The sequence below is a fragment of the Pelophylax lessonae genome (genome assembly GCF_965119305.1).
Source record: "Pelophylax lessonae genome assembly, chromosome: 4".
Classification (NCBI taxonomy): Eukaryota; Metazoa; Chordata; class Amphibia; order Anura; family Ranidae; genus Pelophylax; species Pelophylax lessonae.
The window spans coordinates 550,445,419-550,723,724 of record NC_138771.1 but is presented as its reverse complement, the minus strand read 5'-3'; the positions used below and the strand labels follow the sequence as shown (position 1 = coordinate 550,723,724).

General features: G+C 44.0%; 2 protein-coding genes across 2 annotated transcripts; one reads left to right on the top strand and one right to left on the bottom strand.

The window, feature by feature from the left end:
- Nucleotides 1–43,477: 43,477 nt before the first annotated feature.
- On the top strand, nt 43,478–138,499 carry GGCX (gamma-glutamyl carboxylase). Its single transcript, XM_082256925.1, has 15 exons — nt 43,478–43,599; nt 46,736–46,954; nt 59,738–59,896; nt 61,147–61,312; nt 62,327–62,405; nt 64,403–64,509; nt 67,780–67,943; nt 71,725–71,990; nt 75,369–75,500; nt 88,784–88,935; nt 94,875–95,044; nt 95,235–95,365; nt 102,717–102,864; nt 108,891–109,086; nt 138,160–138,499. Exons 1-15 carry the CDS (start codon nt 43,578–43,580, stop codon nt 138,326–138,328), a joined length of 2,280 nt encoding a protein of 759 aa, XP_082113051.1. The 5' UTR covers nt 43,478–43,577; the 3' UTR covers nt 138,329–138,499.
- Nucleotides 138,500–148,870: 10,371 nt separating this feature from the next.
- MAT2A (methionine adenosyltransferase 2A) lies at nt 148,871–157,094 on the bottom strand. Its single transcript, XM_082255375.1, has 9 exons — nt 156,964–157,094; nt 152,515–152,592; nt 152,315–152,437; nt 152,120–152,232; nt 151,793–151,936; nt 151,488–151,706; nt 151,226–151,408; nt 150,431–150,564; nt 148,871–150,127 (listed from the first exon to the last, which is right to left on the bottom strand). Exons 1-9 carry the CDS (start codon nt 157,055–157,057, stop codon nt 150,025–150,027), a joined length of 1,191 nt encoding a protein of 396 aa, XP_082111501.1. The 5' UTR covers nt 157,058–157,094; the 3' UTR covers nt 148,871–150,024.
- Between the last annotated feature and the right edge of the window lie 121,212 nt (nt 157,095–278,306).

The window sequence follows — 278,306 nt, the reverse complement described above, 5'->3', positions numbered from 1 at the left end:
TAAAATGAATGGGCTGACCTACCTGTGACACTGAGCCCCATATCACAATCCCATCCTTACATCTATTCCACATTGTCCACTGCACATCACAGTTCCCTTCCCCCTTTGCGTTATCATACCCCCTTAACATCAACACCCTTCTTATCCCCTCATTACAGAACCCAACTCCCCTACATTACTATCCTCAGCCCCTCATCACAGTACTCAGCTCCCCCACATTGTCCTCAGTTCCCCATTACAGTATTCACCCCCCCCCCGACATTAGAGTACTCAGCCTTAACCCCCATTCCCCCCACATCAGAGTCCTCAGCCCCCACACATATCAGAGTCCTCAGCCCCCCACACATATCAGAGTCCTCAGCCCCCACACATATATCAGAGTCCTCAGCCCCCACACACACATATCAGAATCCTAAGCCCAACACATATCAGAGTCCTCAGCCCCACACACATATCAGAGTCCTCAGCCCCCACACACATATCAGAGTCCTCAGCCCCCACACACATATCAGAGTCCTCAGCCCCACACACATATATCAGAGTCCTCAGCCCCACACACATAGAGTCCTCAGCCCCCACACACATATATCAGAGTCCTCAGCCCCCACACACATATATCAGAGTCCTCAGCCCCACACACATAGAGTCCTCAGCCCCCACACACACATATCAGAGTCCTCAGCCCTCGCACACATTAGAGTACATAGCCCCCACACACATTAGAGTACATAGCCCCCACACACATTATAGTACATAGCCCCCCCCACACACATTAGAGTACATAGCCCCCCCCATACACATTAGAGTACATAGCCCCCCCATACACATTAGAGTACATAGCCCCCCCCATACACATTAGAGTACATAGCCCCCACACACATTATAGTACATAGCCCCCCCACACACATTAGAGTACATAGCCCCCACACACATTAGAGTACATAGCCCCCCCATACACATTAGAGTACATAGCCCCCCCATACACATTAGAGTACATAGCCCCCCCATACACATTAGAGTACATAGCCCCCCCATACACATTAGAGTACATAGCCCCCACACACATTATAGTACATAGCCCCCCCACACACATTAGAGTACATAGCCCCCACACACATTAGAGTACATAGCCCCCCCATACACATTAGAGTACATAGCCCCCCCACACACATTAGAGTACATAGCCCCCACACACATTAGAGTACATAGCCCCCCCATACACATTAGAGTACATAGCCCCCCCACACACATTAGAGTACATAGCCCCCACACACATTAGAGTACATAGCCCCCCCATACACATTAGAGTACATAGCCCCCCCATACACATTAGAGTACATAGCCCCCCCATACACATTAGAGTACATAGCCCCCACACACATTATAGTACATAGCCCCCCCACACACATTAGAGTACATAGCCCCCACACACATTAGAGTACATAGCCCCCCCATACACATTAGAGTACATAGCCCCCCCACACACATTAGAGTACATAGCCCCCACACACATTAGAGTACATAGCCCCCCCATACACATTAGAGTACATAGCCCCCCCACACACATTAGAGTACATAGCCCCCCCATACACATTAGAGTACATAGCCCCCCCATACACATTAGAGTACATAGCCCCCCCATACACATTAGAGTACATAGCCCCCCCCATACACATTAGAGTACATAGCCCCCCCCACACACATTAGAGTACATAGCCCCCCCCACACACATTATAGTACACAGCCCCCATACACATTATAGTACACAGCCCCCATACACATTATAGTACACAGCCCCCATACACATTAGAGTACTCTTCTTTGCTGTACTCAGTGTCTCTCCCCTACCTTACACAGCCAGGAGCACTCGAGGCATAGCAGGTCTGGAGGAAGGAAGCTGCAAGATGGTGATTGGTTGCTTAGACTGCCATTCATCTTGGCAACCAATCACTGGCTGTTTACCTCGGGCAGTTCCCGCCCTCCCTTCAGAGCTGTCCTGCCTCACGCTGTCGGCTCTGCAAAGAAATCATCACAGCTGAAAGGAGAGCAGGCTGATAAATGGCGAGACAGCTGCGGTCCGGGAGGGGGAAGGAGGGGGGCCGGAAACGGACCGCGGGCCGCCATTTAGTGATGCCTGGTCTAGGGTATGTAGTTGTTTTTGTGGTTTTATTTAAATTAGGGCTGGGAAAAGAGAAGAGCGGGATACTCCAACTTGAATTATTCACAGTAGAGGAGGACTCCTATCTGAAGATGCAGCCAGGCTGCTGATTCACCTTGCCACTTAGATGAATTTAGGATTAAGCCTCTATGTAGATGACTTGTTAGGAGGAATTATCTTCAGGATACACACCTAGTACCCCCTTTCACTCAACCTGCTGACACCCGTCCTCTGACTATCCTACACCAGGGTGGCCCCCTTCAGGTCAGGCCCCTAGACACGATCCCCTGTACTCACGATACTGTTTTTCGAGGGTCTCCAGTGTCTCTACCCCTCAACTCAGCTCTCATGGACCTCTGGGCTCAGCTCCTTCCTTCTGGTCCCCAGGCCGACTGCCTGTGACCGCGTGCCACTGCTACAGATGAGGAGACAGCCGCCACCATCCCTCCGGGACTCTGCTTACCAGCCAAAGACCCTGCAGCATATGTGCTCCTGGCTTTTATACCAGACCCCACAATGCAGTCTGTTCCAATCACTGGGGCTGTATCAAAGCCTGTGTACCCATTGTTCAGATTTCCTCCATTGTCCAATATGCCTCCCTATTTGACCAGTGTGCAACACTCCCTAGACCAGATGAATCACACACTGAGCACTATGAGCCGACCTAACTCACAGATCCTGATCTCTGGTAGGCAGAAAGCAATATAGATTTCTACGGAGTATCCCACAAACCTGGAAATGGGGAAAATGGAAATAACAATTGTACAGATCATGGGGCATACCCCATATGTGGCTGGTAGACACAATAAATTACGTGAAAAAATATATATCTCTGCTGTACAAATATTCACAAGGTTATTTACACACAGTATGTGCATTTAAATCAATGCGCCCCCTGCCAAACAAAAATCTGCTTGGACAGGTAAAAAAACATTATCCTGTCTGGCTAACTAAATACAATATGTACATTGCATAAAATGATGGAGGGCCTAGCCAGACCCGGAAATCCCAAGCAAGCCTGCAAAGGAAATTTAGGTTAAGCATGTATTAATGCATGGCTATCTACACCAGTGAGACTGTTTTCTCCTCAGAGGCGACTTTCTCACCACATCATTTTTAACTACACATTCACATAGAGATCCTCTGCCCTCGATGTCTCACTGTTACTCCTGGAACAGGTAACAATTAAACCCTGCCAAGCTAACTAACTAATCTCTGTGATCCATTTTTGGTGACTAAATTATAGGCACAGTCCCTTCTCAGCATTGGGCACTGACTTTCCTCCTATCACAGTCAGACCCACAGGTTCAGAAAGAAAGAAATATGTGGAGTCCACCCGAATGTTGTTTACAGTGTCCTTCCCTCCTGTAACACAGAGGCAACATGTCTTCTTTCTGTGACAAGCTGTTTTGCTGGAGCCTGAGCAAGCTTCTCCAACCTGTGAGTATTGCAAATCTCTTCAAGGGGCCCTTCACTCTGGCATCCCCTTCTCTAAAGAGGCATTACGCCACTACCCACTGTTCCTAAGGTAGCAACTTGCACAAAGTTCCTCCAACTGGCCCTCTGGCCCAACAGGATCTTCGCAAAGTGTCCTTTGAACAAAGTATCTTTGTGAAGGGATCCTCTTCTTCTGTACTCTTTACTTTGGCCCGATGGCCAAAATTTCTTCGCAAAGTGTCCTTTTGACTATGAGATAGTAAATGATCCTGGCCCGTTTGCCCAAAGGATCTCCATAGAACGTTCAGTAAGAGCAACTTCTGGTAGCCACTAAAGCATAGAACCGAGTAACTACTGAAGTCTTTTGAACAAAGAGTCTCTTTTGTAGTCAAAGGGTCGGCCCTCCTTAATGACACTACCTGATGGTAGCAGTTTTACTGATTTCCCGATCCCTTTTGCAAGGATAGAAAGGAAAGGGGTATTTGGGAATAGGACTTGGCCCTAGCAACAGGCAGCAACAACTCGAACTTTGCATTTAAACTGTGGGCTCTCCTCTCCAGCCCCTCTTCTTCTTCTAAGAACTCTCAGGCTAACTAGCCTTGCAACGGTATCCCTGTAGGAGAGGGACCCTACATCCCTAGCAATAAAAGTCAGGATGAGGGATCCGGACTGACTTCCCCTCAGAGTCTTTAACATGGACAGACCAAGCCTGGCCAGATCCGTTTGGGCAGCGGACCTCCACACGGTCTATATAGATAGCCCGCCCTAGGTTCCCATTCGTCTTTGTAGAGCAGAAGGTGTCCCATAGCTCAGGCCTTTCTTTGTTCCGGGATGGTTTGAGAATGTAAAGAAACTCACAAATCGCATCACAGCACCACTCCTCTCTTCTGGCCTCAACCTCCAACATCATCTCCCGGGGAGCATAGGGGTAGCAATATCCATACTCCAGGGCCACCTTACTCTGACTCCAGGCCTGCACCCGCATAGACACACTCAAGCACCGGCTACATACCAGCCCAAGATGCTCCTTGTCCTTCCCGCTGCACAGCACCAGTCTTCCATTGGGCACCAACCGAACTCCAGTTATCCACAGGGCCGACTCTGGTGATTCCATCAGTTTTCACAGGTTCTCCGCCAACATGTGGGATAGCCCCTGCGCTCCGGCTCACTCCGGCACCCGCCATCATGCTCCTCCACACACGTGTCTGCTCCTCAGCTACACTCAAAGAAGGAAGTTATTTTTCTGTTCTCTTCCTCCATGCGGGCTGTTTCCCTGAAAAAGTCCATCCGTTGCTGTTGAAAACCATCATTGCAAACTTGACTTATCATCCCACTCTCCCCAATCCCTGTAGAGTAGACATCATTCTTTCCGCTGGCACTCCAGTACATTTCTTGAAAAAGCATGACGTTACTTTGCAAGATTTTCTAGCTGTTGCCATTAGCAACCATTGTGGTAACCCAGGAGTGCATCCCGGACGACGCCCCTAAATGTAGCACTGCCCCTTGAGGACTGCTGGATTGTTCACCTTGGGATCCCCCTGGGTTACCAATAGCAACTGCAGCATACACAATTTAAGGCTCCATGCACACAGGGCGTCATAAAAACGTGCTCCAAAGCTGTTTACATAACGCCGGGAAACAGCAGCTGTAAAAACGTGCTTTCAGTAGCTTTTTCTACTAGCGTTATTGCACGTTTGGCCACAGTAGCTGTTAGCAGCGTTTTTTCTGCCTCCATTCAAAATCAATGGTTCCCTATGGGAGCCTATTGATTTGAATGGAAGTCACACCGCAGGTCGGATCGGGGTGATCCGACTTGCGGTGCGACCTGCACTGTGAGAATCTTGAGGGGGAACTCCACGCCAAAATGGGGAAAAAAACGGCGTGGGGTTCCCCCCCAGGTTCCAAACCAGGCCCTTCGGGTCTGGTATGGAATTTGAGGGTAGCCCCGCGCCGAAAAAACGGCGTGGGGTCCCCCCCAAAATCCATACCAGACCCTTATCCGAGCATGCAGTCCGGCATGCCAGGAAAGGGGAGGGGACGAGCGAGCGGCCCCACCCCCCCTGGATCATACCAGGCCACACGCCCTCAACATGGGGGGGGTGTGGGTGCTTTGGGGCAGGGGGGGCTCTGCACCCCGCACCTCAAAGCACCTTGCCCCCATGTTGATGAGGACAAGGGCCTCATCCCCACAACCCTGGCCGGTGGTTGTGGGGGTCTGCGGGCAGGGGGCTCATCGGAATCTGGAAGCCCTCTTTAACAAGGGGGGCCCCCCCAGATCCCGGACCCCCTCCCTATGTGAATGGGTATGGGGTACACTGTACCCCTACTCATTCACCCCATAAAATGCAGTGTATGGAAATAACGACAGGAGACGTTTTGGAAAATTTATTAAAAAACTTCATCCGGCTCTTGTCCTCTCCGGGGGTCTTCTGCTGTCTTCTCCTCTCCGAGGGTCTTCTGCTCTTTTGCTGTCCGCCCTTCTTGTCTTCTCTCCGGGGGTCTTCTGCTGTCTTCTCCTCTCCGAGGGTCTTCTGCTCTTTTGCTGTCCGCCCTTCTTGTCTTCTCCTCTCCGAGGGTCTTCTGCTGTCCGCCCTTCTGCTGTCCAATCTTCTTGTCTTCTCCTCTCCGGTCTTCTGCTCTTTTGCTGTCGGCTGTCGGCTGTCGGCTGTCGGCTGTCGGCTGTCCTTCTTCCTCCGGTCCTCCTCCGACGACGTCTCCAGCGATTATGCCGGCCTCTGGTCTCCGCAGCTTATTATATAGCCATTAGGGGCGTGGCCACCAGATGACGTAATCGGGAGACCACGCCCCCTCGTGTCACAGATGACAGGGAAAATTTGTTCATATCAGGAATTAAAACACAAGGGTGGTTTGATGAAGTTGAATGGATGGATGGAGGTATTTACAGCTAAAGCACTTTGTATAAACATTGCCACAACCAATTAGATCTGAGGACGACTTGAATCCACTTGAACATCTTTGTAATGTACAGGAGCCCGTGAAACACAGTACAGCACGGTAGTAAAATACTCAAGGAGCTGGAAGAGCCGAGAATACCTCCATTCATTGGAAATAGGAATGGGAATTGGGAACACAGTTGGAGGAACACCAAATAGGTAAAATAATGAGAGCAGCACAAAGCTCGGCAGTAGATATAAGGACAATTGAAATGAACTATAAACTCTTGACAAGATGGTATATAACACCTGAGAAAGTACAAAATGATCAGCCGGAGAAATCGCCACTCTGTTGGAGAGGATGTAATATGATGGGCACTATTACCCACCTATGGTGGGAGTGCCCAGAAAGACGAGAGTATTGGCAGGAAGTGGAACAATATATAAAATAAATTACAGGTATAGAGATTCCGGACGACCCTTGGGGCTGTCTATTCCATAAAACAAATAAAACAATACAGGGATACAGTGCTACCACACTTGCTAAATGCTGCAAAAGGTATAATTCCCCAAAAAATGGTTTGATCCAGAAAGACCCTCAATAAAGGAATGGTTTAAAATAATTGAATACATATTTAATATGGAGTACATTTGCAGCAGTGAGGAGGATAGGATGGAGAGATTCTCAAGAATACGGGAAAATTGGTTAGACTTTAAGAGTAAATATGTGGAAATATGTGCAGAGGAAGAGAGGAATAGGGAAGAGAATGGGGAGTGAGAGGAGAGGGTGGGGTACTAGGTAGGGTAGGGAGGGAACGGGTGAAGATGGGAGATAATAGCAATTGTATACAGAAATATGTGATGTGGATGTATACTTTAAATGTTTGTATTAAGAAAATAAATAAAATTTAAATATAAAAAACCCACCCCCCTCCTGTCCTGATTGGCCAGGAGGAGAAGCCGGAAAACAATAGCAAATATTGATTCACTAATGTCACAAGTGGGTGGGTTCAGGGCGCAGGGCTCTGTGCCCTGAGCCTAACCTTTTTGAAGCCAATTAGAGCCTCAGGCTCCAATCATGTCCTTCAAAAAAAGAAACTCATAGAAACCTATGAGTTTGGCACCTCGCATGGAGATTATGAGGCGGCGCATGGAGATTAGGGGGGCGGCACCTCTGCGCCCCTTATGGACCGGCCCCTGCTGAACTGCTCCATATCTGTGCCATAATGATGTGACTCCCATGCGCATTCACGACATCATTGGAGCCCAACCATTTGAGGAGCCCAAGAGAAAGAACCCAGAAGGAAGCTCGGGCGAAGATAGAAGTACCCGGTACCCAGTGACACCGCAGCGCTAGAAGGCACATTAAGACAAGTAAGTCTGTCATAAGGTGTATGTAGTGCATACCAATATATTATGACATTACCAGCAGGGGGTATGATTTACTACCACTTTAATGGCTGGCCATATATTAACTGCAGGTTCCTTTTAATGAGTCATACAATGAAAACAGTAATAGTTTCTTTATTAACAAGCCAGCCGACAGAAGAACTTTCCTTGTACTTACATATGTACTCAATAGTGTATCCTACAAGTGTGCATGCAATTGTGAATATAAAGATAATAAAGGGGCTACCATGGCTGTCTCAAAATGCTAGTTTCCTGGCTGTTATGCTAATCTTCTACCTCCAATACTTGAGTCACTAACTTGGAAGTAGTAGGCAGATGTCTAGGGTTAATGCACACGGGTCTTTAAAGTGGAGTTCCACCCTAAATTTATACTTACCTCCATCTTCTCGCTCAGAGTCACCTGAAAAACAAATGGATAATCGCAATTTTTTTTTTTTTTACTTACCTCATTAAGAAGAAAATATACTCACCTTACTTCCTCTTCCTCCCCTCGGCGGCCACGGCCCGTCGTCACTTCCTGGCATGCAATGATTCCTGGGAGCTGAACGTCATCACTCCCAGGAATCAATGCGCCTGCACCGGCCCCGATGTCAGTTCCGGTGCAGGCGCCGTCATACCTTGCAAAACAGCTTCTGGGCATTTTTTTTTTTTCGGACGAAAAACGGATGACAACGGATGAAAACGGATGAAAAATGGATGACAACGGATGAAAAATGGATAACAACTGATGAAAAACGGATGCAAAAACGGATAACAACTGACGAAAAACGGATGAAAAACTGATACATTTGACGTGACTGAACTGATGAACTGAACGGACCGTATGTGTGAAAGGGGCCTAAAGGACCTGTCCAAGCCTGTGATTGGATAGTGAAGAAGCAGCAGTGGAATAGTGACCACTCTGCTTGCTTGATTGTACAATTACTGTGCAATCCCCTTAGATTTTTCAAAACGATGTCATATAAGGACAAATCTAAACAATTTAGTTCATTTAGATAATTATATATATGCTCCGCCCGGTAAAAACGTCTAATAATTAAGATATTATAAAAAAGCAGCTGACACAAAATTGTACAGTAGATTTAGCATAAATGATCAAAGGTGCAGCGCTAATCAAATGACAGAAAGTCCACATCCAAAGAGAAAGCATAAAGCAAATCTTCAATCCATATCGTGAGGACCACCACCGACACCCAATCACACAGCCTCTTACCATATGCCACAGACCCTTACTACAAAGGTCTATGGAAGTATTGTATTATATAATAGGCACAGGTGAAAGTGGAATCCTTCGATGCTCCTCCTCAATGATCCTCTCCGCAATCATAGCATCTTATTTTGAAATAAATGAAACACTTCTCATGGTGTAGACGTCGTAAACTGATTTATTATACATAAAAGATCCACTTACATAAAAGTTATAAACCTCCAGCGTGTCCAAATACGTCAGTTCAGCGTTTCAAGCCAACAAGATGGCCGCCATATTCCAGCATGTATGAGCATCATACGTCATCAACTCCTCCCTACGCATTTCGTCATCATATGACGTGTCAGGGGCCTGGGGGTGGTTTATTCCTAATAAATCTGTTTACGACATCTACACCATGAGAAGTGTTTCATTTATTTCCACATGAGATGCTATGATTGCGGAGAGGATCATTAAAGCGGAGTTCCACCCAAAAGTGGAACTTCCGCTTTAGGTGGTCCTAACCCCCTGACATGCCACATTTGGCATGTCATTTTTTTTGGGGGGGAGCGGGTACCTAGTTTTGACAGGTACCCGCTCCCACTTCCGCTCGGAGCGCCGCGGCGCCCTGAGCGGAAGTTCTCCTCTCCCCCTCCCTCCCTGCAATCTTCTGGGACATGTCAAAGGTCCCAGAAGATTGCCGGCCAATCACGGCGCGTAGCGCAACTCGCGCATGCGCAGTGCGTACCCGGCTGTGAAGCCGCAAACTGTCACAGCCGGGTGCCCACAGCAGTGATGCCGGCACCGAGGGAGAGGATCGAGGCTTTGGGCGGCCGCATCGCTGGACCGTTGGACAGGTGAGTGAAATGGCTGGAACTCCGCTTTAAGGAGGAGCATCGAAGGATTCCACTATCACCTGTGCCTATTGTATAATACACCGCTTCCATAGACCTTTGTAGTAAGGGTCTGTGGCATATGGAAAGAGGCTGTGTGATTGGGTGTCGGTGGTGGTCCTCACAATATGGATTGAAGATTTGATTTATGCTCTCTCTTTGGATGTGGACTTTCTGTCATTTGATTAGTGCTGCACCTTTCTTTATCATTTATCAATCTATTTCATTTGTAACAAATTAAAGAGACAGGTGCACTAATATGGCTACAATCACTTTACCAAATCAGGCAGGCTTTGCATTACGTAGTTAATGGTAGATCTGAGTATTGGTTCACATCTATGCAGTTGGTACGTTTTTTAAGGCACATTTTGTGGTGCATTTTGTGTTTTTAAACCTGCGTTTTTGCATGCATTTTTCACGCACTTTGCATTTTGTGCGTGCATGTTTTTTTTTTTTGGTCCCTTTAAAAACACTGTATATAGCTGGTTGCTAAGGAACGGCCCAGGGAAGCCAGGGACACGCAAAACACAATCTGCTGCAGGAAAAATAGTCCTCCACCCTTTCCAAAAAGGCACCGGCTGAAAAGTGCATAAATGTGAATGTGTACCATAGGAAATCATGTTAAAACGGACTGTAGTGCATTTCTGCAAAACGAAAAATGCACAAAAATGCAAAAAAAAACAAAAAACCGCATAGGTGTGAACGTAGGGTAGAGGAGACTGTACAATAATATTTTTTAATGTATGGTCAGCGTTAGACTGACAGTAATATGCAAGCTGTGAAGTATGACAAGTTTAAAAAAGTATTAAACCCAAAAGCAAACATTTATTATTTTGCAGCTTACCAATTCTTTGATGTGATGGCTGCATTCGTTTTCTTTTAAGGCTTTATTTTCTTTATATGATCCAGCCAGTAAGTCTGTTGTTTTTCAACAGAACAAGCTGTCCTATCGATGTAGCTGTTAAAGGGATGAGACAAACCATTTACCACTGACAGGGTGCTTACAATGCTCAGCATTTATTCATTCATGTAAAACCTTTATGCAAAAAAGAAAATAAATCTGTTGCTGTAACTGCTTATAATATGTTAGCTGGAGTTTGGCTTCAATTTGCTTAGTGTATCTAAATCTGCTAGTACATCTCCCGCACACTCCCCACACACTTATAATGCTGCTGTCTAAAGCCCCGTACACACATACCGATTTACGTCTGACGACCGATCGGCCTATTGTAGGCTTGTTAGTATGATGCTTCCGACAGCCGACAGCGCATTTTCGGCCGAACAGAATCTGTCGTGCAGGCATTAAAATTTTTGTTGGCCAACACCAGAACGGCCGATTGTTCGCCAGTCAGTACAGATTTCGGCCGACAGACAGCAGATTTGCAAGACTGGGCATGCTCAGAAAAGAAAAAAGACAAGGAAAGTTAACCATCACATGACATCACTTCTGCAGTCGGCTGTTGTTGGCCGACAAAATTCGTGTGCAGTCTTTTGCAGTTTTCAACAGACACGACAGCCCTGGACAAAAGTCGGCCGATCGTTCGGCCGACGATCAGTACGTGTGTACGGGGCTTAAAGGTGCCCCCTGTTCTCCTTCATCCAGAGTGGGGCAACTCCAATACAGGAAGATCACCAGGTGAAAACAGAGGGAAAAACCTAAGAAAAGAAAACTATTGCAGCACCACATCTAATGACTGGTAACCTGCAATTTATTATATTTTTGACTTTGAGTTTAATATCGCTTACCGTGTTACTAATCCCACAACAGTAAAATCTGTCTGTATATGCAGTAAAACATGCTTGGTACACTCACTATGGAACCTAAGGGGTTAATTCTCTGCATTGTGTAAAAAGACTGTTTGATCCTGTATGCACAGATCCTCTTCTTGTATTGTCCCCATAACATGTCCGGATAAGTGTGCAATCAAAAAATGTGCTGCGCTACAAAAGAAATCTCCCAAATAAATGGAAAAGTGCTGATCTATCAAATACTTAATATATGATACAATCTAGAATGAAAAGCAAAAATGTGCACACAAATTATGAATTATCAGTGTGAAGAAAAAAGGGTGTTTTAAGTCCCAATAAAGTCCGTAGCTTTAGAACGTGAAAATGGTGTTCAGAAGAAATCAACCAAAAAAAGGTCCCAGAGGCTGAATCCAGATGACACTTTTTAAGAAGATAGGGGAGACACTGACGTGCAGATCACCAGATACAAAAAACAAGATGGCTGCTTACCAGAGCTATATGGTCTCTCAACCTAATGAGCTGACCAAAACGAGCTTATGTGTAAAACCAGGGATAGTCACCGGATATTTCCTTATGGATCCAGATACAGCATCTATCCTCTATATCCAGGCAATGGAATTTGTTGGTAATACCGCAATAAGCCACAAGGTGTCTCTCTATGCACTCACACACGATATCCACATCATAAAGTCAAAAGATAAAAATATATGCAGGGACATAGCGTAACTCCATTTTAAAAATTTTTATTCCAAGTAAAAGCAAACAGTGCACTCACGTTTTTAGTAGAGCATCAAGGCATGTGAAAAACAGCTAAGAGCGAGCAAACATCTCTTGCAGTATGGAGATCCTTGGTAGCCAGCTATTGGGGGCGTGGTAGGGTCACGATTGGTTTCACCCGACCGGTTTCGTCAAAGGTATGACATCATCAGGGGTGTGGATAAGTGTCAGGCTCGGTTCACATTGGTGCGATGGAAGACATCGCATGGGATTCACACTGCATTGCTGTGCAAATTACATGCGATGTCTATGCGATGCGAATTTAGACCAAACTCGTGCAGGACCCTTTTTTTGGTCTGAACCAGAATCGGATCACATGGGTGTTCACACCTATACGATCTAATTCCTGTCCGAATTGACAGTTTGCACTCCGATATGCAAACCAATCTGGGGGTGTCATTAACTTTGTATTGACACTCCCAGTGGTTCTCATATGGCAGTGTAATCTGCCTGCGAGTTGGGTGCGATGCGGGAACCCGCAGTGGATTTGCAGGGTTTCCCGCATAGCACCAATGTGAACTGAGCCTCAGGGCTGGGCTCTCAGCAGCTTTCTTCTCTGTGCACAGGCTGCTCAGTTGTCAGTTAATTGTCAGCACTCATTGTTTCCTCAGTGGCTCACCTGATTATCATTATCTGCGCATCAGTCCCGCCTACAGCCTGTCCCTTCTGGCTATTTAAGCCTGGTACACACGCGTCGAAATTCAGTCGGGAATTTTCGTCCGACGACCGATCTGCCGATTTTCGGCTTGTTAGTATGATGCTTCCGACAACCGACTCCGACTTTTCGGCCGAAAAAATTCTGGTGTGCAGGCTATAACATTTTTGTCCTCCGTCAAAACACGTCCGATTTTCATGCAGTCAGTACAGATTTCGATAGGGGAAAAATCTTATGAGCAAGACTGGGCATGCTCAGAGAAGAAAGAACACAAAGAAAGCAAACCAACACATCACATCACTTCTGAAGTAGAATTTTGTCGTGCGGGAAAATTCATGTGCAGTCTAGGCACATTCCAATCAACAAAACACAACTCTGGACAAAAGACGGACGGCCGGTCAGCGGAAATTCGTTGCGTGTGTACTAGGCTTTAGGCTGCCTTGTTCATTCCTTTCCTATCTTCGCCTTGTCAAGATATCCTGAGTTTCTCAGCTGTGTTCCTGTTAAAGACTTTGTCCAGCTGATGGCCTTTCTGGTTCCGGATTCCGACCTTCTGCTTCTGACTATGCTGATTTCTGGCTCCCTGATCACTGGCTTGTCTGATTTTCCATTTTGGCTTCCGAACCGAATGTGTTGACTATGTTCTTGATCTGTGCTAATTTTACTATTATATTAAAGTTGTGATTTTTACTGAAATTTCTGTCTCAGTCTGATTCATGGTTCCTGACATTAGGCTAAGGCCATCAATTTAAAAAAAAGATGTAGGCAATCAGTGGCGATTCTAGGAACAATATATAGGGGGGGGGGGGGGGACACATAAGATACCACAGTCAAAACTGAGGGGACACTCCTAATTTTCACCACTAAATCCTACCACTGAAAAAAAATGAAAAAAGTGTATATGTGTGTGTGTATATACTGTGTGTATATATATATATATATATATATATATATATATATATGTATATGTATAAGGTTACAAAATACGAGAGTAATGCAGTATGCAATGATATATTTTTATTGTCCTAACCTAACACTTAAAGACAAGCTTTCAAGAGTTTTGCTTTTTTCGTCAGGTATTGCTCCAGACCTGAGAAAGAGGAAAACTCTTAAGTGCTTTTCTTTATAGTTTAAAGCAATTTCAGCAAACAGTTTATGCAGTAATAGCCCCTAGTATTGGTGCCAGTTTTTGCACTAATAACCCCTAGTATTGGTGCCAGTTTATGCAGTAATAGCCCCTAGTATTGGTGCCAGTTTATGCAGTAATAGCCCCCAGTATTGGTGCTAGTTTCGGCAGTAATAACCCCTAGAATTGGTGCCAGTTTAGACAGTAATAGCTCCTAGTACTGGTGCCAGTTTACACAGTAATAACCCCTAGTATTGGTGCCAGTTTAGGCAGTAAAAGCTCCTAGTACTGGTGCCAGTTTATGCAGTAATAGCCCATAGTATTATTGCCAGTTTACGCAGCAATAACCCCTAGTATTGGTGCCAGTTTACGCAGTAACAAAGCCAAGTATTGATGCCAGCTCACACAGTAATAAAGCCTAGTATTGGTGCCAGTTTATGCAGTAATAACCCCTAGCATTGGTTACAGTTTACACAGTAATAGCCTCTAGTATTGATGCCAGTTTATGCCTGTAATAGCCCCTAGTAATGGTGCCAGTTTACACAGTAATAACCCATAGTATTGGTGCCAATACAACACCAATAATAACCTGCGTAAGCTCAACCTTTTGAGAAGCGAGGGCCACTTTAGCGACTTGGTAACTGCTGGCGGGCCACAATGAGTGGAGCAAGCAGATGACAGGCCTGTGTTCACTCAGCATATGAACAGCAGACTTAGATACAGCTCGCTCTACTCTATGGGCTCTCCGATCTGATCCGCCCAGACAGAAGGGGATCTGTTTTTTTAAATAGATCGAATTGGAGATAGGCGGGGGTAAACGGGCACAAGTCCATTTACATCTGCCGCTCTATAGAGGTGAATGGAGGGCCCGAATAGGTCCACCTGAAAAACAGACAGGTGAACCAGATTGTACTGAGCCTAAGGCTGCTTTCACACGGATGCACTGCAGTTTATGTGCACCTCAGCTGAACTCAATCTTCACTTCCTCCTCCGGATTCCTGCTGGTGGCTGCTGGTGGCTGCTGCTGGCAGTCCTATAGGGCTGGTACTGCTGCCTGGTACTGCTGGTGGGTACTGCTGACTGGTACTGCTGTTGGGTACTGCTGGCGGGTACTGCTGGCTGGTACTGCTGGTGGGTAGTGCTGGTGGGTACTGCTAGCTGGTATTGTTGGTGGGTACTGCTGGCGGATACTGCTGGTGGGTACTGCAGGCGGGTACTGGTACTCCTGGCTGGTTTCCGACCCACCATCCCCCAGCATCAGTGTGACAGGAAGCATGCGATTGCAGTAGAGGGCAGAGCCGATGTTTCCTGTATCGCTCCTGTGACTGTTACAGGCAGAGTGAATTTGGTATCATTCCGCCAGTGACAGGAGCATGCGCGAAATTACCAACCCGTACATGATTTTGTGCACAGGGTCTGAGGCACGCGCTCGCCGCTGGTGACCTGCTCCTGCTGTGATTAGACACAGTGGGAGCCAATCAGCGTGTCCGTTGGAAGCGATGTCCGCCAGGACCCGCTGATCATTCACAGGAGAGGCAGAACTACGGTCTGCCTAGGTAAACAAGGCAGACCACCGTTCTGTCAGAGAGGAAGATGGAGATCTTGTGTTTTTGCTAAGCAGAAACAGGAATCTCTGTCTTCCTCCAGTTAAGCCACCCGCCACACAGTTAGAAAGCACTCTCTAGGAGCATACTTAACCCTTGATCCCCCTTATGTTAACCCCTTCCCTGCCAGTGTCATTAGTACAGTAAGAGTGAATTTTTTTTAGCAATGATCACTGTATTAGTGTCACTGCTCCTAAAAAAAGTTAGGTGTCCAATTTGTCTGCCGCAATATCTCAGTCCCACTACAAATGGCTGATCGCCGCCATTGCTAGTAAAAAAAATAAATAAATAAAAATATCCCATAGTATGCAGACACTATAGCTTTTGTGCAAACCAATCAATATACGCTTATTGGGATTTTTTTTTTTTTTTACCAAAAATATATAGCAGAATACATATTAGCCTAAATTGATGAATAAATTAGATATTTTACATTTATTTTTACTGGATATGTTTTATAGCATAAAGTAAAAAATAGTTTTTTTTTAAATAAATTGTCCGTTTTTTTTGGTTTATATCGCAAAAAAATAAAAACCGCAAAAGTTTTCAAATACTGCTAAAAGAAAGCTTTATTTGTGGGGGAAAAAGGACATAAATTGTACTTGGGTACAGTGTCGCACGTCCGCGCAATTGTCAGTTAAAGTTAATCAGTGCCGTATCTCAAAAAATGGCCTGGTCATGAAGGGGGGTAAACCTTCCGGGACTTAGGTGGTGAAGGTCTACTACTAATAGATAAAGGAGTCTATTGTCAGTCATTGGTTCCACAGCCTTTCACTTCATAGCTCAGCCAGGACAGCAGACATGCAAGCTGTACTCAAATCATAAAAATTCCATCCACTAGGTGGCTCCACAAACACATCTGTTCTGATTTAACAAACTCAATTGCTTTGAAAGCATCTGGACCTAATCCTGTTATGGGATACAAGTCATGACATGATTCCTATATATAAATGACAGATTTGCTGCTTGAGGATTGCAATGATCTGAGCAGCTGATCCAGAGTCTGCATTGCTGGCGACGTACACAACTAGGTGCTTTGCCATTTGTTGGAATGGCACCCCAATGCACTAAGGCAGCGCCCCGCAAAGTAGTTGTTATGTAGTGCCCAGCAAGGCACAGATGTGAAGCACTAAAAAACTGCATGTCAATTAAATGATGCATTTCAGTGCATTGGCAACCCATTCAAAATAAAATGTGTGTTAAAGCAGAGTTCCACCCAAAAGTAGAACTTCCACTCATTTGTTTTCTCCCCCCCTCCGGTGCCACCTTTCAGGGGGGAGGGGGGAACAGGTACCTGTTTTTGACAGGTACCCTTCCCCACTTCCGGGAGACGGCGCCGCGGAGCTGTCCCTCGAATGTTTGGCCCTCTCCTCCTTCACCCGGCGCTGAGCCAATCCAAATGCCCAGCGCGCTTTGCACATGCGCATTGGGGACCAGCCCGTGAGGCCGCAAGGCGGCAGCACCCGACAGCTGATGGAAACACTGGAAAAAATGGAATCGCTGGACTCCAGGACAGGTAAGTGTCCTAATATTAAAAGTCAGCAGCTACGGTATGTAGCTACTTTTAATTTTTGGAGGGGGAGAGGGGAGGCTGGAACACCGCTTTAACATGCTGCAATAAATCAGACCAGTGTGGATAGGCATTCAAAGTTATGTTGGGTTTAGTTGATTGCTTTGTGTCAAACATAGGTGTGATCAGCCTATTGCATTAGGGTATGCACTCCAAAATTCAAACACACGGTACCTATCACTCACAGTGTTCATTCAGTAAGGGAAGGGGCCAATAAATTACATATTTACAGGCCCCTTTCTCTTCTCCTCAGCAGCAGCTGGTGGAGGAGAAGATGAAGGAAGATGGCAGCGCTGCACAGGGGGATGGGTGGGGACCAGGGTAGTAAGGGGAATCTGCACTGCATGGGGCGATTTGGGTGTGCCCAGGCCCACCTAGCACACCCCTGTGCGCATGCCTATGGTGTCAAATTATTTTTTTGGGCATAGATGCTGTTGCATTGCTCCCCCTGGCATGTAAAATGATTTGGGAATTCTTTAGGGCCACTGCTTACATGTGTTGGGGTGGGCCACTCTAGGAAAAATGCAGTAGGTCTGAAAGAAAAGGATGCTCCCAATTGATGCTCCCAAATGGATGCTCCCAATTTTTTTTTTTTTTTTGGTCACTTACCTTGATATTGAAGAAAATATACTCACCTTCCTTCCACTTTCTCACTTACAGCTTGCGATGACTCCTGGGAGCCGAACGTCATCGCTCCCAAGAGTCAATGCGCCTGCACCGGCCCCAGAAGCTGTGCAGGGATGCCGCACTTGCACCTGAAGTGACGAGCGGGGCCGGTGCAGTGCATTGTGAGACTCCGATGTCACAGAAAAGGCCGCAGAAGAGGACGCGCTGGCTTCAGCTGCCTACACCTGAGATGGCAGCGCTGGAGAAGAACTTTTCAAGGTAAATATTTCTTCTTACAGGTAAGTGCGACCCGGGACAGTTCAGAGGCTATCCATTGTGGAATCTTCCAACCCCCGATTGTCCCGGGGGTATTTTTATCTAAATTTGACCCCCGAGGCCGGAACTCCGCTTTAAGCTCTTCATGGCACTTCATCCATTACCCTTCTCCACCCCACTAATAGCGGGGGATTGCTGGAGACTCAACATGGCACCAAATTCATCGCTCTTCTCCACCCCGCTAATAGCTGGGGACTGCTGGAGACTCCACACGTCTTCCGGGGCACAGCTTGCCGAACAACCAGGCCTCGATTGTGGAAACTTCATCCAAGGTAAGACTTCAACCATTCTGGTCCTTGGGAGGAGGACAAAAAAGGAACGTGGCCTCTGGCTCAGAGCAAAGATTTATGGGAGTGGGGAGGAGTGGAGGCGGGGTTAACTCATACGTATGCTGCCATGGAGTCTGTCAGGAAAGATGTACATTTGCTGTAGGCATTTAAACAAATAATAGGCCCGGGCAATTTAGACTGAGCAGTCCATTTTTTATTTTATTTTTTTAATCAAAATTACAAATAAAGACAACTACATTTTTTTTTCCAGGGACCGGGGTTGGGGGAAGGTGGGTTGTCGTTCTTAGGGGCGGTTGGTAATGGGATATTTACGGAGTCCGTCCTTCATACTGTAATGTAAAGGGGCACTGTGATATAAAGGGGACTGCATTGTAGTGACTACAGTGCCCTTTTACATTACAGTAGGGTGACCAGATGTCTCCGGGGTCCAGGGACAGTCCCAGGATTGAGGACACTGTCCCTGGTCCAAGCCTGTCCCCTGTTTTTTCCCCAGATTCAGGGCTGGATTAAAGAGGAAGTAGACCCTCCTCTGCAAGTTGTACCTATCGGTAAGCCTATATTAAGGCTTACCTATAGGTACTGTAAATATCTCCTAAACATGTACCGTTTAGGAGATATTTACCTTACATGCAGCCAGTGACATCACTGGCGCATGCGCTCTGAAGGAATGGCCGCTGGTGCCGTTCCTTCAGAGCCCTGTGCCGTGACCGTCGGCTACCGCGCGCGTGCGTGGGAGTGACATCACCGCGACTCTGGCCAATCAGATGGCCGGATGCCGCGATCCTGGAAGACGGGCGACTGAACATGTCGCCCGTCATAGAGGTAAGCGGGCGGCACGGTGGGGGCTCGTTCTAAGGTAAGTATTTCATAATGAGCTAGTATGCGATGCATACTAGCTCATTATGTGTTTCTCTTTCAGGGTGAAAAAAAAAATTGGGTTTACAACCTCTTTAATGTAGACAGGGCATCCCATTAATGCTGGCTGAGTAACAGCCTGGTGGCTCAGATGCAGACGCCCCCTGCTGGACAATCTCACTGCCGCTCCTGCTGCTGTTCATTGGAGAAGAAACAGAGCCAAATATTGACTGTGTGGAGGGCTGAGACTGGAAGGTGAGCAGATGGGGGGCGTCTGTTTGTACATAGGTGAGGGCAGTGGGGGAGTGGGTTTCAGAGCTGATGCAGCTGCATGGAGAGATGGAGAGTTTAGCTGTTGTGGGGGAAGGGCTAAGATGTGGCTGCAGAGATAATCTGTGAGAGAAGGGTGCAGAGGTGAGCTATGGATATGAGGGCAGACCTAACATCCTCCTGTATATTATGTAGTCCTGTGCCCAGCGCTCTGTGTATTATGTAATCCTGTGCCCAGCGCTCTGTGTATTATGTAGTCCTGTGCCCAGCGCTCTGTGTATTATGTAGTCCTGTGCCCAGCGTTCTGTGTATTTAGCAGTCCTAAACCAAGCGCTCTGTGTATTATGCAGTTCTGTGCCCAGCGCTCTGTGTATTATGTAGTCCTGTGCCCAACGCTCTGTGTATTATGTAATCCTGTGCCCAGCGCTCTATGTACTATGTAGTCCTGTGCCCAGTGCTCTGTGTATTATGCAGCCCTGTGCCCAGTGCTCTGTGTATTATGTAGTCCTGTACCCAGCGCTCACTGTATTATGTAGTTGTATCTTATCATATGTACAGTAGTCCTGTAGCCAGTGCTCTGTGTATTATATAGTCCGGTGCCCAGCGCTCTGTGTATTATGCAGTCCTGTACCCAGCGCTCTGTGTATTATGCAGTCCTGTGCCCAACGCTCTGTGTATTATGCAGTCCTGTGCCCAGCGCTCTATGTAATATGCAGTCCTGTGCCATTTGCCATTAAAAAAAAAAAAATATGTCCCCGGATTTCGTTTTAAAAAGCTGATCTCCTTACATTACAGTGCCCCTAGCAATCGCAGCTCCCACCCCCTTTACAGTGCCCCTTGCAGTCATGCACCCCCCCCCCCCCATTTTCTCTCTAATCACAGTGCCCCCTTTTACTCTCTGACTCCCCTGCACAGTCCTACCTTCAGCAGGGCAGAGGCAGGATTCAGCCTGTGTGTCCTCTCCAGGATTTCCCACCCCACCGACAATGCCATCCTATCAGCAGAGCAGGGGGTGGGAGGAGCTGCAGATCTGGATCATATTACCAATCTGGCGATTACCAACTTGTTAATCTGAAAAGACTCCCACTCTCTGTGCAGACTCCATCTCCTCCCGCACCTTGCTCTGGTGATAGGATGACATCATTGGCGGGGCAGGAGAGCCAGAAGAGGAGACACAGGCATAGTTGCATAGTGGGAGGTGAATGGCAACCGCAGACTGTGTTAGACCTGTCTGGACTGTGGTCTTTGCTTATCTCCCGCTGTGTGGCCTGGTCATCAACAGGCCATGGATCGGGAGTTAGGGACCCCTGCATTAGCTAGCTCTTGTTAGCACATATGACCTGATGGCCCTGGCCCACTGGGTTGCCCTATGGTCAATCCGGGCCTGAGTATAAAAATTTATTTTAGAGCTGAAATACCTATTGTAGCAGCATGAAGAAGAGCAAATGGCTACCTAGCCAACTCTTTCACTGCTGACATACAGTAAATAAGACACTGCAAGCCATTGTACATGTTCAGTGGATGCACACAGACACCAAGGAATGTAAGGGTATAAAGCAGCCATTCTCAGCCAGGGCTCTGTGGAATTCTAGGATTCCCCAACAGGGGGCTAGGTTTCCTAAGCTGTGTCTGATTGACCTTCTATCAGTTAGTGCCAGGCCGGCATAGTTTTGGGTCTCTTCCTTATTTTCTCAAAAGGACGCAGAGACGGGGAGACCAACCATCTCAATCTCTGCACCACTTCAGAAAAAATCACTACAGATTTAGGAAATGACAAACTAAAATTGTAAAGATCATTCCTGATCCTAAAAATAAGGTCTAAAGACTTAACCTGGCCTATATCATTCCCTCCCAGATGTACTATCAATACATATGTGGGAGGAAAAACCTGAGAAAGTCTACAAACTTCAAACCAAAAATCGTCCCACACCATACCCCGTCTACCGCACCAAAAAACCTTAGATTCTTGCGGGTTCAGTCCCAGATTTTCGGAATATACCCTCTGTTTTGCTCGCTGGTGTGCCCAATACACAAAGGAGTGGCCGATAATCCAAACCACTTTCTTCCCTCCTAGAAAAAATCAAAATTAACAATTAGGACGAACGTACAACTTGTAGCAATCCGACCTCCACCTACCCATCTTCTTGATGACCGCTGGCTCCAGACCTGCTCTAGCAGCCTCATTTGCTGCGCCTATCCTAAAAGAATGGGAGGTAAAATTCTGCTTGCTCAAACCCAACTTTTCAATGCATAATTTAAAAACTTTCTCAAACTGATATTTCGTCATACCAACAACTATCTCATGTATAAAAAGGGGGGCAAAACTACCTACCGGTCTACAACTAACATAACTACTCAATAACATAACTGGGCAAATCGGGGAATCCCGTAGAGATTTCAGGGTAATCCAAACCCCTTTTCTCAACTGGTCTTAGAACCATCTAATAAAATTCTTACTTCCCTCTGGGTAAAAGCAACACCCTTCCGTCGTTGACTAATAACTTCCGAGATCCTCATTGCAGCAAAAAATGCAATTGAAAAAGCAGTTTGAAAAAGGATGGCTTCAAATTTTGAGTAACATACCTCAAACGCCACCTTGCACAAGTTACCCAATATCTCAGGTGTGATCGGCATTCGCCCATCCTTTCTAAAATTCTTTCTCCTATAACCTTTCACCGCCTGCTTGACAGAAAAAAAGAAAGACATGGTGGTCGGTCATTCAATTTTAAAAAGAAAGAGATACCTGCCAACAGTTTCTGAATATGCGCACATGAATACTGTGCTATCATTAATTTTTTCCAAAAACAATAATACCAACCCCTCGGAAAAAGCAGACCGCTCTTTTCCAATACCATCCAAGAAACCCAACCACATTACCCAGGCCGACTGGTACCCAGCCCATGTGGAGGGTGCCACAGAATTTCGTATAAAGTCAGGAATGTAACTCAAATTAGCGTCCATAAATTTGTCGGGCAAGGAACACCAGCTGGATCTGCCTCTGGAAGTAATCTGAAAAATCTCTCCATCTGTGAATGAGAGAGAGCATCCGCCACATCATTGTCCTTGCCAGCTATATGCTTAGCTTTCAACCAGATGTTTAAATTTAGGCATTTAAAAATCAAATATGTCATAAGGGCAATTACGGGCAGAGACTTAGAAGACAAACAGTTTAGTGCATACATGACACCTTTATTGTCAGTCCTAACTAGTATTCTCCAAATTTCCAGTGCTACCAAAATGGGAAAAAGTTCTAGTAATACGATATTCTTTATAAACCCTTGCACTTTCCAATGATGTGGCCAGGACCCAACACAGCAATGTGTGCGCCAAACTGCCCCAAACCCTTCTGACCCTGCTGCATCTGTAAATAGTAAGAAGTCCTTGTCCAGGACAAATTCTTCCTGGAACAAAATCCTACCATTGAAATGAACCAAAAACTGGGACCATACCAATAAATCCTCCTTCAACTCAGAGGTGACTCTCAAATGAGCAGAAGGAGATTTTAAACCTGAAATTGCCCTATAGAGCCTCCTAGAAAAAGCTTTTCCTATAGGCATAACCCGAGTTGCAAAAGCTAGTTGTCCCAAAAGAGCTTGCATCTCTATTAAACAAACCTTTTTCTTCCTTTGCATTCCTTTACATTGCAGCTAACAGTGTCCGAAGCCTATCCACCTTCACAGCAGGTAACCGGAATTCCATGGAAATGGTATCTATAGTGATACCCAAAAATTCTATGCTAGTGGAAGGGCCCATGGTTTTTTCAAGTGCCAGCGGAACTCCAAAATCCGCACAGACCTGAAAAAACGTCTCCAGTAACCTCTGACAATCGGTAGAATCTTTTTTACCCATAAATAGGAAATAATCAAGATAGTGGATCATGTCATCAGAACCTGAGACCTGACCCACCACCCACTGCAAAAACCTGGAAAAGGATTCAAAATATCTGCAGGAGATCGAGCAGCCCATCGGCAAACAACGATCAAAATAAAAACATTTTTGCAAACAAAAACCCAAAGAATGGAAACATGAAGGGTGAATAGGGAGTAGTCGAAAGGCCGATTGAATATCGGCCTTTGCCAACAACGCCCCAGGACCAAGACGCCTAAGTATCACCACTGTATCCTCAAAAGAGGCATATGATACTGAACAGACTTCTTCAGAAATCTGATCATTCAGTGACTCCCCTTTTGGATATGACAAGTGGTGAATCAATCTGAATGTTCCTGGTTCTTTCTTAGGCACAACTCCTAACGTGGAAATTCTAAAATTTGCAAAAGGGGGGGATGAAAACGGACCTGCAATCCTACCTTCCCTAATCTCCTTGCCTATTTTAGACAAAACAACATCCATGTACCTCTCAACCGATTTCAGGTTATCAAAATTGTACAACTAGTTCCTGGAAAAAAGGTAACATGAAACCTTCCTGAAAAACCTCAGTTAGCATTCGAGCTGTCTCCCTGTCTGGGAAAAACTGAAGGAATGGCCAAAGCTTTCCAACTTCACTGGGGACTGGGCCTTTTGAAACCAATGGCTGTTGCAGGTTAGCACTGGACATTTTTTTGAAACATTTAACTACTGAGTGCGTCCCTGAGGAAAAAGCACATTCGTGCTTGTACCTGCAAGCTGATGCCCACTTACACTGTCCCTCATTAAAGTTGAAGCACACTCCCTTCCGAAAGGAAGTAGTAGTCTAATTGGGAGTCACTGGCTGTTTACTAAATGCTGGCTTTTGAGGAAGGAACAGATTCAACCATAACCCAATGTCCTTAACCCCCCATTTCAATTGTTTGTGTATGGCAAGCTTTTGCCTAAAAGCTTCATCATAAGCAAACTACACAGAGCTACTAAAGTTTTATAGGCTTCTAAAATTATGTCTACATGTTGAAATAAGCCAGCACTCTTCCCACAAAGGACTGCAGCGTAGATGCAAAACGCCTGCAGCCAATTATTGAAACTTTTGGAAACCGGTCTCCTTCTATCATCCTTCTTCTCCTCTTTCCTATCACTTTTTAACAGAAATTATTTTGCGGACGGAAGAAGAGACAGAATGTCCACAAATTCCCCCCTCCAAATCTTTTATTTTAAAGCTATGGGTAAATGAAAACCAAGGGGGGAAATATCACATGTTAAAGCCTCTTTCAAACAGGTCTCAGGGATATTCTGAGACCTGGCTACCTCAAAAGGCGACATAGTAGTATTCTGATCTAAACTGCAGTTAGCAATATTGCCACAAGATGGCAACCATACCTCACTGACACTCCTCTGAGCCTGTCTACCACTCTGAAAATCTTGTACATCTTTACTGAGCTTAGCTAGCAATTCCATAATGCTAGATAGGACAGGCAAATTATACTCACCCTGTCCCAGAATCTGCTCATCGATCCCACTGGCTGCTCCTATTACCGGAATGGAGCGACCTCCCATCCGGCTCTCCGATCCGTTCTCCGCCGCACTGCTCGGGGACCTCCGTCTTGACTGCCCGGCCGCCGCAGCTGAGGGGGGCTCCCGTTGACTCGCCGAACGATCCTCCCCGCTGGGTTCCCCACCGCTGACCTTTGTAGCTGTCCGGGCTTCATGCCGGCGCCCCGGTTGGCGCCCGGCGCCTTTCGGCGGAAGTGACCTTACGGGCGATGGAGACTGACGTTGTCTCGGGATTCTCTTCCGTTTCCCGCGGCCTCCGGAGGTGACGTCGCCCCGACCTGGAACCTCCGCCTCTGCATCCGGCTCTCTCCCGGCATTCACCAATGGCGGCACGCTTGAATCCTGTTGGTTGGTCCGACACATCGCTGCTGCAGCATCTCCACCTGGTCCTGAAGTGCTCGTCCGAGGTAAATTCAGGCACTGTCTCACCCAGTCCTTTCCTCCTACCTCCCCTGCCCTTTCAATAAGCTGCCTCAACAAACTCATGATGAGGGGAAAGGCAAAACTGAGGAGTACTTGAGACGAACACTAGGATTTCTCTGAGGTGAATGAGCCCCTCAGAGACCGCACTGCTCTTTTATAGGCTCCTAATACCTTCTAGAACTTTCCCTACAACTGACCTATCACCTGTCAGGATACTCCTAATCCCACCTCCTGGAACTATCTCCAGGCAGGATCCCGCTCTTTCCCTGAGGTAAATTCCTGTCAAGACTATCCCGCCTAAATTCTGACTAAAATCTAAAGCTGCTACCCTGCCATTTCTCCCATGAGGAAAAGGGGGCATATAAAATGCCCCTTTTCCTTTCATTCTTCCCACTGACCACCAATGTAAGGAGCATTCTTCCCACTGACCACCACTTCAAGAGATGTTCCTCCTATTGACTGCTAATAAATGAATTTTAGAATGGGTTCCCTGAGACCTGAAAATTATTTCAAGGGCTCCCCTAGGGTAAAAAGGTTAGATAGGTTGGTATAAAGTGTAAAACGTACAGTCAGTCACAGTTCAATTTTTAATCATTCAATAAACTACTTTCCTGCAAGAGCCTGGTTGTGAAATGTGCCTACAGACTATTATAATGTAATTTTATGCTGGATAAAAATAGCACTTAAAAACCCAATAAAGATTTTGTCATGACATCTTTGAAAGCATATTATAGTATATACGGAAACCTAATTATATCAGCTGAACAATAAACTCTTTGTAAGTCATTTTAAATTGCTAGTTATCAACCGAATACATGTATACTGTTATTTTTTTTTTTACCAGACTTTACATTTAAAGCAAAAAAAGTTGTTAATATATGACGTCACATATATTTGTACACACAAACTAGGGCCAAGTGAAGCCAATTAGACTACCAGTATAGTTTTATATAGAAATCAGAGTACCTTGAAAAAAAACAGTACAAAACTAGGAAGTAAATAGAAATTCTATGCAAATAGTGTCCTTGTGAAATGGTTGCTGGGCTGGTGTATTTTCTGTAACAGGCATTGATGCCTCATTTCTCTTCCTTTTGGTAGTGGTATATGACATCCTAGTTTGGTGGGCATGGAGAATGGGTGTATACCAGATGTTTTTGGACCATGGGGCACATCTGGAAATCAGCACTGGCTCTCCTGGTACAGTTTTGCAGCCCATTCGTTTAAGAAGGTGTTTCCAAGAGGGTTCTGAAGGTTTAATGTATTTTTCTGACTGTGTCTATGTCCTCAGGTTATTTAGGTCAGCCGGGTGCAAATTGTTACAATGTCTTAAACCAGCCATACACGGTTCAAATCATTAATGGGCAGGCTGAATGTACCCCACCCCCCCCCGCCAGGAGAAGACAATGGCCTGGCAGGAGGGATTCCTGCATCAACATTGTCTGTGTTGGTGGAGAAATCAAGTGAATTTCTTTCCTGTAACCCGTGGTTGCAGGAAAGAAATTCGCTCTGTGAATGGCCAGCCTTAATGTTGCTCTGTGTCCTCAGATTGACCTGCTGAGCTGGTGGTGTTTGAGAAGGAAGGGTTAACACTTTTTCCGCTATTTTCTGAAAGTTATCACTTCCTGCAGGGCATACAATATAAATAGGGCTCACTAAGTTCCCTAGTGGGGACTAGAACCTGTAGAACTTGATGTACAAGGCAATATCCTTTGAAAATGTCTGATACGACAAAACACGTCAAATCTCGTTATAGACAGCCTGCATTGATTGTATACCATTTGTCTGTACCAGTGGATGCTTGTAAGGGTATTTCTGCTTGATTAATAAATCTATTTTTCACTATGTTCTCTTCCTTTGGTTTATATCTTTATGGCATTTGCTGAGCGAGAATTTCAGTATTCCTTCATTCCATCTGATACTTACCTTTGGAACATCCGTGGGTACAGTCTGATAGAGAGTAACCCACGATCTCTTGTGTGAGCCTCATATGACCCATATGCTATATGGTATTGTGGGTCCATGACATCTGGTGAGCGCTTATCTATATAATTTTTCTCCATTGGTGTCGGGATCTGGCAACCTTTGTGATCACTTCTACCACTTTGGATTTATCACTTTACCCTCACACTTGGGACTTGTATTATTTATGATCATATTTTTTGTCACATTTGAATTATTGTGGTTTATTTGTTTTTGTAAAGTGAACTGTCATGGTCCACTCATCCATTTAGCGCTGCACTTTTATATACTATTGATGTACATATAGTCCCCAGTCATGGACTTCCTGTCTTTTGTGGATTATTGCCAAATCATGGACTTTAAGGGATTACTTGCTGCTTTATGTGGATTTACTGCCTAAATAGACTCGTGCCTTGAAAGCATTGCTTTCATGGACTTTGCCATCTGCCTAAGGTACAGTCACTTTATGGGCACTAGAGAGTTTTGTATAGAAAAGTGTGTGGAAAATGTCTTTGAGAACTGCTACTTGTTATCTGCAACTACTTCAGTAAACGATCTTTATTTATTCATCCTATTACCTGATCTGAAGTTTCTAAAGGGGTTCATGCTTGGCATATCAAAAGAACAGGGATTACAACAAGGGGACTGACGTTAGAGAAGATACAGTATAGAGGTCTAACGAGCAGTAAGCTGTCCAAAGGAAGTTAGATGGCTATGGCTAGTGACAACCATATTTGTGTCACTTAGTAAAGCAGCCAACCAGCCAGGAAACTGGTGATATGGCAAAGGTGATGGTTACTCTGGTAGTGAAGGGGTGTTATGCTTGCTCCTTCACTAGCAGCTGGTTCATCACATACTGGAACTGACCCCCACGGCACAGAGTACCTAAGGACCCAGCCTGGAGTGAGTCACAGGAGAGGGATGTAAAGGGGGCCCCAGGAAGGAGAAAAAGCATGGAGTTATAAAGTGTGTTTCCAGTGTCCAATAGTACCATAGAGAATGCTGTTACTGGGAGAGAGGTAACAGGACTGCTGACCTGGTGGAGACCCGTACATGGAATAGCTACGGATTACAAGGAGTTAATTGTGCAAGTGTACGGCTTGCTTCCAAAGTCTGGAGACCCGCCACAAGGCACTTCACATAAAAGAGATGCATTGCCATGTGTTTTGTTGCCACAGTGCATAAGTGTAAATGGACCCTTTTGGATTCTTCACATTTAAGTGTTAAAAACCAGTGTGGTTTGAGTTCAGTCATAAGGAATTCATGGGGGGCCTCCTACCGCACTCTATATAAGGGCCCATATCCACTGTTAAAAATGCATTCAGTTTACTTCTGTTGTGCATGTTGGGCCATAGTAAAAATCTAAAGGTTGCATTCTGCAGGTATCCACAGAAGTGCAGAAATACAAAAGAGTGTACAGTTGAATGCAATGGCACAGACTGCGGTTCCTGCACAAAACTGCAGCATGCAGTGGTTAAGAAGCGTACTGTCATAACACACGGCATATAACGCCATAGGTCTGAACTCCTACTTCACAGGTATTGCTTGCTGCCATAAACCGCATTGATGTGACTGAGCCCTAAGGAAGTGTGTTTGCAGTGATCAGCCTCTTGTACCATTGCAGCACTTCACACACAATTGTGACATAGCTAAAATTCTTCTATCCTGTGTTTTCCCAGGGGAGCATAAAAACGCATACAACATCCTGATATATTTACTCAGCTAGTATAGAAATAATTACATAGACATAGAAGAGTACTTACTTTCTTATATATTCATATGGTTTTTGCCTATTTTTACACAGAAGATTGATTGTTGGTCTATTTATTTTTTTATTTAGTCAACATTTATGCTGGCCATACACGCACAGAATTTCGTGCGAAAATGGTCGTTTTAGGAAAGATCGTTCGAAAATCGGTCCGTTAGTGAACACAAGTTTGCCGACGATTTCGTTTGTGTGCCCGGCTAATGTCGATGGATCCATAGTGACAACTTTTATCGTTTATACAAAAGTTGTTACATGTATGGTAAAATTGAAACGAAAATAATATTCTGACTCGTATTGTGCATGTTATCGAACGATCATTATGATCATGAAAACGATTATGTAAAAGAGTTTATTCTGTAAGTTAGTGGCCAATTCGCTTTCGACTGACGAATAATCGTTCAGTCTGCAAACAGCCGAAATTCTGTGCGTGTATGGCCAGCATTACCTGTGAGGATTGTTAATGGTTTTGTTTATTTCACTTGGAGGGGGGCCACCACCTCTGTAGTGTGTTTATTATCACTTAGTGCCGTTTCACATTTCTGCGATCACAGAGATCGCATGTAATTCGGAGCGCACTGCTCCTAAAATTACATGCGATCTCTGTGCGGTGCAAATTCAGCCATACAGTTTGTAACTAAACACGCACAGGACCCTTTTTTTGGTCTGCAGGAGAATCGGATCGCATGGTGGTTCACACTAGTGCGATCCGATTCTGTGCGAACTTTCAGATCGCTGAAACCCATGCCATGGCCGTGATGCTTCCAGGCCATGACCAAATTAAATAGCATGTCACATCTGGCGGGCAGTACCGCCACCAAACGCCACCCATTTAGGTGTATAGGGCCACACCACAACTGCCTTGCAATCACGTACATTGCACTGGTGCAGCATTTAGAGGGTTAAAACAGACAATGAGATATGGTGACATATTTAATATACTTTTTATATACAGTCAGGTCCATAAATATTGGGACATTGACACAATTCTAATCTTTTTGGCTCTATATGCCACCAGGATGGATTTAAAATGAAACAAACAAGATGTGCTTATACTGCAGACTTTCAGCTATAATTTGAGGGTATTTACATCCAAATCAGGTGAAAGGTGTAGGAATTACAACAGTTTGTATATGTGCCTCCCACTTTTTAAGGGACCAAAAGTAATGGGACAATTGGCTGCTCAGCTGTTCCATGGCCAGGTGTGTGTTATTCCAAGATATACCAAGATCAACTTGTACCAGAGTGATGGGAAGAGAAGAGTATGGAGAAGGAAAGAAACTGCTCATGATCCAAAGCATACCACCTCATCAGTGAAGCATGGTGGTGGTAGTGTCATGGCGTAGGCATGTATGGCTGCCAATGGAACTGGTTCTCTTGTATTTATTGATGATGTGACTGCTGACAAAAGCAGCAGGATGAATTCTGAAGTGTTTTGGGCAATATTATCTGCTCATATTCAGCCAAATGCTTCAGAACTCATTGGACGGCGCTTCACAGTGCAGATGGACAATGACCCGAAGCATATTGCGAAAGCAACCAAAGAGTTTTTTAAGGGAAAGAAGTGGAATGTTATGCAATGGCCAAGTCAATCACCTGACCTGAATCCGATGGAGCATGCATTTCACTTGCTGAAGACAAAACTGAAGGGAAAATACCCCCAGAAAAAGCAGGAACTGAAGACAGTTGCAGAAGAGGCCTGGCAGAGCATCACCAGGGATGAAACCCAGCATCTGGTGATTTCTCTATGCATTCCAGACTTCAGGCTGTAATTGACTGTAAAGGATTTGCAACCAAGTATTAAAAATTGAAAGTTTGATTTATGATATTTGATTAGGTTAATCATTTGTCCCATTACTTTTGGTCCCTTAAAAAGTGTGAGGCACATATACAAACTGTTGTAATTTCTACACCGTTCACCTGATTTGGATGTAAATACCCTCAAATTAAAGCTGAAAGTCTGCAGTTAAAGTACATTTTGTTTCTTTAATTTCAAATCCATTGTGGTGGTGTATAGAGCCAAAAAGATTAGAATTGTGTCAAAATCCCAATATTTATGGACCTGACTGTACCTGTGTTCAAGTTTAAATTTCCCACATAAGCTGCTGTAAATTATATCTTCCCTGACCAATGTAATTATACATACAGTGCTCTATTACATACTCAATATACCAATGCAAAAGTGCAATATAGTATGATCCTATATGCAATCATAAATAAAGTGCTTCCATTTTATACTAACATAAATAACATATACAGTATATATACCGTATCACTTTCCAATTCATGTTTCCAATGTGTCATCTGAACGTGCTCCAGTAGTCTTGATATTTTATATAATTTACATCCTTAAATAGTGATCTCTAATAGTAATAGTAATAGTGACAAGGTAAAAAACAACTCATAGAAGTCCTTGTATGAATAAACCAATGAGTCTTCTATAAAGTGTATTGTGCAATCCACCACACCCTTGTATTATTGTTGAAAAAATTAATTGCAACACATTTTCAACAACAGTTTCCTTCAACACAATCCATATTAACTGTGTTTAAATTCTCAGTTTATCCATGTTACACCGTCTTCCTCCATATAATAAAAACTCATCAGACCTCTAGACCCCTTGAGTTAATAAGTGGGTCTATTGCACTTGTTCCCCTTCATCTTGTTCCCCCCATGTATTTAGATGCAGTCATATAAAGGCAGAAATTGAGAATATCTAATTGCCTAAAACCACCCGGGACCTCCTTCCTCCTGCTGGTGACCCCCCTACTGATAACTAAAGATCTACATAGAAGAACCAGGACCTCCTTTCTCCTGCTGGTGACCCCCCTACTGATAACTAAAGATCTACATAGAAGAACCAGGACCTCCTTCCTCCTGCTGGTGACCCCCTTACTGATAACTAAAGATCTACATAGAAGAATCAGGACCTCCTTCCTCCTGCTGGTGACCCCCCTACGGATAACTAAAGATCTACATAGAAGAACCAGAACCTCCTTCCTCCTGCTGGTGACCCCCCTACTGATAACTAAAGATCTACATAGAAGAACCAGGACCTCCTTCCTCCTGCTGGTGACCCCCCTACTGATAACTAAAGATCTACATAGAAGAATCAGGACCTCCTTCCTCCTGCTGGAATCCCCTCTAGTGATAACCAAAGATCTACAGTATATGGGAATCAGGACCTCCTTCCTCTTGATGGTGATTCCTCTAATGCAGGGGTGTCAAACTCAATTTAATCATGGGCCGCATCAGCATTGTGGTTGCCCTCAAGGGGCCGGTTGTATCTGTAGAACTATATAAATGTATCTACTGTTTATCTTATTAAATAATTGCCTCTGTATTCGGTTATTATTGGTTGTAGTCTCCTTCCTCCTGCTAGTGACCCCTATAGTTATACCTAATAATCTATATAGGGCACATGTGTCAAATACAAGGCCCAGGGGTCAAATCCAGGCCTCCAGGACATTTCATGTGGCCCTCACATGTCTCCTGCAGTTGCAGCACTCCCCTCATCTCCCTCACCCCGTCTCAGCAGTCAACCAGCAGGAGAGAGGAGGACAGAACTCCTTCTTCATATTCTGCATCTCTCTGTGCAGCTGTAGCACCCCCTCATCTCCACCTCCACTGGTCTCCGCATTCAGAAGACTCCAGCCCTCTTTTGGTCCTCCTCCAGACCCTGCACTTTCAGCTTCCCAGCTCTGCCCCCCCCCCGTGATGTAAGAAAGGGTGAGGGTGTTCTCTCCCCACATGAAGGCGATTGAAGGTATAACTGATAAAAGCTGTGTGACTTCCTACCTTCGTATCCAAGCAGTGGGGCAGACAGGACCGGCAGATGCTCAGGTTAGATGAATCCAGACTTAGGCATGAGGATGAAATCAAACGTGGGGTTTATTCAATCCAGATACAGCAATAAACGGTGATACAATACTGTCCTGTAGTAGTGGTATCAATACTGTTCTGTTGGTGTCTATCCTGAGGCTAACTGCTGAGGCTAACTGCTGGTCAAAAACTGATGCCTACACAAGTCCAAAAATGAGGAGAGTTTTCAGTCACACAGCCTTAATGAACTGACATGGCTGCTAGCTCTGACAAGACACACAGTGTGAAAAAACCACGCCCATAATGTCAAAACTTTACTGACTGGAACAATGAACAAAAGCATGCGGCATGCAAATTCTGGCCAGCAGATGGTAGCAGTACAACAATGCATAGAAACAACATTGAGAAAGTAAGATGATAGTGCAATGTACAAATAACTGAGGAGAACAGCACACTCCCCGTCTGAAATTTCCTTTGGAGATTTCACTATGACGAATGTCCAAGAAATATGATACAACCTGCAACAAAGAACATGTTAAAATGCAATAAACATAACAGTCGGGTTCCCTGACTCGTAGTAGAGTAGATCACGAAGTTCAAGTTCAGTCCTTTTCATCCGTCAGGAACGTTCTCGATGGGCAATACTAAAATGAGTTTGTTAATTGGCCTTGCAAACCTTTTAAGCTCACCCTTCCTGAAGATCTTCAACTGTTTCACTGGTCCTCTGATTGCAAAGAACCGTCTTAAGGCATTAATGAGGCTGGATGTGTCCATAGATTCTATCACCTCTATGTGAACGGCTCTCACACTCATGCAAGTAAATAGCACAGCCCAACGTTTACTGTTTGCATGACCGCCACGGGTTCTACGTGCGGACACCATCCATGGTCCAAAAACGTCCAGACCAGTGTAGGTGAAGGGCGGTTCTGTACAAAGTCTCTCAGCAGGCAAGTCGGCCATTTCTTGGTGTAGCTGTTTTCCTCTTGCTTTACGACAGTGCACACATTCGTGCAGTAGTTGGGCTACACGTCCCTTCATACCTATAATCCAAAGACCTGCAGACCTTAACTTGCCCTCAGTGATTTGTCTGCCCTGGCGTTCAGCCCTTTTGTGGTAGTGCCAGATCAGCAAGGTAGTGATATGATGTTTGCTGGGAATAATGACAGGATTTTGTTCCGCAACTCCTAGGTGGGCTTGATTCAAACGACCACCAACTCTAAGCAGGCCAAAACTGTCCATAATTGGATTTAAGTTAGCAAGAGGACTTTTTATAGGAATCTGCTGTCTGTTGTTCAAGCACTTCCATTCTTCACATTCCAGTCATTAAGACGACAATGTGTTCTCTCGTCTCAGGCTTGCTGTTCATGGTACGCTGAAGAGATTTAAATCTGGATAGCGCTTGCTCCCGATTGTCCGGGAGCCTTACCCAGGTGGTTCGGAAGGGTAATGGAGAAACCCAGTGATCGGTTTCGTCTTTAAAGAATTCACTGTCCATTATCTTGATGAACTCTCTGTCCTCTACTGATAAGGCTACTTTATCGCCATCCTTGGTTGTGTGAAAGACTGATCTCCCCAAGTTGTCAGCAAAGAGGGGAGAAATTATGTCAGGTGGTTGTATGAGGTCTGGAGACTTCTCCTTCACTTCATAGTGATGAGGACACGGCTTAATGCAAGTCGTGCGTCCATCTGCACGCACGTATGTTTTAAAGGAGTCAATTCTTGGTTGATCCAAGCATACATTTCCTATGACTACCCATCCCAAGTCCAGTCTCTGGGCATATGGCGCGTAGTCAGGACCATTACAGTGTTGACGCACCTTGTGCACCCTTAGATTGTCTCTCCCAAGCAGGAGTAGAATCTCGGCATTGTTGTCCATAGGTGGGATAACGTTGGCAAGGTGCCTTAGGTGGGGTTGGTGAAATGCAGCTTCTGGGGTAGGAATCTCATCCCTATGGTTGGGTATTTGATCGCATTCAATCAGCGTTGGTAGGGGTATTTCTGTATTCCCTCTGATGGGAGAAGCGATGAATCCTTGCGCCCTCCTGCCGCTAGTCTCTATGCGGCCTGAGCAGGTGTTTAGGATGTAGGGTTCTGATGGTCCCTTTATCCCAAAGGCTTCAAAGAATTTAGGTCCCGCTAGGGACCGGTTGCTTTGGTCGTCGATGATGGCATACATTTTTATTGCCTTTTCTGGTAGTCCCTCTGGATAGACCTTGATTAGGCATATGCGGGCACAACATTTTTCACACCGGCCCTCACCACATACTTCCAAACATGAGCAGGAAACAGAGGCGGCTGTGTTAGCGTGGTTCTGGGGCTCCCCGCCATGACTTGGAGCAGAACTGGTGGTGACGGCAGCTGGTGAGTCTCTGGGGAGTGGAACTGGGTGCATAGCTGAGGCATGTCTTTCACTATGACACTCCTCACACTTGATGATGGATTTACAGTCCTTAGCCATGTGCTCCAATGAAGCGCAGCATCTGAAACATACCCCAAGCTCGCTGAGGACTTTCTTGCGCTCCTGTATGGTTTTGGATCTAAACCCTCTGCATTTGTTCAGTGAGTGTGGTTTTTTATGAATGGGACATTCACGATTGAAGGATTTGTCTCCTGATGAGGTATTGTACTGTTTACCCTTGGGTGCTGCAGAAGATGGTAGGTTAGTCTTTCTAACACTCACGCTGCTCTTAAAGTCTCTGTGTTTATGCATGACACTTTCATATCTTGATGATGGTGTTGCTGAAGCTGTAGTGTTGAACTCCAGGCAATCGAGGCTGGGGTCATTCCTCATCTGGGACTGTTCATCAATGAATCTGCAGAAATGAATAAATGGGGGAAAGGTGACGTCATGCACCCTTTTGTACCTTAAGACTGATGCTGCCCACTTTTCTTGTAGACTGTATGGTAGTTTCACGACAATGGGGTTCACTCCATGGGCTGTATCCAGGTAGCACAGCCCAGTCAGACGAGGGTCTCTTTTGGCAAGCTCTAGTTCCATGAGTAGGTCACTCAAATCCTGAAGCTTATGGACATCCTTAAGATTGATCTTTGGGGCGCTCTGCAGTCTCCTGAATAGGGCTTTCTCTATTGCTTCTGCACTGCCGAAGGTAAGTTCGAGTCTCTGCCAGGCGGCAGCGAGACCTGCATCTGCTTGTCCCACATAAACAGTTCTGAGGCTCTTGATACGATTTGTGGAGCCTGGGCCCAGCCATTTGATTAGGATTTCAAGCTCCTGCTCTGCTGTTCATTTGAGGTTGGCAATGGCGGCCTTGAAGGTTGCCTTCCAAGCTCTGTAGCTCTCTGCACGGTCATCAAATTTTGAGAGACTTGTATTAATTAGCTCTCTGCTCACCATAAACCTGGCAAACTCAGACATATCTGATTTCTCACTGCTTGTTGCCATGACAACTTGTGATGCCGCCGGGGCATGTAGGCTGCGTGGCGTGAAAGGGTGAGATGCTTCCGGGTAGAATGATGTTGCTGCAGGGTTGAGCTGTGATCGAGCCTCTGTAGATTGTGATGACTGCTGCTTGAGCTGTGGGGGTAGGCCAGGAAACGCCTGATAGCCTTTTTGCTGTAATAGCTGTCCTTCAGAAGGCACATCTGGGTGAATGCCATCAGGTTGCTTAGGCGCTGTGAGTGGCACTGGCGCTGTAGGTGGAGTTGACTGGGAGGTTTCGGTGTTGTCTGCTTGGACGGTACTGCATACTGGGGGTGGTGCAGATAACTGTTCCAGTACATAGTCGCTGGTGCGATCAGCTGGATCTTCTATTTCCTGTGGTGGCGAGCAGAATGGATCAAGACCTTGGCTCAATGCTTGCTCAAGTAGTCTTACTTTAGCTAATGTAATTTCCTCTTCCATCTCTGATTCAAGAATCTTTATTTGAGCCTCCGCTTCTGATTCTACCCTCTTGGCATCTGCCTCTGCTTCAGCCCTCTTGACCTCTGCTCTTGCAAGAGCTTCTTTTTAAGTGAAGGAACGTCTGACTTTGGATTGCTCTGCATTTATGCGGGCCTCTAGTAATCTGTCGCTTAGGGCTGAGCTTCTTGAACACGATGATCTGTATGACCGAGAGGAATGTTTAGATGAATTTGATCTGTGTGATCTAGTTTCTTGCAAATGGGAGATACGGAGTTCCGCTTTATCTTTAGCATGCAGCACCATGGTGTCTCTTTGTCTGTCTATTGATTCTGCCTTGCTCAGTTCTGAAAGGGCTTCATCATTATTAGCATCTTTTAGAAAGGTTATATACCTTGTGGACAGTCTCTTGTATCTTTCGTGAGCTTTGTTCAGCCGACTGATGGCGATTTGTAAGCTTGTGACATCACCAGAGGATTTAAGTCCTGACATGAGGGAGGAAACTCGTTCCCATAGCTCTTCCAGGTTATCACATAGCTCGTCTTTTGTGGTTTGATAGTTTTCCCTGACCTTTAGTGTCGGTTTGAGGGAGCGTCTTGGTCGCACGACTTGGTCTGCTGGAAGTGTGGGTTCTGCTTCCTGTTCTTCATAATGATCAGTATCAGGCTGCATTAGCTTTGTTTCATCACTGGGGAACTGTGCAAGGTCCTTTTCAGCCATTTTTATTTAAGGTGCGCTGTCTCTTTAAGAAAATAATATTTTGAATTGGGGGCTGAAAATTGCAGTGCGGCTGCGCTGGGTCACTCTGGCGAGGTTCCTAAGGTGTTTTGAGTGATTTGCGGGGTTTGGTTGGAGAGGGACCCCGCGTGCGTTAACAATTCTTCTGCTATGCGAGCAAAGACTTGTGAAACATGCACTGTAGCCGGGCAGATTTGCTGCATGTGGGCCTGTTGCAAGGGAGATTCCTGAGTGTGGTACTGGACTCTGAGGGAATCTGTAGCTGGGGTGTGGACATTAAGGCAGTTTTTGACTGTTCTGTCCCCACATGAAGGCGATTGAAGGTATAACTGATAAAAGCTGTGTGACTTCCTACCTTCGTATCCAAGCAGTGGGGCAGACAGGACCGGCAGATGCTCAGGTTAGATGAATCCAGACTTAGGCATGAGGATGAAATCAAACGTGGGGTTTATTCAATCCAGATACAGCAATAAACGGTGATACAATACTGTCCTGTAGTAGTGGTATCAATACTGTCCTGTTGGTGTCTATCCTGAGGCTAACTGCTGAGGCTAACTGCTGGTCAAAAACTGATGCCTACACAAGTCCAAAAATGAGGAGAGTTTCCAGTCACACAGCCTTAAAGCGGAGTTCCACCCTGGAATTTTTTTTTTTTTAAAAATACCCCCGGGACAGTCGGGGCTAGTACATTCCACAATGACTAGCCTCTGATCTGTCCCGGGTTGCACTTACCTGTTAGGACAAATACTTACCTTGAAAACGTCTTGTCCAGCGCTGCCATCTCAGATGTGGGCAGCTTGAAGCCAGCGAGATCCCCTTCGGCGTCCTCTTCCGCCTTCTTCGGTCCCACGATGCCCTGCGCCGGCCCCAACGTCACTTCTGGGTCGCGCGTGTCATCCCCTTCTAAACAGCTTCTGGGCATGGCGCGCGACCCGGAACTGACGTCGGGGCCGGTGCAGGCGCAATGATTCCTGGGAGCGATGACGTTCAGCTCCCAAGAATCATTGCAGAGCCAGGAAGTGACGATGGGCCGCGGCCGAGGAAGGAGGAAGAAGGAAGTAAGATAAGTATATTTTCTTCGCTACGAGGTAAGTAAAAAAAAAAAAATGCGATTTTCCATTTCTTTTTCAGGTGACGATGGAGGTAAGTATAAAATTAGGGTGGAACTCCACTTTAATGAACTGACATGGCTGCTAGCTCTGACAAGACACACAGTGTGAAAAAACCACGCCCATAATGTCAAAACTTTACTGACTGGAACAATGAACAAAAGCGTGCGGCATGCAAATTCTGGCAAGCAGATGGCAGCAGTACAACAATGCATAGAAACAATGGGAAAGTAAGATGATAATGCAATGTACAAATAACTGAGGAGAACAGCACAGAGGGACCCTTGACTTCTGATGGTGGGGGGCTCTTGGCATCTGATGTAAGGGGGAGGGTGGTGCTCTGGGTATCTAGTCTTATACTGTAGATACAGCCGGTCCTTTGAGGGCGATCATAATGCTGATGTGGCCCATGATGTAATCGACTTTGACACCCCTGATATAGGGGAATCAGGACTTCCTTCCTCCTTCTGGAGACCTCTCCAGTGATAACTAAAGATCTGTATAGGAGAATGAGGGCCTCCTTCCTCCCACTGGTGACCCCTATAGTTAAAATTAATAATCTATATAGGGGAATCAGGACTGCCTTCCTCCTGATAGTGATCCCTCTAGTGATATATAAATATCTATACAGGGGAACCAGAACCCCCTTCCTCCTGTTGGTGATCACTCTATTGATAACTAAGGCTCCATGTACGGCAATCAGGACATCTTTCCTCCTGCTGGAGACCCCTCCAGTAATAACTTGATATGTATATAGAGGAATTAGGACCTCCTTCCTCCTAATGGTGATCCCTCTGGTGATATCTAAAGATCCATATAGAGGAATCAGGACATACTTCCTCCTTCCTGTGACCCCTATTGTGATAACTAAAGATCTATATAGAGGAATGAGGACCTTCCTTCTCCTACTGGTGATCCCTCTTGTGATAACTAAAGATCTATATTGGGGTATCAGGGCTTCTTCTAGGGCTGTGCATCTTCACCTACCTCACGATTCAATTCGATTACGATTATTAGGGTCACGATTCGATACGATTCGATTCCGCGATGCATCACGATTACTGCCCAATGCCCATGCCCAGCCCACTGCCCAATGGTTTTCAAAACTTTATCAAAAAAAACAAACAATCAAGCAGTCACAAATTAAAGAATCATTTTTAGATTTCATTTGCTTTTAAAGGACACTTCCCTGGACCCTGGCATGGCCTGCAAGCCCTGCATAGTGCACTGCAAACATATAGGAGGTCTCCTCAGGGATGTGATAAATACATGGCGGTATATGGAGGTCTCCTCCATATACCGCCATGTGTGTGGAGACACAGCTAACAGGCCCCAATTCTTCTCTATCGGGGAATGGGATGGGACGAATAGGGTTTCCATCTGTCCGGTTTTGACGGATTCGATCGGATCTGAAGAGGGGGGATGTTAAGATGCAGATTTAAATACACTAACAAACTGAAGCCAAAACTCTACCTAACACTTCATAAGCAGTTACAGCAATAGTTTTGTTACTTTTGCGATAAAAGTTTTACATCAATAAATTAAAGCTGACCGTTGTAAGCACACCTGTCAGTGGTAAACAGTCTGCCCAAACCCCTAACTGCTACATCTGCAGGGCAGCTTGTTCAGTTGGGGGAAAAAAAAAAAAACACTTACTGGCAGGATCACCAGGTGAAAACTGAAAGCCGTAAAAATCAAAGAATAATAATGCAGCCACTTCATCTAAGAAATTGGTAAGATGCAATTTAATAAGTTTGCTTTTGGATTTATAATATTAAATACCACTTTAATATTTGCACAATAGTTCAATGTTAAATCAAGCCTGTACCTTGTCTATACTTGGCATATTGTAGGTTTGCTTTCTAAAAGGCAGTCTATATTTACTTTGCCCACGCTCCCCTGCTTTTTGACTTCCTGAAAATGCAAACTTACATTGGGCTGCCGTGTGACAGCAATTGGGCCTATCGGCTGGCAGACCAGGAACCAGCCAGGGAAGCAGGAGCAGTGTTCCATGTGCCCCCAGTAAGTAGAAGGCATTTTGCAGGACTCTGGTGACAGTTTAGACTAGCAGGTGAGCAGCTTTCAGTGTACAGTAGTACAAGTTTGCTGTAAGGGTAGGAGTGATTTTCACGGACATTTCTATCTGTTTTATCAATATGGGTGTAGCAGCAATAAATACACAGAACACAAAATTGGAATACAGTACAGTGACATTGTGCTGCGACCATGCCGGATAGTCCGGCTCCCCCTGTCCGCCCCCTCACCTGGCTCTGCCGATTCTCCTCCAACTCGGACGAGGCCTCCTCATCCTCCACCGTCCCATCTCCGGCTGGGAAGGCCGCGGCCGCCCCGAACCCTCCCGGGGCCAGAGCGCTGATAGCTCTGCTCTCCTTCTCTCCCGCGAGGAGCTCCGTGTTCCACAAGCCGGCCGCCGCCGCCGCCACTCTCATCAAGCCCCACCCCCGGAACTGACGTCATTAGAAATCGATTTTGCAGCCACCCCGAATCGATGCAGAATCGCGAAGGGTCGCATCGCGATGCATCGATTCGGCAATTATTTTTCCCAGGCCTAGCTTCTTCCTCCTGCTGGAGACACCTCTAGTGATAACCAAAGGTCTATATAAGGGAATCGGGACCTCTTCCCTCCTGCTGTAGACCCCTTGAGTGATAACTAAAGATCTATATAGACAAGAGGAATCAAGAACTCCTTCTTTCTGATGGTCATTTGTCTAGTGATAACTAAACATCTATATAGTGAAATCAGGACCGTCTTCCTCCCGCTGGTGATCCCTCTAGCGATAACTAAAGATCTATATAGAGGAATCAGGACCTTACTCCTCCTGCTGGTGACTACTCTAGTGATATTTAAAGATCTATACAGAGGGATAAAGACCTTCTTCCTCCCACTGGTGATCCCTCTAGTGATAACTAAAGATCTATATTGGGGTATCAGGGCTTCTTCCTCCTGCTGGAGACCCCTCCAGTAATAACTTGATATGTATATAGAGGAATTAGGACCTCCTTCCTCCTAATGGTGATCCCTCTGGTGATAACTAAAGATCCATATAGAGGAATCAGGACATACTTCCTCCTTCCTGTGACCCCTATTGTTATAACTAAAGATCAATATAGAGCAGTGGTTCTTAACCTTGTTGAAGGTACTGAACCCCACCAGTTTCCTATGCGCATTCACCAAACCCTTCTTAATTGGAAAAATAAAATATGATTTTTTCAAATTCAAAACATAGGTATATATTTAAGTATATATTTATACATAGGTGCACAAAATTAACAAAAACATTAAAGAACAAAACCATTAAAACATGATTTTCACACAAAAACAAAAACATAATAATGTATATTTACTGCAAATCAGTGTGACTTCTGCTGTTGTCTTTCAGAGACCAGTTCAGAAATGACCTCCGCCGAACCCGCGAGACTGACTCACCGAACCCCTGGGGTTCGATCGAACCCAGGTTAAGAACCACTGATATAGAGGAATCAGGACCTTACTCCTCCTGCTGGTGACTATTCTAGTGATATTTAAAGATCTATACAGAGGGATAAAGACCTTCTTCCATCTACTGGTGATCTCTCTAGTGATAACTAAAGATCTATATTGGGGTATCAGGGCTTCTTCCTCCTGCTGGAGACTCCTCTAGTGATAACCAAAGGTCTATATAAGGGAATCGGGACCTCTTCCCTCCTGCTGTAGATCCCTTGAGTAATAACTAAAGATCTATATAGACTAGAGGAATCAAGAACTCCTTCTTTCTGATGGTTGATTGTCTAGTGATAACTAAACATCTATATGGTGAAATCAGGACCGTCTTCCTCCCGCTGGTGATCCCTCTAGCGATAACTAAGGATCTATATAGAGAAATCAGGACCTTACTCCTCCTGCTGGTGATCCCTCTAGTGATAACTAAGGATCTATATAGAGAAATCAGGACCTCCCTCCTCCCGCTGGTGATCCCTCTAGTGATAACTAAGGATCTATATAGAGAAATCAGGACCTTACTCCTCCTGCTGGTGATCCCTCTAGTGATAACTAAAGATCTCCATTATATGGGGGAATCAGGATCTCCTATCCCCTTACGGTGATCCCTCTAGTGATATACAGTATAAAGAAATTAGAGTCTCTTTCCTCCTGATCCCTCTAATAAAGCACTCCAGAATTCTATTTGCCCTCGCCAAGACACACTTTTGCACTCATCTTATATAAGAACCCCCATCTCTTTTCCTTCTGCGGTTCTGGTCAACAATGAACCCCAATAGATATTTTATAAAGCAACAAATGACTCCTGAAATCCACGAACAGTCCCAGATCGCCAACATTGGGATAGATGAGGAAAGGAATCTGCAAAGACACTACGCTTCTCAATGACAACCGCTAGGGGGCTCTATACTCACTATCTGCCAGCACGGCATAGACTTCCCAAGTAAACATTCTATTACACAATCGCAGGTTTGTGAGGTACCAGCCTGTACCCAATGACACGCCCCGCATGCGAAATTGACCAATCATCGAATAGTCAAATCTTAAATCGCAGCGAGGCGTGGAACGCAGGCGGAAGCGCTGGGCTGCAATGCGCATGCGTATAGTGTGGGACACGGTGGTGCCTTAGTGGCACTTTTGGGAAGAGAAGTTCACAGGAGGCTACAATGGAGAAAGCTCAGACCTCAGGTAAATGAATGGAGGGAGATGGACAGCCTGTAGGACAGCCCAGACAGTGGGAGCACGGTGCTCTGATATGTCTGTACACATAGCACAGGGGGACACAGAAAGGAAGGTGCAGAAGAAGGGGGGAAAGAGAAAAAAAGGTGCAGAGGAAGGGAAACACAGAGAGGAAGATGCAGAAGAAGGGGGGACACAGACAGGAAGGTGCAGAGGAAGGGGGGGGGGACACAGTGAGGAAGGTGCAGAAGAAGGGGGGACACAGACAGGAAGGTGCAGAGGAAGGGGGGGGGGGACACAGTGAGGAAGGTGCAGAAGAAGGGGGGGACACAGAGAGGAAGGGGGGGGCACAGAGAGGAAGGTACAGAAGAAGGGGGGACACAGACAGGAAGGTGCAGAGGAAGGGGGGGGGACACAGTGAGGAAGGTGCAGAAGAAGGGGGGACACAGAGAGGAAGGGGGGGCACAGAGAGGAAGGTACAGAAGAAGGGGGGACATAGACAGGAAGGTGCAGAGGAAGGGGGGGGGACACAGTGAGGAAGGTGCAGAAGAAGGGGGGACACAGAGAGGAAGGGGGGGGCACAGAGAGGAAGGTACAGAAGAAGGGGGGACACAGAGAGGAAGGTGCAGAGGAAGGGGGCACAGAGAGGAAGGTGCAGAGGAAGGGGGGGACACAGTGAGGAGGGTGCAGAAGAAGGGGGGGGCACAGTGAGGAGGGTGCAGAAGAAGGGGGGACACAGTGAGGAGGGTGCAGAAGAAGGGGGGGACACAGAGAGGAAGGTGTAGAAGAAGGGGGGACACAGAGAGGAAGGTGCAGAAGAAGGAGGGACACAGAGAGGAAGGTGCAGAAGAAGGGGGGGGACACAGAGAGGAAGGTGCAGAAGAAGGGGGGACACAGAGGAAGGGGGTACACAGTGAGGAAGGTGCATAAGAAGGGGGGACACAGAGAGGAAGATGTAGAAGAAGGGGGGACACAGAGAGGAAGGTGCAGAAGAAGGGGGACACAGAGAGGAAGGTACAGAAGAAGGGGGGACACAGAGAGGAAGGTGCAGAGGAAGGGGGCACAGAGAGGAAGGTGCAGAGGAAGGGGGGGACACAGTGAGGAGGGTGCAGAAGAAGGGGGGGCACAGTGAGGAGGGTGCAGAAGAAGGGGGGACACAGTGAGGAGGGTGCAGAAGAAGGGGGGACACAGAGAGGAAGGTGTAGAAGAAGGGGGGACACAGAGAGGAAGGTGCAGAAGAAGGAGGGACACAGAGAGGAAGGTGCAGAAGAAGGGGGGGGGGACACAGAGGAAGGGGGTACACAGTGAGGAAGGTGCATAAGAAGGGGGGACACAGAGAGGAAGATGTAGAAGAAGGGGGGACACAGAGAGGAAGGTGCAGAAGAAGGGGGGGACACAGAGAGGAAGGTGCAGAAGAAGGGGGACACAGAGAGGAAGTTGCAGAGGAAGGGGGGGGCAAAGAGAAGGAAGAGTGCAGAGGAAGGGGGGACACATATGGGAAGGTGCAGAGGAAGGGGGGACACATATGGGAAGGTGCAGAGGAAGGGGGGACACATATGGGAAGGTGCAGAGGAGGGGGGGACACATATGGGAAGGGGGGACACATATGGGAAGGTGCAGAGGAGGGGGGGGGGGACACATATGGGAAGGTGGGACACATATGGGAAGGTGCAGAGGAAGGGGGAGGGGACATATGGGAAGGTGCAGAGGAAGGGGGGACACATATGGGAAGGTGCAGAAGAAGAGGGGACACATATGGGAAGGTGCAGAGGAAGGGGGACACATATGGGAAGGTGCAGAGGAAGAGGGGACACATATGGGAAGGTGCAGAGGAAGGAGTGACACGGAGAGGAAGGTGCAGAGGAAGGGGCTACACTGGGGAAGGGGGGACACAGAGGAGAAGGGTGCAAAGGAACGGGGGACACAGATGGGAAGAGTGCAGAGGACAGGGGAAGGGTGCAGAGGAAGGGGGGAAACAGATAGAAAGGTGCAAAGGAAGTGTTCACACAGAGAGGAAGGGGCGACACACGTGTGAAGAGTACAGAGGAAGGGGTACATGGAGGGTAAGGTGCAGAGAAAGGGATGACACAGAGGAAGAGTGCAGAGGACAGGGGGACACAGAGAGGAAGGTGCAAAGAAAGAGGGGACCCAGATGGAAAGGGTCCAGAGAAGGAGGGGACACGGATGGAAAGAGTGCAAAGGAAGGTGCAGAGGAAGGGGGTACATGAAGGGGAAGGTGCAGAGGAAGGGGGTACATGAAGGGGAAGGTGCAGAGGAAGGGGGTACATGGAGGGGAAGGTGCAGAGGAAGGGGTGACTCAGAGGCGAAATGCTGAGGGAGGGGTGACACCGAGAGGAAGGGTTGACTCGGAGGGGAGATGCTGAGGATTGAGGGAAAAAGCGACAGCAAGCTATAATCTCTCATGTTATAGATAGTATGTAAAGGTGGTCATGTGATGCTTTTATTTTTTACCATTCCATTTATTGTCAAAAGAAATGATGTAATCCCCATTTATTAAGCAAGAAATGCCTAATAACCAGGTGTAATGTGTAGGAGGTATAATCCAGAATGTGGAGTATTACACAACAGGGTGAAATGCATTTCCTCCAACCGAACAAAAGATACTAAATAGGTGTCAGCTGGGCTGTATTTCCTGGAGACTGACAGATAAAAGTAGGCAGGGATGCGTAATATGGAGACTGGCAGAGGAGGGGGTGCATTATATGGTGACTGGCATTCTGTGGATGTTGGCAGGGAGGGGGTGCATTATTACGGGCAGGGTAGGTACACTGTGTGTTGATAGAAGAGAGAGGGTGCACGTCATGGGCAATGATTGGGATTACATACTGTCAGACCAGAATATTTCTATCTCTTCCATATATTTGCTCCTCTGCCTTTGTAACCTAATCTGACAGAGTTTTGGCCTCCTGATGGTTGTATCCGGATAGACAGACCATTGCCACGTTCTAGCTTGCTTGTGGTTGGCTGTTTGGCAGGAAATGTTAGCAGTGGACATTCCAGATGCTGATGTTCCAGCACGCTTTATCACTGCTAACGTATGTTAAAATCAGTGGCTGGGCTGTCCAGTGCTCTAGGTTTCAGTTATGTATCTCATCATCAATAAATATATATTTTTTTTTTCCAGCTACCCTGAAATCAGAAGCATCCCAAGTTAGACGGCGTAAAAATCACAATGCTGGAGCACCAGAGAGAACAACGGCACGGCCACGGAAGGAACAGAGGAGCTTCATGAAGCGGGTGTTTGGTTTTGAGTGCTCCGATCTGTCTAGTTGGCAGCGATTTGTCAGCCTGATGAACCGGCCAACTGATCCCGCTGGTCTGGGAGTATTCCGCTTCCTCTTTGGTGAGTTTTCACACTTGTGCTAAGTTCCATTTAGGAGTAATGCCGTGTTAAATCTAATCCGTGCATTTTTTCTGTGCTTGGACGTCTGTTTTTCTTTCCTTGCATTTCCCTTTCTTGTTTCCTTTCTTGTTTCCTATCTACCTTAGAGGCGTAAGTTTCAGCAGCCAATCCATGAAAACACATCCAAAGGATATCCTCTCTCGGAGTAATGGTCACAAGTCCAGATGACCTTGTATTGTGCTGATGAGCTTTCTGTTAACGCATTGTCACTGTAGATATTATAACCATAACAAGGTTTGCTCAGAAAGAACTAAGGGAATTAAAAAGCCCTCCAATCAAATCAGTGCATAGCACAGTAAAGCCATCCTAAAACAAAAGATACAGCGCCTTGAAATTTTCCACATTTTGGTATGTTACAACCAAAAACGAAAATGTATTTTATTGGGATTCAATTTGATTGACCAACACAAAAGGACACATAATTGTGAAGTGGAAGGAAAATGATAAATGGTTATAAACCGCACTAGGGTCTGAAGAACCGGCATGGGCATCCATTTCTTCAGAGCGCATGCGCGGGTGACGTCATCGGCTGCATGAAATGTAAATATCTCTGAAATGGTGCAAGTTTAGGAGATATTTACAGTACCTATAGTTAAGCCTTCTTAAAGGTTTACTTATAGGTAAAAGTTATAAAGGTGGGTTTACAACCACTTTAAAAATGCTTTACAAGTAATCATCTAAAAAGTGTGGCATGCATTTCTATTCAGCCCCCTTTACTCTTGATACCCCTAACTAAAATCTAGTGCAACCAATTGCCTTCAGAAGACACCTAATTAGTAAATTGAGTCAATTGTGTGTAATTTAATCTCAGTATAAATACAGCTGTTCTGTGAACCCCTCAGAGGTTTGTTAGAGAACCTTAGTGAACAAGCAGCATCATTAAGACCAAGGAACACACCAGACAGGTCAGGGATAAAGTTGTTGGGAAGTTTAAAGCAGGGCTAGATTATAAAAAAAAAAAAAAAATATATCCCAAGCTTTGAGCATCTCACGGAGCACTGTTCAATCCATCATCCGAAAATGGAAAGAATATGGCACAACTGCAAACCAACCAAGATATGGCCGTCCACCTAAACTGGTCAAGGAAAGCATTAATCAGAGAAGCAGCCAAGAGATCCACAGTTCAGGTGAAAGAATCTGTCCACAGAACAACTATTCGTTGTGTGCTCCATAAATCTGGCCTTTTATGGAAGAATGGCAAGAAGAAAGCCATTGTTGAAAGAAAGTCATAAGAAGTCCTTTTGCAGTTTGCGAGAAGCCATTTTGGGGACACAGCAAACATGTGGAAGAAGGTGCTCTGGTCAGATAAGACCAAAAATAAACTTTTTTGGCCTGAAAGCAAAACGCTATGTGTTGCAGAAAACTAACACTGCACATCACCCTGAACACACCATCCCCACCGTGAAACATGGTGGTGGCAGCATCATGTTGTGGGAATGCTTTTCTTCAGCAGGGACAGTGAAGCTGGTCAGAGTTGATGGGGAGGTGGATGGAGCCAAATACAGGGCAATCTTAGAAAAAAAAAACTGTTAGAATCTGCAAAAGACTTGAGACTGGGGCGGAGGTTCACCTTCCAGCAGGACAATGACCCTAAACATACAGGCAGAGCTACAATGCTTTATAGCTACACCAAATTCATGTGTTGGAATGACCCAGTCAAAGTCCAGACCTAAATTCAATTGAGATCCTGTGGCAAGACTTGAAAATTGCTGTTCACAGATGCTCTGCATCCAATCTGACAGAGCTTGAGCTATTTTGCAAAGAAGAATAGGCAAAAATGTCACTCTCTAGATGTGCAAAGCTGGTAGAGACATACCCAAAAAGACTTGCAGCTGTAATTGTAGTGAAAGGTGGTTCTACAAAGTATTGACTCGTGACAATTTTCACATATTTATTTGTAAAAAAAAATGTGAAAACCATTTATCATTTTCCTTTCACTTCACAATTATGTGTCACTTTGTTGTTCATAAAATCCCAATAAAATACATTTTACGTTTCTGGTTTTAACATGACAAAATATGGAAAATTTCAAGGGGTATGAATACTTTTTCAAGGCACTGTATTCACGTGTCTCATCGCATTTCCCCAAAATAAGAGGATTATTCCGAATGTCAGGACAGTTGCCAGAGGCATGCTGATCTTTTTGCCCCCTCAGCCAAATGTACATCATGGACCCCTCGTGTATAGTGCAAATATAGTCTAATACTGGAAAAACTATTAAAAAAGGAATAAGTGCCACATCCCTATATATAGCAATATCGAAAAAGGTAAAAAAAAAATCCAACACATGGGACTGTGGAGGCTCACCATGTTACATTAAAATACAATTTCTTTATTCATAAACAGCATGCATACAATGTTTTCCATTATATGGCACATAGTCTTATAAAGTGTCGAAGTACAAACAAAATCAATTTCTAATCAAACAATAATACAGTTGTGTCATGTAATACTGGTACTTTATGGCCCGACGTGTTTCATGGACATTATCCACTTCTTCAGGAGCCAGCAATGTACAGTACTAATTGCAGAATCATCTAGACAAAAACATAATATTAAACATGAAATCATACAACATTTTAATATATTTGTACAAGGGAGTCCCTCTGGGTGAGGGAGGGGGCGGGTGGAGAAGTCATGGACAGTGACCCATGGGGGGGAGCAAACAGGATCCTAAACCACCCCTGACCCCCACCCCGACATATAATATATTCAACAAGATTACAAATGCCCACATGTTTAGTTAACGGGCAAAAATTAGGGGGTATCTACTATGCTTTCTGCCCTGAGCCTCCAAAGCAGGGTCTGCTGTTTTACAAATGGTTACACGAGGCAGATATCCCAAAAAGAAAGCGACTTTACTGGAAAGAGAAAAGAAACAGAAATGCATCAAAATAGTCCACCTTTTATCAAAATTCCCCAGCATTAGTAAGGTATAGTTCTGAATATATCTCTAACTTAAACATATGACCCGAACATGAAATCTAATTGGAACTTCCCAATATCTTCAAAGCTGTAGCTTGAAAAGGAATAGAAGGTTCTCGAATATACAAGCAGAGTGAGCATACTCCTTATTCAACACATATGTCCTCCTATAATAACAAAACACCAGTATAAAACTACAGCACTCATAAAGTCTTCTTAGAACAGAAGGTATTCACATTCCCATTCCATCACGTCCCAAAAATAAGACATGTCAATTCAGAACATTGTGCAGAGCCATGCAAAGCATTCCTTTTTCTTTCTTTCGTTCATTGACAAATACAGACTGATATTCTTTACCTTTGGGTTATACTGCCCCCTACAGGAGTAGGACACATGGCAAAAAAAAAGTTTGGCTACGCCGATGGGCAGTCCCAGGGGGTGTACTCCCTCTCTCTGCTATAGGTACTCAGTTTTTTCTGTATAGTCAGGAGTAAGGACCTAGTTCCTTGCTGGGATCTCTGGTCCTGGGAAATTTTTTTCTTTTAGATAGATTTTTTTTTTTTCTCCTGGTTTTTCATCCACAGTCAACTGCCGGACTGGGCGACGAGATGGATAATCTAGATCCAGTGGTCACCTCAGTCTGGCCAGCAAGCGTGCGCAGACCTCAGCTCTGCACTAGGTCAGCCGCGACATAGCCCCCCTGGACAGGGAGTGGCCTGCGAGTTAAACGCCTCGCAAGGTCGCATACAACTGGGTCTCTGCCTGCGTTCCTCCTGGCCAACATCCCCCCCCCCATTTCGATGGTGAGGGGGCTTTCTCTGGAGCGGGGCCTGCCTGGTTCCTGGTATGGTGAGTAACTGTTCCCCCTGGAGGGCTTTGGGGTGGACGGGGGCCCTTCCTTCCCGTTAGGCACCCCCCTCACCTATTCCCCCCCCCCCCCCTCCCTCCACTAATGCTAGGGCTGTGTGGGTGGTCTGGTACACCTCCTGGGATGGGGGCAGAGTGCTATGCTGGCGATGGGGTGTGTGTGTGTGTGTGTGTGTGGGGGGGGGGTCTTCTGCCAGGGCCCTTCCTATGCAGGATCGAGGCCAGTGGGATCCTAGAGGCTTCTTCGCAGGGACGATCTGTTGTGCCAGGGGCTGATCTTCCATCCTGCTTTGACAGCCAGGCTGTTGAGAGCCAGGTGCTGAACTAGCTCTGTGTTTCCGACCATTTTGAATGTGAGGAAATCTACATTTCGAAAGCTTTATCATCGGATGTGGAAGGCGTACATTTTCTGGTGTGAGGTTCAAGGAGTCCATTCTCATTCCTTTTTGGTGGCTCCAATTCTGGCCTTTCTTCAATGGGGTGTTGATCAGAAACTGGTTTTGAGTGACATGCAAGGCCAAGTGTCTGCTTTGCAGTTTTTTTTTTTTTTTTCAGAGAGGTTTGGCTTCTCATTAACTGGTGCATATATGCTTTCAGGGGGTCGTCTTTTTACTCCCCCCTGTAAGTTCTCCTCTGCCACCATAGGATTTTAACCTGGTTCTGTTGGTTCTTCAAAAACCTCCCTTTGAAAACGTACAGGAGATCCCTTTCCTTACGCTGTCACATTAGGTGTTTTTTTTTGGTGGCTATCACCTCTACTTGCAGAGTTTTGGAGTTGGCGGCTTTGTCTTGTCGTTCTCCCTATCTGGTGGTTCACAGGGTTAAGGTTGTCCTGCGACCGTGGCTGTCATTCCTCAAGAAGGTTGTCTCTGATTTACATTTGAATGAGTACATTGTGCTGTTGTCCTTGTGTCCCAGACCAGCTCATTCCAGGGTATGTGCTTTGTATACTCTGGATGTTGTTCGAGTTATTCCTGTCTATTTGGTAGCCATTGAGTCCCTTCGGAGGTCAGACTCACACTTTGGGAGTACGGACAGGCCACGGAAGGGTCTCCTGCTTCCTCTGCTACCATTTCCAGATGGTCGGTGGCCCGTGCTTATTCACTTACGGGTCGGGTTCCCTCTTCCCTGTGATGACACATTCTACTAGGGCACTCAGTGCTTCTTGGGCCTTCTGTGATCAGGCGTCAGTGGCGCAGGTGTGTACAGTGGCCACTTGGTCATCGGAGCGTTCTTTTTCAAAGTTTTACATAATGGATGTTTTGGCATCTGCGGTTGCCTCCTTTGGCCGCAAAAGTTTTGCGGGTTGCAATTTAGAGAGTCTGTTTTTTCCCACTTGAGGGTGTATTTCAGGTTGGGCTCCTGTTCTAGTTGGGCTACCATTACCTGGATTACCTTGTGTTTAGCCTTGGGTTTGTTATGCCCACCCCTCATGTTTGGCACTGCTTTGGGACGTCCCTATGGTGAAGAATATGGAGCTGTGTCTGTCAATGAATGGAAGAGAAAATAGGATTTTTGTACTCACCGTAAAATCCTTTTCTCTGAGTTCATTGACTGACAGACATTGCACTCACCCTTCTATAAGGAGTTTTTTATGCTTCTGTTACTGCTTGTTACAAAACTGAATATCTCTAAGCAGAGAGGAGATTATGCTAGCTGAGGACAGCCCACATGGCATAGCCAAGCTTTTGTGTTGTCTGCCTAGTCCTACTTCTGTAAAGGGCAGCATAACCCTATGGTGAAGAATATGGAGCTAGGTCTGTCAATGGACTCAGAAAAGGATTTTACTGTGAGTACAAAAATCCTATTTTCCTGCTTTTATGATTGGCTCACCAATTTTACCAGAAGTCTGCCTAAGATACAAGTCCGATTTCTGGCACCCCCTGCAACAAAAATTGCATTTATGGTGAGATACTTCCAATAGGAACACATCTAAAGGGCTGCAGGCCCAGCAGCTTTCCTCATTAGTGTCCTTCAGCTGCACAGCTGATGGATAATTATGAAAACCACTCCCATTGGACCCAGTCAGCATAAAGGCACAGAGGAACAAGCAGTGATTTCTTCAGAATAACAAAAGGTAGGAATCTGAAACAAAGTTTGTTATAATCCCTGCAATGTACATAGATCACCCAGAGGGGAATGTTTTTTTATTTTTTTTTCTTCTCAAGAAAAGTGGAGTTACGCTTTAAATACTGTCTGTAAACCTTTTTTTTTTTTTTTTTTTTTTTTTTTAATTTGTACTAACTTTCAAATTGTCAGGACAAGCTTTGAGAATGTACCTACTTCAAGGTCCTGGTTGAACGTTGAAGAAGGGAGTACACCTGAAAGCCTGTCCTGAAAATTGGAAGGTTTGTGCAAATAAAAAAAGTATGACGGACAGTACTCCATTATTTTTGTAGCCTAGCAAGAATGTTGTCCACACACAGGATCAAGGGTCATTCTCCTTTCTGGCGGGGGAGTATTGATTGGGCAAAGACTGATGTGTAGTGATAACCTGATGTGTCAGAGGTCAGCCTTTTATACAAACACAGTAGCTGTGGGGGTTACCTGACTGCACAGTGTAAAGATTTGTCTGCTCTCCTCCTGCAAGAAAGACACGTCAGCCTCAAGTAACCTAGAGGGTCATATTAGGGAGGCCTAAGGCTTTACACATAGTAGCAGGATTTATCTATCTGGTGAAGTCACTTGAATAAAGATGTTTTTTTAATTTTCAGTTTTTACATGGCTTTCTATCTCTCTCTTTTTATTATGATATTCCATGCCTTTACATCTGTTAACCACATACTGCTTAAATGTGTTTCCAAACATTAATACATCTTTCCTATAAAATAAACTAATGAAAAATGTACATACTTTCTTCTTTTGTACACTGCTGGCATGAGTTGCACATAGAAGTGTTATGTTAATCATGTGAATGAGCCCATTTGACCCCATGAACATGATGAAACGCGTCCGTGTGTGACCATACAGCGACCGGAAATGACTTGTGCATGTCACGAACAGATAGGGACAACCAGGGCGACGGATTATGATAATGCTTTGATTTACTACAATGCACGGATTTTATGCATGTTTGTAAGTGCATTTTCAAGGGGGTTTCTAACAATGAATATTGATGAATGGAATCACGCTATGTGGAGCTTTTCTTTTATATAAGTGGTTAATCCCTGGAGCGATCACTAGTTTAAGCGGCCCCTGTGAAACGGATGACACTGTGATTATTAAAGGCTTGAGTTATCAGTCATGTTGGTGCAGACCTTAGTGCATGGTGCACAATATTCAACATTTTTATATAGGACCATTCATAAGGTGTCTGCTATCCATCCTCATGTGGTCAACATGAATGCCGGTCATGATTTTAACCATTGATGCGCGACTATTAGTATTGGACTTTTTCATTAGATTGTGTTTTGATTTTATCCAATACTACTGTGTTGTGTTTATATTACATCTATTTTACCAAAGGTACATGTAGTTCAAGCTGTGAGTGTGAGGACTGAGGGTTTCCAGTCCTCTGGGACCACTAAAGTCTTGTTTGCACTAGCAGCATATAGCTGCCATAAAATGTATTTCTATGTTTGCTGCGTCATTTGAGAAACCTCCCCTTTTATGCTTGTTATGTGTTTCCATTCTCCTGCATACTTAAAAAATGATTAAATACCTTTCTGTGAAGTATCTTCAGGCCAGTCACGTGATTCCCGGCCGCTCTGCTACTACGATCCAGGGCTACAGCAGGAGGAGCCAAACTCCCCCTCTGACGTCAGCCCAGCTGGCCACACAAAAAGGTATTTAGAGGCTCCGTTTCTAACAAACACTTATACAGTGCAGGATGGAAGCTTAAGAGAGGGGCTAGCCGTGACATTTTAGTCTTTTTTACGAACAGCTGCGGGGGGGGGGGGGGTTGGACGGAGACACAGATTTCCGAGCTGACAGGCAGGGAGAGGACTTGGGAGAGCAGAGAGGAGACGCAGCGGATGACGGAGGCACGCAGTCAGACTACGTTGATCAGGGCTCAGCAGCCATCATTATTGATTGTGGTCAGGACACAGAGGGGGACACAGGAAGGGTTCAGGATCAGCCAGGTTTTTTTTTTTACAGTTTCCAGAGGGGCAGGTTAGACAGCAAAAGCCACTGTGCTGTTTGACCTCCCTGGCGGGATTCCCGAGTGTGGCTTGGGGTTAACTTTCAGTTCCAAAAGCGGTAATCCCGAGCCACACTCGGGATTACCCCATAATGTTACTCACCTTCCCTGCGATCCCCGCTGTCCTCCCCGGTGTCCTCACACTCTCTCCCCATTCTGTACACGGCCGATGGCCGGCACTTGCCTTCTGGTTCCCTCCTGCGAGCGTTGCGACGCAGGGGGTTGGAACCGGTGGCAAATTCAAAAGTGTAAATACACAAATTACATGATACAAAGCTGTGATCCTAACTGATTACATTGTATCATGCAATTTCAGCACAGGATTGCACCTGGTGACTTTTCCAGTGCCCTGCCTGTGCTTTTCCAGTGCTTTGTGCCTGGAAAATTTTGAACAACCATGGTGTCCAAAAAGCGCTCTTTTTGCGCAAAAGTGCTTTTAGACGAACTGGAAAACAGCGACAGCGAAACGGAGTTACTTGAAGAACTGAATCATAGCGATTCATGTGAAAAATTCGTCATCAGGTACGGAAACTGACGACAGCGACGATTCTGATGTCTCTTTCTGGCACATAGCTTGTGGAAATTTGGGAAGTATATCAAATGATTCTTCAGAATTTCCAACGGAACGATGTACCAGAAAGAGACATCAGAATCATCGCTGTCGTCGCTTTCCGTACCTGATGATGAATTTTCCCACGTATCGCTATCGCTCAGTTCTTCAAGTAACTCAGTTTCGCTGTCACTGTATTCCAGTTTGTCTAAAAGCGCTTTTGCGCAAAAAGAACGATTTTTGGACGCCATAGTCGTTCTCTATTTTCCAGGCATAAAGAACTGGAAAAGTCACAGCTCCCTGGGTGTTTACAAAAATCTTGGCCCTGTTGTTGGCCCTTCTAAGGTCTCAAGGCATCTCCGTATTGGGCTACCTAGACGACCTGCTGATCAAGAATCGGTCAGGACCAGGTCTAAAACAGGATGTTTCCCGAACCGTCCAGTTCTTAGAAGATCTGGGTTGGATTGTAAACTTAGAAAAGTCAGCCTTGAGGCCTGTTCAGATTCTGGAATACTTGGGTCTGATTCTCGATAATGCTCAGCTGATATATCTGATATATCGGGGGCCGATATGCACTTTCCCCGATATATCGGAATCGGCCCCCGAGGTTACCGATATTACAAATATTTCGGAAAAGTGCTTGTACCAGAGTGATGCCTGCAGCTAGAGGCATCACCCCGGTACCGGCGTCCATAGCCGATGGTCGGCTGTCTTGTAATGACAACCGATGCGGCTGAGAGGCTGCTCGGTTGTCATTACAAGGAGCGGGAGGGGACGTCCCAGCGTTTCAGCGTCTCGCCTGGGCTCGCCTGGGGGTCTCCCGTCCCACCAGGAGACCTGGGCAACCAGCATGTATGGCCGCCGAAGAGCAGACCCGATCAAAGCCGCATTCGGCTTTGATTGGGTCTCCATGTAAAAACCCGGAAGTGATGTTAAGACATCACTTCCTGGTATTCGGCGCCAAATTCAAAAAAATTACAGCATTTAAAACAGCCAAACTTGGTGTTTTGAATGCTTTTAAGTGCAGAGGAGGGGTTTGGGGTCTTTTAGACCCCCCAGATCCCTCCACAAGAGTACCTGTCAAAAAAAATAAATATATATAGTTTTTTAATGCACAAAAATATAGGCCTATACAATATGCGATGACCAAAATATCGGTATCGGCAATAAAAAAAAACGATATTGGTCGATCACTACTGCTCAGGCAAAGGTTTTTCCTGCCATCAAAAAAGGTTTTGGCCCTGAAGGATCTGGTGCAGTTGGTAAGAGGGAAATGTTTCCCTCTATACGGCTGTACATGAGACTGCTAGGCAAGATGGTGTCCTCATTCGAAGCAATCCCTTATGCGCAATTCCACTCCAGACTGTTCCAGAACAGTATTTTGTCCACTTGGAACAAAAAACTCAGAGCTCTGGGTTCCCCAATGTTTATTTCCCCAAGGTAAGACAGGATCTGGCCTGTGGCAGGACCTCAGCAACCTAAGCAAGGGGAAATCTTTTCTGCCTGTGACCTGGAAGATAGTAATGAGACGCCAGCCTTGTCGGCTGGGGAGCGGTCCTGGAGGAAATCTCTATGCAGGGAAGGTGGTCTCAGGTAGAAAAGGTATATCCATCAACATCTTTGAGGTCCGAGCAGCCCGTTTGGCGCTGGTTTCTTGGATGACCAGACTGAGAGGTGTCCTGTCTAACAACGTAACTTTGGTGGCTTATATCAACCATCAGGGGAGAACTAGAAGCCAATCAGTGCAGGAGGTGGTGAACCACATCCTGTCTTGGGCAGAAACATGTTCCATGTCTGTCAGTGGTTTTCATTCCGGGGCTGGACAACTGGCAGGCAGACTTTCTAAGTCGCCAGCAGTTGTTTCCAGGGGAGTGGTCCCTGCTTCCCGAGGTATTTCAACTGATCTGCCAATGTTGGGGTACTCTCGACATAGATCTATTGGCAACCAGGTTCAACAACAAGCTCAACAGGTTTTTTTCCCATAACCTGGGATCCGATCGCGATCGGAATAGATGCCTTAGTGATTCCTTGGTTTTGGTTCAATCCGATCTATGCGTTCCCTCCGGTCCAGCTTTTGCCTCGTCTGTTGAGCAGAATTTAGATGGAGGGGAAGCCAGTGATCCTAGTGGCTCTGGCTTGGCCAATGAGACCTTGGTATGCGAAAATTGTGAAATTAGCGATAGGGGAGCCATGGTTGCTTCCATGTCGTCCAGACCTGCTCTCCCAAGGTCCCATTTTCTACCCTACCTTATGGTCGCTGAATTTGACGGTTTGGCTATTGAGACCAGAATATTAAGAGATCTTGGAGTTTCTGGTCCAGCTCTGGCTACGCTGATAAATGCCAGAAAACCGGTCTCTAGGAGAATCTATTATAGGGTCTGGAGATCCTACATTTCTTGGTGTGAATCCAGGAGCTGGCATCCTCGTAAGTATGCCATTGGAAGAATTATTTATTTTCTTCAGATAGGAGTGGACTTGAAGCTGGCATTAGGAACCATTAAGTGGCAGATCTCCGCCTTGTCTATTTTCTTTCAGAAACCAATAGCCACACACTCCTTGATGCAAGCTTTTTTGCAAGGTGTGATTTGCACGGTTCCGCCAGTCAAGCCACCCATGTCCTTGGGACTTAAATCTTGTGCTCTCTGTGCTACAGAGGCAACCCTTTCGGGCTTATCAAGCATATTCCTTTTGTTCCCTTGATAAGGAAATTGGTCTTTTTGGTTGGAACAGTGTTGGAATTGGTGGCTCTTTCCTGCAAAGAGACATTTTTTGATCTTTCATCAGGACAGGGTGGTCTTACGCCCTCATCCAGCCTTTTTGCCTAAAGTAGTTTACGGTTTTCTTTGAAACCAAGATATTATTCTACCTTCCTTTTTTCCAAGTCCTCAGACTACAGAGGAGACATTGTTGCATTTTCTTGAAGTAGTATGAGCAATCAAAGTCTATTTAAAAATGTCAACACTAATTCATAATAGTGATGCTTTCTTTATTCTGCCAGAAGGCCCTAAGAAAGGCCAAGCAGCAACAAGTTCCACTATTACCAAGTGGATTCCTTAAGTCATTGCGCAGGCATATGGCTTAAAGTGTAAAGTCCCACCCTTTAGGTTAAAAGCTCACTCTACCAGGAGGGTAAGTACTTCATGGGCAGTGGATCATCAGGTGTCTATGGCTCAGATTTGCAAAGCTGCTACCTGGTCTTCAGTTCATACATTCACAAGATTTTTCCAAGTGGATGTAGAAAAGGGGCTCAATTTATTAGTAGCACACTTCAGGCAGCAGTATAAGCTCTTTCTTGCCCATGGGCAATTTTGGGGTTACTGTGTCCCCTCCCCTCATGGGAATTGCTTTAGGACATCCCAGATGGTCAGTCATCATTACCGGCTCTGTGTCCCTTGATGTACAATAAAGAAAATAGGATTTTTCCTTCAACTTACCTGTAATATCCTTTTCTTGGAGGACATTACGGGACACAAAGGTCCCTCCCCTCTTTTCTGGGATCTTCATTGCTGGCTTCTAGAACTGAGGTTTTTCCTGTATGGGAGGGGTTATATGGGAAGAACTTCCTGTCTATTGGTATCCAGTCCAATCACCTAAAGGTAGCGTATAACCCATATAGTCATTATTACTGGCTCTGTGTCCCATGATGTACTCCAAGAAAATGATTTTACAGGGACGTTGAAGGAAAAATCCTATTTTTTAGTTAAAAAAAAATAAACCTGTTATACTTAGCTGCTCTGTGCAGTGGTTTTGCACACTTTTCTTTGGGGACATTTGTGCAGTCTCGATCCCGAGTCATGCTGCCTACGTCTATTGACACAGACAGCGGGCATGGGCCCTGCTCCTGATCCCTTGTCATAGCATTTGATTGAGAGGAGCATGTGCCAATGGTCTCTATCAAACTGCCCAGTAAGGAGAGACAGAGGCGTGAGAGCCGCTGCTCCTGTGCACATTGGTGGATTAAGATCGGGCTCAGGTAAGTATAAGGGGGGGGGGGGTTCCACCCCATCAAATGGTTCTAATGTATAGAATACATTAGGGGAAAAAAACCTTAAGGCTTTATAAACACTTTAAATATTTTTTTTAAGGTATGCTATGTGAATGGGCACATTGGATAAATATAAAGTAGGTGTTATCCCAATTTGGCTACAAAAGTGAAAGATCACAGCTAGGAAATAGTCAATAGAGGGTTTCTGTGCAAAGCAGTTATGCTAAATGTTGGATGTATCTGCTTTCCCTGCAGGTCTTCTTATGGTTCTGGACATCCCGCAGGAGCGCGGGCTCAGTTACCTGGACCACAAGTATCTAGATGGGCTGGATGTCTGCCGATTTCCCCTTTTTAACAACCTTCAACCTTTGCCCCTGGACTGGATGTACTTGGTCTACGTCGTCATGCTCCTAGGTGAGGGGTTCGCAGTTGATTTCATTTTACATGCCTACCACCCACTGTTTAGAAACCAATCAGCTGAGTAATTTATCTCAATGATATGTGTGTTTAATTTCTAACATTTTAGGTTAATTCCTTTTTTTTTTTTTCTTTTGTTTATTTTTTCAATTTCCCACGTTGTATTCGTCTGCACAGGGAAGTGCACTGTGCTAACAATCATTTACTGCAGAAAGTTTGGAGTCTAAGTGACTCTTAATTGGCTAACTTTAAGCTATTAGTGATACAGCTTTTTGATACCCTTTATTGGCTAACCCAAGAAAGAAAAGATATCATTTAACTACTTTACTACTGCTGCACATCTTTAAACAGCAAAGTGGTAAATTCTTATTTCTGTACTATCACAGTACTTAGAAATGGCCTAGTAAAGAAGGGGTATTTACGGGATAATGTAATGGGTTATAATTGAAGCTTTCTGGAATATACACCAAGAATTCTTACTATAATGTGAAAACATAGTGCCAATTATTTAAAGGGAATGTATTGTGTATTTTCAGTAAGCTCATATTTAAGTTATTATTGCTGTGTTGACCATAAAGTTACCTGTCAGCACAGGATTACTTATATCTAAAAATCATATCTGCTAAAAGAATAGGGAATATACTTCCCTTTCCGGTGGGATGGGTCTTGAAAAATTCCACACTTACGGCTCTGTAGAATACATACTCCCCCCCTCTGCACAACGTGGTTTGTCCCGTCGGCTCATATGTCACTATAGCGGGGATGAACAAATCTGCTGCCAGGGCGCCATGGTGACTAAAAACCACTGGGGTTGATTTACTAAAACTAGAGAATGCAAAATCTGGTGCAGCTCTGTATGGTAGCCAACCCGCTTCTAACTTAAATTAGGAGTTTAATTAATTGTAATAGTAATTGTTAAATTAGGAGTATACTTGAGCTTGGGCATCCCCTGAACTCATCGCTATCTGAACAATAAAACTGCATGTGTTTTTTTTTCTTTTTTAACTTCAACCAGCTGCAGTCCGGGTCATTCTCCAACGTGTAGCACATGTAAATAAAGGGGCAGGATGCTAGTGACATGAGTGCCCTTATATGAACACATGTCTATATTAAGTCAATGCCATTGTCTAAATGTGGGCATGTGTAATAGTAATGGGTGATGTAAATAATAGAGTTCAGTTTAAACCCACATTCGTCCTTTTACTCCTCTCTTCCATATTTTCATTGTATTGTCTCTTTTCTTTCAGGGGCCCTGGGTATAACTCTTGGATGCTTTTACCGCCTTAGCTGCCTGTTATTTTTAGTGCCGTACTGGTATGTCTTCTTCTTAGACAAGACGACTTGGAACAACCATTCTTATCTCTACGGGTTGATTGGATTCCAGCTGACCCTGATGAATGCCAATCGTTACTGGTAATTTTATCAGCAAAACCCCTCCTGTTGTCAGTGTCCTCTGGGACATGCACACTCGCAGGAGTAGAAAGCTAGCCATACTCTGCTAGATTTCTCTTGTTTGGCCGGCAGGCTAAATGAGGAAAAAAAACAATGACCATACTACATAATAAACTCTGTTGATGTAAGAATGTGGACTGCCAGCTCTTTTATTCAAGCAGCTGCACCACACACAGCTGCTTGAATACTCAAACAGTGACTTCATCTGGTTGGCTGTAGTCTTCTCGCGGCCAAATTTTCCAACATTGGGCGAGATGGCCACCCACAGTTCGAATTGTGTCACATTCTGCAGGAATTGGCTAAATGTCGAGTAGTGTATGGGCCAGCTTAACCATTACAACCTCTCCCCAAATGTTCCCGGTTTGGAAAGTAGACATCCCAAGGTATTTACCTTGTGGTGGCTACTTTTTAAAAAGGTGTATTTGGGAGGTGTTTGTATTGCCCTGGAATTTTAGCACTCCAATATGTATAAAATAGGCTGTTGGAGCGTAAAAGCTGTGTAAATTCCAGTATATACAATAGTTTGTAGACGGTATAACTTTAGCGCAAACCAACTAATATACACTTATTGGGATTTTTTACCAAAGACATGGCAGAATACATTTTGGCCTATATTTATGAGGAAATTAGATTTTATCGAATATGTAGTGAATAACCGAAAGTAGAAAATATGTATTTTTTTTTTTCTAAATTTTTGTTATTTCTTATTTATATTGCAAAAAAAATTGTGGTGATCAAATATCACCAAAAGAGAGCTTGTGTGATAAAAAATGATAAAAGTTGTATTTGCGTAGAGTGTTGCATGACCGAGCAATTGCCAGTTTAAGTAGTGCAGTGCTGAATAGCAAAAAATGTTCTGCTCATTAAGGGGTAAAACCTTCTGGAGGTTAATTATAGAGTTAATAGGAAACCACATTCTTTATTCTTGAGTACATGAAATACATAATTATAACTTTGTATTTCTTTTACCTATAGGTCCATTGATGGCTTATTCAGTCCTCGCAAACGCAATGCACAAGTCCCACTTTGGAATTACACTCTACTCAGAAGCCAGGTAATCAAAGTTAACATTTTTATAATCTAGGAAATGTGGGAACAGTTGTGTGTTTTTCACACCTTTCTTAAGACATATAGTGGTGTGTGTGTGTATATATATATATATATATATATATATATATATATATATATATATATATATATATATATATATATAAAATACAATGTGTGTATAGATAGATATCGTATTTTCCAGCGTATAAGACGACTTTTTAACCTCAAAGAAAATCCCCCAAAATGACAGAGTCGGTTTATACGCGGAGTATAAAAAAATCTCCAAGGTAAGTAAGTAGATGTAATCTCTCAAAGCGCTGGCTGGATGTGCCCTATTAATTTCCAAGGTACCATAAATGTAATCTCTCGTGTGTGTGTGTGTATATATATATATATATCTCCAAGGTACCGTAAGTATTACCGGTAGATGTGCGGTAATCTCTCAAGGCGCTGGCTGTCTGTGCGGGAATCCTGTACCGGTATACTGTAGCTTTGGCTACATACAGTATACCGCGCTGAGCCAATCACAGTGAGCTTTGTATTCTATTATTGGATTCAGAGCCTGCTCGGATTGGCGGAGTCAGAGAGAGTAACATCAGCCTGCCCCTCTGACTCTGCCAATCAGAGCAGGCTTTGCATTCAGTAATAGAATACATCGCTCACCGTGATTGGCTCAGCACGGTATACTGTATTTAGCCGAAGCTATGGTACAGTATACCGGTACAGTATTCCCGCACAGACAGCCAGCACTTTAAGAGAATACATTTAATACTTACAGTACCTTGGAGATATATGAGAGAATACATTTAAAGTACTTACGGTACCTTGGAGATTAATAGGGCACAGACAGCCAGCGCTTCCACCTAATCCTGGTACTTACGGTACCCTGGAGATACAGTATGAAGCCGAAGCTATGGTACATGTACCGGTACAGTATTACCGCAGAGACAACCAGCGCCTTGAGAGATTACATCTACCGGTACTTACTTGCGGTAGCTACTTACTTACGGTACCTTGGAGATGTATGAGAGATTACATTTACGGTACTTAAAATTGGGGGGGGGTCGTCCAATACGTCTTATATGCCGGAAAATATGATATAATAAACAAGCAAAAAGTTGGGGGAGCAAACCCTTAACATGTATTTCTAAAGCTGGTGCAGCTATGAACCAAGCGACATGCATATTAAAAAAGAATAGCGCACACATGCAAAAGAAATGACTATCAAATATGAAGACAATCCATAAATAAAAATGGGGATTTGGTCCCACCATATGGCTATATCGTGCTCAAGCCCACCACTACATCAAAGTACCCTATTGTCAGTGGGTCCTACACTATCCATAAAAAAGGATGAATCCAGCCTCTCTAACCCTTGGAGACAACACTCCTTGCTGGGAGAGATGTGCTAATGCACTACAAGGAACTTTTCCTATATCTACTTGATAGTGGACACTGATAGAGTACAAGTGTGTGGGGGGGGGGGGGGGGGAGCAAACCCTGAACATGTATTTCTAAAGCTGGTGCAGCTATGAACCAAGCGACATGCATATTAAAAAAGAATATCGCACACATGCAAAAAAAAATTACTATCAAATATGAAGACAATCCATAAATAAAAATGGGGATTTGGTCCCACTGACAATGGGGTACTTTGACGTAGTGGTGGGCTTGAGCACGATATGGCCATATGGTGGGACCAAATCCCCATTTTTATTTATGGATTGTCTTCATATTTGATAGTCATTTCTTTTGCAAGTGAGCACAAGTGTTTTTACAGTTAGCAAACCATAATAAATCAACACCACTAACGAATGACAATTTCTGAATGTATGATTAATATGTCAATGTTTTTTGCCAGCTTGTCTATGTAGTACTTTTTCAGTTTTATGCTACCTAATGTATTTGCTTTAGCACATCTTAGTGGAAAAACATCAATGCAAGTAATTTTCTTTTTTTTTTATGTGCTTGAACCCTCTTTATTTGTGTGACATCGTTTAGATCTTCATTGTGTACTTTATTGCTGGAGTCAAGAAACTGGATGCAGACTGGGTAGAAGGGTACTCCATGGGCACGCTGTCACGTCATTGGCTCTTTGACCCATTTAAGTAAGACTGCATGTACATCAGACAAATTCTGTTACTGCTTGGAATATACTGAAAAGCTAATTCCACCCAATATAGAATTTTAGTTTAGAGTTGTATCTGGTATCTTAGTACACATATTACTGCCATTTTGTGGGTGTAATGTTTGAGGGTCCAACTGCCTCTTTTATAGTAACCTCGGCCTCCTGTATTCCCTAATGGATTGATGGGAGCATCTGGGAAGCAGATATTTATCACTGCATCACCCATCTGAAATAATCTCCACCTTAACCATTGATTTCTTTTAATGTGGTACAGCCTTACCTGTTAAGGATTACTTGATTTTTTAATATTTATTTGTGTTTTCTACCTTTCAAGGCACAAGTAACCGATTGAACATCATGCTGTATACCAACCTATCTCTTGTGACCTAAATACAAATGTTCAAATCGATGCGACGCTGACTTTGCGGTGCCGCATCGATTTGAAAAAGTAGTTCCGGCACTACTTTTGCACATTTGAGGTGTAACTTGAATAGACTCAAAGAAACAATTGTAAATTGTTTGTATTGAATAGACGCACTTGAAGTTGCATTGACATGCGGCTTTGAAATTGTACGATTTCAGATGAAGTCACATGATTTCAAAGCCGCATTCAGTGTGAATGAGGGCTTAAGGGGATACTTCAGAGTTTTTATGTATAATTTGATTTTAATGTAAATGGTCAGCATAAAGGCTGTAATCGACAGTTTTACCATCCAACAGTCCAAAGAGTGTCAGTTATCAGCCTTCAGCTCAGGCAAGACCTGCTTGTCTCTTACATTCTGATACTGGGCTGATATTGTTGCTCCAACAGAGAAAGAAAGCAAGTAAATAGCAGCATACTCACTGATTCCTGATAGTAAGGACTGCACTATTTAGCACTATCAAATGTTGACTCAGTAGCTTACAAACACTCGTGGAATATTCACTGAGAGTCCCCCCCCCCCTTTCCTCTAGGAGAGACAGTTGGGGGGTACCTTGGCCACATTACCCCTTTTGAATTGCACTCGGACTGGTTTTACTAAGTAATATGCCACTCTGATAATACCCAGAGGAGTATGTGGACTTATCTTCGGCTGCTGTCTTAAATCCCTGGGTTTATTTATTAGTCCCAACGCTATTTGTTTTCAAGAGAACACTTGCTTTTACCCCTTTTTTTTTACATTTGGATGTTTATAAGAGCTTTTTTCTGCCATTGTCAATGAAGTATAATTAGAAGATTCATTACCTGTTTTCAAAAAATACTTGTATTCAGTATCCATGCTTACAAACTAGCACCTTTTAATATTCCTGATATTTGTATTAATGTGATTGAACACTTTTTTATTTATCACCTTCTTTATTTATTGTGCTCTACTTACTGAGCTGTACCTATGACATCATTTTCTACTCTCTTGTATCTTATTAACTGTGTATTTCTGGCACTTTTCACAATGTATTCTAGTCATCTTTATACACATATTACTACTACTAATTACACCTCATTATTTAAACTACACCCACTATGCTGTTATTATACCATTAACCCTAAATAGGGATCTAGCACATTGATTTTTTTGAATAGCGCAGCACCACCTTTTCTTTATGAGCTTACAAACACCCATGGCAGCAAGAGGAAATATAAAATAGGCCCTGACCTGGTCATTTTGGCACTGTCCTTAGATTTGAATTCATGGGTTGAATTGTATGCCTGAATTATATTAGTGATCGTTGTGAGTTTTTTTTTTTGTTGCAGGCTGGCATAATCGCACAGCTCCTCAATGTTGATTTGTAAAGCTATTACTGCCGCGATTGTACCATGGCTACTAATGACTGACTAAAGGCAATTGTCATATCATCTGGAGTCAGACAGCTGTGGGGGGATTTTTGTTAGGTTCTGAGCGAAGGATTGCAGCAATCCATGACCACGTCCTGCAAGAAACATCCATGTAGTTTAGTTTTGACACTGAATTCAGAAGTTTAATCACATCTGCACATAATAAATGTATATATTCCCTCTGTAATGTAAATATCCAAAAAAGGCATTATACAATAATATACCATACTACAAAGATCTCTACTGATTCACAATGCTAGAACTTGCCTATAAAAGAAACTCTGGTATTTCTTATAGCTGTACTATCAATGTATGATGGCCATTAACATAAATTGATTCTATATCTTCTTTGTTTCATCCATTAAACTTGTCTCTGTATGCGATCAGTAATACAGAGTGCTGTCTGTGGCAAACATGAAATGCAGAAGTTGGTCACCAGGTGGCGCAGCTTAGAATATAAAGGGCTATGATGTTTCCCCATTTCTGCTACACTATGCGGTACATGGAGAGGCTTTTTTTGGTTTAAAGTAAAAAAAGCAAAACTACTTTTTTTTTATTTTTATTTTGGACATAGTAGACAGGGAGGCTAGTCCCTCTCGAGACTTTTTTTGTTGTTGTTGCAATCTTTGTCCTAATGGGGAGATTTAATTTCTATTACTGTTGCATAGCCAAAACAGGAAGTGAAAGAAAATCCCTCCCAAGTGAGGGTATCCCAGGGTGACCAGAACTGGTATCTTGATTGGAAGATCTCCCCTATTTTCCTGTTCTGGTGACAACCCAAAAATTGGGATTTTACTTTAATTTAACTTTCAGTGAGTACTAGGGTCGTCGGTTCTTACACTACCTGCCTGGAGTTTGCATGTTCTCCCTGTGACTGCGTGGGTTTCCTCTGAGTACTCCGGGTTCCTCCCACACTCCAAAGAAATGCTGTTAAGTTGATTGGCCCTACAATGTGTATGTATGAAGGTAAGTTAAAGACCTAAGATTGCAAGCTCCTTGAGGGTTAGGGACTGATGTGGATGTATAATATATTTAAAGCGCTGTGAAAATTGACGGCGCTACATAAGTACCTGTAATAAATCACAGTAAACCAGACAAATGGAGAATGTTACAGTGAATCAGCACCAATGTTTGAAGCCTGCAGAAAGGCTAAGAATTATAGATATCACCAGCACATCTCTTGCTCGCAAGTGAGCTTTTTTTTTTTTTTTTAGCCAAACACAGTAGAACATACAAAGACCTTTTGGAACTCTAAAATGGCTCCATCCTCAGCCAACCATGATGTCAAATCTAAACTAGGGCCTTTTTCCAATTAGCAGGACGATTTTCTGAGGGACTGTGGAAACATAAAATGTGATATTTGATTGACCTTAGTACACAAACCTATATCTTCCCTCCAGTTTGCATATATCAGGCTCTGTGTGTTTTTTCTTGTAGGTTGTTTCTGTCTGAGGAGATGACGAACCTTGTGGTGGTCCATTGGGGTGGTCTGATCTTAGACTTGACTGCAGGATACCTCCTCTTCTTTGATGTCACACGCCCAATAACCATGTTTTTTGTCAGCTATTTCCACTGTATGAATTCCCAGCTTTTCAGTATAGGTAAGCGAACACAGCAGAAGTCATTCACATAAAGGGAAATCGTAGTGTATTTTCAGTGAGCACCTGCTGTAAGTTATTATTGCAATGTTTATTTTTAGGCCTCATTCACACAGGCTTCCCAATCTGTACATCTGAGCGAAAGGGCCAACTTCATGCACATAGGATGCACAGGTTTTCCATCCAGCTGCGTGCAGAGAGAATATTCAAATCGGTGATAGGCGGCCGGCTGCACAGATCTCCAAGTGCATAGTTACATAGTTAGTCAGGTTGAAAAAAGACACAAGTCCATCTGATTCAACCAACAAAAAAAATAAAAACCGTATTGAAAACCCAACCATACAATCCCATATACACAATCCTATACCCGCAGTTGATCCAGAGGAAGGCAAAAAAAAACAACAAAAGCATGATCCAGTTTGCTACTGCAGGGGGAAAAAATTCCTTCCTGATCCCCCGAGAGGCAATCGGATTTTCCCTGGATCAACTTTACCTAAAAAAAATTTTTAGTACCGACTTACTGTATATTAAGTACACCCAGGAAAGAATCCAGACCTTTTTTAAAGCAATCTAGTGAGCTAGCCAGAACCACCTACTGGAGGGAGTCTATTCCACATTTTCACAGCTCTTACGGTGAAGAAACCTTTCCGTATTTGGAGACAAAATCTGTTTTCCTTTAGATGTAAAGAGTGCCCCCTTGTCCTCTGTGTTGACCTTTAAAGTGAACAACTCAACACCAAGCTCACTATATGGACCCCTTATGTATTTATACATGTTGATCATATCCCCCCTTAATCTCTTCTTCTCAAGAGAGAATAAATTCAGTTCCTCTAATCTTTTCTCATAGCTGAACTCCTCCATGCCTCTTATCAGTTCGGTTGCCCTTCTCTGCACTTTCTCCAGTTCCCCGATATCCTTTTTAAGAACTGGTGCCCGAAACTGAACTGCATATTCCAGATGAGGTCTTACTAATGATTTGTACAGGGGCAACATTATATCTCTCTCTCTGGAGTCCATGCCTCTTTTAATACAAGAAAGGACTTTGCTTGCTTTGGAAACCGCAGCTTGGCATTGCATGCTATTATTAAGCTTATGATCTACCAGAACACCCAGATCCTTCTCCGCTATGGATTCCCCCAGTTCTACTCCACCTAGTATGTATGATGCATGCTTATTCTTAGCCCCAAAGTGCATCCCGGATTGTACATCTGTGCAGGTCCGATGAACCTATCAGAACTTAGTCTGTCTTCATTCTGATCCGTGCACTCTGCATTATGAAATGGCGGCCACATTTAAATCAGTGTTTTAAATAAATATTCATTTTTTTACATTAGTCTTAGCTCAGTTGGCAAATACATTGCAGCTGTGAAGTAAACACATGAACATTGTGCTAGCTTCCTGTGTGGCAATCGGATGTATATTTTGCTTGACTGATGAAAAGTGCACGGATGATTTACAGATGTTTAAAGCCTAAGTGTAACTAAAATAGCTAATATAAAAAAATGAAAAATCAGCACAAGGGGCATAACTTACAGTCAGTCTTTTATTTGAAATCCTCCCCTGTGCCTACCCAATCCCCGCCACTGTAGTCTTCCAGTGTGGTGAGGTTTATTAGAACTAAGGGGCTGTTACAGGCTCTCTCGACTGTCCTCGGCCCTTCCGCCTAGTTGCTCCATTCATAGAAGTCGTACTATAGCGTCTATGAATAAAACAGGATCTAAGAATGGAGGACAGGTGGATGATTGATAGGTGTGCCCCCCTCATTCATAGATCATGTTTTATTCATAGAAGATGTAGTACAGTTTCTTTGGAGCAGCTAGGAGGAAACGGCGGGCATAGTCGGGCTTTCTTGCTGAGAGCCTGTGACAGCCACCTAGTTTTTACTAACCCCCGTCGCACGGGGGTTTGGGGGACAAGGGAGGGAGGAAGATTCAACTAAAATAAGAGGAATAAGCACAAAAGACACATCCTATGACTGTAACTTATGTCGCTTTCTGCTGTTTTTTTCTGTTTTTAATTGTACGAGTAGGCTTTAAATATTGCACAAAAACAAAAAGGAGCACAACAACCTTGTGCAGTAAAACCTTTACTGTGACAGTTTTAAAATGAATGCACTCGCATCAGTCAGTGAAGAAAAGCACGTAATGCGCAGGACAGATGATGGCATAAAGCCAGCGTTGGGATGACAGCGCTGCTGCAGGAAAATCTGTATATTTCTCCTTTTCCTCCTGACAGTCTTGTAGACTTGGCGGCTAATTAAGGATGGAACTTCTGCACCTGTACGGCAATCTATGCCAGGGCTCACTCACAGCTGAGACTAGGAGACTTGTTGAAGGTGGGGCTGACCCCTGAAACACATTGCCATTGTTATCAGGAAGTAGAGTAGAGTTGAGCACACCATGAGTGATCCCTGGCATAGCGTGCCGTACAGGTGGAGGGGTAACATCCTCATCCAGCCACCCAGTGTGCAGCCCTGTCAAAAGGGAAAGGAGAAAGACACCGCTATTCCTGCACCTGTGCTACCGGCCTGCAAATTAACTTCATTTCATCATCTGGCTGTACGTTACCTTCCCTTCACTGATTTATTTGAGTGCATTTGTTTTTAATTGTCACAGTAAAGATTACTTTTATTGTGCAAGATCATGTGCTCTTTTTTTCTTTTTCTTTACAGTAGAACTATAGGCAAATCTTTTTTCATTATAACCCACCCTTAGGGCTGGTTCACACTTGTGCGATGCGGGAAGGCTGCGAATTTGCAGCGTGTTCCCGCATCGCATCCGCACAAGAGGCAGTTCACACTGCCATATGCGATACGCAGGGGGTGTCAATTAAATGTTAATGACACCCCCAGTTTGATCGCATATTGCAGTGCAATCTGACAGTTCGCACAGGATCGGATCGCACAAGTGTGAACCACTGTGCGATCCGATCCTGATGCGGCTGAAAAAATGCCTCCTGTGCGTCTTTGGTGCGGGTGCAGTGCGAATTTCAGCCATACAAAGTGTATGGCTGAATTCGCATCCGCACAGGAGATCGCATGTAATGAAGGAGCAGTGCGCTCCGAATTACATGCGATCTCCGCAGCCGCACAAATGTGAACCAGGGCTTAATCAGGTTTTTTTTTCTTGTTTTTTTGCCATATGTGTGCCATTGGAGAGATATGCCTTCACTCCCTGGTGCTATAGTTAAATACTGAAAGGAAATTCCTGCAAACCCCATTGGAAGGTTTCTCCTCTATTACTGTTCTGGGGACAACCCAAAATTTTGGTATTTTCTTGTACTTTCACTTTTGATGATAACCGTAAATAGGACAAATAATGAGGGTGAATCTCCCTAAGAGGGGCACAGACTGCAATAAAAACCTGACCAGTGTTCTAATCCCTCTCCACTCTATCCAAAACTAAGAAAAAAAGTTTTGCATTTAGTTCTATTTTAAAGCTTCTCAGGATTCCATGAGCTGCAGAATCCTGACCTTAATGACCTAAAGAGAATTTTGTTAACCCTGTAATGGATTGTGTCCAAGGATACTGTACAGCGAGGAAGGAATAAATATTCTCTTTTTCATAGTTTTTCTACTGTGGTGACCTTTAAATATAGCACAAGGCTTTGTGCAGGCAATACCAATTGTAATTATCATGAAAATTAGAGAAACTCACACAGTGCCCTAGCAATACCTACCTTAATGTCTCTCTGCAAGTTTGATCCTTTCATGTTTTTTCACTGTTCTTGTGCTATCTCCATAGATATGCTCTGTGCTTGTGTTTAACTTATATTCTCTTCACAGGTATGTTCTCCTACACCATGCTGGCCACTAGCCCTCTCTTCTGTTATCCTGACTGGCCACGGCGACTTGTATCCAAACTGCCCCATTGCCTACATTGTGTTTTACCACACACTCAGCCACCGCAGAAGAGTCCAGAGTGTGTCTACCCGGGTCAAAAGGGGAAAGGAACCACACAGTATGGGCTGAGGCAGAAACTAGGAGCCATCTTTACGGTCATCTATATACTAGAGCAGCTGTTCCTGCCATATTCACATTTCATTACCCAGGTGAGAGCAGTTTCAAGTGACCCTGTCCACCTTATTTATATTAATGCCTCGTTCACACCATGTGCATAGACGTCAGTTTTTCTGCATGGGCACAAAAAAAAATTGTTCTCTATGTGCCCTGTTCACACTACAACACTAGTAACGTGTGGATTTTTTTCTGCACAGGAATCTGCAAAGTGTATGGGCACAGGGTACAAAACTGACGTGCATAAAAACTCACTGAAACACGCATGAAAACTGATCTAAACTCATATCTCTGCAAGTGAAATCTGTGCTGGTTTCCCATCCATTTTATTGCACATGTGGTGTCAATGAGCCCTAAAATGTGAAAGTGCTGATGCAAAAAGATACCTGATATTTTCTTTATTAGCTATAAAGCTTCCATTGTGCCCCTCTCTGATTTAGTCTCCTTTTATTTGGACCTAATTTCATTGCTAAGCACTGCCAACTGCCATTTTGCTGTCCAATGAGAATTCCCAAGTTCCCAGTGAGGGCACTTTTAGTAGATAGTGGATTGGCAATTGACAGGTCTGAAGTCAGAGAAAGTCAGACCCCAGAAATAAGGGGGCACGACTTGGGTCCCCTGTTAAAAGGTAATAATAGCAAGTATCTTGCGATGTCTATCTAATGCAACATGTTTACTTTTTAAGCTCTTGTGTAACACTTAACGCATTTGTGCAGCAGCAAGGATGGTGGGCCTACATGCCCTTACACTGCACATATGCGTCCGTGGCACCTGAGGTTTCTGTGTTGAAAGTGCCCTTACTGCACACTCCCAGCATAGTGACTAATAACTCCTAGTTTCTAGTTATGATTCTGAGCCATTGGGACAGCTCCTGATCATGTGACCACTGTGACAGCCAATCGCAGTGGTCACGTGATCGGGAAATCTGTCCAGTCGATCCACCTTAAAACCTGGATAAAGTACATTAGCTTGCAGGCAGAAAGAGGTTTAAAGTATAAATTGCAGTACAGGTTGACTTTATCATCGCCTACATCTTCATCTGTTACAATCTCTTAATTGTCACCTAATGGAGTAGTGATTTAACTATGTTTGGAGGTGACTAGGCAAGGACAAAGTACATTTTTTTTTTTTTGCAGCTGTAGGCACTGGCCATGTACAAAAAATAGGCAACCACCCCAACCTATAACTGGCCTTTACAGCAAGGTGCGCATGGAAGAGCAACCCACATCACAAACGAACAAAAAGTTTTCCCAGCACATTTTCCATCCTGCAAAACAACCACATTGGCCCTGTCTAACAGTTTACGTTAAAAACAGAGGGTTTTATTTGCACACATTTGCAAATATATGCGCAAGCTACAGTGCCCACGACCAGGGACCTTTGTATATACTGTGGCCCTAACTCTAAAATTTCCAGAGTCTCCTTCCAGGCATACATGCCCTTAATCTATCCATTGTTCTATGTGCTCCTACTATGGTGACTCTGGAAATTTTAATGGTAGGACCGCAGTATTTACAGAAATTACAAACAACTGCTGAATTGTGGCAGTAATGCCCACATTCTTAGAATCTGAAATGGATATACAGATCCCCCTCTAATGGGATTTTTTAGGGATAGATCAAAGCAAGTTAAACTATAAATTTTATTGCATATGTCTTACAAAGAAATGACAATATACAAACAAGTAAAAACAATGAGGTTGTATATAAATTGTTGTACAAACCTAACCTCAATGAACTGTTAATAACAGAGATGTACATCCAACATGTTTCGAATAATTCAAGTTTTTTTTCTTCTTTAGGGGTACAAGGTTACCAGGTACATTAATTCTGTTGTATGAAAAAACAAGATGTAGTCAGATTCAAAACACAATCCGTATATTACATCAGACTAAATAAGTATGTCTTACACAATGACCAGTTAGAGCCATACAACAATGAAGAATAACCGCATGAATAAAAGCATGTAGAACTGGTTATTTGGCTGCAGCCTGCAGCTCAAAGGGAAAAACCCCTGCAGGGGGTATCACGTTCAAACAGCTATACCGTGATCAGTGTTTGAACGTGATACCCCTGCAGGGGTTTTTTCTTGGGAGTGGGAGTGCAGGGGAGCACAAGTTCATTCACATTACTATTTCACCTTCAAGATCTTTGGGACTGGTGTTAAATTAAAAAATAAAAGTCCATAAATTTATCTATTTTATTATGGATTTGATTTATCAATTTTATATATATATATATATATATATATATCATTCACCTTTGCACTACAGCACTTTGATAATGTTTTAGTATATTATATGGTCTTTTATTTTTGTGATAGGATTGTTCACTAGCACATATCACCTTTTATCACTTGTCACTGTTTGATGAATTTGAGTCATAGTATATAGAAATTTGTCATATATATTTTTTGATGTATTTTTAGTCATAATTATTTATTACCTATTTTTGAATCACTAGTAATCGCTATATACAAAATGTGTTTATCACTGTATCGTTCCCGACCCCAACCCTGCCAGATCTGCATTCTATAATTTCAATATTTTATTCCTAGGCAGCACCACCCATTCCTTTGTGTCTTTATATCTGTGTAACCCTATGGGTTATATTTGAGGTAGGCTGCAGCCTGTGACTTACCTTAGCACAGAATCCTTTTCTATATATACCTTGTAACCTTGTACCCCTGAAGAAGAAAAAACGTTAATTTTTTTAAATGCGTTGGGTGTGTATCTCTGTTATTAACAGTTCATTGAGGTTACATTTGTACAACAATTTATGTACAACCGCATTGTTTTTACTTGTTTGTATATTGTCATTTCTTTGTAAGATATATGCAATAAAACGTATACTTTTTTAACTAGCTTTGATCTATGCCCTTAAAAAAATCACACTAGAGGGGGTTCTGTACACCCATTTCAGTATATACAGAGGTTGCTTGTCGTGGGCACTGCAGCTTACTCCTATATTTGCAAATGTGTGCAAACAAATCATCTTTTTTTAACGTAAACGGTTAGGGCCAATTCTTTTGTTTTGCAGGCTAGCTGGTATGTGTGCTAGGAAGTCGTTTTTAGGCACTGGCCCACCTTTATGATCCCTTTTATGTACTGGATTGTCCTAATTCTGTATAGATGACAGGTCCACTTTAAGTGAGACTAGTAGTGGGTTATGTGCATGTGTCTTGTCTAAATTGTAAGTTTTATGAACTGTACTGTCTGTTGTATGGTTTCTTGATATTTCACCATGTTACTAAACAACTTTAGGCATTTGTCTTAGTAGAATTTAATGCATTGTGTTACTACTACTGCCCTTTGTTCTATCTATTACTTTGTGCAGCTCCACAATAAATAATAGTGCTGTATTAAATACTTAATACTATACCACATAGATTACAGTCTGTATCTGTCTCCTCAGGGCTACAATAACTGGACAAATGGCCTGTATGGTTACTCCTGGGATATGATGGTACATTCCCGTTCTCACCAGCATGTGAAAGTTACCTATAAAGATGGTGTCACTGGAGAGATTGGATATCTTAATCCTGGGGTAAGTGACTGGCTGCACCCTGTGCTATAATAAAACATTATTGTTCTAAACTGTCTTATTCTTAAGTTGAGTGCCACAGTTTACTCAGCACTTTACATACTATTCATTCACATTAGTCCCAGCCCTCAAGGAGTTTACAATCTAAGGTCCCTTTCTCACATGCATACAGGGTCAGCGTTACCTATAGGCAAGGTAGGCGGTAGCATAGAGCTCACATCAGTCGGGGTGCCAGTGCGTTCTGGCACTGGACTCCACTACTCCCCCTGTCCGGTGCGCGCTGTGCTGAGCCTCGCTACAGTTATCCTTCCTGCCTTCCAGGTGGCATAGTGATCCTTCCTGCCTTCCATGTGCTGTAGTGATCCTTCCATATGCCATAGTGATTGATCCTTCCTTCCTTCCATGTACCAAAGTGACCCCCCCCCCTTCCTTTCTTCCTTCCATATACCATAGTGATCCTTCCCTCTCTCTCTCTCTCTCTCTCTCTCTCTCCCTAAGGGTTGGGTCCCTGCAGTATTTATACTCTGGCTCCATCCTGGGTTCCTCAGGTCCTTCTTAATCCTCGGTTTTCAAGCTGTCTATTTTCAGTGTGTTCAAAACCAGATGCATTGGAAGTAATTTTCTAAATGATTATGTTGAGGTTTATATGTATCCCTGAGACTCCAGCTTGTGGCACAGCAATCAAAGCATATTTTATAGGTGCAAGGAAGTCCAGGTTTTGTTTATTCCTGCCACTGACCTCAACAATGGTGCATAATCCTCCCACCAACACCAACAATGAGACACTAAGGTTGATTTACTAAAGGCAAATATACTGTGCACTAGGATAAGAAGGGTTATATACTACAAAACTTGCGTGTATATCCCTTGTGCCAATGGATGTTGTGCTAAATAATTAATTTAATATAATTAAATATAAAGTGCAGCTGCTACAGGAGAAAAGGATTGGGATGAATATAAGGCCAGTCCGCTATAGTGCTTGCTTAAAAAATTGGCAATGATTTATCAGTAACCAGGGTGGGATAATGGAGAGTTTCAAATAAAGTGCTGGGTGCTATTAAAAAGATCAATATATTCAATACAATTATTCAATAAAAATCTGGTAGTTCAATGTGGTTCAATAAGAATCAATAAATTCCCAAGGAAAATAAAGTGCTAGGTGTGTCCAATATTAAGATTTCCAAAGTTCATACACAACAAATGAGCAATAATAAAAATAATCACAATGAGAAAGGTGCTAAAAGTGATGTAAATCAATATAGCAAATAGATAAATAATATCACAAAATGAGGAAGTGCCTTATGTGCAAATGTGCAAAAAATGTCCACATATATAAAGTTCATAAGTGACTCAGGATGAAAATGCAAATAAATCTTGAGTGCCAATATAAAAAAAAATTTTGTACAGGTGTTGAATCCTCCAATAATCCAAATGCTGATACTTGTGGTGTCACCGTGAGGAATAGTAGGAGAATACACTCACCAGATGTTGTGGGTCCTAAATACCATACAGTATTAGGACCTGTAAGCGCTTTGTGGCCACCAGGGCCAGAGAGGATACTGCTGGGCTTTGTAGTACCGTGTTGGTCCGGGGTCCCTCTCCTGGACAGCCTTAATCCACAGGTTCCTGTCAGGGTATAAAAGAAAAAAAGCTCCAGATAGTGTAAGACCTTTAAAAAATTAGTCTTTAATGAGGTAGATAAATAGGCAGTACATAGAAAACTGAAGAGAGCAGAGAATACCGGCTTGCATTCCACTCAGGCACCCGTGACGTAAGCAGCGTGCGTTCCATCTATTTTTATTGAATAATTTTATTGAATATATTGATCTATTTAATAGCACCCAGCACTTTATTTGAAACTCTCCAATATCCCATCCTGGTTACTGATAAATCATTGCCAATTTTTTAAGCAAGTGCTATAGTGGGCATACTGTGCACTAGGAAGTTCACTGCAAGTACAGTTGCTCTTGATCTTGGGGGAAGCTCTGAAATGAGGGGAAGCTCTGGTGATTTGTCTAATCATGTGCAAGCAAAAATGCAGTTTTTTATTTTCCTTGTATGTTCCCCTCAGATCTAGAGCAAGTGCACTTGTGGGTGCACTTGCAGTGCACAGAATATTTACCTTTTAGTAAAAAAAAAAATCAACAACACTATTCGTCCCACTGACCCCAGCAGTGGGGCATAATTCCTCCCACTGACACCAGCGGTGGGGCATAATTCCTCCCACTGACACCAGCGGTGGGGCATAATTCCTCCCACTGACACCAGCGGTGGGGCATAATTCCTCCCACTGACACCAGCGGTGGGGCATAATTCCTCCCACTGACACCAGCGGTGGGGCATAATTCCTCCCACTGACACCAGCGGTGGGGCATAATTTTTCCCACTGACACCAGCGGTGGGGCATAATTCCTCCCACTGACACCAGTGATGGGACAGAATTCCTTCTACTGCCAACAAAAAAACTCCTACTGCTACCAACTATTTCTCCCCTTTAAAGTGGTAGTAAACCGCACCAATTTATTTATTTTTTTTAAACCCTGCAAGATAAAGGCATAATGTGGTAGTATGAACCACAAACTAGCACATTATAAAATACCTTAGAACAAAGCCCTCCAGTGGTCCGCTGTCACTGCTGAGAGGGCTTCCATCTTCACCCGGTCTTCTTTTCGGGGTTGCGTGCTCCAGCCATCTGATTGGCCGCACCGCAATGACGTCACTCCTGCACGTGCATGCAGGAGTCGCGGACTGCGGCACTGGGTTCTGAAGAAACGGCATGGGTCAGAGCAGGTTCAGGAGATATTCATGGTACCTACAGGTAAGCCTTTTTATAGGCTTACCTGCAGGTAAAAGTACAAAAAAAAAAGTTTACTTCTACTTTAATACCAAAGATCGGGCATTGTTTTCTCTCACTGGGCACAGTCCTGCACCCCTTTTTTTTTGTGAAAATTTTAAGACCCCTGAAATAGGGGCTGAACAAAGACACATTGTTGGGATATTTGTGTATATGCACATGTATTAATTGGCTGTATGTATTTCTTGTTTGTTTGTTTTTTTATTTGTTTTCATGCTTCAGGTAAATAACAAGTGTTCTTGCATGTTATGGCAATGTAAAGTGACGTACGTTTCATGGTTTGGTACCATTTATTTGGATTGGCACCCCAAAGCACTACAGCAGTAGTTGGCACTGTACCTGTGATGCAGAGCACCATAAAGCCAATGCAGCATCGTGATCCTTTATTCATATGCTAAAATGTGCTGCCAGTCTATTCAGAATGAATGGCTGTGCACCCTAACGTGTTGTATGAATGCAATATATATATATAGGTCTATTTATTAATTTTTTCACACAAGATTCATGCAACTTTAACCCAAAATGTACACATTGCTCTGATTGGATTCAGATAAAAAAAAGTGTAAACCCTGGGTGAAAGTTTGTGAGAATGTGATGTGGAAACATATTTTAAAAATCCCACATAATCTGACTAGGCCTGCCATCTGGAGGATGTGCATAATGAAGTAAACTGTACTGGTAAATGACAATATTGTTATATTATACAAGGCAATACAACATACAGAAATAAAGAACACAACTTACAAGCCAAATAAATTCTGCTGGCTTGTCAATGTGTATACAGACTCTGGATTCATTTTCCCTGTGGATGATTCCTACCCTGGATTGTGACTTTTAGCTTGGCGACGTGCCACACTTTGTTTTTACCAAGAGACTTCCTGTAGTAGGTTTCTCAGATAGCAGATTCAGGGAAGCGGCCCATGCCAAGAAGTACATCTGGCTTTTGAAGGTCACGGCTGAACATACTTTTACCAGTCATGAAGTAAGCTGCTTCACAATACAAACTGCAATTTTTGCATTTTTATTTACAAACTTTAGCTTGAGCTCCACACTGCTCTCATATGGTAACCGATCTATATTTTATTATACAGACTGTGCTGAATAATAGTAATACAGCGCTCAATGCCTCAAGCTGCAATTAAGAGTAAGAGTTGTGCCTCATCCCTGAATCTTCTCCCCCCACTTATGGATGTTTGATGTAAGAGAGTCTGAAAGCAAACAGCTGCTGTGCTCCAATTCTTTGTGCATTCAGTGCTATGGTTGGCTCTTGTATCAAAAGTTTATCTGTAAAACACTTTATTTTTATAAGCTATAAAAAATAAAAAAAGGATATTCTATAATATAGCTATATATATATTATATATATATATATATATATATATATATATATATATATATATATATAATATATATACAGTGGGTACGGAAAGTATTCAGACCCCCTTACATTTTTCACTCTTTGTTATATTGCAGCCATTTGCTAAAATCATTTAAGTTCATTCTTCTTCCTCATGAATGTACACATAGCACCCCATACTGACAGAAAAACACAGAATTGTTGACATTGTTGCAGATTTATTAAAAAAGAAAAACTGAAATATCACATGGTCCTAAGTATTCAGACCCTTTGCTCAGTATTTAGTAGAAGCCCCCTTTTGATCTAATACAGCCAGGAGTCTTTTTGGGAAAGATGCAACAAGTCTTTCACACCTGGATTTGGGGATCCTCTGCCATTCCTCCTTGCAGATCCTCTCCAGTTCTGTCAGGTTGGATGGTAAACGTTGGTGGACAGCTATTTTTAGGTCTCTCCAGAGATGCTCAATTGGGTTTAAGTCAGGGCTCTGGCTGGGCCATTCAAGAACAGTCACGGAGTTGTTGTGAAGCCACTCCTTCGTTATTTTAGCTGTGTGCTTAGGGTCAGTGTCTTGTTGGAAGGTAAACCTTCGGCCCAGTCTGAGCTCCAGAGCACTCTGGAGAAGGTTTTTGTCCAGGATATCCCTGTACTTGGCCGCATTCATCTTTCCCTCGATTGCAACCAGTCGTCCTGTCCCTGCAGCTGAAAAACACCCCCACAGCATGATACTGCCACCACCATGCTTCACTGTTGGGACTGTATTGGACAGGTGATGAGCAGTGCCTGGTTTTCTCCACACATACCGCTTAGAATTAAGGCCAAAAAGTTCTATTTTGGTCTCATCAGACCAGAGAATCTTATTTCTCACCATCTTGGAGTCCTTCAGGTGTTTTTTAGCAAACTCCATGCGGGCTTTCATGTGTCTTACACTGAGGAGAGGCTTCCGTCGGGCCACTCTGCCATAAAGACCTGACTGGTGGAGGGCTGCAGTGATGGTTGACTTTCTACAACTTTCTCCCATCTCCTGACTGCATCTCTGGAGCTCAGCCACAGTGATCTTTGGGTTCTTCTTTACCTCTCTCACCAAGGCTCTTCTCCCCCGATAGCTCAGTTTGGCCGGACGGCCAGCTCTAGGAAGGGTTCTGGTCGTCCCAAACGTCTTCCATTTGAGGATTATGGAGGCCACTGTGCTCTTAGGAACCTTAAGTGCAGCAGAAATCTTTTTGTAACCTTGGCCAGATCTGTGCCTTGCCACAATTCTGTCTCTGAGCTCTTCAGGCAGTTCCTTTGACCTCATGATTCTCATTTGCTCTGACATGCATTGTGATCTGGAAGGTCTTATATAGACAGGTGTGTGGCTTTCCTAATCAAGTCCAATCAGTAAATCAAACACAGCTGGACTCAAATGAAGGTGTAGAACCATCTCAAGGATGATCAGAAGAAATGGAAAGCACCTGAGTTAAATATATGAGTGTCACAGCAAAGGGTCTGAATACTTAGGACTATGTGATATTTCAGTTTTTCTTTTTTAATAAATCTGCAACAATGTCAACAATTCTGTGTTTTTCTGTCAGTATGGGGTGCTATGTGTACATTCATGAGGAAGAAGAATGAACTTAAATGATTTTAGCAAATGGCTGCAATATAACAAAGAGTGAAAAATTTAAGGGGGTCTGAATACTTTCCGTACCCACTGTATGTATGTATATATATATATATATATATATATATATATATATATATATATATATATATATATATATATATATATATATATATATATATATAAGATATGCCAACTGTGTATCCAGAATCAGTGGTGTAAAGTGCAGATCTTGTGGGGCTGGCTCAACCATTAAAAGAAGATGACTGTGAATTGTAAAGCTAATCCTTCTTTAGAACATTCTCCCTTGCCATCATTGAGTCCACTCATTTTGTTAAAATTTCATCCAGACCTGCTATTTGAATGGAATCTCAGACTCAGACATACTAAACAGGTCTCAGAATTTTTGTACCATTTTACCTGAACAAAAACCACATTCATAGAATTTCATTTAAAAGAGAAGTTTGGGTTTCGGTCGCCCGGCACCTCTACACCGAGCAATCGAACACCGTTCGAAGATGGCTCGCTTCTGACAGCTCCATGAGCAGACAGTCAGCAGCTCTCTGTTCTGCCCTCTCCTCGCTCAGTGTGGAGCTGTGGGGAGCAGCCGGCTCAGGTTTTCAGCGGCTCGCTGAAAGGCTGAGCCGGGTGTCGGTCCAGGCACCTGCCGGATCCCGACTTCCATTGTGGCGATGACGCGGTGCCTGGACTGACACCTGTGACGTCAGCAGAGGGCGGACTTCAGACTGCCCTCTGCTGAAAACGGGTTACAGGAGTGCAGAATAGATTGCATTTCTGTGATCCATAGGAGATGTACAGCCAAACGAGCTTTGGCAGTACATCTCCTTTTTAAGGAAAAAGTTTAAATCCTACTCCTTTGAATTTTCTCATTATGGTTGATAATGAACATCTATTTGGCCCGACTAACCATTATAGAATCAAACTAGCGTTCCGAAAATGATACATTTTTCTAATTTAATTTTACTGGTGTATGGCCTTCCTATCTCACAATGAGCCCTCAAAAGGAGGGTGTTCAACATATCCTTTTGTATCTCTCAAACATCACGCTTTAGTATAAACAAATGGTTAAACACTTAAACTTTATACATTCCCAGAGTTTCAAGTGATGTGCCAACCACAACAGGGTTGAATGTCCCAGGGGGGTATCTGTATTTTTATGTCCCTTTTATGGAATGAAATCCAAACTGGAGCCTCTGGGTAATTTTATGCTGATTCTTTCTGTAATCCCATAGTGATAACTTTTTGAACCAATTTTTCTCTATCGCTCATTGACAGACGTAGTCTTCTTGATTCTCAAGAGCTGGGTTATGTTGTCTCCGCAGGAGTAGGACTAGGCAGAAAGACAAAACGTTCTGGCTCCACCTTAGGGGCAGTCCCTGAGGGTATATCCTCCCTCTCTCTGCTACAGGGAATCAGTTTTTTTCTGTCTAGTCAGGAGTAAGGACCTAAGTTCCTTGCTGGGATCTTTTGGTCCTGGCAAGACTTTTTTTCTTTAAGAAAAATACATTTTTTAGGTAGTTTTCTCCAGTGTTTTTTTCCTGTGAGATCTTCAAGCAAAAATGCCGGACTGGGCGACACTTGTGGTCACCCCAGCCGGCCTACGAGCGCGCGCAGACCATGGCATTGCGCTTGGTCGGCCGCGACATATTCAAGTAAGTATGCGGGGCCGGGCGACGGGCTGGATGTTGAGATCCAGTGGTCACCCCGGTTTCTGCCTACGAGCGCGTGCAGACCAGAGCTCCGCGCTGGGTCGGCCGCAACGGAGTCCCAGTGGAGGGACTGACCTTGCGAGTTAAAAGTCTCGCTTGGACGCCAGGTACCAGAGAGTCGAGGCGTCCGGAGTGGTCCACAAACCCCCACCCCGGTGGAGAGGGTATTGTGAAGAGAGGGTGCCTGTCGGTTCGGTATGGTGAGTAAACGTTCCCTTTTTTTCCTCGTTATGAGGCAGTATGTATTATGGGCCCCTCCATATATGGTCAGTATATATCTGATACTTACAAGTCCCCCTTGTAATACAGCATGTGTTTGTGGGAAGTGGACTTGGTTTAAGAGCTAACACTCTACCCAGCAGACTGTAACATTACAGCAGACATAGGAGGTATAATCCTACCTTATGTGTAGTGTATCTTCTGTAGATCCATATATCGCCTCTTAGCAGAGATGCAGGTGGATGTGCTGGGATAACGATTTCGGCGGTCCGCCGCCATTTTGCCGTAGACCGAATGCATGTATGTCCTCAGGTCACGCCGGCCGCCATGTTTTTGGAGTCTTATGTCTCTTCTATGGGGGCGGCCATGTTTTGTGAGCCCAGCTACCTCGTGGAGAGCTGGGAACGCCGGAAGGCGTACACAGGGGGCGGAGCCACGCCTTCTACCTGGGAAAAAGCAAACAGCTCCTTCCAGTCTGTGTAAGACAGACGCTGACTGCAGTTGGTTGGAAACTGCACTGCATCGGTTGGTGAGCCTTGGGGGTCCCTCTCTCTCTCTGTGGGATCGAGAAGCAGGTACTCTGAGGGGCGCTATTGCGCTAGGGGGAGACACACAAAAAAAAAAAAAGTTTTTTTGTTTTGCTGGCAAAGGTGTCCTGTATTAACATGGACCCTGCCACTCATGTATCTCCTCCGGATCCCCTCGAGGGGTCTGCGGGATCCTCCAGCACCCCATTGACAATTGAATCATTGTCAGCTATTATGGAAACTTTTGTGTCCCGGGTGGAAGTGGCTTGTCAGGGACAGGGCGCAAGAAAGCGACCCCCGCCTAACCCCATATTATCTGAAACCTCGGATTCAGATTCTGAGCCCATTTCTGCAGTTGCAGGTACTTCATCTGGGATTGGTGTCTCGGGTCCTGTCTCTTCAGACAGTGAGGAGGATGTTTCGGCATCCGCCATAGCTCGAGAGGAAGCGTTGGTAAACGCACTCATTGTATCTGTTCAAGAGACCTTAAGGTTACAGGGTATTCCATCGGAAATAGCTGAAACTGAAATCCCTTTTGGGACTAAAAAACGCATCAAAGTGGCGAAGGTTTTTCCATTGCCCAAATGTTTTGGCAATCCAATCGAAGAAGAATGGCGTCTGCCAAAACGCACTTTTACTATTTCTAAACGCATTGACAGGCGTTATCCGTTTGAGGAAACCCTTATTAAGAAATGGACAGAACCACCTGTGGTGGATTCACCAATTGCTAGACTGAATAAAGCCACGGTTATTCCTTTAGAAGACGCTCCGTCTTTTAAAGATCCAGTGGATCGCAAGATAGAAGCTATGTCTCGCACCATGTTTTCCTTGATTGGATCAGCTTTCAGACCTATAATAGCTATTGGTCTGGTTTCGCAGGCTGTAACTGAATGGACCAAGTGGTTACGCCGGGACTTAGAAGAGGTCCCTCAGGCGGTATCAGATTTGTTGGAACAAATGATACAGGGGTTACAGTTTGTATGTGATGCGGCGTTAGACGCCACTCCATTATTGGCGCGGGCATCAGTCTCAGCAGTGGTTCTCAGGCGTACACTGTGGCTAAAAGGTTGGTTAGCCGACCAAGGTTCCAAAAAAGCATTGGCTAATATCCCTTTTTCAGGAGAGCGTCTATTTGGAGCCAACTTAGATGAGATCATTAAAGATCTCACGGGTGGAAAGAGCACCTTTTTACCGCAAAATTTTAAAGGTAGAGGAACTCGTCAAAGACGAGGGCCTTCTTTTTCTGCTCACAAGAGGTTTTTTCGTCCCGCGGGTGAAAAAACTAAGTCCTCCAAAGCTCCTGCAGGAGGCGTCAGGGGTCGTTGGTCGGGCAAGCAAAAGCCCGCCCCCTCCAGACCTGAAGATAAACCATCCAAAGCCTGAAGGTGCGCCCCCACCCATAACTGGGGTGGGGGGACGTCTTCGCCGGTTCCCGGATCCATGGCTTTCCAGAATCCCGGACAAATGGGTTTGCGAAGTCATAAGGTCAGGGTACAAGATCGAGTTTCGATCTCTCCCACCGGCGCGATTCTTCCCTTCCAATATCCGACTATCCTCAGATCGTTTAGAAGATCTGCGGAGAGCAGTCACAGATTTACTACAACAAGGAGTGGTAGTCCACGTTCCTTGGACAGAACGGTTTCAAGGGTTTTATTCAAACCTGTTTACAATACCCAGGAAAGAGGGCAAAGTGCGTCCAATTCTGGACTTAAGAGCACTCAATTCTTTCGTCAACATAAGAAGATTCAGAATGGAGTCCATTCGCACGGTAGCAGCCTTCCTGCATCCAGGGGATGTCCTAGCGTCCATAGACATCAAGGACGCCTATCTTCACATTCCCATTTTCGCAGGACATCAGCGGTTTCTACGCTTTTCCGTAGAGGAGAACCACTATCAGTTCGTGGCGTTACCTTTCGGTCTCGCCACGGCTCCGCGGGTCTTCACAAAGGTGTTGGCCCCAATGTTGGCACTTCTGCGCCAAAGAGGTATATCGATCCTTGGTTACCTAGACGATCTTCTGCTTCATGCAGAGTCTCCTCAGACCTTGCTACAAAACATAGAAATTACTATGATTTCTTTACAGGAATTCGGGTGGCTGGTGAACCAGCAAAAGTCATTTCTGGTTCCCACCCAGAGGCTCGAATATCTGGGCCTAATTCTAGACACAGTCAGGACAAGAGTTTTTCTTCCGTTAGGGAAACTCCGAAAGATTCAATCAGCAGTCCAGTTGTTACTGTCCAACAGCTGGTCTTCCCTTCGGACTTGCATGAGGGTTCTGGGGTTGATGGTGGCTTCATTCGAAGCAGTCCCATTTGCCCAGTCCCATACCCGAATTCTTCAGCAAGAGATTCTTCTCAGATGGAATCGGAATCCGGAATCCCTGGACAATCAGATCCGATTGAGCAAACAGACCAGAGAGTCTCTGGTCTGGTGGCTTCGGTCTCCGATGCTCAGCCAGGGAAAGTCATTTCTGCCAATATATTGGACGATAGTGACCACGGATGCCAGTCTATCCGGATGGGGAGGAATTCTCGGTCAGTTATCTGTCCAGGGACTTTGGTCCCCGGAAGAATCCAGGTTACCGATAAATGTATTGGAACTGAGAGCGATCAGACTTTGTCTGATTCACTGGACCGAGCAGCTCCAGGGCAGCCCGGTTCGGATCCAGTCGGACAATGCCACGGCCGTGGCTTATGTCAATCACCAGGGGGGCACCAAGAGTGTCCGAGCGGCCAAAGAAGTGGCTTGCATTCTTCGCTGGGCGGAACGATTTGTTCCAGCAATCTCTGCGGTGTTCATTCCGGGGGTGGAGAATTGGCAGGCAGATTATCTCAGCCGTCAGACCCTGGATCAGGGGGAATGGTCCCTCCATCCAGACGTTTTCCACCAGTTGTGCCTACGGTGGGGCACCCCGGATGTGGATCTGTTGGCATCACGATTCAACAGGAAAGTTCAGAGATTCGTGGCTCGCTCCCGCGATCCTCTAGCAGAAACCGCAGACGCACTGATCGCCCCGTGGGGGCAATACCAGCTAATATATGCCTTCCCTCCTCTCGCGTTACTGCCAAGACTTCTTCGCAGGATAGAGGAGGAAGGAATTCCAGTAATCCTGGTAGCTCCGGACTGGCCTCGTCGAGCTTGGTACGCCGACATGGTCAGACTGGTGGCGGATGTCCCGTGGAGACTTCCTCTCAGGGAGGATCTACTGTCTCGGGGACCGATCTTCCATCCTGCTTTACGATCGCTGGCTTTAACGGCCTGGCTATTGAGACCCAGGTGCTGAAGGACAAAGGTTTGTCAGCTTCAGTTATTCCTACTCTAGTTGAAGCAAGGAAAGCGACTTCCAGAAAGATTTATCATCGCACATGGAAGTCCTACATTGCATGGTGTGAACCTTTGGGGTTCCGTCCTCGGTCTTATTCGATTAGTCGAATATTGGCTTTTCTGCAACAAGGGGTTGAGCAGAAACTGGCCTTGAGTACTATCAAGGGTCAGGTCTCAGCATTAGCCATCTTCTTTCAGAAGCCTTTGGCTACTCATTCCTTGGTGCGGAATTTCATCCAGGGGGTGCGACATCTGGCTCCGCCAGTGCACGCGCCGTTACCCCCCTGGGATCTTAATTTAGTGTTGTCGGTTCTTCAGAAACCTCCCTTTGAAGATATTAGGGAGATTCCTCTACCTACGTTGTCCCAGAAGGTGGCCTTCTTGGTGGCTATTACTTCTGCACGCAGGGTGTCAGAACTGGCCGCATTATCTTGTCGTTCACCATATCTGGTGGTTCATAGAGATAAGGTGGTTCTTCGTCCTACCAAAAGTGGTTTCAGAATTTCATCTGAATGAAGAAATTGTATTACCTTCCCTGTGTCCTAAGCCCAGTCATCCTCGGGAGTTTGCTTTACACTCCTTGGATGTGGTCCGGGCGATCAGGGTATACTTGAAAACGACAGACTCGTTTCGCAAGACGGATTCACTTTTTGTGATCCCAGATGGACCCAAAAAGGGGTTGCCTGCATCTGCCGCGACCATTTCCAGATGGATCAGACAGACGGTAGTACAGGCTTATTCTATTAAGGGTCGGGAGCCCCCGTTCCCTGTTAAGGTGCACTCCACTCGGGCACTTAGTGCGTCATGGGCCTTTCGCCATCAGGCGTCAGTGGTCCAGGTGTGCAAGGCGGCTACCTGGTCGTCGGTGCATACCTTTACTAAACATTATAAAGTTGATGTAATGGCATCGTCTGATGCCTCGTTTGGCCGCAAGGTTTTGCAGGCCGCAATTTGAGGAGACCAGTGGTCTACCTCGAGGGTTTTTTCCGTTGGAAAATTTTTCTTTAGTCTCATTCTTTGTTTATAATGAGCCTTTAAAACTTCTAGTTTGGCACCGGTTGGGCCTTCTAGATTGGATTTGATTTTGTCAATCCCACCCCTCATTTGTGGCACTGCTTCTGGATGTCCCAGCTCTTGAGAATCAAGAAGACTACGTCTGTCAATGAGCGATAGAGAAAAATGGATTTTTGTAAGATCTTACCGTAAAATCCTTTTCTCTTAAGCTCATTGACAGACGTAGTACCCGCCCCTCTATCATTGAGTTGGGTTGGGTTAAATTCTCTGTACTGCTTTAAAACAGAACTGATTCCCTGTAGCAGAGAGAGGGAGGATATACCCTCAGGGACTGCCCCTAAGGTGGAGCCAGAACGTTTTGTCTTTCTGCCTAGTCCTACTCCTGCGGAGACAACATAACCCAGCTCTTGAGAATCAAGAAGACTACGTCTGTCAATGAGCTTAAGAGAAAAGGATTTTACGGTAAGATCTTACAAAAATCCATTTATTCAATGTAAAGGCATCACGTCTATTTTTTTTACACCTAAAGGCTGACTCTTTAGATTCTCTAAAACTGTTCCTAAATTTTGCAACACCTTACCTTACTTTACTTTGCTTCAGCTTTGCAGATAAGCTCCACTGTGCAAAAGGCTTGACTGTCTTGTTTTTATTTTTTTTTTAGGTATTCACACAGACGCGGCGCTGGAAAGATCATGCTGATATGCTAAAGCAGTATGCCACCTGCCTGCATAGATTTCTGGGAGCATATAATATCTCTGAGCCAGAGATATACTTTGATGTGTGGGTGTCTATCAATGATCGCTTCCAGCAGAGGTGAGTACTTCACTGCCTCATCCAGAGCTACTAAGTCCTTTGTCATTTTTATCATGACCATTAATTAGCAATAAGGTTAGTGGATCAGCCCTGACCAAGAGTCCGTCTTAGCTTCAGATGGCTACATATGTAATAAACTGGCCACCTACAGTTGTAGAATCTCAGTCAAATGTTGTCCATTAGGTTGTCCGTAAGGAACATGTGTATGATAGCTGCATATTCCTTCCAGTGATCTTCCTTCCCAACTAATATCCAAACAGATATCTCAACGTGGAAAGTAAGGCGTCATGCTATATATTTGCCAGTTGTTGGCAGAGAAATTTCAGTTCAAAATGACCTTTCTGTATTGATGGCCCACACACGCATGGACAACTTTTTAATTCTTGTGTGTTAAAGGAGTTGTAAAGTCAAAAGGTTTTTTATCTTAACGCATCCTACGCATTAAGATAATGTGCGCAGCAGCCTCCCCAGCGCCCGTCTCTGTCCAGCAATGTCCACGAGTCCATCGGCCATCCTGGACTCTTCCCTCCTGATTGGCTGAGACACAGCCGTGGCCCCATTGGCGCCCACGGCTGTCAATCAAAGTTGATTGGCAAATATGGCAGGAGAGGGGGTGGGGCCGAACCGCAGCTCCATGTCTGAATAGACAAACGGAGCTGCAGCTCGACATGGTATTTATTAATATGTTTTTAAAGAGGTTGTAAACCTCCCCAAACAAAATTAAAAAAAAATAAAAACCTGAAAGACAAAGGCATAATGAGCTGGTATGCATCGCATACTAGCTCATTATGAAATACTTACCTTTAAACAAAACCCTCGCAGCCCCGCCTGCTCACTGCTCACACGGCATGCATCTATACCTGGTCTTCCTTCCGGGTTTGCTTCCACTGGCGATCTGATTGGCCGAAACCGCGATGACATCACTCCTGCTCATGCGTGCGGAAACTGACGTTCACGGCACAGGGCTCTGAAGGAAAGGCACGGGCGGCCATTCTTTCAGAGCACATGCGCCAGTGATGTCATTGGCTGTATGCAAAGTAAATATCTCCTAAATGTTTAGGAGATATTTACACTACCTATAGGTAAGCCTTATCATAGGCATACCTATAGATACAAGTTACAGAGGAAGCTTTACTTCCTCTTTTAAATGTGTGTTTTTAAATGCAAGCATAGGCACTTGAACTTTACTTAGTATAAACTTCTTGCTATTCACTGTACAGCAAAGTTTAGACTGGGAGAAGCACAAGAAGCCAAAATCAGTATGCTAACAACAGAAAGGTTTTTAGGAGGAGAGAACAGAGCAGCAGATTAGCTCATGTCAACGTTCATATCTGCCAGCACACCACAGATCATTAATGTCGTCCAAAAAGCTTTTTTTTTATTGAAGAATGGGCAGATTACAAAAAGAATTTGCAGCGTGGCATGTGATAAAGAAGGGATCCTGCGCGGCTCCAAAACGTCGCACCTTTCTTTTTATGATGTGATCACTCTTCAATAAAATTTTTTTTTTCGGATGACATTGATGATCCGTGGCATGATGGTAACTACGAACATTGATCTGGGATTGTTCCAGTTTCCAGCTGGATGTTGCTGCAGCACCCTCTACGTCTGAGCCTGATCCAGGAACATATGCAATGGGAATATTACCGCTCAATTAGCCCATTGTCTCTTGCTTTTCCTTCAACGTCCAGTTGCAGGCTTGAGGTAGGACAAGACCTGGAAGTGTTACTTAACCACTTTCCACTTGCTGTACATCATATGAAGTCCTGGGCTTTGAGTGGGGATATCTAAATGATGGGTGCAGCTGCAGGCATCATTCAGATATCATTTTTTTCAGCCAGTGATTCACTTTACCATAAGAACAATCGTAGTGGCTACTCAGTCACTTGAGTGTTCTTACAGGGGGCGGGAGGGGCCATGACACCACCCTCCCGCTGCCCTCCGGTGCTTTTATTCGCACAGGCGAACCGGAGAAGGAATCTGACGGTGGTGAAAGATCACCAGCTGGTCCCCAGCAGTCTCTATGACTCTGAGGCCCGGGCGCGACTTTATGACGTCACTTCCGGCCCCGGCAGATGTAAACCATCTTTGGCTGGGAAGCAGAGATTGTTTTTTAGTTTTATTTTTTTAATCTCAGGCTTTCCAGCCTGGAAGAGAGATGTGGGGCCTTATTGAGCCCAGATCTCTCTATAAAGAGTACCTGTCATGCTCTATTCCTATTACAAGGGATGTTTACATTTCTTTATAATAGGAATGAAAGTGATCAAAAAAAAAATTAAAAGGGAAAGTGTAAAAAAAATAAAAATTTAAAGTGCCCCCGTCCCCCCGTGCTCACACACAGAAGCGAACGTATACGCCCACATATGTAAACGTTCAATCCACATGTGAGGTATCGCCACGAACGTTAGAGCAACAATTGTAGCCCAAGACCTCCTCTGTAACTCTATACAGGTAACCTGTAAAAAGTATTAAAGCATTGCCTATGGAGATTTTTAAGTACCGAAGTTTGGCGCCTTTCCACGAGTGTGCGCGATTTTAAAGCATGAACTGTTGGGTATCTATTTACTCAGCGTAACATTATCTTTCACATTATACAAGAAAATTAGGCTAACTTTAGTGTTTTGTTTTTTTTTTTTTTAATTCATGAAACATTTGAAGAATTGCTGCGAAAATACTATGTGACATAAAATGTTGCAACTACTGCCATTGTATTCCCTAGGGTCTCTGCTAAAAAAAACATATATAATGTTTGGGGGTACTGAGTAATTTTCTAGCAAAAAATTATAATTTTTATATGTAGGAGAGGTGTGCCAGAATTGTCCCGGTATGAAAGTGGGTAAAGTCCACAAATTTTTCTTTTCTTTTTGTTTACCTGCAAAGTAAATGCATAATGTGCTAGTATACGTCGCATACTAGCACATTATGTGACCCTTACCTGCAAACGAAGCTCGCGTCATCTCCACTGGAGGCCGCATCCATCTTCGCTCGTCTTCCTTTCTGGGTCCGCGGACTTCGGCTGTGCTAATGGCCGGAGCCGTGTGACGTCACTCCCTCTCACGACACAGGGCTCTGAAAAAATGGCACGGGCGGCCATTCCTTCAGAGCGTATGCGCCAATTACGTCATTGGCTGCATGCAATGTAAATATCTCCTAAACGGTACAAGTTTAGGAAATATTTACAGTACCTATAGGTACAAATGCTAAAAGTAAGTTTACAACCACTTTAACTGCATCAGAGCAAAATCGGACCCCTTCTACTACTGGACAGGGCTCTGCTGCGTGACAGTGCTGTGTAAATCTCAGGACTGGCTGGACAGAAATGCAAGTAATGGCAGGGAAAACCGGTGTCCTATATGTATTACTAGGTTTGACTGAAGGAAAACCGTTTTTATGATTCACATAAAGCTAATCTTATCTACATGAGTAGATGAGAAAAGAAATGATTAAAAATATTATACTCTCCCTTTTATTACAAGCTCTGAGCCTGAAGGAGGTCGAATCATGTGTTTGGCCTATTCTAGATTACTTTTGGAAATTAGATTATAAGACGTACAGTTTTCAGTCTTTGTTTTACTGCAGTTAAGACTTTGCTGAGTCCTTTCTTTTTTCTTAAGTATTTTAAAACTTTGGCCCTGAATGATTGGTATGTTTATTCAAGGAGGCTGCCAGATTGTTCTCTGCACTATTACATCTGGCTGCATGACAAATAGTAAAACAACTGTTTTACATTATAAGTGATAGATTAACTTTTCTTTACTTTTTCTCAGCAAATGCGACATTAGTCTCTTTGTGTCTGCAATATGTAGATTAACATTGCCTTAGATGGGTCGCGTGCAGTGGGAATTTTAGGCCTAGTACACCCAATGAGAAAATCGGACGTAAAATATCGCTTTGGAAGTAGGGATAGACCGATTTATCGGTAGCCGATATGCACTTTCCCCGATATATTGGTATCGGCCCCAGAACTGGCCGATATTTTTGTGACGTCATTCTGCCTTCTTAGGCCACCCACCTCCCTCACCTTGGACAGCCTCGCCTGGAGTCGAGACTAGTCTCGTGGGAGTGTATCACAGTCACCCACCACAGGGTGCCAGACAGCCAGCCACAGGCCCTGTACCAGCCAGCCACATGCAGTGTACCAGCCAGCCACCCACAGGCCCTTTACCAGCCAGCCACCTACCACGGGATGCCAGCCAGCCACCTACCACAGGATGCCAGCCAGCCACCCAACATGGGGTGCCAGCAAGCCAGCCACCACGGGATGCCAGCCAGCCACCCAACATGGGGTGCCAGCAAGCCAGCCACCCACCAAAGGGAGCCAGCCATCCACCACAGGGTGCCAGCCAGCCAGCCATCCATCCATCACAGGATGCCAACCACCCACTACAGGGTGCCAGCAAGCCAGCCATTAAGCATTAAACAAAAATTAACATGTTCAGTACCAGATTTGTGTCAAAAATTGTTTTATTTTTCAAAAGTTTAAATGTACAAAATATCGGCCCATAACGGCCGATACCGATACGTTGTGACCAAAATATCGGTATCGGCCCTGAAAAAAACATATCTGTCTATCCGTATTTGAAAGTGATCCTCCGATAATCTGATTATTAGTGCACAGCTTTCACGATCACAACAGTTCATGTGAAATTATCCAAAGGGGCAAGTGCAAATTTTTTTCTTGTGCTAGAACAGAACGAACGGTTTTCATTTAATCAGTACAGTACTTTTTCCTTAAAAAAACGAGTGACCAATACCACGCATGTTTGGAGATGAAAGAATACATTACATTTGCAGGAAGTTGTATTCTACCTAAGGAGAATTTTCGTAACTCTAGTAACCTATTCTTTTTCTATATTGGGCTAGCATGCAAAAAGAAACGGATGATTATTCATCTGATTTACTCATCTTAAAGCATCAGGTTTTAGTCTACATTTAAATTTATAATGAGCAGCATACACTCCAGTACACTGCCATGCCCATGATGTCACTGACAGCTGCCCGGGCAGACTGGTGGTAAACATCCAATCAGCATGGGTCCAAATTTTTGTGTTTACCATGTCAGTTGATAATGAACATAAAGTGGGGGAGAATCTGCAACAAAGACACAGACGGAAATAAAAATCTGACAGGGGTTCTAACCTTCCCCTATTCTATTAAAGAAACCCTTTTTTTTTTTTTATCTGCCTTTGCTGTTGGAGAATTCTGTTTCACTTCCTGTCTTGTAAAACATTGTCAGCAGAAGGAAGCGAGGTTGGATCTCTGTAACATTACCCCGTATAGCAGTAAAAACAGAGGTTCTAATGCTGGCCATACACTATACGAAAAATCGTTCAAACTGGTTTTCAAAAAAGGAACACTCTGCCGTGAGAGCAAACGATCGTGCCATCTTGTAAGGACCGATAAATCGTTCAATGGTCATAAATGAATACATTTTTTTTTTTTTTTTTTTTAGTTTTTTCACATATACCTGGTGCAAACAGTTTGGACAAGAAACACATTAACCTTTCAATCTATCGTTCCTTCGGCAGAAAATTTCCAAACTTGTCCTTCTTTTTTTCGGCTCATAAATGTCGCAACTGATTAATGCCCATTACCTGGCCGAAAAACTAAAGAACTGTCCAAATGACTAAATTTCGGACGATTTTTCGTATAGTGTATGGCCAGCATTACGCTTCCACATTCCTTCCAAAAACGAAGAAAAAATGTTTTGGCTGGAAATGCACTTTACCGTAAATGAAATAGATGTCATGTTTACTCTTATTTAAGGCATAAAGTCTGTGGTCATTTTATAAACCATGTTGTATGTATCCCATGTGGCAGTCTGATGAGTTATTGATGGTAATTTCATTAGACATTTCTTTTCTTGCAGTATTTCTGAATTAGCCCCTCTTTTGTGTTGTTTTTCATGCACTGACACTGACTATCTGTCATACTGCTAGGCTGTACGATCCCACAGTGGACATAGTGAAAGCCAATTGGTCACCTTTTCATAAAACGCCCTGGGTTAAGCCATTACTAGTTGACCTATCACCGTGGAGGTTAAAATTCCAGGAGATTGAGAGCTCTTTGGACAATCACACTGATGTGGTGTTCATAGCAGACTTCCCAGGTAAGGTGGCAACTTTCAGTATATTTATTATTGCATTGGCTTTTGCCTTTCGTTCCTCTTTTGCTACTCATTCCTCTTAGATGCTTGTCACCTTCAGTATACAGTACTTCTGTATCATTCCAATTCTTTGTTCTCTGTACCTTTTTTTTTTTTTTACCTGTTTTTTTATTTTTCCTTGTATTTTTCTCAGGCCTTTTCTTGGAGAATTATCTGCATGAGGATTTAAGCAACACAAGCATACAGGTGCTGCAGGGGGAGGTCAGTGTTGAGCTTGTGAAGGACGCCAAAAACGTCACCCTGAAGGAGGGAGAGCGAATGCAGGTAATACCTATGAAGACAATAATACTAAAGCCATAGAGACCAGAGGGGTCCCCAAACCCATGAAGACCTATAAATGCATAGGTTTCACCCCCACCATCTATTTATAATGGTTGGTTTAATTGCTCTTCATAATGCCACTTTGTCATTTATTTCTCTAAAGATTTTTTTTACACCAAGTTTGACTTGGAAAGTTTTGATGTTGATTTTATCCCATGGGCTCATTCGCACAGTCGTTCATATGGCTAGCTGTTTATGTTCAGCTGTGACCGCTTAGCTTATACAGATTAATGACCGGCTTTGAAGCAGTCCACATGTAATCGCTCATGGTACAATTACCTGCAGTTAGGGACAGATGAGAAGCCTTGGACGCAGTTTGTGCACAGAACCACTGATCTGTTCCTAGCTGTATGTAATCGTTTAAGGACAGCATTGGACAGTGTTAGTCTGTCATTGATTTGTACAGGCTTTCTGTCTGCAGTTGAATGTAAACACCTCCACACAGAAATATGCTATTCTGTGCGATGTACAGCCACAAACTCCCATGAGAATGAGACATCAAGTGGCTTTAAAGGTTTGCAGTAATATGCAAAGTCTTATAAAAAGTTTGGATAAAAAGGGAAATCCTTAGAGAATACACACTGTCCCTTTGCCCTGCATGTGAAAGGTGACAAAGGACCCTCCACCCCAGTAATACCTTACCAGTGCTTCCTGGCAGCGCCTGTCTCAGGTGCAACCAGTACTGAAATCCAAGATGTTGCCTGGCAACTGACTGCTAGAACTGAGCACTGTCACATGGAAGGAGGACACATGCTCCCCCATACCCTAAAGCACCAAGTAATTTTTCCAGCTTCAGGGGAAGGAGGATTGGGAAGGGAGCGCTACTTAGACATGTAAAACTGGGGGGAGAGAGCCTTTTACAAATACACGGTCACTTTGGCCTGCATGGGCAAGGTGACGGTGTGTCTTTAAGGGCTAGTTTACACCACGATCCCTACGCTCAGTGTGCGTTTCAACATGCGTGTTTCCCTGTGCGGTTTTGTTTTTTGTTTTTCTAAGGATGTCCTCCCTTACAGGTCTAAAGGGTGATTTCACCTTCCGTCATGTAGGGGTTCAACTATTACACATTTCCTTTTGCCAAACACAGCCAACGAAATTTCAGGTATGGACAATGCATTGAGCATTGCCGCTATTACCTGCAACAAATGCATCATAATGATATTTATTAGGAAATGCGTGTAATTGGTGGTGCGCTATATCTGAAATATGTGCAAAAATGCAAACAAATAATGTGCAACCTCAAATATATACAATATAGGTGCAAAACTCTAACATATAAATATATGTGAGAAAAAGTCCCAAGACACTAATGTGTCTATGTTGAAACAATTTTCGGTGATATGGTTGGTGATGGATGGTGTTCAAAAGCAATACGTGACTTGAATTCCCTCCACCTGTTAGAATTCCTCCTTACCGGACGGAATGAAATAAGTGCTCTCCTTAAAGGAAACAAACAATCCCAGGTGCTCCCAAATCAAAAGGTGCTCCCCACCGTGCGTATAAAGTAGCCTGCTGGGCTTCTTACCAGATGGATATAGATAACATGCGTAATTGTATCCCTCTTGGACGGGTATGTCTCTGTATCCAATTGGTCCTTATCAGCCTCTGGTGGATATGGACACCGAATACTATTTCGCTGCTCACGGGCAGATAAGATCCTGTATTCCGATGGCACTGGTAGCTGCTTATGGTAATCGGTGGGAAGGATCGTATCGTTCCAGCATAACATGTAAAAAGGAATGACTGCTATAGTGCATTATCCTTAGTGTAAACTTTATTAAAATGAAATTGCACTTACATGAAATGTATGGTAGAAAAGCGTAAGGAATTCCTGTATGACTAGGGTCCGGCTGCAGTCCGGATCCCCAGCGACGTGGTGACGGCACGCCTCCTGTCTGACGCGTTTCCGCCTAATTGGCTGTCTTCGGAGAAAGGAGGTTCTCGCGCGCCGTCACTTCCGTCCTATTTATTCTGAAAGGAGCCGCGTCACTTCCGGTGTCAGCAGAGGAGGCGCCGGAAGTTAGTTGCGGGACCCTTGGTTTCAGTTTTCTAGTGCAACCTCAAATATTAATGGTCCGATATCGGGGTGGTCTCCTATATTTAGTTAAAACTAAACTACCATGTTTCTGGCATTGGATATCTAGCGGTATATAATACCCTTGCCTTTTCTAATATCGGCTCCTCCCCTTCGGCCATTGATTATTGAAAGTTAAACTGGATATACATATATAATATACATCTCAGAGGATGATTCTCCTATATAAAGTTAATAGTATTTACATAAATAAAAACCTTTATTTAAAATGTTAAAAATTAAAAATTCAACTGGTATCTGCAATACCGACGGTGACACCGGAAGTGACTTCTGGGCACTTTCCCTAATGGTGACACCGATCGGATTGCAATATAAATGCATTAAAAAACTGAAACCTTCATTACAGCATGTATAACATCTTCAGTTACTAAAAGTTATCCATTTAAAACTTACATATGTTTTGTAATAAAAACAGTAAAAGATTTTTACAACAATTAAAAACCATATGGTATATAAGTGTGATAATGTGTATATTGAGATGTTCCATGCCCATAAATGAAATAAGAGAGTAAATACTAGCTATATATATCGACTGTTGTTAATATGAGAATTGATGTCCCAGTCTATATTGTGGCCTTTCGGTCTGTAACATTTAAGCTCATAAATCCAAAAGGTCTCACGTCTCGAGATAGACCTCTGTAAATTACTGCCTCTCCAGTGGGGGACGTGTTTCTCAATCACTGTGATTTTTAGTTTCTTGGATTCTTTATTGTGGCAGGTAGCATAGTGTTGAGAAACACTATGTCCTGGGAATCCATTATGGATATTTGTTAGATGTTCTCCAACGCGAATGCCTGCTGTTCTAATAGTTCTCCCTACGTATTGCAGGTTACACTCGCATTGCAGCAAATAAATGACTCCTTTAGTATCACATGTGATGAACTCTTTAATGGGATATTCCTTCCCTGTTGTTGAAGAGGTAAATTTGTTAGTTCTCACTGTGATGGCTTCTGTACATATACGACACCTTTTGCAAGGGTAGAAGCCTTTCATGTTTGGAAATATCTCCATTTTTAATGGTCTTTCCACTGGGTTTCTGGCTATTAAATCTTTCAGATTTGTCGCCTTTCTGAAAATTAGCTTAGGTTGGGTCGGTAAAGCAGGTCCCAAGACTTTGTCCTCTTGTAGGACACCCCAGTATTTTCTGAAAACGTGGTTGAGCCATTTATAATTGCTGGAAAATTTTGTAGTAAATGCATATTCGAACTGAGGAGAGGTAAATTTGGTTATGCTTTTTGGTTCCACTAGGTTCTTTTGTTCCAAAGGGGTGACATTTTCAATCTCTCTGTCTAATTCGGAGATGTCATACCCTTTTTCAACAAACCTCTGTTTTAGGGTTCCCACTTGTTGCTGGAAGTCCTCCTTCGTGGTACAGTTCCTTCTGATTCTCCTAAATTGACTCCTAGGAACCGAACTGAGCCATTTGGGGTGATGGCAGCTGTCTATGGCTATAAAGCCATTTCTATCAGTCGGTTTAAAGAAAGATCGGGTTGCAAAGCCCGAATTCTCTCGATAAATCACCAGATCTAGGAAGTTGATGGAGGTATTGCTGTATTGGTAGGTGAACCTGATGCCCCAATTATTGCAATTCAGGTTATCCATGAAAATTTTCAAAGATGTTGCGTCCCCTTGCCACACAAGCAACGTGTCGTCTATATACCTCCTCCAAATGACCAGTTCTTTGACACGATTAGTAAAGATATTTCGGTCTTCCCAGAGGGCCATGAACAGGTTGGCCAAACTGGGGGCAAACTTTGCCCCCATGGCAACCCCTGTTCTCTGGCGATAGAAATTCTGGTTATAGTAGAAATAGTTGTGATCCATCCCAAAAATTAGGAGATCCAAGATGAACTGTTTTTGTTTGGACGGGATTTCTTGATTAGCATCGAGAAAAGTACAAACGGCCTCATAGCCCATTTCATGTGGTATGATGGTATATAGTGATGTCACGTCAGCCGTGACCAGCAGTACATCCCCTTGAACTTCTACTTCGGTAATGTCTTTGATGCATTGAGACGTGTCTTTAAGGAAGGCGGGTGTCTCTTGTACTAATGGCTGCAAGAAGTAATCAACATACTTTCCTATCCTCGAAGTGATGGATTCAATCCCACTAACTATGGGCCTCCCGGGTGGGTTATCTAGGCTTTTATGAACCTTTGGGAGGTAGTAGATAGTCGGAATTCTCGGTGAGACTGGGACAAGGAATTCTTTTTCTTTCTCATTTAAAATTCCCATGTCAAAACCCTTGTGTATTAGTTTTTCCAGCTTCTTTTTATACATGAATGTAGGATCACTTTTCAAGACTTCATATGTGGTTGGGTCTGCTACTAATCGATCCATTTCTTGGATGTAGTCATCCTTATTCAGTAGCACGATCCCCCCACCTTTATCTGCTGGCCTAATCACAAGATTCTTCTTCTCACAAAGGGATTTAATACCCTTTTGTAGATCCCCTTGGGGTTTAAATTCCAACTCTTTCTCTTCCAATTCTTTAAGCACAAGGTCCCTGAATACAGTAACGTGATGACTTGGGACTACTGGAGGGTTAAAAAGTGAGGCATTCTTAAGACCTGAAGGAATAATTGTGGAGGTTTGGTAGGAGACATAGTTCCTCTCACCAGCTTTTGACAAAAAATGTCTTTTCACGTTAAGTTTCCTCACATATTTGTGGATGTCCACGAATGTCTCAAACTTATTTAAGGGTTTTTTTGGGGCATATTTCAACCCTTTGCTCAGTGTGTGTTTTTCAGAGTCAGAAAGATCTACCTTACTAAGGTTGAAGATTCCTTGAATTTCATGATTCTTAATTCTTTTCTTTGAACCTCCTCTGCATCCTCTCATTATTTTCTTCTTTTTTTGCCCTTCTTTGGGCCCTGTCCTAAAAAACTCTTCTTATTGTTTTTTATAGGTGTTCTGGTCTGTGGAGGTTCAAACACCTCTTCCCTTTCTTCATATCCATTATGTTGTAAGGGTTCGTATCTATTTTGGGTGTATTGGGGATAAACCCGAGGCGTATGCGGAGAGTCATTATAATTACCCATATAGTCCATTGAGACTCTTCTTGGTGACCGAGATCTCGATCTCCTGGGCTGTCTTTCCCTCGAGTTGGTTCGATACTCCTGTCTGCTCCTATAGGAATCATGTCTGAGAGGTCTCACTTTGTCCCTCTTGTTGTTATTATTAGTGTTACCCCCATTTTGCTGTCTCATGTTCTGAATAGAACCGTTATCTCTCAAGGGTTTAAATTTATCAACTCCTCTTTGCCCTTGTTGTTCAGCATCTCTTTTAGGAGGTTCCCAGATTTTCACCTCTTTTTTGGGTACGTCCTTCGGTTCTCTGAAACCAAACGTTTCCAGACTTTTCTGGGAAGTCCCTTCTCCTAGTGGATTTTGAGTTTCTAGCTCAGTTCCCTCTTCCACTATGAGGTTTAACTGCCATTTGAATACCTTTGAGGCCTGGTAATCTTCCAAGTCCCTCAGGTATTTCTTTCTTTTTTTGGCTTTTTGTTCTTCATCTTCCATAGCTAGTATTTCTCTTAGTTCCTGGTTGTATACCTTATATGCTTCCTCCTGCATAGACGGTTTTAGTTTCTCCTTGATCTCTAATATTTCTTTATTTAATTTTAAAACTTTCTTTCTCTTCCTATCAATGAGGAAATTTAATAAGCCCATGCCTGCTCCATTAAAAAAATGGAACCATTCCTTGAGATCTGGGTCTCCCTGGTCTGGGTATAAACTCCACCGCAGACTTCTAGGGACCATTTTCTCCTGGACATATTTCTCAAGAAACGCTATGTCCCAGGAGGCATGTAATTCAGACACCATTATGTTTTTTAATCTCATGAAGATGCCTCTCAAGTCTGTGGTCTCATAGGTGGTTGTAGTGAAAATATCCTCTACTAACAGTTTACGTGTACTGTAATATTCAAAGATATCCATATGGATCTGCCGCTACTTGAATAGTATATATGTATATGTGAAAAAGAAAAGTGCGCTGATCCGTGATATGCTGCTCCCAGATAAAAATAAGTAAATGCGTGTAATTGGTGGTGCGCTATATCTGAAATATGTGCAAAAATGCAAACAAATAATGTGCAACCTCAAATATATACAATATAGGTGCAAAACTCTAACATATAAATATATGTGAGAAAAAGTCCCAAGACACTAATGTGTCTATGTTGAAACAATTTTCGGTGATATGGTTGGTGATGGATGGTGTTCAAAAGCAATACGTGACTTGAATTCCCTCCACCTGTTAGAATTCCTCCTTACCGGACGGAATGAAATAAGTGCTCTCCTTAAAGGAAACAAACAATCCCAGGTGCTCCCAAATCAAAAGGTGCTCCCCACCGTGCGTATAAAGTAGCCTGCTGGGCTTCTTACCAGATGGATATAGATAACATGCGTAATTGTATCCCTCTTGGACGGGTATGTCTCTGTATCTGTTTACACTAAGGATAATGCACTATAGCAGTCATTCCTTTTTACATGTTATGCTGGAACGATACGATCCTTCCCACCGCTTACCATAAGCGGCTACCAGTGCCATCGGAATACAGGATCTTATCTGCCCGTGAGCAGCGAAATAGTATTCGGTGTCCATATCCACCAGAGGCTGATAAGGACCAATTGGATACAGAGACATACCCGTCCAAGAGGGATACAATTACGCATGTTATCTATATCCATCTGGTAAGAAGCCCAGCAGGCTACTTTATACGCACGGTGGGGAGCACCTTTTGATTTGGGAGCACCTGGGATTGTTTGTTTCCTTTAAGGAGAGCACTTATTTCATTCCGTCCGGTAAGGAGGAATTCTAACAGGTGGAGGGAATTCAAGTCACGTATTGCTTTTGAACACCATCCATCACCAACCATATCACCGAAAATTGTTTCAACATGGACACATTAGTGTCTTGGGACTTTTTCTCACATATATTTATATGTTAGAGTTTTGCACCTATATTGTATATATTTGAGGTTGCACATTATTTGTTTGCATTTTTGCACATATTTCAGATATAGCGCACCACCAATTACACGCATTTACTTATTTTTATCTGGGAGCAGCATATCACGGATCAGCGCACTTTTCTTTTTCACATATTTATTAGGAAATGCCTGTGGACATTAATCTTTTTGAGAAATCCTTGATTTTCATATACCCAGATGTCAAGTATCACATGCTTGTGTTTCAGCTGCCAGGTGGGGAGTACCACAAAGTGTTCACTGTGTCTTCGGGCCCCTCGTGTTACATGTATCTGTATATTAACACCACAGCTGTGACCCTGGAGAAGAACCTCACCCGCCTGCAGGAGCTAAAAGAGAAGGTGGAAAATGGCAGTGGTGAGTAATGAAGGGGTTTAGAGGATTGGATCCCTTTGCAGTAAACCCATTTAGAAAAATTCCAGTAATTAAATGTCCTACCTTTATCTGTGAACTCTGGGGCTTTGCCATTCAGAGTTTAGGTGCTGCATGGGAAGGCAATGTGATTGTCCCTTCCTATCCCCACACCTTAATCACTTTAATACAGGTCACTTTTACACTTTCACCCCCTTCCTGCCCAGGCCAATTTTCAGCTTTCAGCGATGGCGCACTTTGAATGTCAATTGCGTGGTCATGCAATGCTGTACTCAAACAAAATGTTTATCATTTCACACAGAGAGCTTTTTTTGGTGGTATTTAATCACCACTGTTTTTTTTTTTGATAAAGAAATGAAAAAAGAGCAGAAAATTTGAAAAAATAAAAGTTTTTCTTCGTTTCTGTTTTATAAAATTTTGTAAATGGGTAAGTTTTCTCCTTCACTGATGGGCGCTGATGAGACGGCACTAATATGCAGCACTGATAAGCACCACCGATAGGCGGCACTGATGGGCAGCATTTATGGGCACTGATAGGTGGCAATGATGGGCAGCCTGTATGGGCACTGATAGGCAGCACTGTTGGGCAGTACTGGTTGCCCTAGGGGTGCATATACATGGTAGGTGCCAGAGAAAAGGGTGGAGGTGGGTTTGTTTTAAACCTGTCTGCTACAGAAAACGGCACACTTCGCAAGACAGACACAGAATATAATGAAGGTCTTTTTATGCTTCGTGTCAAAGATGTGTAATACTTTTTGTAAGGGGGGGAAAAAAAAACTATAGTACCATTGTTATTTATACACCGATCAGCTATAACTTTATGACCACTGACAGATAAAGTGAATAACATTGATTATCTTGTGACCATGTCACCCGAAAGTGGGTGGGATATATTAGGTAGCAAATGAACATGTTACCCCTGAAGTTGAACGGCAGCTCTTGTGGGATGTTTTTGTCTGCAGTGGTCAGGACCTACCAAAAATGCTCCAAGGAAGGAAAACGGGTTACAGTATCACTGGAAGTCAAGGCTCATTGATGCCTGTGGGGAGAGAAAGGTGGCCTATGTAGTCTGATCCAATAGAGGAGCTACTGTAGTTTCAAGTGATTTTAAAGGTTTTTGTTTTTTTTTAAAAAACAAGCCTGTCATATTTTCCTAAGTGCAAGATAATGCACCTGGGGCGTAAAAACCCAAGGGCAGAATATAGAATATTTGACACAGTCCTGACCTCAGTATCTGAGGAAAGGGATTTAGGAGTAATTATTTCAGAAGACTTAAAGGTGGGAAGACAATGTAATAGAGCAGCACGAAATGCCAGCAGAATGCTTGGATGTATAGGGAGAGGTATAAGCAGTAGAAAGAGAGAAGTGCTTATGCCGCTGTACAGAACACTGGTGAGACCTCCCTTGGAGTATTGTGCGCAGTACTGGAGGCCATATCTCCAGAAGGATATAGATACTCTAGAGAGAGTTCAGAGAAGAGCTACTAAACTAGTACATGGATTGCAGGAAAAAACTTACCAGGAAAGGTTAAAGGACCTTAACATGTATAGCTTGGAAGAAAGAAGAGACAGAGGGGATATGATAGAAACTTTTAAATACATAAAGGGAATCAACTCGGTAAAGGAGGAGAGCATATTTAAAAGAAGAAAAACTACCACAAGAGGACACAGTTTTAAATTAGAGGGGCAAAGGTTTAAAAGTAATATGAGGAAGTATTACTTTACTGAGAGAGTAGTGGATGCATGGAATAACCTTCCTGCAGAAGTGGTAGCTGCAAATACAGTGAAGGAGTTTAAGCATGCATGGGATAGGCATAAGGCTATCCTTCATATAAGATAGGGCCAGGGACTATTCATAGGATTCAGATATATTGGGCAGACTAGATGGGCCAAATGGTTCTTATCTGCCGACAGATTCTATGTTTCTATGTTTCTATGTTTCCTGCTCTGTGCAATGGTTTTGCACAGAGCAGCTCCAATCGTGCTCTTTTCAAGTCCCCCCCCCCCCCCCCCGCTGGCGCTTTTGTCTCCTCCCTCCTGCTGAGTGCCCCTATAACAAGTGGCTTGCTATTGGGACACTCCTACATGCTCGCTCCTGAGCTTCCTCTGTGTGTCCATAAAAGTAAAGCCAGACCACCTTCTTTTGAGGTCTGAAAATCTGGTAAGCAGTTTGAAACTGTGGGTGCACACAAGTGGTGAAGAATCTTTTCATCTGTGAGAATATTTATGTCACTGTAACTGTATTTACACACATTTTTCCCTCGGTTTATGGACTTTTCCACATAGCACTTTTAAATTATTTGGGACTTTTAAGTTGCTTTCTTGAACACCTATATTAACTTTGTGGATTTTTCATGAATTTTCCACTGTCTTTTTTTTTTTGGTTCTGCACTTGCACTTTTTATTTGCTAGCAGTGCAACACAAGTAAGTTAAATAATGTTGTGGCTGATCGCTGTATGACTGTGTGGTTAAGGATAAACAATTGTTAAGGATAAACAATCATTTCTAATTGTTAAAGTTATTACAAGCACCCAGTATATAGGTACTGGCCATATAAATACCAGGCATGCTTCTGAGACTTTGCTTGTATTAGCAATTAGAAACACAACCTTTCCGTTGGCAATAATGTGTCAGCTAAGTAGTACTTCGCTTTTCCTACCAATGATGTCCATGTAGAAGACTATTCATCATGGTTACACAAGATCACTGGCAGTCAGCCACATCAAAGGGGATCACTACATGTTGATCTTGCGAGAAATGCAACGCCCTTGTCATTTCTGTAAGCATAACAGTAACCACAAACAATGTTATCTTTTTTGTGTAAACTACCAATCACATCATCCCTCCCACCACCACCCTTCCTATGTAACAAACAAAGGCAGACATGTTTGAAGTCCAATTGCAAAAAGTGGTCACCTCCCCCACCTATAACTGGTCTTAACAGTAAGAAGCACTGGAAGGGCAAACGCAGATCAAAAAAGCAAGGGGATTTCCAGTCACTACTTACCAACCAGCCAGCGACCAACTAAATTAACCTGTCCAACAGTATGCTTTAAAAGCAGGGGTTTAGGTGCACACGTTTGCAAATACATGCATAAGCTGCAGGCCACGGCAAGGCAGCCTGATATCTGCAGACCCTAACTCTACCTTTAAAGAGTCTCCACAATGGGAGCACATGCATTCTGATGAGATAGATGGAGGACAGGTGACTGGAGGGAGCCCACCCCTCCTTAAAGGCACAGGGTCACACTAAACACCCAGCACATTGCACAATGGCAGCAAAGGTGTCAGTGCGTTGCCTGACCAATATAAACGGTATTGCAAAAAGTGGTCACCTCCCCCACCTATAACTGGTCTTAACAGTAAGAAGCACTGGAAGGGCAAAGGCAGATCAAAAAAGCAAGGGTATTTCCAGTCACTACTTACCAACCAGCCAGCGACCAACAGAATTAACCTGTTAACCACACGTTTGCAAATACATGTGTAAGCTGCAGGCCACGGCAAGGCACCCTGATATCTGCAAACCCAAACTCTACCTTTAAAGAGTCTCCACAATGGGAGCACATGCATTCTGATGAGATGGATGGAGGACAGGTGACTGGAGGGAGTCCAGGCTGAGTGGCAGCCATGACTTTTCCATAAATGCAGTAGAAGAGAGTGTAGCCTCCTAGGGACAGGAATTGTGGTATTCACAGGTGTACCAAATACAAATAAAGGCAAAAAATGAAAATGAATGCAGCCACCACATTGTACCGATAGGTTGTAATATCACATTGTTTTTTGGGGGATAAGATCTGCTTTAACACAATGGGGGCAGTTGGTATCAGACATAGTCTCTGACACTTGAAAAATGAGATTCCGAAATACAGATGCAACACTGTCTATCTGCTCTCAGTTTCTCACCCAGGCATTGCTGTAGTGCACAAATCCACTCAGATCACCAGATTACAGCTAAACAGAGAGCTGCTGGTTGTGAGGCTGGACTGCTTTTCCCAAACTTGCTGTGTCCCACATATAGAAAGCCTACTATAGAAAGTCACCATTCGGACTCAGACCTGCCTTGATAGTTTGAATGTGCTTGTAGCAGAGAAACTTGCCATACTTGCTGTGGATTAGTTTTGTTGAAGGGTTCTGGCAGAGTCAAATGGAGATCAAGGCATGTTGAGATATTAAAGAAATCTGATGCACTCGCAGAACTTGTGGTAATTCTAATGTTCTGTACTATCTGTTTCTAGTTTAAATCTAATTATTTAGATATTATTTCCAATATTATTATTGTTTTGCATAGTTTACCAGAAAGCAATTTCTCAAGTGGCGTATTTTTATTTGCAGTTTTATATGTAGCACCCTACAGGTAGGTGCTAGGTAAAGGTATAGTGGGCCTTGTCTGACTAACCGCAGGGCTGTGATTTATTTAGTCGGGGGGTGTCATGGTTTCCAGGTGTGCCTGCGGAAGGGGGGAGTCTCCCCACTGGCTCCTGTGAGAGGTTTCTCATAGGGCGGTGGAGGAAACCCAATCAGGGGACACATCCAGGCTTGTAACTACCCCAGAAGGCAGCTTGTGCTGCAAAGGATTCTGGGAGTGGGTATAAGTTTGGGGGTGGCACATGACAGGATGTCTTTGGCAGGAGCTGAGTCCCAGGATGGAGAGTGCAGCTGTCTCTCCTCCTGTCTGAGGGAAGAGGATGTCTCGAGGTGTCGCCTGAGAATCCAGAGAGTGCTGAGTTGAGCTGAGGGGATCCGGTGTGCAGAGAACCTGCGGAGAGAGAGAGAGAGAGAGAGGGGTTCAGCCCCAGGAAAGCCTACACAGGTCTTGAGTACTGAGGAGTGCCCCTGGGGGTCTGACAGAGTTAAAGGGGACCACTCCAGAAGATGTTCTGGGATCCAGTGCCAGCTAGTAGAAAGGGGGTGCCTAGGTTGCGGACCCTGAAGTTACAGAGGGGGGGTGCATAGACAGTGAACCCCAAAGAATTCAAGGATTAAGGTTAAAGGGGGCACCTACTATTGGGCCCTGAATTGTACAGAGTGTGCCAGTTGGGATTTGCAGTTTTACAACATACTACCTCAAGCCAAAGCAAGGCGGGAGGGAAGTATTCAGTGACTTGTTGCAGTGTAAAGGCCCGTACACACGTACCGATTGTCGGCCATAAATATCCGGCCAACCTCCGATCGGCCGATTGTCGGCTTGTTAGTATGATGCTTCCGACAACCGACTGCGGCTTTTCGGCCGAACAAAATCTGGTGTGCAGGCTTTAAAATTTTTGTTGGCCAACAAAGAACGGCCGATTGTTCGTCAGTCAGTACAGATTTCGGCCGACAAAAATGTGACGATCAAGACTGGGCATGCTCAGTGAAGAAAAAACACACGAAAAGTAGACCAGAACATGACCTCACTTCTGCAGTTGGTTGTTGTTGGCCGACAAAATTCGTGTGCAGTCTTGAGCACTTTTCAACCAACAAAACAGCACCGAACAAAAGACGGCCGATCGTTCGGCCGACAATCGGTACGTGTGTACGGGGCTTAACAGTGTCGGTGGTTCTACAATTTCACAGTCCTGGATCTTTTGGACTTTAAGTCAAGGATTCAGCACTTCTATTAAGCTACGGAGTATCCTCAGAGTTAGTGAGCGTTGGCTGGCCCCGGCTGGCGTTAAGGAAGCGCCAACAGGCATTTTTCAGGAACCAAGTCCCAAGTGTACATAGTTGAAGCCTAAAGGAGTATCCCACTCATTCCCTTCTCCCACCCCCTTTAGCTACAATAAAACAACAAAACCAAGATGCCGGAGTTGTCCATGTCTCAGTCTCTACATCCAGGGCCGCAGCTCACATGGGCTGGAAAGGTAACCGGTAACAATGGCAGACCCACATCAGGCCACAGGCCTGGAAAACCTGCTACATATATTTCTATTGTTTTAGGTTAACATGACTTTTGTGCAGAATAAAAGTCATTTGATTGGTTACCATCTAACACCTGCTTTTGTTCTGTGTCTTTTGCTTTCTTTGCCATATAGAGAGTGCACCGCTGCCACCAGAACTTCAGCCCCTTCTCTCAGGGACTTTAGATGGAGTCAATGTCACCGACCCTCTGGTTCTCACATACCTGCGAAGACAGAAGCGAATTCAGGAAGCAGAACGCAGGCGCAATGCAACCATCGTAGAAAGATTTGAGAGGTTTTTCAATAAGAAGTATTATATTCTTCGTCGCAGGTAAGTGCTTGGAATTGGGTGTTTATGTTGGGATACTGGCAAACAGAACAATTTCATGCAGCATCCAGTGTCGGTGTCTGCTTGCTGGACTAAGATGCTGGCTCAGAGATGTAAATTCCGGTCACCGCGGAGTTCTTGGTTCTCCTGCTCAGAAATATCTGACATAGATGAGCCCCCCCTTCTCACATTGCTCAAGCTCTGCAAAGTTGCAGTGTAGCAAATTGATCGCTGGGGAGAAGAGACTGAGGAAATGCTTCCTTCTGCCTGCAGCATAGACAACTACACTTATCTTTTCATGTGTTCTGGCAGTTCACATGACTCCATAGGTCCTCTTCCTCTTTAGTCCTTTCTCAGCAGTGAATGGTCCTGAATGATGCAGCCCAGAGTTGGACTTTAAGCATAGGCAAAGAGATGCCACTGAGATCTTTGTAGTGATTAAACTACATGTCTTTATTTTTGTTAATTTTACAAAAGTATAGAAGAGCAAACGTAAAAATGTGAAGGTAATATTAAAATTACTTTAGGGTAAAGAGTAAAAGGATTAAAACAAAGTATGCCTACGATGAATACACTGTACTTTCCTGTTAAAGTGGGAGTTCTCCCTAATAATAAAGCCTCTTAAGTCCACAGGCATCAAGAATCTAAGACTAACCTATCTAACCCTATAAAGAAGAATTTGCTATACATAGCTTTTCTGAAGCTGCTCTGGTCCGGTCTCCAGCCCAGCAGTGGAAGCTCTGCAGAAGAGACAGCCGACAATGGCTGGGAAATGTCAGAAGTGACGTCCCCTATAGAGTTACTATTGGGCTTTCATTGTCAGCTGTCTCCTCTGCACCGGCCTCCACAGAGAAGCCGCCGCTGACAGCTCAGCATGGGACCAGACCGGAGGAGCTTCAGAAAAGTTATGTATAGCGAGTTCTTCTTTACAGGGCTAGATAGGTTAGTCTTAGATTGTGTATGCCTGTAGATTAGGAGATTTTACTGTTAGGGTGAATTTTTACTTTAAGGAAGGCTGAGAAAATGCTAAATTCCTGTCTGATAACACAGCAGATGTATGTCAACATATTTTTCATATATTTTAAAGAGGAGGGGGCTCCCTCTTATTTTTTCTGAGTAAAGACTAAACTAAGTCTCATTCCTAGGCCAGGAGGAATGTTCTATTTACATTCAGTAATCTAGCTTAGCAGCGTTTCAGTGTAGATAGAGCTGGTAACTTTCCAACTGTGCTCAGTGTTTGGTGATGCTGCCTAAAACTTATTTCTTTATTGTCCATTGAGGAATTCAGAAACCGTCAGGTTTCACTGCCACCTGGCAAACGGAACAATTGTAGGCCAGTTACCGTATAATACCTCATCTACCAGCTAGGGATCGACCGATATAGTTTTTTCATTGCCGATACCGATATTTTGCCCATTGCATATTGGTATCGGCCTATATGGGCCGATATTTTGAACATTTAAAGTTTTGCAAAATAAACACAATTGTCGACACAAATCTGTTAGCCCCGTTCACACTGGGGCGACCTGTCAGACGACCTGGTCGCCTGACAGGTCGCCTCGCATAGAGAAGCTGTGGACCCGTTTTAATAGGAGCGACACAAGTCGCTCCGACTTAGAAAAAGGGTCCGGAGCTTCTTTGGGGCGACCCGGAGCGACCTGCATTGACTTCAATGTTATGAAGTCCGTGCCGGCCGCTCCGAGGTCGCCCCGGGAAGTAGCGTCGCCCCAGTGTGAACGGGGCCTTACTGAACATGTTAATGTTTGTTTGTTAACATTTTTAACATTAAGGGCTCGTTCTTCACACCTTAACTGCATAAAAACTGATAGGAAAACCGCACTTGCAGGGACATCAGTTTCACATTATCTGATTGTGAATGATGCATAAACTGCTGCAGTAGTGCATTCATTTACTGCAGCAATTTTAAATCGCTACTGCAGTGCAGTGCAGTCAGAGCAAAACTGCTAGAAAAAAAGCTAGACAGTGGATTGGAGTCAGTGGACTACCGCTGCAGTAGTGCACTCACTGCAATGATTTTAAATCACTACTGCAGTCAGTGCAAATTAAACTGCTAGAAAAAAGCTAGACAGCGGATTGGAGGAGTCAGTAGTGCACTCACTGCAATGATTTTAAATCACTAACTGCAGTCAGTGCAAAACTGCTAGAAAAAAAGCTAGACAGTGGGGAGTCAGTGGACTACTGCTGCAGTAGTACTCACTCGCTGCAATAATTTTAAATCACTATTGCACTACTGCAGTGACTGCACTGCAGTAGTGATTTAAAATTATTGCAGCAGTAAGTGGCGGACAACTGCAGCAGTAGTCCACTGACTCCAATCCACTGTCTAGCTTTTTTTCTAGCTGTTTTGCACTGACTGCACTGCACTGCAGTAGCGATTTAAAATTGCAGTGCACAACTGCTAGAAAAAAAGCTAGACAAAAGCTAGACAGTGGAATGGTTTGGAGTGGAGTGAACACTAGTACTATACTACTACACTTTCAATACTCCCAGTTAAGTAGAACAATATTATAGTGCAGAAAGCATAACATTTCAGCATGTTCACCAGTTAAACGGCTTCTGTTTTTTTTCATAAATTGCTGCCACTTCACTAAAAACAGGGGAGCAGAAAGGTATCTTCTAGCATGAGAAGCAAGTCTTTTGTAGTGTGCCTCATTTTCTTTCCACCACTGAAGAGGATCACTTCTTCGGTCAATTACTGGTTCCTTCAAATAGAGATGAAGTTCATCATCCAGGCTCATTATTGCAGATTCAGAAGAATCCTCTGCATGAGGCCACAATAAAACACTTAAAATGTCAATTCAACCATGATGAAGACGATTCTCTTCTGTTCGTTGTCGTCTTTTTGGACATTTTTCTGTTTTTGCAGCATGCTGCTCTTTCACATTATAAAAATGCTGTTCTGGACTTGTCTTTTCGTCAGGAATCTCCTGTTGAATAACTTCTGTCAGCCATTGTTTTGCCTTGGCCAATACATTATCAGAAGAGAACACATGGTTCTTGTATCGAGGATTCAAAAGACTTGCCAGCACTACATTTTTTTTCATCTCTTCATGCTTCTCAAAACATATATCAATCAAAGCTCTCTGGCTTGACAGACCATCATTTGAAAGTTGGAGGGTGTTGTGTGCCATGACACTGAGGTCTGACATATCAGCAAGCCTCATTCCTTTCCGCATGTTTGCTCTGCTGTCTCGAAGGAGCACAAGCATCACTCGGCCTTTGGTGATTCCCCATTCTTCATGCCTAGAAACATTTCTCTACTGTACTCCCCAGTGTGGGATCATTGCATCACTTTTGTATTCAAGACTAATTGCCTTTTTGTCCATTGCGCTGTCAATGAAGTGGCATGTAAGATTCATTAGTGACTGTTTGTCCTCCTCCTGACCAGCAGTCAGACGTGAATGAGAGTGAGTTGCCATCATTCTCTGGTTGCAGCATAGCCTTTACCTTCTCAACGACCTGTTGGTGAATCTTTCCCAGCATTTCGGGTTCAATAATACTTCTCACTCTTCAGTGTGCACCTTGGCTCAAGTATGGACATCAACCGCTTAAATCCTGAGTCAGACACCATTGTAAATGGCTGGTTATCAGTGACCATCATCTCTGTAATTACTCTCTCCAGCAGTTGGGATCTTCCATCTGAATCTAGACTGTGACACCTGTTTTTTTTCTGAAACATATCTGTTATTTTTGCCTGGCCCTGGGATAGTGGAGGAGGTATTTCAAAATCACATTGATATTCATTTAGTTTTTTTTCTGTGCTGCATGATACAATTCAATATGATGAACTCTTAGATGGGCCCAAAGCTTTGACGTATTTTTGTTTTTCTGCAGTTACTGATCCCATGCTTATATTGTTTGTGCATGTGTTGCACACTGCTTCTTTTCCTGGAGATGGTTGAGATGAGAAATAGTCCCAGACCATGCTTTTACTTTTTTTGTCTTCATCCATCTCCATTGCAATTTGAAAGAGACAATAAGCTAAAAAAAATGGCTAGCTGGCTGCTGGCACCCTGCCCTGCTGTGGGAGGCTGGCTTGCTGGCACCCTGTTGTGGGGTGGCTGGCTGCTGTCACCCTGTTGTGGGTCAGTGGCTGACGCCTGGCAGTGCGGGTGGCTTGGTGGCGCCCTGTTGTGGGGGGCTGGCTTGCTGTCACCCTGTTGTGGGTGGCTGGCTTGCTGGAACACTGTGGTGGGTGGCTGGCTTTGTGTCATGTTGGTGGCTGGCTTGGTGTCACCCGGCACCCTGTGGTGGGTGGCTGGCACCCTGTGTGGTGGGTGGCTGGCTGGTAAAGGCCCAGGACCTGTGGCTGGCTGGCTGGTACAAGCTCAGGGCCTGTGGCTGGCTAGCTGGTACAGGCAGGGCCTGTTGCTGGCTGGTACAGGCCTGTGGGTTGGTGTGCAGGTGGCTGGCTGGCATCGGGCAGCTGTGGGTGTATGTATGTGGTGGCTGTGTTCAACACACTGTGTGCACTCACTGTCCCGAGACTCCCGACTCCAGACAAGGCGTGGCGCATACTCAATGAAGTCGCAACGATATCAGTAACCTCCGGGGCCTATTCCGATATATCGGGGAAAGTGCATATCGGCCCTCGATATATCGGCCTTGCCGATAATCGGTTGATCCCTACTACCAGCAAGCTTCAATTTGTTGTTGGTGTCCTAGGGAGTTAATACCTTAACCTTGTGGCATTTTTCTTTGAAGACTCTAGTCAGGATTCATTATTACACTGCTGCTTACACTGTTCTTTTGTATAGCAGATGCCCAGACTGGCATCTCCTCAGCACTAGCTCTGGAAGTCTTACAATGGAGAGGAAATGGGGGCTAGCCTGGAATGTGACATTCTGGCACTGGGCTCTGCATTGTGGCACATTCCAGACCTTAATGTACTGTATTAGCTAGCTGCAGAGCGCTTTCTGGATCTCTGGAGTATAGATCTAGGTTTGTCCTGACCATATTTAAAACCACTTACTTTGAGCTTTCCTCCTGCTAGTTTAAAGTCCTGTCCCCCTTATTCTTGGCTTCATATTGAAAATACTGCCCTCCTTAACCTTATTCAATCATATCTCCCCTTTCTCTACTCAAGACTGTATCGTTGAATACTGTGGAAGGGCCCTTCATGGTACTTGGCATTCCCACTCTCTCCTGAGGGAGCCCATGATCTAGAAGGTTGGCCAGGACCAGTTACTGCTACTTTTTTACCTAGTAAAAACCCTTTTGTGCACTTTGAAGACTCCTGCTTTTCCTTGAAGCACTGACCTTCCCTGTTTTCAGCATCCTTTTTGTGGCACGCTCTGGAGGCTTTGCCTAAAAAAGGGTCAGCTTTTTAGACTCTGGCTGTCTGAACCCTTCTGAAAAGCCTAACACCAGCAAGCTTGACTCGATAGGGCTTTGTGTGTGTATAGTATAAAGAACTGTTGGTTGCTTACAGACAAGGCTATTCAGCTCCAATCCTTGCTAAAGAAGGTTACTCTCCCTGTGAGTCATTTGTCTCGTCCTTTACCTGTTAGAAGAAAATCCCCATTCTTCTTTTCGGGCCTGTGTAGTTTTGGGGGAATACCCTCCTAGCAAAGTCTCCCCTTCTTTCATTGACTGTCTTTTTCAGTCTGCCTCTCTATTTTGGGGGGGCTAAGGACACATTGGTTTCTAAAGGTGAATGGAGTCCCCTGAGGGGACTCGACTTGCAGGGATATCCCCATACCTGATGCCTAAGTCTGCTGAACAAACAGTCCATTCTTTGTCAGGGGATCCCACAGTGAGTCAGTCTCCCAACATGGTCTCTGCTGGACATCACAAGTTTTGTAGGACCTTCACATGAGGGAAGGTATGGAAGTTCTCTTTTGGACAGTTCAAGTGGCCTGGTCCCTATGCTGGATGACGCTGGGGGTGCTACTTCTGACATCGTTGTTTTGCCTTGGAGATAACAAACCTAAGTCTGGCTCTCCTAATCTGGAAGTCTCCACACAAAAGGGGTGGAGTTTACAACTGGGTTCTCCTCATCTCCTGCTTGGAAGAAATTTTCAGTAGGCAAAACATACTTGGATCCTTCTGCAGGTATCCACTGTAGAAGAAAAAGAATGTATAGATACCTTCATGGGACCTGATAAACTGAAGCTAGTCCTCATATGACTGATTGGCAGCCTTGTATGAATGTTCACCCAGATTCCTTCCTCATTTCTGACCCAAATCAGGCTAATGTGTTTAGCAATGTGACAAAGATTCATGCATCTGTTCGGCTGTGGATTCCTTACGATTCATTGGTGGGTCAGATGCTTCTTAGAACCATGTTTGTTGGTAAAGGTTATTCATATTTTTCAGAGTTCCTCTGCTGGACCCAAAGGACCGTTTTGGAAAGTGTGGAAGTGTTAAAACACCTGACAGGTTTTTATTGATATCTGTGTCCCTCTGGTGGGTGGGGGGGGGGGGGGGGTGTCAACCTCTCTATTGCTAATAATGGTCACAAGGACAAAAAATGACGAAAATGCAAAGTTTTTTTTACAGTTGTCACCAGAAAAGAAATCCTCAAATGGGCACACCTGTTTCAGTGCCAGAAGGGATTAATTCTAAGTTCATGTTGTGTCTTTGGGACAGTAAGTGAAGGAAAATATCCCCAGATGGTCCAAAAAAAAGAAAACGGATCGTACAGTACAGGACTTCATGCTCCATTGTCAAAGACACTGGGATTTATGCAGCCACCTCCAGGTGCTTGGACACTGCTAACAAAATTTGGACAGCCTGTATAACCCCTTCCACTCCCAAGCAAAGCTTTTGCCAGTGTCCTTGGGTGAAGAATGGCCTCTCTACTTTTTGCTTACATAGTCTAACGATGATCTGCCTTGAATCCTCACACAATAGCTACTTTCTGCAGCTTTCGGATCAGCGCCTCTCGGACCTGTACCCAGACCCCCAGTGTATGGAAGACACCGGGTCAGCCTGTAACATTGCTGCAGACACTGGAAACTAGATTTGGCATTCACCCTTCTTACAGTAGTACAGCAAGAAGCAGTTAGCCTTAAAGAGGTTGTAACCCTAAAAACAAACAAAAAACGCATAGAGGTGTCATTAGTCCCTTTCTATGCCATAAAAATCTGGTTGATCTTGCCTGTTCCTGTGTCCCCCTAGGTGTGCTGACCATGGTAATCGTGGCTGCTAATCCATGATATCGTGGTTGGTAAACGTGCCACCGTCAGCCCGCAGTCTCCCCCTTTCCCCTTCTTCCATCCCTGTCGGCTCCTGTGCGTGAAGTGATCTCCTAAGCTGCCCCTCTGCTCCTGCCGCTATACCGTGTGGCAGTAAAGTTAGTGCTCACAATTACTGCCAGCCCCTTTTTGTTATAACAAAATATGTATGTAGGTACATACGCGATGTATGTGTTTTTTTTTTTTTTTTTTAAATATTGCAGCTAAATAACTTCCCTGAAGATGCCCTCCATAGAGGAGGTATGCCTTCCTGAAGCATGGAGTTATGTCTTTCCTTAGAATGTAGCACCCAGAGCCATGGAGTGGTGAGTTTGAGGCTGAGCCTCCTTCCTTTCTCATGGGGGTCTCTACCTGGAATTGGTTGAAGCGTGATCAAATACACCCCTCCCTACCTTTGAAGTAGTCGCTGTATCCCAAGCCTCTGCCTTAGTGCACAACGGGGTGGACAGTGTGATTCCTTTGGTCAGGAGCAGTTTGTCGCATTGTGACTGTGATAACTCAAAAGTGTCTTTGTAGCCATGCAACACTTTCTCCCTATGCAGGTACATTCTATTGCAACAGCTCTGCGACATGCTTCCTTTTTCCTGGTACATTCTGTCGCAGCAGCTCTGTGACATATAGCTAGACTTGGATGGATTTGTACCTGTGTTGTATGCTAGGCCCCCTCCAGAAGTGATTTCCTGTTTCTGTCCTCAACTGAAGATGCCATTTTGAGCACGTGCTGTTCAGACATGTTGCAAAGAACAACCAAAGCATTTCGAGTCATCCTGCTAGTACAGGATATCTTGCATCAGGACTGACCCTTCTAAGCAGTTTGCCCAGCTATATCCTGTTGAGGAGGTTTACCACAAAAAGTGGAAGGTTTTGGTGGTAGATGCAGCTATTTCTTGCCTCAACAAATCTCTGACAATTCTAGTTGATATCAATATATATCAAATATATCAAAATACCAAGGCCTTATCTTGGACACAAGCCAGGCCAGTGTATTTCTACCCCAGAAACAAGTATTGACCCTCCAATTTCATGTTTTCCGGCTCTTCACTCCAAAAAGCTCCCATCAGTTTGGTTTTCCATGAGAGTTCTGGGTTCAATGGTAGCCTTATTTGAAACCGTGAGGTTTTCCATGTCTCGCTCCAGGCCCTGCAGCCCAGTGTTCTAACTGCGTAGGACAAACTAATCCAGTCTCTGGATCAGCGTGCGCCTGCCTTCCTAAACCAGGATATCTCTGATCTGGTGGATAACTGGCCCTGCTGAAGAAGTTATTGGGTTGTGGAGGAGTCCTCAGGTCAGGGATGGTTCAGGGAACTTGTTCATCAAGGGAGTTCAGACTTCTCATCAACATTCTCAAACTATAGTCCCTTGAAAAAGTATTCATACCCCCTTAAAATTTTCCACATTTTTTCATGTTCCAGCTAAAAAGTAGATATTGTATTGTGATTTTATGTGATAGACCAACACAAAGTGGCACATAATTGTGAAGTGGAAGGAAAATAATAACGGAATTTTTGTAAAATCTTACCGTAAAATTCCTTTCTCTGAGTCCTCCGACAGTCACCGCCCATTCACACAGTCTTCACTAATGGGGTATGGCTTCCTCTCCACAGGAGTTTCTAGGCATAAGACTTGTAAAAGAACAATTCATCTACATAGTCACACCCATGGGGGTTGTCCTAGTGCAATAGCCATCCCAATTCAGTTTGGTCGCAAGCAGTGACGGTGTATAAAAAACCCCCAAAGAGGGGTGGGGACGGCGACTGTCGGAGGACTCAGAGAAAGGAATTTTATGGTAAGATTTTACAAAAATTCAGTTTTCTCTTACGTCCTCCGACAGTCGCCGCCCATTCACACAGTCTTCACTAATGGGGATGTCCCAAAGCAGTGTAGACATGAGGGGTGGGCAACGCAACCGTAAGAAGAGCAACGCAGTACCCACATCAGAGAAAGGAACCTTACATGTACAGAAAGGTAACCTTCTGGGTAACAAAAAAGGGCTCAATATGAGCAACAACCCAGGAAAACAAATAACCAAAAGGATAAACAACCCCAACAGCCAGGGACCCGTACAAACCAGGGTTCCCTATGGCACTGCCGCACAGAGAACTTTGCGGCCAAAGGAGGCATCAGCTGACGCCAGAACATCAATTTTATAGAATTTGGAAAAGGTGTGCACCAACGACCAAGACGCAGCCTTGCACACCTGGGCCACCGAAGCCTGATGCCGGAAGGCCCAGGACGCACTCACCGACCTGGTAGAATGCGCTTTGACAGGAAAGGAGGAACCCGTTCCCGCAACGAATAGGCCTGAACAATGGTCTGTCTGATCCATTTGGCAATGGTTGCCGCAGACGCAGCCATACCCTTCCGAGGACCCTCAGGAAGTACAAAGAGAGAATCCGATTTCCGAAAGGATTCAGTCGACGACAGGTAAACCCTGATCGCCCTGACAACATCCAGAGAATGCAAGGCCACCTCTTTTGGATGCTTAGGGTTCGCACAAAGCAAAGGTAAAACAATGTCCTCATTGAGGTGAAAATCCGAAACCACCTTTGGCAGAAAGGACGGATTAGGTCGCAAGACCACCTTATCCCTATGAACCACCAGGTAAGGGGAACGGCAAGACAACACCGCCAACTCCGACACTCTGCGAGCGAAAGTGATCGCCACCAGAAAGGCAACCTTTTTAGACAGCAGAGGTAACGAGATTTCCCTGATGTTTTCAAATGGGGAACGTTGTAACACGGACAGAACCAAGTTCAAGTCCCATGGAGGTAAGGGCTCCCTTCTGGGAGGGGCCAAGTGACGCACACCTTGAATAAAGGTGCGAATCAAGGAATTAGACTCCACAGGGCGCTTAAAAAGAACAGCCAGTGCAGATACCTGGCCCTTAATCGTGGCCAACGCAAGGCGCTGGTCCACACCAGTGTGGAGGAAAGCTAACACCCTCGCCACCTAGTAGGAACGAGGAGAGAAACCCCTGGACTCACACCAGGCAAAATAAGCTTTCCATGTACGGTAATAAATTTTACCAGAAGAGGCTTTTCTAGCCTTGATCAAAGTAGGAATGACCTCTGAGGAGAGACCCCTGTCTCTCAGGACCTGGCTTTCAACAGCCATGCCGTTAAAGCCAGCGACTGTAAAGCAGGATGGAAGATCGGTCCCTGAGACAGCAGATCTTCTCGCATTGGCAGCCGCCACGGAGGCTCTACGGCCAGGTGAACGATGTTCGCGTACCAGGACCGGCAAGGCCAGTCCGGCGCTACCAGAATCACCAGTGAGCGTTCCGAGGCCAACCTGCGAAGGAACCTGGACAACAACTGAATCGGAGGAAAGGCATAAATCAGACGATACTGATGCCAAGGTACCACCAACGCGTCCGAGGCGTCTGCCAGAGGATCGCGCATTCTTGCCACGAACCTCTCCACCTTGTGGTTTAGCCGAGACGCGAACAGATCCACATCCGGGGATCCCCACTTCGCACACAGCATCTGAAACCCCTCCGGGTGTAGGGACCATTCCCCCTGGTCCAGGGTCTGGCGGCTCAGATAGTCAGCCTGCCAATTCACACCCGGAATGTGAACTGCCGATATCTCCGGGACATAAGTCTCAGCCCAAGACAGAATTCTGGTCACTTCCTGGTCCGCCCAGGCACTACTGGTGCCCCCTTGGTGGTTGATGTATGCCACAGCAGTGGCATTGTCCGTCTGCACCCGTACAGGGCGGCCCGAAAACGATCCGACCAATGGATCAAGCACAGCCTGATCGCTCTTAATTCCAAAATGTTTATTGGGAGGGAGGATTCCTCCTCCGACCAAGTGCCCTGGGCAGACAGGTTGCCCAGAACGCCAACCCAGCCTGACAGGCTGGCATCCGTGGTGATTACCTTCCACAGAATTGGCCGGAAGGATTTTCCGTCCGACACCGCCAGGGACTGAAGCCACCACAAGAGATCCCTTCTGGTTTGGCGACTCAGAGACACTCTCCGGTCCAAGGACTGAGGAAGTCTGTCCCACCTGGCCAGGATCTCCGCCTGGAGAGATCGCGTGTAAAACTGTGCAAATGGTATCGCCTCGAAGGTGGACACCATCAACCCCAGGGACTGGTCCGCCTGGGCACTACTGGTGCCCCCTTGGTGGTTGATGTATGCCACCGCAGTGGCATTGTCCGCCTGCACCCGTACAGGGCGGCCCGAAAACGATCCGACCAATGGATTAAGCACAGCCTGATCGCTCTTAATTCCAAAATGTTTATTGGGAGGGAGGATTCCTCCTCCGACCAAGTGCCCTGGGCAGACAGGTTGCCCAGAACGCCAACCCAGCCTGACAGGCTGGCATCCGTGGTGATTACCGTCCACAGAATTGGCCGGAAGGATTTTCCGTCCGACACCGCCAGGGACTGAAGCCACCACAAGAGATCCCTTTTGGTTTGGCGACTCAGAGACACTCTCAGGTCCAAGGACTGAGGAAGTCTGTCCCACCTGGCCAGGATCTCCGCCTGGAGAGATCGCGTGTAAAACTGTGCAAATGGTTTTGCCTCGAAGGCGGACACCATCAACCCCAGGGACCGCATACAGGTTCGGAGTGACGAGGATTTGTTGTCCCTGAGGGACCTGACCTCGTTCTGCAGGGTACGGAGCTTGTCCTCCGGTAAGAACACCTTTGCTTGAGCAGAGTCCAGAACCATTCCCAGATACGGGAGACAAACCTAAGGCGACCAGGTCGACTTCTGAATGTTGATAGTCCAACCAAACTCCTGGAGCCTCTGGACCGTAGTGGACAGATCGCGCAACAGGCTCTGACTGGCACTCGATCTTAACAGGAGATCGTCCAGATATCCCAAGACCAGAACAGGCGCCAATACTTTGGTAAAGACCCTTGGAGCCGAAGCGAGACAGAAAGGTAACGCCACAAACTAGTAATGATCCTCCACGATAGCGAATCTGAGATACCTCTGATGACCCTCGAAAATGGGGATGTGCAGATACGTATCCTTCAGGTCTATAGAGGCCATGAACTCCCCCGGATTCAGGGAGGCCACCACCGAGCGGAGTGATTCCATGTGGAATTTCCGAACGCGCACGAAGCGGTTCAGCGCTTTCAAGTCCAGAATCTGACGCACTTTGCCCTCCTTTCTGGGCACAGTGAACAGATTCGAATAAAAACCCCGAAACCTGTCCCGATGAGGCACCGGGACGACAACCCCCTGGGCGAGGAGATCCTGTACCGCTTGATGCAGGTCCTGTAACCGCCCCGGGGTCAAATGAAGATTTGAGGGAAAGAATCTGTTCACGGCCATGAAAGAAATTCGATCTTGTAACCTGATTGAATGATTTCCTGAACCCACCTGTCCGAGATTCGGAGCAGCCAAAGTTGGAGGAAACCGCGCAAACGTCCCCCCACGCCTGAAACGGGTGAGGGCGTCCCTTCAGGCAGAGGCGGACTGAGCCGCCGTCCCAGCCTAGCCGGATGTTTGTTTGCCGAACCAGGGCTTTTTCTGGCCACCTTGGCCCTTGAAGGGTTTTCCCTTGTTCTGCGCCTTGAAGGCACGAAAGGCCCCCCTGATTAGGTTTAAAGGAGGGGGCCTGCTTACCGCGGAAAAATTTTCCCTTAGGGTTCTGGGGCAGCAAAGTGCTCTTACCCCCAGTGACTCCTTTAACCAATTCATCCAAAGATTCCCCAAAACGGCAAGACCCCGCATAGGGGAAATCAGCCACCGTCTTCCTGGATTTTTGGTCAGCCGACCAGCTTTTCAACCAGATTAAGCGACGGTTAATCACTGCGACACTGGACAGGCGTATCGCCAAAGGGGCCTCATTTAGAGCCGCATCGCACAAATACATGACCCCTCGATAAATCTGATCGACCATCTCCACTGTAGTGGGAGGGGCAGAGTCGGCCACGAGGGTGCGTTTGAGCACCTTGGTCCAATCCGCCACAGCCTGAGCCACCATTACAGAGGCAAAAATAGGCTTGGGCATGGAACCCGCCACCATGTAGGAATGTCGGGCAAGAGATTCCAGCCTCCTCTCAGTAGGGTCCCTAACAGACTTGTATAAAGTACTCAAAATTTCTACTTGAGTAAAAGTACAAGTGCTCGATCAAAAAGTGACTTAAGTAGAAGTGGAAGTGCTCGCAGAAAAAGTTACTTAAGTAGAAGTACTAAAGTATTCAACATTTTTTTTACTTAAGTATTGCAAGTAGTTTTTTCAAAAAATTTGCTACTTAAGTACTAAAAGTAAAAAGTACCAGTAGTTTTGAAAAAAAAAATTCTACTTAAGTACTGAAAGTAGAAGTAGAAGTACTGTGTTATGTAGTTATTAAAGAAAGAAGTCAAAAGTTTGAACATCCTATTGTTTTTTATTATTTCAAATGATTTATTCAAATGATTAACCTAAAGGACAATCACAATTCCTTAGGCTGTAACTTTTTGTAAACAAAAAACAGATAAACTATGTCCCTCCCTTCCCCTTTTAAAGCATCCACCTTTTAAAGCCAGGGGTGGTCTCCTTCCTGAGCTTCCTCACTCTCACAGCCAGGCAGATCACTTGAAGTTGAAGGGCCAGGGGTGGAAGGTGGTGTTTTTGGTTCGTCCATCTTTTCAGCTGATCAAAAGGCAGAACAGTAGCATGCGCAGTCTTCTTAATCGCGGTTTGATTTGATTTGCTCAATTGATGATAATGTGCCAGGCCAGCTTCATCAAACCTACAACGCTTAAAGTGAAAAATGCATCAAAAACTACTAACAAAGTGGCTGTGCTAAAAAATGCTAATAAAGTGCCTGCAATTATATATATTCTTCTTGTATTCAAAATCATCGCCCACAGTATCAAAAATAAAGTGACATGTCTGTGCTAAATGCAGTGCAAATTATTCCCACAATGTAAATGTAATTCATATAAAATATATATGACAATACCACAATAAAATAAGTTGTGATTGTGAATAAGTTAGGTGCAAGTTTAAGCGTGTAAACTAAACTTTATAACGAAAAGTCCATAACTGAATTCCAGTGTGCAATCTAAGAAGTGCTTGTCACTTGCTGTCAGATGCTTCCACCTTTCTTCTGTGATCTGCTCAATAAAGTGGTGGACTGGATAGCCTCTCTCTCTGTCTCTCTCTGCCTCTCACCTTAGTAGCACTGGCACTGCACTGGTTCAAAAAGCTGTCTATATTATTTTCATTATAAGAACTTGTCAGAACATGCTTCCACCACCTGTCCTTCACACTAGTAGTGCTCATTTGCTTTGCTCAAGTCAAGTGCCACTGCCAGTGGCCACTGCAGTGCAGGCACAGCCGCACAGGAAGAGGCAGGCCGCAGGAAGCACAGGCACCACCACAACACAACACTTATGGTCCATGGACCATGGATGGTCGGATAATCATCATAGCCGTCAGTCTCACTCTTCTTGGTTCAAAAAAGCCACCCATGACCCGTGTGTATATAATATATTAATATTTTACTGTATATTGATTATTTGATTCTCAAATGGCACATTTGCCATGGCAAGGATTAGGCCCTCTCCACGGTCCACCTCACGCACCTCATAGAGAAGAAGATGAGATGACGAAGAAAATGCTCCCGCGTCCCGCCGCCCGCGTCACAACTCCTCTCAGTTAGGGCCCTAAGGGGTGAAGTCTGAGTGACACACAACACGTTTAGAGGCGGAGACCTCGAGTGGGAAGACGGCAGCATGGCTCCTCCTGTGCGGTCTTAACTTGATGATCATGACAGTGATTCCGCGGGCCGTGGCGCGAGCGAGGCTGTGGGATTGATTGAATTGAGTTGTGCTGCCTACTGCTACACGCTACCTACTACTAAATTGTGAGTCAGTATATTTTATTTCATTTTTATATATAAAAGCGGTATTGTTGAGCACTACTAGCCACTAGATCTCCTGGCTGTCACTTTGTCACATGTTGGGGAATCACAGCGGCTCGGCTCCAGAAGTGGCGGGTGTCCCTGTCATCCTGCCAGGGTCGCCAAGAAGTTCATCACCTAAGTTATTAATATGTTATGAGGAGAGGACCTATGAGATTGAGAATTGAAATGATTAAATATATATGGCTTTTTGAACCAGTGCAGTCAGTGCCAGTGCCACCCAGACGCTATCCACCAGTGCCACCACCATTAAGTGTGTTGGTCGGTCACTCGAGCACTGAAGGAGGTGGAAGCATCTGACAAGTGAAGTCACACTTTAGATTTGCACACTGGAATTCATTTATGGACTTTTCGTTATAGATAGGTTTACACACTTCAACTTGTTGCACGCACCTAACCTAACTTATTTCATAACTTATTTTATTGTGATTTATTGTCATATTTTATATGAATAGAATTTACTGTTACATTGTGGGAATAATTATTTTCACCACATTTAGGCTTTAGCACATTCATGTCACTTTTTTTTTTGATACTTTGTGGAGTGTGGGCAGGGCACTGGGGGCAACGATGATATTATATCGATTGCACGGGCACTTTATTCGCACAGCCAAGTTGTGTTTGTTAGTAGTTTCTTGATGCACTTTAAGCGCTGTAGCACCATTTATTTGTTTGTTTCATATTTTCTTTTTATTGGAAAGATTTGGTATAGCAGCTTTTATTATACACAGCCTTTATTTTCGTATGCGCTGATTTACAAATGACATTATACAAATTTTTTTGAGCTTTATGCAACCTGCCATCTACTGTTCTGGCAGTGGTAATTTTTTTTAAAAGTAACGAGTAACTATGCAGCACAAAAAAAAAATACTTGAGTAGAAGTATCGAAATCATCGGAAAAATGTAGTGAAGTAAAAGTAGAAGTAGGAGAAAAAAATTATACTCTAGGAAAGTACAGATACCGCATTTCGGTACTTAAGTACAGTACTTAAGTAGTTCTACTTCGTTACTATACATCTCTGGTCCCTAAACACCGGAGAGTCCTCGGTGGGGACTAGGGTAGCTTTGTTCAATCTGGCTACCGTGTGATCCACTTGAGGAGGCACACACCAGCACGCAGTTGTAGTAGCCGCAAAAGGGTAGAGAAGTTGAAACTTCTTAGGCACCACGAAGGTGTGTTTTAAATGACGCCATAGCTCATTCACCTTATGGTGAAACTCTGCAGGGCAAGGAAAAACCTGCGCCGTCTTGTGGGTCCTGTGTGGGCCAAAAGAGGACACAACGCTTGTAGGAGTGGACTCATCCTCCAAATGTAGTGTTTCCTTTACTGCTAGGATCAACTCATCCATAGCTGCGCGTTCCTCGGGCGACCCAGGGGGGGGGGGGGGGGGGGGGAGTCATCCACCCCTGCAACCTCCGCCTCCCCCTCAGACTCTTGCGGGTCCTGAGAAGAGCGAAACCCCGAAAGGGCCACGCTACCTACAGCAACCATGTCACAGTCAGAATCGGAAGAAAAGGAAATCCTAGGCCTTTTCCTAGCAGCACGTTCAGACATCAGCACATCCATTTTTGACACCAAAGTTGCCACAACAGCAGCCAAATTAGTCAGGTTAGAGGATTCAGAGGACCCTGAATCCCCCACCAAAGCTGGAGGGAATTTGCTGTCCTGGGATTCCATAACAGAAATAAAATGTTTTTTTTTTTTTAACTGGCCCTTTAAGAGCGCCGCGGACCCCCGCAGCACACCGCTATAGAGACTGTGAGACACAGACCCCCCCGCAGGGACAAAACTGACTAGGAAGATTGCACAAAGCAGGACAGGAAAAGAACAGCAGGACAGAAACCCCACAGTGTGTTACCAGCTCCTTCGGTCGGCTCTGTGAGAAAGAAGGAAGTGATGTCACCGCTGGAGGCTGAACTTGGGCTGCAGGCCAAGGGAAAATTGATGCCTATTGAAACTAATGGGAGGCTTCGGCAAGATGGCCGCCGACATGTGCTCTGAATGATCGAATGCCGCACGCAAGATGGCGCCGCAAGGCGCCAAAATCACTACATAGCATGCTGTATAAAACGCCCATAATGAAGCCAGACATGCTGCCCACACTTAAAATGGCAGACTGGCGTTTTTTGTCGCCGCATGTGTCTGCACCTCCAAGCACCCTAAAGTGACATTAGGATAGGGACCCCCCAATCCCCCACACAGCGCTGCTGTGAGAGAATAAAACCCCCGCAGGGACCGGGAACAGGAAGCCCAAAACGCACAGACATAGGGGACACCACAGACACACAGGACTGCCGACCCCAGACAGAGGCCCCACACAGAATGTACTTACCTGTACCCGATTGCGTGGGGTGCCTCATATCAAGCGGGAAACCGCCCACCCTCAGATGGCAGGGGAGTGCCGCCAGCCAGAAACGCAGGACACTAGTAGTGCACGGACGAACCTATGCTGTGTCCAGTGAGGTAGCCACCTCACATGGCTGCATCCCTGATGGACAGGGATGGGTCGTTTGCGAGGCCAGGGCGAACACATAGCCTGCGAAACGCTCGATGGCGGGCTGGGATTCCATCTGACCCTCTGTCCTGGAGAACCAGGACGGCCAGTCTGATTCCCAACTCCACAAACGCCGTCTTCATCCGAAGATCCAACTAACTAGCGCTGATAAAATAAACAGCTAGCAATGTAAAGAAAAATGACATTTTCAGAAAATAAATCCTAAAGAAAAAAAAAGGAAGGCTGAGACTGTAGCCTCGGCACAGGGAAGCCTATCCACTCCTAAGCTAGGCAGAATACAAACTGAATTGGGGTGGCTATTGCAGGGGGGTATTGGACTAGAAGGACAGCCCCCATGGGTGTGACTATGTAGATGAATTGTTCTTTTACAAGTCTTATGCCTAGAAACTCCTGTGGAGAGGAAGCAATACCCCATTAGTGAAGACTGTGTGAATGGGCGGCGACTGTCGGAGGACGTAAGAAAAATAGGTTTTGAATTTTTTTTTTTTTTTACAAATAAATATTTGAAAGGTGTGGTGTGCATTTGTATTCAGCCCCCCAACCCTTGTAGAACCACCAAAGTTTTTTTGGGTATGTCTCTACCAGCTTTGCACATCTAGACTGACATTTTAGGCCATTCCTTTTTAGAAATTGGTCAAGCTCTGTCAGATTGGATGGAGAGCATTTGTGAACAGCAATTTTCAAGTCTTGCCACAGATTCTCAATTGGATTTACTGTAGGTCTGGACTTTGGGCCATTCTAACACCTGAAAACCATTCCTTTGTAGCTCTGGCTGTATGTTTAGGGTTGTTGTCCTGCTTCAAGGTAAACCTCCACCCCAGTCTCAAGTCTTTTGCAGAATCAAACAGGTTTTTTTCTACAATTGCCCTGTATTTGGCTCCACCCATTAACTCTGACCAGCTTCCCTGTTCCTGCTAAAGAAAAGCAAACCCACAACATGATGCTGCCACCACCATGTTTCACAGTAGGGATGGTGTGTTCAGGGTGATGTGCAGTTAGTTTTCCACCACACATAGCATTTTGCTTTTAAGCCAAAAAACTGAATTTTTGTAAAATCTTACCTGTAAAATTCCTTTCTCTGAGTCCTCCGACAGTCGCCGCCTCTTCATATTCATCACTAATGGGGTTATTGACCTTTGCTCCGTAGGAGTGCTAGGCAACAGAATATATTAATATCAAAGCTTTTAGCATATCCCACCCCCAGGGGGTGGTCCCCTCAGTCAATACCTCCTTGCTTCCTGCACACCAACTCAGTTTCAGTAGAATAGCAGTAGAGTATACAAACAAACCCCAAAAGAGGGGCGGGGGCGGCGACTGTCGGAGGACTCAGAGAAAGGAATTTTACAGGTAAGATTTTACAAAAATTCAGTTTTCTCTTACCTCCTCCGACAGTCGCGGCCTCTTCATATTCGTCACTAATGGGGACGTCCCAAAGCAGTGTAGACATGAGGGGTGGGAAAAAAAGCAGCCGCGCCTACTAAAGCAACGCAATACCCACATCAGAGAAAGGAACCTTACCAAAGTAAGAGAACCAACTGGGCAACAGGAAAAAAACGTGCTCAACAGGAGCAACAACCCAGGATAAAACAAGTAACCCAGGGGTAAAAACACCCCAACAGCCAAGGGCCCAAATAAGGGACCCTAAGGCACCGCCGCACTAAGGACTTTACGGCCAAAAGAAGCATCTGCCGATGCCTGAACATCCACTTTGTAAAATTTGGAGAAGGTGTGAACGGACGACCAAGTCGCCGCCTTACACACCTGGGCCACAGAAGCCCGATGATGACAGGCCCAAGACGTACTCAGAGATCTGGTAGAGTGCGCCTTCACAGGCACGGGAGGAACCTTCCCCCTCAAAGCATAGGCCTGCTCAATGGTCTGTCTGATCCATTTGGCGATGGTAGAAGCCGACGCCGCCATGCCCTTCCAAGGTCCCTCAGGAAGGACAAAGAGAGAATCCGACTTGCGAAAGGATTTAGTCGACAGGTAAACCCTGATTGCCCTAACAACATCCAAGGAATGTAAAGCCACATCCTTCGGATGCTTAGGCTTCGCGCAAAGCGAAGGCAAGACAATGTCCTCATTGAGGTGAAATTCAGAAATTCTCTTCGGAAGAAAAGATGGGTTAGGTCGCAAGACCACCTTATCCAAGTGAATCACCAAATACGGAGACTTACAGGACAAGGCCGCCAGCTCCGACACCCTGCGAGCCGAAGTAATCGCTACTAAGAAGGCAACCTTCTTGGACAACAAAGACAACGAGATCTCCCTGATATTTTCAAAAGGAGCATGTTGCAACACAGACAGAACAAGGTTCAAATCCCATGGAGGCAAAGGCTCCCTCCTAGGAGGGACCAAATGTCGCACCCCTTGAACAAAGGTGCTAACCAAAGAGTTAGACGCCACAGGACGTTGAAAAAGAACGACCAGCGCAGAAATCTGACCCTTAATCGTGGCCAATGCCAAACGCTGGTCCACGCCCGTTTGAAGGAAAGCCAACACTCTCGATACCGAGTATGAGCGAGGGGAATACCCCCTGGACTCACACCAGGCAAAATACGCCTTCCAAGTACGGTAGTAAATCTTCCCTGAAGAGGCCTACCTGGCCTTGATCAAAGTGGGAATGACCTCAGGGGAGAGACCCCTATCCTTCAAGACCTGGCTTTCAACAGCCAGGCCGTTAAAGCCAGCGACTGTAAAGCAGGATGGAATATCGGTCCTTGAGACAGGAGATCTTCTCAAAGTGGCAGACGCCACGGAGCGTCGACCGCCAGATTCACGAGGTCTGCGTACCAAGACCGGCGAGGCCAGTCCGGTGCCACCAGAATCACCGTTTTCGGTTCCGAGGCCAACCTGCGAAGGAACCTGGACAGCAGCTGAATCGGTGGAAAGGCATACATCAGGCGATACTGATGCCAGGATGTCATTAACGCGTCCGAGGCGTCTGCCCGAGGATCGCGCGTCCTTGCCACGAACCTTTCCACCTTGTGATTTAGACGAGACGCGAACAGGTCCACATCTGGGGACCCCCACTTCTCGCACAACAACTGGAAGACATCCGGGTGAAGGGACCATTCCCCCTGGTCCAGGGCCTGGCGGCTCAGATAATCCGCCTGCCAGTTTTCCACCCCCGGAATGTGAACTGCAGAAATTGCCGGGACGTGCGTCTCGGCCCAAGACAGAATGTCGGCTACTTCCCGAGCCGCCCGGGCACTCCTGGTGCCCCCCTGGTGGTTGATGTAGGCCACCGCTGTGGCATTGTCCGTCTGCACCCGAACTGGACGGCCCTGAAGCCTGTCCGTCCAACACAGAAGACAGAGATTTATCGCTCGCAATTCCAGAATGTTGATCGGAAGGGAGGATTCCTCCTCCGACCAAGTTCCCTGGGCGGACAAAACGCCCAGAACACCACCCCAGCCCGACAGGCTGGCATCCGTGGTGATCACCGTCCATGACAAGGGACGAAAAGACTTGCCCCCCGACACCGCCGGGGACTGGAGCCACCACAAAAGACCCCTTTGGGTGTGGCGGCTCAACGCAATCCGCAGATCCAGAGATTGCGGACGCCCGTCCCACACGGCCAGTACCTCCGCCTGAAGCTCCCGTGTGTGAAACTGGGCGAAGGGAATCGCCTCGAAGGCCGAAACCATCAATCCCAGACACCTCATACACGTCCGGAGGGACGAGCACTGATTGTCCCTGAGGGACCTGACTTCGCACTGAAGTGTCCGAATCTTGTCTTCCGGCAGGAAGACCTTCGCCTGAACAGAGTCCAGAATCATCCCCAGGTAGGGAAGACGACCCGATGGACACAACGTCGATTTGGGAAAATTTATCGTCCAGCCGAATTCCTGCAGAGTCTACAACGTGGACAGGTCGTTCACCAGACCCTGACTGGTCGCGGACCGAATCAGGATATCGTCCAGATACTCCAAGACAGAGATGCCCTGGGCTCTCAGTAAGGCCAGAACCGGCGCGAGCACCTTGGTGAAAACCCGCGGAGCCGAATCGAGACCGAAGGGTAACGCCACGAATTGATAATGATCCTCCGCAATGGCAAATCGAAGGTACCTCTGGTGACCCTCGAAAATGGGGATGTGTAGGTACGCATCCTTCAAGTCGATGGAGGCCATGAATTCCCCCGGAACCAGGGCAGCCACCACCGAGCGCAGGGATTCCATGCGAAACTTGCGAACCCGCACAAAGCGGTTCAGAGCTTTCAAGTCCAGAATCGGACGTACCTTGCCCTCCTTTCTGGGCACAGTGAACAGATTGGAATAGAACCCCCGAAATCTGTCCCGATGAGGCACCGGAACCACCACTCCCTGGGCCCGCAGGTCCCGCACCGCCAGGTGCAGATCCTGCAAGCGCTCCGGAGTCAGCTGAAGGTTTGAGGGGAAAAATCTGCCCGCCGGCCGAGAGAGAAACTCGATCTTGTATCCAGATCGAACGATTTCCTGAACCCACCTGTCCCGAATGCGGTCCAGCCAGGGTTGAAGAAAACCGAGCAAACGTCCCCCCACCCCAGAAACGGGTGAGGGCGCCCCTTCAGGCCGCATTGTTATGGGCAGCGGATCCGGACTGGCCGGACTTCTGCTTACCCGCCCACGGCTTCTTCTGGGAGCCTTGGCCTTTGAAGGGCTTGCCCTTATAGTGCGACCGAAAGGCACGAAAGGACCCCTGAGAGGGCCTAAATGAAGCATTCTTCTTACCACGAACAAACTTATTCTTGTGAGATTGGGGCAAGAGAGTGCTCTTACCCCCAGAAATACCCTTTATCAGAGTATCCAAAGATTCGCCAAAAAGACGGGATCCCGCGTAGGGCAAATTTGCCAGAGTCTTACGAGAAGATTGGTCAACCGACCAACATTTCAACCATATAAGGCGACGGTTCAAGACCACCACACTAGAAAGGAGCGCCGCCAAAGGGACTAAATCCAAGTCCGCATCACACAAATACATGACACCCTGATGAATCTGATCCACCATAGCCAAAGTTGTTGGCGGGGCAGAGTCAGCCACCAGAGTGCGCTTGAGCACCTGCGTCCAATTCGCAATAGCCTGGGCTGCCATAATGGAAGCAAAAATAGGCTTCAGCATAGAGCCAGCAACCGTATAAGCATGACGGGCCAGAGACTCCAATCTCCTGTCCGTCGGGTCCCGGAACACCGGGGTATCCTCAGCAGGGATCGCAGTTGATTTATTCAAAATCGCCACCGCGTGATCCACCTGAGGCGGTACACACCAACGCTCATCAGTAGCCGGTGTAAAGGGATAACGCAGCTTGAACCTACTCGGCACAGCAAAAGGCTTTTTTAAATTGCGCCATTGCTCATCAACCGCGCGCTGAAATTCCGTAGAGCAAGGAAAAACCTGCGCTGTTTTGCGTTTTCTCTGCGTCCCATAAGAGGACATCAAAGCAGGAGGACATGGTTCATCCTGCAAATGCAGCGTTTGCTTGATAGAAGCAACCAACTCATCCATGAGTGCAAGCTCTTCAAACGAGCCAGGGGGAGAATTATCAACCCCTTCCACCTCAGCCTCCCCGTCAGACCCCACAAGGTCTAGGGATGAGTGAGACCCTGAGAAGGGCACTCCAGCCATAGCAGCCCCATCGCCTTCTGAATCAGAGGAAATAGACACCCTGGGCCGTTTAGTGGATCGATCAGCCACCAGCATCTGCACCTGAGCAGATAAGTTTGCCACAATAGTGGCCAGATCAGCCCCCTCGGGGGAAGCAGCAGCCCCTTGGCCCCCCACCAAGGTGGGAGGAAACTTGCAATCCTGAGAATCCATGCCCCAGCAAAATAATTAATAAAGGGTACTGCCCCTTTAAGATCGCGGCGAGCGCTGCCCACCGCACCCACTGACCCCCACAGGGATAAGAAACTGGGCAAGGAATACAGGAAAAAAGGATATATAAAACCTAGAGAGCACACACAGGCTGCTGCACCGATCGCTGTCCCAGAGGAAAAGGAAGTGATGCAAGACTGACCGCCCCTATGAAGCCTCTGCAAGGCTACACAAACATGGCCGCTCGGCTGAGGACAAAACCCTGGGCAAAGAGAACATGGCGCTGACATGTGGGATCGATCGCCGCCCAAAATGGCGGCGTTTGGCGCCAAAAACGTGTGCAGTACCTCACAGGACCTGCCACCATAATTTTTGCCCCAGAAAAATGGCGGATCGCCGCAGCGATCGCCGCAGAGCATGTCTGAAATCCTACTGCTTCATATGACACCCAGCAGAGCGGGAGAGCCCCCCCCCCTCAAAGCCCACACACAGGCAGCAAGTGCACACAGGAGCTAACACGGAAAACAGCAGCCACACAGACATGCCGGGTCACACAGTCCCAGACTGACACCCAATAAAGACAGGTCCCCACATAGAGATACACTTACCAGTCCGGATGGCGTGGGGAGCCTGCTCCAGCGACCAAACCGCAGTACTGAGGACAGGGAGTGTCGCAAGCATGACGCAGTGGAGTTGCGGTGCGAAACCGCAATGGCGTCCAGTGAGGTAGCCACCTCACCGATAGCATCCCTGCAGCGAACAGGGATGGGTCGTTCAATGTGCCAGGGCAAAACCTAAGCTGAACGCTCGATGGCAGGCTGGGAAGCCCCTGAGCCCTGGGTGGCCAGACTGAGACCCAGCTCCGCACGATCATCTTCATCAGAAGAACTAACGCTGAAAATAAACAGCTAAGTAAAAGAAAGAGAAAAAACTTCAAATAAAATCAAAAAGAGAAAAGAAGCTGAGACTGAGAGCCCCAGCACAGGAACAGCCTGCACTCCTGAGCTAGGCATATGAAACTGAGTTGGTGTGCAGGAAGCAAGGAGGTATTGACTGAGGGGACCACCCCCTGGGGGTGGGATATGCTAAAAGCTTTGATATTAATATATTCTGTTGCCTAGCACTCCTACGGAGCAAAGGTCAATAACCCCATTAGTGACGAATATGAAGAGGCGGCGACTGTCGGAGGACGTAAGAGAAAGTTACATTTTGGTCTCATCTGAACAGAGCACCTTCTTCCACATGTTTGCTGTGTCCCCCACATGTTTTTTTGCCAACTGCAAACGGGACTTCTTATGGCTTTCTTCTTGCCACTCTTCCATAAATGCCAGATTTGTGGACTGCACGAATAGTTGTCCTGTGGACAGATTCTCCCACCTGAGCTGTGGATCTCCGCAGCTCTTGCAGAGTTACCATGGGCTTCTTGGCTGCTTCTCTGAATGATGCTCTCCTTGCCCGGCCTGTCAGTTTAGGTGGACGGCCATGTCTTGGTAGTTTTGCAGTTGTGCCATATTCTTTCCATTTTCAGATGATGGATTGAACAGTGCTCCGTGAGATGTTCAAAGCTTGGGATATTTTTTTGTAACCTAACCCTGCTTTGAACTTCTTCACAACTTTATTTCTCACCTGTCTGGTGTGTTCCTTGGCCTTTATGATGCGATTTGTTCACTAAGGTTTTCTAACAAACCTCCTGAGGGCTTTACAGAACAACTGTATTTATACTGAAATTAAATTACACACAGGTAGACTCTATTTACTAATTGGGTGACTTCTGAAGGCAATTGGTTCCACTAGATTTTAGTTAGGGGAAGCAGAGTACAGTGTGCTGAATACAAAATGCACGCTACTTTTTTTTTTTTCCAGATATTTATTTGTAAAAAAAGTTTGAAAATCATTTATCATTTTCCTTCCACTTCACAATTATGTGCCACTTTGTGTTAGTCTATCACATAAAATCCCAATAAAATACATTTACATTTTTGGTTTTAACATGACAAAATGTGGAAAATTTTCAAGGGGTTTCAATATCTTTTCAAGGCACTATAAGGGCCATTTGCCTATCACTTCAGCAGTGAAAAGAGCGGCTTTAGGGACAACCAACGAGGGTTTAGCCGGAAATTAGTCTTCAGGGTGACCCAAAAGAGGCAGATTCACACCTGAGCCAAAAGATGTGTTTTGGTTTTATCTGCGGTCCACATTCCTAGAGTGGACAATGGGCATACAGAATTTTTCAGTCATCAGCACCTGGATCTGGGGCAATGGTCGCCCCCCCTCAAAAAAAATGTTCAGAGACCTCTGTCCCTGGTGGAAGACACTGTTGACGGATCTGTCACCCTTGCGTTATTGGTAACACTATCTAAGAAAGATGGCACTAAAAACGTTTCTGATACTTAGTTATACTAAACTCAAACTGTTTAACTTACATTATCCCTTCTATTTCTGTATGTGGATGATGGCACTGTAATTAATTTAATTTAACAAAAAAAACTACCTTTTTCCTAATAAATATACAGCTGCCACATGATCCAGATCTTTCCCAGCCTGTCTGCAGGGAAACATAAGCAGGAGGAGCTTCTAGTCCCCTGCTGCTGGTCCCATGTTCAAAAAAAAAAAAACAGCCTTGGGAATACAGAGTAAAAATAAAGAATAATATCAATATACTGTTATCAAATGTAGTATGTGTATGACAATTTAAATCAAATCTCTATTATTTTGTGGAAATAACATGGTGTGGGTAGATTTCTACCATTCACAGGCTGTGTTACACCCCTCCGGCCTGTGTGTTAGAATAACCGGGAGGTGAAGCCACCATTAATCTACATGTTATATCCCACCCCCATTGTGTTTTTTTTTCCAAGGGTAAATGTTATTCATAATTCATGATACAGTAATGACATCCACAACGTACAGAATACATATCAGAAATGCAATTTAGAAGCCCCCATTGTGTTGAGCTGGTTCGTGGGCATGGAGGAGGATGGAGTAGGCTGTCATTTACCACTGTGTATGCACCCTGCTCAGATGTGATAGGAAAGAAATGTCCAGCTTAGAAATGCACTGAAAACTGAGCATGTGCAGAGTTGCCACAGTAGCAGCAAAATCCCTAGCTGAATTGGGGACATGAAAAGAAAGTAGAGATGGAGAATACCAGGATTAACTAGGTTTCTTTGCGGAATACAGAAAACGAATCTTATAGTGACTGAGTATGAACAGCATATGTATTACACCATTTATTGATAGTTTTTTTATGATGTGGGTTTAGTAACATCTTGCATACAGGAAGATTGCTTAGTGCAGTGGGGATCTTTAGTGTACTGAGCACCTACCACAACCAGATCTAAAGGAAATCTATAGTTCTAGCATACACATTTTAATTTTACAATATCATCATTGTAATACAAATACTAACTATTTTTGACTGTTCGATATAAGATTACTTGAAAAATCTTCTTTCATGTCGTGAGTTCTGCCTGTCTGCTGGCAATCTCTTTTCACAACTTCCTGGATTCCCTGCATGCTTGGCATCTTCTCCTCACCGGTTTACTCTAATGCCCCATACACACGTGCAGATTATCTGCAGACTTTTGTCTGCAGACTTACCTTTTCTATGTAGTGTAAAGCCCCGTACACACACGCAGATCGTCGTCATACAAATGTTCGTATTTTCTCCCCGGGATGTCGGTGTCTGTTGAAAAGTGCAAAGACAGCACAAGGACAGCACAAGAATTTTGTCCGCAGACTTCAGCTGACTGCAGAAGTGATGTCATGTAATGGTTAACTTTCCCTGTGTTTTTTATTTTCTGAGCATGCCCAGTCTTGCAAATCTGCGGTCTGTCGGCTGATTTCTGTACTGACAGGCGAACAATCGTCCGTTCTGGTGTCTGCAGACAAAAATTTTCATGTTTGCAAGAAAGACTCTTGTCCGCGGATTGTGTGCAGACATCTGTCGGAGGCACCATACTAACACGCATACAATCGGCAGATCTTTCGTCCGCCGACGTTTGTATGACGACGATCTGCGTGTGTGTACGGGGCTTTAGGGCCTGCCGGATTGCATACAAATTGAAAGTGTTTAGGTTTGACCTCATATTATATGGTTTTGGTAAGTCTGCAGACAAAAGTCTGCAGATAATCTGCATGTGTGTATGGGGCATAAGTTTCTAAGTTGGGTCCATATAGATTTGGACACAGAAACAATTTTATTTTTTTCAGGTATTTACCAAAACATATTCAAGCTATAGTTTTATAGTGGATATGGGCTGAAAGTGCACACTCTCAGGTTGAATTTGAGGTTTTATACATCCAAATCAGAGGAATGGTTTAGGAATTACAGCTCCTAAGAATACCCACTCCCCCCCCCCCCGCCCTTTTCAAGGGACCAAATGTAATTGGACAATGAAATCAAAAGCTGTTTCATGGCCAGGTGTGGGCTACTCCATTATTTCTTCATCAATTAAGCAGCTAAATGATCTGGAGTTGATTCTAAGTGTGGTATTTGCATTTGGAATCTGTTGCTGCTCCGGAACGTCCTTCAGAAGGAGAGAGATCGCGCTGCCGCGGGCACGCGCAGTGGCGCGATCTCGATGTGCCTGTGTCCCTAGGACACAGAGCAACAAGACTCGGCAGGAGGGCCCCGTGATTGGCCCTCCTGATCACGACGGCTGTGTCCAATCACAGCCGTCATGTAATGTCAATACAGCCGTTGTAACGGCTTCGATCTCTTCTCCTCCTGACAGATCCTGTCAGTGAGGAGAAGAGGAGAGGATCTATTCTGCAGCCGGGGTGATCAGTGAGTATTTCTGATTACTCACTGATCACAGGGGGGGGTCTGTGCTGGTAATCAGATGATTGATTACCAGTGCAGCCCTGGGGGGAGGGGGTGCCACTAGAGCCACCAGGGATGCCCACCCATGACCACCAGGGATGCCCACCATGGCCACCAGGGATGGCAAACAGGGCTCAGAGAGCCTGCCAGTGGTGCCCCCCTATCAGTGCTGCCCACCAGTGCCCGTTATTGCCATCTATCAGTGCCGCCCACCAGTACCCATTATTGCCCACCAGTGCTGCCTATCAGTGCCGATCAGTCCCGCCCATCAGTGCCGTCTATCAGTGCTGCCTATCAGTGCCCATCAGCGCTGCCTATCAGTGCCCACCAATGCTGCATATCAGTGCTATCTATCAGTGCCCATCAGTGCTGCATATCAGTGCTACCTATCAGTGCCCATCAGTGCTGCATATCAGTGCCACCCCATCAGTGTCTCCTCATCAGTGCCTGTCAGTGCGGCATCATCAGTGCAGGAAAAAACGTATCCATTTACAAAATTTTATAACCTAAACAAAAAAACTTTTTTTTTTTTTTTCAAACTTTTCGGTCTTTTTTTATTTGTGCACCAAAAAAGAAAAAACCTGGCGGTGATCAAATACCACCAAAAGAAAGCTCTATTTGTGGGGAAAAAATGACACAAATTTGGTTTAGGTACAGTGTTGCATGACCGCGCAATTGTCATTCAAAATGCAACAGCGCTAAAAGCTGAAAATTGGTCTGGGAAGGAAGGGGGTTTAAGTGCCCAGTATTGAGGTGGTTAAAATATTATTATGGTTCTGTATATATTTTGTTATACTGCATTTTAAAATGTATTAAAATTCCTTATGTATATTTGTTGTTTGGCTTAGCTTCCTGATGACAGCCATTGCTCTGCGAAATCTAATTGTGGGCCGGCCATCACTGGACCAGTTAGCAGACGAAGTAGCATTCGCCAGTATCAAATATGAGGATTCAAGGCAGCAGGAAGACAAGACAGGAGCACCTTCCACAAGGGAGCCTGAACATACAGACTTGTAATTTTGTGCTTTGTGGAGTTTTTTAGTGGACCAGGCAGTATATCACTAGACGTGATTTTTTTTTTTTATTATTTACTATTTTTGTACAGTTTTTACTGAAGAAAATTTTATAAATTAAACCATGCACACGACTGTGAGATGTGCTAGAGATCAAGTATCTTGGCAGAAATAAATGGTTCTCAAAATGTACTTGGAAAATGTGCTAAACGGATTTTGTTTCATTTCTTTAAAATATTACCGTAGTCCAAAGATCATCAGCCTCTGCTGACCTACTAACAATAAAATATAACTAAAGGCAAAACTTTTTTTTTTTTTAGGATAGAGTTGAGATGGATTAGAACACCTGTCAGGTTTTTATTGCTTTCTGTGCCCCCTGTAAAGGAGATTCACCCCCTCCTGTTTGTCATGTTTACCATTATCCCTGAAAGTGAAAGAATATGAAAATCCCAAATTTTGGGTTGTCCCCAGAACAGGAATAGTGGGAATACCTTCCAAAGGGCACTCTAGTTCTGATGACGACCATGGATTCCCTCAGATTTTCTCTTACTTCCTGTTATGGGACAGGAAGTGAGGAGAAATCTACCCAATAACACACAGATGTCAAATATAAGCATATAGATGAGTAAAATTCTTTTTCATTGCCAGTGTTGTAATATATAACACTCACGTAAACCGGTAAATTACTACACTCAAATATAACATTTTCTATTTTTGTTTTACGGCTGTCCTCATCACTGATCTTTACTCAGCTGTGTGCATTGTTCCATAGACAATAATGCATCTAATTACAAATCAATAAAAAAACGCAGCTTTTTTTGACTCCCATGTGCAAGAGGCCTTAGACAGTTAAAGGAACAAGTGTCCCATTGGAAACTTTGCCCTCCATATCTATTCCAGTGTCAACTCAAAATTATGTATGTTCACATAATTCATGTTGTAGAACTAGATAGAGTACTGGGAAGGTCACCTAAATTAGAGCATAAAAGACCTAACCCAGCCTTCAAAATTTCCCCTCGCCTGCACGCATTTGGCAAGTGGAAATAAGCTGAGCGGGAGTGTGGACAGGGCCGGTGGTAATGAGTGGCGCTGCACACTTGGCAGGCTGCTTACTGTATAGCCTCCCCCCCCCCCCCCCCCCGCGCCCTGCACAGTCTCGCAGAGCGGGCATTTTAATGAGTACTGTACTGATTTTTGGATTTGGTAAAAATTAGTGTACATTTAGAGAACACATGCGGCTGAAGAAAAAATGCAGGAGGGAGATTCACACCCATGCGATCCGATTCCAATGAGGACCAACAAAAGGTCCTGTACTGTTTTGGTCCAAATGGGAATTCAGCCTGAATTTGCATTGCAGACATCACGTGATCTGCACAGCAATGAAGTGCGAAACACATGCAATGTCTGTGTTCGCACTGATCAGTGTGTGGTGGTCTCTATTTGACAGAAGTTGATCAAAGGGACATGCTAGAAAACTTTTGTAGATCAGCCTATTCTGACAGCACTGAGTCCCGCTGTCAAACTACAATGCCCTAGCGGGGAGATTCCTCCATCCACATTGTTTGTGGTGATGGAGGAATCTCTTTGTTTTCTCATTCATCGCAGGTGGCTGATCAAAAAAAGCTACTGGTCTATAGCCAGCCTAAGAAAGGTTCCTCTTCCTTTAACCACTTTAGGACTGCTCACTATGCTGCTACTGCGGCACAGTGGCAGCCCTGTGTCCAGCAACGTAGACCTACGTCGCTGGACGCCTAGCTGTCGGAGGCTCGCTCCTGCTGTGTTTAGACACAGCAGGGAAGAAAAAAAAAGAAAAAAAAAAGACACAGCAGGAGTCGGGCCGGAGGAGGAGAGGCTGTGTTCACCGCCTCTCTTCCCCGATCGTCGGGGGAAAGTGTGAGAAGATCCGCCCGCTTGTGTAAACAAAGCAGGCGGATCTTCTCTGTGACACAGGAAGAAATCACAGGATTCAGCATAGCTGAACCTGCGATCTCTGTGTCACAGAACCCCCTGCCCCACACACGTCACTAAGCATGAGGCATACATTTAACCCCTTGATCACCAACAGTGTTAACCCCTTCCCTGCCAGTGTCATTATTACAGTAACAGTACATATTTTTAGCACTGATTACTGTAGTAATGTCACTGCCCCCCCCCCCCCCCCCCAAAGTGTCAAATGTCAGTTAGGGGTCCGAAACAAAGAAAAATGTGTTTTTTTCACAATATTTTCCGTCTTTTTTTATTTATAGCACAAAAAATAAAAAACCCAGTAGTGATTAAATACCATCAAAAGAAAGCTCTATTTGTGTGTAAAAAAGGACACATTTTTTATGGGTACAGTGTTGCATGACTGAGTAATTGTCATTCAAAGTGTGAGAGCGCTGAAAATCAGTCTGGGCAGGAAGGGGGTGAAAGTGCACTGCAGGTAAGTGGTTAATCATAGCTAGTAAACTTAAAAAAACTCACCATGCCTTTTACTAAATACTGTGGACTGTCTACATTCCAGAAAGGGGTCATTTGTACTGTCCTGACATTTCAGGGCCTCAAGAAATGAGAGAGGTAGTCAGTACATCAGGTGAGATCAATTTTCAATGATTGGCACCATAGCTTTTAGGGCTCTTTCACACACTCCGTCCGCTGGACGGAGTCCGTTTTTCTCAGCGGGGGATCGAGCCGCCGATCCCCCGCTGAGCAGCAGGACGACAGCTGTGTCTCCGCGCTGTGTGCGGAGACACAGCTGACAGTTCCCCATGCATCTCTATGGGGGAAATCGGATGTCAACGGACCGTCAGTCCGTTCTCACCCGATCCCATCCGATCCGCTGGACGGATGGAAAATAGGGTTTCCATCCGTCCAGATTTGACGGATCGGGTCGGATGTCAGCGGACATGTCTCCGCTGACATCCGATACCCCATAGGAATGCATGGGGGGACCGTTCAGATCCGCCAAAAAAACGGACAGGCGGATCTGAACGGTCCGCCTGTATGAAAGGGGCCTTAGACTCTAACTTTTACACAGACTAGTGTCTGTAAAATAGTAACATCCTCTATTTTTACCATAGATATGTAGCAGTATAAATTTTGGCCCAAATTTGTGAACAAAAATTACCTATTTGCAAAATTTTGTAATAGAAGCTAAGTTTTTTTTCTTCAAAATTTTTGCTTTTTTCACTTAAATCGCAAAAAAACTAAAAACCCAGTGGTGATAAAATATCACCAAAAGAAAGCTCTATTTGTGTGAAAAAAAGATAAAATTTTGTTTGGGTACAGTGTTGCATGACTGAATATTTGTCATTCAAAATTATGAGAGCACTGAAAGCTGAAAATTGGTCTGGGCAGGTAGGGGGGTGAAAGTGCCCTGTATTGAAGTAGTTAAAGCGGAGTTCCACCCAAAAGTTGCTATGGTGGCACCCAAACTGAGATGCAGCTGTGTATCATTTCAGCCCCACCCCCTCCCCTGATTGGCTTAGTTTGACTGCCAAGAGAGAGAGAGTACCGGACGGCTGAAGCACTCGTGGACATTGCTTGATAGAAAGGGGGGTCAGGTAAGTATTAGGGGGGCTGCTGCACACAGAAGGCTTTTTATCTTAATGCATAGAATGCATTAAGGTAAAAAGCCTTCCGACTTTACAACCAATTTAACTAATAGATATAGTTACATAGTAGGTGAGGTTGAATAAAGACAATAGTCCATCCAGTTCAACCTGTGTAGGTATGTGTGGCCGTAATCATCTCTCATACCCCTGAATGTTCCTTGAGATGTACGTCCAAGAGACTTTTGAACGCCACCATACTTCCCACAGAAACCACCTCTTGTGAGAATTCCACAATCTTGTAGCCCTAACAGTAAAGAACCCCCCCACGTTGCCTGAGGTGAAAACGCTTCTCCTCTAATTGCATTGTATGCCCTCGAGTCCTCATGCAATCCTTTCGACTGAATCGCTTTTTTTCTATGCCGAAATCACCATTGAGATATTTATAAATTGCTATCATGTCTCCTCTCAGGCGTCTTTTCTCCAGGGAGAATAAATCAAGCGATTGCAGACGCTCTTCATAATTAAGGTCCTCCAATCCCCTAATTAGTTTAGTTGCCCTTCTCTGGACTCTCTCCAGCTCCAACACATCCCTCCTGAGGACCGGCGACCAGAACTGGACAGAATACTCCAGATGTGGTCGGACCAGTTTTATAAAGTGGAAGGATTATAGTCTTATCTCTGGAATACATCCCTTTTTTTTTTATTCATGCTAATATTCTGCTGGCTTTGGCAGCTGCCGCTTGACATTGCATGCTGTTGCCTAGTCTATCCTCTACCAAGACCCCCAGATCTTTCTCCATTTTTGATTCCCCCCCCTAAAGTGTATTGTGCTTTTATGTTTTTAGTCCTCAAGTGCAAAACCTTACACTTCTCCACATTAAACCTCATTTGCCATGTCGTTGCCCACTCTTATTTTGTCCAGGTCATTCTGTAGGATATCTGCTTCATGCTGTCCAGTTATTGCCCTGCCCAATTTTGTGTCATCTGCAAAAACTGATATAGAGCTACTGATCCTGTCCTCAATGCTGTTTATGAATAAATTGAATAAGGTTGGTCCCAGGACTGAGCCTTGGGGGACCCCACTTACCACCTCAGACCAGTCTGAGTATGCGCTGTTTATTACCACCCTTTGGACACGCCCTTTTAGCTAGTTCCGTATCAGTGTTACCAACCTACCAGACTGAAATTTACTGGCACGACACCCAAAATTTACTGGCACAGCTACGTTTTTACTGGCATTTCCAAAAGCTACAAAAAAATTACAGTTTTAAGTGCAAATTTCAGTATTTAAGCGAACAAACAAGTCCAATATATAATTAACAATGCAATTTAAGGTAGATATTCAGGTATAAAAACTTTCTTATGATTTCCTATGATCTAGTGAGGGTTGGTTATTATAAGCCATCAGTTTTTGTCACTTTAGCCTATAGAGAGAGAGAGAAATCGCTTTGCATTTTCCCCCACAGCAAGAGCCAAGAGAGCCCCTCAGCCAGTCTGCAGGGCCTAGGAAACAGACCTCTGACCCCCCCCCCCCCCCTTTCCTGGCTCAGGAAGGGCATGATATGGTGCCTGGGGCCCCCGGGGCACAATATGAAATTGACTACCTGTCTAGGCATTGGACTCTCAGTGTCCATGACACTGTCTCCCAGGCCCCAAAACCCCCCCAACTCTAGTATAGGGATAGACAGGAGGGCAACATGTGCAGCAGCACAGATGATGATGACATCAAAGTCTGACTAACTGTGACCTCATTAGGCCAAGCTGGCCAACATGAATGACAGCGACACTGTGACAGTCTCTCTCCTCTAGATGAATGTGCAGAGTGGAGTCATTGAATGCACACCACGCTGTACTAAGCCAAGTGGGGTACAGAACAGACAAGTTATTACCTGGAGCAGAGAGTAGCAGAGAATATATCATTACTTTTAGTGTGGCATTCATCAGGGTTATGGGATTTCAGATTTACAGGAACAAAACTCCACAACATGGATCAACTGCCAATCATGTACATCATTCTCAGGCACTTACTATATGCACAAAGGTATAATGGCTCGATGAATGAATGATATTTACATGTGAAAGCCAATTCTACAATAACTTTCTGCCATCTCCAGAAGTTATAATGCCATACCTTGCTTGTATCATCACTAGGTAGATCCAGTCCAGTCTCCCACACCTGGACAGGTAGTCACTGCTCCCTCCAGCGTCCAGCCCAGAAAAGCACTGCCAGTCTGCCACTGACTGACAAAGTCCTGCTTGTCTGTCCCGGCCGGGCCCGGCTTACCTTACTGAGTTTCGGGAGTCCCGTCTGGTCCATCCCACACACAAGGCCACACTCTGCTTGGCTCTTGAGTTCTGAGCTTTTTTAACGGCCGGCTGGCTGGAGGTGGGGGCGGGAAATGCACCATGATGACATCACGCACGCTTGCTCAGCCACTCGCCTCTGCCAGATCCGCCTGCGCTGAAAACACAGTTACTCCAGATAGCACAATCTCGGTCTCTGGGCTGGCTCCGGAACTGCGCATGCGCAGTTCCAAAGCCAAGATGTCACAGCCATTATTTACGGGCACTTTTTCCTGTTCACGGGCAAGGAAAATGTGGTCGGTTTTTACGGGCTGCCCGTAAAAATGCGGGCGGTTGGCAACACTGTTCCGTATCCAAGAGTAAACCCTGCGGGCGATGCCTGCAGACCTTATTTTACAAATTAAGCGCTTGTGGGGAACTGTATCAAACGCCTTAGCAAAATCCAGGTACACCACATCCACTGGTCTCCCCCTATTTAGCTCACAGCAAACCTCCTCATAGAATGTTAAGAGATTGGTTTGGTTTGACAAGAACGCCCATTTGTAAACCCGTGCTGATTACTGCTGTTGTCTTTAGCAAACTCTACGATATAGTCCCTTATCATCCCCTCCAGAAATTTACATACTATTGATGTCAGACGGACAGGCCTATAATTTCCCGGGACATGCCTCTGCCCTTTTTTGAATATCGGTATTACGTTAGCTTTCCTCCAATCCCATGGTACAATTCCTGTCAGCAAAGATCAGGACCAGTGGTCTAGATATAATCTTACTAAGTTCTTTGAGTACTCTCGGATGTACGCCATCCGGGTCTGGTGATTTATTTGTGTTAATTTTATTCAGCCTTTCCCTGATTTCACCCTCTGTTAGCCACAGCGGCAAGTTCTGTGAATTACTGCTAACCATACAGTCATGGTCAGTGTAACCCTACTTTTCCTGTGTAAAGACTGACAAGAAAAAAGCGTTCGGCACGGTTGCCTTCTCAGTGTCCTCTGTAACCATCCTCCCATCATCGTTGATTATGTGTGCAATATGCTGTGCCCTAGTTTTTTTGCTGTTGATATATTTAAAGAATTTCTTTGGATTCTTTTTACTATCCTCCGCTGTTTGTCTCTCAAAGTTGATTTTAGCCATTTTGATCTTGCATTTACTTTTCTTATTTGCCTCCTTGTATTGCTCGAAAGCCGATACTGTGTCCTCTGATTTATATTTCTTGAAGGCCATTTTTTTCCCCTAATAAGTTTTTTAACATTACAGTTTAGCCAGCCTGGTTTTGTTTTGTCTCTTCCCATAGGAATGCACTGCGAGATGCATTTGTTCAATATGTTCCTAAAGCATTCCCATTTTTCCTCCGTGGTCAGTGTTCCCAGCTTACCCTTTCCATCTAGCAAAATTTTGGAAAGTTTGCCCTTGTGACATTTAGGGTTCTTATGTTCCCCACTTGCCTTCTTATATTGTACGGTAGCAAGTATAAACTCTATGTAGCATAAGCTACATTCAGTCTACAGCTCTATATTCCAGCAGCAGGGTGAAGTCAGGCTGAAAACACTCAAAGGATGCCTTAAATTTTATCAGCTAATACAAAGCTTCCATCTATAGACACAGCAGCTCAACCCTGTACATCACAGGATTTGATTGACAGCAGCAGCAGATGGCTCCCATCACAGCTTTTTTTTTTTTTAACTTAAGCATTTAGAATGATTAAAGCCCTGTACACACACGATGATCAGCTGACTTTGTCCAGTGTTGTGTTGGTTGAAATGTGCTCTAGCCTGCACACAAATTTTCTCGGCCAACAAAAATCTACTTCAGAAGTGATGTCATGTGATGGTTTACTGTCTGTGTGTTTTTTCATCTCTGAGCATGCCCAGTCTTGCTCATCAGATTTTTGTCTGCTGAAATCTGTACTGACGGAAAATCGTCCGTTGTGACGGCCAACAAAAATTTTATAGCCTGCACACCAGATTTTTTTCGGCCGAAAATTCACAGCCAATAATCGTTGCGTGTGTATGAGGCATATGTTCATAACCAGTGCACCTGGCTCTCTCAATTGATGAGCTAAATACATTTTAGCCCCTCCACACCACTGGGGTAATCCAGGCAGGTGAATTGCAGATCACAGCACCACACTTGGGGTGTAAAGGGTCACCTTGCCCCTAGAGTCATCTTCCTTTGTGGATCTCACACTACTCCAAATCAAAGAGATCACATACCCTCTGTGATGGGGTCCCCTGCTGCAGCAGCCACAATGTGCAATGCCCACACTTGTCTGGACTGGGGTGGAGTTTTGTCAGGGAGCATGATGCTTTGTGTTGGGTAGCGATGGTGCCAGTCATGTTTCTGTTCTGGGATTAAATACCAGTGAAACATCTCCTATAATCTTCCTGTCTCTGGTCCTCAAGCTGCAGCCAGGCCACACAGAACTCACCCTCCTCTCCCAGGACCCAGCCGTTGAAAGAGCTCTACCTGCTTGGAACCCTATCCACAGCATGAGTCACTTTATTGCAAATCCACATTTGTACCCTGTGCCTTGGATTTAATCCATCCTCTGCCAAATCCTAACTCTGCACCTTGGGCTTAAACCTTGCTGTGCCAAATATGGGAGCTATTTACTAAGCAAAACATGTAGAGTTTGTTTTTTGGGAGCACTACAAGTTGGGGGGAGAGCCAGCCTTAAATAAGTTTTTCTAGCCTTTATTAGACTAGACAGGACATCAGTCTAATTTAGCCAGCCATCCTACTTTGAGAGCAGTAGATATTAGGAAGGCTTGACGAGCAAGAGTAACCAGCCAATTTAATAGTGTAGCTATCCAGATTCTGACAGGCTATATTGAGACAAACTTTGATGCTAGCTTATGTGAGAGATTTCCATGAGGCCAGTTTGAACAACTTTTCTAGCCATCAGATTTAGACCAGGCAGATAATTGCTGCTTCAAATGTCAGCCAGCCATTAAGCTTTGTGAGCATACAGATACTTGCTCCAGTGGATAGCTTTGCTACAAGAGAAGACATTTAGGACAGATTAACATGATGCGCGAGCATAAACTATAATTCAGACAATGTTTTAGAGGAATGCATCAAAGCTAATTTAAAATACCTATGGTGGTTAAGGGCATTCCCATTCGTTCAGTGTAGCTTCAGTTTAAAGCTAGTCTGGCATTTGCTAAACTTCAGGTATTAGTTTGTGTTGTGCTAAATTAAGCTGGCTATTTGGACTCTTCTGGCCTATTGCCATGGACAATGCTACTTAAGAAGCAAGAAGTTTAAGTTCATACCCTCTTACTTGTCGCACACCTTTGGTCAATCCTACAACTGCTCTTGATGTCTGCATGTGTTAGTTCCACCTACACCTTTGTCAGATGGTCAAAGGTAAATTTGTTTTGTTGCATTGGTAACTGTTAAATGGCCCAATGTAGATGAATCCAGCTTTGACATTTAGAGAAGGGGGGGGTCAAAGTTTGCTGAAACTAACTTGAGATGTAATTTTATACAACTGACCCACGAAAAATAATCAAAACCCATGCCTCATGGTACCCATTACAGATTTATATTATGCGCATTAGCGAAGCAAGTTATATCAGCAAGAAAATAGCAGGCCAGGTGTGTCAGTTGGTAAAATCCCATCTTGTTTGCACATTGTTAGATTGCTTTCCCATAACCTAGGGGTCGTAATGGCAGATTTTAATAACACGTCAAGCTAAAAATGCATTCTGTGCACAGCAGCCCCTCAATACTTTCCTGGGGCACATTTAGATCCAGTAACCTTGCAGTTCTGTCTTGACTGACATGGCCTCACTTCATTGGTTAGGCCAGTGCAATTCCATTGGCTCTAGCTGCTGTCAAAGCAAGCCAAAAAAGGAGAGAACGGGGCAGGGCCAGGCCACCGCTCTGTCTGAATAGATAGGAAGCTGCAACTCCATGCAAGTGCCCCCCCATAGCAACCCATTTGCTTGGCAGGAGCAGCAAAGTGGGAGCTGAGACAAGGATCTGGGCTGCTCTGTGCAAAACTATTGCACAGACATACCAGGAAGTATAACTTTAGTTAAACAGACTTTACAATCACTCTTTACAATCACTAACTTCTGCTGCAGTAAGCCTGTTTTGAATGATTACAGAGGCATTAGCCCAAGATTGACCAGTGAGGCATCTCTGCCTCCAAGCAAAAGAAAAACATTCAGGTATTTCGTGCTGAAGGAATGACCTGCAAGTAATTGAGGCATCTGTAAGCAAATAGCAGCAATATTAAATAGATGCAGCACCATTCAAGTAAATTCTTACTAGCCCTAGAAATCTTTGTTACCATAGAGAGAATTATAGTCTGTTCTCAGATTAGCATACAGGCTGTATTGCCAGCACTCTGAAGCAGTCATGTGACAGCTTCCTGCACTGTCATGTATCCCCAAGCTTTGTCTGGCTTAGCAGCCTGGATGAACCGATGTTAAGTGGGAGCAAGAGGAGGCAAGGGATCCAGTTAATGTTATTACAAATATGCCAATGACCATCTTCATGAGATTACTTGTCACTGGGTGGGCAGCGCTTGGGACACAAGTTCCCCCATCAGGTCCACTTTACAGCTGATGATTGTGCACAGCAGCAAATGGGAAAGCCAACATGTATCAGCCAAGCAAAGCAGACCTAGTGGTGCACTAGTTCCATTATTCCTCTTAAGGTATGGATATCCATTTATTAACAAATGAGTCAAGACACAGGTTTCAAAGGAGACCCTAATACTTTATTCATGAAATCTCAAATTTGTCTTTTACCAGAACCAGACACATGGAATATAAAAAAAACAAAACAAAATGGAGGTGGTTTGTGAAACTTAATGCAGTCAGAGCCCCCCCCACAGGACAGTTGTAAACCACCAGTTTCTCTGTACAACACTGGCATCATTATCCTGCAGGGGGCCCTCTAACCAAGAAGCTTACACATGATACAAGCCAGGACCTCTGCAATGTGCAGCCAAGGATTTTCTGTACTACACCTCAGCATGCCAGAGGTTACTGGTTGTGCAGATACCAGAATACAACAGCATAAAGTGTACCAAAAAATAAAAATGTTGCCTTTGACATGAGCTACTCTGTATTAACGCCTTGTCTGGCAACACAATAAATAAAAGCAGTTACACATCTGTTTTCAAGTAAGATCCTCAGCTCTCCCTGTCCCCTGCCAGTTGTGCCTCAACTCTGCATTGCACTGGTTTCTCTGTAGCCACACCAGGCAACTGCAGAGGGGAATAAAGTAGACATGGCACTGGCTTGCAGCTTTTAAATACTGGGCAGAGCGATTTGTGCAGCGTGGCTGAATGAAAAGGGAAAATTATAAACAAAAAGCCAAGGAGTCTATAGGCACCAGGAAATAGTTATAACCATATAGAGTCCACTCCTTCAAATTGGGGAGGTGTGCACTGCATCAACAGTGATAGAAATTCTGAGTGTATGGTTTTGGCAAAGTGCTGATTTTATGCATAGGGAAATTTAAATGCACACAGGACATGCCTAAGAGGTGGATACCCAATAGGTTTAAATGAAAACTCAGGACCAAACAATTGTGTCCTTTACAATCAATACCACAGGGAGATTACACAGTGGCAGATCTGGAACTAAATACTTGGTCAGAGATAACTTAAGGCTGTTGACAGAACAAGCCTTGTCTGCTAGAAGCACCAATTAGACAGGAAAGGATGTAGGTAATAAAACAGCTAATATGGTCCCCTCTCCACAAGCACAGCATGGCACTGGAGACTATACAGTGAGCCAATAGATTTAACAGGAAAGGTTAAAAAGGGGCCTTTTCCCACCTTACAAGCCTGCAGGCTTCTCTGTATGTAACGCCAGCAAGTCAAAGGGGGAAAAGCCTAACAATCAGTATTCCAACTTTTTGGGAACTTCCCAGGGGAAGCCTTCCCTACCAAAATGACCATAGGCTGCAGTCCTCTGATAAATTGCCTTCTTCAGCTCCAGATCCCTGGAATATACAAGTTCATTTGTTAATACAAGAGTATGAAAATTAGCATGTTGTGTGGTGTGAAGTCTCAACTATGGGAAGAACCTGAGCCAATGGTTCTGTACAGGGCACTTACCCTGGTGATGTCCAAGGACACTATACTCACCACTTCAGGCTTCTATTGCCAGGGTCAAACTCCCATCTTCTCATCACGGTCTATTTACGACAAGCCCCTTCTTACTTTAAACTATAAGGAGATCTACCTTTGTGTCATGACGCCTCCCCCCCTCTTTTTTTAAAGTTAACTACTGTCACCAACTTTACCTGACAATGACACCAGGGCGGAGGTCAAAGTTCTTGTTCACAATAGCTAGAAGTTCCCTCTCACTCTTCTGTGAGGTTCCATAGTGGAAAATTGAGATAGACAGAGGATGTGAAACACCAATAGCATAAGAAACCTAGAAAAGAAAACAAATTTAGACCCCTGGAGTGAGTATGAGTTTATAAACCATGTTTTCAATCCTCTAAACCAGTGTTTCTCAACTCCGGTCCTCAAGGCACACTAAGGGCCCTTTCACACGGGCGCTCCGTATGTCCGCAAATCATCCTATTTTTTTGCGGATGATTTGCGGACATAATGTAAGTCTATGGCATTGCGGATGTCAGCGGAATACCATCCGCTGACATCCGATTTTCCTCCTGTCAGTTCTGTTCCGTTTTTTGTAACTGAAAAAATCCTATTTTGTTCCTTTCAAAAAACGGAAAGGAAGGAAAATCGGATGTCAGCGGCGTCATCCGCAATCCCCATAGACTTACATTAGGTCCGCATATTCCGTGAAAAAAAAAAAATCCCGCAGCGGACCTTTCACACGGAAAGCCTGTGTGAAAGAGCCCTAACAGGCCAGATTTTAAGTATTACCTTGGGGAGATGCAGACTAGAATACTGCAATAACTTAGCAGCAAATGATATCACCTGTGATGTATTTCAGTTTTCTTGCAAACCTGGCCGGTTAGTGTGCCCTGAGGACCAGAGTTGAAAAACACTGCCCTAAACTACTGGCCCAAGTCAGATATTACCATGACAGTCACTCCAATTGTTGCTGCAAATGTTTAACCTACCTGGACAAGCACACGACGGCAAAGGCCAGCCTTTATCAGGGACTTGGCAACCCACCGAGCAGCGTAAGCAGCAGATCTATCCACCTTTGTGTAGTCTTTGCCAGAGAAGGCTCCACCACCATGGGCACCCCAACCACCATAAGTGTCCACAATAATTTTACGTCCAGTCAAACCAGCATCTCCCTGAAAAAGTTAGATGTCAACATAATACATGCTGGGACAATGGTACAAACAGCAAGACTATAGTAGCATTAAGACTTACCTGTGGACCTCCAATTACAAACCGCCCACTTGGTTGCAGATGGTAGATTGTATCATCATCCAAATATTTGGCAGGTATCACAGTCTTGACCACCTTGTCCTTCAGTGCATCACGCATCTCATCCAGGCAGATTCCATCATCATGTTGAACGGACACTACAACTGTATGCACCCTGATTGGGATTACAGCTCCTCTGTCCTGCATGTACTGAACTGTCACCTGCCAAATTAGGGTTTAACAATGTTCAATGTTCACTCTATAAATACAAAAGAACACATTTGGATTACATTATTCAGTGCACTCACTTGAGTCTTGGAGTCTGGGCGAAGCCATGGCAGTGTCCCATTACGGCGCAGCTCAGCCATCTTTGCATTTAATTTGTGTGCCAGCACAATTGTCAGAGGCATACACTCTTCGGTTTCATCAGAAGCATAGCCAAACATCAAGCCCTAAAGTAAATACATTTTATTAGGATTAAACAAACATTAACCTGGGTCCTCAGTACTAACAGCCAGCGTTAAGATGGTTCCAAAACCAGACAGCCCTTAACATGGTTCCCAGTAAGCAATACTGGCAAAGTACAACCACCTACACTGGCATAAAATCAATTCTTCCTAGACTGAAATTCTCACCTGGTCACCAGCTCCTACATCCTCTTCATTCCTGTCCAAGTGAACACCCTGGGCAATGTCAGGAGACTGCTGTTCAAGTGCAACCAACACATTGCAGGTCTTGTAGTCAAAACCTGAATAAATGAAAGAAGATTACAAAAACCATCCAACTAGCCAGTGAAAAGGTTTCAAGTGCTTCAAGTTCACACCACTGACCTTTGGAAGAATCGTCATAACCAATATGTTTGATTGTGTCCCGCACAATCTTCTGGTAATCCACTGCAGCCCGAGAAGTAATCTCACCGGCGAGGAGAATCATGCCAGTCTTTGCCACAGTTTCTGTAAATGAAAGTTGTACCGTTAAGACACATCTGTTACATTTTGTTCTTCCAACAACCAATTATAGGACAACTTACCACAAGCCACCTTTGCATCTGGATCTTGCTTGAGGTGGGCATCAAGGACTGCATCACTGATTTGGTCACAAATTTTGTCTGTTGAGAAAATTCACAACATTAGAAAGGCCTACAATCAATATAAATACAGATTATAGTAACATCTATCCTCATGACCAATATGTGCTCATCACCCAAGCCATTTCAGAAAGGAGGTGGTTAGTGCTATAAATGGACTCAGCTTACTGTAGTGACCATGTAACACAATGCTGACATCAGATCTCTATGCAACAGCTCTGTTCCAAGTCATTACTTCCCCAAGTTCTATTTCCGGTAATGTTGGAAAGATTGCCCTACACATTCCTATCAATTATGCAATGCCGGCTTTGTGCAAGTAGTACACTTCCAGAGAAACCACTGCCATGTAAACTTGGGACTGGGGCCAAGTCACATAAGAGCTTCACATCAGCTATAGGACCCCCCTCCCCTCTGTACTCTTCCATGCTAAGAAACTCAATCTGGCTACGGCCCAGAGTTATTGCTAAATGTAGAAGCAGGGAAATACGCAAACCCTCTGCTGCAGCTGTCCAACGCATGCATCATACCTGAAACCTGATCCATCGCCAAGGCTCTCACCCATTGGGCCAATCCAGCCACACCCACCAAGGAGGCAGGGCCTGGGCAGTCACAGGATCATTCACAAGACTACGCACAATATACACAGCACACTGTTCTGCGCCATTATAGCATGTGCTGTACAATCAGGGAGGGCTAGCCAACCTGAAGTCGTTGCCCAATTCTTGTAGTTTAACCCTACTAATATAAATCCCAGTGGTAATCTTTCAGTCACTATGCAACACCAAATCTAACCTTCAATGCCCCCAAATGACTAAAGACCATCTGATAATAAATTATGCTAACCTTGCATCGTCACCCAGGATTACATGAGTGAGATACACCATTTAATCAAAACCAATAAAGACAATCTCTTCAGTTAGTGTTCAAATCAGGTGGACTTGCACTACATAGCTTATATTAGAGCTAAAGGAGATGGTAATAAGTATGATCATCTGGGCTAACCACACTATACCAATCTGCTTTTCATTCCATGATTGGCCATGTATATTCAGAGCATGCCTGATTTGATACAAACTCCAATTGCTGAAGTTCATTATAACACCCAATGTTTACAAGTCACGTGTCTCATCCTAACAAATTGCTGTTAATGTTTCAAGGTTAACACCTCGAAAGTAAAATTCCAGTCTAAACCCACCTAGACTTAAAATGCTCTCCCTACATGTACCCATTAACCTGTGCTAAGATTGAAGTCATGCTTACCCATTTTGGCCTAGTCACATGATCAGCCCTGGTCAGTTGGCAATGGCTACAGAAAGAAGGGGCTTAGAAGCCTATGGGGGACTTCACCGCTCATGCATTGTCTTGTCTAGCAATCCCCCTCTACCCATCACTGACTGAATCAGGGGAGCCAGATCCGGTTACTGGAAATAAGTATATACTTCTTTCTAAAGCTGTCCATACATGGATCAGTTCTCATTCAACCAGTGAGTTGGGTGAAAAGCCAGCATCCCCCTCCCCAAATTTGAGGCAGATGGGGGAATCCACACTGCTGTGCTAATGTATCCTGACAGCAGGTAGACCCCCACTGCAGCTATTAAACTGCTCAGCACACGCAGGCCACACATGGATCAAAACATGGCTGGTCTCTGCTGAACCAGCCAACTTAATCCTACTATGGCCACCTTTACACAGGTTATTCAGCATAGGAATTGGAAGGCGTATTATCACAACTTGTTAGGCTAGAGTTCCAAGGTAAACATTATTGTTAAAATAGAGACCAGGTGGAGACCTACAGTGTAGCAAGAGCTTTGGTTCCTCTATAATAGTGTCTCCAAGATCAGAATGGTCAGCTATAGAATTCCTAGTACAGATTCAGACCATTAGGTGGGGTGGATCCTTCATGTGTCCAATTGGCAACAAACATGGCTAACTGATCAAGACGGTTTGCCAAAACATGTTAGCCTTCCTGTATGCTCTTCATGTAACAAATACATTTTCAATACAGATTTGGAGTTGCCAGCTCACTTACTGGATTTGTTAACGACTCCTAGGACCCGTGGTGTACAGCCATCATTTGTATACACAAGTAGCCACTGTACACCAGGGCTGTGTAAAGCACTTGCATGTCCTAATGTATGCGCTAATGCAGCTAATAGGCCCCACGTGGGTGCTTTACACAGCCCTGGTGTACAGTTGCTTCTTATGTATCTCAATGGATGGCTGTACGCTATGGGTCCCAGAAGTCAATACTTTGCCTCTGTACAACCATGTATATGATGCTAGACAAGTGGAGGTTCCCCACCCCCTAATGGCCTGAAACTGTCCTAGGAAATGTATAGGTGACCAATCTGATCTCAGGTCTCGTACACATTATTCCTCTGTATAATAGGGTCTATTAGACAACTTGGGGAGGCCTCCCCTTCCCCACCTAATGGCCTGGAGGTTATAAGCAGGCTCCACGCTGCCATGTGCACATGGTGCAGTAAAGGCACAATCCCCACACGGGAACATACTGCTCTTGCTAGACACAAGGGAATTAAACTGTTATCACATTGACTGCCACCAAACAGCACAGTAACAAAGTACCATGCAATTCAGTGCAGCATGATGATTTTAAGTCACACTTACATGTGCAACAAACCACCGAAACAAATGGACTGCCAAAAATACACATTCCAGTGATTGCAGCCCATACTTTACAGCCCAGCTCTGATGGAGCCATTCAATGGGAATAACACAATCTAAGGGACTCATTACACATTTATCAGAGCTGGCACTAGGAACCCTTCCCCCCTTAGGTGATTCAAGGTGGGAGAAGAGAGACAAGGACCACCATTAAGTTGACCAAAGGTGTATTAGCACCCTTCATTAAGCAACCACCTAACAGGAGCGGGGCCCAGTGCCCCCCCCCCCTATATCACCTAACAGGAGAGCGGGTCCTAAACCCCCCCCCAAATCCCCCAACAGGAGAGCGGGTCCTAGTGCCCCCCCATATCACCCAACAGGAGAGCGGGTCCTAGTGCCTCCGCCCACCCCATATCACCTAACAGGAGAGCGGGTCCTAAACCCCCCCCCCAAATCACCTAACAGGAGAGCGGGTCCTAATCCCCCCCCCCCCAAATCACCTAACAGGAGAGCAGGTCCTAGTGCCCCCCCCCCATATCACCTAACAGGAGAGCGGGTCCTAATCTCCCCCCAAATCACCTAACAGGAGAGCAGGTCCTAGTGCCCCCCCCCCCATATCACCTAACAGGAGAGCGAGTCCTAGTGCCCCCCCATATCACCTAATAGGAGAGCAGGTCCTAGTGCCCCCGCCCACCCCATATCACCTAACAGGAGAGCAGGTCCTAACCCCCCCAAATCACCTAACAGGAGAGCGGGCCCTAGTGCCCCCCCCCCCCAAATCACCTAACAGGAGAGCAGGTCATAGTGTCCCCCCCCCCTCATATCACCTAACAGGAGAGCGGGTCCTAGTGCCTCCCCCAAATCACCTAACAGGAGAGCAGGTCCTAGTGCCCCCCCCCCAAATCACCTAACAGGAGAGCAGGTCATAGTGCCCCCCCCCCTCATATCACCTAACAGGAGAGCGGGTCCTAGTGCCCCCCCCAAATCACCTAACAGGAGAGCAGGTCCTAGTGCCCCCCCCCAAATCACCTAACAGGAGAGCAGGTCCTAGTGCCCCCCCCCCCCTCATATCACCTAACAGGAGAGCGGGTCCTAGTGCCCCCCCATATCACCTAATAGGAGAGCAGGTCCTAGTGCCCCCGCCCACCCCATATCACCTAACAGGAGAGCAGGTCCTAACCCCCCCAAATCACCTAACAGGAGAGCGGGCCCTAGTGCCCCCCCCCCCCCAAATCACCTAACAGGAGAGCAGGTCCTAGTGCCCCCCCCCCCCTCATATCACCTAACAGGAGAGCGGGTCCTAGTGCCTCCCCCATATCACCTAACAGGAGAGCGGGTCCTAGTGCCCCCCAATCACCTAACAGGAAAGTGGGTCCTAGCCCGCCCCCCCCCCCCCAAAAGAAAAAACACTTAAAAGGGTAGCGGGTCCTAGTCACCGCACACCTGTAATCACATAATGAGGGATCCTAGTACAACTCTTCGAATAGGGGGGGGTGATCAGAGGTGTAATAAGACCCCATCCAGTGACCACAGGTGTGCCGGGAAGGCGCCTTCCTCCCATTAGAGCCGCCATCCGCACACAGACGGGGGCCGCCCCACACCACGTGCTCGGCCAGAGCTGCATTGCGGCGGCGGCGCGCACCGGCCTGAGCGCCCTCAGAACATCTGAAAAGGGAGAAGCATGCGGCCGGCGGCCTCTGGTCACCGAGATATCAGGATAAGTCACATGATAAACTAACGTTATATCTCCCTCCCCCAACAACTCACCGGGGTGACCCTCTCCGACGGACTCGGAGGTGAAGAGGAAGCTCCCCTCGTCAATGAGAGCATCGTGAAACCCATTGAGCATCTGTCCGTTCATGGCGTCGATAATTATTCCCGCGCTGTGCCTTACGATACCCTTTTTACTCTCTCTTGCTCCTCGCCGGTTGGAATGCAGAAATGGCGCCAGAGGATCTGCTTTTATATCCTGCCTGACTGACGTCACGGATCCCGCGCGACCTCGCCGGACCATTCCCCAGCCCCCACCGATTACGACGTCACCGCTGGGGAGAGTGGGCCGGGCCAAAAGTAGAATATACCACCGGCCGTATTTTAGGGGTAGTTAAACGGTATGAACTCACCCCAGAGGAGGCGCCTTTTGTAGCGGCCAGTCTATTTGAAAGCTGAGAGGTGTGGAGAATTTGAGGATATTACAGTCATTATGTCCTGTGGTACAGTCCGAGGAGAAGGACTGGGAGAAGGTGGGCGGAGCCTAACCATTTCCTTCTAAGAGGGAGAAAGGAACCATGAGGGAGGCAGGAAATAGGGAGAGGGAGCTGTGCAGCTGCTCTGCTCATCATGCTCTGCTCCTCCTCATGTCACACAGTGTAACACATGGGTCCTAGAGCAGCAAAATGTGCAGTATTGGCATATCAATATTACATACTTGTTATCATTTTGGCACAACTAAAAGCAGCCTTTCTACCCCAGAGGAATCCTGGAAATAATACACAGGTCTCCAGGGAACCCCTTCTAAAATGTATATCTACAGCTCACTGTACATTGATAACAGCAGTCATTTATAGATATAATAATACAAAAACACTGTGGTGTACCTACAGTATATAACACCCAATGTGGAACATTTTACCACACCCTCTGCTCTATATACTAAAAACATTTCCCATAGTAATCGCAATAGTAAAATGAATTAATAATGTCTAGGAGAAAGCCTGCACCTTTATGTTGGTGGTTAGCAGAGAAATGGATCTTTACTTTGATTTTAAGTGAAGGTCTCCTTACATTGATGGTCACCGGAAGAGATGTCCCCTTACATTGATGGTCACCGGAAGAGATGTCCCCTTACATTAATGGTCAGTGGAAGAGATGTCCCCTTACATTGATGGTCAATGGAAGAGATGTCCCCTTACATTGATGGTCAATGGAAGAGATGTCCCCTTACATTGATGGTCACCGGAAGAGATGTCCCCTTACATTGATGGTCAGTGGAAGAGATGTCCCCTTACATTGATGGTCAGTGGAAGAGATGTCCCCTTACATTGATGGTCAGTGGAAGAAATGTCCCCTTACATTGATGGTCAGTGGAAGAGATGTCCCCTTACATTGATGGTCAGTGGAAGAGATGTCCCCTTACATTGATGGTCACCGGAAGAGATGTCCCCTTACATTGATGGTCAATGGAAGAGATGTCCCCTTACATTGATGGTCAGTGGAAGAGATGTCCCCTTACATTGATGGTCAGTGGAAGAAATGTCCCCTTACATTGATGGTCAATGGAAGAGATGTCCCCTTACATTGATGGTCAGTGGAAGAGATGTCCCCTTACATTGATGGTCAGTGGAAGAGATGTCCCCTTACATTGATGGTCAGTGGAAGAGATGTCCCCTTACATTGATGGTCAGTGGAAGAGATGTCCCCTTACATTGATGGTTAGTGGAAGAGATGTCCCCTTACATTGATGGTCAGTGGAAGAGATGTCCCCTTACATTGATGGTCAGTGGAAGAGATGTCCCCTTACATTGATGGTCAGTGGAAGAGATGTCCCCTTATATTGATGGTCACCGGAAGAAATGTCCCCTTACATTGATGGTCAGTGGAAGAGATGTCCCCTTACATTGATGGTCAGTGGAAGAGATGTCTCTTTACATTGATGGTCAGTGGAAGAGATGTCCCCTTACATTGATGGTTAGTGGAAGAGATGTCCCCTTACATTGATGGTCAGTGGAAGAGATGTCCCCTTACATTGATGGTCAGTGGAAGAGATGTACCCTTACATTGATGGTCAGTGGAAGAGATGTCCCCTTACATTGATGGTCAGTGGAAGAGATGTCCCCTTACATTGATGGTCAGTGGAAGAAATGTACCCTTACATTGATGGTCAGTGGAAGAGATGTCCCCTTACATTGATGGTCACCGGAAGAAATGTCCCCTTACATTGATGGTCAATGGAAGAGATGTCCCCTTACATTGATGGTCAGTGGAAGAGATGTCCCCTTACATTGATGGTCAGTGGAAGAAATGTACCCTTACATTGATGGTCAGTGGAAGAGATGTCCCCTTACATTGATGGTCACCGGAAGAAATGTCCCCTTACATTGATGGTCAATGGAAGAGATGTCCCCTTACATTGATGGTCAGTGGAAGAGATGTCCCCTTACATTGATGGTCAGTGGAAGAGATGTCCCCTTACATTGATGGTCAGTGGAAGAGATGTACCCTTACATTGATGGTCAGTGGAAGAGATGTCCCCTTACATTGATGGTCACCGGAAGAAATGTCCCCTTACATTGATGGTCAATGGAAGAGATGTCCCCTTACATTGATGGTCAGTGGAAGAGATGTCCCCTTACATTGATGGTCAGTGGAAGAGATGTCCCCTTACATTGATGGTCAGTGGAAGAGATGTACCCTTACATTGATGGTCAGTGGAAGAGATGTCCCCTTACATTGATGGTTAGTGGAAGAGATGTCCCCTTACATTGATGGTCAGTGGAAGAGATGTCCCCTTACATTGATGGTCAGTGGAAGAGATGTCCCCTTACATTGATGGTCAGTGGAAGAGATGTCCCCTTACATTGATGGTCAGTGGAAGAGATGTCCCCTTATATTAATGGTCACCGGAAGAAATGTCCCCTTACATTGATGGTCAGTGGAAGAGATGTACCCTTACATTGATGGTCAGTGGAAGAGATGTCCCCTTACATTGATGGTCAGTGGAAGAGATGTCCCCTTACATTGATGGTTAGTGGAAGAGATGTCCCCTTACATTGATGGTCAGTGGAAGAGATGTCCCCTTACATTGATGGTCAGTGGAAGAGATGTCCCCTTACATTGATGGTCAGTGGAAGAGATGTCCCCTTATATTGATGGTCACCGGAAGAAATGTCCCCTTACATTGATGGTCAGTGGAAGAGATGTCCCCTTACATTGATGGTCAGTGGAAGAGATGTCTCTTTACATTGATGGTCAGTGGAAGAGATGTCCCCTTACATTGATGGTTAGTGGAAGAGATGTCCCCTTACATTGATGGTCAGTGGAAGAGATGTACCCTTACATTGATGGTCAGTGGAAGAGATATCCCCTTACATTGATGGTCAGTGGAAGAGATGTACCCTTACATTGATGGTCAGTGGAAGAGATGTCCCCTTACATTGATGGTCAGTGGAAGAGATGTCCCCTTACATTGATGGTCAGTGGAAGAGATGTCCCCTTACATTGATGGTCAGTGGAAGAGATGTCCCCTTACATTGATGGTCAGTGGAAGAGATGTCCCCTTATATTGATGGCCCGTGGAAGAGATGTCCCCTTACATTGATGGTCAGTGGAAGAGATGTCCCCTTACATTGATGGTCAGTATAAGAGATATCCCCTTACATTGATGGTCAGTGGAAGAGATATCCCCTTACATTGATGGTCAGTGGAAGAGATATCCCCTTACATTGATGGTCAGTGGAAGAGATATCCCCTTACATTGATGGTCAGTGGAAGAGCTGTCATTGATGCTCACCGGAAGAGATGTCTCTTTACATTGGTGGTCAACAGAAGAGATGTCCCCTTACATTGATGGTCAATAGAAGAGATGTCTCCTTACATTGATGGTCAATAGAAGAGATGTCTCTTTACACTGGTGGTCAAAACAAGAGACGTCTCCTTACACTGGTGGTCAAAACAAGGGACTTCTCCTTACACTGGTGGTCAATAGAAGAGATAGCTCCTTACACTGTGGTTAGTGGAAAAGATGATCCCTTACATTGGTGGTCAGTGGAAGAGATGTCCACTTACATTGGTGATCAGTGGAGAAGATGTCTCCTTACATTGATGGTTAGTGGAAGAGATGTTACATTGATGAATATTAAAATGTGTGTTCAAGCTGCCTAAAGATCAAGGTAAAAATAATAACTAGAAAGTGACAAAAAAAATGGCTAAATAGATAAGTACTTCATATATATAAAGTGCCAGTGCAAATAAAATCCATAAACAAACATATAAACCAAGAAAGGCAAATGCAATTAATAATAAAGCTTCTGATAGCTTGTGCAATCAAAAAAGTCTCTATTTGATAAGGTGCTTCATAGGGATGACACCACAGTGACATCATTCATGCTCCTTTCACCAGGTGACGTGCAAGCTCACCTTTATTATAGACTCCTAAGGGTCAACAAAGCATAAACACAGATCAATCTGATGGACCAAACTCTGGTGTTCAGGTTCCTTTAAGAACAATGGAATTCCCTCTTCAAGATGGCTCCACACAGCTCACACATAGGTCATAGGCAACAAGCAGAAAAAACAGCAACCATTAGGGCAGCACCTGGGTTATTAAGCTCAACACACCGCACAGAACCCACTTAATAAAATGCACTCACATTTTTAAGTAAAAAAACAAGCATATAATAAAACCCAACTGCTCCCGTGATCCAGTGAAAACTCTTGCCGCCAGGCTCAACCTCTACGCATTACGCCACTAACGCATGTGGCAGTGCGATCACACATTTTAATATTTATTTATTGTGGATGTGGGAACACATTTGGTGATTGCAGCAGCTGCACCCTGTAATTTCCTAATTTCTACCAAAAGGTGACAGCGCGCTACTACCACTTTTATACCCTTACATTGATGGTCAGTAGAAGAGATGTCCCATACATTCATGGTCAGTGGAAAAGATGTCCCTTTACATTGGTGGTCTTTGGAAGAGATGTCCCTTTATATTGGTGGTCAGTAGAAGAGATGTCCCTTTACATTGATAGTCAGTGCAAGCGATGTCCCTTTACATTGGTGGTCAGTGCCAGCAAAGTCCCTTTATATTGGTGGTCATTAGAAGAGATGCCCCCTTGCACTGGCGGTCAATAGAAGAGATGACCCCTTCACTGGTGGTCAGTAGAAGAGATTACCCCTTCACTGGTGGTCAATAGAAGAGATGTCCCTTTACATTGGTGGTCTGTGGAAGAGATCTGCCCTTACATTGTTGGTCAATAGAATAGATGTCCCCTTATATTGATGGTGAGTAGGAGAAGGCTACCTAAGGGAGCCATGGAGTAGGAGAAGGTTACCTAAGGGAGCCATGCTCCCTTATGTTGGTGGTTAGTGGAGAAATGGATCTTTACATTGTTATTAAGTGATGGGTCTCCTTATACTGGTGATTAGTGTAAGAGATGTCTCCTTACATTGGTGGCCAATGTAAGAGATGTCCCCTTACATTGATGGTCAGTGGAAGAGATGTCCCCTTACATTGATGGTCAGTGGAAGCAATGTCTCCTTCTATTGGTGATCAGTGGAAGAGATATCCCCAAACACTGGTGATCAATAGAAGAGAGGTCTCTTTACACTGGTGGTCAGTAGAAAAGATATCCCCTTACATTGATGGTCAGTGGGAGAAGGACACCCTTACATCATGGTCAATGAGAGAGGTCCTCCCTTACATCTATGTTCAATGAGAGGAAGAATGCCCCTTACATTGGTGGTCAATGGACAGAATGCACCAGTTCATTGGTGTTGAACCCAAAGCATGAACCTTCCCCTTACTTTGTGGCCATCAGAGAAAGGTCTATTTGTAATGTTGTTCAGTGAAGGGTCCCCTTGCATTAGCTTATAGTGAGAGGGGAGTCCCCTACATCGGTGGTTAGTGGTACAAGGGCGCCTTTAAATCATGGTCAGTGTGAGGAAGAATGCCTCTCACATTGGTGGACATTGAAAAGAATGCCATCACTACAGACAACTTAAAAGATAATTTGTGTCAAGCTGCTGGCTCTGGCCAATGACATTGGCTCTGGAATTTTACAGGTTCTGCCACTCCACAAGGAATTCCCACCAGCCTCTGGAGGAACCGTGGTTGAGAATGGGTGGTTGACAGGGACACTGCAGTTTAACTAAATTCATACTGCACAATGTTTTCTTAAGGGACTACAAACACTGTATCAGTAGTCTGTCTGATGGTGTTTATAACAGTAACAATCCCATACAAGATACATTTAAAAACAAAGAACAAATGCCAGATGCTGAAAAAGATGGATTTAAAATTACTGCAGAAAATGAGATATAGCACAAAAGTATCAGAATCCGAGGCTTTGTATGACAGTTGGCAACTGAATAATTTACTAATCTAGAATTCCAGAACACCATAAAAGAACATGTAACAGTTTAGAACACTACGAATTCAAATTTCAATTTAAGTGGGAACTAAACTCTTTGATTACCGGTTTCCCAAAACAGTTTGAATTCAAGGCAATCAGACTTGTAGTTGAACCCTCAAAGCTTATTGACCATGGCAATGCTTAGAAATGATGGCACTAATGGGTTAATACATGAGAATTGGTGAGCATTATAAAATGTTGCTTTCTCATTTCCTTTGAAATCCCTTGATATGAGTGTTTGTGAACAGTTGGCCATACATTAACCACTTGCTGACCAGGCCTTTTCGGGAACTTTTGTTTACAAGTTTAAATTTGTATTTTTTGCTAGAAAATTACTTAGAGCCCCCAAATATTATATATATATATATATATATATATATATATATATATATATATATATATATATATATATATATATTTTTTTTTTTTTTTTTCAGATCATAGAGAATAAAATGGCATTGGTTGCAATATTTTATGTCATACCGTAGTTGCGCAATGGTCTTTCAAATGCAAATTAAAAAAAAAAAAATACTCTTTAATGAAACACAATAGTTACCCCATTTGTTTGCCTAATATGAAAGATGATGTTAAGCCGAGCAAATAGATACCTAATATGTCATGCTTTAAAATTGGGCATGCTTGTGAAATTGTAACAAACTATAGTACTTAAAAATCTATGTAAGCAACAATTTACAATTTTTTACAGGTTACCTGTTTAGAGTTACAGAGGAGATCTAGTGCTAGAATTATTGCTTTTTGCTCTAACGATCATGGTGGTACCTCATATGTGGTTTGAACACGTTTACGTATGCGTTCGCTTCTGCGCGCGAGAACAGAGGGATGGGGTGCTTTACTTTTTTTAATTTACTTATTTATTATTTTTACACTGTCCCTTTATTTATTTTTTAAACATGTAAACATCCCTTGTAATAGAAATAAGCATGACAGATCCTCTTTATTGAGAGATCTGGGGTCAAAAAGACCCCAGATCTCTCATTTACCTTTAAAAGCAAAAGAAAAAAAAATGTAACTTTTTGACTTGGAAAAAATATATATATATATTTCTTTATGCCCAAGAACCAGAAATAACGTCAGAGGTCGCTCCGGTCCTCCCATGGCATAGAGCCGAGTGGGGGTCCATCTTGCCCTCACTCAACTACCTGCCTAGCTATCGGCTGCATTGGATTGCTTCCGGGTTTACTGGTGGCTCCGGTAAACCTGGAAACAACTGGAAGGAGGGGGCACCTCTCCCTACGGCTCTAAATGGATGCACCTGTGGGACCACTTTTATTCGACGCCAAATCGTCCACAGTAAAAAAATGATACTGGGGTATGGCAGCTAGCTGCTGCCATTACACCGGTATTCAAAGTAATGACATATATATACTGTCTGTGGTCGGCAAGTGGATTTATACAATTTTCCTATTCAATTCGCTTGAGATTTACTTTCAACTATGCAGTGCAACTGCCTGCCTGATTGCATTCAAATTGAAAGTGTTTAAGTTTGAACTTATAGTATTTGGTTTTGGTAAATTAAAAGAAAATTGTATACTGTATGACCAGCCTTAGCCAGAACTTTCATTTATTGCTATGATACAGTAGATTAAATCACTTAGAAAATATTGTTTGTATGTTTTTCTTTCAATAATCCTCATGAGAAATCCTTGGTGTAAAGGCGCTGTTTTAAAAACAATGTTTTTCTCATGTTCAAGCAGTTGGAGAAAAGCAGGTAAATATTAGCAAAAGCCCCAGTCAATAATATGTAGACCCCCCCCCCCCCAAGAGCCCAATCTCTGGTTGATGGCCCTTTGGGACTTGCTTTGCAGACCTTTGCAATCCTTAAGCTGGCCGAACAGGGTCAGGTACTGAGCTGAAAAATAAAAAATCTAACAGATTCCCCCATCCACACATTTCTTTGCTAGGACATTGAATTCCTACAGCAACACTGATCAGTGGTTGTAGCTGATTGGCCACATTTTCCAACATTTGTTGCTTTTGTTTGAAATAGACTTCTCAGCTGTCACAATACTTCAGGAAAGTTGTTTATTTTCTTAAAGTAAAGCAAAACATACAAAACAGAATAAAACAAAAATGGACAGAAGGAGAGAGAGATATATGACAGATGTTATGTCTTCAGAGTGTAGAATGTCCTTTTTCCATCTCTCTCTAGAACGTCTTACAGTGTATTCTTATACTGTATGTAAATACGATATCACCAAAAAGTGTGTCCCAAGAAGGTAGTAATTCTAAATATAAAAGTAACACCCACTTTTGCATATATGGTTTCAGTCTATAGGTAAGACACAAATTCACCCAACATACTGACATAACAAATCAGTATAAATACATACATAGCTAAATGGCTTCTCTGTCCTTCCCAAAGACATAATTAATTAACCTTCAAAAACAAACATATTACATTATAACATTCATATGTATTTCAGAGACTTTTATCTCTAACTCTAAACCTCTAACAGCTTTGACAGAAGATGATTAAACAGTTTTATTCTGTTGAGTGGGGTTAGCCCATACACTGATCAAAAATTGTCTGGTCCCTGGTGAACCAGATGAATTTTATTCAGTGTACGGCCAGCTTTAGTAGTGAAATTAGGAGGATTGACTTGTAAAGGCACTGTAATGGCAGTGACCAGTCTTTGAATATCTCCTACAGTAGGTGTCCAAACTCCAAAGACACCTCTAGCACATTTGCAATCCCTAACCATCTCCTCAAACATGTCTTCTGTAGCATTACATAGAATGAATACTAGATTGTTTTCACTGATATATTTCTCTATTCGGATTAATTGCATACCCCATATGGATTTTCTGGGTGGCTTATCCTATAACCCATAATGTATAGCACAATAAAATTCATGTGTGAATACATATGTACACCGAAAGACATTTCCCCTCAAAGTTTATCTGTAAGAGTAGAGCTTTTCTGTGACCATAATGTCCAAAGGGTTGGACTATAGTCCACTGAGCACTGTAAACATCTGCAAAATGTGGGGCCCCAGGTTGCTCCCAGTTTGGCATCTCAAGTTCGGGGCTGCAAAATCATCTACAACAAAATTCCTTTTTGCCCTATACAAGCCTATAATTATCTGTAATGGTGTTCTTCAGATTTCAGTATATCATTGTGGTCCAAGAGGCAGCAATGTTTTCATTGAGACAAACAAATACATTATGATCTATAAAATTTGTATTTTATAGCTCTTATTTTATGTCACCCCGTGCTGTTATTGTATGATTTCCAAGAGTACAAGTCTAGGAACATGATCTGCCTAGGAGGATTACTCTGGATTATGCTATCAATATTGTATTGTGTTCAGCAGGGTCACTTTGGATGACTTTGATGGGGCACAATGATCAACACCCAGGATTCACATGTTTTACCAATTAAATCCAATTAGAAAATGTGTGAAAGTTATTTGAAAACCTTAAGATATAGACCCCCTGCATTTCTTTTTATGCCTTTCTGTATAGAATGCACAATACATTGCACAATGCTACAGGAATCCCGAAATACATCTTTCTAATAGCCTGCAGGATCTTGTAAGAATAGGTTGTACTCATTTTTTTTTTCTGTGAGGGCTTCATCATGCTCTGCAGCTCTGTGAATAGGTTGTTTCATGAAAGGTGTGCGACTGCCCCCTCCTTCCTCTGCAGATTTTCCTTCTGCAGAATCTGTGCTGATGAAACAAAGAACTGGCACGTGGAACCTGAGCTACAGAGCAATGACATTGCAAATATTCAGCAGCCCTGCATGTTCGCATCCAATAAGTGCATACCTTCCAGCATTCTAAGACATGAAAAAAGGACATATTATAGCACAAAAAAATGAAGCCTATCACATGCTTTTACCTTCTATCATACAAAACAGAAATATTTTTTTTTAGGTAGACACGCAATTAGATATCTGTAACAGCTAGGTTAGCAAATATAAAGATAGTACAAAGAATACATTTGTGTGAATAAGTCATGTGCTCTCAAATAAATATTAATATACCAAAACTAACAAATAATATTGTGGTGACAGCAAGCTCTAAACTGTTTTCCCACAATTCCAAGAGTTTAATGAATAAATGAGTGCTGCGTACCAATCTCTCAAATTATTAGACATGTGCTATAAGTCAATACTATAAGTCCCAGTTCACACTTATGCGATGCGGGAACCCTGCGAATCTACTGCGGGTTCCCACATCGCATTCCCAGCGCAGGCAGTTCACACTGCCATATGCAAATGGGGGTGTCAATTGAAAGTTAACGATACCCCCCCCCCCCCCCAAGTGATTTCACATTTTGCAGTGCGAACTTACATTCGGACATGAATCAGATCGCATAAGTGTGAACCACCATGTTATTCCGATTCTGGTGCGGACCGAAAAAAGGGTCCTGTGCGTGTTTGTGCCAAATCAGATGCAAATTCAGCCATACTATCTGTATGGCGGAATTCGCATCGCACAGATATCACATGTGATTTTCAGAGCAGTGCGCTCTGAATCACATGCGATGTCTGCTATCGCACTAATGTGAACCGAGCCTAAATGTGATACATATACACACATGAAAATAAAAACACCAATGTTACAAACTCATAATACTGTGCTTCAAAAATAAGTCTGCACTTCTAAACAAATATTACTGAAACGTGACAGTTCATCAAATGTTACTAAAAAGTAACTATTCATCAAATAATATAGAGGCTGGGTTCACACTGGTGCAATCACAGACATCGCATGTGATTTGTATCGCATTGCTGTGCAGATCACATGCAATGTCTGTGCGATGCAAATTCAGCCATACAGTTTGTATGGCTGAATTTGCATTGAATTCAGACCAAAATGATGCATGACCCTTTTTTTGGTCTGCACTGGAATCGGATAATCCGATCCGATTCCTGTACCATTTCACAGTTCGCACTGCAATCTGCGAACCAATTTGGGGGTGTCATTAGCAGAGGGCAGTGTGAACTACCTGCGAGTGAGATGCAATGCGGGAACCTGCACTGGAATCATGCTGGTTCCCGCATTGCACAAGTGTGAACCCAGCCTCAATAGTGTAAAGTTTTTGATTCCAAACATCCACATATGATTGTAAAGAACAGCTTCCCATTCACCACTATGCTCTCAGTGCCTTCACCTTATTGATAGAGTGGGTATAGAAATGAATCATCCCCTTTAACTTCTTTGCGCCTAAGAGTAAAACAAATCTTAATGCCTAAGCACAATTTTGCAAGTTTGATATGTGTTCGTAAAAACCATACATGTCATCACAATTACCTTGTGCATCCAGGTGGATTATACCTTGTTTTTTTCAGGACAAATTGGGCTTTCATTTTGTGGTAAATGTTAACTACTTGCCATCCGCGCTACAGCCTATATACGGCTGCAGCGCGGACTCGAATTTTCGGGAGGCCGTTTTTAAACGGCCTCCCAGTGACACGCCCCCCGCGCGCTCCCGCGAGCGCGCAGCGGGGAGAATCTGTGTCGGCCGTGTCCCTTGGACACGGCCGATCACAGATCGTGGTGAATGGCCAATCACAGCGGCCATTCACCACGTGATCGGATCATCCAATGAGAGATGATCTCATATGTAAACATATGAGATCATCTCTCATCGCCGGCGCTCCTTCCTCACACGGAGCCTGCAGTGTGAGGAAGGAGGGAGAGCTGCACAGCGCCAGGGACAAAGAGACATGTAATCAGGGCACTGATCACCAGTGCCCTGATTACTACAAGGTAAAAACATACACACAGTGCCCCCCCATCAGTGCCCACAGTGCCCGCCATCAGTGTCCCCATCAATGCCCACAATCAGTACCCATAGTGCTGCCAGTCAGTGCCCATCAGTGCCTGCTCATCTAGGCACTGATAAGCACTGACTGGCAGCACTATGGGCACTGAGTGTGGGCACTGATGGTGCTGCCCATCAGTGCTCATCAGTGCTGCCCATCAGTGCCACCCGTCAGTGTCCATCAGTGCCATCCGCCAGTGCCCATCAGTGCCGCCTCTCAGTGCCCAGCAGTGCCGCCCGCCAGTGCCGCCTCTCAGTGCCCAGCAGTGCCACCTCAGTGCCCAGCAGTGCCACCTCTCAGTGCCCAGCAGTGCCACCTATCAGTGCTCATCAGTGCCGCCTATCAGTGCCCCCTATCAGTGCCACCTATCAGTGCCACCTATCAGTGCCGCCTATCAGTGCTCATCATTGCGGCATATTAGTACCTCCTCATCAGTGCCCATAAGTGCCACCTCATCAGTGCCCATAAGTGCCGCCTCATCAGTGCCCATCAGTGCAGCCTATCAGTGCCCATCAGTGCCGCCTCATCAGCGCCCTTCAGTGAAGGAGAAAAATTTATTTTCAAAATTTACTCACAGAAAATAAGAAACTTTTTTTTTTTTTTCAAAATTTTCTGTCTTTATTCTTTTTTTTTTGTAAAAAATAAAAAACCCAGAGATGATTAAATACCACCAAAAGAAAGCTCTATTTGTGTGAAAAAAATGATAAAAATTTCAAATGGGTACAGTGTAGCATGACCGCGCAATTGTCAGTCAAAGTGTGACAGCGCTGAAAGCTGAAAATTGGCCTGGATGGGAAGGGTGTTTAAGTGCACAGTAGGCAAGTGGTTAATGGATATCTCCTGATTTTTTTTTTGTTTATTATCAAAGGAAAATTAATCCAAAATAGTAAAAAAATAATAATTTTATTTTTACATTTAGCTATATTTTTCTTACTACCATAACCTTCCACCAAAGAACAACCCAAAAGAAATTCTCCTGTTCCTGACGATCGTAGCGATACCATGTATGTGTATGTTATTTGTTGTTTGTATCCACAGTACAGCCCAGAAACAATAGTGGGCATTTTGCTTTTTTATCCTACTTAAAACACACTGGCACTGACACTAGCTGACACTGATACTAAAAAAAAGAATACTGACCCTGACCTGGGCCTTTGACTTTGACCCTGACCTTTGACCCAAACACTAACCCTGGAACTGACCTAGATCAAACCATGATCTAGGTATTTTTTTTTTATTCAAAATGGTGTATAGGTGCGCTTGATATAGAAAATAATCAGTGTGTATATTCCAAAAAGAAAAACACTGTGTGAAAATATAAATAATTTAAAATGATAAATGCATAAATATTGCACAACAGAAATGACAGTGAGTATATGAAAAACACTCTGAAAACATAAATGGATGGGTGATGAATAAACAGTCCCAATAAAGTCCATAAGCAAGTGCAAAAAAATCTTCTTAGTGGTGAAGTGTGAATGGAAGCAAGATTCACATACTCGTACCCTCCACAGCACCACGTGTTATGGATAAGGTGATGGTACCCTTACCAGCTGAAAGATGGCATGCACTATAAAGATGACACAGACCAATGTGACACAGCAAAATTCTTCCCACCACCTAATCTTTCACCTCGTGTGAAGTGTGTTTGAGACTCTTACCAGATGTAAGAATGTCACAGATCAGGTTAGGGAATGGTAATACTCTCCAAGCTCTCTGCTTATCCAGGCAAGTGCTCCTTTGAGAAATTTGAGAAAATCTCCTTTGAAAAATCCTACTATGGCTTTCACCATGAAGAAATACACTTCCTCCTTGGGTCACTCCCGGTATACATCCACAGTAATGATCCCCATGTGTAAAAGCAAAGGCAGGCAATAGTGCATTATCTCTAAGGTAGGTATTTATTTAAAGGTAAAGCACTTACATGAAAGCTGAAAAGTGGAGGGCGAAAGAACAGTTCTGATGATCGTGGCCGCCGTGACAGCGCGGCTTCTCCACCCGACGCGTTTCCCCTAAGAAGGCGTCCACTGGGATAGGGTACCATCACCTTATCCATAACACCTGGTGCTGTGGAGGGTACGAGTATGTGAATCTTGCTTCCATTCACACTTCACCACTAAGAAGATTTTTTTGCACTTGCTTATGGACTTTATTGGGACTGTTTATTCATCACCCATCCATTTATGTTTTCAGAGAGTGTTTTTCACATACACACTGTCATTTCTGTTGTGCAATATTTATGCATTTATCATTTTAAATGATATATATTTTCACACAGCGTTTTTCTTTTTGGAATATACACACTGATTATTTTCTATATCAAGCGCACCTATACACCATTTTCAATACATTTTACTCCACCTAGGTTGGAGTTTCAGTTGCTGCTGATAGCTCCTTTTACCTGTTTGCGCACCTTACATTCTTTTTCATTTTTTTATTATTATTATTATCATTATTATTATTATTATTTTTTTACACACACTATTTTCAATACACACTCCATTCACAGAGAGAGATTCACTGATCACTGTGATAGCCAATGAGAAGCTATCACAGCGATGATATCACAGCGACCCGGAATCGAAAGTTTTAGGTCCCGATCATTAGTATGAGGTCTGGGGCTCTCGGTGAGACCTACCGTGCAGTGCGCTCCCAGCACAAGGAAAAAAACAAATATGGGGACCCATGGAAAAAAGTCCTGTCCAGTAGGGTGGCATATTTTTTGTACAGTAGGCGCCAAGGTCTTAACATAATCCAATTTTGTTGCTTTGCAGCCTGCAATGAAGATATACGCAGTTTTATTTATTTATTTTTTGATTGTTTTATCCAGCTATATTTACTCAGTTCAACTTATAACATCCAAGTGAAAGATATAACACTAACATTTAAAAAAAAAAAATCAAAAACAGAATCACTGAGTTTGAAAAAGGATCACCCCTCCTCCTAAAAATGACTTGTAAACTCAATCAGGTGTAGCTAATCACCTTCATAAAGGCACACAAAGCCATTTGAAAGGGCTTTGTGGGCCTTTAAGAAGGCGATTAGCTACTTGTTTATAAAACATATATAATACATTCACATTTCTAAGTGTCTGTCCGACACTGAGGGTTCTCACGTGTTTAGTCCTTCACTCCAGCTGCATCTCCAAACCGCGAGTGAAAGGTAAAGCTGTGTGGTGTTGCTCGGAATCCTGGCCCCACCCTACTAGTTTCATCACACGACGTCCTCATGGAGCAGTAGCGGAATTACACTATTGGGATTCTTCCTTTACTTTTTAAATCCTTACCTTGCCTATCCCTTAGAATAAACATCTATGGACAGTTTGCGAAGACCAACTTGCGGATTTATGACCCACCTGCTGGAAATTATATATATTATCTAAAGCGCAATTGCAGATTTAAAATTTGACCAGCTTCCCATCTGGTGAGTCAGTTTAGGTGAGTTTACGGTGGAAGGAGCACGTTGGGTGTTTTGCACGCGTTGTCACAGAAGAAATTATTTCATTTGATAGACATATCCCCCCCTTTTTTTGCAACTTTTGGCACTTTGTATATCACTTGGGACTCTATTAACTTAGACTGTGTTATAGGATTATCATATTTTTATTTTTTCCCCTTTTTTTCCACTATATGAGTTTATTGATGAAATAATTGCTTTTTATATGAATTTTTTTTTATTTTTTTTTTAATATGTTTTTTATATATTGGGTTTATTTACCTTGCACCAAGATTTTTGATATTCATTTTTTGCACTAGCACTTTTTCTTTTGATTGCACAGAACACATTGCACTTAGCACTTTTGTGTAGGATTTCTAATATTTTTACTATGTTGATCATGTGAATGTGGATTTTTAAGATATCGTGATGCATTAGCACTTTAAACACATAGAAACTTTAGTCAATAAGAGAGGAATATAAACATGCGCTGACATTGTTTCTTTTTTTTTTTTTCTTATTTTATGTGGATCACCTGCAGTAGATAAGCAGCAGTTTGTTCTGATTCCCCTTTCTTTTGGCTGTGTAATCATTGATTACCTGGGTGCAAGATCTTTCTTTTTTTCTGAATTTACCTTCCAACATGACAATGACCCAAAGCACACAGCAAAATTGACCACACAGTGGTTGAAGGAGAAAAGGGGAATGTCCTTACATGGCCTAGTCAGAGCCAAGACTTAAACCCATTTTAAAATCTGTGGAATGTCTTGAAGACTGCAGTCCACCAACAGTCACCATCAAATTTAACTAAACTTGAGCAGTTCTGCAAAGAGGAGTGTGCAAACATTGTCTATAAGTCTAGATGTGCAAAGTTAGTAGAGACATATTTCAACAGGTTAAAGACTATAAATAAAGTAGGACACAGGCACTCTAGTGATTTGGAGGCTTTATTGTCAGTGCACAGAGGATCCGTTACAAGATATCTGCTGGAAAGGATACAAAGCTGTACATGACCATACATGCATTGTAGGTCATATCACTAAGGTGAGGGCACTAAGAGCACAGTGGTGAACGGGAAGAGATTCTTTACAATCACATTTACAGAACTTTACACTATTTAATATTATTTGCTGAACTATAAACAAATATGTATACAGCGCTATATAAAATCAAATAAAGTGACAATGTGCATGATATAAATCAATAAACTCGCTTAAAGTGCAATATATATTCCTCTTAAGTGTATAATGTCCATAAAGTGCATTCATTTGCTGAACTGCCACTTTTTAGTAACATTTGATGAACTGTCACATTTCAGTAATATTTGTTTAGAATAAGTACGGACTGTTTTGAAGCACAGTAATATGAATTTGTAACATTGGTGTATACAGTATGTATCACATTTATAGTATTTATTTGTAGCACATGTCTAATAATTTAAAAGATCGGTAGCTAAGCGCTCATTTATTTATTAGTACAAAGAATAGGAACCACGTCTGCAAATATGGGAGGCTTTGGGGCTATGCTCCTGTAGTACAAAGTACAGTATATTAATGCATATATATATGAATAGAGAGAGAGTTTAATACAAAAAGATAATTCCCTACTAACAATTTTCTGCAGTGTGGTCCAGTTATTTCAACATGAGCTATCTACGCTACAATTCATTGTAGGTTTTAGTACAGTTCCGATGTTGGTAGGGAAAATAGTATTGGGGAAATAGCTGAATGTCTGTGTATTGTTTCATTTTAACGTGATGTACAGCCTGTATCTTTATTGAATGATAAGGTTTTTTAACTACGTGCAAAGAAGGATAACTGCATTTTACATCAATCTGGGGCAGGGTTGAAAACTGCCTAGCTGGAATTACCTTGCACTTTCTTGGTTATGACCTTTTCCATTATTAGATTTACTTACAAGGTGAGATGTACGGGCAAGCATGACTGGCAAGTTATTGTTTTCTCGTCTGTGCACATCTCATCTTTCTGAGGATAGGTCTAAGGATAGGTTTGTTGCTGTAATTCTTAGAATACATTTTTTTTTCTTAATTCATTAACTTGAAAAGAACCAACTCAAGGGTTGAGTGCTGGTGCAGCTGTCTTAGGCCATGTGCTAAAAGTAGTTCCTTAGGTCTACCTTTCACACAAACTGTGGGGCCTAAGATGATAACTATGAAAGATGTGTCTAAATCTTTACAATTATCAGGTGGGAAAACATTTTTACTTACCTGCTATTTGTGAAGATTATGACCCATCTTCTATAGTCGTCTTGGGCTCCACAGGTTACCAACCCAAACCTGCTTTTTACGTGGAACTAAATCTATTGACTTAACTGTTTCCCAAAACAAGTGCATTCTAGGCATGCAGTGCATGATAGCTGTCACAGTTGCTTCTGCTCTCAACTGAAGCTATCAAATTGGCTGATGTCAAAGCCGGTCACATGTGCAGCACCATGGCTACTGTAGATCAAACAGAGGCTAGGATAGCAGCTTTTATGGCTGTAAAGAATAAGACGGTTTAGATCCACTTTAAACAGAGGAGAAACCCAGGAGTAAAACGACCAAGATTCCTTATCCAAAAATATTGAGTTTAATATTTTGTTTATGTGTTTTGGAAGGAAGAATCTCAGTCTCCCTCCAGGAAAAATACACCATCCCATGAACATTTGTGAAGTCTTTACTATTCCCAGGAGAGTCAGGAATAGCAACATACCTACACACAGCAGATCTAAGAGCTGAAGACCAAAAGGAGGAAATTGTAACAGGCTAATTAGAACAATCAATGGCTAGCCTTAAAGTGCCCATTCTGACCTCTGATGTGTGTGAGTAGCTTGAGGCTAAGATTTGGAATATTTAAAGCATGTGTCCCAGCAGTTTGGCTGTCTTTAGGTGTAATGGGAAAAGTTAACCTGAAATCATGTGATCTGAGAATTCAGTATATCATGCATGTATTATTTCTCCCTATGTTAAATTAAACTATTATTTACTTGTTTGTAAAGTAAAGCTTTAAAAGCTTGCAGATTTGGGTATTACATTCAGAACAATACTGTGTAAAGGGGTGGCAGGTCCCATTGACTAAGCTAAGTGACAAGCAGGTATTTTGGGCAGCTTTCCTGTAGTGCATGATCCTATTGACACAGGAGGCTCCTGGAGACAAGACACAGCCTGCGACTGCAGGTTCGAATATATTGAGAAAGTTTGAACTGATCTGAAAGAGACATCTGTTGCACAAGGTATGGCTCTGTGTGAGACCTTATAACAGTACCTGGAGGACAACAGACTGGAAGATTGGGTGCCTTAGATGATGTATGTGAAGACTAGCAGTGAAGCTAGACCTCAGAAGTTTGGAGGAGCCATTGCGAAATGAGAACTGTATAAGGAGCTGACTGTGGGTTTGGCAGCATTGGAAAAGGCAAGTATAAATGTGGGATATGCTCCTTGGTGCATGAAGGACAGAGAAAGTGTGCAGCCATAGGTTGTGCCTCTGATCCTGGCAGCAGTTGTTCAGTGAGGTCAGTAAGCAACAAGTGACCTTGTAATTATCTGATACTGTATCTAGAATTCATGAAGATCAAGCCTGGCAGGAGAAATGTATTTCCATTTTCAGCAAGCTGAGGAAGAACTTTTATTGGATTGTGTATATTAGCCATTTGCAACCAGGGTTCCATGGAAATCTGGGGTTCCTCCAGAGGTTGCTAGGAGTTCATTCAGCTGTGGCTGGCTGACCTCCTCTTTGATGGTGCCTGCATAACTCCAAGCCCAACACCACTTTACAAAGCAAGCTGCATTACACTAATTATATTTTTAGCTGTCTGTAGAGTGACATTCTGACAACTACTGTAGCAAATGTATAGAACATTTCTATTCAGTCTAATAAGATTTGCTCAGGAGTTAATTAAACATAATCCTTGCATATGTGCAAGGGAACCTACATGCATACTGTCAGGAAAACCAAGCTCATGCCCGTGCTCAGTGAAATGCAACATGCATGCAGAACAGTCACTGAACTGTGCACAGAATTAGGACCATGCACGTGCGCATGAGCATAAGCATGCTGCATGCGCTCATGAGCATGGGTCTACATGTTTGCATGAACTTTGGTGCTCAGTGGCCTATTTAACCACTTAAGGACCAGAAGGTTTTACCCCCTTAATGACCAGGCCATTTTTTGTGATACGGCACTGCATTATTTTAACTGACAATTGCGCTGTCGTGCGACGCTGTACCAAAATAAAATTGATGTCCTTTTTTTCCGAACAAATAGAGATTTATTTTACTGGTATTTATTCACATCTGTGATTTTTATTTTTTGCGCTATTAACAAAAAAAGAGCAATAATTCAGAAAAAATATATATATATTTTTTACTTTCTGCTATAAAATATTCCCAATAAAAAAACTTCAAATCAATTTTTTTCATAACTTTTTCATAACTTTATGCCAATATGTATTCTGCCACATATTTTTGGTAAAAAAAAACCCCAAATAAGTGTATATTGAAAAGTTATCGCATCTACAAACTAGGGGAAAGATATACCGGTATGTCATTTTTTTTTTTTATTTACTAGTAATGGCGGCGATCAGGGATCTTAGCGGGACTGCAACATTGCGGCTGACAGATCAGTCACCTAACTGACACTTTTGGGGGGACCAGTGACATTACTAGAGCAATCAGTACTAAAAATATGCACTGTTACTGTACTAATGACACTGGCAGGGAAGGGGTTAACACCAGGGACAATCAAAGGGTTAAATGTGTGCCTAGGGGATGCTTTCTAACTGTGTGGGGGATGGGCTCACTGGATGAACACAGAGACCTGTGTTCCTAAATAGGAGCAACACAGGATCCCTGTGTTCATCACTGTTTACATCAGCAGACCACCGTTCTGTCTTTATGGGGAGTGATCACAGGTGCCCGGCAGACCCACTGATTGGCTCCCCCTCAATAGCCACACTAACCGCTACATGAAAAAAACATACATGTATGTTGTTTCGCATAACAGAGCCGACCTGCCGCTGTATAACTATGGCGGCTGGTCGGCAAGTGATTAAAGTCTTACAGGACTCAGGATCATTGCTGAGTGATCATCAGCTCCTTCTGCCTGTGACCTGATCCCATGTGTACATCCATATCCTGACCCAGCCTCCTTGTTCCTGAACCCCTGTTGCTGACTTCAACTTGTGACCCGACCTTGCTTCCTGCCTCCAGTTTCGGTATCTCCTCTGCTGGCCCAACACTGACCTTGGCCTTGCTCTGACTCTGCTTGTGGTTCCTGATTCTGCACTCCTGCTGTCTGGTTGTTGCCAATTCCTGCCCTTCTGACCATGCATCCAAGATCCTGCACCTGCCAGCCTGCCTGTCTTTAGCTTTGCATCTGCTACAAGATCTCCCGACCCAAAACTCCTACAGGTACCCGTGCCACTCTGTTATATCCTGTCATCAACCCTGCATAAGGAAGGGGATGTATTCCAGATGTATTCCAGTGATAAAACTATAATCCTACCACTTTATAAAACTCTGGTCCGACCACATATGGAGTATTCTGTCCAGTTCTGTTGCCAATTCTCAGAAGGGATGTGAAGGAGCTGGAGAGAGTCCAGATAAGAGCAACTAAACTGATTAGGGGATTGGAGGACCTTAATTATGAAGAGCGCTTACAAGCGCTTGATTTATTGGAAAGGAGACGCCTGAGAGGGGACATGATAGAAATTTACAAGTACCTCAATGGTGATCTCAACATAGAAAAAAAACTGTTCAGTCGCAATGAATGCATGAGGACACGAGGCCATACAATGCGATTCGAGGAGAAGAGATTTAACCTTAGGCTATGCAGGGGTTTTATTTTATAGTAAGGGCTACAAGATTGTGGAATTCTCAAGTGGTAGTAACTGCGGGGAGTATGGTTACTTTTAAAAGACTTTTGGATGTACATCTCAAGGATCAAAACATTCAGGGGTATGGGAAATAATTACGTCCACACAAACCTACACAGGTTGAACTGGATGGACTATTGTCTTTATTCAACTTTAACTACTATGTTACTATGTAACCCCAGGGGAAAGAGGTATAAGGGAAGCCCTCTCGTCAACTAGGTACATGACACATACCCTACATAGCGGTCCAGACGATGGGCGCTAAGGGGGGGGGGGGGTAGGTGATGGCGCATGCAGCTCCAGTTTTCCATTGTCTATGCTGTATCTGTCACAGCAAAACAGAGAACTGATTACTCCTAATTAACAAAGGCACTTGCTCCCCTTGGTAATTAGGAGGAGCGTCTGCTCTATTTTTATGTTTAGAAGAGCAGTGCCCTCAGTGTGCTTGCACAGCTTTTTGTTAATTCCCTCCTTCATTTTTCTTTTGTTACTTTTGAGCATTTTGTTTTATCAATGCTTTTAGTTTGCTACAAAGTTCCAGAAATTATCAGTAGATGGATTGGATAGTTTCCCAAAGGCAACATCATTGTATTATTATTATTATTATTATTATTAACAGTAGTTTTAACAGTAGTAGTAGAAGTAGTTAACCTCTTGCCGACTGTATACCCGTATCCATAGGTGTGCGCAGCCTATTGCATTAGGGTGTGCACCCCAAAGTTTAAATACACATGCATGTGTTTGCCTACATGTATATGGCCCCGGTACATTACTCTCCCTGCTGGAAAAGTGAAATAGAAGTGTGTGGCACTTATGGCAGAGCAGGTCCGAGGGAGATCTTTCCCATCTCCTCACTGGCAAACAGAGCGATAATGCTAATGTGCCCTAGGTGATTAGGGTGTGCCCAGGCACACCCGGCACACCCTGTGCGCACGCCTATGCCCGTATCTGATTTGTCCACTGCAATATCGCAGCCCTGCTATACGTTGCTGATCTCCGCCATTAGTAGTAAAAAAAATCAATATACAGTAAATCCCATAAATCTATCCCATGGTTTGTAGACGCTATAACTTTTGCACAAACCAATCAATATACGCTTATTGGGATTTATTTAACAAAAACATGTAGAAGAATACATATTGACCCTAACTGATGAAGAAATTAAATTTTTTACATTTTTTAGTTGGATCTGTTTTATAGCAAAAAGTAAAATATTATTATTATTTTCCAAATTGTCTGTCTTTTTTGTTCATAGCACAAAAAATAAAAACTGCAATGGTGATTAAATACCAGCAAAAGAAAGCTCTATTTGTAGGAAAAAAAGGACATACAAATTTTTTGGGTACAGCGTTGCACAACCACGCAATTGTCAGTTAAATTAACGCAGTGCCGTATCGCAAAAAATGGCCTGGTCATGAAGGGGGGTAAATCTTCTGGAGTTCAAGTGGTTAAGGTATCTAGTTTATACAAAATACCAGCCCTTTCCAGAGGCGTAACTAGAACCTTCAGGGCCACGGTGCAAGAAACCGTGAAGGGCCCCCCGGACCCCTTCCCTTCAAGCCTGGTGTTCTTCCCACTGATCCTGGGGCCCTTTACTCTCATTGCGGGGCCCTTTATTACAGTCCCGCAGCGGGACCCTTTCACAAGTTCTGCAGTGGGACCCCCTTCCTGCCATCTTGGGGCCTCCCCACAGTGGTGGAATGCCAGGGCCCAGTCACAAGTGTGACCTTTGCGATCCTGGAAATTCACCCACTGGTGTCAGTAATTTTTTTATTTTTTGGTATTTTAATTGTATTAGTTTTCATCATTTTATATTATTTTTTTACAATGTCACTGACTATGACTCTGTCCATTCAGAAAAGGAAGGAGCTGGTAAATTACATATTTACCGACCCTTCTTGGTTCTCTATTGTGACACACCCCCTGCAGCAGCAGGAAAGGGGAGGGAGAAAGCCGGAAGCACAGTGGGGGGGGGGGGCCAGGGGAGGACACAGGGGCCCAGATACAAGTGAACTGGATAGGAGTGGCAAGGGCAGCATACAGAGGAACCAATTCCTCTATTTTCCTCCTGTAGCTACAGGAGGAAAATGGAGGACAGTGATTTCTCTACATGCTGCCCCTGCTGCCCCTCCTATCCAGGTGTACAAGGGAGCCGCACAGGCCTGGAGCATGGGGCCCGGTTGCAATTGCAACCCCTGCAACTCCTGTAGTTACGCCCCTGGCCCTTTCTGAAATGCTGTACAATCAGTGGGGGAGCATTCTATCATTAAGCTGGGCCATTAATAGAAACAAATAAAACAGTGGTCCCGGCTCTCAAGAGCTGACAATTTATTAGGGTATAGGTGAATTATGCAAAAGGTGTATACCATGTGATGCAAATATTGCAATACCGTTACAGTTTCTTATTTTATCCGTCCTTGTGCCCCCCTGATAGCATAATTATAAACAGTTTTAAGTTATGGAAAAATCAATACTGAGAGGTTATTCACACTCGTTCAGGCATGTGAATATTTACATGCGTATCTAACAAGGACGCATAGGGTAATTTTGGGAAAACAAAGAAGTGAAAGAAAACAGAGCAATGTAAACATTTTTTCCTGAGCCCATGTAATATTAACTCAGTGAAGATATACAGTTACAGGTATTCAAAATATATTATAGCACACATAATAGACGTTACTTATAATTGTTAATTTATTATTTTTAAATTCTAATATTAACAGATTTTCCCCTTACATTATACAATATGTAGCACAAATAGTTTACAAGCTCCTCCGATAAACATTTTCTTGTACAGATGGGTGCATAGCCACCCTTAAACATCATTTTGCATTTGAGCTGAGGCTGTTCATCTTTAGCTCAGTCATCGTCCTGCACCAACCAACCTAATCCTATGCTGAATTGAAGCCTCCTACATTGACGCTGCATCAAGCACACTGAAGACAATGAACTTGACAAATATACCTTTGCAGGAGACTTCAGCAGATCTAGCTAATGAGGAGTAAGCTGACCAGCAAATAAAACAAAAAAATAAAAATGCAAAAAGTTTGATTAAACAAAAAATATATTACTTGATTTCGTTGATACAATCTACCTGTGGAGTAGCTCTAATTTTTATTTTGGCATTTATCTGTTGCACCTGACTAAATCTTTTTGACTGTTTATATTATCATTTTCTAAATGGTCCTTACTCCGAACCTCTAAAATGTAGATCAGTATATTCCATTTTGTGCTAGCACCATCCTATTGCTGGGCCTGCTGAAGCCTCCCACACACACTCTAAAGCAGCCTTTCTCAACTAGGGTTCTCTGGAACACGAGGCTCCTTCAAAGGTTGTTAGGGGTTCCTTGACTAACTATTAATGTAAAGGACATCTTTCTCAAATTGTCCACCAATATGAGGGCCCCTGTCAAATGATAATGAGAGACACTTCTCTGCTGACCATCAATGTAAGGGAGGTCCTTCACCACCAACCTTTTGATTTAGGAGGGCACCTTTGCAGAGACCACCAATGTAAATGGGGCCTTCTCCACTGATCACTAATGTAAAGAACATTCTTCCTTCAACTGTCCAACAAGGTGAGGGGTCTCTTGTCCCAATGGCCACAAATGTAACAGCCCCTTCTACATTGGCCACCAATATCAGGGGGGTCCTTCACCACAAACCTTCAATGTAGGAGGGCACCTTTGCACAGACCACTAATGTAAATGTGGCCTTCTCCACTGATCGCTAACGTGAAGGACATTCTTCCTTCAATTGTCCACCAAATGTGAGGAGTTCCTTGTCCCAATGGCCACAAGTGTAACAGCCTCTTCTGTTTGTCACCAATGTTAGGGTATCCTTCTCCACCAACCAAAGGACATCTTTCTCAAATTATCCACCAATATGAGAGACCCTTCTCTGCTGACCATCAATGTCCCTTCACCACCAACCATCAATTTAGGAGGGCACCTTTGAACAGACGGCCAATGTAAATGTGGCCTTCTCCACTGATCGATAATGTGAAGGCCATTTTTCCATCAACTATCCACCAAGGTGAGGGGTCTCTTGTCCCACTGGTCACAAATGTAAGAGGCCCCTCTCTGCTGACCACCAATGTAAGGGAGCCTTCTACACTGACTATCAATGCAGAGCATGGGTCTCCAAACATTTTAAAGAAATTGCTACTTTATAGTCCTTCAGACTTTAGGAGGGCCAGACTGTGCCCAGTGGGAGTACACAATGCCCAATCTTTGGTATTTTAGGGGAGAAATAGTTGGTGTTGTTGGGAGGGATAGTGCCCCATTTTTGTTGTCAGTGGAAGGAATTATGCCCCATCATTGGTGTCAGTGGCAGGAATTATGGCCCATTGTTGGTATCTGTGGCAGGAATAATGCCTCAAGGGCCAAATACAGGCAAGCAAAGGGCTGAATCCGGCCCCAGGGCTACAGTTTGGAGACCACCAATGTAAGAGGACATTACAACCTTAACCGAGGGCTTTTCTTTTCTGGTCAGACTCATTATTACTTGGTTTTGTTTCATGAATATATAGAGCATGGTTTCTATATTTACATTCACGATTTAGTAAATATAATAATTTTATGCAACAGTTCCCTGAGACCAGAAATTCTCAGCAAAGGACCAAAATCACCCTCAATACTACAGGAGTATTTTAGAATAGAATGAATTAATTGTGAGCAGTCACAGCTCTTGCCTCATATACAGTAGTCATGTGAAGGGGTCTATAGGAAGCTAGCTGGTTGGGGTCAAGGCAGATTCAATAAACCATGAGAACAGTAGGTTGTATTTTTTTTTAAAGACTACACCTAGCAGCATTGTTCTTTGTGCTCTGTCAGCTCACAACATGTTTGTTATAAACAGAGTATTTTGTGTACATAGAGCTATTTGTACAGCAATATGCTATTTACTGTGTTCAATGCTGCAGCTAGAATACACTGTATGTGTTTCACTTACTTCTGCTTCCCTATGCATTATGTAAAAGAGTACATAGTGGGGTGATTTAAATATTTTTCATGTTACCAAACCCAAAAACAGAAAATGAATCATACCGGTTACCAATTTTTAGATGTGGTGGCTCAATTAGTTTTTCTTTTAACTTTATTTTTATCCGAAGTTCTGGCCAGTGAGTCTGTTAATCTTTAACTTCCTTTAACAGACCAAGCTGTCCAACAAACTAAGCATTTAGAGAGTTGAGACCAACCATTTAACACTGACAGGGGTGCTTAGAACGATCAGCTTTTAGTCATTTATGAAAACCCATATCCCAAAAGGAAAAAAATGTCGCTGTAATTACTTAAAAAGTATTAGCTGTTGTTCAGCTTTAATTTGTTAGTCAAGTCCATCTAAATCTGCTAGTGTGCCTAACACTACCCTCTCCCCAGACTGACAACACTGTTGTCCAAAGGCGTCTTCGTTGTTCCACCATCCTAAGTGGAGATACCCTAGGGCTCCATTCACACCTATTCTGTTTGCTTTTGAGCGATTCTGCGGCGTTTTTTGCAGGTTTTTCCCACGATGTGCTTTTTTGTGTTTTTTTATGCTTTTTTTTGGCAAAAAAACAATAAAAATGACATAAATCTTTCCCATAGTTAGTAGATGCAATAACTTTTGCGAAAACCAATCAAAATACTGTACGCTTATTGCAATTTTTTTTTACCAAAAATATGTAGCAGAAAACAAATTGGCCTAAAATGTTATTTTGATTATTTTGATTTTTAAATTTCCTTTTTTGAGAATGTCATAGAGCAGAATGTGAAAAATATTGTTTTTTTTTTCAAAATTGTCCCTCTTTTTTTGTTTATAGCGCAAAAAATAAAAATCGCATAGGTGATCAAATACCACCAAAAGAAAGCTCTATTTGTGGAAAAAAAAAAAAGATTTTTGGATATTTGGGTACAACGTTGCACGACCGCGCAATTGTCCGTTAAAGTAACGCAGTGCCGAATCACAAAATAGGGCCTGGTCAGGAAGGGGGCGAATCCTTCCGGTCTTAAAGTGGTTAAAAAGGTCCTGAGGCTCCATTCAAACCAATGCAATTTGCTTTTGAGCATTTTTGTAGTGCTTTTTGTGTTTCTTCACAGCGATGTTGGCGCGATTTTGCAGTTATTTGTGTTTTTATGCTTTTTGGGCAATTTTGTTGTTGGGCAGATTAAAAAATGCAAATCGTGGCAAAATTGCGGTAAAAATTCTGTAAAAACGCTATACATGCTTATCTGCAACCTCTCCATTGAAGTCTTTTGAACCAAAAAAGCATTAAAAGCACTGTTTTGCGTTGAAAAAAGTCCCTCACCCTTTTAAAAAACGCAGAGGCACAAAGCTGTATTGATATGAAGGTGTTCCATAGAAACCCATGTTAAAAATATTGTCCTTCGTTTCTGCAAAAAGCGTTTAAAAACGCATTGGTGTGAATGGAGCCTTAAACAGGAAGTATTTTACTGGCAGGAACTTAAGGTGAAAATAAAGGAAAAAAACCCTTAAAAAAGAAAACAAATGCAGCCACCACATTTAAAGTGGTTCTAAAGTAATTTTACCTTAAGCCGGCCATACATGGATCAAAATGTAGCTGGTTCAGCAGGGACCAGCTGAGATTTGATCCATGTATGGGCAGGCTGATTGTACCCAAGTTGATCCATCGATCGACTTGGATACAACCAGCCTGTTGGATTTTTTTACATTCAGTTGCTGCCAGTGGCTATAGGCGTTAACAGTAATCATTGTTTTCTGCCAGCCCGGAAGGCTGGCAAGCAGCTTGCTATGGGGGCAGACACAGGAGAAGAGGACCCAAGGTAACTGGTGTAGGACCCAAGAATAGGAGGTACGGGGCAATACTAATACACAGAGCAGGTAAGTATAAACTTGTTTATTATTTTAATTAAAAAAATAAAAATAAAATAACTTTACAATCTTGGTAAGCTACAATATATTACATTTTTGTTTTTTGGACCTGACCAAGACACACAAATATGTTATAGTTCATACAAAGTCAGCATTTCTCTGGGTTTCTAATAAGTATTTTGCTGTTTGCTGTTTTATATTTCACTTTTGTCATATTACCGTGTACCTCCTCTTTTGCTTATCCCCTCGCCTGGTCCTGCTGAAAGTATACCATGTTTTTATATTGAGATATTAAACCCACCACCCACTCTTACCAAAATGCTATTACCAATAGCTGGGGTTTTGTGTCTTTTACACAAATTCACAAATATTCCCCAAATTTTCATCTCACTTCTCTACTGAAACTCAATATGCTTTGTCTTCACTAGGGTGCCCTCAGGACTTATGTCTTAATGTAATATAAATGAAAGAAGGTGAAGATGGATTATTAGAACCACCATGCAGAGCCGTAATCCAAAATCATGACCAGGTTACAAGGACACCGTCTGAAATGCAGTGATTCATTATAAAGAGGAAGGAAACAATAAGGGTTTAAAGTAATTGTAAACTCTTCCATATATCCAGTAAAGGGACTGATAAACAGAATGAAACAAATTCTCCTACATAAGTTGTACCTGTTTATCTGCAGTCTTCTCTTCTCTACACCTGTTCAAAGTGCAGAATTTATAAAGTTTGTCTGAGCTTTCTGAAAAAATAGGGGTTAAGAGATAAAATTACACTCTGTAGACCTCAGTGAGGACAGTTCTGAGAGCTGATTGGAGGGAAGACACTCACCCCCCTTCACAATGCACACAGGAAAAGAGGCTGTCAATCCGCTGGAGCTCCCTCCTCTGTCACCTTTTTTCCCTTGGTGTCTTGAAAACCTGTCAGAAGTGACTTATGCTGAACGAGGCAGCAGACAGAAATGATGCTTGGTGCTCTGGACTGAGATAAGTACACACTATAGAGGGATATGCTTTGTTCATATTTCATGTCAGAGGTTTAAAACCACCTTAAGCTAGTTCTACTAATGTGACTTTAAAATATGTGGGGGTGAGGTGAGAATATGCTTGAAAGCTTTGGGAATGAGCCAGACTGCCTACATGCACAAGCCGATTGATACGCTAATGAAGAGCATACTACACACCCGCGCATGTCTAAAGGATGCCAGTAAAACAGAAGCAGGTAAGGATCATACATTATTCCTTTCTGAGAAGGTGTTTTCACAACCTCAGAGCTAGGCTTATCGGTGTCATTCCTTTTTGTAAATGATCAGTGTAGCGCTCTAGTTAACCATATCAGGGACATGCAGTCAGGGGAGGCAGGTAGGGCAGAGCCATGAAAAAAAAAAAAAATGATCGAGCTTTGAGGGTCGTAAATTGGTAACCTGGGGTCCCAGAGACCCCACATTTGGGTAGGTAGCAGAAGTCCTACTCCACCACTGGGCTCCTAGCACCTATGGTTCCATAGATACGGGGCTCCTTGTGCAGCTTGTCAGAAGCTACATACAGCGCGGCCAGTTTAATACAAGCTGGCACACACTGTTTGCAGCAGACTGAGAGAATTACTTTTTTTGTCAGAAGCACTGAGCTCAATGGACAGCTTGGAGCCTTGGACCAATGGTAAAACACCATTGCTCAAAGCTGTCCAATAAAAAAGGTGCAGTGGAGGCTCTCCTCTCAATTCAGTGTAATAGAAGGGGGCATCTGTCTAAAAGAGAAATGCTCCCTTCCAGCCTAGCCCTCTTACCTACAAGGAAAAAACATAGGTTTATGGGTATAAGGTTTACCCATAATCTAATGTTTTCTGACACAGTTAAAGTGGAGTTCCGGGCACATAAAAATGTTTTCAATGAAAATACCCCTGAGACAGTCAGGGCTAGTACATTCCACAATGGCTAGCCTCTGATCTGTCCCGGTTCGCACTTACCTGCAAGAAGAAATACTCACTTTTAAAATTTCTTCTCCAGCATTGCCATCTCTGATGTGGGCAGCTGAAGCCAGCGCGAACCTCTTCTGCATCCTCTTCCGTGTCTTCTTCTCCCAGAATGCGCCTGCACCGGCCCCGCTCGTCACTTCCGGTGCGGCGTCGCACCGGAAGTGACGAGCGGGGCCGGTGCCGTTGCATTGATTCCTGGGAGCGTTGACGTTCAGCTCACCGGAATCATTGCAAACCGGAAGTGACGGCGCGGGCCGCCGAGGGAGGAAGTGGAAGAAAGGTGAGTATATCTTTCTACAATTACAAGGTAAGTAAAAAAAAAATAAAAAATTCTAGCTATCCATTTCTGTTTCAGGTGAGGAAAAGCAAGCAGATGGCCACAAAATCGGTTATGTCGATTTTGTGGCTGGAACTCCGCTTTAAGAGGGAAAATCTGCTGCTGCTGAAAAGGTACTTTTTTAATAAAGTTAAATAACATATTATTATGCTATATGTTATACCATAATAATTTATCACTTATCTATTTATTGTGAAATTACTGGTTTGAAGTTTTGACTTCAAACTTCAGTAATTTGTCCCTTAAGCCACCTGCTTGAGCACAGTTTTTGAAAATATAGTAAATTACCTTAAAAACAATATATAATACATATTCGTATATTACCTACCACTTGCCACCCAGGCCAATTCTGACACTTCTCTCCTACATGTAAATATAATCATTTCCTTGCTAGAAAATTACTCAGAACTACCGAAACATTACATATATTTTTTTTAGCAGAAACCCTAGGGAATAAAATGGTGGTCGTTGCAACGTTTTACATCACGCATAATTAATGAACCATTCTTAAAGGGACATTGTTTGTAAATATATTTGTTAAATGAGTTTAACTAGTAGAACTGCAATTGCCTACATAATGAGAATTGAATATGTCCTTTTGTGAATATGCAACCTATGTGTATCTGGCTCTGATACTAGCCAGTGCCTCCCCAGCCACTGACCATATCACACGTCTCTGAAACAATGTTTTCTATAGTTTACGAAAACGTCCTGCTGATTTCACATTCAGGATGTCCATTTATCAACACATGAGAGGGGTGAAAATCAATCAACTGATAACTTGGTTTCAGTGAACCTAGTGGAACAGATTGACAACTTTGAAGGAATATAGGAGATTGAAAAGGCACTTTGTCAATTTTTTTTCAGTCATATTGAAGGTATCAACCTCAAAAGTGGACTCAAGAATGGCAATGGTTTTGGCAGAGAGCAAACCTCTACTGCCTACTGAAAGATCTGGATTGAAGTGTCATGGCTCCAGAGATGTTTTTTTCAGTTTCAGCCAAGTTTTTAAAAGGTGTCTTTTCCAGTTACAGTATATTAAAAACTTGGGAGGGAAAGAAAAAATATAGGATTTTAGCTAAAAATGCGAAAAGAGGATATGTTCAAGAGGAATCAGAAGGACCATTATTTGGAACAGTAAATAAATGGATATACTGTGCAACCAATATAGCAGCAAATAATGTTAGAGGACAATGTGCCACATCCTAATTCATATATCGAACATTGAGGAAAATTAAGTGGACTTTATAGGCACAGATAAGGGTGAAGTAAAAACTTTTTTATTGATTGACATATAAAAACAGGGGAAAACCCCTATACGGGGGAATGATCATTTATACATACAGTACATACATGGAAAAATGCCTGAATGTACCTAGACAATAGAACATACATGTACATCAGTAATAGAATAAATAATTGCATAACACATGAAGCGTGGTGGTGTGAGGATACTATACATTACATCCTACATAGCTCGAAGACGATGCCAGGAGGTAAAGCTATTACATCCTCGAGTGTAGTTAGTACAGCCCTGAGATAAGGGATAATTCATGTAGCCAGATGCCCTACATGTTTCGCTTGAGGAATCAAGCTTCTTCTGGAGCTACTGGTATACAGACTCCCTGTACAGGCGAGTAATGATTCACAATGACCTTACGCCCATATGTTGGGCAGTAAGCGGATCAAATAAGAAGAAAAAGTGTATAAATCATAACGGGGGGGTCTGCTGAGATGAGTCTGTCACATGATGCCAGTAAAAACGAGATAAACGAGATACATGTCTGAATGAGACAATATGGAGGTGGCTGTAACCAAATAGAGACACAAAGCCAAGTAAATATGGCACAGATATGTCCAAAATATGGGGGGTCCCTCCAAAAAGAAGCATCAGGGCAGAAACCTCAAATAACCAGCAGACCGATTCCCCCGGCTGGGGACAAACCACCAAGGGAGCTTTACCTCCTGGCATTGGTTATTTGAGGTTTCTGCCCTGATGCTTCTTTTTGGAGGGGCTCCAGAAGAAGCTTGATTTCTCAAGCGAAACATGTAGGGCATCTGGCTACATGAATTATCCCTTATCTCAGGGCTGTACTAACTACACTCGAGGACGTAATAGCTTTACCTCCTGGCATCGTCTTCGAGCTATGTAGGATGTAATGTATAGTATCCTCACACCACCACGCTTCATGTGTTATGCAATTATTTATTCTATTACTGATGTACATGTATGTTCTATTGTCTAGGTACATTCATTTTTCTATGTATGTACTGTATGTATAAATGATCATTCCCCCGTATAGGGGTTTTCCCCTGTTTTTATATGTCAATCAATAAAAAAAGTTTTAACTTCACCCTTATCTGTGCCTTTAAAGTCCACTTAATTTTCCTAAATGTTCATTATTTGGAACAAACTCATCCCAAGAAAAATAGTCCACCCATTTGAGTTGTATCAAGGGCATAGGATTTGAGGAACTTCTCAATGGGATGTTTTCTTCTTCCAAATTTCCTGGAGTTCTCTCCAGAGTGAGGGAAAATATCATCTTATCAGTTGTCATCAGAACAGGTGTCTCCACTGGAAGATTTCTCCATACCTCCTGTAAAAGTGGCAGCTGTAAATTTTTGGATTTTCTTAAACTTTCTGTCTCAGTGAGAATGGTCATCGAGACTAAATAACAGGGTGAATCTACCCAAATGGAGACACAGCAATACAATCCTACCATGAGTTATGAACATAACCACACCATATCCAAAACGAAAAAAAATATGTGTTGGCTTTAGATACACATACGTTCTTAGAGGTCACTAAAGGATTTCAGTGACACTTATCTCTTAGACAACATACATACATTTATGCTCATAAATCATTGTTAGTGATTCAATATATTTTCCTTGTTCAGACGCATTTAATGGTTAGTTCTTCTGTACTGAGTGGCAGAAACATCATAAACATCAGAGCAAAGTTCTTCAAAGAATATCTTTCAGATATGTCAGTATTCAAAGATACCTGGATGTTATCTGTAACAGCCTGCTCATATCACTGTTCTTTTAGGTGTCACATCACCTGCCAGCGTTCCACAAATGAAAATTCAGTATTCTAGTCATCAGTTCTTTCATTTTTTTTTGCATTCATTTAACTCCACTTTAACCTTTAATACATTTATATTTATGAATTTGTGTCAAAGTGTATGACATGATTGTTAATGGTCTGACTGGAAAATGGCTATATTTAAGTACGTCCCTTTAGGGATTTCCTGAATGCGTTTTCTTCTGAGAAAAAAATTGAGTCTTTTAAAATAGATGTTTTCTGTAAGTTACTACTTTTTCACTTAGATAAATTTGTTGCACAGGATTTTCTGATTTTGCCACCATCATTATAAAGAACAATCATGCAATGTTCACGTCTTCCAATTGTCGTCTCGTGTTTATTGCTTGCCTTGAGGCCAACCATAGAGGTGAGCGGCCAACAGACATCTAGTTTTCCAGTGCTTCCTTAAACTTGGTTGTATCATGGGGCCGTTCATGTTTGTGCCTATGGAGAAAGGTGGGGGGGGGGGGGGGACACATCCAGTAGTGCCTGCTGGCATTTCAAGTCAATAAATCTCCAGATTAAACTGTTTATATATAATCTCTATGGGAAATTCAGATGTAGAGGTCAATGTGAGTAAGCTGCAATTAAAACCACCTTTTTGCCAATCTCAAACCGCTAATAAAACAGTACCCTGTAAACAAGAAAGTAAATCCTGTATTAGGAATGGGAGCATTGACTTGTTAATGGTTAATAGCAGTGATCTGGATGTCTCCATCACTTACCTGGTAGCAGAGCCTGAAATGATGAGGAAGACCTTTCTTACACCTCTGACTCGGTGTCCCTGACAACTGGAAATAGGATACAGGTTCACAGGTTACACAGGAGGGTGAAGACAAAGCAGCACTGATACTGAGCACTGGCTGAGTTTAAATAGTCTATTTGGCACCAGCATCTGTCACAGGTGCACGCAAGCGCCAGTGTGCACAAAAATGCGCAGAGGTGCATATATAGTTAGTCAGGTTGAAAAAAGACACAAGTCCATCTGGCTCAACCAATAAAAAACAAAAAACAGTAAAGAAAACCCAACCACACAATCCCATATACAAAATCCTATACCCGCAGTTGGTCCAGAGGAAGGCGAAAACCCCCCAGCAAAGCATGATCCAATTTGCTACAGCAGAGGAGAAAATTCCTTCCTGATCCCCTGAGAGGCAATCGGATATTCCCTGGATCAACTTTACCTATAAATAATAGTATCCATTTATATTATGTACACCCAGGAACATCCAGGCCTTTTTTAAAGCAATCTAGTGAGCTAGCCAGAACCACCTCTGGAGGGAGTCTATTCCACATTTTCACAGCTCTTATGGTGAAGAAACCTTTCCATATTTGGAGACGAAATCTGTGTTGCTCTAGACGTAAAGAGTGCTCCCTTGTCCTCTGTGGTGACCTTAAAGTGAATAACTCAACACCAAGATCACTATATGGACCCCTTATGTATTTATACATGTTGATCATATTCCCCCTTAATGTCCTCTTCTCAAGAGACAATACATTCAGTTCCTCTAATCTTTCCTCATAGCTGAGCTCCTCCATGCCTCTTATCAGTTTGGTTGCCCTTCTCTGCTTTTTCTCCAGTTCCCCGATATCCTTTTTAGGAACTGGTGCCAAAACCTGAACTGCATATGTATGTAGCCCTGCTCCCAGGGGAGTGGCTTAATGCAGGTATATCCTCTTCACCTCGATTGCCCTGAGCATGCTCCAACCCAACTGACACTACTGGTTCTGTCATGTTAAATGATCAAGACCTCAAGAGATTGCAATAAAGAATCAAATTTACTGCTTTTCTGATATGAAATTAAAGAATGTACAAACAAAGTCAGTAATAATACAAGAACTTCAATGGCAATATAGATCCGTAATCCCCAACCAATAACTTAAGTAGGGTTCAGCACTCAGGATCAAGAATACAGTCCACACATACATATATATACATGTACATTTGTATGCTAGAGGATTGGTACTCTGTAATACTGTAAACACTGGATTCTAAAGTGAATAGTGAGTGACCACAAGTTAAGGTTGACCGTACTTAGAGAACAACAGTAACATCAATAATGCTGTAGCATAAACAGTATAGCAATACTAACTAAGATATCAGAGTGCACTCTGTATTCTAACCGGGGCCCCCTCTACACTAGATGGCAAGAGTCTCCTGGAAAGTGAGGTCTCACTAGTCTTCACCGGCAAGAAATCCTCAGTCAATCCAAGGAAAGGTTTTATAATCCAAGTGAAGGTGATTGAATAAACGTAATCCCCAAGGTAGTTAGTAATTGTAATCCACACAGGTGAATGCGAGAATAAATCTTGATGTTTAATAGGCAGCCAGCGTAGTACTGTAAAGAGGGCTTAAGGCCTTGTTCACCCACCACGCACTATGTGTAGCTACAGTGTCCTATGGTGATTTCTGAACTCTGTGGGGCCTCCTGCTCAAACAGTTCGACAGTCCCGCCCTGGCTCAGTCTAGGTGTATGACAGATGTAGATACTGGATCTCTCTCACCCAATATCACGAACTTCCGTTCCGCACTGCAACCAGGTTCCGCTCTGCTTAGCGTCCCTCACAGCCTGTCCAGGCAGGGGGATCTGCTCACAGAATGTTTTTTTTACCTTACTGCATAGAATAGAGTAAGGCAAAAAACACCTTCAGCCTTTACAACCACTTCAATTTTAGCAGGAGTTTCCTGAGACCTGAAAATTATTTCAATGGCTCCTCTGGGGTTGGGAGGTTTAGAAAGGCTGCAGTAGCTTGTCCACAACCTCTGACCACCATTTCATGGTATGTCTGTAGTCTCTGCCAGTCCTCTCTAGAAATACATAAAAATGAACATTACGTGTGGTCTTTTGGTGATGTCAGGGGGTGCAGTTGAGGCCCCCTATACCTTGAAAGTTGACATACATATTTGCCTCTCCTGGTACCTATGCTGTTGACTGCTGCTCAAGTCAGAATGAATAGCTGGGTAAAACATCCTCTAACACCAACACATCTGGAAATGTCAATGTCCAGTTTTACTCACAGTTCTAAATGATTTCTCTCAATGACTTCACATCACTACAAGAGACAGCAATGATGTAGTGGGAAATGGATGAAGCTACAGCATGCAGCAGGGGGAAAACATGCATCCGACAATCCCAGAAGTGTTGAGTCCAAGAGAGGTTACAGTGCTGTAGCAGTGCAGTGCTGGAGACGCAAGCCACCAGAACAGGAAATATTAATATATCTATTGCAAGGAACAGGCATTTTCGTTTTTTAGGTAACTGACAGAGTTGTTTTAAAAAAATAAACACATAGCAACCATTTGTATGCCACCTTGTACTGGTCTGACTTTAGGAGAGTAAATTACTTTGGTTGCTATGTGTTAGCGATTTTACAAATTAGCACTTTAGGAACTCTTTTGAAAAATGCTGGATAATCATTAGCATAATATGATATGCTGACTAGCATTACATCACACCTAATTTACTTGTTGCAATCAAATGTATGTATGATTTCTGTGCATTCTCTTTGTTAACATTAACACAGTCTTTACACAGATGGCCCTTTGCTTTGCATGATGTGTGAATGTCAGAGCCCTTTCACACAAGCTTTCCGATCAGGTCTGCCTGTCAGTTTTGCAGGCGGACCAGATCGGATGCTCCATGCACCCCTATGGGGCAGCAGGTTTCAGCAGTGACATGTCCATTAACACATCTACTGCTATCTAATCTCAGTGGCGGTGGGTGGGGGGGGGGGGGTTGGCGGCAAACAAATGCACCCCCCCCCCAGTCTGTCGGTCGGTCGGTCAGTCGGCAGGCAGCACATTCCCCCAGCCCCCCCCCCCCCCCGGAATGGTCTGCCTCTTTACCTGCTCCTGTCCGAGCCAGGGAGTGCCGGATGGCCGAGCCGCTGCGCTGCTCCTTCAGCTGTGTGTCTTCTGCCTCTTCCTGGCCACTGGCCAGTAAGATCGCTTCTCCTTTTGGCCAATCGGGAAAGGGGTCTCACAACCCTCTTCCTGATTGGCTGGGAGGAGAGTCAGTGTAACAATAGCGAATATTAATTTACTATTGCCATACAACTGGGTGGGCTCAGGGCGCAGTGCTCTGCGTCCCGAGCCCACCCTTTTTTTAAGCCTATTAGAGCCTCTGGCTCTAATCAAGTGCCTAAAAAAAAAATCCCCTATTGGAATTCATGCGTCCGATGCCCTGCATGTATGCCCCTGCGCCCCCAATGGACAGGCCGCCACTGTCTAATCTGATCCTGCCTGCTAAATCTAGACGGATAGTAACCCTATTTTTCATCCGCCTGGAGGATCAGATTGGATGGGATTGCATGAAAACAGACAGGTGGTCTGTTTTCATCCAATTTCCCATAGAGGAGAGCGGGGCTCTGACAGGTCCTTCTCTGCACAGTGAGCGGAGACAGACCTGTCATCCGCCTGCTCAGCGAGGATCTACGGATGGATAGCCCATGTGAAAGGACACAACCTTTCGTAATGCTAATATCCTCTGGCTTGGGAGTGAGCACAGCCTTCCTTTTTTCACTATAATTAACATTTCTTCACCTTCTTCAGAATTTCTACTTTAAATCAGCAATGTGTCTCCTCTTTCTCACATCCATGATTCATCAATATGCATTCTTCTTATTTCTTTGTATTTTTATTTAAATCTGAATTATTACAAAATATTTCTATCCAGATGAACTGGTTTACCTGAATTCCAATGATTAACTCCACCTTGAAATTATTTCCATTATTTAGAAAATCAAATTGTAAGTGCTGCGCTGCTGAATAAATAAACTGTAAATTTACACTAAACCCTGTGTCTTGCGTAATATTGTTACAACCATATGACAAAATCTATCAAATCAATCAAATAAATTAATATAATGCGAATGCACCAATGTCCATAAAGTCCCAAATATTAAATAATGCGTCGCCCTATTGTGAGTAAAGATGTGCCCTCACCTCAGCATATTGACCTACAGCAAATAGTTCAAGATGCGCTTGCCCCTCTCTGGGGATAATATGTATGACTTCTGGTTGTACCAGATCCTTCACTCACCCACTTCTTTATACTGAATCACTGTGTCTTTAAGATTCAATTTTACCGCTACATATACTTTGTGGAATTACCTTGGAGCCATATAGGAGCTACTATAGTGTAGTAAATACTGCTACCAAAAATGTATTTAAAATCACACTCATATAATAAAATATTAAAATCGCATTGTTAAAAAAAAAATTCCCAGGCTTAGCACATCAATAACCTCACACTTCCGGTCTTCCACTCTGATGTCACCTGGCTCCGCCCCATGCGTATCGTCACCAATCATGTGACTTCATCTGGGGTTCATCGTGACTCTCTGTTACGGTGCCTAGTGCCTCTCTCTTACAAGTAGGGCCTTACACCGCCTCGTTATATGCATTTATTACACTTTTCTATTTCTCACAGTGCTTTGTGGCTCTTCATTTTATTGTTTACAGTTCCTCACATTTCTCTATTACTATCAGATTTTCATGCCTATCTATCATACAGTATGCAGTGTTTACCACTCTATTCTATCCAGTGTGTATGCATCAATAATACATGCAATGCCCAATAGCTCAGCAGGTAACACTAAATAGCTTTCTACAAGGTATTAGATAAGTGGCAAATGGCTCTCCACTACACACAGTGAGGTTGATTTACTAAAAGCAAATATATTGTGCAATAGAAAGTGCAGTTGCACTCAGCAAGGGCATTTGCTCCAGAGCTTAGTAAATTAAGTAAAGCTTCACTTTGCAAAGAATACATAATCACATGCAAGGGGAATAAAACAACATTTTTGCTTGCACATGATTGGATGATGGAAGTAAGTAGAGCTTCCCCACATTTTTAAAGCTCTGGGGAAAATTCCCTTGCAGAGTGCCACTGCACAGTAGCTCACATGTCTCTCTTACATTCAGTGCCTTATACTTCTGTATTATACGCAGTGCCTCACAGTGTCGGGACAAGGTCATCTAGAGCCAAGGGCGGACATGCCAATCTGCGACCCCCCCCCCCAGGATGTATGAGCATTATGTGTCAGCAAAAATCCCCCCACAAAAACACTGAGCACTAATCTGCATGCTTACCCCCTAAGCATAAATTCCATCCCCACCAAGTAAAGATCTGCACCTGTTGAAATACTCCCTCTCAGCACGAATATTTGGACCCCCCCATAAAATTTCCCATCTTAGTACACATCTCCCCCCCCCCAGCAAACAAATTCCCCCAAATGCCCCTTTCTAGCATAAATATTCTTCTCCCCATCCCCCCTCCCTACACAAATCCCCAATCTCTTGGAGGCACCCCCTCCCCACCTCACATGATACCACAGTGTCCCGGCCCTGGTGCCTCATACATTTTTGTTAAATGCATTCAATGATGCACATGTATTAGATGTAGTGTCTTATACCTTCCTATTACTCTTGGAGCAGGAGTTGGGCTTTTAAAGGAACCTATAATGTCACAATTGGGCTTATGGAGGAATTTGAAGATTTCATCTGTATCTGTTTGTGCAGGCTTACTTATGGAGGCTTTGCATTTACTCCATATTTAACTTCATACTATAGCTAGAGTGCCAGGGGCAGTTGCTTTCTGTCTGCATGTATACTTCACACATTACCCATTCAGAAGATAGGAGACATGTATGAGGTCAGGCAGTTGACATTCCAGGAACACCAATTACCTAACTTCTGACCCCCTGACTCAGAAGCAGTCAATCCTGACAGATTACATTTTTTTTTAAATTTTGGCCACAATGATGAGGTATTAGAACTCCCGTCAGATCATTATTTATGCCTGCGTCCCCGTTAGGAAGATTCACCCTCTCTGTTTGTCTTGCTGACTAGAGTTGGATGAATGGTTCGGGCCAAGCAAAAGTTCAGCCTGAGCATCGCCTGTTTACCTGTTCCGCGAACACCCAAATTTGCAGGGGGTTTGGTGGGTGCATTCTAAGCCCTGATTGGGCAAAGCTTTGCCCAACCAGGGTGCAGTGAAAAGCTGGTTGTTAAGGAGCAGGGCCAGAAAGCTGTCCGCGGCGTCCTTAACAACCAATTGAGTCATCAGCTGTCAATGGGCTTTCCCAAAAAAAGAAGTGGGAAAAAAAAACGGTGTGGGGCCCCCCCCCCCAATTCATACCAAACCCTTATCCGAGCATGCGGCCTGACATGCCAGGAAAAGGGGGGGGGGGACGAGAGAGCACCCCCCCTCCTGAACCATACCAGACCACATGCCCCCAATATTGGGTGGGTTCTTTGGGGCATACTGAAATGTTAATTGGGCAAGGGCCTCTTTCCCACAACCCTGGGCTGTGGCTCTCAGGGGCCGAAGGGGGGGGGGGGTTTATCAAAATCTGGAAGCACTCTTTAACAGGGGGACCCCCAGATCCCCCCCCCATATGAATGAGTATGGTTTGTACCCCTACCCATTCACCAAAAAAGTGTCAAAAAGTAATAAAACACAGAGTTTTTTGACAATTATTATTAAAAATAAAAAAAAAAACAATGTCCCCCAGTGTAGATCCATCCTCAATAACAATGCCAACGCTGACCTGAAAAAAGAAGAAGAAAAAAAAAACACTCTGCCATCAACTAAAGTAAACTGCCGAGTGCCTGAATTGCTGTTTGACAGTTCCTATTTAGTTAAGGGGCGGAGCCACCTGGCAATGTCATCTGGTGGCAACGCCCCCTTGTGATGTCACTGACTAGTGCATGCTGAGTTGGTGATGTCACAAGGGGCGGTACCACCAGGTGACATTCCCAGGTGGCCCCGCCTCTGCCTATGTAAGAACTGTCAAAAGGCAAGCCAGGCATTTGGCAGTTTGCCTTAGTTTACGCCGGAGCATTTTGTTTTTTTTTCAGGTACAGCGGTAGGGGGCTTCATGATTGACGATGGATCTACATCTATTTTATTTTTAATTTTAATAAAGGATTTGTCAAAAACGACCTCCTGTTTTTATTTGTTTTTACACTTTTTTGGTGAATGGGTAGGAGTACTATGTATCCCATACTCATTCATATAGGGTGGGCCGAGATCTGGGTGCCCCCTTGTTAAAGGGGGCATCCAGATTCCGATAAGCCCCCTGCCCGCAGAGCCCCCCCCCCTCCCCGCCCCACAGCATCCCTCCTATGTTAAGGGCATGTTTGCCGAGGAGGGGGGGGGATGCTCTCTCGATTCCTGACCTGCCAGGCTGCGTGCTTGTATAAGGGTCTGGTATGTATTTTGGGGGGGACACCCATGCCATTTTTTTTTAAAAAAAATTCACATTGCTGGCAAAGATATTGTATTTGCAGCAATTTAAATGTCATTTCATTCCTTTTTTTTCTTTAGAAATGGCAGTTTTGCTGCAGCAATTTCTATACAAGGTAAAGATGTGCCACTTTACAGGCAGACTAAGGAAACCTCCCCCCCCCCCCCTCCCCAGGCTCTATATTTTATGGATTTTTTCATTTATATTGTTTCTCTGCAGGCATCAATAAAATCACTGTTCCTGTTTAAAAAAAAATTTCATTGACACATGTCCCTAAGGGCAGTACCCGGACCCCCATACCCTTTTTATGGCCTAAATAACTTGCATATAAGCATTCAAAATGGGGACTGTTGATTTTTCAAGTTTGGATCCCATAGATTTTAACAGGGTTCACAGTACGGGTCAAAACTTTTTCTCTGTCCAGGAGTTCTGCTGAAAACCTAACCAGGGGGTGTTCAGCCCATATCTATTGCTGACCATTATTAAGGCGGCCATACATAGATAGAATTTGGCCATGTATCCATGTATGAGTAGGAGTAGGTTGGTTGAAAATTTTTCACCAATTAGCACCGCCAGCTGTAACTGGTGGTGCTTATCGGTGAATTCTGATGGGGAAGAATAGAATAGCTCAGAATAGCTCAGCAGGAGGGATTCTCCCATTCCCATCTAGTGTATAAATGGGGGAATTTAGTAATTTTCTTTTTCGTTCAACTATGACTCATGTATGGCCAGCCTTACAGAGGGTATGATTGGAAGCTAAAGACATCGGGGAAAAAAGGCACTGATGGCACAGCATGTTCCAAGATGACAATGCCAGGATTCATCAGGCTTAAATTGTGAAAGAGTGGTTCAGGGAGCATGAGACATCATTTTCACACATGGATTGGCCACCACACAGTCCAGAACTTAACCCCAATGAGAATCTTTGGGATGTGCTGGAGAAGGCTTTGCGCAGTGGTCCGACTCTCCCATCATCAATACAAGATCTTGGTGAAAAATCAATGCAAAACTGGACGGAAATAAATCTTGTGACATTGCAGAAGCTTATTGAAACAATGCCACAGCAAATGCATGCTGTAATCAATGCCAACTAAATATTAGAGTGTGTGACCTTTTTTTTTGGTGACAACTTTTTTTTGGCCAGGCAGTGTATATCCAAGAATCAAATACATGGTCAAACCCCTTCTGTTTATCGGATACACCTTATGGGTCTCAATGGAATGATCTATATAGGATACGCCAAAGACATAGTCATATGCTTACAATTAATCTGCAAGTAGCTGAAATTGTAGGTCAGAGACCTCTAGTAACCATTTAGTGTGCAAAAGACTAAATGATCACCTAGTTAACCACTTGCCGACTGCCTAACGCCGATCTACGTCGGCAGTCAGCCCCTCACAGGCAAAGTGACGTAGGGCTACGTCACTAGCTTGTGAGGGTCTAGGGAGCGAGCGCGCGCCCCCGGAGGCGCGCTCCCGCTCCCGCGTGGTCACGGACCCCCCCGCGCGTGTGACCAGCGGACCCGATGTCCGCCGGTCACTCTGCGATCGGCGGGGGAGAGGGAGAATGTCAGGCAGCTTGTGTAAACAAGCTGCCTGTCATTCTCCTCGCTGTAAAGACACTGATAAAACGGATCTAGTATGTAGATCCGTTGATCAGTGTCCTTACAGCTCAACCCACAGCCAATCACAGTAGAAAGCCTAGGGATACACACAGCCCCTCCCTTCCAAATAAAGTTAACCCCTTCACAACCAGTGTATTTTTACAGTAACAGTGCATATGTATAGCACTGATTACTGTAGAAATGTCACTGGTAACCCCAAAAGTGTCACAAATGTCAGTCAAGGGTCCGATCTGTCCGCCCCAATGTCGCAGTACCACAAAAAAATCGCAGATCGCCGCCATTACGCGTTAAAAAAAAAAACAACAAAAATGACAAAAATCTTTCCCTTTGTTAGTAAACGCGATAACTTTTGCGCAAACCAATCAAAATACGCTTTTTGCGATTTTTTTTACCAAACATATGTAGCATAAAACAAATTGGCCGAAAATTTTAAAAAATTTTGATTTTTACTTTTTTTTTGGGGGGAATTTCATATAAAAAAATGTGAAAAATATTGTTATTTTTGCAAAATTGACGCTCTTTTTTTGTTTATAGCGCGTGATCAAAAAATCGCACAGGTGATCAAATACCACCAAAAGAAAGCTCTGTTTGTGGGAAAAAAAGGACGTCAAATTTGTTTAGGTACAGCGTCGCACGACCGCGCAATTGTCCGTTAAAGTCACGCAGTGCCGAATCGCAAAATACCCCCTGGTCAGGAAGGGGGTAAAATCTTCCGGGGCTTAAGTGGTTAAAGTGGTTCTAAAGCCAAAATATTTTTTTCCCCTAATGCATTCCCTGTATTAGTAAAAAAACACTACCATTTCTACCCACCCCAGCTGCAGCCTCACTCTCTTCTCTTCCTGGTCTCACAGGAGACATTGGCAATCTCTTGTGAGGAGGGAATGGGGGAATGGCTTACCGATGCTCTGTGTGTCTATGGACACGCAATGCTCGGATTGGGAGTGTGCACACAGGTACCCCCATAGCATCCAGCTTGCTAAGGGGGCACTTAGTGGAAAAAGGAGCAGACAGCACTGGCAGGGGACCGCCAAAGAGTAGGTAAGGGACTACTCTATGCAATATTGTGGCACAGAGCAGGTAAGTATAACAAAAAAACTATTTTACCTTTAGTATCACTGTACATAAGAATTTACTTCTCAGAAAAAGGGATAATTGTCACAGAGTAAGCTCCAGGGTATGTGCAAATGTGGAAATAATGCTATATGTGCATATGTGGACAAATAAAAGTGCTTTGCTAATTGCGATGGGTCTCGCAGTTTTCATATAAGATCATGTACAGTATCTCACAAAAGTCAGTACACCCTCACATTTTTGTAAATATTTTATTATATCTTTTCATGTCACAACACTGAAGAAATGATACTTTGCAACAATGTAAAGTGGTGAGTGTACAGCTTGTATGACAGTGTAAATTTGCTGTCCCCTCAAAATAACTCAACACACAGCCAATAATGTCTAAACCACTGGCAACAAAAGTGATTACACCTCCAAAGTGAAAATGTCCAAATTGGGCCATATTAGCCATTTTCCCTCCCCGGTGTCATGTGACTCGTTAGTGTTACAAGGTCTCAGGTGTGAATGGGGAGCAGGTGTGTTAAATTTGGTGTTATCGCTCTCACTCTTTCATACTGGTCACTGGAAGTTCAACATGGCAACCTCATGGCAAAGAACTCTCTGAGGATCTGAAAAAAATAATTGTTGTTCTATGTGAAGATGGCCTAGGCTATAAGAAGAAAGCCAAGACCCTGAAACTGAGCTGAAGCACGGTGGATAAAACAAAGATGTAGATAAAACAAAGCGTGAATAGCAAATTTGCATTGCTGAACATCTGCGTTATATTGCCAAAAAAGAGCTTGCAAGCAAATTGGCACAGCATTTGAGAAATGCCACCATCAGAATCTCTGTGGACTGAAGAGTTAAGGGTATCTACCATTTAAAGACTTCTATTTTATTCAGTGGAGCCATTCATGTATACTGTCATACCAAAGGAGTACCAGGACTTCAATAACAACTATTTACTTGAACACGCTTGTTTATTTCTGTAGACAGAATATTAGTTCTTTTTGTCCGAAATTCATGTTCTCAAGCATTTACAGTGCTTACAGAAAAAAGGATACTAAAGAAATTGTCACAAGGAAAAACAGACAGGGGGAATCCTACCAGCAGGTACACAGACATCAGTAACAACCAGACATAGATTCTATTCTGTCTACACTCTACCCAATATTATGAAATAACTTTTAACTATAATTAGACTTTAATTTTCTTGTTGAGTGATACAGGGCCTATGATTCAAGAGGTTGCACATAAACACGGAGATGGATTTGAGGATTAACATCCTCCACTTCAACGTTATTTTTACCTTAGAAACTATTTAGGTCACAATAGGTTTTCTCTAAGGCCCCTTTCACACGGGGCAGATCCGTCTGAGCAGAATCCACCTGCTTAGTGGGGGATCTCTTCGTTGATCCCTGCTGAGCAGGCAGATGACAGGTTCGTGTCTGCTCCGCTATGGAGAGCAGACAAGGGCAGAGCCCGCTCTCCTCTATGGGGCAGTCAGATGGAAGCGGACTGCATGCATACTACCATACGTCTGTTTTCAGCAGATTTTGTTGAGTCGGATCCCCGGCGGGTGTCAGCCCCTATAGAGGACAATAGGTGGCTGATCGGGTCCCCCTGAAAAAAGGACAGGCAGACCTGATCGGTTCACTGGTGTGAAAGAGGCCTTAGAGCAGCAGAAACTACTAGATTAGTACATATAACAAGAGATGGCCTCTATCCAAACTAAACTCAAAATACATTATAGGGGTACCATCACCCAAATTGTTATTGAAAAATTGGAAAGAAGACAATTCCCCTAATAGTCTCCAAGAGGAAAAGGAAATAGACTATCTCGGGTTCCTTGGACAGAATACACATGTGATAAAATTAAAGTTTTTTTATTTATACAAAAAGATAAAAACAGGCTATCCAGAAACAGAAAGTAACATAAATTACAAAGTTCATACCAAAAAGATATTTTAAAATACAGCCTACTATACATGTGTTTCACTAATTCTTGGTGTGCTCCAAGTTGGAGACAAGAGGTATAGTGGTTCCTCAGTGGACAAGTACTCCCCTACATGTTTCATGGAATTCTTCCGCTTCTTTAAGGGGATAATGTCCGAAATAAAGTAACCAAGTATACATAATATCCAAAAAACAAAGAAAAGTGAGGTATGATAAGCAAGATTGATGAGTGGGGGAAGGGAAAACAATTACGCTTTCCAATGTGAACCAACACACAAGATAACGCCAAGACAGTGGCACTGCCAATGCTCCCCTACAGTGGACATGGGGGACATATACGAGTTGATGAGTTAATGCTGTGTAGCAGCTATAAAAATATATATACAATTGTGCTCATAAGTTTACATACCCTGGCAGAATTTATAATTTCTTGGCCATTTTTCAGAGAATATGAATGATAACACAAAAACGTTTCTTTCACTCGTGGTTAGTGTTTGGCTGAAGCCATTTATTATCAATCATCTGTGTTTACTCTTTTTATATCATAATGACAACAGAAACTACCCAAATGACCCTGATCAAAAGTTTACATACCCTGGTGATTTTGGCCTGATAACATGCACACAAGTTGACACAAAGAGGTTTGAATGGCTATTAAAGGTAACCATCCTCACCTGTGATCAGTTTGCTTGTAATTAGTGTGTGTGTATAAAAGGTCAATGAGTTTCTGGACTCCTGACAGACCCTTGTATCTTTCATCCAGTGCTGCACTGACGTTTCTGTATTCTGAGTCATGGGGAAAGCAAAAGAATTGTCAAAGGATCTGCGGGAAAAGGTAGTTGAACTGTTTAAAACAGGAAAGGGATATAAAAAGATATCCAAGGAATTAGGAATGCCAATCAGCAGTGTTCAAACTCTAATCAAGAAGTGGAAAATGAGGAGTTCTGTTGAAACCAAACCATGGTCAGGTAGACCAACTAAAATTTCAGCCACAACTGCCAGGAAAATTGTTCAGGATGCAAAGAAATACCACAAATACCTTCAGGTGAAATACAGGACTCTCTGAAAACACGTAGTTTGGCTGTTTCAAGATGCACAATAAGGAGGCACTTGAAGAAAGATGGGCTGCATGGTCGAGTCGCCAGAAGAAAGCCATTATTACGCAAATGCCACAAAGTATCCCGCTTACAATACACCAAACAGCACAGAGACAAGCCTCAACCTTCTGGCACAAAGTCATTTGGAGTGATGACACCAAAGTTTAGCTTTTTGGCCACAACCATAAACTCTACATTTGGAGAGGAGTCAACAAGGCTTATGATGAAAGGTACACCATTCCAACTGTGAAACACGGAGATGGATCGCTGATGTTTTTTGGATGTGTGAGCTACAAAGGCACAGGAAATTTGGTCAGAATTGATGGCAAGATGAATGCAGTATGTTATCAAAAAATACTGGAGGAAAATTTGCATTCATCAGCCCGAAAGCATGGAACGTACTTCAACATTCCAACATGAAAATGATCCTAAACACAAGGCAAAGTCGACCTGTCATTGGCTACAGTAGAATAAAGTGAAGGTTCTGGAGTGGCCATCTCAGTCTCCTGACCTCAATATCATTGAGCCACTCTAGATAGATCTCAAACGTGCAGTTCATGCAAGACAGCCCAAGAATTTACAGGAACTGGAGGCTTTTTGCCAGGAAGAATGGGCAGCTTTACCATCTGAGAAGATAAAGATCCCCATCCACAAATACCACAAAAGACTTCAAGCTGTCATTGATGTTAAAGGGGGCAATACACAGTATTAAGGAAATGGGGTATGTAACTTTTATTTAATATTTTTTATCATTATTTATTATGATTTAAAAAGAGTAAACACAGTTAATTGATAATAAATGGCTTCAGCCAAACACTAACCATGAGTGAAAGAAAAGGTTTTGTGTTATCATTCATATTCTCTGATAAATGACCAAGAAACCTTAAATTCTGCCAGGGTATATAAACTTATGAGCACAACTGTATAGATCACAAATATATGTATATCAAAGGAGGGCTCAAAACCATGTGAAAAAGGAAAGAAAAGAAAAGAAAAGAAAATGGGGGGGGGGGGGGGAGGGCAGAAGAGAAAAGGAAAGGGGTACCCACAGAGAGGAGGAACAAGAGAAGGGGGAGGAAAAAGAAAATGAGGGATGGGATGTATACAAAAGGAAGGAGGTACAGGGGGGGGGAAGGGGGCAAAAGGGAGAGGAGGGGGAAAGAGGGACAGGGAAGGAGATGGCAGGGACAGGGAAAAAAGGGGAGCGAAAAGGGGTGAAGGGAATAGGAAAGGAGAGGGGGGGGGAAGGGAACTAGGGGGGGGGGAAAGCTGGGAGGAAAGAACAAGGGAAGGGGGGAGGGGGTTTGGGGTTAGGGGGAAAAGAAAGGGGAGGGTGGAGAAGGGGGGAGGGGGGAAGGAAAGGAGGGCAGAAAAGAAGAAGTGGAGAAGGGAGAGGGGGGGTGAAGGCATATCAATAAGCCCAATAGATGTTTATAAATGGCTGACCTGAACTAACGAAGCAAACCATACAAAGCCGGGGAGGAAGGAGGATACAAAAGGGCACACAGAAGGGTGCACTAGCCCCACATGCAAACCGGGGGGGAAAAAGAGATAACTGGAGGCAGCTTGTGGTGCTATAGCAGGGACTGCTGCATATCACCCTGGAGGTCTATAATAAAAAGGTTTCAATCAGGCTAAGGTAGAGCAAGGAAAATCTGGATCACCATCCAAGAATAGTAAATAGTAGCTGATGAACACATAATGGGTAACAGAGGAAATTATACAAGAGCCTCAGCTTATCTGAGTATCCAGTGTTTAAAATGTCCAACCTGGCGGACATCCACCACAGTGATAAGCAGGCCAGGGCCTGCTTAATTAGTCCTCAACCCGACTATCGTAACACACGCCGGCCATCGTGACGTTGCAGAGTCTGATCCCCCACTGTGCGCATGCGCGAAGAATTGCGCATACTTATGCACGCACAGATCACGGCCAAAGGTCCAGGAAAGCCCAAGCCGCAATTAACGAGTAACACGCTCCTACCCTTGAGATCATATATCTGCCGAGAGAGGGAGAAGAAGAGGGAGCAACCAGTACCATTGGCTCATGTGTGAGAACATCTTAAAGCAGCAGTGCCCCTATTGGTTTAGGATGCTAGGATTGCTAAATACAACATAAACATCATAGTACTGCATATGCTAGAATGCCAAAGTATGACCAGAGCAACATTATGCAGAAAATAATAGTAAATAAGTAACTCCCTGTTGACCTGTATTGGATGCACAATCTGAACAAGATTGGGCAGAATCAATATCAAGGGGAGTCAGTATATCAATCAGACAAAATGCAACCAAATGCAACCACAGTAACAATAACAAAATTGGTTTGTAATTGGTTTGTAAGAGAGTACTTCACTGAGGCCCGGTGGAGTGGTGGCATTAAGTCTCAATCCACAGGGTTTTTCGTTGTAAGATGACCCTGTTCCAATTGAATCTTGTGGGACAACTTCAAGAACCAGAAATTTGACCACCTTTGGATTAAATCTACAGTATGCTATAGGTAGATGTGACCATCTATGGTGGTTAATATTTCCGTTGGTAGAGTAATATAAATGATCGCCAATCCGTTGGTGGAGCTCTCAGATGGTTTTACCCATGAAGAAGGCATTACAATCACATATCATTAGATATATAACCCCTTTCATGCCACAGTTGGCAGGGGTAAATTATTCACCGTTAGGTAGTTTGTAAGTGGTGCCCTCGAGTACCCAAGGGCAGCGTGTGCATTGTCCACACCAGGAGGTGCCACAGAGGCCGGATGTATAGCGTATCTCAGTTCTATAATCACTGCTAATCACTCAATCCCAAAGGGAGGTGGCTCTTCGAAAAAAACAATTCTGGGGTTGTCCTGATGTACTTACTAAGAACGTGGTGGTCAGCTAACAGATGCCAATGATCATATAAAATGGTTCCAAGTTGATTGTGGTGACCCGAGAATCTGGTTATAATCTTAACCGTGTCTGATTGCCTAGGTTTTGGGGGGTCATACAGCAAGGAAGTTCTGGTATGAGCCAAAGCTCGATTAAATGCCTTCTTCAGTTTGGTTCGAGAAAAGCCCCTAAGTAGGAGGCATTCACGTAACTAATTTGCCTGTGTACAGAAGTCTTTTTCCTCCTTGCATTTCCTGCTCAACCGCAAATACTGCGCATAAGGAATACTGCAAACGAGAGGTCTTGGGTGTGCTCTAGAAGCATGTAACTGTAACGCTCCTGCGTTTCTTATATGGGGTGGATTTTCAGCTGCAGAAATAGTTCCACGTCAGTTGTCATGTAAGAGATATGCTGAGATACCATTCCCAACCTCAATGACTCATCATGTGTGGAAGGTCTTATTTCAGCCAGTAAATACACACAATTAGCAAGCTGGTTCCTAGAGTGACTTTATATATGTGGTAACACAATGATGAAGGTTTGAGGGATAGGTTGAGTGGAGGTGGTAGGTGATAGACACTTGAAGGTGAGACAGTAGCAGATGGATGCAGGAAGGTTTAACAATGTTGTATGATAGCAGATGATAGAATAGCAGGTGGACATACAAAAGAGATCAACCCAGTGCAGAAAAGTAGCAGTAGTCTCAAGAGCTAGCAATCTAGTTCATGCAGATGTGATAAACAGTCTCTACTATGCAGAGCTAGATAGTGTAAGCTTAGTATAAGTTTATAGAGAATTCCCCTGCGGGGTACTTAGCACTATTAGCGATACAGCCGAAGGGTGGTTCAGGAGAGGCGGATGATCCAGTAGCGGGATACAGGGATCAGCGCAGCGAGGTTCCGTCAGCGAAGTAAGCTTGCAAGCATGGAAGCTTCAAGCAAGGTTAGCATCCAGATAAGGGTGTTTGAACGAACACATGTGAGTGAGAGCCGACGCCTTAAATAGCCATCTAGTCCGGCGCTGAGTGATGACAGCTCCAGTCTTAAAGGTGTATGCGCACCTTTCCAAAAGTAAATGGTAGGGCGCATACACTTGTGGAAAGTGTAATTTAGGGTACCAAAGGTACCGGAACATTACAGTAACAGTGTGTAGCTTTATTGTACTATCTGGATTTTTGATGATCATCAAATCCAAAAAGGAGATCTGTTTATCATCATAGCTAAACATGACATGTAGGTTCAGGTTATTAATGTTTTGTTTTTGAATTAATTCTATTAGTAGGTTTTCAGAGCCTGTCTTTACAAGGAACAGCTCATCGATAAACCTGTACCAAGAGAGGACAAAGTTGAGGTATGGTGTAAATACGTCCTCTGAGAATACCTGTCTTTCCCAGCCGCCAAGGTAAAGATTTGTGCAGGAGGGCCCACGTGAGGTCCCCATAGCTACACCTTGGGTTTGTAAACACAAAACAATTTCTAGTCAAGATGAGGTGTAGTAGCTTTAGGATGAAATCGTTTAAGGCCCAAGTTATTTGATCCTGCTCCATTAGGAAAGATTCACCCATCCAGACTCGAAATCCAAGCTTGTGGGGGATAGATGAGTACAAAGCCTCAATATCAACAGCCACGAGCAGGGCGTCCGGAGGGACCTGAATCCCCTTGATGTGCTTAACCTCCTTAGCGGTGATCCCGAGCGTGACTCGGGGTTGGTTTTTCATATCAGGAGCGGTAACCCCGAGTCACGCTCGGGGTGGATTGCAGAGAGCGCAGCGGTGTTCTCTTACCTTATCCTGGCGATCCAGCGATGATCTCTCATTGCTGTGACCACCAGCCGAGAGTCCCGCCGCTCCTCCGTCGGTCTCCGTCGCTCTGATCACTTCCTAGTTCCGTTCCCTGCAGCAGCAATGCTGCATGGGAGCGGAACTAGGGAGGGAAATTAAAAAAAAAAAAAAAAAAAAACGTTGCACAAAACACAAAACACATTTTATATTATATATATATATGCATATATATATATATGCATATATATATATATATATATATATATATATATATATATGCATATATATATATATATGTATATATATATATATATATGCGCATATATATATATATATATATATATATATATATATATACACCGGTATATATATATATATGCATATATATATATATATATGCATATATATATATATATATGTATGCATATATATATATATATATATGTATATATATATATATATATATATATATATGCACACACACATATATCTATATATAATATATAATGCATGAATTATAATCTAATCAATAATATAATTTTATTATATATATTATATATTAAATAATAAAATAATATTATTGATTCGATTATAATTCACGTGTTTGTGTTTCAAATTTATCACATCTGGGATGTCTACTAGAGTCTTGTTTTGGTCAGGTTTAAGTCAGTAATTACTAAGAATTGTAGGCCTATAATACATAACGCCAAATTTCCATGAAAAGAATTATACCGCTTTTGGTATGTAATTCCTGACATAATCATACCGCCAGGGAGGTTAAGAAGGTCAGTGGTGTCCTGTATAGAAGATGGTAAACCGAAAACATGGGGCATGAGGAAAGTATCAACAAATTTGCTGGCGTTTTCCGTCAGCGAGCCAATACCAGAGACAATGGATCTCCCAGGGGGAGTTTTGGGAAAGGTAAAAAAGTGGGGAGGTTTGGGAAAGGTACAAAAGTGGGAGTACGGAGGAACTTGACATGGAGATAATCCAGTATGTCTCATTTAATTAGGCCTCCCTAGAAAGCACCTACACATATTTGTCGGAATTCACCAATGAACTTTTGTGCCACTACAGAAAAATTTGGTTTATACCATGTTTGGTTATTGACTACATCATAGCACATAGATTGATACTGGGCATGGGACTAAAGGACGATGTTACCGCCGTTATCGGACGGATTTATGACGATGTCGGTTCATCTTTGTAGGTGCCTGAGTGCTCGGATTTGGTTAGGGGTAAGGTTGGATGGAATATGCTGCCATTGCTGGCATTTAAGGTCTTTAATGGAATGGTGTAGGAATGCCCAGATAGCCGGGCAGGTCAATAAATCTGGAAAACTCTGTGATCTAGGTTTAAAGATTTTTGGGGTCATAGGCTGAGATTGAGGTTGATTATTAGAAGTTGGGTTCAAGGACACTACCTCCTGAAAGTCACTAGGGGTAGGGGATGAATCAACCTCTATTGCTCCTTCCTCATATAACATGAGGTCTCGGAGGGTACAGAACTCCTCCATCCATTGTAAAATGCTTGGTTTGTTCTGTTATTTCTCTATCTAGGTGAATCTGTTGTCGGTCCTTGTCAAACATAAATTGGAATGGTAAATTCCATGCAAATAAATAGAGCTCTTTGATGGTCTCAGTCACATTGAATGAGCGTTGGTGGTGCCACTGTCTTGGTGTTATCTTGTGAGTTGGTTCACATTGGTAGGCTTCAGTGTTTTGCCTTCCCCACTCATCAATCTTGCCTTTTGGCTAAGATCAAGTGTAGTATCTGTTCTTATCAGTTGGTATGGACCTTGATGGTTAGTATCGGCAGGGGCTGAAATGAACCGGGGCGCCCTGGGCGTAACTGGGGGACCGGGAAGTAGGCACTGTCAGAGAAAGCCGGATGGGTCCGCCGCCTTCTGATTTGAATGGGTCCGCCCCTATCAGTTTGAAGGGAGCGAGAAAGCCGGCTTAGTCCCACCGGTTAGTACTGCTCCTGGATGTGATTGGTAAGGAATGGCGGATGGCGGTGGGAGGGCCTTTCCTCCTGGGTTGAATCTGGCCTTGCAAAAGGCTTGTCCCCAGTTGAAGGTAGGTTCTCCCTAAGCTGTCTAAAGTTCTGATGCCTCCTGGTAGGATGGGCTACACTGGGTCTGGCCGGGGGCCGAGACCGAAAAAGCCCGTGGTGTACGTGCCCCTCGGGGGGCAGCCCAGGGGTGCCTTAATTCTCACTGGTGAGGGGCAAGCTCGCCTTGAGTTTTTCGGCCCCTTGGTCACTGCACCATACACACTTTTTCTGCACCTGCCTCTTGGGCCAGGCCTTTTGGCTTAGACCAGAGGAATTTTTTATTCCGGCCGAAAGGCCTGCCTTTGTACCTCACATTGGCACCTGTTTCACTTCTCCACTTACCTTCCCCCACCTTTTTGTTTGTGTGTGTTTTCTTTGTTTTCTTTTTTCCATGCACGACTTGGAGGGTGTGGGTCTTCGGCCCAGCCTTGAAAGTCTTGGGAGGGGTGGATATGGCCTTCTGGCTTAGTCTGCCCTCTCTCATGGGGTCTCCCTTCGGGGGAGCCCCATCTAGTACTTGGGGTGGGCTGTTTTGGCAGTCCCCCTGGAGAACGGGGTTTGTCTGGTTTCGGCCAGGCAGACCAATGGAAGTACCTCAGTCCCTGTCAGGAGTCTTGCGCCCCCGGGGGATCAAGGTTCAGGGTCCAACCTCTTCGGAGGGAACGACCATTTCGCACACCCTGTGCATTTTTTGTGTTTCTCACGTTTGTGTGTGTGTGCACTTTTTTATGCACCTGGTGTTAGTCTTTGAGTGTGTTCACACACCACGGGCTTTAAAAAAAAAAAAAAAAAAACTCAATAATCTTGCTTATCGTACCTTATTATTGTTCTTCATTTTTTGGATATTATGTATACCTTGTTACTTTATTTAAGACATTATCCTCCTGAAAAGGCGGTAGAATTCTGCAAAACATGTAGAGGAGTACTTGTCCACTAAGGACCCAATATAACTCTTGTCTCCACCTCAGAGCACACCAAGTATTTGTGAAACACATGTATGGACAGACTGTATCTTAAAATATCTTTTTGGTATGAACATTGGAATTTATGTTCCTATCTGTATCTGGATATCCTGTTTTTATCTTTTTTGTATAAATAAAAAACTTTAATTTTATCCCATGTGTATTCTGTCCAAGGAACTGAGATAGTCAATTTCCTTTTCCTCTTAGAGACTTTTAGGGGAATTGTCTCCTTTACAATTTTTCAATTATTACATATTCAGATCTGTGTATTAGAACAAAAACAGAGAAACAGGGAGAGAAGATTTTAGGTTATAAAGAGGAACAGTTAGGATCTCTGCAATCAAAGTGTGAGAGTTATCCATATGCCTGGTACACATGATGAGATTATTGGATGAATGATCGTCCGTTTTTTTTTTTTTTTTTTTGCATGCTAGTCTCATATCAAAAATGAAGAGTTTACTAAAGTTACGAAAATTCTCTTACCACAGAATAAAAATTTGGAAGTGATGTAATGTGTTGTAGTGTATTTGTATTGTATTTCTGAACTACAACTGGACTGATTAAATGATAATCGTACAATCTAGTATGAGAACATTTTTTGTGCTTGTCCCATCAGATAGTTTTGCATTAATTGTCATGATCGGCTCTTGAAAGCTGTGTACGGTCACTATGAAAGTAGTATTTTTCGTACGATTTCCTGATCGTGTGTGTGGGCCTTTAGGGGCACTACCTGCTAAAATCCTGGGAATTATTTAGCGAATGCTACTGTATAGAGATATCCTGTGTGTGTAAGCACAGCAGCACAACAAGGCCACTACAATTCACTTTGCAGAGCAAAGGAGATGAGTCGGCTGGAAGGCCAGGCCTCTATGCTAACTAACCTTTGGATCATACAAATCAGCCTTTGTGAGGTGCACAGCAGACGGTGATTTATCTGTTAGATGCTAAAGAAGTGTGAACTGTGAACTTTGAATCTATAGAAAGTGGTTGGTATGTGACTCATAACCCTCCACTTTGGCAGGTGCTTTCTGCTGCTCAGATACAGCTAACAGTCTGTATAATCATTATGCACTGTGCAATTCTGTGAAGTGACAGGTCACCGTGACATCTTACCTCTAATCATTTTATTATGAAATGCACCCTGGAATATTTCCTCTTTATAAAACAACAGTAATAACAGACACCTATAACAAAACGTAAAGCAGTAATAAACCCAAAGCAAACATTGATTATATTGCAGCTTACCAGTTCTTGGATGTGATGGCTTGATTATGTTTATTTTTTAGGCCCCTTTCACACAGGCTTTCTGATCCGGTCCGCCTGTCAGTTTTTCAGGCGGACCTGATCAGATGCTCCATGCGCCCCTATGGAGCATCCGATGTCAGCAGAAACACCCGCTGCTATCCAATCTAATCCTGTCTGTGAAATACATAGTTACATAGTAGGTGAGGTTGAATAAAGACAATAGTCCATCCAGTTCAACCTGTGTAGATGTGTGTGGCCGTAATCATCTCTCATACCCCTGAATGTTCTGATCCTTGAGATGTACGTCTAAGAGTCTTTTGAAAGCCACCATATTTCCCGCAGAAACCACCTCTTGTGGTAGTGAATTCCACAATCTTGTAGCCCTAACAGTTAAGAACCCCCCACGTTGCCTGAGGTTAAAACGCTTCTCCTCTAATCGCATTGTATGCCCTCGAGTCCTCATGCCATCCCTCCGATTGAATAGCTTTTTTTCTATGCCGAGATCACCATTGAGATATTTATAAATCGCTATTATGTCCCCTCTCAGGCGTCTCTTCTCCAGGGAGAATAAATCAAGCGATTGCAGACGCTCTTCATAATTAAGGTCCTCCAATCCCCTAATTAGTTTAGTTGGCCTTCTCTGGACTCTCTCCAGCTCCATCACATCACTCCTGAGGACTGGCGACCAGAACTGGAAAGAATACTCCAGATGTGGTCGGACCAGAGTTTTATAAAGTGGAAGGATTATAGTTTTATCTCTGGAATATATCCCCTTCCTTATGCACTGTGCAATTCCTTATGCATGCTAATATTCTGCCGGCTTTGGCAGCTGCCGCATGACATTGCATGCTATTTCTTAGTCTATCCTCTACCAAGACTCCCAGATCTTTCTCCATTTTTGATTCCCCCAAATACAGACAGATGGAAACCCTATTTTCCATCTGGAAGATCAGATAAGACAGACAGGGGGTCCCTTTTCCTCCTATCTCCCATAGAGGAGAGCGGGGATCTGACAGCTCTGTCTCTGCAAAGTAAGCGGGGACGGACCTGTCATCCGCCTGCTCAGCGGGGATCGGCGGATCGATCCCCGCTGAGCAAAACGGAGTCCGTGTGAAAGGGGCCTGAGGCTTTCTTTCCTTTATTCTCACCTGATCATTCCTCCAGTAACATACCTTTCACACTGAGGCCCTTGCCATTAAAATCAATGAATGCTTTCAGACTGGGGCAGTGAAAAAAATCCTGCAGGCAGCATCTTTGGAGCGCTGAAAAAAAGCGCCTCTCCATTAAAATGAATGGGAAGCACCTGAAAAGTGCTTCAAAAGCACCTCAAAATGGTTATTAAAGCAGTTTTTAGTCACGTGTCCTTAAAAAAAGTGCAATGCTAATGCCTCAAAAGCACCTGAAAAGTGTCTCAAAAGCGCTCAGCGTTTTATGGGCAGTTTTCAAGTGCCACAGTGTGAAAGGGCTCTTAGTCTGTTGTTTTTCAACAGAACAAGCTGTCTTGCAGATGTAGCAGTTAGAATGTTGATACAAACCATTTAACACTGACAGAGGTGCTTACAATGGTCAACTTTTATTCATTCATGTAAAATCTGTATCCCACAATTAAAAAACAAAACTGTTGCTGTAACTGCTTAAAGAGGGTTAGCTGGGCTTTGGCTTCAATTTGTTAGTGTATCTAAATCTGCTAGTCCACCCAAAACTCCCCTCCCACAGATTAACAATGCTGCTGTCCAAAGGTGTCTTTGTTGCTCCTCCATCCAGAGTGTAGGCATCCCAATACAGGAAATTTGTTACCGGCCAGATCACCAGGTGAAAACACAGGGAAGAAAGCCTAAAAAAAAAAAAAAAAAACGAATACCGCCACCACATGTAACAACACTGGGAAACACTATCTGAAAGATAAATAGTGCATTTTATATACAACTATATAGATCAGAGCAAAATCAGGGACAAATGATTAGGAAAGAGGGACAGAGGGACATTGCTCCTAATCAGGGACAGTCCCTCGAAATCAGGGACAGTTGGCAGCTATGCAATATTCTGGTAGCAATCAGAAAGGGGCATCCCACAATAGCTGGAACTTTTGGAGAAGCTGCATGCTATTAGGCTCTGGCACAGCTGCTTGCACGCTAGTCCTGACGGTGGAGGGCTACTCACCTGGCTGCCGATCATCTCTGCATTATGAGGTATGGACTCTCTGAGCTGTTGAGGGAGTTTTGAGAAAAGGAGGTAAAGGAGCATGTGCTTAGTTATGGTGAGAAAATGGGCACTCTGCTACAAAAAAAAAAAAAAATAAGTCTCTCATGCTTGGCCTTTATTGTTATTGTCAGCCAGTAAGCATGAATTACCTGGTGATTCTTTCAGATTAGCATCACAACCACTAAAACCAATTGGTACTTCTTGGTTTATTGTTGTTGTGCCATCCTGTATGTCAGATACCTGACATGTACCAATGCATGACATCCCATACACTATTCTGCAGGTTCTACAGGTAGAGGTGATTATACAGGCGGCCCTTCACTGGGCTTGTATTGACTGAGCCTTTCCATTCGCAAAACTTATATTGCAACAGGTGTGAAACTAGAAAAACTATGATAATCTTTTAGAAAGTGTAGCAGGATTTCCAGGCATTGGGCCTGATATGGGTCTGCCATTGTTACCGGTAACACCTTCAGCCCGTTTAAGCTGAATACTTAAGTGTGAGATTTGAGACAATGACCATTCCGGCATCTTTGGTTTGTTTTGTTTATTTTATAATGGGGATGGGAGAAGGGAATTAGTGGGATACTCCTCTTGCTCAACTAGGTAAAACTGGGACACTCTGTAGAAAAAATGCCTGTTAGCGCTGTCTTGACGCCAGCTGGATGCCGACCAGCACTTGGCGCTTGAAAAATGCTGTCTTGCTGAACTGAGCTAGAACTTGGCTTTTAGCACTCTGGTTAACTCAAAAGTTCCTGGACTGTAGTAAGACTTGACTCTTGACACTCTGTTTAGTTCAAAAGTCCTGTGAACAACTCCCTCCAGCCCTTCACTGACTGAGGTAGCTCCTTGTAACTGCTGGTGCTGCTGCAACTCTCAACACTGTACACTGCACGCTGTACACATTAACTCTTCAGGGCCCAACCACTGGCGTCCACTTCAGGGTCCTCTCACTAGGCACCCCCTCTGACACTTTAGGGTGATCTCACTAGGCACCCCCTCTAACACTTTAGGGTCCTCTCACTAGGCACCCCCTCTGACACTTCGGGGTCCTCTCACTAGGCACCCCCTCTGACACTTCAGGGTCCTCTCACTAGGCACCCCCTTTACCGCTAGCTAGCTCCTGGTTCCCTTGGACCTTCACTGGAGCAGTCCCCTCTTGCTAGGCAGAACCCCAGGGGTAGTTTGCATTACTCACGAACTTGGAATGCTTTCCTAAAACTGGACCCCCTCTACTCCGCTGGTCCTCGGCACACCGGATCCTCTCTGCAGCTCAGCTCAGCCAAGATCTCTGTCCCCTCAGGCAAGCCGTCTGGGACACCTGATCCTTCTGACAGGAGGACAGACAGCCATACTCTCCATCCTGGGACTCTGCTTCCCACCAAAGACGCTGCGTCATGAGCTCCACTCAAACTTATACCCACTCCCAGAATCCTGTGCGGCAGAATCTACCTTTCTGGGGTAGATACAAGCCTAAATGTGCCACTGATTGGGTTTCCTCCACTGCCCAATGGGAACCCTCTCATGGAGATAGTGGGGAGATTCCCCATTCTCAATAGCAACACCTCTGAGACATGACAGCCCAGCTGAAAATCATGGCCCTGCTGTTAGGCAGCCAAGGCCCACTATACTTTTGCCTAGCACCTACCTTGTAGGGTGCTATAAAAGCAGTGAGGTTTTCATGTTGTGTATCACGGCAGTAATTTCAATTTCATCTACTCGTGATCGATTGAAATTATCATTTTATGGCTTAGATTGCATTGTGATTTAGACAAAATATTTAAATGACAGTTCAATCATTTGATCAAATTGCCATGTTTATGGCCAACTTTAGGGATAGCAACCAAATTCCTGGAGAGTAACTAGTCTTATGGCGTAGATAAGGGAGGGAGCCTTGTTTGAAGTGCTTTATGATTTGGCGAAATCACTTCCAAACAAACAGGCCTTTGTTTTCTGAAGTAGGCAGGTTGCAGGAAGAAAATGTTCACCCATGGTATGTCCAGCATTATACCCATGGTGTGTTTGAAGGCAGAGTCCACGTGTGCTCAGATTATGACCTACGTGATAAAACTCTTTTGCTGATAGCACTTCAGAGAAGTGTCTTATCTGATGGAGGCTTGGGAAAATATGTCAAAGGGCAAAACTGGGCTTGCTGTTGAAGCAAAAAATCTAAGCCTTGAGGTTACATGCATTATCATATGTACTACCTTTAATACTTGTACAGCAGAGAGAGTAATGCACTACTACTGTTACGGTTCACTACCCTTCCAGACCCTGTGATATGGGCTACTAAATATATAACATTTTTAGGGGATGTAGTACAGGGGGGTAGGTTGATGACCTCTGACTAATTAAAAGCCAAATTTGAGGCGGGTATGTAGGAAGTGACATCATCCCGCTACATACACCCGGAAGTCCCAGGAGTAAGCAGGTCTTTGGCCGTTAGGAGAGCTGTGATGGCAGAGCTGGTGCTTTACATACCTAAACGATGCAAAACTTGGTGCAAGGTCATGCTCAAAAGAATGGCCAATTTATTCTTTTTAGTGGTGATTGATTTTAATTAAAACAAAAATAAAAACATGTATAAAAAAAAATAAAAAAATGGGCAGACTCGATGGACTTCTTGGTCTTTTTCTGTGTCACTTTTCTATGTTTCTAATAAAAAAGAAGGTGCTTATGAGCTATATGAGCTTTTCCTTTTTTATGGTGGCATTCATCCCTTTGTGTGGAGTGTATTGAGAGGAGAGACTGCAAGGGTGGTCCGGGGGATGCCCTCCTTTAAAGGGGAAAATAAATGTTATTTAAGCACGTTAATGGATATAAACCATTGAATGGTAGTGTAAGTTTTGTATATATTTATGCATTATTGATTTAAGCATGCATAGCGCCATTGTTTTTGAAAGGTTAAAAGACAAGTTTTCCCTACCTAATCACAATTTTTTCTGCTACCTCCAATTACGCCATGCCTTCTTGTTACAGTTCAGTACCCTTTAAAGTAGAGACTTGGCCTTGTATCATTGAAATCTTACTTCTTGATAAATTGGAGAAAACTCATTTTAGGGTTTTACAAAGAATTGTTTTAAGTCACGCCATCTTGGCCTGTTGTAAGTAAAGGTGGGTGGAAGATATTCCCAATTTGCAAAGAGAAGATTGGAAAGACGTGAAATTACCTTACCACGGGGACACGGGGTCTCTGCCACAATTGAGTTATCCAGTTTTAATTCCTTTACAGAATTTACCTAACTCGTGCTAAATTGGCTGATATGTATCCCTTCCATCCGGCTGTCTGCTGGCGATGTGTTAATCCCCTGGTGATTTTAGTCATATTTTATGGCATTGTGCAGCAGTACAGACCTTCTGATCGGTTCACATCTGACACTTCATCATTTCTTGTTGGAATATCCTTTGGCTTTTTATGTTTTTGTTGGCATCCTAGGGTGTCGGTGAAACCACAAACATCATATATTGTTTATATCACCTTGCTAGATCGCACACTTACTAATAGACTATGCTTATCATTTGACTGCATGGGGGAGTGGGTTGGGGGGGGGGGGTTGTTGAGCATGGAAGTAGTGTTAATTTATATTTTCTTCATATTATTTTGTATAGGATGACTCTGGTTATTCCCTGCGTGCCCGTATTTTTGCACTATCTGAGATCTTAATTTCGAACGCCTGACACCTTGTGTTTTAACAGGTGCAGATGATTGTACTTCTACATTGTATACTATATATATATATATATATATATATATATATATACATATACACCAGTGCACAAAAAGGTCCATAAAGACATGGATGAGTGAGTTTTGGGTGGAGGAACTTGACTGGCCTGAGCAGTGTCCTGACCTCAGCCCGATAGAAACACCTTTGGAATGAATTGGGGCACAGACTGTGAGCCAGGCCTTCTCGTCAACATTAGTGCCTGACCTCACGAATGCGCTTCTGGAAGACTGGTCAAACATTCCCAGAGACACTCTTAAAGAAATTCTTTAAATATATCAACAGCAAAAAAACTAGGGCAGAGCATATTGCACACATAATTAACGATGATGGGAGGATGGTTACAGAGGACACTGAAAAAGCAACCGTGCTGAATGCTTTTTTCTCGTCAGTATTTACACAGGAAACGGAGGGGTACACTGACCATGACTGTATGGTTAGTAGTAATACACAGGACTTGCCACTATGGCTAACAGAGGGTGAAATCAGGGAAAGGCTGGATAAACTTAACACAAACCAGGCCCGGATGGCGTACATCCGAGATTACTCAAGGAACTCAGTAAGGTTATATCTAGACCACTGTTCCTGATTTTTGCTGACAGTATTAGGACAGGAGATGTACCAGGGGATTGGAGGAAAGCTAACGTGATTCCGATATTCAAAAAGGGCCAGAGGCATATCCCGGGAAATTATAGGCCGGTCAGTTTGACATCAATAGTATGTAAGCTTCTGGAGGGGATGATAAGGGACTATATCGTAGAGTTTGCTAAAGACAACAGCATCATCAGCAGTAATCAGCACGGGTTTACAAATGGGCGTTCTTGTCAAACCAATCTCTTAACATTCTATGAGGAGGTGAGCTGTGAGCTAGATAGGGGCAGACCAGTAGATGTGGTGTACTTGGATTTGCTAAGGCGTTTGATACAGTTCCCCACAAGCGCTTAATTTATAGAATAAGGTCTGCATGTATCGACAGCAGGGTTTGCTCTTGGATACGGAACTGGCTAAAAGGGCGTGTCCAAAGGGTGGTAATAAACAGCGCATACTCAGACTGGTCTGAGGTAGTAAGCGGGGTCCCCCAGGGCTCAGTCCTGGGACCAACCTTGTTCAATTTATTCATAAACAGCATTGAGGTCGGGATCAGTAGTTCGTTATCAGTTTTTGCAGATGACACAAAATTGGCCAGGGCAATAACTGCACAGCATGAAGCAGATATCCTACAGAATGACCTGGACAAAATAACGGAGTGGGCAACGACATGGCAAATGAGGTTTAATGTGGAGAAGTGTAAGGTTTTGCACTTGGGGACTAAAAACATAAAAATACAATACACGTTAGGGGGAATCAAAAATGGAGAAGGATCTGGGAGTCTTGGTTGATGATAGATTAGGCAACAGCATGCAATGTCAAGCGGCAGCTGCCAAAGCCAGCAGAATATTAGCATGCATAAAGAAAGGGATGTATTCCAGGGATAAGACTATAATCCTTCTACTTTATAAAACTCTGGTCCAACCGCATCTGGAGTATTCTGTCCAGTTCTGGTCGCCAGTCCTCAGGAGGGATGTGTTGGAGCTGGAGAGAGTCCAGAGAAGGGCAACTAAACTGATTAGGGGATTGGAGGACCCTAATTATGAAGAGCGTCTGCAATCGCTCGATTTATTCTCCCTGGAGAAGAGACGCCTGAGGGGGGACATGATAGCAATTTATAAATATCTCAATGGGGATCTCAGCTTAGAAAAAAAGCTGTTCAGTCGAAGGGTTTGCATGAGGACAAGAGGGCATACAATGCGATTAGAGGAGAAGCGTTTTAACCTCAGGCAACGTGGGGGGTTCTTTACTGTTAGGGCTACAAGATTATAGAATTCTCTACCATAAGAGGTGGCTTCTGCGGGAAGTATGGTGGCTTTCAAAAGACTCTTAGATGTACATCTCAAGGATCAGAACATTCAGGGCTATGTGAGATGATTACGGCCACACACACCTACACAGGTTGAACTGGATGGACTATTGTCTTTATTCAACCTCACCTACTATGTAACTATGTAACTATGTAACTCCTAAACCTTGTGGACAGCCTTCCCAGAAGAGGTGAAGCTGTTACAGCTGCAAAGGGAGGGCCTACTCAATATAGAACCCTAAGGACTAAGACTGGGATGTCATTAACCACTTCACCACTTCACCACTAGGCCTATTTCGGACACTTTTTGTTTACAAGTTAAAATCAGTATTTTTTCCTAGAAAACTACTTAGAACCCCCAAACATTATATATATTTTTTTAGCAAAGACTCTGGAGAATAAAATGGCAGTCATTGCAATATTTTTTGTCACGCGGTATTTGCGCAGCGGTCTTTAAAACGCCATTTTTTTTGGGAAAAATTACATTTCACTGCATTTACTAAACAGTAAAGTTAGCCCATTTTTTTTGTATATTGTGAAAGATGATGTCACGCCGAGTAAATAGATACCCAACATGTTATGGTTTAAAATTGCGCCCCCCCCGTGGGATGGCGACAAACAAATAAAATGGCGGTCATTGCAATATTTTTTGTCACGCGGTATTTGCGCAGTGGTCTTTAAAAAGCCATTTTTTTGGGAAAAATTACATTTTACTGCATTTACTAAACAGTAAAGTTAGCCCATTTTTTTTTATATTGTGAAAGATGATGTCACGCCGAGTAAATAGATACCCAACATGTTATGGTTTAAAATTGCGCCCCCCCGTGGGATGGCGACAAACTACGGTCAATAGAGATCTCAATAGGCGACACTTTAAATTTATTTAACGGTTACCAGTTTAGAGTTAGAGTGTAGCTCTTTTTTTTAAATTATTGCTCACGCTCTGGCGATCGCGGCGATACCTCACATGTGTGGTTTGAACAGCGATTTCATTCGCGGCTCGACTTCCGTATACGTTTTTTTTTGTGCGCGAGCTAACGGTGACCGGGGCGGCTAAATTTTTTTTTTTTCCCATTTATTTTATTTATTTTTTTAACTTTATTACAGTTTTAAAAAAAAATAAAAAATCTGATCACTTTTATTGCTGTCACAAGCAATGGAAACATCCCTTGTGACAGCAATATGTGTGACAGGTACACTTTATGGAGGGATCGAGGGTCTAAAAGACCCTAGACCCCTCCACTACACTTCCCTGTATGCAAAACGCCGAAAACGGCGTTTTTGCATACAGCCGTTTTTCAAATTTGCCGCCGTTTTGCAGCACCCTAACCCGAAAGTGACGTCATGGACGCCGCCTCCGGGTTACGTCATCGGAGACCCGATCGATGCCGTTTCCGGCATTCATCGGGACTCCATCCAGCCGGCGGAAGGCCCGAGCCGCATCGATCGTTACCGACGGAAAGCCGACCGTCGGCTTCAAACCACGGTACCGGGATGATGCCTCTAGCTAGTGGGGAGGTGGGGAGGGCTGCTCAACCTCGATAGTCTGGTCAGACCGAATACATAATAAACAGGCAAAAAAATTTTTTTTTTGGGGGAGCATACCCATGTATTTCCAAAGCTGCTGCAGCTATGAACCAAAAGACATGTATATTAAAAAAGAATAGCGCACAAATGCAAAGGAAATTACTACCAAATCTGAAGAGAGTCCATAAATAAAAATGGGGGTTTGGTCCCACCATATGGCCATATCGTGCTCAAGCCCTCCACTACACTTCCCTGTATGCAAAACGCCGAAAACGGCGTTTTTGCATACAGCCGTTTTTCAAATTTGCCGCCGTTTTGCAGCACCCTAACCCGGAAGTGACGTCATGGACGCCGCCTCCGGGTTACGTCATCGGAGACCCGATCAATGCCGTTTCCGGCATTCATCGGGACTCCATCCAGCCGGCGGACGCGCCGGCTGGGTGCTCGGGGCCCCCGGTGGGACGGGAGCCCCGGTAAAAGCCGCGGAAGGCGGCGGGAGGGGGGGACGTCCCCTCCCGCCCCCCCGGGTAACGATCGAGCGGCTCCCGATCGAGCGACCGTCGGCTTCAAACCACGGTACCGGGATGATGCCTCTAGCTAGAGGCATCATCCCGGTATACCCCCGCAAAGTTTAGGACGTCATATGACGTCCACCCAGGGGGAAGTGGTTAAAGTTCATGTGCATGTAAAGGTAGTGGCCCCAATACTTTTGGTAATATAGTATATATCTATCTATCTCTCTCTCTCTCTATATATATATATATACAGTATCTCACAAAAGTGAGTACACCCCTCATATTTTTGTAAATATTTTATTATATCTTTTCATGTGACAACACTAAAGAGATGACACTTTGCTACAATGTAAAGTAGTGAGTGTACAGCTTGTATAAGGGTCCTTTCACACGGCCGCTCAGCTGCTTTCCGTGTGTCCGCAAATCATCCTATTTTTTTGCGGATGATTTGCGGACATCAATGTAAGTGAATGGCACTGCGGGTGTCAGCGGAATACCATCCGCTGACACCCGATTTTCCTCCTGTCAGTTCTGTTCCGTTTTTATGAACGGAACAGAACCCTATTTTTCCTTCCGTGTAAAAAACGGAAAGGAAGGAAAATCGGATGTCAGCGGTGTCATCCGCTGACATCCGCAGTGGCATAGACATACATTATGTCCGCATATCATCCGCAAACGGATGGGATGATATGCGGGCACACGGAGCGGATGACAGAAATGTCATCCGCTCCGTGGAAAAAAAAAAAAAAAAGTCCCGCAGCGGACCTTTCACACGGAGCGGCCGTGTGAAAGGAGCCATACAGTGTGAATTTGCTGTCCCCTCAAAAATAACTCAAAACACAGCCATAAATGTCTAAACCGCTGGCAACAAAAGTGAGTACACCCCTAAGTGAAAATGTCCAAATTGGGCCCAATTAGCCATTTTCCCTCCCCGGTGTCATGTGACTCGTTAGTGTTACAAGGTCTCAGGTGTGAATGGGGAGCAGGTGTGTTAAATTTGATGTTATCACTCTCACTCTCTCATACTGGTCACTGGAAGTTCAACATGGCACTTCATGGCAAAGAACTCTCTGAGGATCTGAAAAAAAGAATTGTTGTTCTACATAAAGATGGCCTAGGCTGTAAGAAGTAAGACCCTGAAAACTGAGCTGCAGCACAGTGGCCAAGACCATACAGCGGTTTAACAAGACAGGTTCTACTCAGAACAGGCCTCGCCGCGGTCAACCAAAGACGCGCACGTGCTTAGCATCATATCCATAGGTTGTCTTTTGGGGAAATAGACATATGAGTGCTGCCAGCATTGCTGCAGAGGTTGAAGGGGTGGGGGCTCAGACTGTCAGTGTTCAGACCCTACACCGCACACTGCATCAAATTGGTTGCATGGCTGTTGTCCCAAAAGAAAGCCTCTTCTAAAGATGATGCACAAAAAAGCCAGCAATCAGTTTGCTGAAGACAAGCAGACTAAGAGCATGGATTACTGGAACCATGTCCTGTGGTCTGATGAGACCAAGATAAACTTATTTGGTTCAGATGGTGTCTAGCGTGAGTGGGGACAATCAGATGAGGAGTAAAAAGACAAGTATATATATATATATATATATATATATATATATATCTTATCTTAGAAAGCCGAGTGACATGCATTGAATCTCTGTCAGGGCTGTTATAAAAAAAAAAATGACTGTACCAACAACTTGTGCAGGCTCTGATTGTCCATAGACATCCCTATTAGTATTATTGATCGTTGAGTAAGAATAGCAACTGTCAGTGAGTATCAGCTAGGCCAGTAATGGAGTTCTAGGTCAAAAAGTGATATATTTAGACTGTCATGTCAGGACTGCCTGTGTATGCTGTCACAAGTGCTGACATGTAATATTATATAACATTACGTAACGTTGCTATGCCTTGTAGAGCAATATGTCACAATGCTGTTAGCAAGCCTGAAGGGCTATAGCGTTTAATGTGGTATTAATGAGATTCCTATACATCCGCAATGTCATCCTTTGCATTTCAATACACTAGTTGGTGACATTTGGGTCAGGATGGAGCTGGACATGACAAATTACTATATTTCTGTACCTAAAGGCATAAGAAACTAGAAAGCAGCGTTATATCTGAATAGAGTAATATATTTTTATTGCTAATGTTTTTACGCAAAGTACACATGCTGGCTTGATCTTTATGATTGATGTGATACATGGATGCAGCTTGTGTTCAATAAAACGTTTGTTCCTTCTTTCTATAGAAAAGAGCCGAATTGGCTAACACATTGGAAAATCTTTCAGTGCAATAATTGCTCTGAACTATATATATATATATATATATATATATATATATATATATATATATATATATATATATATATGCATATATATATATATATATATATATATATATATATATATATATGCATATATATATATATATATATATATATATATATATATATATATATATGCATATATATATGCATATATATATATATATATATATATATATATATATATATATATATATATATATAATATAAAATGTGTTATGTGTTTTGTGCAACGTTTTTTTTTTTTTTTTGAATTTCCCTCCCTAGTTCCGCTCCCATGCAGACCTGGAACACCTTTGGGGGCACCAATGAAAGTACAAAATGGGCATAGTTTAATACAACAGTTTAATACATAGTTTAATACAACAAAAGCATTCTTGTAGCCATCAAATTTGCTTAAATTAATAAAACAAATGTCACTGCAAAAATATGAACTTAGCCTACCTTAAGCCCTGGTTCACACCAGTGCGGTTTGTTGTGCGATTTGACAGTTCCAAATCACATGACAAGTCGCACTCTATTGCCAGAAATGGAACTGTTCAAATCGCCACGTTTCATGGCGCAGCGAGTTTGAAAAGGTTCCTGCACTATTTCTGTGCAATTTGATTTGCAGCTTGCACTGACATCTGTGTAAATTTAGTTGCACAGATGTAACCAAGCCACATGAAATCACACTGATCGGCAGCTTTGAAATCGCGCAATTTCAAAGCGGTATTGGTGTGAAATTGGACAGTGTCAGTCAGTTGAGCAGTAGACGGTGTCAGTAGAGCAGAGGATGGTGTCAGTCAGTAAGGTAGAGGACTATGTCAGTAGGCCAGTGGACGGTGTCAGTAGATCAGAGGTTGGTGTTAGTAGGGCAGAGGACGGTGTCAGTAGAGCAGAGGATGATGTCAGTCAGTAAGGTAGAGGACGATGTCAGTAGGGCAGTGGACGGTGTCAGTAGATCAGAGGTTGGTGTTAGATGGGCAGTGGACGGTGTCAGTAGATCAGAGGTTGGTGTTAGTAGGGCAGAGGACGGTGTCAGTAGAGCAGAGGATGGTGTCAGTCAGTAAGGTAGAGGACGATGTCAGTAGGGCAGTGGACGGTGTCAGTAGATCAGAGGTTGGTGTTAGTAGGGCAGAGGATGGTGTCAGTCAGTAAGGTAGAGGACGATGTCAGTAGGGCAGTGGACGGTGTCAGTAGATCAGAGGTTGGTGTTAGTTGGGCATATATATATGCATATATATATATATATATATATATATATATATATATGCATATATATATATATATATATATATATATATATATATATATATATGCATATATATATATATATATATATATATATATATATATATATATATATATATATATATATATATATGCATATATATATATATATATATATATATAATATAAAATGTGTTATGTGTTTTGTGCAACGTTTTTTTTTTTTTTTGAATTTCCCTCCCTAGTTCCGCTCCCATGCAGCATTGCTGCTGCAGGGAACAGAACTAGGAAGTGATCACACCGACGGAGGACGGAGGAGCGGCGGGACTCTCGGCTGGCGGTCACAGTAATGAGAGATCATCGCTGGATCGCCAGGAGAAGGTAAGAGAACACCGCTGCGCTCTCTGCACATCCACCCCGAGCGTGACTCGGGGTTACCGCTCCTGATAGAAAAAATCAACCCCGAGTCACGCTCGGGATCACCGCCAGGGAGGTTAATACCATCCCAGTCTAAAGGGCCATACACACTATAAGATTTTCTGAAGACTTTTTCCTTCAGATTTACCTTTTCTATGTAGTGCAAGGGCCTGCCAGATTGCATACAAATTGAAAGTGTTTAGGTTTGACCTCATATTATATGGTTTTGGTAAATCTAAAGAAAAAAGTCTTCAGAAAATCTTATAGTGTGTATGGCCCATTAGTCTGCAGGGTTCAATATTAACCACTTGCCTTCTGTGCACTTAAACACCCTTCCCATCCAGGCCAATTTTCAGCTTTCAGCGCTCGCACACTTTGACTGACAATTGCGCGGTCATGCTACACTGTACCCATATGAAATTTTTATCATTTTTTTCACACAAATAGAGCTTTCTTTTGGTGGTATTTAATCATCTCTGGGTTTTTTATTTTTTACAAGAAAAAAGAAAAAAGACAGAAAATTTTGAAAAAAAAAAAAAGTTTTTCTTATTTTCTGCGAGTAAATTTTGAAAATAAATTTTTCTCCCTCACTGATGTGCGCTGATGTGGCGGCACTGATGGGCACTGATAGGCTGCACTGATGGGCACTGATGAGGTGGCACTTATGGGCACTGATGAGGAGGTACTAATATGCCGCACTGATGAGCACTGATAGGCGGCATCGATAGGTGGCACTGATAGGCGGCACTGATAGGCGGCACTGATAGGCGGCACTGATAGGCGGCACTGATGAGCACTGCGAGGCGGCACTGCTGGGCACTGAGAGGCGGCACTGCTGGGCACTGAGAGGCGGCACTGAGAGGCGGCACTGACGGGCGGCACTGATGGGCACTGATAGGCGGCACTGATGGGCACTGGCGGATGGCACTGATGGACACTGACGGGTGGCACTGATGAGCACTGATGGGCGGCACTGATGAGCACTGATGGGCAGCACCATCAGTGCCCACACTCAGTGCCCATAGTGCTGCCAGTCAGTGCTCATCAGTGCCTAGATGAGCAGGCACTGATGGGCACTGACTGGCAGCACTATGGGCACTGATTGTGGGCATTGATGGGGCACTGATGGCAGGCACTGTGGGCACTGATGGGGGGGCAATGTGTGTATGTTTTTTTTACCTTTAGTAATCAGGGCACTGGTGATCGGTGCCCTGATTACATTTGTCTGTGTCCCCAGCGGCTGTCGGCTCCCCCTCCTTCCTCACACTGCAGTGTCTGTGTGAGGAAGGAGCGCCGGCGATGAGAGATGATCTCATATGTTTACATATGAGATCATCTCTCATTGGACGGCTTGATCACGTGGTGAATGGCCGCTGTGATTGGCCATTCACCACGATCTGTGATCGGCCGTGTCCAAGGGACACGGCCGACACAGATTCTCCCCGATGCGCGCTCGCGGGAGCGCGCGGGGAGAGTCTTTCTGGGAGGCCGTTTAAAAACGGCCTCCCGGAAATGTGAGTCCGCGCTGCAGACGTATATAGGCTGTAGCGCGGATGGCAGGTAGTTAAGTCAGACCGCTTGATTAGGGTATGACCGAGGCACACTCTTGGTTTAAAATAAACCCCACTGCCCCATTCTCTTAGACTCTAAACAAAATGCTAGTGACAACAGACTTGGAGAAAATTGTGGCCTAGTAGGCCAATTTATTAACAAATAACCAAAATAACATTTTCTTACAACAGAAACCATAAATAATCCAGTATCACATAAAAGGGTTGTTGGTCTTGGGAGGCACCAAAAATTCCAATTAAAACTGTATCAGCATCAAAAATCCAACGGTCCCCAGCCACGCACCAGCTCGGGAACAAACACACTTCACCACTGATACCTCCTTGTTACCACTTCCCGGTTAATCCACTACTAACCGGGATACACTAGAGGGCTCCATACCTTAGATGGGTCACCCTATGCACTGTACCAAGAACTGTTAAACGCCTCCAAAGACCCCCAACCGCCAGTGCAGAAAAAACACATTACAAAATTAACCCAACATTCCCCAGCTTTTCTTTTCCCCATTTATTCTCTTTCTTTTCACGGTACGTGACACCAAAATAACAGAACACAAGGGCGGGAGGGCGGGGATTCTTCCTTCTCCAACGGTCCACGAGGTAATGCTGTGAAACTGTAAGCTCCCCCCCCCCAGTGTTACTCTGCCTGTAACCCCACCTACCCTGAATTGCCCAATCCTCACACTTGACCTCTAGCTGATCCCCAAGTAGTTAACCCTTTCCTATTTGTGTCCCCTGTCCACCCCATCATGAGGCCCTGCGCTATTTTTTTTTTTTTGCTTTGGGCCTGTCTGTTCTGTCGCCACGGGGAGCGATCGAGGGTGCCCGGCGGACATTGAGGCCGACAGACCTGCTGATTGGCTCCCCCCCCCCCCCGTAGCCAGTTGGCACATGTGCGTGCCTCAGGCGGCGCGCACACTCTCCCACTAGCTGTCCCGCAAAACGTCGTACATGTATGTCGTTTTGCGGGACAGAGCCAACCTATCGCAGTATAAGTACAGCCGCTGGTTGGCAATTGGGTAATACAATGGCCTTCTGGTCAGCTGCTGCTGTAACTTTGACTATTTTTAATCCTTATGCTGCTAGCATTAGGAAATAGATAGGAAGGTACAGTATATTATATTTACTTGTTGATGTCTCCGCTGACACCCACTGCCCCATAGGGGTGCATGGAGCATTCGAACAGGTCCGCCTATAAAACTGACAGGGGGATCGGATCGGATCGCCCGTGTGAAAGGGGCCTTAATAAACTTTAAGCAAACTTAAAGCGGAAAAGCCAAAAGTGGAACTTCCACTCATTTGTTTCCTCCCCCCTCCGGTGTCACATTTGGCACCTTTCAGGGGGGAGGGGGGAACGGGTACCTGTTTTTGACAGGTACCCTTCCCCACTTCCGGGATAAGGCGCTGGGGCGCCGTCCCTCGGATGTTTGGCCCCCTCCTCCATCCCCCGCCGCTGAGCCAATAGGAATGCGCAGCACGCTTCACGCATGCACAGTAGGGCCTTACTGGCAATGGCAGCGGCAGCATCCGACAGGCGATGGAAACATCGGCTGTGGTGCCGACATTGCTGGACTCCAGGACAGGTAAGTGTCCTAATATTAAAAGTCTTTTAATTTTTGGAGGGGGTGGAGGAACAGGGGCAGAACCCCGCTTTAAACACATGCAGGGCACATACTACACCAGCAGCATATACTCGTCTTATACTCATTACCCCTTCGCTCTGTTCAGCTGGTGGGGGCATTAAAAAAGTTCCTATACTTCCAGGTATGGGAATAATGTGACTGACCCACCTTCCTCCCACATGGGTGCTGCTGGCACTTGGTAACCGACTGACATCACTGACACAGCCGCGAGAGAATCCTAAGCCTCCAGGCTGCAGCTTGGAGTTTATATATGGCTTCCTCTAATTACTCTGGCAAGTGAGCAGAGCAGTGGGGAGTGAAGCGGAGATAAGTAAGGCTCCCATTAAGGCTCATGTCACAGAGCAATTTACTCGCTCTCCTTAAAGCCGATTCTGGCACTGGTTGTCCATTACAGTGCATTAGCACACAAGCATTACATTAAAGTAGTTGTAAACCCTCACAACCCAGTGAAATGAATAGGCTCAGGGTATACACAGAGATGAAACAATTCCTCCTTCATAAGTTGTACCTGTTTCTCTGCAGTCTTCTCTTCTTTAACCACTTCTGGACCGAGCCCATTTATGACACATGTTGTTTACAAGTTAAAATCTGTATTTTTAGCTAGAAAATTACTTAGAACCCCCAAACATTATATATATATATATATTTTTAGAAAAGACCCTGGAGAAAAAAATGGCGGTCGTTGCAATAGTTTTTGTCAAGCGGTATTTGCGCAGCCATTTATTTGGAAAAAATGCATTTCACTGCATTTAAAAAAAAACTAAAGAGTAAAGTTAGCCCATTTTTTTGTATATTGTGAAAGATGATGTCACTCCAAGTAAAGAGATACCTAACATGTTACGATTTAAAATTGCGCACACCCGCGGAATGGCGACAAACTACAGTCAATAAAAATCTCCATAAGCCACGTTTAAAACATTTATAACGGTTACCAGTTTAGAGTTACAGTTTAGCTTTTTAGCGATCGGGGCGATACCTCACATGTGTGGGTTTTAACAGCGCTTTCATTTGCGGGCGCGACTTCCGCATGCATTTTTTCCTACTTATTTTATTTAATATTTTTATTTAAAAAAAAAAATATATATATATATATATGATCACTTTTATTGCTGTCACAAGCAATGTAAACATCCCTTGTGACAGTAATAGGCAGGGTCAGATACTCTTTTTGGAGGGATCGGGTGTCTAAAAGACCCCACACCCCTCCACTGCAATTGGCATTTTTGAATACTGTCACTTTTTTAAATTCCCGTCATCACGCCGGTTCCCAGGATACTACATTGGAGACCTGATCAAAGCCGAATCCGGATTTGATCGGGACTCCAATCATCCGGCGGACGTGCCGGCTGGTTGTTCGGGTCTCCCAGTGGGACGGGAGACCAGGGCAGAGCCGTGGCAGGAGGGCCTGTCCCCTCCTGCTCATTGGGGTAACGGCGGAGCGGGTCCCAAGCCACATTGGCCGTTACCACCTGAAAGCCAACCGCTGGCTCTAAAAAGTGGTACCTGGATGATGCCTCTAGCTGCAGGCATCACCCCAGTACAACCACTTCACCGAGCCAATGTAGAGCTACGTCGGTTTGCGGGAAGTGTTTAAATCTGTTCAAAGTGCAGAATTTATACAGCTTGTCTGAGCTTTCTAGAAGCAGGGGGTGGGGAGCTGAAGTTACACTCTGCAGTGCTCAGTGAGAGCTGATTGTAGGGAAGCAACACACCCTTCATACAACACACAGGAACATACAGTATCTCACAAAAGTGAGTACACCCCTCCACACATTTATGGAAATATTTTATTATATCTTTTCATGTGACAACACTGAAGAAATTACACTTTGCTGCAATGTAAAGTAGTGAGTGTACAGCTTGTATAACAGTGTAAATTTGCTGTCCCCTCAAAATAACTCAACACACAGCCATTAATGTCTAAACCGCTGGCAACAAAAGTGAGTACACCCCTAAGTGAAATGGTCAAATTGGGCCCAATTAGCCATTTTCCCTCCCCGGTGTCATGTGACTCGTTGTGTTACAAGGTCTCAGGTGTGAATGGGGAGCAGATGTGTTAAACTTGGTGTTATCACTCTCACTCTCTCACACTGGTCACTGGAAGTTCAACATAGCACCTCATGGCAAAGAACTCTCTGAGGATCTGAAAAAAAAAATTGTTGCTCTACTTAAAGATGGCCTAGGCTATAAGAAGATTTCCAAGACCCTGAAACTGAGGTGCAGCGCAGTGGCCAAGACCATACAGTAGTTTAACAGGACAGGTTCCACTCAGAACAGGCCTCGCCATGGTTGACTAAAGAAGTTGAGTACACATGCTCAGCGTCATATCCAGGGGTTGTCTTTGGGAAATAGACATATGAATGCTGCCAGTTTTGCTGCAGAAGTTCAAGGGGTGGGGGGGTCTGCCTGACAGTGCTCAGACCATATGCAGCACACTGCATCAAACTGGTCTGCATGGCTGTGGTCCCAGAAGGAAGCCTCTGATGCACAAGATGATTATGCATAAGAAAGCCCGAAAAACTGTTTGCTGAAGACAAGCAGACTATGGACATGGATTACTGGAACCATGTACTGTGGTCTGATGAGACCAAGATAAACTTATTTAATTCAGGTGGTGTCAAGCTTGTGTGGCGGCAACCAGGTGAAGAGTACAAAGACAAGTGTGTCTTGCCTACAGTCAAGCATGGTGGTGGGAGTGTCATGGTCTGGGGCTGCATGAGTGCTGCCAGCCCTGGGGAGCTACAGTTCATTAAGGGAACCATGAATGCCAACATGTACTGTGACATACTGAAGCAGAGCATGATCCCCTCCCTTCGAAGACTGGGCTGCAGGGCAGTATTCCAACATGATAACGAAACACAAACACACCTCCAAGACGACCCCTGCCTTGCTAAAGAAGCTGAGGGTAAAGGTGATGCACTGGCCAAGCATGTCTCCAGACCTAAACCCTATTGAGCATCTGTGGGACATCCTCAAACAAAAGGTGGAGGAGCGCAAGGTCTCTAACATCCACCAGCTCTGTGATGTCATCATGGAGGAGTGGAAGAGGACTCCAGTGGCAACCTGTGAAGCTCTGGTGAACTCCATGGCCAAGAGGGTTAAGGCAGTGCTGGAAAATAATAGTGGCCACACAAAATATTGACACTTTGGGTCCAATTTTGACATTTTCACTTAGGGGCATACTCACTTTTGTTGCCAGCGGTTAAGGCATTAATGGCTGAGTGTTGAGGTATTTTGAGGGAACAGCAAATGTACACTGTTATACAAGCTGTACACTCACTGCATTGTAGCAAAGTGTCATTTCTTCAGTGTTGTCACATGAAAAGATATATTAAAATTTTTCCAAAAATGTGAGGGCTGTACTCACTTTTGTGAGATACTGTAGCTGAGGCTGTAAAATCACAGACTGTGTGCTGGAGTTCCCTTCCCATCACCTTTATATCTTTTGGTGTCAGGAAAACTTGTCAGAAGTGACTCATGCAGATAGCAGAGGAACGGGGCAGCAGACAGAAATTACACTTAGTGCTTTGGGATGAGATAAGTACCCAGATAGCAAGCAATTGTGCCGCAAGTTTGAAAATGACTTGCTTAGCTATTGCTAGACTTGCCAGACTTCACAAGTTTGTTGCACAATTGCAGCAAGTCTGCATTGCAGCATGACTCCAGATCAACTTTCTTTGCAAACATTCTGCAAGTCTGCTGCAAGTTCTGGTTCAGTTATGTTGTGCAATAGTCATCCCACCACAGGGGTCACTGTGACTGAATTTTCATGCTGTAGACTTGCAGAGTTCTTGCTGTAGACTCACCTCTGGAATTTTTCTCTTGCTCGAGACTTGCCACGCATATTTGCTACCAATTGGAAAAGTGTCAGCTAGAACTTTTGCTTCAAGTGCTCTGCAAGTGTACAACTTGCCAGTCAAAAATGTGCAGCAAGTTAATAAGACTTACAATTTAACACTGCCACAAATTTGTGGCACTCTATCCTCACTATTTGGGTACACATTATAGACAAATATTATTTGTTCATTTTAATGCCACAGGTTTACAACCACTTCAAGGTATCCCATTTATTCTGAGTGGATTGGGCAATGAATACATTGTAATACTGAGCATGTTCTGTAGTGTATCGGGCCGATGGAGGAGATCGGTGTGCGGGCACAGCAATCCTTGTAGGGACTTCACCAGATATATAGGTGTGCCAGAGCTTGACTAAAGAGTGCTGGCTGAGGTCAGAGTATGTGCTGGGGACTCCACTGTTCTGGCTGCTGGGGTCACTGATTTGAGTGGCGATCTGAGCTTGAGAGCTACACTAGCGCAAGTGATCCCTATAATTTGAGATCATTGCGATCTGGTAAGAGGACTTATTATCTTATGAGTGCCAAAGCACTTTCTTTATTGGAGCACAGAGCACTTTGCCCTGCACATGGATGGACTTTTTAAGGCCTTGTCCACACTAGCTGCGGCTGCGGCTCACAGCAAGGGTCCAGTGCGTACCTGTTCACCGTTAAAGGTGCGAATCAGGTCTGAATTTTTGCCTGAATTCAGACCTCAAACGGAACCAAAGACACACAGGACCCTTTCCAGTGCGGACCGCCCCAAAGCTGTGTGAATCGGCTCCATTAAGAGCCGTTCACACTCTCCTGTCATGCGAATGCAGGGAAACCCTCATCCAATTTGCATAAGTGTGAACCCAGCCTAAAGATTTTGGACTTTTTGATATTGAGTGATTAATTAATTGTTTTTATAATTTATTGTTTACACATTGACTCAATTTTTTATTAGCAATAAGTTAGTATTGAAATGCACTTTTCGGGTTGTTTTGCCTTATTTGCACATTTTTTATTAATTTGTTTATTATGGAATAAGGTTTTTTGTCATATGCACATTTGTTCACTTTGATTGGTATTTAAAGTGGTTGTAAACCTTCACATACACCAAGTGAAGTGAATGACCTCAGGTGATACACAGAAATAAAACAAATTCTCCTACATAAGTTTTGCTTGTATATCTGCAGTCTTTTCTTCCCTTCTTATCTTCTTGTCCAACATCAGTGCCTGACTTGTGCTTCTGGAAGAATGGTCAATGATTGACGTAAACACACTCCGAAGCCTTGTGGATAGAGATGTATAGAACTGTTCGCCGGCGAACAGTTCCCGGCGAACTTAGCATGTTCGCGTTCGCCGCTGCCGGCGAACATATGCGATGTTCGGTCCGCCCCCCATAAGACATCATTGAGGCAAACTTTGACCCTGAACTTTACAGTCAGCAGACACATTTCCAGCCAATCAGCGTACCTCCCTCCCACACCCTCCCACCTCCTATAAATAAGCAAAGGCAGCATCCATCTTAGATCATTCTGAAGCAGTGTGTGTAGTGAGAGTAGGGAGAGCTGCTGCTGCTGCTGCTGCTGCTGTTAAGCTAGGGACAGTTAGTCAGTGTTCCTGGTCTTGCAGTGTTCTTGGTCCACTACTGCTGTAATATCAGCACCCCAAAAAGCCCTTCTAAGGGCTGGTATTTGTGGGTTTTTTTTATATATATATATATATATATATATATATACCTAGCGTCCCCAAAAGCCCTTTTAAGGGCTGGTAATTGAGTTGTTTCTTCATATATATATATATCTATATCTATCTAGTGTCCCCAAAAGCCCTTTTAAGGGCTGGTAATTGAGGATTTTTTTATTTATATATATACATATATATATATATATAGTGTCCCCAAAAGCCCTTTTAAGGGCTGGTAAGGTAATAGATTTTTTTCTTTATATATATATATATATATATCTATTGTACACTGCAGTTGCCTGCCCGCTGTGTGTGAGAGGCCACAGACCTACCACAGACTGTACTGTGTGCACACCACACTCATTTCGGGTGGCACAGGCACAGTACCTGGCATTTTAAAAAATATTTTTTTTTCCTCTGTCATAATTGCAGTGAGTGCTGTGTCAGGTCCACAGAGTGCACTGTACCCACTGCAGTGCACTGCCCACCGCTGATATATATACGTTGGCACAGCATCTTGTTGCAATAAATTGAAAAAAAAAATATTTTTTATTATTGCAGTTGCCTGGGCTGCCAGTGACTGTCAGGTCCACAGAGTGTACTGTGCCCACTGCAGTGCCACTGTGTGCCCACCCACCACTGATATATAAGGTGGCACAGCAGCTTGCAAAGTAAAAAAAATATATATATTTTTTTAAATTGCAGTTGCCTGGGTGCCAGTGACTGCTGTCAGGTCCACAGAGAGTGTACTGTGCCACTGCCCACCCACCACTGATATATAAGGTGGCACAGCAGCTTGCAAAGTAAAAAAAAATATATTTTTTTTTAAATTGCAGTTGCCTGGGTGCCAGTGACTGCTGTCAGGTCCACAGAGAGTGTACTGTGCCACTGCCCACCCACCACTGATATATAAAGTGGCACAGCAGCTTGCAAAGTAAAAAAAATATATATATATTTTTTAAATTGCAGTTGCCTGGGTGCCAGTGACTGCTGCCAGGTCCACAGAGAGTGTACTGTGCCACTGCCCACCCACCACTGATATATATGCCTGCAAGAGAAAAAGCCAGCCGCAGAGAAGCCGTATTCCTGAAAATATAAGAAAAATGCTTTTTTTTAGGGGTTCTGGACATGCTACAGAGCTGAAACTTGACAGGTACACTTTTTAGACCCCCCAGACACTAAATACAAAAAATGACATGCCTGCCTAAAAAAATGCCCGATAAATGCCTGCAAGAGAAAAAGACAGCCGCAGAGAAGCCGTATTCCTGAAAATATAAGAAAAATGCTGTTTTTTAGGGGTTCTGGACATGCTACAGAGCTGAAACTTGACAGGTACACTTTTTAGACCCCCCAGACACTAAATACAAAAAATGACATGCCTGCCTAAAAAAATGCCCGATAAATGCCTGCAAGAGAAAAAGACAGCCGCAGAGAAGCCGTATTACTGAAAATATAAGAAAAATGCTGTTTTTTAGGGGTTCTGGACATGCTACAGAGCTGAAAATTGACAGGTACACTTTTTAGACCCCCCAGACACTAAATACAAAAAATGACATGCCTGCCTAAAAAAATGCCCGATAAATGCCTGCAAGAGAAAAAGACAGCCGCAGAGAAGCCGTATTACTGAAAATATAAGAAAAATGCTGTTTTTTAGGGGTTCTGGACATGCTACAGAGCTGAAACTTGACAGGTACACTTTTTGGACCCCCCAGACACGAAATACAAAAAATGACATGCCTGCCTAAAAAAATGCCCGCTAAATGCCTGCAAGAGAAAAAGCCAGCCGCAGAGAAGCCATATTCCTGAAAATATAAGAAAAATGCTGTTTTTTAGGGGTTCTGGACATGCTACAGAGCTGAAAATTGACAGGTACACTTTTTAGACCCCCCAGACACTAAATACAAAAAATGACATGCCTGCCTAAAAAAATGCCCGATAAATGCCTGCAAGAGAAAAAGCCAGCCGCAGAGAAGCCATATTCCTGAAAATATAAGAAAAATGCTGTTTTTTAGGGGTTCTGGACATGCTACAGAGCTGAAACTTCACAGGTACACTTTTTAGACCCCCCAGATGCTAAATCCAAAGAAATTTTTTATTTTTATTTTTTTTTAATTTTTCCAATAATTGGCTCTCTATCAAAAAATTATAATTTTTAAGAACTTTTTTTTGCGTGATCCCTCTCCGGCATGCCACAGTCCAGGTGTTAGTCCCCTTGAAACAACTTTTCCATCACTATTGTGGCCAGAAAGAGTCCCTGTGTGTTTTAAAATTCGCCTGCCTATTGAAGTCTATGGCGGTTCGCCCGGTTCGCCGGTTCGCGAACATTTGCCGATGTTCGCGTTCGCCGTTCGCGAACGGCGAATTTTAGGTTCGCGACATCACTACTTGTGGACAGCCTTCCCAGAAGAGTTTAGGCTGTTCTAGTTGCAAAGGGTGGGCCAACTCAATGTTGAACCCTACGGACTGAGACTATGATGTCATTAAAGTTCATGTGCGTGTAAAGGCAGGCGTCCCAATACTTTTGACACTATAATGTACATACACACTGTAAATATATAGACACACACACACACACACACACATATGTACACTCATACATAAACGAATACACATATTTACACATACATACAGTGAATCCGGTTAGTTTTCACAGCACATCACTTTTTCCTCATTTTGTTATGTTACAGCCTTATTCCAAAAAGGATTAAATTCATTATTTTCCTCAAAATTCTACAAACAATACCCCATAATGACAGCATAAAAGAAGTTTGTTTAAATCTTTGCAAATTTATTAAAAAAAATAAAATGAAAAAAATCACATGTACATATGTAGTCACAGCCTTGGCCATGACACTCAAAATTGAGCTCAGGTCCATCCTGTTTTTACTGATCCTCCTTGGGATGTTTCTACAACTTGATTGGAGTCCACTTTGGTAAATTCAGTTGATTGGACATGATTTGAAAAGGAACACACCTGTCTATATAAGGTCCCACAGTTAACAGTGCATGTCAGAGCACAAACCAGCAGTGAAGTCTAAGGAATTTTCTGTAGACCTCTAAGACAGGATTGTACAGAAGCACAGATCTGTTGAAGGGTACAGAAAAATGTCTGCAGCATTGACGGTTCCAATGAGCACAGTGGCCTCCATCATCTATAAATGGAAGAAGTTTGGAACCACCAGAGTGGGCCACCCGGTCAAACTGAGTGATTGGGGAGAAGGGCCTTAGTCAGGAAGGTGACCAAGAACCCGATGGTAAGTCTGACAGAGCTCCAGCATTTCTATGTGGGGAGAGGAGAACCTTCCAGAAGAACAACTATCTCTACAGCACTCCACCAACCAGGCCTGTATGGTAGAGTGGCCAGACGGGAGCCACTCCTCAGTAAAATGCACATGACAGCATGCCTGGAGTTTGCCAAAAGGCACCCGAAGGACTCTCAATCAATGAGAAATAAGATTCTCTGGTCTGATGAAACAAAGATTGAACTCTTTGGCCTGAATGGCAAGCATCCGGTCTGGAGGAAACCCAGCACCACTCATCACCTGGCCAATACCATCCCTACAGTGAAGCATGGTGGTGGCAGCATCATGCTGTAGGGATGTTTTTAGCAGCAGAAACTGGGAGACTAGTCAGGATCGAGGGAAAGATGAATGCAGCAATGTAGAGACATCCTTGATGAAAACCTGCTCCAGAGCGCTCTGGACCTTAGACTGGGGCAAAGGTTAATCTTTAAACTGGACAATGACCCTAAGCACACAGCCATGATAACAAAGGAGTGGCTACAGGACAACTCTGTGAATGTCCTTGAGTGGCCCATCCAGAGCCCAGACTTGAACCTGACTTAACATCTCTGGAGAGATCAGAAAATGGCTGTGCACTGACGCTGCCCATCCAACCTGATGGAGCTTGAGGGGTCCTGCATAGAAGAATGGGAGAAATTGCCTAAAAATAGGTGTGCCAAGCTTGAAGCATCATACTCAAAAAGACTTGAGGCTGTAATTGGTGCCAAAGGTGCTTCAACAAAGTATTGAGAAAAGGCTGTGAATACTGTAGGTACTTGTGATTTTTTTTCACTTTTTATTTTTAAGAAATTTGCAAAGATTTCAAACAAACTTCTTTCATGTTGTCATTATTAGGGTATTGTTTGTAAAATTTTGAGAAAAATAATGAATTTAATTAATTTTGGAATAAGACTAACATAACAAAATGTGGAAAAATTTAAGTGATGTAGATACTTTCCGAAGCACTGTAATACTTACTTTGCTGAAGAAAATAAGAAGAGAGATGTATAGCTTCTATAAAGCTTTGCTACAAAGTTACTGGTATGCCAAAAACTGAACCCGCTGATTTGTCCTGTATGGGCAAAGCACAGGTTCACTTTAATATGATTTTTATTGTTTATATTTTAGGCATATCACTTGGTCCACTGCAAAATGTTTGCCATATCATTCATATCCTGATAATTGACAGTTATTAGCAGAGGTTCCTTGTAAAGGGCAGTTTTTGTAATGTTGTGGTTCCCTTTCATTCTGTGAAATATGCAAAGAAAAAAAGAAAACATTACCTGGTCACCTTTACAAATAGCATTTTATTACTTAGTACCCATTTGGCTGGTGAATCATCATGATGCTAAACCAGATTGAGAATTATTAGATCAAAACCCCAAAAGGGTCAACTAGTGTGTTGTCATAGTGACAGAAGCTCTGGGTCTTCTCCTTTGTCCCCCAGCTCTTCCGCCACTTAGCTGGAATGGAGCACATGAACTGACTGCTGAAATGGTCAGAATGAGTAAGAGGTTCTGTTTACGCTCTAGGCGACCTGATAACTTACTTACATAGCTTGTTGTGGAGATAAGGATCATGGTACCTTGGCACTGTGTGTTCCCAGACAAGGACAGCCGAAGGGGCGGAAGCTGCCATGTTGAGAAAAAGTACCCAAGAGATTAACCGTAGGCTGGAGGGAGCAGAGAGAGATGAAAACCTGGGGTGCGCAGTGCCATTTTATGCATCCATCGCTATCAGATGTGTAAGCAGAATAAGTGTGGCGTGGACTGGTTTAAAGAGACGCTGCCAGCGTTTTCCCTGTAATCTCCGTTATTTAGTAAAGACATTGGTAATATTTACAAAAAAAGATCACCCGATATTTGTAATGCATTTATGTTTGTATTCAATGCATTTACTGAAGCAGTCATCTTAGTCCAGTCTGAGTAGGTACTCATTGACAGTTTGTTCAAATACACTATATTGTCAAAAGTATTTGGACTAAATTCAAAACAAGTGCCGTGCTAAAAACAACAAAATTGTCAGAATTTTCCAACATATAAAATGCTACATATAACTATATCAAAATTATATATATATCTGTGCAAAAGGTAAACCAAGTGCAGAGTGCTGTATGTGCAAAATGAACCCAATATATTGCTCATAAACATAACAAAATTATAATGGAAATTATATTAGGAAAGTGGATATAAGTAAACAGTGTTGAAATCAAGGATAATGTCCATATCCAAAAACATTCATGTTCAGAGGTAGAAGAATGTCACCACAAGTGGGACCATCACCATAAAGGGAAGTCAGAAGCACTTACCAGAAATCATGGACTCTACTGTGGATAGCGAAGAGTCATGGAAGCAGAAGGCTATAAGCCTTAATAGTGTTACATCATTAAGGGGTTGGCAGGGGCTCTTCAAATCTCTCAGATACCCAGGAAAACAAAAAATCCCCTCATAGTGTAATATCATCAAAACTGGGCTGCAATTGTCCTGTACAATTTTTCTTTAGATGTACCAAAACCATATAATATGAGGTCAAACCAAAACACTTTCAATTTGTATGCAATTAGGCATGCCCTTGCACTACATAGTTGAAGGTAAATCTAAAGGAAATTGAATAAGAAAAATTGTATCATATATGGCCAGCCTTAGTGCGTAGGGTTCAATATTGAGTTGGCCCACCCTTTGCAGCTATAACAGCTTCAACTCTTCTGGGAAGGCTGTCCACAAGGTTTAGGAGGGATGTTGATGAGTCTCCGCTCTAATTCATCCCAAGGTGCTCTATCGCAGTGGTCCTCAACTCCGGTCCTCAGGGCCCACTAACAGGCCAGATTTTAAGTATTACCTTGGGGAGATGCAGACTAGAGTACTGCAATCACTGAGCAGCAAATTATATCACCTGGGATGTATTTCAGTTATCTTGCAAACCTGGCCTGTTAGTGGGCCCTGTAGGCCAGGGTTGAGGACCACTGCTCTATCGGGTTGAGGTCAGGACTATGTGTAGGCCAGTCAAGTTCCTCCACCCCAAACTCGCTCATCCATGTCTTTATTAACCTTGCTTTGTGCACTGGTGCGCAGGCATGTTGGAACAGGAGGTGACCATCCCCAAAGTGTTAATAAACGTTTGGAGCATAAAATTGTCCAAAATGTCTTGGCATGCTGATGCCTTAAGAGTTTCCTTCACTTGAACTAAGGGGCCAAGCCCAACCCCTTAAAAACAACCCCACACCATAATCCCCCCTCCACCAAATTATTTGGACCAGTGCACAAAGAAAGATCCATAAAGATATGAATGAGTGAGTTTGAGGTAGAGGGACTTGACTGGCCTGACGTTAACCCAATAGAACACCTTTGGGATGGATTAGAGAGGGAACTGTGAGCCAGGCCTTCTCGTCCATATCAGTGCCTGACCTCACAAATGCGCTTCTGGAAGAATGGTCAAACATTCCCATAGACCCTGGGGGTCTGTAAGAGATTCCCTTAATTTGCAGAGATTTGCTTTCACTTCCTGTTTGACTATGGGACAGGAAGTCAAGGCAAATCTCCCCAATGGGACAAAGATGACAAAATAAACCATACAGGGGTTATAACCCTCACTTGCCACTTTCAAAATGGAAAAACAAAAATATTTTGCCTAAAGTTCTTTAACCACCTCCCGCCTTTCGTATAATAAAATGACGGTTGGATCCCCTGTTGTTCTGGGACGATGTCATATGACGTCACCCAAGTGTCTCCGCCCTTGTGGGCCGAGGGCGCACAGCGCAGCGATCATGGTCGCGCTGTGTCCCTAGGACATTAGCGCGACCCCGATCTCGGTAAAGAGCTGATGACGCTGCTCTTGAACCATGCGATCGGCTGTGTCCAATCACAGCAGACCACATGTAAACACGGAAGTGCTGTTTATCGGCTCTTCTTGTCTCACAATGACAGAGTGTGAGGAGAGGAGAGACGATTAGCAGCATCTCCTCGCAGGGGAGACCCATACAGGTAATTAGGGCACTGATCTTCAGTGCAGCCCCAGCAGTGCCTATCAGTGGCACCAATCAGTGCCTATCAGTGACACCAATTAGTGCCCATCAGTGATGCCAGTCAGTGCTACCTTTCAGTGACTATCAGTATCTGCTCATCAGTGCTGCCTATCAGTGCCCATCAGTGCTGCCCATCAGTGCTGCCTATCTATGCCACCTATCATTGCCCATAAGTGCCACCTATCAGTGCACATCAGTGCTGCATATCAGTGCCACCTAACATTGCCCATCAGTGCAGCATATTAGTGCCTCCTCATAAGTGCCACCCCATCAGTGAAGCCTATCAGTGCCTATCATTGCAGCATCATCAGTACACAACAGCGAAGGAGAAGAATTACTTATTTACAAACTTTTTTTTTTTAATTTTCTGTATTTTTTTTACCACCAAAAAAAAAAGCTCTATTTGTGTGAAAAAAATGATAAAAATTCTATATGGGTACAGCATTGCATGACTGGGCAATTGTCTTTCAAAGTGTGACAGTGCTAAAGCTGAAAATTGGCCTGGGCAGGAAGGGGTGAAAGTGCCCAGTATTGAAGCGGGCAAAGTTGCAGAGGAAAGATAGGCATTAGGGATTGTGGTGATAAAAAAGGACAATAAGGAGAGCTAGCATTCCTTGTACAGAGTACAGTTACAGGGGTTGTGTTACTATACAAGCAGTACTCTACTGGAACGGTTTAAATGCTGCTATTCTTGTGCTCATTACATAAACTCATACTGGGAACTGAACGGGAGATTATCACAGCCATATCAAGAGGGACCTTGACACTGACATGGAGACTTTGCTGTAATTAACTCTTTGCTGGAGTGCCTGTTTGGGGAATATGTTGAGTATCGTGGCCTCAGGAACTCTGAACAGAGAAAAATATTGGACCTTTACCAAGGAATGCTGAGACCACCCTCCTCCCTCTTTCCTCGCAGCCTGCTGCATGATTTCAGATTTGAGGATGACTGCCAAAAGAGGCCTAGCTTCCCTCGGGTCCTGACTTTGTAAGCAATCTCCTTTGAGGCTCCTCACAAGATCTAGAGTAGCACTGATCTGATGCTATTGCACGCTCGTCATGATCAATAGCATCAAATTATTTTTTATATATTTAGCAGAGGAATAAGTAGTTGGTAAACGGTAGTGGAAAAGGTATAGTGCAAAAAAAAAAGTGACTAACCCTGAAGAATTGAAACTTATGGGATACAGACTGCTATAACAAAGCTACCCACATGGGCTTCTGAAGTTCATCATATGTCTTTATTCAGTCTATGCATGGTCGTTTTGTTGCATGAGTGCCTAAGAATGTTTCAGATCTTGACTATTAAAATCTTAAAATGAACCTGTGTGTTGCCAATGCATGACAAAGCAACAGGTTTATCTTAACCACTTAAGCCCCGGAAGATTTTACCCCCTTCCTGACCATGGCATATTTTGCAATTCGGCACTGCGTGACTTTAACGGACAATTGCGCGGTCGTGCGACGCTGTACCTAAACGAATTTGACGTTCTTTTTTTCCCACAAACAGAGCTTTCTTTTGGTGGTATTTGATCACCTGTGCGATTTTCTGATCATGCGCTATAAACAAAAAAAGAGCGTCAATTTTGCAAAAATAACAATATTTTTCAAATTTTTTATATGAAATTCCAAAAAAAAAAATGTAAAAATTAAAATTTTTTAACATTTTAGGCCAATTTGTTTTATGCTACATATGTTTGGTAAAAAAAATCGCAAAAAGCGTATTTTGATTGGTTTGCGCAAAAGTTATTGCGTTTACTAACTAAGGGAAAGATTTTTGTCATTTTTGTTGTTTTTTTTTTAACGAGTAATGGCGGCGATCTGCGATTTTTTTTGCGGGACTGCGACATTGCGGCGGACAGATCGGACCCTTGACTGACATTTTTGACACTTTTGGGGTTACCAGTGACATTACTACAGTAATCAGCGCTATACATATGCACTGTTACTGTAAAAATGACACTGGAAGGGAAGGAGTTAACTTTATTAGAGAAGGAGGGGTTAAGTGTGTCCCTAGGGGCGTGCTTCTAACTGTGATTGGATGTGGCTTGAGGTGTAAGAACAGAGATCAACAGTCCTACATAGCAGAACCGCATGATCTCCATTCTTACACAGGGAAGAATGACAGGCGGCTTTGTTTACATTAGCCGCCTGCCTTTCTCCCGGTGTGACCGACGATCGCGAGTGACCGGCGGACATCGGGTCCACCAGGCACACGCGCGGAGGGTCCGTGAGCGAGCGGGAGCGCTCCTCCGGCGGCGCGCGATCGCTCCCTAGAGCCTCACAGGCTAGCGACATAGTCCTACGCTTTGCCTGTGAGGGGCTGACCGCCGCAGTACATAGTCGTGCGGCGGTCGGCAAGTGGTTTATGCCCCCTCTACAGCTTCATATACTTACCTTTCCTTAAAGAGGGAGTAAACCCAGTGTGTGTTTCCCCCCCCTAAAAAGTAAAAGCATACTAGCACATTATGTGACACTTACCTCCAAACGAAGCCCTCGTCGTCCCCTCTGGAGGCCACATCCATTTTCAGCCGTCTTCCTTCCTGGCCTGCAGACTTCGGCTATGCTACTGGCCAGGAGCCACATGACATCACTCTCGGGCTTGCGTGCAGGGCACAGGGCTCTGAAGAAACGTCACAAAGCACATGCGCCGATGACGTCATCGGCTGCATTCAATGTAAATATCTCCTAAACGGTGCAAGTTTAGGAGATATTTACAGTACCTATAGGTAAAAGTTAAAAGGGGGGTTTACAACCATTTTAAGCCTGGTATACACAGCCAACATACAGCCTGTGTGTACAGCAGCCTGTCTGATAGAAGCTGGCCAGCTTCTGTCAAATGGGCATACTAGAAAACCAGCATTCGATCAAAATCCAATCAGTGGAGGCAGCCAATGGCTGTGAGTGCTGACTGTGTTCTGGTGGAGGGGGAGGGGTGCGTCTCCCCTGTCAGAACACAATAGCTTAGCAGGGAGATCGCTGTACTAACATCGGATAGCTAGTACAGTGAACGTCCGAGCTCCTCAGTTTTTTTGCTCAGCCCGCTGGGTTGAATGAAAAAAAAAAAAACCTGATAGTGTATACTAGGCATTAGGGTAGCCATACACACCTTGAATTCTTTTGTTTAGTCTGTGAGCTGAAAAAATGAATCTGTTGCCTCATCCACGATAACGCCGTGGATGGAGGAATTTCAGTTGCCAGCTATTATAGTCAGGCAGTCAGGGCACCTGAAGCCAGGGCAGCCATCAGAAATTTTGGGGCCCCCCAGGCCTGACCACCAACATTCCCCAGGGCCCAATGGCAATCTCAGCAAGTCCTTTAGTGCTCTCATGTTTATTTAACACTCCTACAACTTAATATATGAAAATGAAGAGTGTATTCCAGGTCATCAGTGCTTTCAAGATTTAACAGTAAGCAATTATATTTTGGCCAATTATATTTGGGGGGGGGGGTTAAAATTTTTACCCTACCTTCCTTCATATGGCCATTTCATTTCAATCAAGACACAACCCCATATATTCAGCAAAGAGACATCCATACCCGCAAAGAGACATCTCTATCCTGCAAAAATCCCCTCCAGCAAAAAGACAGCCCAGTCCAGCAAAGAGACAGCCCAATCCAGCAAAAAACACATCCAATTCCAGCAAAGAGACATCCCCTCGGCAGTTTGGGACACCAGGGCGGCTGGCCCCTAGTGATGCTGGGGCCCCCTAAGTGTGTATGGGCTGTCCCCCCCCTGATGGCAGCCCTACCTGCAGCTGCCTAAATACAGAAGCACTTCCCAACAGTGATTACACAGTATCTAATAGTATTCAGAGATTGTTCGGCTGATAATTTTCCACCCAGCTCAGTCATTTTTAAATCAACTTTTGTTGAGCCAGATGGTGATTGCAGGGCCACCCATGGCTCACATTTCGGATGATTCAGCAGGAATCACCCAAAGTTTGAGCTGCCTCTGACAAGCTTTGGTCTGCCGCTGCTATATTCAGGAATTAGGAATCAAAAAAAGACAGCTCTATCTAAGGCAGTCCATACATTATGTATTTGTATTCATTCAGCCAGTGAGAGAAAATGCCTTTATTTTCCCATCCAATATTTTTTGTGGATGGGGGAATCACGTCCACTATGGTATTGAGCCTTCCCCTCCATCAGAATACAATGGTCAGTCGTTCCAGACATAGCCAGCGGCACTGATCGTTCGGGAAAAACTTGAAAGGCTGGTTGTACAACCAGTTTGCCCTTTTACATGGATCAAAATTTGTCTGGTCCCTGCGGCACCAGCCAAATTTCAATCAATGTATGGTTGGCTTAAATTGCTGCATTCAGAGCTTGCACAGGTCTACCTGGTTCCCCATCCTCATGGTATAGCTACCAAGCACCAGTGATGTCCCCTGGTCCTCTCTACCCATACTGGATATTTGCCTCCCTCCCTGGGGCAGAAAGCAAAGGAAAGATAAGTATAAGTATAAGCAGTGGAGGAGGTTATATATTCATTTTAAAGTGATTGTAAAGGTTATTTTTTTTTTTTAATAACAAACATGTTATACTTACCTGCTCTGTGCAAGGGTTTTGCACAGAGCAGCCCCGATCCTCCTTTTCTGGGGTGCTCCATGCCCGCTCCTGGCTCCACCTCTTCATCGGATGCCCCCACGGAGAGCCGCTTTCCATGGGGGGGGGGGGCACCCGCACTGGCCCGCACACAAGTCGAACTGCTGCGTCCATTGACACAGACAGCGGGACTCCGCCCCGCCCCCCCCCCGCTCCCATGTCTCTAGATTTGATTGACAATCAATCTATCCAATGAGGACCCGAGACAGCGGCTGGAGCTGCTGGGCTCGTGCTCATCGCTGGAACGTTCGGGTACAGGTAAGAATAACGGGGGGTCTGGGGGGAGCTGCAAACAAGAAGGGTTTTCAGCTAAATGCATAGAATGCATTAAGGTGAAAACCTTGAGACTTTACAACTCCTTTAAGCTTTATTCTGCATGTGCTGAACACAGGATTGCTGCAAAGCGTAAATGCAGCATATCCAGGGAATAGGTGAACCCTTGACTGCAGCTGATAACTGCTGCAGAACATCTTCCTTTGTTGCTGCTGTATTATCCCTCTGTAGTGTAGACAAGGTTAAATTGAATTTAAATTTTAAAATGTACAAATAATTATAAATAATAATATAATATAATAATAATATATAATTATCAATAAATAATAAATAAAATGTAAATTTGAATGAAAGAGAAACATCAGTTAAAAAAAAAAAAAAAAAAAAGATTTTCACTCACTTGTGTAAAACAAACATTAATTGATGTCATATGTAATAGCATATGTATCATCTGATTTAGTTTTGAAATGCTTCATAAAAATTATTGGGGAAAAAAAAGACACATACCAGCTCAGGGATCCAGCTCTTTCTTCACCTGGGATGATTCATTGCCATTCTTTGGGTCCTAGGCACCACCTTGTTAACTGTGGGAAACCAGCTGTGACTCCCTGTTGCTTTACATCTGGCTCCCCACTATGCATGCAAAAGCCAAACTGCACTTTCTGAATGGTTCCGCAGGCACCTGGGACCTAAGACATGTCCTAGGAAGTTGCTGGGGGTGAGGGGAGAAGGGGGGGGGGGGCGAGCTTCTGTCCCGACCACCTACCTAGGGGATCCAAGTGGAAGTGGGAGCTAGTACCTGTCAAAACGAGGTACCTGCTCCCTAAAGAAAAACAAATCTTGCAACACATGTAAGGATGTGAAAGAAAGACAATTTAGTGGAACTTCCTTTGGTAAGTGAAATTCCGCATTAAAGGAGAAGTATGGCTAAAGTTTTTTTGGCCATACTTCTATGGATCACAGGGGTGCAGTTCTTTGTGCACTCTTGTGACCCCTTTTCAGCCAACAGTGGGATAAAGCCCTCATATCATCTTTCAGAACAGCCAATTTATTCTATGATTCCAGCATCACCCACTGTGACTCCACGCGTACACTGAGAGTTAGAGGAAGACTGCAAAACACACAACCATGTGACAAGAGGCTGCAGTCCTTCTAAGAATAGCGATGAAAAGCTTGCTGTATCTAGCAAGCATTGTAAAAATTACAGAATGGACTTCATAATTTTAGTACAGTTGCAGTGCCTTCTGGGATGAGTTAGAAGATCAGTGATTGATTGATTTTGCTTGTTGCTTCTAAGGTGCTCATAGAATAGATCATGTTTGAACAGGTAGATAGTATGGGGTACCTAAGACTCCTGCCAAGATTCTCATAGCAACTCTTTAGAAATAAAATAACTAAAGGGCATTCCATTACTGTGGGATCCATGAAACCCATTTACAAGTGCAATTCTAACTGCCAGATCAGCATGTAATCATTTTGCTTGGTCAGGTTAGGAAAATCACCTATTAGGAAAATCCTTAATTTTCAATTAAATATACTGTATATATATATTATATATTAAATATATTCTATTCTATATATTGAAAATGGTCCCTGCTCCCAGGGGAGCCAGGAACAAAGAGAAAACAGGGCATCTGCCAGAGTTTGCTGGGACCTGTGGTCCAGCACTAGACGCTGACTCATCGGGACATCCTGAGGACATGGATTTATCCACACTGCCTTTCCAAGTATGGACTATTCTAATTATTACCTCACCTGCTCAGGTAGCCTGGGGTAGCCTCAATTAGGTGTAGCTAGTTTGAGAACATTTATGTATGTTATACATGTTCTGCTGAATTCTCAGTAAAGTTGTTTCAACTGCAGTGTACCTGGTCTGAAATTATTCAAAGGGGTGCATATTGGGTTTTGGTGTATTCCTAAGAATCTGGGTCTATGAAAACACTACTGGGTATGTGTAACACCACCGCAAAGAATTAAGTCACAAGGCAAAGAATAGGAGCTAGAAGCTGCTGAACTGGGGAGGAGAGTAAAGGTTATGCATGTCTCTACTAATGCAACATTTACATCAGTATCAGTATGTAGTGACTTGGGGCAAACATCTTAAGGATGAACTCTGTACATTAGTGCTGCACACATGTGGCTCATCTCTGAGTTGGAGACTGCCTTAATGTTTGATTCTTTATGTAGCACCCTCTAGTGTGCTACTAGTGTGAGTGTAGGAAAACATACTGTATGTCTGACTCATGCTTAAACCTTTGAGTCTTTAATTGGGTCATGGGTTTACTTTAGGCCAGGGCTGGGTGACTCATACAGATAACTGGTGCCTCCCCCTGATTCTGGAAATTTTGAGAACCTTCTGGAAGCTGGAGGGTGGATGCTAGGAGGGTTATTCTGCATACTTAGGGGAGTTTAGCCAATCCCCGAGCAGTGGACCTGGCATAAGGCTAAGCCAACCCCCTAAATATGGAGGAGTCATGCTGGCAGGAAAGTCAGGTGAAAGATGGAGGTGGAGTGCTGAGGGGACTTTCGTGGCCCTTGAGGCGAACCCCCTAGTCTGGTGGGGGGGGGGGGGGTTGCTCTGCCTTGGGCTGGAGCTCAGGTGCTGGCCTGGAAGAATCCTGATAACAGGAGCAGTTTGGAGGGAGTCTTCTTGGAAAGGCAGCAGGAGCAAGGAAGACAGTGTAAGTACTACAGCACAGTCAGGAACTTACAAGGGGAGAGACTGCCACACGTAGCAGGTCTCTTTAGAAGATAGCGGTGTGCTTACATTTTCTTTACCTTGCCCTGGGAGATCTCCTAGTCAGACGGGCAGACTTGTGAAAAGTCAGTCAGGCAGACTGGTGAAGTAGACTGGAGAAGAGTCAGCCGGGTGGGCTGATGGAGAAGCAGCCAAGTGGGCTGCCATTTCCTGCAGTAGTGGGACTGGGATCAGTGTCTACAAGGGAGTTGGAGGTACTCCAGGATGCAGTACACAACACTTTGTGCTACTTCCAAAAGGGGACTGAGAGTTCTTAGTCCTTAAGGGGTTTTTGCTTTTCTGACAGAGACGGTTCTTCCAAGAGAGGAATCAATCAAAGTTGTACAGAGTAAGGCTGGATACACACTATACAACTTTTGTTGTTAGATTTCCTTAAGATTTACCTTCAACTATGTGGTGCAAGGGCCTGCCTGATTGCATACAAATTGAAAGTGTTTAGGTTTGACCTCATATTATATGGTTTTGGTAAATCTAAAGGAAAAAAATCTAAAGAGAATTGTATAGTGTGTATCCAGCTTAAAGAAGAATCAATCAGAGATGTAAATAGGGAAGAAGTTGTACCTAGTTTTGTTGCTTTTAAGTTGGGCATCCCAAAATTCCTACTCCCCATCCAAGTTATTTTCCCTAATAAAACATAAAAACAAAGCTCAAAGACTGTTTCTTGTGTCTGGAGAAAGTGTTAAAGGTTACTTGTTGTCTGGCTGTGCAAGAGTGAGAAACCCTGTCATCTGCAACCCCTACAGGGTTAGTGCTACATTCACATGACTGCAGCCTCCGCCTGGACCCGGGCATTGGTGAGCACGCCTTCGGGAAAAGTGTTACCCCACTTGTACGGACGCAGCCAGAGCCTGCCCACAACTGTAGTGATTAGATACCACCAAAAGAAAGCTCTATCTGTCTCAATGAAATGTTAAGCATTTTTATTTGGGTACAGTGCTCGATGAGTAATTGTCATTCAAATTGTGACAGCTCTGAAATCTTAAAAATGGCCTGGACAGGAAGGGGCTGAAAGTATCCAGTCTTGAAGTGGTTAAGAGACTCATTGACGGGAATTTATCTAAACTGAAGCAGCCAGAATCTGGAGCAGCTGTGTCAGCTTCTATCTTTCATTTTCAACTTAACTGAACAAGCTAAAAATAGAAGCTGATTGGTTGCCATGTTCAGCTGCTCCAGATTCTGACTGCTCCAGGTTTGATAAATCCCCCCTATTATGTTCGTAACAATGAGGTCATTAGTAGCAATTATGCCAAAATATAATTTGAACCTTTCTCTTGGGGACTACACTGGAAATCCCATTTAATATTGCCCACCTGTCGTCTAAAGTGGAGGTGAGAAATAGGAATGAAGTTGTTTCAGAGGCACCTCTGTGTTCTACAAATAGATGCAAATTCATTTCTGAAACCCTAATGCACTGTGCAACCCTTGTTCATGGTCAGATGGGTCCCCGAGAGACAATATTTTGAAAGAATGGACAAGTTAACCAGCTCGCCCCTTTAACACTGATGCAATCTTACTGTGCTAAAATGCACCTGTAAAGGGTAACAAAAATGCAATAAGACTAGGCTCACACCTGTGTGGGTGGTGCCTCTGCGAGATCCGCAAAAATTCCCGCGGCTGCAACCACCCGCACAGCGAAACGTGGGACCTGCGAGTGGGTGCTATTAATCCTAATGGCACGCTGCCCTCACTGGAAATCACACCCGCACTATGTATTGCGCTGTACTCGCAGTTCCCATGCGGGCTTCGATTTCCAAAGTACTGCAGGGACTTCTTTTCTGTGTGTCGCAGAGCACGGCAGCCCATTCAAATGCACAAGCAAACCACATGGCTGCACAGGTGTGAACCTAGGGTAAAAATATCTTCTTTTAAATCCTATAGAATTCCTTCTATTGGTTTGTTTTGAAAAGTCTTGTATGATGCCCCGTTTCAAAAACACACCTCCCATTGATTTCTATAGGAAATGCACTAAAAATGTTTAAAACAATTATTTAGAAATGCACCTGAGGTGCGTTTTTGGTTCATTTTTTAAGTCATGTGTCCAAGATTTTCAGGTGCATGCTTGGAGTCAGGAATCCAGAAAAAGCACCAAAAACATATTGAAAATGCATTAAACATGATATGTGTTTTTAGAAAGCGCATACCGCGTTTTTAAGCGCATCAGTGTCACAGGGCGCTAAAAGCATGAGCTCCAAGCCACCATATTGCCAGTGTGTGTGTTGGAACTGGTTAGTGGAAGTTGACAAACCTGTGTAAGTAGAGATAGGCTGGGTATACATGTTTAGTTTTTTTTGCATTTAACCAGCAAGTTGAACAAACAAACAACACAATGATGCGGGGATCTCTCCTGCTGTGCTATTGCATTGTGACACCTCCCACCTCACTCCTGCCAGAATATACTGATCAGCGCTTGCAGGCATTGACTGCAAGTACTGATTGAATGCTTGTTTTCCAGCAAGACCATTCAACAGCAGTACGCATGTAACAAAAGTCCCCCGGTTCCTGCTGGCCTTTGGAACGGGTGTACTGGGTTATACATTGGTATACTGTGCTATACAGTTCTCTTCTGCGTTCCAAAGTGCTAAACTGTAGATTGCATATTTTAAACTACTTAGCATTGTGTAGATGCACCAGTGGCGGCTGGTGCATTGGGGGTGCAGGGGCGCCGCCCCCCTATCCATGTGTCCGGTCCCCTAATCTACATGCGGGGTGCCGGAAGCATGGAGTTTAATGAGGCTTTTTTTTAGCATGTGATTAGAGCCAGGGCTCTAATAGGCTAAAAAAAGGGTGGGCTCGGGGCGCAGAGCACTTAGTATGGTGCGGTCTGTCAGCTATATTACACTGCTTTGTCTTTGCCCCTGATCACACATAAAAAGAAATACTAGGTGCATAAAAAGTGAGCACACAAAAAAGTGCACAGGATGCACACATGGTCCTCCCTCAATGAGAAGGGACCCTGGCCCTGATCCCCCAGTGCACCAGTCTCCTGCCAGGGACTTGGTACTCATGGTCAGCCAAAACCAGATGGACCATTTTCTACAGAAGGCCTGCTGAAGCAAGGCCTACCCAAATACTAGGTGGGCCTCCCGCGAAGGAAGACCCCAAGGGAGGGGGAAAACCTGATCAAAAAGCCACATGCCCTCCCTCCAAGATTTTCAGGGCAAGTCCAAGACCTACACCCTACTAGTCGAGGTAAGTGCAAATCATGTACAGTATGTGCATTAAATAAAAAAAAACACTTGGCAGACAAACATAGAGGGAAAGGGGTATTGGGGAAAGTGCCAATGTGAGGTACAATAGCAGGCCTTTCAGCCAGGTATAAAAATTCCTCTGGTGTCAGCCAAAAAGCCTGGCCCAGGAGGCAGGTGCAGGAAAAAAACGTGCAGTAGTGCAGTGACCTTGATGCTATAATAAACCCAAGTGAGCTCCCCCACGTGAGAATTTTCCAGATAGCGAGGATAACTTGCCACAAATTTGTGGCAGTGTTGAATTGTAAGTCTGTTACCTTGCTGCACATTTTCAATGGAAAGTTGTACATTTGCAGAGCACTTGAAGCACAAGTTCTAGTTGACACTTTTCCAATTTGTAGCAAATTTGCGAGGCAAGTCTCTAGCAAGAGCAAAATTTGCAGTGGTGAGTCTACAGCAAGAGCTTTGCATGTCACAGTGACCCCTGTGGTGGGATGACTATTGCCAAACATAATTGACCCATAACTTGCAGCAGACTTGCAGAATGTTGGCAAAGAAAGTTGATCTGTAGTCATGCAATGCAGACTTGCTGCAATTGTGCAACAAACTTGTGAAGCTTAAAGCTTTTAAACTTGCAGCGCAATTGCTTGCTATCTGGCTTCTGGCACCCCTTGACTGCCACTCCAGGGACACAAATCATGGACATCTCTTAACCCAACCCCTGGCCCTGGACAGATGAGTCCAAAAGCCATAAATTAGAAGGAATGGATAACCCAGCACCCATGTTATCAGTGTCTTGGAGTAGGGAGAGCTGATAGACAGTCTGTGTAGAGAACATGTGGGAAGAGATACTGCACTTTACTATGCTACACTGTGGATTTTAGTGGTGATCTGCATATCCTTTTGTACTTTTCACCCCCTGTGTTCAAAGTTTTACTGAGAGACCCAACAGTCCTTTTTAAAGCAGATTTCCACCCAAAAGGGGAAGCTCCGCTATCTGCCCCCCCCCTCCCCCCCACTGTCACATTTGGCACCTTTTGGGAAGGAGGAGGGAGCGGGTATCTACTTTTGACAGGTACCCACTCCCATTTCACAGCGAGATTTGTGCATCCACAGAAGGGAACCGGCTGCGAAGCCGCAAGGTTTCACTTAGTGGAGATGGTGGCGGCAGCACCCGATAGCTGATTGACAATTTGGCTTGGGTGAAGAGACCGCTGGATTCCTGGACAGGTAAGTGTTCTAATATTAAAAGTCAGCAGCTACAGTATTTGAAGCTGCTGACTTTTCATTTTTTTCTGCAGGAGCCTGGAGCTACTTTTTGTGACTGCAGTTGATTTTGCTTGTTAGCCACTGGACCTGCTTTGCAGCCTTATTATTTTATGTGGGATTTACTTGAGGCCTTGTTTTCTATTTTATTTAGTATTCTGCAAGGTCCATCAGATTGCCAGATCACAAGTCACCTGGGTAGCTTGCATGGCAGGCTGACATCATTGCTGCTAATTGCGAGGCAGTGGCTTGGCATTGGCAGCCTGCAACAGGAAGTGCTAATTCTTGCATGTACAAAGGTTGCAACTGATTCCCAAAACATGACTTGCTTAAGAAAACTGCATACAGTGAGGCATACTGCCAAACTTACAGAAATATAGGTTTAGAGTTCAATAATGACATAGGGGCCCGTGGATCAAATCCCTGAGCGCTGCACCTGGTTCCTACTTCACATTCGGGAGTGTGTCCCAGTATGCCTCATTTGGTGTAAAGGAGCATTGATATGAAGACCTTTAATAGAAGTTGAATTGGCCTTGTAAGAGTATTTAGCTGACCAGTCAACTTACAGGAGAACATCCCAAAGGACCCCTTTGTCAGTTCTTTGTCACAAATATCAGAGCACAAGTGAAACTCTCCAATCCAGGCCGATCCTCAATTTGGTTTAACCGATTCACTCATCTCTAATACATTTCAGTAGTTTATAGCGCTAGAGCTCTGACAGGTCTCCCATTCCTTGTTGAACATACTTCATTACATTATATTTACTTTTCCCTGCTTTGTTCTAATCTGTGAGTTAATTGCTTCAGTTTAAATACATGATCCTTTAGTATTGTGTTGATGGTTTTAGAATGTTCAAACGATTAAGTCCTTGGTGAATCATTAATGATCCAGTAAAGCAAGTTTTATCTGTGGATTAGCAGCAGGAAGGGCTACATAAGAAGATGAAACAAGGACTGGAATTTCAGCCTGTTTTGGAGTAATGAATAGTTTCTTAGTATTTAGATGGCCGCAAATGGGTACCTGTCACCTCAGGATTTACAGTGAGACATTTGCCCATCCATGAGTTCCTGCCGGTATGGGACTGATGTTCAGAAGTTGTGCATACAGGCTCAGATTTTCCTTTTTCACTTTGAAGAGGGAAGGACTGCATCTTTCTCTGCATTAATGCAGTAAAATAAAAGTTCTGCCTTTAAGGCCTGTGCTCCCTCCTCCTGCCACTAGCTCTTAGTACATATAAATAATTCCTGTAACTAAAAAGATTACATTTTATACATGCTTGACCCCTGTCTTCTTCCTGCTGCTCCTAGGCGAGGGTGATGTCACATTCCATCTGATGAGAATACCTCCTGGGGAATACAGAGAAGCCAAAATCTTAAACCATTTCTCATGAAACTTGTGTAGGGAACCCCAGGTAGAAGCTGCTGGTGAAATAGGATTCCCCATCCTGCACAGCCAGGCATACCGAATTTTCACAGACATACATGAGACAGGAACCAGCATTTTGTTTTTTGTATTTTATTGATGGGATAAAACTTGGATGAGGAGTAGGGATATTATGGGATGCCCACTTTTACTTCAAACAAAACTCTTCAGGGTCAACTCTTTCTATAAACAGCTTTTTTCACTTCTTCTTTTCCTCCAGCACTAACTTGCTTGCAGAACACCACTGGCATACTTGACAAAGATGGTCCTGACACAGCACTGTCAGATTTTAGAACAACAGCCTATTATAGGCAGGAACCCAAGGCCCCTTTAAATGTGTAGCAAAATTCTGTGTCCAGCTTCTATTCCTGTGACTACTTATACCAGCACCACCTCTTCAGGCACTGCCAGCCTACCTGGCTGCAGCTGCCCCTCTCACTAGCCCTCCTGGCTACTTCTCCACAGTCCTCCCAGACTGACACCAGAGTCCTCCCAGACTGCTCACTCACCAGCCCACCTGGCTTACTGTTCTGGAAAACTCCTGGACATGCTGACCTGCTCCTGCTGTCCTCTTCTTGCTCCCCATGCCTCCAGGAAGGATTTTCTCAGTGTGTTATAGAGGGTCCCTCCAGCACCGGAGCCCCAGGTCCGAGGTCACCCCCCTCAGACTAGGGGCACCCTCAAGGGCCACCAACAGCCTCTTCAGCAGTCCTTCACCATCTTCCACCCGACTGTCCCCGCTGGCCTGACTCATGAGTATTTATGAGGTCCTGCCTCCTTCCAGCCCTCTTTGCTGGGGATTAGCTGGGGCCCTCATCAATACTCCAAGCAGCTCCTCCTAAACTCCACCCTCTACTTCTGAAAGCTTCTCCAAGGTTCCAGAGAGCAGGGAGAGTTAACAGAGATGCTGCTTGCTGAGTCATGCAGCCTCCCTGAGTCACTCAACCCTGACCCAGATTCAAGCCAGGCTTGGCTGCTAGCCAACCCAAATTTACCTACACTAACAACTATGTACACTAGCACCTAGCTAGGGGGTGCCACATTTAGCTTGTTCTCTATGTGCCAGGAAACTTCCCAGAAGAATGGAGATGTCACACCCAATGACATGGAGGATGGAGGGGGGGGGGGTATGTCATTACAAATCTAACTTTGTAATGCAATAAAAGCAGACCTTGCATTTTTCTTCAAGATCCACTTTTTTTCTGCTCCTAGAAGCTAAATAGTGTTATCCTACATGTCCATGGACAATGCTTCAGGCTATTAGCATTTTTTTTACTTTTTTTAGAAGCAGAATAAAAAAGTTTTTGTACAGTTTTTTGGAGCGTTTTTCCGGCAGAAAAAAACGCTGAATACTCCTAAACACTACTAAAACGCTCCTAACAGCTTTTGTTTTAGCTTTTTTTTCATGTACTGTATAAAAGCGAATAAAACGCTAACAATCCTAAACGCTCTTAAACACTCCTAAAAGCTACAAAAATGCTGTATATAGTTCAATAAACGGAGCATCGCTAAATATATGCTAATAGAATACCAATGTGTAAAACATTAACATAATTAATACAATCAAAAAAAAGATGTCTCTTCGCAAGAAAACTTCACCATATCACCTAATGTTAATACACATAAATAAATGCAGTAAATATACAGTGCAACACGTAAAAAGAAAACCCAAAATCATTTTTTAAATATTTTAATTTAACTTATTTATAAAAATGTAATGCCGCTTCCTTTATTGAATTTTACATTGTCAGTGTATATGGTGACACTACAGGGATTGACAGCTTTATCCAATATTCATTTATTATATAATTATTTTTCACTATACATTTTTGTACTATATTTTTTTTCCCATTTTTATCAGTTTTTACTTTATTATCATACACACCTGGTAAGGCATTCATTTTTTAAATCACTTCTTTCGTTTACAAAAAGGCTATAATCAATGTTTTTCATCCAAAGTTTTTCTAGCATTTTTCAAGCTTATAGAAAATGCTAGTGTGGATGGAGACTAAAGGCTTGGGCAGCCACCATGGAGCACATTACAGACACAGCTGGTAGGTAACACAATATGCTAACCCAAGTTTCTCTTTCAATGAAAGAAAGAAATTTAACCTAATATAATTAAAACTTTACTAGGTTTAATAGGTCGAAAATATGCTGGTGTTTTACATTCTAACAATAAATATTGTTTAATTGTGCTTTGTCTTTAAATTTTCAACTCAATCGTGCAAATACTGCAATTGTGCAAACATGCCAAGATAATATTAATTACAATGTGCTTATAATAAAACTCATATCCTATACAAATTATCATAAATAGTGCAAATATACCAATAAATAATTCATATAAAATTTGATAGCTAGTGTCCTTAAATAAAGTTCATTCCATGGATGTGCAAACACCACAATATGTGCAAATTGTGCTGAGACAAAACTCATCAGTGGGTAGACATATTCCTCCACGGCTTATATGTGACCCCCTCCACCACACATAAACACCAACTCCTATCAGAGTTGTAGACTCCAGGTTATAGGAGGTCAAATGGTGCTTGTTCAGTAAAGGCTTGTACACTTTGCACTCCTATTTGGGCCGAACATAGGGAACCCCAGTCCTTGCCAGCAGAGATGTATATTGAACTGGCAAAATGTGAATCAAAAAAGCCACAAAGTATAAAACCGCATATACTTCTTTATTGATTTTTAAAAAGGTACTCACATTATGCTAAGCAAAGAGAGCAGCATTACATACAGACCAGCCAAAGGTCTTGGAGCATAATGACTTCAGCCTTAGCACCACTTCAACGCGTTTCGTTAAAGAAAAGGTAGTAAAGAGTTAAAACATATGAGAAAAAATCATCACATTGCCACCTCACTGCTTGCCTATTACCTCTGAAACCCAATCTGAATGCACGTCTAAATCTACCCTTAAGAAAGGCACAAAGTTGTTTTCACATACTGTAGGTTTGTAAAGAACTATTCATCTTTATCTACTTTTGCTTTTAGATGCATGCTTTGTCAGAAATCATTCTCTCCCTTCCATTGTTTACCCTTGCAAACATCCAAAAGTGTCACCAGCCAGCATGTGTAAACTGTATACAGATCAGATGTTACCTTCAGATCTCCACAGCTGCCGGAAACTGAGATATTACAGCTACATCTAGAAGTTATTCTAAAATAAAAAGTATATATATCCATGGCTGATCTATTGGTATTTACCATTTACTGTTCTGTCGACTCAATACTTGGCTGTAAAGCTTAAAGTGATTCTAAAGGCACAATTTTTTTTTTTTTAAATAACAAACATGTCATACTTAGCAGTTCAGTGCAATGGTTTTGCTCAGAGAATCCCTAATTCTCCTATTCTCAGGTCCCCTGTCAGTGTTTCTGGTCCCTCCGCCCTGCAGAGTGCCCCCATAGAAAGCCGCTTGCATGCTCGCTCCTGAGCCAGCTCTGTGTGTCCATTGACACATACAGCACATCTTGGCCACGTCCCTCTCTGTCTCCTCACTGGCTGTGATTGACATTGAGCATGCAACCTTATTGCATCCAGTATTTGCAAGAAAAAGATTTAGCATAGTAAAAAAGTAGCGTCAACCCATACTGACTATTCAGAAATTATATCTCAGCTATTACAACTACAAATAATGGAGTTCTCTTCATTTGCTATTGATGTACTTTGTATATAGTCATAGCACTATGCAAAATGTTATGAACCCCCCCCCCCCCAGAATACTCCATTAGTTTTTTGACTTGTGGAAGGAAACTCTTGTTTGGACATATTCATCTTCTGTGGGTTCTAGGCACCTACAAGCTATTACACACAATGTTCTTCCAACGGTGGTCCTTCCCCATTCACAAAATATCTTATTAAAATATAACCCTGCTCCCATTTACTGGAAGTGATTTAGTTTGCTACCCCAACACATCATATTCCTGATATGTGGCTGCTGTACCATGTACTCGTATGAGAAAGTATCCTGTTCTCTTTGTATTGCTTCCTTTATTTCACTAGTAAGCTTAGTGTGCTGCTGCTTCTCCTCCCCCAGTTCTTAGGCATGCTGAGAACAAAGGGAATGTGATCACTTATTAAAAAAAAAATGGAAAAAAGGTATTTATAAAGTATTTTTATATCTATACAAAAATGTTTTGTCTTTCATTTCTATTTTAAACTGAATGGGTTGCTTTACCAGGTGATCGTTTACAATCACTTTGATTGCAAGTACTGCCACAGCGTTTAATCAGTAGCAAACAGTAGCATGACATTAGGGAGTTTACTGGAAATGCTTCTTCTGACTATAGTCATCTGTGACCTGTCAAAGGAAACCTATGGGGATGGTTGTTACCTGGTACAGCTGAGGTTCCCATCCAGTGCTGGAGGCAATGCTGGTCCAGTAAATAAAGCTGCAGGGGTGTACTCTGCTTCAATATCAGCACACCTTCCAGAAAGCTGGGTCAGATCTATCTATGACAAATACCATCTGTCCTGAGTGTTCTTAAGACAAATATTCTTGTTTTCTGCATACTGACAGTGCACAGCATTGTTTTAGCTTAAGGCAATTTCTAAATGCATTAGGTGTTAGGATTATTGATACTATCTTGCAACATTACGTAGAGAACACCAATGGTCTGCAGGAGCAGGGCACTAATGGCATCAAATCTGATAGATGAAAGCAATGGACCATCTCAGCAGATAGGACAGTTCCATTACTTCATTAGCAGGGCTTGTACAAATTATGTCTCTTAACATAAATAAAAACTTTGCCCGAAGATGATGAAGAATGGTAATATTTCACAGCAAATTTGTGAAAATATCCTTAATATTCTGTATTAATGTAAATTTTTAGGGTCCCTTCATACTTTGTGACATCCGAGTGTGTTCACTTTGGCCCTCCTGGAGCTAGAGCCCATTCACACAGGGGCGACACGACTTGCCGGGGCGACCGGTGAAGTCGCGGTGCACGCTGTGCCCCGTGACCTCGGCGCGACATGCACGGACTTCATATCATTGAAGTCAATGCAAGTCGCCTCCAGGTTGCCCCAAAGTAGTACAGGACCCTTTTTCTAAGTCGGAGCGACTTGTGTCGCTCCTATTAGAACGGGTCCTGTGCTAATCAATGGTAGGCGACCCACCGCGACTTGTCAGGTGACCAAGTCGCCTGACAAGTCGCGCTAGTGTGAATGGGGACCTGTCGCATGTTATATCTATGGTCAGGTGGATGTAAACAAACATGCTACCCCCTTTCCAATAAGCATAACTACCACCACCCCGAAACTTCTAGCTTTCCAACCAAACTCGAAATGGAGTTTAATGACTGCAGGGCCTTGTAGGAACAACATAACGATAAATACCAAATAAAAAAAATAAATAAATAAACATAACAGTCCTAATTTAGTAGGAAGTTCTTTAAAACACCATTTAACCAACCAGTTTGTGTCTGTGGAACCATTTTGCTAACTACAGTATATATGCCCCCAGCTGCAAGACACCGCCTCGGGGGACATTATGAATTGTCCTTAAGCACGTAACACGCCATCACTACTTGATCACTAATATTGGACTACACCCAACCAGAGGACACCATACTAACAGATGGATCTCCACTTTAATTCCACAACAATAGATTTCAATCCAATCAAGGACGCCAAACTGCCAGACCTTGCCACCTATTCAACTCTCTGCCTATCCAGCAAGAGGCAGGGAGGGAGGGCTGTTCATCCGATGCCTTCCAGACTCTTACTGTTACAGTGCAACCCCTTACTGCAGTCCAGACTCCTACACTCCTCCCTATCATCCCATCTCCTCCGACAATCAGGTAACTATACCTCCTTTCATCTCACTTTGAAAACTTTAACCCTATGCTGCATGGTTCCCCTTCCACCCTGTCAGCTCCAGGCCTTCCTTTTAATAGTGTAAAGATCAATATCGATTTAGAATCCTCCCAAATCCCATAAAACTTTGTGCTAAAAATAATATATATCTTCCACTCTAATAATTCCTAATATAAGTGCTAAAAATGTAAAATAACCCACTCCTCAATGCATATATATAAATATAACAATTCACAAATGACAATATTGCGTCCTTAAAAAGTGCATAGAGTGACAAAATGTAACATGACTCAAATTCAATCATGTGAATCAATACCACACAGTTCATATGTGATACAGTCCCCGTTCAGGTGAATAAAACAGGTGCTCTTTATTCATTCTTCACTCTTGTGGGATGCAGCACTCTTCACCAACTTGACATTCAAATACGCTCACCTCAATAATTTGACCCTTAAATATATATGAGGTCAAAAAGGCCTTTCCCTTTAAGGTATAATCAACATTGAACGCTTCTCAGGAATACTTGGTAATTCGGACTCCAGCTCTGCATACATCCCATGTGCAAACCGCCATAAAAAAGAAGAAGCACATTTCATCCTAAGATACTTCATCCGGCAAGAGCAGTGCACAGAGATCATTCACCACATAGGAAATCTCTCTTAAATCCACCTAGCGTGATGATGTCATAAGTGTCGGGATCCGCCCCTATACGCGTTACGTCCAGTGCAGGACTTCCTCAGTAGGCCACCAGTTACTTATTAGGGTATCACAATTAATTGTGCAGATTTATTTGGGTTTAATATTGTAAATAAACATGCATCTCTTTATATCTGACTGCTTCAGACCCATCATGTCCAAAGAAAAGAAGGACACAAATGGCGCTTTTCCACTGCATAGAACCGTACCGGCTCGGCACGCTTTTGTGCTTTTCCACTGCTGGTACCGCATGGTATAGGGTCGGAACGGTTCGGTACGGTACGGTATAGGTTTGCTTTTCCACTGCATGGAACCGAACGGTACGGTACGGTACGGCTCTGAAAAAACAGTACCTACTCGATTGTGGATCCAACAGGTACCAAACTGGTACCATATCCCACAATCCTTTGCATGCAGTCACTACTAGCCACTGATTGGTCAGAGAATCACACCCACCCCGTTGTTATCCCACCCACTTAACTTTAGTACTACTTTAGTGGAAAAGCAAACCTATACCGTACCGTACCGAACCGTTCCGACACTATACCATGCGGTACCGCAGTGGAAAAGCAAACCGGGCCAAGCAGGGCCGAGTAGAGCCGAGCCGGTACTAGCCGGTACTTGCAGTGGAAAAGTGCCATTACATTTTCTGGTTTTTTTTTCACACCTGGATGGTAATTGGATGCAAACTGTCACACATTTGCTTGCATCTGCCTACCTGTAGAATCATGGGGAGCTTTCATTCAGATCTGAATGAAAAACTTGTCCCAAGTGAAAGGGGCCTAAAATTCAAATGTTATTTTTGTTACAACGTTTGCATGGTCTTGAGTTGTTATTTGTTAATTCTAGGTTGTATTTTCTTCATTCGTAAAACGCAATTACTCAGGGTCGTCTGTCAATGTAAAAACCACAATACCCTATTACGGGTCTTTTACCTAGGACCTGGAGCACAGTTTATTAATTATACTTTTTACTACCAATGAGCAGCACAGATTTTAGTTCCTTTAACCACTTCTGGACAGGAAGGTTTTACCACCTTAATGACCAGGCTATTTCTTGAGATACGGTACTGCGTTACTTTAACTGACAATTGCGCGGTCATGCGAAGCTGTACCCAAATAAAACTGATGTCCTTTTTTTTCCCACAAATAGAGGTTTCTTTTGGTGGCATTTGTTCAACTGTGCTATTTTTTTTTTTTTTTTGCACTATAAACAAAAATAGAGCGACAATTCTGGAAAAAAAAAATATATATATATTTTTTACTTTCTGCTTTAAAACATTCCAGATAAAAAAACATTTTAAAATCAAATTTTTTCATCGTTTTAGGCCAATATGTATTCTGCTACATATCTGTGGTAAAAAAAAATCCCAATAAGTGTATATTGATTGGTTTGCGCAAAAGTTATCTCATCTACAAAGATATATGTCATTTTTATTTATTTATTTTTTACTAGTAATGGCGTCGATCAGCGTTTTTTAGCAGGACTGGGAAGTTGTGGCGGACAGATCGGACACCTAACTGACATTTTTTACACATTTGGAGGGACCAGTGACATTACTACAGTGCTAAAAATATACACTGTTACTGTATTAATGATACTGACAGGGAAGGGGTTAACACCAAGGGCGCTCAAAGGGTTAAATGTCCTCCTAGGGGGTGCTTTCTAACTGTGTGGGGCATGGGATCACTGGATGAACACAGAGACCTGTGTTCCTAAATAGGAGGAACACAGAATCCCTGTGTTCATCACTGACAGAACCACCATTTTGTCTCCACGGGAGCGATCGCGGGGACCTGCTGATTGGCACCCCTTGTGCCATTATATGCACTATTACTGTAATAATGACACTGGCAGGGAAGGGGTTAACACAGTAACTGATCAAGAAGTTAAATGTTACCTAGGGGAGTGTTTCTAATTGTATGGGGGCGGGGCTTGTGAAATGATCACAGAGACTTGCGATCCTACATAGCAGGATCACAGGCGCTCTGTGATCATTCCAGAGAGAAGAACGGTCAGCTGTTTATGTTCTTGTCTCTCAGCAGGGAGCGATCGCGGGTGTCAGGCGGCAATCGGAGCTGCCTACCCCGTGCATCAGAGTCCCTGCTGATGAGTGGGGGCGGGAGCGCGCCTTCAGTCGTGCGACCGACATATAGCTACTTTGGTTCGCACAGGAGTATAACTGCGGTGGGCAGTTGGGAAGCGGTTAAGGGAACCCCACAGGAAAATTTAAAAAAACGCGTGGGGACGCGGCGGCTGGCTTTCCGGCCCGCTCCTTAACAACCAGTTATTTACTGGTTAATAAGGATGCTGGTGGCTGCCCGCTCCTTAACAACCAGTTATTTACTGGTTAATAAGGACGCTGGTGGTTGCCCGCTCCTTAACCACTTGCCGACCGCCGCAAGTACATATACTGCGGCGGTCAGCCCCGTGCAGGCAAAGTGACGTATGGGTACATCACTCGCCTGCGAGCCAATAGGGGGCGAGCGCGCGCCGCCGGAGGTGCGCCCCCACTCGTTCACTGTCATCCCCGCGCGAGTGACCGGCGGCTCGGATGTCCGCTGGCCACTCGCGATCTCCCGCTGGAGAGCGAGAAAGGCAGGCGGCTAATGTAAACAAAGCCGCCTGTCATTCTCCCTGGTGTAACTGCAGAGATCATACGATCCTGCTATGTAGCATCGTATGTCTCTGTGGTTACATTAAAAGCCACGCCCCTTTACAGTTAGAATCACGACCCTAGGGACACACTTAACCCCTTAATCACTAATAAAGTTAACCCCCTTCCCTGCCAGTGTCATTTTTACAGTAACAGTGCATATGTATAGCACTGATTACTGTAGAAATGTCACTGGTACCCCCAAAAGTGTCAAAAATGTCAGTCAAGGGTTCGATCTGTCCGCCGCAATGTCGCAGTCCCGCAAAAAAAAATCGCAGATCGCCGCCATTACTCGTTACTGTAGATACAGCTGCAAGAAAAAGTATGTGAACCCTTTGGAATGATATGGATTTCTGCACAAATTGGTCATAAAATGTGATCCGATCATCATCTAAGTCACAACAATAGACAATCACAGTCTGCTTAAACTAAAAACACACAAAGAATGAAATGTTGCCATGTTTTTATTGAACACACCACGTAAACATTCACAGTGCAGGTGGAAAAAGTATGTGAACCCCTAGACTAATGACATCTCCAAGAGCTAATTGGAGTGAGATGTCAGCCAACTGGAGTCCAATCAATGAGATGAGATTGGAGGTGGTTACAGCTGCCCTGCCCTATAAAAAACACACACCAGTTCTGGGTTTGCTTTTCACAAGAAGCATTGTCTGATGTAAATGATGCCTCGCACAAAAGAGCTCTCAGAAGACCTACGATTAAGAATTGTTGACTTGCATAAAGCTGGAAAGGGTTATAAAAGTATCTCCAAAAGCCTTGCTGTTCATCAGTCCACGGTAAGACAAATTGTCTATAAATGGAGAAAGTTCAGCACTGCTGCTACTCTCCCTAAGAGTGGCCGTCCTGTAAAGATGACTGCAAGAGCACAGCGCAGACTGCCCAATGAGGTGAACAAGAATCCTAGAGTGTCAGCTAAAGACTTGCAAATGTCACTGGCAAATGCTAACATCCCTGTTAGCGAATCTACAATACGTGAAACACTAAACAAGAATGGATTTCATGGGAGGATACCACAGACGAAGCCACTGCTGTCCAAACAAAACATTGCTGCATGTTTACAGTTTGCACAAGAGCACCTGGATGTTCCACAGCAGTACTGGTAAAATATTCCGTGGACAGATGAAACCAAAGTTGAGTTGTTTGGAAGAAACACACAACACTATGTGTGGTGAAAAAGAGGCACAGCACACCAACATCAAAACATCATCCCAACTGTGAAGTATGGTGGTGAGGGCATCATGGTTTTGGGCTGCTTTGCTGCATCAGGGCCTGGACGGATTGCCATCATTGAAGGAAAAATGAATTCCCAAGTTTATCAAGACATTTTGCAGGAGAACTTAAGGCCATCTGTCTACCAGCTGAAGCTCAACAGAAGATGGGTGTTGCCACAGGACAATGACCCAAAGCATAGAAGTAAATCAACAACAGAATGGCTTAAACAGAAGAAAATACGCCTTCTGAAGTGGCCCAGTCAGAGTCCTGACCTCAACCCGATTGAGATGCTGTGGCATGACCTCAAGAAAGCGATTCACACCAGACATCCCAAGAATATTGCTGAACTGAAACAGTTCTGTAAAGAGGAATGGTCAAGAATTACTTCTGACTGATGTGCACGTCTGATCTGCAACTACAGGAAATGTTTGGTTGAAGCTATTGCTGCCAAAGGAGGTTCAACCAGTTATTAAATCCAAGGGTTCACATACTTTTTCCACCTGCTCTGTGAATGTTTACATGGTGTGTTCAATAAAAACATGGCAACATTTCATTCTTTGTGTGTTATTAGTTTAAGCAGACTGTGATTGTCTATTGTTGTGACTTAGATGATGATCAGATCACATTTTATGACCAATTGGTGCAGAAATCCACATCATTCCATAGGGTTCACATACTTTTTCTTGCAGCTGTATATTGCATTGTTTTGTTTTTTTACTGTTTGGTGGTACTGGACTGGATAAAGGGGTATTTTTACCCCGAAACATGGTCACATTTCCTCCTTCACCTGGATGTCCTTTTCTTGTTTGCAGTTTGCAGTTGTTATAGTATACTGTTTATTTGGACTTGATATCTGCCAACTACCTCTTCAGTCTATAACTTTCTCCAATAGCTTCAGTTAGCAAATATATGTATAGCACAGCTGAGCAGTTTTGGGTGGCATTCTGAACAGATATAATGGGTTTTATGTGTAATAATACATCTGTTTGAAATAATATATCTGTTTGAAACACCTGAATATCTGGTGTGGTAGCTTATTATTTTAGGTTTCCAGGTAGCTGTACACCTTTATTTTGCTTTAATTTTATTTTCTTCTTTTTATACATATAAGCTGTTCTATTCAGGGTTCCCCTGTACTTTATCTAGGTGTGGCACTGACCTGCTTTACACCACCTTGCCATTTAGTTTGCCAACCCCAGAGTTAGGGTAAGCACCATTTATTTTGGAAGCTGTAAAATTGCCATAAGGCTAATCTCTGTTTGCTGTGTGAGTCATTATTTATTTATCCATACTCTTTGGCGTCATTTGTCTTTTTTTCAGTACAAAGTCCTACTATTTGTTGTTGGTAACAGACTTGCCATTTTATTGACAAAAAGATTTGGTGCATAACTACTGCATGTTTAACTGCACAGAACATCCCCTGCTTGGCTGTCCACAAGAGAACATACTTGCCTGCCAGGAACCAGGAAAAAGGCAATAAATCCAGAGTTTGAATTATTTCAGGATTGGGAAAACTACATGTGTAGGCAGGTTGCTTTACGTGTTTATTTAGTTAGGCCTGTTTGGCTGCCCAGGTTAGGGGGGAGGGGTTAATACTGCTTTGCATACTTCACTACTCTTGTTTGTGGGCTTTTTGGGGTCTGGCCTCCGGTCCTGTGATGTATAAAAAGGAGAGGTTCGGGTTCTAGAAAGGGGCGAGTGCGGGGTAGCAGGCTAAGGAACAGGAACCTTGCAGGACACGCTGAGACTTGTAGTTCATATACAGAGCATTGGACTCTCGGAATACACCCAACCTATGGACTTCTCCAGTCGAGTTTTCCTCACAAGAACTTTACCTATGCAGGTACACTGGGGCAGCCGCTACTGAAGTTAGTTAGGGAAAGGACATTTTGCCTTGTATTGTATGCAATGCTGAACTTTCAGTAAAAGTTGTTTAACTGCACAAAGTCAGGTCTTAATTTACCTAAGGGGTGCATGTGTGGTCCTGGTGCTTCTTAAAGTGTCTGAGTCTACAATAGCACACTAGGAGTCTTGCAACATTGCTACAACAAAAGGTTAAGGTGCAACACTTAGGAGGGAAAGGAGTTGTCACAAGCAATCTGCAAAAAGAACAGCAACCGGTCTTTGGCGTGGTACCTGGTTAGATGACAGGTTATTCAGTAGTGAGGGGGTCTGGTGTTATGGCTCCCTCCCTAGCGCTCGGTCTCTATTGGTCACCGGGAGCGGATTGGCGTTATGGAGATCCACGGCCTGCATATTAGGTTTTGAGCGTGCATGAGGTCAATGATATGTGCTTGGCGGGATCCCATTCAGTTACCTGGGAGTGGGGAAACAGAGGTACGCTAGTGAAATGGGCTAGGCTCTGCATGTCCCTCTTAATGCAGCACATGCATCTGTTCAAGTGTGTAGAACAAGGGAAACTATCTTTGGAAGAACTCTGCGTACAACACTACGCACATGTGTCTCATCTCTGAATTGGGGGACTACCTTAACATTTGACTTTCACATGACCGTGGCCCTCACCTGGTCCTGCCCTTTGGTGGCCCAAAGCCTTCTGGTGAGTGACCCCTCTTACAATGAGTGGTGGAGCACAGTATATAAGTGGAGCACAGATATATAAGAAGAGCATACATCACTGATTCACAAACGGTTGAAAAAGAAGTGGAATAGAAGACTTTTTTTTATTAATATACTGTATATATATATTTTTTTTTTATTAATATTATTATTCTCTGCATGGACTTTTATTACACATATATGTTTTGTCACAAATTTTTGTTTCTTTGAACAGTTTGTATAGTATTGTTAATAGCACCTATTTCTTTTTGTATATTGAATGATATTGGTTTAGATCAGTGTTCCTCAAACTTTTTTCAGGCAAGGCACCCTTTAAAATTATGGACACTCTCAAGGCACCCTCCAAAATTATGGACAGTCTTGGCACCCCATTCTAACATGTTAAAACTATTCTATTAGTTGTACACAATGCAGCAACGCTCACACATGTAGGACACCCAACATTAGAGGTGCAAACTAGTACAGTAATATTATTCCAATGTTTCTCTTCCTCAGTTTTTCTCCATCACTCAGCTAATGTGACCCCAGAGCTGATGGAGAGAGGCAGAGGAGGGTCAAACAGGAATGCTTTGCAGGCGACTGATATCCTCCTTGTCAACTGATGATGTCATTGGTTGTTATAAGGCCGGCAGCTAAATGGTCATAATGGTGTTCAATGAGAACCTGTGGCTTTATGTAACTAAAAGGCAGGCTTCATCCACCCACCACCTGTATGCAAATTTTAGGCATTTTGCCAAGGCATCCCTGAAGAAACCTCAAGGCACACCAGGGTGCCTGGGCACCCTGGTTGAAAAAGGCTGGTTTAGACACATACACAGTGAGAAGCTAGCACCTCAACACTAATCACTATTAACAAAATATAACAAACATTCCATAGAATTCTATTATGTGATGTCCCTGCAAGTTGCTCCGAAGTCGTGGTGCATGGTAATGCACAAGTCGCCCCCGAAGTAGTAAGGAGTCGTGTCGCCCCAGTGTGAACCGACTCTAAAACAGAAACCAAAATAATAATACAATAACAATAAACATAAGGTTGCCGATCTTTGGATACATCAAGTATCAATTATCCACATTGTATCTGCGTAACTACTTACATGGTCCCCAGCTGCACAACACCGCCTCGGGGACAACCTCAACATTCTGCAGATACCTCATGGTTTTAACTTACCAGTTAACCTACCAATAACTGGCGTTCCACATACCTTAGATGGGTCCCTAATATGATAAGCAGATTTTTTAAATGCCTCCAAAGACCCCAATTGCCAGGCAGTTATGACCACTTAAAAATGAACTGATCCAATGCAGGGACAGGCGGGTAAGAACATTTTTCTCCACATGCCTTTACCGGATGCAGGGAACTCCCCCAATCTTCCTGAAAGACCCTCCTGCAGCCTCTCTAACCCTCTCTCCTTGATGACCCCGTCTCCCATTAATGCTAGGCCTACGCTGTTTATTTATTTATAGAAACATAGAAACATTGTGTAGCAGGGTTAAACATGCCTAAAGACACTGTTTGATATGTGGGAAGGAACTAGGCTCCCTCTAGTGGTAGCTGCATGGAATTTCCCGGGCTGTGACTTCCTTTTCACAAGATGAAGAAACTACATCTCCCAGGCTGCTTTGCAAGATCCAGGAACTAGGCTCCCTCTAGTGGTAGCTGCATGGAATTTCCCGGGCTGTGACTTCCTTTTCACAAGATGAAGAAACTACATCTCCCAGGCTGCTTTGCAAGATCCAGGGTGCACGGCTGCACCGCACGGCACTATGGGGGAGGTTATTTAAAGGAAGAGAGAAGCGCGCGAAGGGGGGGGGCCTTTCTGCGCTGGACTCTGAGGAATCAGCGAGCGAGAGTGAAGGACTGACACTGGATATTGGGCCAGAGCCTTTTAGCCTGGAGGGACGACGTGGAACCGTCCCATCTCAAGCACGAGGCACATTCCTGGAGGTCATACTGCTGTTTGCCGAGACCGGAAGTCATCCGCCAGAAGGACCCCGCGCGGCTGGCATATAGCCAAAGGACTGAGACCGCAGTGGAAGCGCGCGAAGGAGAAACTTCTGTTGGTGAGAGGGCACATGCCCAATAACTGACTTTATCTGCTGAAGAGACAGTTTTATCTACAGATAGCGGTAGCGCAGCAGGAGGTGATAAAACCCCGGGGTTTATCACCATACTCTCTCAGGAGACTCATAGACAAACAATAAGGTCTGTAAAGGAGTCGCCAGAGGCTTATCTCTCTCGCAGAAGTTATTGCTCAGTTACGCAGACACCCTGCGGTGACAACTAACAGCTCGTTGTTTTCTCTCTCTTGATCTTTATTCCTAATCTGGATTACAAATGAGCTCTATTCAATAACCTTGCTAGCGAAGATCAACAAGAAAGAAGAGAATTCTGGGGGAGGGACTCAGATAGGCCCACCTACCTGGTACTGTGTCTAGCCTTAATGCAGGAGGAGTGTGGGGGTATTCTTTTACCTTTTTAAAGCTGTTTTAAATAACCTTTTATGGACTTGTATTGTATTGTATTGTATCTCCCCTATTCAATTTGATATATAGTAAACTAAGTTTGGTTAATTACAATCTTGTGCGTTGTTCCATTGTGTCACCCAGAAGGACTACTATTCAAGAAGGTAACAAGGTATTGTTGCATAGTGAAGTATTGTATTCCAACCTGTGTATCTATTTGATAGTCCAGTCCTATTCTGGGTCAGTTGTGCCTGAGGAGGGATCGAGCCAATTTGATTGGGTTGTTAGGCAGGGTGTAGACCCAATAATATAATCAGCAGCTCCTGCGGGGGTGGTGCTACACGTGGGGGCTCGTCCGGGATTTCTACAGTCCTGCAATACAACCCTCTCAGCCATAGAATCCCCTCCCACGCAGAAATGGATCCTGTCGCTGCTGCTGAGTGGTGCAAGGAAGAGAATGTCATAGTGGAAAATGGCCTGGTGGTTGAAATCAAGGGAGAAGCCTGGACTGAAGAAAAGCTCCTCCCTGTTTTGAGGGCACTATCCACAGACAGGAAATTTTGGGTGATTGACATGAAAACTGACACCACTGTCCCACACACGTATGCACTGTGTGAGTGGAGGAAGGGGGTCCCTGATTATTTCAACGGAAACAGTGTAAAAACTACTGACCAAACAGAACTTTTCCTGATACATCCAGGAGTTCCTATTGCGGGTCCCTCATCCACCACCCCTGGGGTATCCAGCCAAGAAAAAGGTGTCCAAGAAGGGCATCCTGAGTCATCACCTTTGTCGACTTTTAGCTCAGAACTGTGTGTTGTTCTTGGGGAGATTGTGGCAAAATGTAGTAGGGACTCCTCGAGCTATTTGATGACTGGATATAGGAAGCTCCGGACATTCTCTGGGAAACAGCCTGTGCCTTCAGCAGAAGATGGGTTCGAAGAGTGGTTAGATACCGCCACTCAGGCTTTGGAGGAATGGGAGGTACCAGAACAGCACAAGAAGCAGAGAATCACAGAGAGTTTAAGGGGACCTGCATTAGAGGCTGTACGTAATCTAAAGCTTAGCAAGAAGAACTGCACTGCACAGGATTATTTGGACATTCTGCAAGATGTGTTTGGTCGGACGGAGAACGCGGCTGAACTTCTCTACCAGTTGGACCACTGTTATCAAGAAGAGGGGGAGAAGTTGTCCGAATTCATTAAACGTCTGGATAGGATTATCCACCAGATTCTGTTAAAGAAAGGAATAGACCACCGGAAAATAGATGAGACTCGTGCACGACAGGTTCTGAAAGGGGCTCAACCTTTAGATCCCATTGCCATACTGTTACGAACTCGTCGAGATGGCGGCATTCTAGAATACCCCGATCTGATTCGAATGGTCAGAGAGGAAGAGGTTATGTTGGACAACAAGAAGAAAAGTCGGCAGTTTGACTCAACTGCCCGGGTTGGAGTGATAAGTGTGGAAGAGGGTGACTCTCAAGTTGAACTCCTAAAGACCCAAGTGTCTCAGTTGATAGAAATGGTGTCCATCCTGACTGGTCAGGTATCCACTCTACCCAAGGGGAGTATATCGGAGAGGCCAGATGAACCTGTTAGTCTCAGCACAGATCCAGAGCCACGGCCTGCAAGATTGTTAACTTGTTTCAACTGCGGGGGAGTTGGGCATGTTAGAAGGGTATGTCCCAGCTCAGGAAATGCTGCCACGAAACCTCGCGAGCCAGCGGGAAACTTCAGAGGACACCGGTGAAGGAGTCAACCGGGTGTCCGCCAGTCTTAAGGGACTCCAGAAGTGGTGCAGGATCAGGGAAACTGAGTCAGGGGGTCAGACCCAAATATAATACCCCCAGTTCTAGACTCCGGGTTACTGAGGGAAGGAAAGTCAATGCACACCGGGTTCAGCGGGGGCCCAGATCAAGGAAGAAAAAGGAGAAGAGGGCCAGGGTACAGAGAACTGAATCAGACAACCAGGCTACATCAAGAGAATTCCCAACTAACTTGGTCGGGCCCTCCCCAGTGGTCTCGGTTCAGGTGGAAGGAATTTACACAAGAGCCCTCCTTGACACAGGGGCCCAGGTGACTCTTTTGTATAGAGACTTCTATGATAAATATCTTACCCATCTACCTTTGCAGAAGTTGGAAGATCTGGAGATATGGGGTATTGGGACCCAAAGTTTTCCCTATGACGGGTATCTGCCAATCAAGTTGACCTTTGATCCATCAGTGGCTGGTGAAGCGGAAACCTTCGACACCTTAGCGGTGGTCTGTCCTCGTCCACCAGGGGCCAACAAAAGCTCTCTCATCGTAGGAACAAACACTGACCTGGTAAGGCGCCTTCTGATACAACTGGTCCAGGGACAAGATGCTCAGGCGCCAAGGATCCATCCCATGCTACGGCAGGCCTACCAACGATTAGTGTTGGAGCAAGAGACCCCCGCAGAAGGAGTTGGACAACTCTGGAAGCTGGATAGAGCAGAAAAGGTCTTACAGCCAGGAGAGGTGGCCTGTTTTAAGGCTTCTGTTAAACTCACATGGCAACAGCCGGGTCCCTTCATTATCTTTGAATCAGGTCAAAAGGAGAGACAGAGAGGGATAGAAGTGATCCCTGAGGTGATCCCTTTGAAGGTGTTACAGGAAAACCGTGGAAGGGTTTTAGTGAGTGTCAGAAACACCTCTATTACACCAGTGAAGGTACCGGCCAGAGTGCTCCTGGGCCAAGTCAACCCGGCTACCCCAGTTGCCCCCATTGATTTCAAAGAAAAGGAACAGGGTGAAGCGGTTATAGAGGAGCTTTGCTCTGGAAACGCTGCCCTCCCGCCGGAATGGGTGAAGAGGGCCAAGGCACAACTTGCTTGATGTAGGGAAATATTCTCTAAGGACGAGTTTGACGTGGGATGTGCCAGGAGCGCTACTCATAAGATCCGCCTGAGTGAGGACAAGCCTTTCAGGGAGAGAGTCCGGCGAGTCCCCTTAGGTGACTTAGAAGATCTACGTCAACAGCTGGCAGAGCTCAAAAAGATCGGGATTATCCGAGAATCCAGGAGCCCGTATGCTTCCCCGATAGTGGTAGTCCGGAAGAAAAATGGATCTTTGAGGCTTTGTATCGACTACCGAACGCTGAACAGAAGAACCATCCCAGACCAGTATACCACTCCTCGAATCGAAGATGCCCTACAGAGTCTGTCAGGGGCGAAGTGGTTCAGTGTGATGGACTTAAAGAGTGGGTATTATCAGATCCCCATGCACCCTGAAGATCGGGAGAAAACAGCCTTCATCACCCCTGTGGGGTTCTTTGAGTTCAATCGCATGCCTCAGGGGTTGTCCGGGGCCCCTGCTACCTTCCAAAGGCTGATGGAGAGGACCGTTGGAGATATGAATTTGATAGAGGTACTGGTATACTTGGATGATGTTATCGTGTTTGGCAGAACTTTAGAAGAACATGAGGAGAGGTTGGAAAAGGTCTTGAAGAGGCTACATGAAGAAGGTCTGAAACTTTCTCCTGAGAAGTGCCAATTCTATCAGTCCTCGGTCCATTACCTGGGCCATATCGTGTCTGAAGAAGGGGTGGCCACTGACCCGGACAAGCTGGATGCTGTTGCTTCCTGGCCGAGACCCACAAATGTGACCGAACTCCGGTCATTCTTGGGCTTTTGCTCCTATTACAGGAGGTTTGTGGAGGGGTTCGCCCAGATTGCCCGACCCCTAAATGAGCTCCTGAAGAATGAAGAAGATGATGTCCCTGAGTTGGTAAAGCCGGCGAAGTCCACCATGGGCCCCCGGAAGGCTAAGGAATCCATCCAGGATCAGTGGACCCCGGAATGCGAAGGGGCCTTTGTCCAGCTGAAGGAAACCCTAACCACTGCCCCTGTGTTGGCCTATGCGGACCCCACAAAACCATATGAACTGCATGTTGATGCCAGCCGAGATGGGCTGGGGGGGGTACTTTATCAGGAGCATGAGGGTCATCTGCGACCTGTTGCCTATGTGAGCAGAAGCCTACTGCCTGCTGAAAGGAATTATCCTACTCACAAACTTGAATTCTTGGCCTTGAAGTGGGCAGTGGTTGACAAATTGAAAGACTACCTGTACGGAGCTGAATTCATTGTCAAGACAGATAATAATCCCCTCACCTATCTGTTGACTACGGCCAAGCTGGATGCAACAGGACATCGATGGTTGGCTGCCCTCTCTAGCTTCAATTTTAGCCTGAAGTATCGGCCAGGAATCGGAAATAGGGATGCAGATGCCCTATCCAGAAGGTTGCATGTTCCACAGGAACCTGCGGAAGAATGGACTCATTTGGCTCCAGAAGGGGTGCGTGCCCTATATCAGGGAACTGAATTTCGATCCCGAGGAGGGTCAAGAGCAGAAGAGATTGGGGTTTCGGCTATCGGAGTACCCAAATGCTACTGCCAGGTGACCCAAGTTGAAGGGGAGGGTTTGCCCCGGCTGTCCAAAAGGGACTTGCGGAAGGAGCAGTTGGAAGACCCTTTGGGAAAACTTCTCTTGGAAGCTCTGGAGATCCAGAGCCCTGAGTTGCTTCTAACTGACTCCCCTCAGGGGGCCCGTCTGTTGCATAGAGAGTGGACCCGGTTACAGATCAGAGAAGGAGTGGCCTACCGGAGAGGTCCATCTGAAGATCTGGAGGAGAAGTGGCAACTGTTCTTACCAGCTAAATACAGAGAGGGAGTTCTGGCCGCTCTTCATGATAATCATGGCCATCTGGGGCCCGAAAGAACCTTTCAGCTTGTCAGGGACAGGTTCTACTGGCCTTGTATGAGGGCCGAAGTTGAAGGATACTGTCACTCTTGTGTCCGGTGTATACAGAGGAAGACTCTGCCACGTCAAGCAGCCCCAATGGGCCATCTACAAAGTCAGGGACCCATGGAGCTGGTGTGCATTGATTTCCTTTGCTTAGAGCCTGATCTGAGTGGCCAGGGGAATGTCCTTGTGGTAACAGACCATTTTACCAGATATGCTCAAGCATTCCCAACAAGGGATCAGAAGGCCTCAACGGTAGCCAAAGTTCTTGTAGAGAAGTTCTTTGTACATTATGGGTTACCACAACGCCTCCATTCTGATCAGGGAAGGGACTTTGAAAGCAGACTGATCAAGAGACTGTTAGATATGTTAGGCATTCAAAAGACTAGAACCACTCCCTACCATCCACAGGGGGATGCCCAGCCTGAACGATTTAACAGGACTCTTTTGGATATGTTGGGGACTTTGAGCTCAGAGAAGAAACAGCATTGGGGCAAGCACGTAGCTGCCATTGTGCATGCCTACAACAGCACTGTCAGTGATGCTACTGGATATTCCCCTTATCGGCTGATGTTTGGAAGGGAGGCTCGGTTGCCAGTGGATTTGGCCTTTGGCATTTCGCCTGATCATACCTCTTCAGCATCGCATAGAGGATATGTGGACCGACTGCGGAAGAGTCTGAAAGCGGCCTATGACAAGGCTCAGGCCACATCTGATCAACGTGGACTGCGGAATAAAAAAAATTTCGACCTAAAAGTTCGGATCCATGACCTGCAACCAGGGGACAGGGTTTTGTTGAGAAACTTGGGTGTCCCGGGAAAACACAAGTTGGCAGACCGCTGGAAGTCCCAACCTTATGTTATCTGCAAGCAACTGCCAAACCTTCCTGTGTACCAAATTCGGCCTGAAGGAAGTGTGGGTCCATTGAAGGCTTGGCATCGGAACCATTTGCTGCCTCTCTCTGAAGCGGTTCGTATGCCCCCTGTGGAAGACTTGTCAGAGGCCCCTTCGACTTCTCGCCGGTCCAGACCAGTTACCAGATCTCAGACGACGCTCCCAGATGAGGGAGAGGGAAGTTCTCCATCTGAAGATTTGGAAGATGAAGAGGAGGTACCCGACTGGTTGTGGTCATCTCAGTTGCCAGAACCCACACCTGCCTCCCTGTCTTCATCTGACTTGG

Coding starts and splice junctions, on each gene's coding strand:
- MAT2A (XM_082255375.1), bottom strand. CDS start 157,057: ATGAACGGACAGATGCTCAATGGGTTTCACGATGCTCTCATTGACGAG. Junction 152,593..156,963: donor CGTCGGAGAGGGTCACCCCG/GTGAGTTGTTGG, acceptor TTTTCTCAACAG/ACAAAATTTGTGACCAAATC. Junction 152,233..152,314: donor TTATGACGATTCTTCCAAAG/GTCAGTGGTGTG, acceptor TCATTTATTCAG/GTTTTGACTACAAGACCTGC.
- GGCX (XM_082256925.1), top strand. CDS start 43,578: ATGGAGAAAGCTCAGACCTCAG. Junction 46,955..59,737: donor AGTATTCCGCTTCCTCTTTG/GTGAGTTTTCAC, acceptor CTTTCCCTGCAG/GTCTTCTTATGGTTCTGGAC. Junction 102,865..108,890: donor GAAGGTGGAAAATGGCAGTG/GTGAGTAATGAA, acceptor TTTGCCATATAG/AGAGTGCACCGCTGCCACCA.